Source organism: Rhyacophila brunnea, unplaced genomic scaffold (assembly GCF_057557595.1).
Source record: "Rhyacophila brunnea isolate RB1 unplaced genomic scaffold, BYU_Rbru_1.0 scaffold_14, whole genome shotgun sequence".
In the NCBI taxonomy this organism is placed as follows: domain Eukaryota; kingdom Metazoa; phylum Arthropoda; class Insecta; order Trichoptera; family Rhyacophilidae; genus Rhyacophila; species Rhyacophila brunnea.
Genome location: NW_028232796.1, coordinates 22561140 through 22849497, shown reverse-complemented (window position 1 = coordinate 22849497; position 288358 = coordinate 22561140). Strand labels below are relative to the sequence as shown.

Genomic DNA, 288358 nt, shown 5'->3' with positions numbered 1-288358 from the left:
CAAAACCATACCAGTTAAGCGCTAAATATATTATGGTGCATGTCGCGTACTATCACATAGCGTCAAAGTAAGCTGCCGGTACGGGAAAAAAATATGTAATGTCATTTTTTTTGGTGTTTAAAACGTCATCAGACTGATCCCGTAGCACATTTTTGAACCTTTCAACAAACGAACATTGTCAGTTAGTAAAATCTGCAGAAATCACTGGAACAACAATGAGGTCACTTCACGTTGTACTGCACTGCATTGACACCTGCATGACTCAATGAACGTTTTTTTTATCATTTTCTACATGCCTACACATTTTCGGCTCATGTCAAAATCGCGTGTTTTTTGTTTTTAGCGATTGGCACTATGTATTTTCTATAAGAATGTGTTCTATGATCTTCAGGTTGGGTTCTGTTCAAAATATTATATTAACCATAGTCTTAATTTGTTGCCGTGACAGCAGCACAGTACGCGATATGCATCTCAATATAAACACAGCCTTAGTCCCTTGCCATATGAGTCGTCAAGTTGCAGCATCCAATGTGGTTATATTTTAATTCGTCTTTATTATAAAGTGCCTTACATTTCCTTGCAAATTAGGGTACTTGTAATCATTAAGTACATATGACGAGAAAGTAAACTTATAGATATGTTTTATTATGTATACCTTATAAACAGTTTTTTTCTGATTTGTAGTGTATAGAAAACTTGAACGACTCATGTATAACTTGGATAGCAAGTGCAAATACATGGTTAATTGCTGCGGAAATACTGTGTGGTCTTTGGAGCTATAGCAATAATATTGGGTTACTTTTACAACGTTAATTCAACTATATTCTTATACCATTTAAATTTCGGACACTAGAGATATGTGAAAAATTGAAGGTAACCGGACCGCAATGTTTAAGAACAATGAAGGAAGTGACGAGTGGAATTGTTGCGTGATACTCGATCAGTTTCGTATTTGCTAATGCTTTACAGAATACCCTCGTAGGATTATTATGGTCCAATTTATCTTAAAAATAATATTCAAATATCAACATAATGGTTGGAGACAAATATAGGTACATAAATACACTTAACACTTTATATAATGATATAGACAACAACAAAAATGGCCATCTTAGGTTAAAAGGTTATAACTTATATTAGGAAAGTTGCCACAGTTGTTAAAGAATCGGTGTGTGCGCGTTAGAAGTTATACTTCTTTGGCGTAACAAAACAAAAACAAAACTTGTGATAAACTAGATTCTTTGACTAGCTCTTAATTTATCTTGTTAAATTACATACTCAAGAAACAGGACCGCTTATTGGAACGCCGTTGGTTTATTTATATACACTTAACTTATATTACTAAATTATATGATGGTTTCTCGTTTTTTTTTTATTTATAAAGTATCAACTGTCACTTTTTACGTCACGTATAATTGTTTGTTTACGTAAGGAATTGCAAATGGCCGACAATAGTAAATTCGCTGCCTAGGCAACGGAACAATTCTAAACTATAATATTACACTGTATAATCGTCACGATTGCAGTATCATAATTTGGCGTAAAGGCAGTGTGTTCGGCTGATAACCGAACAATCGTGGTTCGAATCCAATCGAGTGCGATTTTTTTCGTGTAAAAAAATTAATTATACCTATTGTGTTACATGTCACACGCCAAAAATACACTCTGTTCTGATTTTCCAAACGCACCTAAAGAAGTATAACTTCAAAAAGAATTTACAGAAACCAAATGGCAAAAAAGTAGTAACGATGAATGAACAACTTAAGGTTCTACGAGATCAACATTTGAGGTATAAATGATGTAAAATTCTAAACGGTGACAATTTCCTAGTGTATAACAACAGCTAAATACATTGTAACGCTAAGAAAAAGTGCTGAATTGAAGAAAGAAAAAAAAAGATTGTTCTGTATGTATGTATGTCCAATGTGAATATTAAAAAAATATTTTACAATTAGATTGATGTTTGAGGATCACTGTACTCAAGTAAACTGAATACTATATAACAACCAGCGAAATTCATTTGTAATCATTAGTTACTGATTCTTTCATTTAACAGTCTAATAGGACCACAGAGTCATATTGAAAATGAATACCTTCGTATCATCTTGTTTGTTTCTGTGTTGTACCGCATTCATATTGATTGACTGTACATATATCGAAGTAAGTAAAAATCCAATATATTATTTATTTACAAATTATTATAATATTTTATTATTTTGCATTGTTTGAGATTATACTGTTATGTTGGTATATATAGTAAAAGTATTAAAACTTTTTTTGGAGTTACTGGAGGTACCGTGAAATGCGGTAAATAGAGACGCTTTTTACCCTTTATGACCAAATATGTATTTTTATACTCATTCCATATTAACATTAATGGCGTAAAACCTGTTTCTATGATAATGATAAAATATTTTTCAAACATTCTTTAATATTATTAAAAAAACATCCAATTTGGTTCAATCTCTCTATTTAATATCGTTTAAACCTATTCACTGCGTGCAACGCAGCTGGTGCGTTGCCCATCAAGTGGCCGTCAGATATTATTAGCATGCTATTTGAATGTGGTAATTAAATAATAATTAAAATGTCCGCAGTGAATGGGTTTCAACCAAAGAAAACGATCAAAGTATCAATTAATTAATTAATTAATCATTTCTGTTATAAAACATTACAAATAGATAATATTTAAAAAAAATCATTTCACTAATTAGTATTTAAAACCGTATAATGACAGTATTCGTCTATATATATGAGGCTTACATATTTTTGTTGTGTCGATAAAGACGCGTTTACAAGAAAAAATCTTACTAAGTTCACGTTAAGTTTGAAAACAGTCACAGAGGCCATCCATGGACTGAAACCGTATGTGGTTTAGATCCGTGTGCCATACTAAACTTATGATTTTTGTTCATGAAAATATATTTTCACTAAATTTGTAAGTGTTAAGTAACAGAAAATATAAGCTTGGTATGGCACACGGTTCGAAACCGCATGTGATTTCAGTCCATGGATGGCCTATTATTTATAATAACGCTCTTTTGATATTAAACTACTCTCGTTATGGTAAGCAGCAGTAAACCAATATACCAAGTAACCGTCCGTCTATAATTTTATTATTAATATTATGTTATAGGGTCCCATTGAAGCCAATTTGGAGGACGGGGCATGCGTGTGCCCTAAAGAGCCTGCGCTGGACCACAATCCCTGTGTTGTCAAATCCACTAGGAAGTTCGTCACTTGATACTAAAATATTCATATTATATTATTTGTGTACAATTCTTCGTTTTTATAACATTTTTAAAATATTATAGTTATGTATTGCCAGCGATTCCTTCATTTCACCATATGAATGTGATTGTGTTGATACTCGTGTGCGGTCATTTGCCTAATCCGTACGTGGTTTCCATCTTCCGTGTCCTTTTAAGATTATTACACTCGTGTCTTTCTAAATTATTGTTTTTTTCTCTTCTGTCTATGCGGCCAAAGAGCTGCTGAACAGAATTAATATTTTCACGAAAAAAGCTAGCTTTTCTCTTTTATTTTTTCTATAACAAAGATATTCGTTATCTTTGTTGTGTATGTAATCCATAGCATGCACCTCCATCACTAGATCTAAAAGGCATCGACTTCCCGTCGATTTTCATTTTATAGTCAAAGTCGCTGACAGCACCACAAAGAAAAATAAGGGTTATCAAAAGTTTCACCGGGAGAATTTAGTCCTATTTGATATGGCATTTCTTTTCCATATTTTGTTCAAGCCACTCATAGCTCCATTTACGATACATTTCCTACGATCTCGTTTTCGTAACCTACGATGTTTTTTATGAACGCACCAGGCTGTGTCACAGAGAGCTTTCAAGATGTCACTGTATAAACGCATCCTCAAAATTCCTTGGACTGACCAGGTGAATAGTTTTGAGGTTCTTAAATGAATATGAAAAAGCCGATAAGTTCTGATTTGAATCAAAACCAGAAAACTACAGCACCACATTATGACAGCATAAAAATAGAGCATTCCCCATCTTGTTACCTTAGTAAAGATCAATTTTATTCAAATCGTAGCATAGGCCGATGCCGTATTTCATGGCTTACTAATATCCGTGATAAAATGAGTCCAGCTCCACCTAAATCTTCCGAGTATCAGACGATAGAGTCAAAGATTGCCCTGATGGTGGATGACCTTCGATAGGGTATTTCTAATCGTGTATTTACATGAAACACTGAAAAGCATACGCAGTGAAGTCTGCAACTTTTAAAGTCTAAATAGTAACTTACTACTTTTCCATAATACGTATTTATATTCTAGTCTAATGCCATAAAAACAAATGCGTTAAAAAGAAAATTTTATTGAAAAGCAAAAATATAAATAATAAAACAGGGCAAACTGTGTGCGTATTCTGCTCGATTTGGAATGGGTGGAGCTAGATTGTGTGGACAGCGGCAAAGTCCGTTTTAAATACCGTAGCGTTATTTTGAAATATGTAGACAGCTATTGATAACAATGGTAAAAAAATATTAGTTGTTGTCAACCTTTGTGTAATTATTTTTTTAATATCTATTAGACACTAATAAGGTCTAATCTTTCTTACCTACATAATATTAAGTAGATACGCATCGATATTTATTTATTTTCAAAATAATTATTCTACCAAACTAAATTATGAATACATAATTACGTAACCACTGTATTTTTTTTTTTAAATAAGAACCATAGTAAATGATAGCCTACATAAATTCTAAGCAAGCCAAAATCATTTTCTTGACTTCTTTATTAATAGTCAATTATTGAATATATTTTGACCACGGACACTAATATTACATAAAATCAAGTTATAAACTTAAAAGTGAGTTTGACGCACATTACAAACTAGTTTTACAAGATGCACCAAATTGATTTATGTTAATAAAATTCGTATATTTGAAATAACCGATTAATAATGTTTGGGTATATACAACATTCGTTCTCTAGGTTATTGACATGAAAACAAACGACAAACGCTTTTGAGTTACTAGCATATTTTTTTTATTGATCATAATGGTGGAACTGTCGTAATAATTAGAAGAAATTTTTTTATAAACACCTTGTTTATGTTTATTCTCTACAGATTGTATGATAGCAGTGTCAAAATCTGACTAAAGCCTCAATTACATTGAGCTTCTTTACGAGCTGTTTGTTGGCGAATTTATAATCTACCTGTAAATTCTCCAATAAACAGCCCGTAAAGAAGCTCAATGTAATTGAGGCTTTACACATTGTTAATTAGGTACACTATTTCGACTTAAAGAATTGTGTTTAACAATATGTAATAAGATAATATGTTTTAATTGAAATGTTCTCAAAGGCGGCTCTTGTGGTGCAGTGGGTAAGGCACTGGCCTTCCGCCCGAAAGTTCTGGGTTCGATCTCGGTGAGAACACAATATTTATGTGTTTTTTCTCAAAGCCTGGATGTTTGTGAAAATCCATAATTACTAACAACCACCTTGTACGAAAAAACAAGGACATGGTTATTAATAAGTCTAAAAAAAAAAAAAAATGTTCTCGAAAGAAACTTAGATGTTTTTTTCGGTGTACTAAATGAGGTTTGGAAGACAAAATAATGTAAGATGTTTAATAAATAATATATTTGCGCATGCGTTATGTCCTTTTTTATAGTATTGCCGCGTATGATTTGACTGTAATTTTGTAAAAATATTATTGGGAAAATATGAATGAATAACAGTTTTATAATGTCTACTTACTGTTTATATTAATGACTTAATATATTTTGCCGTGATAATATTATTTACAAGATTTTTGAAAACTAATTTGAAATATTGCAAAAAAAATATTTTTCTTCAAAGATTAAGGATTTCAACATTTGAAGCAATAAAAGTATTCTAAAAAAATACTTTATGAACATAAACACAAAATAAGTATTACTTAAAAAATATAAATTATAAAATAGTATATACCTACTGAATTATGTAAATAAATTGGAATACATTTATTTAAATATATACGTACTATTACAATCAGTGGCGACCGGTGAGTTATTTTATTGGGAGTTCACTTTTTTCACCTTTTGACTGCCGTAAAAAGGCATTTGCCTTCATCAAAACTTCACCAAAAAATAAAAAATAAAACTATTGGTTTTTTTAATTTAGTACATTTAAAATAACTCATAAATAACTCACTTTTTATTATTTGTTGTACCTCTTAAAACAGTTTTTCTTGAAAAAAATGGATTTTAAACATTAACACAAACTGGTTGACACGAACTATTTTGTTTTGACCGAATTATTAGTACTACCGAAATATCTCGTATCTAGCAGTGACCGGGATTTATTGTTCATTTGTATGAGAAATCCATTCTTCTGTTTTTCATCGACACAAATTTTTCAATTACGCGTTTGTTGAAGTCAGGAATCTCTTGTATCATTCTTTTTTCGATACTGAGTATACATAATGCGTTCAATCTTGATTGCGCGATGGTGTTTCTACTAAAACACTTGATCCGTTTGAGTGTGAAAAAACATCTTTCGCTTTCCACTGATGTCATCGGAATATTAAAAATTAAATTTAATAGTAAAACCGTTTCCGTAAATGTGTCAGCATTATAAAAATTATCCTAGCTGTAAATAACAGACAATTCATTTTTGAGTTTATTTTTATCTAAAAAGTCAGACGTATTACAGAGCTAGTTTGGAGAGATATCATAATTGATAAACATTGTGAATTTAGTTATCAAACTGAAAAAAAACTTGAAGCTTATTTTTAAATTGTACTTCGCCTAAATTTGAGAAATGTTGTCAACATGTGCGGAAATTTAAATGCGTACTGTGAAAAGAATTTATTTTTATAATAATATTGAATAAAAATTGTCAAACAATAATTGTATGTGTGATACGGGCTGTATTGTTTTAAAACCGATGAATCTGCGTTCGGGCCGAGAGCGACTGAAACTGTCGCTCCCGAGCACGTAGAAAAAATATTTACGTATTGCTATTCCACGCGACAGACAACGCTCTTTCTCATTGCAAAGAAATCGAAATTAGATTACTGGGCGCTCTGGTCGAGCGATGGCGAATATCGCTCTCATCAACATATAATATTATTATTTAAAATAGCCGGTTAAAAACACATATTAGAATTTGTTTTTGTATATGAATTAATGACTACAGTAATAGATCAGAACACTTTTAATTAATCAAATATAAATTAAATACTCATTTAAAAAAAGTCTGTTTGCATAAATTGAGTGGGTGGGTGTGCACCGCTCCAGCGCTCTCAAGGGAGAATCGCCACTGATTACAATACATAATGTTATTTATTGGTAGAAAGACACGATGAAAATAAATATCAACGCAATTCCTAAGTATTATTACTTTTCATAAATGAAAACTAATTCCGATATATTGACATGTGAACAGTTAACTTATGTAAGTAATGTGTAATATTTTTTTATGTACCTCTTACATTTGATCAAATTATGATAATTGCATAGTGAAGGGTAATTCTATATAGTTTACCATTGAAGTTTCTTTTGTCGGTTTATGTAAAGAAATTATATATATTTTTAATGAAAAATATTAGTTTTGCACTTATCATAAATTGACCAAATAACACACACATCATTTCGACGAAATATACTTATAATTGCTGTTGCGAAATAAAATATATATTTTTATGCATATGTTTTCTTTTTTTGTTTTAATGTTTATGCCTCGCCATTTCACTTTCAAAATTATTATCAATTCTATTAATACACTCATCTTTATGCCTAGTCCAGACTAATGTACGTCTGTTCGTAAACAAATAAACATTGTATAAAAACATTTTTTTTGTATTCTACCTCAGATGAAAAAAAACAAGTGGGGAAATTTTCATCGGAAATAGTGACGTCTCATTTTATGGAACGCTGTTTTGATTAAATCGTGCAAGTTTGTACGATGTACTACACTTAAGTCGATTGCAATATGTGCAGATATCGACGACAGTTAAATTTTAAAGAAATAAAAATGCACGTGCAAAATGTTTAATTTGTTTACGGGCATGATGTATGTATGTATGTATGTGGATCAGTCAGTGGCGAAGGGTGGAGGTAGGCTATTAAGATCCAACATAAATAGTGCACATTAAACTTTGTCAGTCATTCGTATTTGTTTTTATTGAACTAAGACTACAATGATTTACAGACATTGCTGGTTTGTTTTTAAAAATCAATTAAAACTTGCCTAAACCAAAGTATAAAAGTTTTGGTATGCTATGGGCGATTCAACAAAATAGTGCACACTTTTTCATTGATACTTATTGGTTTTCGTTGAATTCAGAATACATATTACACATGTTGTTTGTTAGTCTTTTGAAATTCATTAAGCCCTGCCTAACCAAATAATGGTACATACAAAATATTATGGTATCTTATCCAAAATTAGGTATGGTTAATGGCATAATTTTATATAATTTTGGTATATATAGACGATTAAATTTTTACTATTATATATTTTAGCTTGGTTTTTGCAGTGTTTAATTGAAAATTTTAAAACTAACCAACACCACTTGTAAATTATAGACTTAGTTCAATGAAAATAAATACGTATGATTGACAAAATTTATTGTGGACTTTTTATGTCGGATCTTAACAGCCTACCCCCACCCTTCACCACTGCGCACAAGAATTGCAGTCTATTTTTGTCGATTGAAAAAAATTAGCATCTCTCAAATCCTTGTACGCCTCTCAGTCGTAGGTTATAGTTATGAAGTACCTACACTACTACATAATTTATATATAATAATATTATATATATGTTAATGTACATATTGTGTTGTATGCCGTCTTATATGATTGCGAAAATTAAAGCTAAATCGATTGAAAATGTTAAACATTTTAAAATCATAAACCTATGATGATAACGGGTATTTTGAGTATATAAATGCACATATTGTGTTGTATGTCCAGTCTCGTATGTTTTTTATAAAATTGAATTTGAAAGAAAATCGATTTAAAATGAATTTATAAAACATAAGTAGGTATAGTATTTTACAGCGTTTTGTGTACAATAAATAAAATTTGGTAAAAAGTGGACAAATAATATCAGTGCATTAATCCATCTATATATACATTAATTGTATTATGTCCACCAGTCTATATCCTAGATAACGACATATTGATTGGTGAGTTTTATGAATGGAGTTGTTTCGTTTAACAGGAAGTTTGGGGAAAGCTTATGGAAAATGTTGCCATCTGAACAAGCCACGGGTGGTAAAATGAAAGCAATCGTCCAGCAAATGATGAACAGCGACTCTTCTGCCTGGAATCATGCTGCTTTTGTCCACAATGTATGGCTTTACAACCATTTGCCATACGTTGGTCAAACACCCAGCCTTTGCATGTTTGCTGAGGTAATAATTGAGATTTTAAATTGTAATGGTAAATTATCTTTGTATTTGTTTAAAAATTTGTCATGAAAACATACACAGAAAATAATCACATTTTAAAGCATAAATTTAATTGACATATTATCTTGTCTGTACGTGATAGTAAGAGCTGGCGCTCATTACAGCGAGCATTCATAAGCAGTCCGGGTAGAGACAGTAGGTATAGTATAATATACTGTTTGGGTATAAATATAGAAGAAGCGACATAAAGTACCGCTGCGGAATTAATAAGGTGAACTAAGGTACCATGATGACCGCGCGGCTTAAGCGTCGAACTATAGCTTCGTGGGTCCCAGGTTCGAATACTGGCTCTTGTATGTAGGTACATATATTGTTTTTCAATTTGAGTATGAGTCAGAGTATGGACCTAATAGGTTGAGCAAGTGGCTGACATCCATTTCTCGTAAAAACAAAATCTGTTAGTACAAACCTCCACCCTGATCTTATTAGGATCGGACATGGCTTAAAAAAAAGGTACTTACCTACGCATGAGTCACATGGGGTAAGAGGGGATTACTGTGCATTAAAAACGTCTGGTGGGTACCCCACCTACGTGTTGTAGCAGCTGGGTGTTGTAGTGGGCGCAAGATCTAAGACTACCCCAGACTGTTGCGAAATTTTTGCGCTTACCATTTTCTAATCCATAGAGTCAAGCTATCTTCTCTTATTTTAGTAATTTTGACATGAATCCAAGTCAAACACAACATGCTACATTCTGAAAACTTATTCTGTCTTGTATGCAAAATAATAATTATTTATTTCAGTTGATCAACGCAACGGTAGTATGGAACTCAACAAAAGATTTAACATTGATGTCCAATGCTCTCGATCACTACGCGACGGCACTTCTTGACTATATAAAGGCTACTGCGGATAATGCTATAAGAGCTGCAGGTTGCGCATCCGGCGAAATCCAGGACATGAAGGTGCTTCTATGTTCTCTAGATTATTCAACTGCTATATTTCCCACCTTTAATGTTAAACTTATGATAACATTCTTTTTTCAGTTGAGCCGTGAACAATGCAATGCAAAGGGTCTGGTGTACGACATCGATGAACTCTGGAATTTATGCGGTGACCTAATGCCTGGAGGCTATGAAAAGACGACAAAGGCTTTGTATAATTCCAATTCTTATACAGATAGATTGATGGCAATTATGGCTACATCAAGTCGTACTCCGACTCTCCAATACATCGCTGATAACTATGATGCGGACCTAGTTTTCCAGGTAATTTACGTACAACTTCTTAAAGTTTATTGCCATTTTGACTGCTTTCAAAATCCCAGCGAGAAATGCTACCATTTATAATTTTTGTCGATAGAAAAATATGGTATTATTGTTAAGCATCCTACCTTTCATATTGATTGAGCGACATCGGATTTTCATTTTTGTGCTGCGCGTGCGGGAAATGTACTAAAATATATTAAGGGCGGACATATGATAAAGGATTTATAATCTACATATATATACCTGCATCTATGATAAACTAAGTAAATAATAATGATTTTGTTTCTTACAGTATTTACAATTATCCACTGCTTCGCCGATTCCAAAGTGTTGCTGCGGCGCTTACATTTCCAAAATACAAAATAGTTTTCAGTCGTACGAAGCTGAAGCGAAGAGAGTTACTAATGTCGTCAAAGACTTGTACAAATCAGGATGGAATTCTTACACTGTATAAGATGTAAAGGATTCTTTATTCAATTTTATCAATTTAAAGGATTTGTTAATTAAAAGATCGACAATATTGCAACAAGAAAGAATATAATTAAGTATCAGGATTTTGGAAATTTAAACAATATGATATTTCATATATATACTATTGTTATTTTGCAAAGTAATATACTTTTGCCTAGATTATAATAGAAATCTATGCTCTACGTGTATTACGTAATATTATTGTAGATTGAAAAAGCATTCCCAATCTATGTATTTGTATCGAAATAAAAAATGTATTCATTGCAAAAATAAAGCATAAATAATGAAAGAATCAAAATGTGTTTTAATTTAAATCATAATAGGATTAAGAGTATTTAAGTATATAGTTGCAGTTATGTTAATCATATTAAAAGTTAAATATTAACGCTGGTTTCAAAGCGAAGCCATAAAAAAGAATATTTTTTAAAAATGCATGGTTCAATGGCCACTTTAATATATTATCTAGTTGTGTTGAAAAGCAAAATAAAATCGTGTACACATTAGAAATAAGACAAAAACTGCTATTCGACTCGACTCATTCACTAAATCTCTGAATAAAGACGTAAGTAGTATTTTTTATGCCAAATCTAGAATTTTTAAATAGCTGGAATATTACCAGAGGCTGAAATATTACCAGATTTGTTTAAAAAACAACATTTTGGTATTTTGTACCTTATTAACAAAATATTAAATAAATAGTACATGCTAAATAATGGCATTTTTTATCTGCGTTCATTTTTAATTTTACAACGTTTTTATTAGCACGTATTCTTGTTTGTCTGGTGGTAGTTTGTCCAGTACAAATCTTGCAATATACTGAGTACCTGTATATGCAGATCAAGAAGAAGGATTCCAACCAGAGCAAGGAGCGCGCCCATGGAAGTTATATGGTAAACCTTGCCGCTTACGACTGGGCTGTCCAATTAAGACCTCCCATTGTCATTCATCAATATCATATTGTATTAAGCTGAAGACACTGAGGTGGCCTAAGACTGAGTTTTGGTCTTCTTTTGGATACTCATTACACTCATCCTCAAAATACTCTCTTATTCTACAAAGAGTCTACTGCGCGACGGCAAGAGAAAATTACGTTTCAATTAAAAACATAAGGATTCACATTTTTTTTATCTGCGGCAAGACATAAGTAATGCCATGCGAATCAAAAATGATACGGCGAGGTTATGCGGGATTTCTCATAGTTCACTTGAAAACGACTTTCCAGTAAGCTGGCTTAAGAAATAAACATAGGAATGGTTACATAATGCTTCTATTTCAATGAAATCAAAATTACATTTTCAAGACTCTTTTAATATATGGACATAATATGGCGCGATCGACCAACATCCGTCCCGCGTTAGGTATGCCTGGTATATTTGCACATCATTAAAAGGGTCAATAGTGACCGTGAATTTATGTGGACTGTTTTTGGATTGTAAAAAATAAATGACCAGATATCCCACGGTATGACACAAAAAAGAAGACAGAATATAAAGGTTTTTCATATTTATTTTACCCGATATGATCAGAAACAGGCAGGGTAAAATAACAATTTCTTCCCAACACTTAAAATTGCTTATAAAAAACAGTCAAAATTATGGCAATTAAAGTATTTTCCTTTAAATCAAAAGAATAAAGTTGATTGAACTTTGAATAATTAATAAAGGAATCTTATTATGAATATTATGTTTATAAGAAATCTAATCAATACATTACTTTGAAAATGACTACTTATTACATTTCAGGTTCTAGCAAATTACGTTTGTATGTTGCACGAGCTTCAGATATTATATCGTTATGCATCGTTATATGCGCCATACAATTTAAGCTAAAGTATGAATATTATAACTCTACACTTCAGCGTATGTAAATATTATGAATTTCAGCACTATAAAGGTTCAACATCAATGGATTAAAGTGTTTCACTAAAAATTTTGTTTATGTAAAATGTAGCCTTATATTTTAAGAATGAATTATATTTCCTCACACAGAAATGAGATTTTAATATACAGAGGTAAGTGTATTTAAAAATGAAACATGTAATTCCACATGGTCAATTAATAGGTACAATTTTATTATAAACCATATCTGTACCCTAGAACTGAACTATATTAAGTGCCATATTCAAAATTTCTCAGTAGAGCCATTTTAAGTGTATTGAAATGTATTTTTTCTTCTGTATTAAAGTTTTGGCAAAAGTTTTATAGTTATTATTTTTTTTTGAGAAGACATTTGATTATTTTATATACTTATCACAGTCTATGTGAATATTTCAGTGTTTTAACTTAGTTATATAGAAAATAAACACTTAATACTATTTAGCTTTAAGAAAAAAATATTATGTTACTTTTAGTACTGCTTCAAATAGTATTATGTGCCATTAACATTCAGTGAAGGGATATATTATGTTGACTAAAGTACACTCAATATTGATTTAAAAATGTATATTAATTAATAATATTACAAAAATAATGTATGTTTTAATAATAATCTCGAATAGTGGGATTGCAAAACTGGAAATTTATTAATATTATGATCTCGAACATTTTGTTTAATAAATTATGGTATTTTTGTTGATGGCGGTTGCTTTCCTATTTCATCGTGTTCAACATTTTCCTCCAACAGACTTTTTAGATAGTGCAGTAGTAATAAATGTTTGTGAAATATTTAAGGTATTAAAAAAAAATACTTTGCACACTTTAATAGACTGACCATCTAATTCAAAGTAGTATTGACGTGTATGATTTCTTTTATTGACCCTTTTATCATTTGTTATTTTCTTCCTTTTTATCGGTACGGACTTAACATTTAACGCAACAAATTGCCGTTTGTGGTCAATGTTTTTTCACTTTTCCAAAATGCCTTGTGAATTTCATTTCTATGATGAGCTGAAAAATGTATGGAACATTTAAGGCGACATTCTGTCTTGCAGGGTGCAAGAACTTTTTGTGGTGGGATTGTTTGTGTTTTCGTCGTACGTTCCTCTCCTGCTGCTACTTTTTGTTTTCTAGTGTTATTTTTCCAATTTAATGAATTTCTCTTTCTTTTTTTTCCCTTTCTCACATTCAGTTGTGCTTCGTCCACGATATTAGTCAAATTTTGATTATCTGTATCTGAAATTTCCGAAATTGATACATCTGATTCAGAACCATTCTCGCTTTGATGGTAATCATGATCGTCAGCTATACAATCTTCATCGATATGTGTAGATGTTTCATGTACAATATTAATGTTATCGCATTGGAGAAGATCTGAAGTCTCGGAAGCGAGAGTGGGTTGTATTGTTTCAACCGATGTTTCCAACACTTCATAGTAAATGATGTTACCACTCTGACCAAATGCATACAGATTATCATCACACACAATATCACTATGGCTTATTTCTTGATAACCAGCCACAGTTTTGTCGACATAAATCAAGTGATCTAGGGGTGCATTTATTTTCCTTTCAATTGATGAACTCCCTGCATCTAAAACGAAAATGACCCATTATCAATCTTAAAAAATAAAAATATGAATACTGTATTTTTGTTTCACGGATCTTTTGTCAAATCAAATTAATGGATTTAATACTATGACATTCGGCTAATACAAAATTAAACAATACTATTTCCAAACTCGAATAATCGAGCTACACTATTATCTTAAATATCAGCCAGGTTTAACATATAATTTAATAACATTGTTTGATTTCATAAAACTGATTATAAATTCCTACCTACCTTTCGTTTCTGAATAGTTGTTTGACAATGCGGTACCTAGTAGTTCATCACAGTCATCAATAATATTATTGGTTTGTATTTTCACTAAGTCCAGAATACGTTTACTTCTCTCCGACATAATTGTAATTAACTCTTCTTATTTGGAATAAATTTTTCAATGCAAAACTGTTTCAAACATTCGCACAAAGGAGTTAATACAACAAAAATGTGCGGTCGTCTGTCAAGTGTCAAACATTGTTCGTACTAACTCCGCAAGATAACACTTAATACTGTTTAATTATATTGGTTGTTTTGACTGAGTGGACTTAATATCAATAAATAACAAAACACCCACAACTAAAGAGTATTAAAAGACTTTAGTATTATTTGATTCCGAAATCAAGGTGCACTTAATATTCTTTAAAACGCAATATCTCAGGAAATAATTGATACAGGAGTTAATACTGTTTACCATGGGAAAGAAGAGGCAAAATCATGAAGTTTAGTGCAATAAAGTGACTTTTGAAAATTTTGGAGTTAATACAGTTCGGTTCTAGGGTACAGATATAACAACACATTTTATTCAGTTATTCACTATTTAGTATTTAAAATGAGGGAGCTTAGAACACGATCTCATAGTTATCACAAAACAAAAACATGGTTGTATTTCTACATGATTCCACTGTTGTTACTTTAGTTGAGGCATGGTCTAAAAAGATCATGGCTAGGAGATGCGCGGATTGTGCAAATGACGCGTGTCGAAAGAAATATAATCTGTCATAAAAATTCAACATGCGTCCATTTAATGTCATGTTTATTGTTGTATTACTAATAATAATAGTATATTCGTTGACATGTTTTCTTTTTTAAGTACATACGTAAAGTTTTTTAGTCATCTTTACACGATTTAATAATATTTTCATCCGATGCCATGACAAAATAAATCGATGTGTGGACACCTCGCCTGTCGGTCTCCGATTGGCGACTAGTGAGAAATTTCGTCACGCCTACTGTTGAAAATTATTTGCCGTTTCACTGAAGTATGCTCTTAAGGTTAAGAATAGATCCGGCCTGGTTAAAAAATAACTAGGTAAGAGGGTTACTTGGGGCATTTTGATTCTGCCATTTTACTTTTAAACCTTTCCCGAGGGTATTCCGTAAAGGTTATATAGTTTAAAATCAAACGGGATGTGTTTTGGTCAAGTAATCCTATTTATAATATAATATCAGCTCACAAGCTTTATCCATGCATTATTATCACAGTTACCATGATTTATATTATGTTTTATTTAGTTAATGGAAATTAATAAATATTGTGGCAAGCTGTGTGTTTAGTACCAATATCTACAACTTTAAATCAAAGTTTATTAATATGTTATTTTATTTAAGCTTTTCACCTACTATACGACTAATTATTTAAAAGTGGTAATGGAAATTGATAGCGAGAGGATAAATTTGTAGTTTGGAAATGTTGGAATAAGTAGTATAATCTCTACCTAAAAAAATGAATTACTCATTAATTTGAAAACTAAAAGAATTACATTATAACCACTAAAAAAATCTTTTTGAAAAAACAATACAACGTCGAGCGGGATTCAAATCCACACACCCGAGATTGGTGTCCATATGCTTTACCAACTAAGCTACAATATGCGTTCTATCTAATTACGATGTAATTAACTAGTAGTATTAATAGTTTTTACAATTTTCACTCAATCGATTTCTTAGTTTTGTTAATTTTTGGCAGTCGGCTTCTGTTTTTTTTTTAAATCGAAGTAGGTACCTACCTACTAATTATATAAATTACTAACCGTTGTCAGGATCTCTCCAAATTTAAGTTATAGCGTACTTGCACTTGGTAATAATTGAATAAATTATTTTTTATTCAACAAATATAATATTTAAGAATGGAGTACATGATAAACAGAAGTGACGCGACCATGTGCGTAGGTATTCGCGTGACGTAAGCAAGAGCCCATGCGCGTGGCTTCGGATCCCGTTGGCCGTCGTATTTTTTTCAAAAAGATTTTTTCCAGAAGTTATATACTTATTATTTTCTCTGAGATATTTTAAAATTATGTATGTCCAATAAAGAATGTTGTATCCTTAAATCTTGTTAATTATTCTATGAATAAAAAAAAATATTAAAGAAATAACACGTTAATGATCGGACGCCTTTACGATAAAGGGTTGAATCGAAATCTATTTTTAGAAAGAGTACCTGTTATTTCCAAAAAATAAATAAAACAGGTAAACTCAGTGTAAGGTAAGATAGCCGCAATAAAAAATAACCCATGCGACTAAAATTACTGTGCACAGCGATTGTTCAAAGTCAACTAATATGTTAGCAGTCCATTGTTCTGATTTAATCATATATATTATTATATTACTTCAAAGTCTAAAATATAATAACTCAATGGTTATCTGTATCACTAGAGTTTTCATAAAATATATAACTGTGTAATCGCACCACTGTTATGTGTAACTTATCTATTATTTTTCCGACCATGTCCGATCCTAATAGGATCATATTATGGGCCTCCACAGAGTAGAGGTTTGTATTAACAGATTTTGTTTTTTACGAGAAATGGATGTCAGCCACTTGCTCAACCTATTGTATACCTTGACACATACACAAATTGAAAAACAATATGTGTACTTGCCAGACTCAGGATTCAAACCTGAGACCCACGGCGTGATAGTCTAACGCTTAAGCCGCGCGGCCACCGTGGGTGTATTATATATTGATTTATGATGTATTTTTAACATTATTGGAATTGCACTCTTTTATTGGACGTTTCTTTGACAATGTGTATATTCCAAATATGAATAAATATCGCTTTTATAATATAATCTTCTTTTAAATGCTTTTGAAACATATTTAGAAAAAATACTTTATAATGGAGTTCTACCGCGTAGACATAAACTTGTATTAACCTGTGCTCCATGGAAGAGAAACTCACCAGATGGCTCTATGAATTCATCGTTTGGTGCCCTCTAGGTTGATTTGATAAATGGATAGCATTAAGTTATACATATATTTTATTTGATCCACAAAACAATACCAGTTAAGCGCTATATATATTATGGTGCATGTCTCGTACTATCACATGCAGTCAAAGTAAGGTGCAGGTATGGGAAAAAAGTATGTAATGTCATTTTTCTTGGTGTTTAAAACGTTATCAGACTGACGCTTCCATCCCGTAGCACATTTTAAGCCTTTCAACAAACGAACATTGTCAGTTAGTAAAATCTGCAGAAATTACTAGAACAACAATGAGGTCACCTCACGTTGTACTGCACTGCATCGACACCTGCATGACTCAATGAACGTTTTTTTATCATTTTCTACATGCCTACACATTTTCGGCTCATGTCGAAATCGCGTGTTTTTAGTTTTTTGCCGTTTGGCACTATGTATTTTCTATAAGAATGTGTTCTATGATCTTCAGGTTGGGTTATGTTCAAAATATTATCCTGACCATAGTCTAAATTTGTTGCCGTGACAGCAGCACAGTACGCGATATGCATCTCAATATAATCACAGCTTTAGTCCCTTGCCATGTGAGTCGTCGAATTGCAGCATCCAATGTGGTTATTTTTTAATTCCCCTTTATTATAAATTGCCTTACATTTCCTTGCAAATTAGGGTACTTGTAATCATTAAGTTAATATGATGAGAAAGTAAAATTAAAGATATGTAATATTATGTATAACTTATCAACAGTTTTTTTCTGATTTGTAGTGTAAGTATAGAAAACTTGAACGACTCATGTATAACTTGGATAGCAAGTGCAAATATATGGTTAATTGCTGCGGAAATACTGTGTGGTCTTTGGAGCTATAGCAATAATATTGGGTTACTTTTACAACGTTAATTCAACTATATTCATACACAATTTAAATTTCGGACACTAGGGATATGTGAAAAATTGAAGGTAACCGGACCGCAATGTTCAAGAACAATGAAGGAAGTGACGAGTGGAATTGTTGTGTGATACTCGATCAGTTTCGTATTTGCTAATGCTTTACAGAATACCCTCGTAGGATTATTATGGTCCAATTTACCTTAAAAATAATATTCAAATATCAACATAATGGATGGAGACGAATATACATAAATACACTGAACACTTTATATAATGATATAGACACCGTGTACACTGTACAGTGTACAACAATAAATTTGGCCACCTTAGGTTAAAAGGTTACAACTTATATAGGAAAGTTGCCACAGTTGTTAAAGAATCGGTGTGTGTACTTATGTACGCGCGTTAGAAGTTATACTTCTTTGGCGTAACAAAACAAAAACAAAACTTGTGATAAACTAGATTCTTTGAACAGCTCTTAAATTATCTTGTTAAATTACATACTCAAGAAACAGGACCGCTTATTGGAACGCCGTTGGTTTATTTATATTAACTTTACTTATATTACTAAATTATATGATGGTTTCTCGTTGTTTTTATTTATAAAGTATCAATTAATTGTTTTTTACGTAAAGAATGGCAAATGGCCGACAGTAATAAATTCGCTGCCTAGGCAACGGAACAATTCTAAACTATAATATTATACTGTATAATCATCACGATTTCAGTATCATACTGTGGAGTAAAGGCAGTGCGTTCGGCTGATAACTGAACAATCGTGGTTCGAATCCAATCGAGTGCGATTTTTTTCGTGTAAAAAAATAAATTATGTGTTGAATGTCACACGCCAAAAATACACTCTGTTCTGATTTTCCAAACGCACCTAAAGAAGTATAACTTCAAAAATAATTTACAGAAACCAAATGGCAAAAAAATAGTAATGATGAATGACCAATAAAATTTAAGGTTCTACGAGATCAAATATCTAAATTTCTAAGCGGTGAATATTTCCTAGTGTATAACAATAGCTAAATACATTGTAACGCTAAGAAAAAGTGCTGAATTGAAGAAAGAAAAAAAAGATTGGTCTATATGTATGTATGTTCAATGTGAATATTAAAAAAATATTTTACAATTAGATTGATGTTTGAGGATCACTGTACTCGAGTAAACTGAATACTATATAACAACCAGCGAAATTCATTTGTAATCATTAGTTACTGATTTTTTCAACAGTCTAATAGGACCACAGAGTCATATTGAAAATGAATACCTTCGTATCATCTTGTTTGTTTCTGTGTTGTACCGCATTCATATTGATTGACTGTACATATATCGAAGTAAGTAAAAATCCAATATATTATTTATATACAACTAATTATAATATTTTATTATTTTGCATTGTTTGAGATTATACTGTTATGTTGGTATATAGAAAACGTATTAAAACTTATTTTGGAGTTACTGGAGGTACCGTGAAATGCGGTAAATAGAGACGCTTTTTACCCTTTATGACCAAAATATGTATTTTTATACTCATTCCATATTAACATTAATGGCGTAAAACCTGTTTCTATGATAATGATAAAATATTTTTCAAACATTCTTTAATATTATTAAAAAACAGCCAATTTGGTTCAATCTCTCTATTTAATATCGTTTAAACCTATTCACTGCGTGCAACGCAGCTGGTCCGTTGCTCATCAAGTGGCCGTTAGATATTATTAGCATGCTATTTGAATGTGGTAATTAAATAATAATTAAAAGGTCCGCAGTGAATGGGTTTTAACCAATGAAAACGATCAAAGTATCAATTAATTAATTAATTAATCATTTCTGTTATAAAACATTACAAATAAAAATTGATAAAAAATAGATAATATTTAAAAAAAATCATTTCACTAATAAGTATTTAAAACCGTATAATGACAGTATTCGTCTATATATATGAGGCTTACATATATATATATGAGGCTTACATATTTTTGTTGTGTCCATAAAGACGCGTTTACAAGAAAAAATCTTACTAAGTTCACGTTAAGTTTGAAAACAGTCATAGAGGCCATCCATGGACTGAAACCGTATGTAGTTTAGATCCGTGTGCCATACTAAACTTATGATTTTTGTTCATGAAAATATATTTTCACTAAATTTGTAAGTATTAAGTAACAGAAAATATAAGCTTGGTATGGCACACGGTTCGAAACCGCATATGATTTCAGTCCATGGATGGCCTATTATTTATAATTACGCTCTTTTGATATTAAACTACTCTCGTTATCGTAAGCAGCAGTAAACCAATATACCAAGTAACCGTCCGTCTATAATTTTATTATTAATATTATGTTATAGGGTCCCATTGAAGCCAATTTGGAGGACGGGGCGTGCGTGTGCCCTAAAGAGCCTGCGATGGACCACAATCCCTGTGTTGTCAAATCCACTAGGAAGTTCGTCACTTGATACTAAAATATTCATATTATATTATTTGTGTACAATTATTGGTTTTTATAACGTTTTTAAAAAGTTATAGTTATATATTTCCAGCGATTCCTTCATTTCACGATCTGCATAGGTGAATGTGTTGATACTCGTGTGCGGTCATTTGCCCAGTCCGTACGTGGTTTCCATCTTTTGTATCCATCTAAGATTATTACACTCGTGATAAGTTTTTGTAAAATTATTGTTTTTTTCTCTTCTGTCTATGCGGTCAAAGAACTGCTAGACAGAATTAATATTTTCATGAAAAGAGCAAGCTTTCCTCTTTTATTTTTTCTATAACAAAGATATTCGTTATCTTTGTTGTGTATGTAATCTATAGCATGCACCTCCATCACTAGATCTAAAAGGCATCGATTTTCCGTCTATATTTTTATTTTATAGTCAAAGTCGCTGATAGCACCACAAAGAAAAATAAGGATGATCAAAAGCTTCACCGGGAGAATTTAGTCTGATTTGATATGGCATTACTTTTCCATATTTTGTTCAAGCCACTCATAGCTCCATTTACGATACATTTCCTACGATCTCGTTTTCGTAACCTTCGGTGTTTTCTATGAACGCACCAGGCTGTGTCACAGAGAGCTTTCAAGATGTCACTGTATAAACGCATCCTCAAAATTCCTTGGACTGACCAGGTGAATAGTTTTGAGGTTCTTAAATGAATATGAAAAAGCCGATAAGTTCTGATTTGAATCAAAACCAGAAAACTACAGCACCACATTATGACAGCATAAAAATAGAGCATTCCCTATCTTGTTACCTAAGTAAAGATCAATTTTATTCTAATCGTAGCAGAGGCCTATGCCGTATTTCGTGGCTTACTAATATCCGTGATGGTATGAGTCCAGCTCCACCTAAATCTTCCGAGTATCAGATGATAGAGACAAAGATTGCCCTGATGGTGAATGAACTTCGATAGGGTATTTCTAATCGTGTATTTACATGAAACACTAAAAAGCATACGCAACTTTTAAAGTCTAAATAGTAACTTACTACTTGTCCATAATACGTATTTATATTCTAGTCTAATGCCATAAAAACAAATGCGTTAAAAAGAAAATTTTATTCAAAGGCAAAAAGATAAATAATAAAACAGGGCAAACTGTGTGCGTATTCTGCTCGATTTGGAATGGGTAGAGCTAGATTGTGTGGACAGCGGCAAAGTCCGTTTTAAATACCGTAGCGTTATTTTGAAATATGTAGACAGCTATTGATAACAATGATAAAAAAATTTTAGTTATTGTCAACCTTTGCGTAATTGTTTTTTTAATATCTACTAGACACTAATAAGGTCTAATCTTTCTTACCTACATAATATTAGGTAAATACGTATCGATATTTATTTATTTTCAAAATAATTATTCAACCAAACTAAATTATGAATACATAATTATGTAACCACTGTACTTTTTTTAAAAATAAGAACCATAGTAAATGATAGCCTTAATGAATTCTAAGCAAGCCAAAATCATTTTCTTGACTTCTTTATTAATAGTCAATTATTGAATATACTCGTATTTTGACCACGGACAGTAATATTACGTAAAATCAAGTTATAAACTTGAAAGTGAGTTTGACGCACATTAGAAACCAGTTTTACAAGATGCACCAAATTGAATTAATAAAATTCGTGTATTTGAAATAACCGATTAATAATGTTTGGGTATATACAACATTCGTTCTGTAGGTTGTTGACGTGAAAACAAACGACAAATGCTTTTGAGTTACTAGCATATTTTTTTTAATAATTAGAAGAACATTTTTTATAAACACCTTGTTTATGTTTATTCTCTACAGATTGCATGATAGCGTTGTCGGAATCTGAATTACACATTATTATTTATTATATTATTAACAATCTGTAATTAGATAATATTATGTTTTAATTGAAATTTTCTCAAAGGCGGCTCTCGTGGTGCAGTGGGTAAGGGGCCTTCCGCCCGAAAGTTCTGGGTTTGATTCTCGGTGAGAACACAATATTTATGTGTTTTTTTCTCAAAGCCTGGGTGTTTGTGATTAATTACTAACAACCACCTTGTACGAAAAAGCTAGGACATGGTTATTAATAAGTATAAAAAAAATGAAAAGTTCTCGAAAGAAACTGAAAATAGATGTTTTTTTCGGTGTACTAAATGAGGTTTGGAAGACAAAATAGTGTAAGATGTTTAGTAAATAATATATTTGCGCATGCGTTATGTCCTTTTTTATAGTATTGCCGCGTATGCTTTGACAGTAAATTTTTTTAAAATATTATTGGGAAAATATGAATGAATAACAGTTTTATAATATCTACTAACTGTTTATATTAAGACATAATGTCATATTTTGCCGTGATTATAGTATTTACAAGATTTTTGAAAACTAATTTGAAATATTGCAAAAAAAAATATTTTTCTTCAAAGATTAAGGATTTCAACATTTGAAGCAATAAAAGTATTCCAAAAAAATACTTTATAAACATTAGCAGAAAATAAATATTACTTAAAAAATATAAATTATAAAGTAGTATATACCTACTTAATTATGTAAATAAATTGGAATACATTGATTTAAATATATACATACTATTACAATACATAATGTTATTTATTGGTAGAAAGACATGATAAAAATAAATATCAACGCAATTCCTAAGTATTATTATTTGTTATAAATGAAAACTAATTCCGATATATTGACATGTGAAAGGTTAACTTATGTAAGTAATGTGTAATATTTTTTTATGTGCTTCTTACGTTTGATCAAATTATGATAATTGCACAGTAAAGGGTAATTCTATATTAAAGTTTACCATTGAAGTTTCTTTTGTCGGTTTATGTTAAGAAATTATATATTTTTTAAATGAAAAATATTAGTTTTGCACTTATCATAAATTGACCAAATAACACACATATCATTTCGACGAAATATACTAATAATTGCTGTTGCGAAATAAAATATATATTTTTATGAATATGTTTTCATTTTTTGTTTTAATGTTTATGCCTCGCCATTTCACTTTCAAAATTATCATCAATTCCATTAATATCATCCTCATCTTTATACCTAGTCCAGTGGGTCTATTCTATACTTATCGACCGCTAAAGTTATAAAGTGATAGATATTATCAAACTTAGGGTAGGTTTGTATCAAAGTATTAGCACGTATTGTAACAATTACAATACGTTGGTTGTATTGTTGCAATAAGTGCTATATTTTAACAGCAGCAAGAGAGGCGCTGTTAAAATTGTTATGGTTACAATAAGTGCTAATACTTTGATACAAACCTACCCTAAGTTTGATATCATTTATCACTTTATCACTTTAGCGGTCGATAAGTATTGAATAGACCCACAGACCAATGTACATCTGTTCGTAAACAAATAAACATAGTATAAAAACATTTTTTTTTGTATTCTACCTCAGATGAAAAAAAAACAAGTGGGGAAATTTTCATCGGAAATAGTGACGTCTCATTTTATGGAACGCTGTTTTGATTAAATCGTGCAAGTTTGTACGATGTACTACACTTAAGTCGATTGCAATATGTGCAGATATCGACAACAGTTAAATTTTAATAAAAATGGACGTGCATTTTGTAAAAAAAAATTAAAAAATGTTTAATTTGTTTACGGGCATAATGTATGTATGTATGTGGGTCAGTCAGTGGCGAAGAGTGGAGGTAGGCTGTTAAGATCCAACATAAATAGTGCACATTAAACTTTGCCAGCCATTCGTATTTGTTTTTATTGAACTAAGACTACAATGATTTACAGACATTGCTAGTTAGTTTTTAAAAATCAATTAAAACTTGCCTAAACCAAAGTATAAAAGTTTTGGTATGCTATGGGCGATTCGACGAAATAGTGCACACTTTTTCATTGATACTTATTGGTTTTCGTTGAATTCAGAATACATATTACACATGTTGTTTGTTAGTCTTTTGAAATTCATTAAGCCCTACCTAACCAAATAATGGTACATAAAAAAATATTATGGTATCTTATCCAAAATTATGTATGGTTAATGGCATAATTTTATATGATTTTGGTATATATAGACGATTAAATTTTTACTTTTATCTATTTTGGCTTGGTTTTCGCAGTGATTAATTGAAATTTTAAAAACTAACCAACACCACTTGTAAATTATAGACATAGTTCAATGAAAATAAATACGTATGATTGACAAAATTTATTGTGGACGTTTTATGTCGGATCTTAACAGCCTACCCCCACCCTTCACCACTGCGCATGAGAATTGCAGTCTATTTTTGTCGATTGAAAACAATTAGCATCTCCTAAATCCTTGTACGCCTCTCAGTCGTAGGTTATAGTTATGAAGTACCTACACTACTACATAATTTATATATAATAATATTATATATGTGGGTTATTGTATATACTGTGTTGTATGCCGTCTTATATGATTGCGAAAATTAAAGGTAAATCGATTGAAAATGTTAAACATTTTAAAATCATAAACCTATGATGATAACGGGTATTTTGAGTATATAAATGCACATATTGTGTTGTATGTCCAGTCTCGTATGTTTTTTATAAAATTGAATTTGAAAGAAAATCGATTTAAAATGAATTTATAAAACATAAGTAGGTATAGTATTTTACAGCGTTTTTTGTACAATTAATAAAATTTGGTAAAAAGTGGACAAATAATATGAGTGCATTAATCCATCTATATATACATTAATTGTATAATGTCCACCAGTCTGTATCCTAGATAACGACATATTGATTGGTGAGTTTTATGAATGGAGTTGTTTCGTTTAACAGGAAGTTTGGGGAAAGCTTATGGAAAATGTTGCCATCTGAACAAGCCACGGGTGGTAAAATGAAAGCAATCGTCCAGCAAATGATGAACAGCGACTCTTCTGCCTGGAATCATGCTGCTTTTGTCCACAATGTATGGCTTTACAACCATTTGCCATACGTTGTTCAAACACCCAGCCTTTGCATGTTTGCTGAGGTAATAATTGAGATTTTAAATTGTAATAGTAAATTATCTTTGTATTAGTTTAAAAATTTTGTCATGAAAACATACACAGAAAATAATCACATTTTAAAGCATAAATTTAACTGACATATTATCTTGTCTGTACGTGATAGAAAGAGCTGGCGCTCATTACAGCGAATGACCACAAACAGTCCGGGTAGAGTCAGTAGGTATAGTATAATATACTGTTTGGGTATAAATATAGAAGAAGCGAGATAAAGTACCGCTGCGGAATTAATAAGGTGAACTAAGGTACCATGATGACCGCGCGGCTTAAGCGTCGTGGGTCACAGGTACGAATCCTGGGTCTTGTATGCAGGTACACATATTGTTTTTCAATTTGCGTATGAGTCAGAGTATGGACCTTATAGGTTGAGCAAGTGGCTGACATCCATTTCTCGTAAAAACAAAATCTGTTAATACAAACCTCCACCTTGTGGGGGCCCATTATGATCTTATTAGGATCGGACATGGCTTAAAAAAAAGGTACTAACCTACGCATGAATCAAATGAATACCCCAGACTGTTGCGAAATTTTTGCGCTTACTATTTTCTAATCCATAGACTCAAGCTATCTTCTCTCATTTTAGTCATTTTGACATGAATCCAAGTCAAACACAACATGCTACATTCTGAAAACTTATTCTGTCTTGTATCAAAAATAATAATTATTTATTTCAGTTGATCAACGCAACGGTAGTATGGAACTCAACAAAAGATTTAACATTGATGTCCAATGCTCTCGATCACTACGCGACGGCACTTCTTGACTATATAAAGGCTACTGCTGATAATGCTATACGAGCTGCAGGTTGCGCATCCGGCGAAATCCAGGACATGAAGGTGCTTCTATGTTCTCAAGATTATTCAACTGCTATATTTCCAACCTTTAATGTTAAACTTATGATAACATTCTTTTTTCAGTTGAGCCGTGAACAATGCAATGCAAAGGGTCTGGTGTACGACATCGATGAACTCTGGAATTTATGCGGTGACCTAATGCCTGGAGGCTATGAAAAGACGACAAAGGCTTTGTATCATTCCGATTCTTATACAGATAGGTTGATGGCAATTATGGCTACATCAAGTCTTACTCCGACTTTCCAATACATCGCTGATAACTATGATGCGGACCTAGTTTTCCAGGTAATTTACGTACAACTTCTTAGAGTTTATTGCCATTTTGACTGCTTTCAAAATCCCAGCGAGAAATGCTACCATTTATAATTATTGTCGATAGAAAAATATGGTATTATTGTTAAGCATCCTACCTTTCATATTGATTGAGTGACATCGGATTTTTATTTTTGTGCTGCGCGTGCGGGAAATATACTATAATATATTAAGGGCGGACATATGATAAAGGATGTATAATCTACATATATATATATACCTGCATATTCTAAGTAAATAATAATGATTTTGTTTCTTTACAGTATTTACAATTATCCACTGCTTCGCCGATTTCAAAGTGTTGCTGCGGCGCTTACATTTCCAAAATACAAAATAGTTTTCAGTCGTACGAAGCTGAAGCGAAGAGAGTTACTAATGTCGTCAAAGACTTGTACAAATCAGGATGGAATTCTTACACTGTATAAGACGTAAAGGATTCTTTATTAAATGTTATCAATGTAAAGGATTTAATAATTAAAAGATCGACAATATTGCAACAAGAAAGAATATAATTAAGTATCAGGATTTTGAAATTTAAACAAAATGATATTTCATATTTATAATATTGTTATTTTGCAAAGTAATATACTTTTGCCTAGATTATAATACAAATATAATATGCTCTACGTGTATTACATAATATTATTGTAGATTGAAGAAAGCGTTCCCAATCTATGTATTCGTATCGAAATAAAAAATGTATTCATTGCAAAAATAAATCATAAATAATGAAAGAATCAAAATGTGTTTTAATTTAAATCATAAAATAAAGTATGATAAATTATTCATTTAAGCACCGGTATTATGTAATAATAAAATTGATGATTTATGGATTAAGTGTATTTAAGTATATAGTTGCAGTTATGTTAATCATAAGCGATGCCATAAAAAAGATTATTTTTTAAAAATGCATAGTGCAATAGCCACTTTAATATATTCTTATCTAGTTATGTTGACATGCCACCTAAAATGGTGTATATATTAGAAATAAGACGAAAACTGCTATTCGACTCGACTCATTCACTAAATCTCAGAATAAAGACGTAGTATTGTTATGCCAAACCTAGAAATTTTAAATAGGCATCTAGCTTAAATAATTTGCATCTGGCAAATAGTGTTAAATTCAGTATTTATGAATACCGTAAATATCTCAAAACTTTTCATAATGAGGCTAGAATATTACCAGATTTGTTTGAAAAACAACATTTTGGGATTTTGTACCTTATTAACTTATAAATATTGAATAAATATTACATGCCAAATAATGACATTTTTTTACCTGCGTTCATTTTTTAATGTTCTGAATTATTTTATTAGTAATCGTAATTCAAAATGCTTCATTGTTCGTGTGAAAACAATGTAGTTTAGATATATTTTTTTGAAAGCTAGTTTCTATTTCGAGACTTTAGAGGTTTTAATTTTGAAAATATCTACCATTTTTTCTGCCATCTACCTTATTTTTTTAACCCTATATGGAAGATTTTTGTGAATGACAGTTTGCAACACTGGTTGCAAGCGCAAGAACACATTCAAATATGGTGAAATTAATTATGATAATGATAATAAATATTTTATAAGGAAACTTATCTTTGTGTGAACTCGTTTTATTGTTCTAATCAATTCAATTCCTTCTTATATAATAATCTCATTATAACATGTTAATTTTTGTATATTATAAATGTATACCTTAGGTAGTTATATAGTGACATCAATTGGCGAAAATAATAAGCGAAAGCTCGAGCGGTAATGCAGTTAACTGCATTTTAATTTGTTAAAAAAAAAAAAAAGAAAACAAATGAGTCATGCTTTCACTCATAACAAGTGAATTCTTTTTTCAGTTGTTCCATGGTTGTTCCTTTTGATTACATCGTTAAAGATCAATAATAAATATAAAAAGTTCTGTTTTTTCCTACAATTTTCAATAGGTACGGTTCACGGAAAATTATAATGAAGAATAGTACAAAACTATCATCTCCTATATATTATTATCCTAAGAGATTTTGGAAAATACGTCAACTTTTTTATTTAAATACCACTTTGTTGATTATTAAAGGAATTCACTTCAATTTTTGGAGTCCCGAATCTACTTCCATTTGAATCGGGCACAATCTGATAAAACTCGACACAATCACAGATACTATCGTTTTTAAATCGCGTTTTACATCCGTCACCATACATTTTCATATCTTGCTGTCCGTGTACCTCAAATTGATTATAATGTCGTTTAATACTTTCTATATAATCAATATTGCAAAATATCTAAATTAATATTCCACAAAATTATTCAAATCTGTAAGTAGCACATTGGCGTGCTACAAGAAATAAATACATCTTTCCTCACTAATTACTACGAAAATATAATCTAAAACTATGTCACTGCTTTTTAACTGTCAAACTAATATACTTAGATTGTCATTTGTTTTCTTTCGCAAAACAAGTTCACTTGACGTGTCAGAATTCAAATTTAGAATTTGCAGAATTAATCGAAAAATGTGACATTTCTATTAGCATGTTAAATAATCAATTTCAATCAAGACATTTTTATTGTATTATATTCTATTAATTAAAAAAAAAATTAAATACTTCTTTGTGGCTGTTTACGCACTATTTTTTTTATTGAATAATTTCCTAGGCTACTAATTTCCATAGATATAGTCATATTAAGTTGCCATTGCAAACAATGAAATAAATTAATACGAATTGTTATAATTAACAAAATATGTGATATTGTATAATATCTACCTATTTTTACCATCTTTATCATCATCAATCTGGACCTATCCACTGCTGGATGAAGGCCTCCTCAGCTTTATTCTACTCCTTACTTACACATGGAAATCAGTGATATTATACTATCTATATTTATAATGCCATTTTTATCACGAGCATTAATAAATCTACTGCTGGATGACGGCCTCTCTACGTTGATTGTATTCTTGATAGTCTTGAATTTCATCATCATCATCAATCCACTGCTGGATGAAGGGTTCCGTAACGTGATTCGGCGACTATCAGTTTAACGAATTTGTGATATTATACCTATTTCTATCATCCTTATCATCATCGACCTGAACCTATCCACTGCTGGATAAAGGCCTCCCATAGCCTGATTATACTCCTTTCTGTCATATGAATTGCTGTATTTATCAAAATCGGTGATGTTATATTTATCTACATACTCATATCGTTATCATCATCAACCACGATCAATCCACTGCTGGATGAAGGGTTCCGCAATCTGACTCTACTACTATATAGGTTTACCGAATTTGTGATATTATACCTATTTCTATCGTCCTTATCATCATCGACCTGAACTAATCCACTGCTGGATAAAGGCCTCCCATACCTGATTCTACTCCTTTATATCATTTGAATTGCTGTATTTATCAAAATTGGTGATATTATATCTATTTATATTGCCATTACCATCATGAGCCTGAATCAATCCACTGGTGGATGAAGGCCTTTCTAAGTTGTTTGTATTTCTGTCGATCATATAAATTGCTATATTTATCAAAATTGCTGATACTATATTTACCCATTCATAATATCGTCATTATCATCATCAACCATGATCAATCCACCGCTGGATGATGGTTATGCCAACCTAATTCTACTCTTCTTAGTCATATAAACTGCTATATTTTTTTTAAATTTATGATTTTATATACCAACCTATTTATATCGTCATTATCGTGATCAATCCACTGCTGGATGAAGGCCTCTTTAAGCTGATTCCACATTTTTAGGTTTTATAAATTCCTATTATTATCAAAATTGGTCTATTCCTCTCAGATATAATATGTATTGCTTTCTTATTTATCAACATTTGTCTCGATATACATTTCCCGCACAGGGAAACTATATTGGTTAAGGTTAATTTTGAATTCAAAATTTGATTTTTAAATATTATTCTATGGCTGCAAGCATTTATTTTTTATAGTCAATGAAACAAAACAATGTTTAAATTTGTTTTTAATGCCACTAATCTTTTTCTATTATGTAAATGGGACCCGAAAGATATGAATATTGGGATATATTGGATCGCTTTTAATGATAATCACATAATATTGCTGTATATTCGAATGAATGAGATGTATAATTATTTATCATATTTAAATGCACATACCTACACATATAATGTATTAAAATTAAAATGTCAATGGTAGCAATCGTTGATTGCCAGCTGTTCTGCTAGGCCTAGGAGCCTGAAGTGGTGTCAGGTAATATTGTGAAGGCCTGACTCCAGAATAGACTACGCATATGACTCCAAATTTGTATTGGCAGTGACGACATGCAAATCGCAAAACTAACAAATCAGCGAAATGTCAAAATGTCTGACGTAAAACTATAAGGGAAAACTATGGCGCCGTCTATACATACTTTACAATTATATTAAAATCCAACACCATGTCATTATGACGAAAAGCTGTCTGCAAGACCTAGCGAGACAGACTGGCGAGAGCCAGCTGGCTCAGCTAGTCAATTATAAATTGTGTACAATTTACATATCAATTATTATTAACTACTAAGTAAGTAGACTATGTAATTTTATAAATGAAAAATATCTACCTGTCATAAATTATCTGTGTCCTATTAATAATGCAAATTTAATAAGAAGTAGGTTATCAATGTTGCCAATGTCTAAGATCTAAGTAATACTAATTCGGTGGTACCTCATTTTTATTGATAATTTGTGACCGCGTAATTAAATCAATCGTGCTTATAATTTGACTTGGTTTGATTTATATTAAAAAAAAAACCTTTTTCATTGAAGATGTATATTAGTCAGGAAAAAAACCTGATAATAACCGGTTAGGTACTGTTCATACTGGAATTATAATTTACATGCCACCAATATTAATGAGATCACAATTATGTCAAATTGACTGACGCCTGAATTACCTTTGGTACTTACAGATATGTAACCTTACTCATGAAGTTAATTGCACGGTGAGTAGTGTAGCCTTATGCTTTTAACTATTAGTCAGAGAGCCGCAGTCGAGATTTTAATTCACCTTTGGTTTCGCGTAAATTTAAACACTACCTATATATTAAGTTATGACATAACTAAAATTTATTTAAACATGACGTTACATTGAAATTTTACAATCAAAATGATTAATAAATACGATTTTACAAAATTGAATATAATAGTTTGGATGTAGGTATGTGGGTTTCAATGAGTAGATGAGTGAACTGAAGTCTGCGGATGATGTAGATTGCGTGTTTATTTGCGGTTTGACAGGTACAGTTTACATAGGTACATACAGACAATATTATTAGATTTAAGATGTATAAAACCGTATTTGCGGCATGGCAGGCGAGGTGGGCCGCCTCCTCCAAGGGGGGGCACACTTACCGTTTTTTCAGACGTATTCTGCAGGCACCAAACTAGAAGACTCCAACCTTCGCACTGGATTAGCCAGTTCTTCACCGGCCATGGCAACTTCGGCGCCAGACTACACGAGTTTGGCTTGATAGTAGATGGGCCGGGTTGTACCTGCGGGCATGACCACCAAGATGTTAAACAAATCCTTTGGGATTTCCCGCTTATGGAACTCGAACGAGCGGAGCTGTTTGCCAGGGTCCATCCTCACACGGGCCGAATTGGACATGGAGATCTGGTAGCAACCGAGGCCAACTTTGCGGCATTCGAGAAATTTGCAGCTTCGTATGAGGAGCGGGATAGTCCCGACTCCTCTGTAGACTTATCCATTTCAATTCGTGACACTCAGTATGTGGGTACACAGGGCGCTTAACGTCAGGGGACAGCAGAGCCAGTCCAAAAACAAAAAAAAAATCTTTCTTAACTTTCTTTTTTAAGCTCTACGGTGCATAGTTGCAGCATCAGTCCCGTGCGGCTCCGTCTCGGGTAAGAATGAGCTCTTAAAATCACTTCTTTCAGATACGTTTAAAGCGCCATGGAAAGCGGCCGTGCATATCCACGGCTGTGCATATATGATGGGTGGTGGTGGTGGGAACTTTAACGCAGCCGAACTTAGAGTGACAGTTATACGATTGAAATACAATGAGGAGTGAAATAGTTTAACCTTCTAATTATGTTTTTTCTACTCATTTATTTGTCTTATAAATATTAAAAATAAATTTTAAGTCTAATAATATTATGTAGATACCTATCCGGAAAAAAACGAGCGAACGGCTTTGGTTTCAAGATGTTAACTTCTCGATGAAAACGTTCACCATGTCACTGTTTGAATTAATTAATCAATCAAAAAAAAAATGACACAAAAACAATTTATTTGTAGGTTATTGATATGTCCGCAACGGTAAATTTATATATCACACTATATATTAAACAAAATTGTCGCAACGCTTCTTACTCCATAAAGATTCTGATTCACATGTAGACAATGATAAAAAATAGAATTACTTAATTGGTAATTAGTAATTATTAATAATGTACGTATTATATTTAATTTTACTTTGTGCAGTGGCGGATGGCACTACAAATATTTCGGTAAGCATTGTTTTGTATTTACAAATATTTATAATATCAATTTGTAAATGAAAGTTCTCTAACAAATTTGTTAACGGTAACTATCCTCTATTAGAAATAGGAGGCATCTGTTGTTTGGTCTTCCAATATGTAGAGCTAACCTTCCATTGGTTATATCAATTATTAGGAAATAGTACAATAACTGTGTACAATTAACGAATAACTTAGGATACTAACGTAGTCCACGTGCGTGAGGTGAGTTTAGATTGACGTCGGTGTATAAATTTTTAGAATAGGGTCTAATTAGTTAACTCGGTGTGCTTCCATGTACTTTTTACCCATATTACCCACCATTATTTTATTTAAATATTTTTAACACTTATTTTTTTTTGTTTTTACATCATGTTGTAAACGCTTTGAATTTATAATTTGTCATGTTTATTATATGTATTTTTTATAAAATACTGTATTTTATGCAGTATAAAAATCTATGTATTGTGGAATAAATAATATTTATAATTTGACATTCTTCAGTATCTGTCTAGTGTAAGCGGTGGGTTGCAGGTTCGAATACAGCGTATGAAACAACTCACATAAATAATATACTGGATATGTTGAAGAAACTACCTTCTGTCGTTCTCTATCAAAATCGTTGAAGCTAGTGTCGGTTTGTTATAAGTGAGAATTTTCTATACAATAAACAATGAATACTTTACTGATACTCTGAGTTTGTATGAAAATTAGTGTCAGGAATCCTTTTTTATACATATGAGAATTGAAAAGTGTTTTCTTTAACATGTTATTCATTGTAATTTACTATTTTCGTTCAGGAAGGATATGAAGAACGTCGCAGCGTCAGCACAGTCCATATTGTCAAATCTGAAGGAAGTCTCCCTGAAAAGCATCGCCAAGCTCCTGTCATTGTGAAATGCATATGCCCAGCTAATGAACCGGTGGAAAATGATTCGGCAGTTATAAATGCATTACAGAGGTACGGAATATTTCATAATATTTATTAATGCTACGTCAAGCTAGATTTTAAAAAGTCAATAAATATTTTAGTATTATTTGTGATATTATTAGAAATTATTCAACAATGTCCATGTACAAGGACGTTACATACCCAAGGCTCATCGCACATTATGGTGGCTAAACGTTTTGTTGACGTTTAATGTAGAAAAGGCGTGGACATGATGATATCAGTTAAGCTGTTAAGGTAATGCTCGAATATTGCAAGTCCTTTAGTGGAGGGATTTTGTGGTAACGTCTAGCCGTTGAAATGTGCGAATAGCTTAAATTGTATAAAGAGGTACCTACCAATACCATATTGTCTAGCTAGTGTATACTATATCCACAAAAACGAAATAATCACTTACTTGGTTTTATATTTATTTCGTTCCAAAATACGCTTAATTTCAACAAAAAATGATTCAAATAGGTATATAAAGTTTATTCCTAACACAAAAAATAAAATCACCACATTTTTAAAATTTGTAGTAGATGAATTAAAGCGGATATTGGAACTGAAATAAAATTATTATTGATACTTGAACCTAGCCAAAATATCTATAATGTAGATTTAATGAAACTGTCAGAGCCTAATAAAATTGGTGAATCCATTTACATTGCGACCCCTATTTAAAAAAAAATGTGCATTTCTGTAAAAGCACTAATAAAATTACCCCCAGATAATATGTTTTTTTGTACACATATAAATAAACACACATACAGATAAGTACATATAAACATCTTTCTAGTCGCAGCATAAAGTTCTTGTAATATCCAAGAAAAGTGAGAAATCTTAGAAAAGATTTAGCTACTTAATCAAACCTTAAAGGTTCTCAACTCTTGAATGTATGTTAAAACCTTTCTGACATTAAGACGAATCCATATTGATATTATTGTGATAATTGAACATGATAATATCAGAAAGTATCCGTTTAAAATACATATTATTTTGTTTTAGCGCTGTCTTAATTGTTTTTTAGGAAAACTGTAAACCACCTGTGGTCGAGAACTACTCCAGCATTTGTTGGCAACCAAATCAAAATGAAAGAAGTCATTTTGAAGATGTTGAACAGTGATGTGCCAATTTGGAAGTCGACAGCGTTTTTCAGTACTACGTGGTTGTGGAGTTACCTGTCTTCTGCTAGTGCGATGCCAGAACTATGCGCCTTTGCTCAGGTATATTCTTACAATAGAAAAGTATCATTTACAGTAACTAAATTCTGAAAATATCAAAAAATAGAATAAAAAATACGAACTAGTAAATACCGTTTGCTATCATGATTCTCTTCTTCTTCTTCCTGGAGCTGCAACTCAAAGACTGTCTTGGTCTCCTCCTGTTTCCGTCCAGGTGTGCCCAAAGCTGCTTTCATCTAGTTTAGGATTGTCGCTTCAATACCTTGGAACGTTGCACCTTGAGTAGACCGAAATTACATGTGTTGCAAAGGACAATCGCTATGGCGATGTGTATGTCTTTAAACTGAGGATATAACCAACAAAAAATTGAAAAATACATGATAAAGACTTATTTTTGTAATTGACCAAAACCAGGCTCTCAAACTATAGAATAATAATACAAAAAACAACTTATATATTTCACTTTGCAATATTAATTAATATTAATAAACAGGGCTGGTTGACAGCTTCAATTATTATCACATCTGAAAAAATGATTTGGTGGATGATACAATGGAATTAATGAATAACCACACAAAAGCTTAATTAAAAATAAACAAAACGGTTTTCAAACCAATATACTTTTATATACTAGGTCCTAGAAATAGGTATTTAGGTACTAAAAAAACAATGTTTTTAAAATACAAAAAAATATGATTTAAATCTATGAATTATTCAGCCGGTGTATCTAAAAGATAAGTCCCGCATACTATCACGCCGAACTATAAGCACTTTTTACAAGACACTTGTAAAGCCAGTGCTCACCTATGCATCGGAATCCTGGACATTAACTCTGCGAAATGAACGAGCCCTGAACATTTTTGAAAGAAAATTTCTCCGCCGTATATATGGACCGATCAGGGACGGCACCAATTGGAGGAGAATATTTATAATGCTGAGCTCTACGGGCTGTACGAAGATTGCAGCGCAGTTCAATCACTTAAGATTGCGAGACTGCGATGGCTAGGTCATGTGCACCGTATGAATGACAATGAACCGGCAAAGAGAGTGATGTCCAGCAAACCAATAAGGGCGTAGAAGAAGAGGCAGGCCAAAGATTCGCTAGTTGGATGGAGCTGCCACTGACTGCCGTATTCTTGGGGTACCGAATTGGAAAGCGGCCACATTGGATAGGGACAGGTGGAGGAAGCTGTTGGAAGAGGCCAAGACCCACACCGGGTTGTCGCGCCCCTGATGATGATGATGATGATGTGTCTAAAAGATTTTTTTTTAATTACAATGTAATGTGATTATAATATTTATTGTAACAGGGTAGACTATTTAAAAAAATATATACTTATTGTAAATTTACCTTTAATTTTTTCGGTATAAAACTATTTATTATACACCGACGTACTTACTATCAACTGATTACTTAAAACATAAAATGTATGAATCCCTTCATATTATCGTTAGACTCCCCTAATACTCGTAGCATTATACTTGCCTTTGAATATGTTTTGTAATAAATTATATAAAGCCAATTTACATTTTTCTTGAATTTACTTTAAAATTCCTTTGGGTTGCTATTTTCTGTATATATATTATAATGAATCATATAAGATCAGTATGAAAACATTTTTCAGATGATTAATGCAACGGTCGCCTGGGAGATGACGAAAAATGCTCTAAACCTGGCCGATGCTATTGATCAGGTCGCCTTGACTTTGGCGAACAGTGCGGTTTCCACTGGAAATAATATCATCAAGGCAGCCGGGTGCGTTCCTCCAGAAGTTACAGTGAGTAATACTATTGTTTCAGTAAAAGTAGGTAATACATATTTCGGGAGGTTGTGAAATCTGTTAAGCCGTCGGCTTTGCAAATGATTTTGATAATCATTGACGTGATCCCGTTTTCTGTCAGCAATTTTGATACTGTTTTCATAGTAAAAGAAGTATCTTTACAAAGCTATTTTTTTTCAACGAACGCTTTACATGATTTGAACGAACATGAACAAGTGGTCAATCAATTATAAAAAGCTCTTATCAAAAATAATTTTATTCTCTTTGAGATTGAGCGCCTCTTGGGGGCGGTAGTCACCCGAAGGGTGGCATATCGAGGAAAATCATTAGGTATATATAGAAATAGCTACCTAAGCTTAGTTATAACGGAAATATCTTTCCTTAAAAAAAATCAGCTCACTGGTTGGAAACAAAGTGTATTCATAATTACTAAAAAGGTTTAATAGGACTGTAATTTTTTTTCGGGTTCGCGATGTCTAGTTTACTTCCGTTGTCCTTGGACATCACGTCTTTGCGCACATGCGCAGATTTGCGAATTACATTTGAATTAATGGTAGGTACCTACATACTTACATACCCTAATTTAAAAAAAAATACAAATATTTTTACAAGTCACTCGCGAGCTTAGAAAGTTGTTACGTGTATTTTAAAATGTATCTGAAACCGTGGACTCACAATATTTTTTGTCTATTGAAGTAGAGATGGTATTTAAATTAGATTTAGTGGTATAAGTCTTGTTAGTAATGTATCCATACAACACATTTCTAGATATTTGTGTCATGAAAGGATGATAAAAAATACAGTAGGTATAAAAAAGATAGGGCGGCATTTTGGCACTGCTTAAGGGCGGCATTTTGTCTTGGGACGTCACTGCTAGATAGCCTAATAAAAAATTAGAAAAAAATACAACATCCACTTGATTCACACCAATGTGCTTTATAAATTAAAGCCAAGTGCGTCATATTATTTAATTACCTCAAAATTAATTAGTAGTATTTACTCGTCGTAGGTCAAAATTGAGTTTTTATTGTATTTTCAAACCATGATCCTGGACACCCTTTAAACGTTGTAGATAATCTATTTATATAATTTTGAAGCCTTATTATCCTTTATAGTTATTTTAAACATTTTATGACTGCATAAAGTATTTTTGTTACATAAATAGTATTCTTTTAAACCTCTCGCTCTAATGTTTTAGAATATAGTCATATTTCGGTACATAACTGTGCAGTGGTGATAAGATTTTTTACGTTTATTAATTTTTAAACGCATTTATGAAACCATTAGTATAATTTATTATGAGATAATTTTTGTAAAATATTCACGATAAAAAATTATATTGATAATCTCTGTGATCCCAAATTTGACAAGAATTAGGCATTTTATTATTAAAAAAATCGGCAAGATTAACACATTTGAAGATGATTCTAAGGATACTTATTATAAGCTATGTCTTTGACCATTCAAGTGTGATAAACATCTTATGAATACTGATTGCTTTATAATAATTATTGACCTAAGAATAAGGTAGTGTTTTTTTGAAATACGCCATTTCTTTTGTCATTCCCCAGTGGTTAAGCTACAACATATGGCCGTAGCCATAAATTGACAAACTATAATTGAAGCAGGGAGTAAAATAATATTGACGCGCGTGTTTGAACATGTACCGTTAAAAAAAAAAATAAAAAAAAATTCGGTTAGGTCATGTTAACCACTAGGGAATGACAAAAGAAATGGTGTATTTCAAAAAAACACTACCTTATTCTTAGGTCAATAATTATTATAAAGCAATCATTATTCATAAGATGTTTATCACACTTGAATGGTCAAAGACATAGCTTAAAATAAGTATCCTTAGAATCATCTTCAAATGTGTTAATCTTGCCGATTTTTTGAATAATAAAATGCCTAATTCTTGTCAAATTTGGGATCACAGAGATTATCAATATAATTTTTTATCGTGAATATTTTACTAAAATTATTTCGTCATAAATTATACTAATGGTTCTATAAATGCGTTTAAAAATTATTAAATGTAAAAAAATCTTAACACCACTGCAAATTCGTGTACCGAAATATGACTATATTCTAAAACATTAGAGCGAGAGGTTTAAAAGAATACTATTCTATGTACCAAAAATACTTTATGCAGTCATCAAATGTTTAAAATAAATATGAGGGATAATAAGGCTTCAAAATTATATAAATAGATTATCTATAACGTTTAAGGAGTGTCCAGGATCATGGTTTGAAAATACAATAAAAACTCAATTTTGACCTTCGACGAGCATGTCCCCCCTTAACAAAGAGCTTTAGTTTTGGCAATCGGCCTTTGTGGTTTAAATCAAGGTATCAATTACCTAATCACTAGTTGACTTCATGAACTCTCTAAATTTTAGTTATAAGTTATAACATATTATTATCTAGGTAGGTACTTGCACTTACTGGTATTAATTATGTAATTTTTTATTCAACAAATAAATAATTCATAAGATTTGAGAATATAACATTCTTTATTGAACATACATAATTTGAAAACACATCAGATACACACCGACTAGAAAAAATACGACACTCGACGGGACTCGAACCCACATCCAGTGAAATCATGCCAGTTTGGTTTACCGATTGAGTCACGTGCGTCTTATCTAGTTATGACGAAATTAACTAGTAGTATAATGTACATCTTGAGGCGCTTAGCAAATTACGTTAGTTTTGGCAATCAGGATTAAATTTGTGGTTTAAATCAAGGTATCTATGTAAGTTATAAAGTAGCTACTTGCATCCTGGACTCGAATCCGTGTTCACTGAGTGTGCTTTACCAAACAGTCCCACCGGGCGTCGTATTTTTTAAAAATATTTTTTCTACTAGGTATAATATATCTGAGATGATTTCAAATTATGTATTCTAAATATCTTTGCATTATTTTTAGGTTCATTAGTGCTAAAAATAATTATTGTTGTTGCAAAAGGAAGCAAGCAGTATCATTGTCGCTTCCATAATTGCAATTCTAAAAGCTTTGCAATTATTTTCTATTTTTACACCTTCATAACAGTTACCTACTTCATTAAAGGGCATTGTTATTTATATCTGTTCTCCGACCTCTATTATAAAGTATGTAATAAAACTTCACCCTATTTCAGTTTCGAGATTCACAGTGCTTCGAAAAGGGACTCACCCATCAGATAAACGAGATGTGGTCTATCAGCGGTTCCATGATGCCATGTTCTTATGAAAGAATCACCAAGCAGTTGTATCAATCAAAAGCCTACGTTGACCGTCTGATGGCGCTGATTGCAACTATAAGTATTTCGCAGCCATTTTCCGAGGTTGCTGATAGTATTGACGAAAATCTCATATATGAGGTAAGGATTCATATGAACTTATTTTATTACACATCACTTAAGGGCGGACGTGCTCAGCGTGAGTCAAAATGGAGCTTTTTTCTATTTTGAAAGCATGATCCTGGACATACCATAAACGTTGTAGATAATCTATTTATATAATTTTGAAGCCTTATTATCCTTCATATTTATTTTAAATATTTGATGACTGCATAAAGTATTTTTATTACATAAAATAGTATTCTTTTAAACCTCTCGCTCTAATGTTTTAGAATATAGTCATATTTTAGTACATAAATGTGCAGTGGTGTTAAGATTTTTTACGCATTTACAAAACCATTAGTATAATTTATATCGTCATTATTATAGTGAAATATTTACGATAAAAAAATATATTGATAATCTCCGTGATCCCAAATTTGACAAGAATTAGGCATTTTAATATTCAAAAAATGGGCAAGATTAACACATTTGAAGATAATTCTAAAGATACTCATTATAAGCAATGTCTTTGACCATTCAAGTGTGATAAACATCCTACGAATAATGATTGCTTTATAATAATTGTTGACCTAAGAATAAGGTAGTGTTTTTTGAAATACGCCATTTCTTTTGGCATTCCCCAGTGGTTAAGCTACAACATACGGCCGTAGCCATAAATTGACAAACTATAATTGAAGTAGGGAGTAAAATGATGTTAACGCGCGTGTTTGAACCAGTACCGTTTAAAAAAAATAGGTTAGGTACATGTTCAAACACTAAAAAAGATCATGAGGCCCAATGGCAGTAGTATAATTAATTAGTAATAGTAGTGAAACAATCACAAACACTCAGACAGTACCTAAATAATGACAAAATTTTTTTTCATCTGCTTCACAATTTACGCCTCATGAAGACGTTTTTAAACATATTATTTAACATGAAATGGATGTTACTCACTTAATTAAACTATGCTCTGGTACAAACACACATTAAACATTATCATTTGAATTTCACATTTTTAGTTTTTGTGATGTTGCGATTTGTCCATTAAATATATTATATGTAATTGTTATACATACGTATATATTCTTTATTACACTACAACAGACCAAGCTGCCCAAATGACAGTAGTATTATAATGAAACAGTAGTGTATTTAGTAATAGAAGTGAATTAATCACAAGCATCCAGACTAGAAAATCATATAAATATATAGTAACCTCATCGGAATCGAACCTAAGTCCCCGGCTGAAAAGCCAACACTGTACACACTGTACCACGAGGACATGTTGGCGCATTGAAAGACGTCGGTTAGTTTTGACGTTTTGTTATAAAAGCAAAACTTGTGTATTATATAGAGGTACGAAAAAACGGAAAAAAATATTTGTAATACTGGGTCAAAGAGAATAAAATGTTTTTATTACATTTTCCTGAATTTTGATGGTAAAATTTTCTTGGTTATTCTCATTCATCCAGTTTTTTTCCATCCAAGTATGACTGACACAAAACAATCAAAAAAACATCTTAACAATTTAATTTATATCAAGTATTATCATGTCATGGTTTTACTAACTTTTTAAAAATTAATGTTTTTTATGGTAATTTCTAGACGATGCAGTTCCAGAATATTATGCCGATACCGATGTGTTGTTGCAAGGGGCTAATTGCTAAAATAAAAGAAGTCAATGCTGTCTTCAGTTTAGAAACAACGAAAGCTGCTGCTATTGTCAAATCTAAATACAGTAAGAACTGGGACAGAAGAAAGAATTTACGCTTATTATAACAGCTGACATTATTACGTTATTATAATATTTATATTACACTTTTGAGTAAAGTGGTTTAATTATTAAATACCAATACTTATATTAAATTAAATAAAACACAATGGTTATGTAATATTCATCCGTTTCAATGGGTCATCGTCAACTGATATAGTAATATATACAATATTACAGCAAATATTTATACTTCTATAAATGCAAAATTATTTATCGAAGTTCTCTGTACGAAATTAATCCAGCTTTTCTGAAAAACTTCAGCTGCATACACAAAACATGACACCCTGGCTTCATGTTAATATTTCAATAATGTATATCAGTTGATGAAGTCCTATTGAATCAAATAAAACCGGTCCTAATTAGGATTGGATTATCTGAAATAAGTACCTACTACATACAATGTTTTATTTGTCTTACCACCAAAATTTATTGATAGTTAAGGCTATACCTCAGTTGAGGCATGGTCTAAAAAGATCGTGGCTAGGCGATGCGCAGATTGCGGGTCGCGGATGCAAATGACGCATGCTGATCAAAATATAATTTGTGATATAAATCCAACATGTGTCCATTTAATGTTCTGTTTATTGCTCTATTAGTAACAATAATAATATATTCATTGACATGTTTTCTTTTTCAAGTAAATGAGTACCGTTTTTAGTCATCTTTACACGATTTAAGAATTAATACCCCCGTCGCCATCACGAAACAAATTGACGTGTTCCCAGCTCGACGTTCTCTCTCCAAATGCCAGCGAATTCAAAATTTCGTCGCGCCTATAGTTGAAAATTATTTGCCGTTTCACTGATGTATCGTCTTAACACATTAAAGACAAAATGATTATTATAATATTATTATCGTAAAACAATGTACGAGTATGTTCTATTTTTTGTATTAATCCTTTTTTAGTACATGGGTAATCTAGCGGATTTAAAAAAATGCTTTTTTGGATTTTGTTTCGTTGTCTAGAACACTGCTACGGTTTTCTAAAATGAAAATTATAAAAACATTTTCTTTTTGTTCCAGAGATGGCGTAATTTAAATAGTGCAAAAATTATAATAGTATTATCATGCTGTCCAATAATTATTATTTACCGATACACAAAATTGTATTTTTAATTAGTTAAAAAGAGATTTTAAAAAAAATAATCATTAAGTGTATCCACACGCTCTAGCGGTTTTTTAAGAAGCAGATTTACCATCCATAAAAATGCATATTTATTTCTTATATACCTAACAGCATTTATTTTTCTCGTGTACCTACTTCAAACCTGACAACGTTTTGGGCCTTCATCTAAGTATATGAAACATGCTCAATAAGGAATAATTAATTGATGAGTGTCAATTTTGTTGTATTGTGTTGTGTCATAAAATGTCCCAAAAGAACACTTATCGGGACAATGCAAATTAAGATTTTTTTTAACAGAACTGTCGATGAACTTTTATCTATTTGAAATTAGGAGCATCTGGGCACTGTTATGAATGTTATGATTGTTATGAATTGATTTAACATATGAATTTGTTCTAAATTATATAATATTTTAAGTACAAAATCTGGCTCTGAGGTAAGGGTTCTTCTTTAAATAAAACAATACTCAAGTTCAACAATGTGTCTATTTTATTTATTGTGATTAAAATGTTTATTAAATAAACAAATAAATTTTATTTACATTATTCTGTTTCACTGATAACATTCCGATTTACCTATGTATAAATTAGAAATTATTTTAATTTCCTTATATTGTATGAATAAAACGTAATTTTTTGTGCTTTGATCACTAACAATACTTATTTAATATTTAACCATAATATTTTATTACGATATTCAATATCAAAAAAAAAATCTAAATGTCAATCACAGTGTTAAAAGATTCAGAAAAATAATAAGTAGATTATTTAATTTGACTTGAGCAGACAATAGCAATAAATTATAGTTGAGCTCAAGTTGAAGTATCAGTTATTTAAAATTAAGACATAGTTTTACATTATTATTTTTGTTTATAATATAAAATAACAAGTGATATCTTTATGCGATATTTTAGTGTTAATTGTAATTTTTAATTTAGCGATTGAAAATGCTTATAACCCATAACATTAAACTTAATTGTTTTATTAAGAAATTGTTAATTTTATTATATTATTGCATTAGAAATATTTTTAATACAAGCAAATCTGATAATGATACAAATAAATTTTAACATATTAATTGATTTCATTAAGGTATTATGATTTTATTAATATCATATTTAAATGCCATTGACCATAATATTATGTAATACTATAAACTCAACAAGATTCAATGATATAAATTATAGATTAATACATCGATATAAATAAATATACATTTAATATCACTCAAATCGAGTCACTTGAGCGGTAGGTAGTTTATTTTTGATGAAGAACTTCACAATGCGAAATATTCGCACATCGCCGCCGACGAAAACGACACAGCCAATTTCGCATGTACACAGTACAGCGCGATCTGTGCGTCAGTTTTGTTGACGAATTTATTGGTTATAAAACGACAATTCTTACATTAACTACTCAAAAGACGATTTACAGATAAACTAAAACAATAATACATTGTTAACTTTGGATATTTTAAATCGTAATTAAACTGAAATAACGATTTTCGACGGCTACGAAAATAGTTGTAGACAGTGAGGAAAGTCCGCTTCGAATGGTATATTGCCAAGAACTGCACCTATGTAATATTTAATATGCAGTCTTCATATACCTAAATATGATAATTCAACCCATTTTCTTTATCCTTTCCGCCTTTGTCATTGTTTTTCGCTGGGCCTGAACATCACAGGGGTGGTGCGAAACATTCGCATGGGTCTATAACTGTTAAAGCTCTCGCACAGCATGTGATAGGCTCGAAGCCCACTCGGTCCAGGATTTTTCAAAGATTGGTATGTTTACAAAGCTGGGTCAATGCGTATTTTTAATGAAGAATATAACTTTCTCAAATGTTGTGTATTATTCAGTCTTGAATAAAAAATAATTTAATTACATTTATTACTTTTCAGTTATAATGATATTAAAATATTGTATTTGTAGTTTTTATGCAATCATTAGGTAATGGAATAGATAGGTACATTATAATAACGTTTTTATGGCAATAAGGGCCGTCTATTTATTATGACGTCACATTCTAAGGGGGGGGGGGGGGGCAGAGAAAATGTGATGGTCACAAACTCACAAAGTAAACAGAAAATATAAAAGGATCTGAAAATACAATATTGGTGATCGGGGATTTAAAGATAAATATTTAAAAAAAAAACATTATAACATTCAGGGAGAAGGGGGTGTGTCAAAAATGTGACGAAATATAGATAGGGGCTAAAAGGTTATGTGACGAAATGTGACAATGGGGGTTAAAATTAGATAAAATCGTGTAACGTAATCTGTGAACGCCCCCTAACTATATACTAACTGAAAAATAGCCTGTTAGGAATTGTATTAAGTATAAATAATATAAGGGCTGTATATAGAAAGAGCTTTACACGTTACGTCTGGTATGACATTTGAAATTATTTACCAAACGCATGGAATATTATTAAATTGGTAGGAATATCCACACATACCTATTAACATCGCTCAGTTGCCATTCCGATTTCTCTAATCACCCAACGGCTGCCATATTTTATATTCATTGTGATTACTTACTCGAGAGCAGTTAGAAACGGTTTTACACTAATTTTACAGTATTTTCAACCAAATAATAATGCCTAAATAATATGGTATATTGGTTGCTAATCGACTCATCGTGACGGAGTATCTTTTAATATGCCCTGCAAATTGGAAAATAAATGTCATAGCTGTAATGTAAAATTACTTGTAGCTAACTTAATCCAATTAATAAGAAGGCATTTTTGAGAAAATTCAAAATGGCCATGACCACAACATTAACCACAAGAATTACGTATATTTATTGAAGAAGCGTCTTTTTAGCTACGCGTAGTAGTCTAATTTTAATATATGAGACAATAAATGGCACACTTTCCATCACAATAATGTACCTATTTTAATTTTTTCATCATGCGTCATCATCACGACTCAGCAAACCATTCCTTATCAGTACCTACCTATCTTCATTTTAAATATTTTCAGCATTATTTTTTGATAAAATCCTATACATTCCAATTGGTAGTTTAGTGTAGGCAAGATGAGGGTGACAATTAACAATTATTAATAAAAGAGTTTTTTTACTTCTTTGAATGTCTCAGGAGCAGTTATCCAAGACTTCACCAAAATATGCCTTCAGTGAGTTTAAATTGAGTTCTTTAATACAATGTGACTATGTGAGAGGGGAGCTCGGAGAACTAAGATAAAAGTATGGACTATAATAAATTATAATATCTACAAAACGCTAACTCAAAACTGACGAACATTGTATGCGGAGTAAGTCCGTAGTAAAACGTATTTTTTTAAATGCAACAAAATTTATCTTTTTAAACTTGTCCGCAAACAAACGTTCGTATAACATATTTAAATATTTTTCGTATGACACCGCGGATGGAACACAAATGTGCAAATGATAAACAATGTGGATAATAAATGTTTGCGGATTTTTCATCAGATGTAGCCACGTGTAGTCCTTGCGGTGTTATTTTAATTAAACGCGTATTTTTATGATGTCGACTTTTCAAACTACATTTGATTTGATAGCAATTTAAGGGTAGGTATATTTCATTACTTGGATCAATTAAATGACTGATTTTAGGAATAGCTAATTAGACAAAAGAATATATAGCTAAGATCGAGTGCAGAAAAGTTGCTAGAAGTATGACATACATTTTCATCATACTGGGAAAAATAAAAAGAGAGCAACAGAGGTTCAAGCAGAAGGCGATTCTCTTTTTATTGTTATGTTATCGATACGACTAAAATTAAGAAAGTGTGTGGTGAACAGATTGGTAAGAGGGAGGGGTTGTTCTCAGGATCAGAAGATGTAACAATTTGGTAGTCAAACTTCGATGGAAAACGTCACCAAAAGAGGAAGAAAAGTATATGAACAGTTAAATATTTTGCTTAGGGAAGATATAAGTATGTAACTCTGTAGATACGACGACAGAAATGAAAAATACTTTAGTTATGTCATTAAATAAATATGTTATGAAATCAATAATAAACTTGGGATTTTGGTATTGGTGAGTGATCAGAGAAGTACTTTTGATATAAGATTTATTTGATTTGATTAAATAAAGATGTTAATTTAGAGGTGTGTGCGTGAACGTGTGATGTGCGTGTGTTGCGCTCCGAGGCCTGCGATGAACTGAGTCATGACTGAGTTGAGCGGGACGCTACAATATTTTTTCTATTTAAATAAAAAGAATAATATTTCACTTTTTAAGAAATCATAACACGTCACATGAAAAAAGAATGAGTTAAATTACATTTATATTTATCACAATGGCCTACTAAGTATATATTAATTATTTCAGAACACATCGCTTCCCATGGGGCGTATTTTGATATTATCTTCATCTAAATGTCAGTCATTTTCCACTACTGCAGGTTGTTGTAAGGGATGATCTTGAATTATAAAAAAATCATTTAATTTCGCGCCAAAATGCAAATTAATTTATGTATATTATGACGTATAATATATACTTCAAATAGAATCTATGGATTATTAATAAGTCTATGTATGTAATATGTATAAAATTAGGCAACGGCGTCTATGGTTATCTTGCAAACAAGATAACCATAATCACAGAAAATATTAATAAGAAGTTTTGGTTTATGATTTAATGATGGTCAGGCCATAAAACAAAAGCCATATAAAATCCACTGAGTATTCTCAAATAGTGTCAATATTGAATACGCGTTCCGTGATAATGTATATTGTAATACACACTCAAGAATTGTAGCTTCTTACAGCCATACCCAGAAAGTAACCCACTGTTTGTGTTTCCTGGCAATAATCGAGTACGTCGTTATAGAGATAAATAGCAGTGATGCAATATTATGTAATATGCTAAATATTTGATTTCTTCAAAATCTAACACATTCAATGTTATATTATTGTTAGTGAGCTTTTAAAATGTTTTTGATTTTTCATGTCATAATATGGCGTGTTTTTTGTATCAAGTTAAATACTCGTATCTTAAAATTCATTATATTAATATTTTTAATAATTACTGAAGTTTCATCCAAAGTATCTACGGTAAGTAATTAACCTGTAACCTTAGTATTTATGTATATAGATAGTACCTACGTGTGTTTTCTTATTTTTTTATATGTGAGAAAAAGTTTATCTCCCTTAAAAAAGCAGCCTTCGTCACTGATAATAAATAACAACTTTCAAGATCATATTGTGATGCAACCGTAGTAACAGAAGATAACTAACTCCTAGGCGTAGAATTCAAAACTCGACCCAAGAATTCTAGATTAATTTTAACCCTAGCACATAAATATTTATCTGGTAAACGTGATATCAGTTTCACTAGAACTCTGTGAGCTCTCCCTAATGACTTCTAGCTCCCTTATTGTCAGCGATGGAGTTTTAAAAAATGTCTTGTGCCCCGAGCTTTCGCATTCGGAATCATCTTCAGTGCTGGAGTCCAAGCATTTAGCACCATCGGACTTAGATTCGTACATTGGTCCACAATACCCAGAGCATTCACCCAAATGCCCATTGTCCAAACTATTACAAGCCGTGTCGTGAACATTACAAATGTCCATTGCCATTTTCTGGTCGTGGTTCAAGCTTAGTATTCTATCGAAATTCTGCTCCAGTATTCCTATTTCGCTGTCGTAAGCATCATTTCGAAGTGCTTCTCCACGGTCCATCATATCTTCGAATCGCCACTGGAATTGCTTGTCATAAGTCTTCGCGCTTGGGTGTCTCTCTAATGAATTCGTTTTGTAATACGCAACTTTTTTTTCCCAGTCTCATGAGTCACTGAAATGCCCGTTGCATTTGCTAAAACTGATCTCGTCCAAACTTAAATTAGATCGTGCCTCGCCGAATCTTAGATCAGAATGATTTTCGAACAATCGTAAATCGGAAGCTTTTAATCTGCAATCGACCGGATTTCCGTAGACATCGATTCGGAAATCGGATCCTGTGTTAAAGTGTCGGTAGTCTGGGTGATGGTGATAATTATCAAACTGTCTCGGATGGTGATTGTATTCGTGGATAGATTTTATCGAATCTGAGTTGTAATTCTTGATTGATCCATTGCATTTGAGTGACAAATCTCGTTTAGGTCCATGGTAAACTTTTTGAAGGGCGTGTAAGCTGGTCGAAGAGACGGTTCTCTCGAGGATCTCACCCCAATATTTTTCGGAAAGACCTTCCAAGTCTGGCTTGTGAGGCGGAGCTGGTGGTTCTGAAGATAATGAGCTGCAACAGCCTGATGATTTTTCGATAGGAGGAGCTGGTTCTCGCCTGCAGCAGAACTGAAATAAACGAATAACAATCATTAAATACGTAATTAACAGAGTGCAGAACTATCTAAGGTTGTGAACGTAAAAGCTCAAAGTTCATAATGATATCTAATTATAAAAAAAGTTCACTAAGCAAATAGTTGTGGCTAGTTTAACCAAACTAAATAACTATGTGATATACTTATGTAAAAAGGTCAGAATAAGGTAGGTTTATAAACATTCGATTTTAAGTAGTTTAGATTAGGTATGTAGTACCTATTCACTCAGTAGTCTACTGTGACCGTGGTCTTGATCAAGTACATATAAACAATAAATGGCGTGTACTTTTGTCGGACGTGGGATCAAACCCACGTCTCATAGCTAAGTAGGTACTCAGGGTTTGCTGGGGATTACAGGGCAAACTACAATGAACTATTGTAAATATCTTATAATATTTTGACATTTATTATGTTTGCTTTAGTAGTAACTATAACTTAAATTATATTGTATTACACTCATTATATACGTGTGTATATTTTAAATCTGTAAAAAATACTGATTATCTCATCCTAATTAATTGAAAATTGAAAAATGTCAAAGGTGTTGAATTTTCTTCCAATAAATTAGAGTTGTATATAGCCTGCAAAAATCGCTGAAACAAGTTTTAGTGTTAATTATATTATAAGTACTAGTGCTTGTATACAATTAAAAGGTTTCAGATGTAATTTATTGCATCACTTTTATATGTTTATGCCCCTTGTGAATAAACCACAAATATCAAGAATAAGAGAAGTTATATGTAGCATATTTTATCTGTGTTTTTATGTCAAGCCCACATTATATAAAGAACTATATCTCTTAGTAAATGAATTTTTCAATTATTACCCCTGAATAAAATAACTCCGAGCTGATTCTTCTAAAGTTGTTATTGAGGAGCCAGTAAAGAAATGGGTTCCAGAAGCTGTTACTCAGGGCCAGCCAGGTCACCAGAAAGTCCAGCATTGGAGGAACCTGGAACATTAAAAGTTAAATGGATTATTTGCCAGTGTGCCGGAACAGTTTACAAGACATTATCAATCGCTTTGATGAACAGCTATGTTGTGTTCAATGGTAAATGATTTATTACATGCCAATGTTATGGATATTCCTAAGCTAAATCTACATACTATCGATGTTTTTTTAGATTCATTTCAAGAATTATTTCTTAGGTAAAAATGAAACAAATATTTACACATCGTCTACTTTTTAAATAATTGTTGACCTCCGTGTTGTATTTCTTAATTGAAATGACACATAATAAAAATATATCATTTTCAAAATCGCATAAAATATATTTATAAAAAAAATTGTTCTTTAGTATTTGGCCGCAATAAAGCTCAATTCGATATTTAAATAAAAATATTTAATAGAAAAATATGTTAAGACTATGAATTATTTTTTTATTCAACGAATAATTCACGAGATTTGAGAATGTAACGTTTTTTATTGAACATGCGTAACATATATTTAAAATTCAATTAACGTCAATTACTACACAAAATTTTGGAGATAGCGCGTTTAAATGATACAAGTGAATTATTATTGAAAGGGTCAATGGTGGAGAAATACATAATATTGTGAATGAGTTTTGTACAACATTAGAACCACTTCAACTAACATGATACAAAGCATAGGTATGCTATGGACAATCCGACAAAAATAATGCACTTTTTTTAGTCATACTTATTTGTTTTCGTTGAATTAATAGCACATATTACAGATGGTGTTAGTCAGTTTTTTAAAATTCATTAAGCCCTGCCTAGCCAAAAAAACCATAATCGATACAACTATGTTATACACAAACGAATATTTTTTTACTATTATCTACTTTGACTTGGATTATGCATGGTTTAATTGAGTTTTAAAAACTTGTTTGAACCCAATCTACGGTACAGTTCGGTTATGAGGAATACAGCGGAAAACACATTTTGGAAATACCCGACAGACTGGATTATTTGTTAGTTTGGGTTAGTTTAGGTTAGGTTGGGTTAGGTTAGGTTAGGTTTGGTTAAACTAACAGATAATCCAGTATATCGGCTATTTTCAAAATGTGTTTGCCGCTGTATTCCTTATAACCAAACTGTACCCAATCTACATATTGTGTGTAGCCTTAAGTCAATGAAAACAAATACGTTTGACTGATAAAGTTTAATGTGCACTATTTATGTCGGATCTTAACAGCCTAACTCCACCCTTCACCACTGCTTAAATGTGATCACACTAAGAATTTAATTTATTTTTTTTACGTTGTTTTATATACAAAAATATTTTAATACGTAAGTTTAATACGTACGTTTATACGTCCAGATTAAAAGAAACCTCGTTGAGTACTCTTATTTTAATGTACAGATATTTAAATATTCGTTTTTTACGTCTGGCAATGATATTCTATCAACCATAAAGTAAACTGCCATACATAAAATAATCCAACGCTATCGTCACGCAACATTAGCCAAGTTATCAGTGACGTTAAAGTCGTATTTACCTTACATCCAGTGCATGCGGCGACCACCTCTTGGATAGTGGCCGGAGTCACCACTACAATAAAGCCCAGAGACATGGCCGCCATCGTCCGGGATGCATTAGTGCTCAGGATCCGCTCCTGACTCTCCAGCTGTAAAGAAAAGCATAAATAGAGCGACAGGAAACCAATTTGTAAATGCATCACTTTATTATGACGCCGAGCAATGGAGTGTAAACTATAGATCAGGGGACGGCAACTGGCAGCTCCGGAGCCATACAAAATGGTAACTTAACTTTCTGACATGGTATTATATAAGTATGGTAAAAATAAGAGTAAACAAGTTTTTAGTGCGTTAGTTCCAAATAGATATCAATGCGCTTGGAAATCTCACATGTTATTTTTCTAGCTGTGTGTTTGGTTCTTATAATATGTTCTAACCATCCATCTCTCATAAAATAAAAGTCATAAAAAAAGTAATTTTTATCGAAAAGCATTTTTTTTTGTTTTTTCTCGACGCGTAAGTGAACCATGTAAATCGAGGGATGAGTGTACATTATTTTTATTATTAAAGGAAAACAATGAAATTTATTTACGGGTTTACCCTTTAAAATGTATACATACATTATAATATAAGTACATAATATATTTACATTTACATATTTAGAATTAATGAAAACTATTTATTAATTTGACAGCATTTAATGACTGGGTTGTGTCTGGCTGTTTTCATGGAAAGCATTGTAATATTTGAATGCAACGTAGAGGTCCACAGTTTTAGTTGCTCCTCTAAATGGGTATCTGTCAATTGTGACCTTAATCGTGTCTTCATTAGAATTAGAGAGGATTCACGAGATTTTATTATATTATAAATGTATATGTAAAAACGCACTAAAATGATATTAAAATAATCTAATATTTTTTTATACCTAATAAATAAGGAAGTTATATACAAATTAAAATGATTCATTTAGTAAACTTTGGAATCAGTGAATAGGCCGCAGATTCGTCACCCCTAGTTTAGACAATTAACTTATTGTAACAATTAACCGCCTCAATATACAAATATGATAAACTTCCGTTGATAACCGCCGATAGCTGCATTGTGTATGGAATATACCCATTGGTAAGTATTTATTAAATATTGCTTCAAAAACCTCAGCTTGTCGACTACTAACTGCGATAGACGGTCCCTTAGTAAATCGTACCAGCTCTTATATAAAGTAAATCGTACAGTCTACGATTTTTTAAGCTCTGTGAAAATGTACATTACGTTAGTATCGACGCTGGCAATTTCTTATACCGCAAAAGAAATTCTCAATACAAGTAGATACCCACAACTTTATTTATGTGAAATTATTTTGAAGTAGAATGGGAAACTGAGGTTAACGTACTAACTCAATGTTCATATTATTATTACTTACCCAACCATTTTGGGTAGATAAATCGTTAATACCTTTTTAGTGGGTATGTTCTAACTGTTTTATACTGTTTGAGACTTTCACAGTTCTGTTGTTATTATATTTGGATATTATTATGTTATCACTACACTCTTCGCCTTATTTCTTCGACGTTTTGGGCTTGTTTATATTTGTCAGTGGTAAAGACGCTACACTACGCGATTATTTTATAGATATTTAAGAACATTATTTTTTTAATTTGCCTATTAAAGCATTTAAACAATAAATTGATTGAACATACATAATTTTGAAAACACTTCCGAGACCAATAATAGAAAAAATCTTTTTTGACAAAAGTAAGACACCCATAAGGAATCGAACCTGTATTTTTCGGGTTTCGTGCCCATGTACATATACCATTAAACTATAGGCGTCATACTTAATTGCAACAAATTTAACCTAATGGCACTTAATACTCTCTGAAGCGCTTTCCAAATTGAGTTACTATTGGCAATCGGCTTTTGTATGTTCAATAATTAGAATGTTACATTCTTAAATCCTGTGAATTATTCGTTGAATAAAAAAAAATAGTAACGAATACATATAAATAAATTGATTATTTTATATTCTACAAAAATAATATAATTTGCCAACGCAATAGTCCATCTATTTTTCTTGAATTACTGTATTTATTTTTATTTCTTTCGCTATAAAATTATTTTTTGCTTTGTTTTTTCTCTACTAAGTTGATTTATCTGTACCTGCTTTATTCTAAATGTCATGTAATGAACGCTCTGAATTAACAATTTGTTGTGTGCTCAATGTGTCTTTTTTTAAATAAATAAATGAATATATTAATCTCTGTCCTAACTGTTTTGGACTATTACTAAAATTTTCTGCCGAATCGGTTGCGTTATTTGCGTAAAATAAAATCGCCGCTGCTGGTGGATGCCAACACGTTCTTTAGAAAAGGCATACAAGACGAAGGTCTCGACAACAGCTATGGTACATTTAAATATGTTAGTATGCTACCAATTGTATTTTGTATTGAAGTTTCGAGCTAAGTAGAAATACAACATAACGGCAATACTTATGGGCAATAAAGCTTGAAATTAGAATAATTTAATTTCTACATGGAATTATCGCATGGAAACATTGAAAAAATCCCAAACGGCCTACGTTATGAATACGTTCGAGTAAAGACTCCTTTTCACACTATCGCTACATATGTGGACACCATCTTTACTAAGTTATTGTGCTATTATATTATTTACTCCACACGACGTTACATGTTACTCCAACAAGGTGTTGTGGAAATTTATTTATTCTTCATTATTTCAAACAATTGTTAAATAAACCCATTGGAGATAATCGGCCCCAATTTGGTGCAGCTGTTACAGGATGCAGGAGATGGTGAAACTTAGACATATTTTAATAATAATTGATATTTTTAAAAGTTGAAATTACTGAATAATGTATGGATATAGCTATCATTTTTTATATTAATTATAATATAGAGTCCGATATATTTTTTTTTTAATTATTGGATTTATGAAACCTATTATTATTTAATTTTGTAAAGTTCAGTAAGTATGAGGTATTTGAGAGAGTAAACAACATGATGGCCATCCATCTTCTAAATATCTTGAAGAGTAATTATATTTAGCTCCAGTTTTAGTATATATGAGTCGCCTAGAGTCATAACTCACATTTTGCACTTTTGTCACCTTTGAGTTAAATATACCAAGTGATTTTAAAGGAAATAATCTAAATAATGAAAAATAGTTGGCTACCAAAAGTCACTTTAAGCCATGTGAAAATTGTTGACAAAGCTGACTGTCGATGTCATAACATTTTTCAATTAACCCATAGCTTACGGGCCGTACAAAATTGTGTTTTTGCTAATTACTTTTCAAATGCAAATTAACACGTTAATTACAAAATTAATTAAAAGGGCCCGTAAGTTCTGTCATCAAGGCCTTCCTATCCAATCAGGGAGCTCTATTTCCCATAGTATGCTGTATCTGCAGCTGTAGGAGTATTATATATATTTAAAAAAAATTAATGTAAATCACTCACTCTTTAATATTCAAGGGAGTTCAATACTTTTCTTCTAATTACAAAAAAACAGTGCTCTGGTAGTTCTGCGATTATCTCAAAACTCGATTTTTGGAATATGTGAGTTATGACTCTAGGCAACTCATATTTTTGTTTATCATTTACTTCTATCATAGATTTTTTTTTAACTATTTGTCATTTTGTATATATATATTGAAGAATTCAATACCTGTAAACATTTAAAAAATATATTTGAATTAAAGGAATAATAAATGATATCAATAATTTTAGTAATTAGTGTGCCTTTTTAAGTGATCATGTAAAATCTACCATGTCTCCAATGGGTTTTAAGTGAGTTATTTTTACACATTGCCATGATAGAATTACTTGTGAATAAATATAACGTGATTCCTAAATACATTTTGAAAATTATCACGAATTAACACAGAGTAAACGTTGGACCTTTTGAAAAGATAAAATTATATGATTATACTTTACGTAGGTAAATATTTATTAAAACACTTTTCACCCCACATCAAATTTAAAATTTCTGCAAGTGAACAAGGGTAGCAGGAAACTATATTAATAATAATTATCAAAAAGATCAAGTTTTATTCAAAAACATGAAACATTTATAAGCAAGGTAAGCAAAGGGTGAGTGGAAAAACATATAAAACAATTTTATGAAGGCATGAGGTTGTATTTTACAACATCTTGAGACACTCATGAGCGTGTTTCTTAGAGATAAATGTTCCAGAATGTATAATAAAATGTAATTGTATTAGCCAAGGTACAATAAATATTTAAGGGTCATTCTAACGAAATACGGACCTTTGTTTTTAGGGTTATTGATAATGGCAACATTACAACATAGTATTATGGAGGTACGTGAACATGTTTCATTGAGGAAATTAACACTATCGACTCGAGGTATAATTATGTTATGGTTAGAAATCCTGAGATTCCGTTCGAATTTTTTCAGATCGGTACGTATTGGTCATTTAAAACATAAATTATCAGTTGTCATCATCAGCCGGGGTCTCCACTAGCTCCTTTCACTCTATTCGGTCCCTAGTTCTTTGCTACCAATAGTTTTTTGAAGCCACAGGTTTTAGGGCGTCTCTGTCATCGTTTAGGCCCGTTTCAGACGGGACACCGGTATAGCGCTCGATATAATATAGGAGGCCTTTGTATTATGTTTATGAACGCCCCAGAGCTAATGAGTAATCGCATAATTTTGCGTTATAAATAAGAACATAAAACTGACTGCGGTAATAAAAACCGGTATCGGCGGCTTGAGAATGTAGCGACCGATGGAAGAGTGTACCTGACACGCGTTGACTCATTACTACTAGTACTATTTTATCAGATTATGTAGTCTTATTTGCCTTTTATTCATTGGTTTTTATAGTCTTTCCACGGTATGCTCAACATGCACCTCCCCATGCCATGTTGTGCTGTGGTTTTTGGATCTAACTTACATTTAATTGTTAAAGTCCACGTTTCACGTGAACGTTTTACGTCCACAGATACGTGAATACTGGTAGCACAGGCTAAAAACTATGCTTTAGGCACAATGGGAGGTCATTTTTGAAAAAAATATTCAGGCACTCAAATGTTTTTCATGTCGGTTTGGGTCTGTGAGTACTATTAATTGTTATAAATATCTACGTCAATTCAGATTTGTTGTTTAGTCAATTAGTTCTAGATCAGTAAATTGAAAGTATCCGAAAGATGTATTAAATTTTATCTTTCATAATATTTCGTAACTGTATAGATGGTATTTAATAGCATTAATCATTCCATAAGTATTTTTTTAGTACAAAATGAGATAAATTTCGTATTAATTTGTATATTTATGTTAATTTTCAAGAAAAAAATGTATTGGACTGGTACCGACTATAAAATGAGAATAATTGAGGTTAAAGAAACGATATATTATTATGGCGATCCATTTAAGAGTGAATACCAATACATTATAAAAAAACAGTTTTACAAAATAATAATCACATGAAGCGTCCAAAACTTCATCTTATTGTGCCATCCCCTAGCGGAGGTCGGCCACCATCAAGGCGATCTTATTTTTATCGTCTGCTATCCGGAACAGTTCGGTGGAGCTGCACTCGTACCAATCACGGAGGTTCTTTAGCCACAAAATGCGGCGCCGTCCACTGCTACGCTTCCCATTGATCTTTCCTTGAATGACAAGTTGGGGAATGCTGTATTTTTGTCCTCTCATAATGTGGCCGAGGTACTGTAGTTTCCTGGTTTTGATACTACGTAGAACTTCTCGGTCCTTCCCCATTCGATTGAGAACTTCAACATTTGTCACCCGGACAGTCCAAGGAATTTTGAGGATGCGCCTATACAGCCACATCTCGAAAGCTTCAAGTCTCCGTGACATCTCTTGGTTTAGCGTCCATACTTCCATACCATACCATACCAAAACTTCAGAAAATAAAAAGACGTTGAACCATGAGTAACTATTGCTCATTGAATCGATAATTACAATAAAGATCATATCTTTAACGTAAACTTATCGCAAATACGTCATCACTATAGATGAGGCTTTTCTTTGCACATTGCGTCAGTGTAGACATAAAAAACATTTGAGTTTTGTGTAATTCCTATTTAAATTATGTATAAGAAAATACCGATATAAATAAACATAGTAGTCCAATGCGTACGGCACTGGGTTCGCATCTTAGGGCTCCGGTGAAGTCATGATGATATATTTATGTGATTTCCTCAAACCCTTGGTATTTATTTTTCTGTTTTTTTAATACCATGTCCGATCCTAATAAGATCATGTAGGCCTCGACAGGGTGGAAGTTTGTATTAACATATTTTTGTTTTTACGAGAAATAGATGTTAGCCACTTGCCTAACCTATTAGGTGCGTACTCTGACTCTACACAAATTAAATAATATTTGCCAGACCCAATATTAAGCTGCTCGGCCATCGTGGGCGTCATTTCTGTGAATAATCCACATATACTTACTGTTGTTTAATTTCATAAAATGCAATTTATTTTTGTAGTACTTATTCCACTTTTAATCAATAAATTAGGACCAGTTTTGTCCGCTTCAAAGGGATATCTTCAACTGAAAATTTCATTCAGTTGAAAATGTCCCTCTGAGGCGGACGAAACTGCTCTTAATTTATTGATTAAAAGTGGAATAAGTACTACAAAAATAATTGTGTTTTATTAAATTAAACAACTATACAATGCAGTTCCACATTGAATTGACAGTTAACAAAATAAAAGATATATACTATTGTTTTCATGAGAAAATTATATACAATAATTTGTGTTACATAATATTATAAGACCCAAATGAAATTATTAAAAGGTTTCCAATAAAAAAATAATTATTAAAAGGAAAGCTGATATTAAAATGGAAGGATTATAAAATTGAAGGGAAATTCAACCATGCTGAATTTTCCTCCTATTATGATAAAAGTTGTATGCGCCGATGTTGCAAGAACGAAAAGGATATAAAACGATGAAAATCCATTTGCAGTATGAAAAGGTTCCTTCGCGTGTGACTAATCGCACTGTAAGAAATCAGTCGATTTGAATCGTACTTTTACAGCTTCTGCAAAAATCGTTATTTTAATCGGCTTTCTTCAGCCAGTTCTCCTATTCAGAATAGATTTCTTCATATTGAAATTTGTTTCAGGAATAAAGCAATTAATACGTTCGTTAAAATCGTCATTACTTTGATTCATGACATTAGTGATTCTCAAAGTGGGCACTACTACACTCTTTGGAGCGCTGGATACTTTAAAGTCAGTTTTGTGAGGGATGGGGTTCTAGGATACGTAAGCTGGCTCACCTGTAACATGTTGAATACGTTGATGTGGCGTAATCGCTATTTAAAAAATAAACATTCTCTTAAATGGACTTTCGAACACTGTTCGAATGAAACGTTTAATTTGAAAAAAAAATAGCTGGTGTCGCTAGCAACAAATTGCATGCGACTTAGTCTGCATTCGCTCACTGTCAGTGTTGCAGTTACGCCTGCGTAAGCCGCTGCGAGTCTGCCATTTTCAAACATCACTGGTCACCGTATCTCCTACAAAATGACAGACGAGCGCACCAACATTTCCTTTAATTATACGTGCATATTATATGATTATACAAAGAGAGACCACGTCAGAAGATTTCTGCGCTGTTTTGCCGTCTTATGGCATTTTTGTTTAGCGTTTCTAAATTAATTATTTTCTTAAATCAGTAAAGAATAAAACAAAGCAAAAAATAATTTCATAGCAAAGGAAATAAAAGAAAAAAAAACAACAATAATTCAAGAAAAATACAAATTAAACAATAAAATTTCACACCTTTCACACCACACAGCCTTCGCTTTTTATTTTTTTTAGAATTATTAATTACCATGGCCTTGCTTTTTCGTACAAGGTGGTTGTTAGTAATTTTGAACAATCAAAAACACCCAGGCTTTGAGAAAAACACATAAATATTGTGTGTCCTGACCGGTAATCGAAACCAGGAACCCTCAGGTGGAAGGCAATCGCCTTACGGACTACACCACGAGAGCCACCATTGGTGCCTGGTAGGCCTGACATGAAGAAACAGCCTTCAGCCAAAATAGGTCATGGCTGCGACCACGTATATAATAATTGACGGGAGCATAAAAATCAAAATTTTCCAGCATATCGGGATTGGAAACTATAACACCTGAGACACGCTCTAAATTTTTATGTGTTTTTATGTTATTATTACATATTAGTATTATTTAAATAGTTTTATTTCTTTTAATTTCATTTCAAATGTATCATATTTTGGTACTGCTTGTTGGAGGTCGCTGATGAAATATGTTATCTAAAGATTAAGAAAATCTGCAGTAGCTCCGTTATATGTATTCATTTCACTACGTTACTCATTTATTATTGGACGGCCGATTATAGCCATGTTTATATACGTATAAACAAACGGCATTTGGTCATTCACCGAAAATAGCGCTGAACTCCACACGACCTGAAATTTTCAACTTTTGAGCTTTGAAAATCGATGTCTCTGCCGATTTTTAAGGGTGCATTGGTACGACCTACATGTCATCTCTCGTTGATAATGCCGCTATCACCACCAGCAAAGCCTCACGAATTCCAACGCTGTATACAATACACAATTTTGCCTGGTATTTTTAACAGTTTCTGTTCAATATTTATTTCGGCATTGCGATTTCAATTGAAAATTATTATTTTTTGTTTATCAATATTATTTGGTACGCTGTTGCAAATCCCTAGTTTAGAGAATGCAATAAAGTTGAACAAAATGGATTATATTATGCCAGTATATTCGAAATATGTATGTTCATTAAAACATATTTTCATGTACCTAATGTAATAGAAATATATTGGATAGTTTCATTCGAAAAAAAATTCAGAGTTTGCATACTAGTTTAATGTAATAACGAACGAATTATTAACCGAAACATTTTTTAATTAAACTAATTTTATTCAACAAATAATACACCGCATTCGAAAATATAATATTTATTATTGAATGTATAATATAATATAGAAAAGAACAAAAAAAATAATACAAAGTGCAAGTGTGTCAAAATTTAATTTTGGAGAGATCTTAATGAGTGAACCGTCTAGTAATATGGTTAATATCTTGATTACAAAATTAGTTGCCAATATTAACGGAATTTAAGATATCGTCATGGACGTATAGTTGCTAGGAAATTTTGTTGAGATTAGTATTGAAACGATTGCTTAGTTGGTAAACACACATTTGCTGGATGCAAAGTTGAATGCTACTCGGTACAAATATTTATTGTGGGGCATTCATTCATTGGTGCACATTTTCTTTTTTTATCACCATTGTTGCACATGTTTTCAATACACGATGGAATACAAAAAAAAAACAATATATTATATACCTACAATTACTTTTTGCTCACGTTCATAATAATATTTTATACTTTAGGGTCTCTCAAGATTTTATATAGTGCTTTGTTTATAAGATTTTTAAATCTTGTATTACAACTGACATAAATAACATACATACACTGATCGTGAATACAAAAAATATATACCACGAGAATTCTATTATTAACAGAAATAATTAAAAAAAATATCTTTAAATAAATTGTTAATATTAGTGTAAAATCTGCTGCTGTATATCTAGAATAAGTTGATAAACGTGGCTTGAGTGTTGTTTCGTAGAGGCGAAACCATGCATTGGCATTCATCTCGTTTCTCTATTTAGTTTTTATTCTTCTTCTTTCGACCATGTTCGATCCTAATAGGATCATATGGGCCTCCACAGAGTAGAGGTTTGTATTGACAGATGTTGTTTTTTTACGAGAAATGGATGTCAGCCACTTGCTCAACCTATTAGGTCCATACCCTGACACACACAAATTGAAAAACAATATCTGTACTTTCCAGACCCAGGATTCGAACCTGGTACCCACGGCGTTATAGTCCATCGCTTAAGCCGCGCGGCCACCGTGGACTAAATTATTATTATTACGGCCGAAAAAATCTTTTTACATAATATTATGTAGTCAAAAATTCGGACAATTAATTAAGTTATTTTATCCAAAACTGAGGCAATGTTTGTATTTTGTGTCTGAACACTAAAGTGGCATTAGATTAGACGACTAATAGTATTTGTATATTTAATTTATTGAATCACGATTTGTTCACAATTTTTAGCATGTCATGCATTTTAAAATGGACGTCAATACTATTTTTGGACCGGCAGAAGTTTTCTGCTAACTGGCTGTTGGAAAAAACGGTAAAGCTCGGTTATGAGGAATACAGCGGCAAATACATTATGAAAATAGCCGATATATTGGATTATTTGTTAGTTTAACCTAACCAAACCTAACCTAACCTAATCTAACCCAACCTAACCTAAACTAACCCAAACTAACAAATAATCCAGTATATCGGGTATTTTAAAAATGTGTTTGCCGCTGTATTCCTCATAACCGAACTGTACCGAAAATTTTTTTGTTTTTTATTATATAGTATGTAAATTGCCACTGGTGCAAATGATAATCGAATCATTTTGCAAAATTAAACTGTAATATCAATTATACTGTGTATAATATATACCTACATTGAAATGGTGGTGTATTTTTGTGCTAATGTACAGTACAGATGTAATTTAATGGGTTCACGGTTGATTTAGTTTCGACTACGACCGCGGGAAGTCGTGGCGCTTCGTCGAAACAGGAAGTGGAAATCGAGTTACGGCGCCGTAGACCGGCTACGTCTGCATATAAGTTACTTATTTTGTGCCGAGCTCGATTGGTTTGATGATTTGAATATATTTTACCATTACAAATTTTGCCTTTTTAAAATCAAAATACCAACATAATCTTAAATAATAAATAATAGTGATATTGACAATATAATGTGAAATATTATTGTGGATTTATGCGCTGATTTAATTAATTAGTAATGTTTATTTTTTTATAAAAGATTAACAAATATATTGAAAAAATAACGATATAAATCCTGTTGTTATACCAAAGACTAATAATTATAATAAAATATATCTTTATTGATTGGCCGGTAGATTGATGTCAAGATTTATCAAATCCAAAAAATGAATTATTACAATTTTGTAGATTTGAAAGAAAACAAATATTCTATGAGAAAAGTATATCCAAATATTATTGACGTCGCTCTTTATCAAATTTATGTAAATATTTTTTTTTTATTTGAGATTTAAGAATAATATAAGAAATACGACAGAAGAAACAAATACTATTTTTTAAGACCGAGTGAGATTCGAATTTACAATTTTCGGATGATTGCTCATACCGATCTATTTGTCATTATTTTTCTTTCTAATACGTAGTTACATTTCTTCTTCTTCTTCTTGGTCGTGCACTCATGGCTGAGGGTCGTGACCACATTTAAATTTCGCCATCCTTTGAGCGACCAAGACTTTCCATCCTTCTCCATCTTCCGCTTCTCTCAGGGTAGAATGGATGGTGCCCCCAGTCAGCTCTTTTACTTGGTCGCTCTATCGCGCAGACGCTCTTCCTCTGCTTCGCCTTCTCTGGAGGCTACCCAAAACTACCAGTCTCTTCAGGTTGTCCGGTCCTTGCCTGACAATATGTTCGAAAAACTCTATCGCGCAGACGCTCTTCCTCTGCTTCGCCTTCTCTGGAGGCTACCCAAAACTACCAGTCTCTCCAGGTTGTCCGGTCCTTGCCTGACAATATGTTCGAAAAACTACAGAATTCTTCTCAGACATATCTTTAGTCTCTGGATGATTGACTGGTTCGTCCTGTGCTCCGTCCAGGGTCCATGACTCGACTCCGCATAGAAATATCGAGAACACTAATGTTTGCACAAGCATCATTTTTGTGGCAATCAAGATTCCCCGATCCTTCCATATAGTGGTAAGGCGTGTCATCGCATTTTTTGCAATCTGTGTGCGCCTTCTTATTTCCGCTTCGCATCCGCCCTTTCCACTGATGATCGATCTCAGATATACAAACTCGTCGACTGTTTCGAATTTTTGAGTTACATTTATGATGTTATAAAAATATGAATTTTCTATGTAAATATTATTTTATTATTATTATAAAAGCTCGAGAATTAATCACAAAAAGTACTTAACTGCATAATAATTTTCTCATATCTTGTATTTACAATAATAATTATTCAATGTCAATAACTTTACAAGTTAGCACAGCCCTCATAATATGATTGTAAAACGAAATTGACTTACAAATGAATGTCACAGAATAATTCAATTAACATTCCGGGTCAATCATCCCCCAATATCAAAGGAGGCTAAGTGATTTCCATTTCACCCAATTAAATACGAGTATTCTAAGAAACTAATTTTTATCTTCAAGTTTTGGTTCGCTTTTAAACAAACGTATTTTCTGAACAGATGTCAATGTTATATTTTTTTATGTGAAGACGATATTTTAGTAGAATATTACATAATATATATTAGCACTAACGATGGTCAAACAGTATCGTATTATAAAGTTGTGGGTTTTAGGATTGAAATTGAAATCGCAGGTTTGAAAATTCACATGTTATCATTTCGATGTATTTTTGGACCCAGGCCATGGACTCAATAGGTTGACCAAATGCATTTGCCATTTACTATATATTCTTTTAATAAACTATTTTTTAATCCACTAAAATTTTATTAAGATTTTTATTATATTTCGGAATAATGTGTTTAAAAAAGTGACTTATCATTTAGAGTAGGTTATCAAGAAGAATTGGAGACATGCACAATCACAGAGACAATGTTCAGAAAACTTTTGCATGCTCCATATCTAAAAATCCAAAGAAATTCAAATAAGTAAATACTTGAAAATTGCCATATTTTGTCCACATATTGCACCATGTTGAGAGATATCGACTTCTGCATTATTATTCAAGAGAAGATTTTCGGTAAACGAGAATATAACTGAAGGAAAACGTCTTGGCTCAAGAATTTGGTTATTCAGATGGGTAAGGTTGACTAGGTAACTCCAGGCACTAACCTTGAGTTGATGGTGGGAAGGAAGTTTCACACTATTGGCTCTCGAGTCACTCACGCATACACTGTTACGATTTACATGCGTGTGGATCACTCTATAGTATTGGTGCTTATCGCTTTGTAATTGAATTGAATTGTTTCTTTGTGGCGGTCGAATTTGTACTGATTTAGAAGGAGCCCATGAGAAATATAGATAGGCATGATTTGGGAATTTTTGATGGGAATTTTGACATATTTGGCGCAAATAATTTCTATTAAAAGCAGTGACAGACAAGGAACAGAGAGTCAAAATCATTTCCGACGTTTGATAATTGAAATGGAATAGAAAGAATAACAGTTCAGATATGTATTTAGACAACAAATTGTCATCAACAACAAAATAAAAGGAAGTGATTACATGATAAAAAGAACTTTTTATATACAACGTTTTTAAATTTTCTGTTGAATCACTTGACTAGCTTAAACGATGAAAAAAAATTGTACTTGATAGAAATAATACTGAAATGTCATTTTGACATTTCATATTGATTTCCATAGTAACGCACGTATATATTAATAATTTAGTTGCTAGGACCCCAGACCTTTAGCAACCAACAATGGTGACATAAAACGAAAACAAAATGAACTGAAAATTAATTCAATTCTACTTAAAGATGGCTAAAAGTATTTAAAAAAATGCATTGGCATCGTGTTCTGATATATTCTAAAAGTTTCAAATCTAGTCAGGAAGTTAGTTAAAAATCGATTGCAAGATTTGCACTGGATAAGCAACCACCGGACAAAGAAGAATACGACCTAATAAAAACGTTGTAAAATAGCAGTTATGTACCTTTTGTTATTGAAGTTATTAATTATGTACATTACAAATTTTGTTGTCGGTACTATTTTTAAATTAGTATTATAATACTCTTCACTCAAAAAAGTATGAAATAAAACATGTCTGTTGGAGAAATTGACAAATGGAAGCGATTTATATTTTTAACAACATCCACTTTTAGATAAATCTTATAGTGTATAACACATTCAGTACGACATGTTTTTACAACATAGATACTATAAATTATTCTACGTCTTGAGTTTTTTTCTATTTTCACACCAAAATAAGCCAAAATCATTTATTTTCCGCTAAGCGGCTAGTTTAACGTGAAAAATGGTAATATTTACAGAGGAGTAGATATATATTTTTAGGAAGGAAGGTTTTAAAACGAATATTTTATTAAAATTACACAAGAAAACCCTAATCTCATAAAAGGTTTTTCGTGAAAATAATATTCAAATGGCAAAAAAATGATAGAATTTTTTTTAGGGATACATTACTATAATAATATTACTTATGTATAAACTAAACTGACCTATTTACACAGTACCATGTTGCATAATTCTCACTGGTTTATACATTCTAAGAAGCCTCAAAACATTCAAAAAAAAAAAACACTATTTATTCACCACACATTAGATTATTTTAACTACATTATTTATTTTATCAAGAATCGTTACAGTATAATCATGATAAAATTTACATTTACTAAAACTAATGTAAGAGAAAGATTACAAAATAAACCAATAAATAATGATAGGGATGGATAAGGAAAGGATACGGTGTGATAGAGGTCGCTAATCAAATAAAATCGCACTGTCGCTCGGCGAGTGGACAACCGTTGGGCAAATGCTGTCATACTACTACTAAATGACTACAAGAACGCCCAAAAACCCATTGGTTAAATGGACTCATAAAATTTGCTGTATAAGAAGAAGTTAGGGAAGGCTTTCATCAAGCAGTGGATCGATCCCGGCTGATGATTATGCGATTATTTAAAGGTTATGTCAACTATTTATTTATAATAATATTATTCAATTTATATTGCGCAGTTTCATAATGTTTATCATTCAATTACAAAAAATTTTAACCATTTACGGATAACGGAAATTTAAAAACTACAAGATAAAAAGAACTTTTTATATACAACGTTTTTAAATTTTTTGTTGAATCATATAAACTTGACTCGACTAGCTTAAACGATCAAAAAAATTTGTACTTGATAGAAATACTGAATAATGAATTAATGTCATTTCATATTGATTTCCATAGTAACGCACGTATAAATATTAATAATTTAGTTGCTAGGACCCCCTAGCAACCAATAATGGTATCGAAATAACTTTTCATACAAAACGAATTAACTAAAAATGAATTAAATTTTACTTAAAGATGGCAAAAAGTATTTAAAAAAAATGCATTGGCATCGTGTTCTGATATATTCTAAAAGTTCCAAATGTCAAACTAGTCGGGAAGTTAGTTAAAAATCGATTGCAAGATTTGCACTGGACAAACAACCATTGGACAAATAAGAATACGAGCTAAGAAAAACGTTGTAAAAATAGCAAGTTCTTCTATAGTGGTTTGTGTTTTGCTATCTGTCATTCCAGAATCATCTATTCGTTTTCATAGCGTTTGTAATCATTAGTTAGTTTTAAAAGTTAATGTCGACATTATATGCCTAAAGCTTAATTTGCATCAAACCTTGTTTATTTGTATACCTACATTTCTGGATCTTAGTATTAGTTTGAGAAAGAAGTAGGTTATATATCTGCGGCTATTTATTTGGTGACCTTGGCCGATTGTTATGTGTTCGAAATCCTTTCCAATGATATTCGATCGTTTACATGGTCCAATTGAAGGGATTTTCAGTAATAAGACTCGGTGGATGTTAATTTTCAGTGTGGAGAAGAGTTAAAAGAGCTAAGGAGAAATCAGTGATATCCCTAGATAAAATGCCGCCCCTAGGTAGCGCCAAAATGCCGCCTCATTTGTTTATACGTTATTTTTATCATCCTTTCATAAGTCCAATATCTAAGAAATGTGTTGTATGGATACATTACCGACAAAATATCAGATTAATTATTCGCAAATCTACACATGTCGTTCCGGTCACCAAGCACGTCGAAGGGCAACGGGAGTAAACTAGACATCGCAAACCCGACAAAACCAGTGAGCTTAATTTTTTAATGGGAAGATATTTTCGTTATTACTAAGTTTAGGTAGCTATTTCTATTTATATTCCAAATGATTTTCCTCAATTTACCGCCCTTCGAGTAACAGCCGCACCCAAGCGACGCTCAATCTACCTACCCCCACGGAACGTCACTGGGAGGAATTAATCGAGCAGTAAAATGACCCTGGCTAATGATGTTAGATAGTACATAGGTACTGATGAGTATAATTAATATTTATTAAAGATTGTCATATTTTTAGTAAAATGTAATTATGACATCACGCGATAATGAATGTCGCTTAGAAATTGTAAGCCGGCCGCATTAAAAGTATGTCTTGTTAAGATTTTGATTCATTTTTTCTCATTTACACTAAACCTTAGACCTTGGCTTTGGTTCAGATTACACCGCTAATAAAACGAGGTCGCACGAAAATAAAACCTTTCCAGCGTTACGCCGAATAAATCATACTGATAATTCTGTTCGGTTTGCAAGGGAAGCGCTTGGTCCATCATGGCTGTATCACATCGGACGATCGCGTCGCCATGTTACACTGACATACTGAGTACCCTGAAAATTGTCCACGACGATAACTGACATACTAGAGGTTGGAATGATTCAAGTGCTTAGTAAAGCGTAAATGACATTGAGCTTCTTTACGAGCTGTTTATTGGCGAATTTACGATCTGCCTGTAAAGACGCCCAGTGTAATCATCGAACAAATTAATAAACATGTTGTAAACACTCTACCGAGAAAAGTTGAAAGCCCGTCAACTTTACACGCTACACGCCGGCGTGTGGGCCTACTGCGTCTGCGCAGTAGAGCGCAGTAGCAACCTCCCGGTAAAAAAACGAACTACGTTCTGTCAAAATAGTCGCTGGCTTGTGGCTTTTCGGCGAATGGAAAGTTTTGTGTGTAATCATCAAGTCGCAGTAGCTGAATCGCCCGCTTTTAAATTCGCCAACAAACAGCTTGTAAAGAAGCTCAATGTAATTTACGCTTAAAGGTACCTAAATCGACTTCAAGATTATAATTCATGCTAATATAAATTTAGGTAATTGTGCCGCAGAGGTGGACACGAGCTTTTATATATTTTTTTTTACGAAAACAGTTTATTCCATGTAGAAAATTATAATAAATACCCCTTTCTGTTGGCGCATTGGCTTTTCAATCCAATAATCGTTAATTGAAAATTTGAAATTTTCATACATGTTGATACACTATTATCACAAACCAAGATTATATGAGGTAATATTACGTTGGGGTAGGTTATATTAGGTTAGGTTAGGTTTGGTTTGGTCTAAATAGAAAGTTGTAAAATCTCATGTCCATATCTGCGGTACATTTACCTAAATTAAAAAAAAACTGCTACAACATAAATAAATTAAATCGGTTTATATATTATTATAAAAATACAAAGTACGAGTACCTAGATAATTAATTATGTTTGTGTATTTGTTCCTTTCAATTTTAAATTTTTACCAAGTAATGTAAAGTGTATATATTTTGTATTAAATTTTATTTTAGTATTTTTTTTTTTTGACTGTTAATACGATACTGCCACAAGAATTATTTTCATTTTTACATATTGCATGTTTAAATTAATATTTTGATTATTATAAAAAAATATAAAAAAAATGTGATTTTGTCAGATCCGGGATTAGACTCGAGGTAATCTCGACTTACAAAATGGATATGTTGTCACTCGGTCATCGCAAGCGGTATACTTGGTGGTTTAAAGATACATATAATTAATTGAATTAATATTGGCGGTAGTATTTTTATGAGATTACACAATTTATTTTGTGAATGTACTGGTAAATGGCAAAGACTTCCACCGACATATTACTGGAATCTAACACTGTAAATCCTAGATTGTATTGAGGGTAGTCTAGAAATTGGCGAATGTACAATAATGTTAATCTCAACTGTCTGTTCAAGGATTTTAGCACAGTTCAATCAATTAAAATTGGGAGACTACGCAAGTTTCAATTCAATTCAATTCAATTCATTTATTTTTTTAACATATTGTGGACATTACAAATTATAAATTTAAGACGTTCACAACATGACATTTAGAAACAAAGATATATAAATATAACAGTATTACATAAAAAAAGAGATATATCAGTAGATGAATTAGATAGGTACAAGGAAGTACACCGGATGAGTTAAGCAGACCCTATTTTAAGAATTTATAAAACAACATCCACCTAAACTCATTCTCACGTAGGTGGAATATATCAACACCCGAAGCAATTTCGTTGAACATAGTTATCACTCTCCCAATTGGCATTACCAGTGGCAGGTTGGTTCTGCACCTTGGGAGAATAAACAACTGATGGTCTCTATTTCTAAGATAGTTATCAGGGACACACAGGTCAACACTGCCCAGAATGGCAGAGTTCTCATTTATACCTTGTATAAGTCGAAAAAAATACGTAGCTAAATAAATATTTCTTCTAAATTGCAGACTGCAGTATATAAGCATGCCTAAGAGAAAGTCAGTTGGATAAAGCCACGGATAGTATCCATACAACCTCAAGTAAAGGAGTCTCAAGAATTTCTTCTGTACCCTCTCCACCATAAGGCCATACTTCAACTGGTGAGGTGCCCAAACAATAGACCCACTCTCTAGTCTGCTTCGAACTAAAGAATTAAATAAAAGTTTTAATACCATAACATCTGAAAAGACCCGGGAAGTACGCATGACGAAGCCCAACATTTTAAGCGCTTTGTTACAAATGGTAACTATATGGCTAATAAATGTCAGTTTACTCTCAAACGTAATTCCAAGATCCCTTACAGATGATATTCGTGACAGAACTCTGCCATGCATCGAGTATTGGATAAACAACACTTTTGAGGCTCTGGTAAACGATAAAAGATTGCATTTATCAATATTGAATTCTAGTTTGTTACGCCTGCCCCAATTTAATACATTATCTTTATCAAGTTGGAGCTGACGACAATCGTCCAAGGTGACAACTTCCAAAAAGAGTTTCAAGTCATCAGCGAACAACAAAAACATAGCATTTTTTATTACCAATGCTATGTCATTTATAAAAATCGTGAACAGCAACGGCCCTAAGTTTGAGCCCTGGGGGTCACCAGAAAATGTGTAAAAGGTCTGTGACTGATAAAGGCCGTACGATACATATTGTTGACGGTTCCTAAAATAACTCCCGAATAGCTTCAAAAATCGATCCGACAATCCAATAAGTTGGAGTTTTTCCATCAGGATGTCATGATCGACCTTGTCAAATGCTTTCGAGAAGTCATTGTAAGAACAGTCAACCTGGTGGCCTCTATCCAGTGCCGATGACACATAATCGGTAAATACCATCAGGTTAGTTTCCGTTGATCGGCCTGCTCTAAATCCATGCTGTTCATTTATTATAAATGACTCAATTTTTGGAGAAATCATGTTGTGCATGATCATCTCAAGAACTTTTGTATGTATATAATAAGATCAACAATCAATCAAAAAAGAGAGTAATGTCAAGTATGAATAATTGGTGCAGAAGATGTGATAGGCCTAAAAATATTATCTAGATTCTAATGGATTCAAGCTCTGTACTATTCCATTTAAGTCGTTTTTTGCGACCCGAGCTTCGCCTTTCGGCATCTTCAGGCGTCGTGTATACTCACCAAAGGTCAAAACAAAAATCAATACAATAAAGTAGGTAAAAAAACTCCATTACCTACCTATTAAGTCAAAGGTCACAAAAATACAATAAACAAATTATGAATAGTTGAAGTGTCAGTAAAAAACCTAATTAGTAAAAACCATATCTTATTAAAAAACCTAATAATATATCATTATTCTTTATAAACAATAAAAATACTACACCCAAGAGGTGTAAATCATCAATTCTAAGAAAAATAATTAATGGAGTTAACTAATGAGATATTAGTCTTTAATAATACTCTTACATGGTAACTACTTTTTTATAACATTTAAAAAATATATTATACATATAAACTCGCCTAATATAATATATATAAACTCACCTAATATAATGTATAATATGTACACACCCATACATACCCAAATCCTCATCCATACATTCTCATACATACATATATAAATTTTGTGTCAATAACATTGACCATAATATAGTCTCATATGTAAAACATCATATAGGATATAACAAAGGGCTACTAGGAAAGCTAAGTTGATCATTCAAGATAGGTAAGCTCTGTAACTGTGCTATATTTATTACCCATATGACTGTGAAGTAGTTTTGCACCCCATCGAAAGATTACCCCATTAGAATTTAAATTCAAATTTCATCAAGTACCTTCACTCGATAGTATTAATATTATCTAGATGTAGTTACCAATGCTAGCCGTATACTTAGAGTATCAAACTGGAAAGCAGGGATATGTGTAGAGTTGTTAGAAGAATGGCCTTGGTGGTCATAGCCCATTCCCAGACTTAACGCTCCTTCTGATGATGATATGTCTAGAAACCTGAGTCCCATCTATTGGTGTAATACGTCTGTTCGGTTCATAAAGGGAAACGCGTGCGGTCAACGATCATGATATGGAACGTCCGCTTCGGGCCCTTCCGGTGATTTTTGCATTAAAAATCCTCTTTTATTTGGCTAAAGATGATTCGTAGAGAGAAAATGGATGGATGCCTTCAATAACAATGAAAGAAAAACGCAGCAATTTCTTGCAGTTTGCGTAAGCTGACGATATTCGAATCGAGATTACATTTCGTAGTTTCAAAGCTCAAATGGTCGTAGTGCAGTTTTGAATTTAGGAAAAATTCAAAATTTAGAGGTTTTTCAAATTAAACATATTTTTATATTTAGTAAGTACCTACAACCTACTTTATAGTTATATTAGTAAGTTGAAATGCTGAGAATTAAAGGCGTACATAAAACAGAATTCATAAATATAAAATTCTAAATGCCTATATAAATAAATTAATAATTTCATTAAAATAATATATAAATATATATAATAAATATTAAATATATATTAAATAATTGTGTCTGTTTCGTCTACCTTAGAGGGACCTTTTCAATTAAAAAAAATGGATTCAGTACAAAAAATCTATTATATTAAAAATATTAATACAATGCATTTCCACCATGAATTTACAGTTAACACAACTAAAGAAATATAAATATATATTTAAGCATTTTATTACTAACATAATAATTCCTATATCCCAGGGATGTATCCATTTTGATGGAGGTAGGCTGTGGATAACATTAGTTATTTTTTAAATTAAATTAAACCTTGCCTATAAAAAATAATAAACCATAATAAATTTAATAAAATATTTTTAACCATAAATTATATTATATGATTTAATGATAGTTGAAATAATCAGAAACTGATCAGTAAATAGATTGTATTTTTGAAGATTTGAGAAGATTAGTTATCATTTCAGGGAGACGAAGCGATGGATTGACATCCATTCGGTTTCTGTTTCGATTTTTTTACTGACAGCCGCAAAAATCTTCTCACATGAATAGGTACCTAATATACCTAGTCGAAAATATGGACGACAATTGAATTGTTACTAAAAATGTTTGTATTTTAGTATTTGTCTGGATGCCAACGTGTTATGAAAAGGCAGCTCTATTAGTTTTCCTTATTCTCGACCATCAATTTACTGCACACCGATTGACGACTTCTATGAAGGGATTATCTTTTTTGAATTTAAATCGAATGAATTTAAAATTGGAGTGCACCTATTTGTGGACCGGCGGTTGGGAAACACTGAATTTTTATATATACAATTTGATATGAATAAGTACAGAGTCGATTAAAATAGCCTATGGATACGTCATATTCTGTTTTCTACATATTATGGTGTAAATAGGGAGTAAATTGGGATAACTATTAAATAAGTATATTGTACAATAATCTCACAAGGAAGAAGCTAAATAATTGCCTAATATGGAGCTTTGCCACTGGTATTTATATGTACTTATATTGTATATAAGTACTTAAATGAGGGGAATGGGACAACTGGACGCCAGGATAATTGGACGCCGCATTGTCGTAGTCACATAAACAGGACGTAGACGAGGAATTTTAATCAGTTTCTATCAACTTCTTAGTAATTTTAATTCATGCTACTCTTATACTAAGAGAATTACCATGCCTAAGGCTTTATATAAAAATAAAAAAAATCTTTTTCCGTTGGAACTTAAATATATGCACGATTAAATCATTATTTACGTGTGCATATTTAATTTTTCACCAACTATTAAATCATAATATAATAATTTAAATATAAATAATAACATAAATAAGTACCTAACGTCTATTTATTTTCGAATTGCATAGCGTCCAGTTGTCCCGGCGCCAAATCGTCCTCGACCCTAAATGAGTGAGGAATTTTTAGTTCTACAGACTCAAGACGTCCATAGCAATGACATAATCAGTATCAATATAATATGCATTGAAATATATTTTAATATACATAATTTGTTATAATTTATGCAGTTTATAATAAAACCCTTTTAAAGACTAGACAGTTTTCACTAAGATTCTTTGTGTGATTACAATCTCTCTCCAAATAGATAGAGAGAGAAAGAGAGAGAAAGATTCTAATCATACTAAATCATCCAAAGAGAGCTAAGGCGGTGGAGGAAGTTTACTGTAGATATGGGGGTGTGGAGACGCTTCCTGTCGGCGCCCGAACCTCACAATATAGAGTGTTATAGGACCAATAATTATGATGAGGGAAATTTCATAATAGTATTATATGGAAATGAATTTCGCTTGTAATCCAATTTTAAAGCCATATCAAGGTTTTCAACAATGCCATAGGGACGTTTGGGTGAAAACGAGCTTAGAATGTCATCTTCAGTGTTAGAAAATAGCGTCAGCAAGAATTATTTTGCGACGGGCCTATTTAAACTATTTTGGTAGTATAGTTAGTGAATAATATACTATGTAATTTTAAACTAGCGATAATCCGCGACTTTGTTCGAAAACGGTACTGAAATAAGAAAATCGGTGTTTTTACTTATGTACGCGCGTTAGAAGTTATACTTCTTTGACGTAACAAAACAAAAATAAAACTTTTGATAACCTAGATTCTTCGAATAGTCCTTAATAATCTTGTCAAATTACATACTCAAGAAACAGGACCGCTTATTGGAACGCCGTTGGTTTATTTATATACACTTAAACTTATATTATTAAATTATATGATGGTTTCTCGTTGTTTTTGTTTATAAAGTATCAACTGTCACTCTGACGTTTAATTGTTTGTTTACGTAAGGAATTGCAAATGGCCGACAATAATAAATTCGCTGCCTAGGCAACGGAACAATTCTAAACTATAATATTATACTGTATAATCATCACGATTGCAATATCATACCGTGGCGTAAATGTAGTGCGTTCGGCTGATAACCGAACAATCGGTGGTTCGAATCCAATCGAGTGCGTTTCTTTTCGTGTGAAAAAATAAATTGTGTTACATATCACACGCCAAAAATACACTCTGATTTGATTTACTAAACGCGCCAAAAGAAATATAACTTCAAAAAGACAAAAAGACAGATAGGTAGACAGGATGACTAATTTGATTTAAATGTAATTTATTCAAACAGTATTAATTTTTAAATACATGAATTGGATGGAATAGGCGCGCACACCTTTAACTAGCGAACTAGCCATTACATGTCTGTGAATATTCGGTCAATGAATTTAGACACGGGCATCAGATCGACAATGGTTGAATGATGGTAAGCACTTAATCAGTAATCCACTTACGTCCTACATCTTACCTCACTATCCCCTATTAATATCTAGTACCTAACTATTTTTATGCAATATCTTAAGGGCGGACGTGCTCAGCGTGGGTCAAAATGGAGCTTTTTTTCTATTTTCAAAGCATGATCCTGGGACATACCTTAAACGTTGTAGATAATCTATTAATATAATTTTGAAGCCTTATTATCCTTTATATTTATTTTAAATATTTGATAACTGCACAAAGTATGTTTATTACATAAAATAGTATTCTTTTAAACCTCTCGCTCTAATGTTTTAGGATATAGTCAAATTTCAGTACGTCCATGTGCAGTGGTGTTAAGATTTTTTACATTAATAAATTTTTAAATGCATTTATAAAACCATCAGTATAATTTATATCGACATTATTATAGTGAAATATTTACGATAAAAAAATATATTGATAATCTCTGTGATCCCAAATTTGACAAGAATTAGGCATTTTATTATTCAAAAAATGGGCAAAATTAACACATTCGAAGATAATTTTAAAGATACTTATTATAAGCTATGTCTTTGACCATTTAGGTTTGATAAACATCATACGAATAATGATTGCTTTATAATAATTATTGACCTAAGAATAAGATAGTGTTTTTTTGAAATACACCATTTCTTTTGGCATTCCCCAGTGGTTAAGCTAGAACATACGGCCGTATCCATAAATTGACAAACTATAATTGAAGTAGGGAGTAAAATGATGTTAACGCGCGTGTTTGAACATGTACCACGTTTAAGGTATGACCAGGATCATGCTTTGAAAATAGAACAAAAGCTCCATTTTGACCTACGCTGAGCATGTCCTCCCTTAAAAACAATGTGGCATATACCTAAGCAGTGCACGTTTTAATAATATTGGTTCAGTAGTTTTTGATTTTTGATTGATTTAAAAAACATACAAATCAATATTTAAAAAAAGGCTGCATTTTATGCTAAGGCAAATATTTATAAATAACATACAAATACATATTGGTATAAGGTTTGCCCATAAATAACGTCACATGATTTCCGGTAGTTTTGACCACCCTTCACATCATCGTTATACTTTGGTACAAAATGAGAAACCCTATCATTCGTAAGACACCAAATTCTTTGAAAGTTAAGGGGGGACATGCTCGTCGAAGGTCAAAATTGAGTTTTTATTGTATTTTCAAACCATGATCCTGGACACTCCTTAAACGTTGTAGATAATCTATTTACATAATTTTGAAGCCCTATTATCCTTTATAGTTATTTTACACATTTGATGACTGCATGAAGTATTTTTGTTACATAAAATAGTATTCTTTTAAACCTCTCGCTCTAATGTTTTAGAATATAGTCATATTTCGGTACAGAACTGTGCAGTGGTGTTAAGATTTTTTACATTTATTAATTTTTAAACGCATTTATAAAACCATTAGTATAATTTATTACGAGATAATTTTTATAAAATATTCACGATAAAAAATTATTTTGATAATCTCTGTGATCCCAAATTTGACAAGAATTAGGCATTTTATTATTCAAAAAATCGGCAAGATTAACACATTTGAAGATGATTCTAAAGATACTTATTATAAGCTATGTCTTTGACCATTCAAGTGTGATAAAAATCTTATGAATAATGATTGCTTTATAATAATTATTGACCCAAGAATAAGGTAGTGTTTTTTTGAAATACGCCATTTCTTTTGTCATTCCCTAGTGGTTAAGCTACAACATACGGCCGTAGCCATAAAATGACAAACTATAATTAAAGTAGGGAGTAAAATTATGTTAACGCGCGTGTTTGAACATGTACCTAACCGAATTTTTTTTTATTTTTTTTTAAACGGTACATGTTCAAACACGCGCGTCAATATCATTTTACTCCCTACTTCAATTATAGTTTGTCAATTTATGGCTACGGCCGTATGTTGTAGCTTAACCACTGGGGAATGACAAAAGAAATGGCGTATTTCAAAAAAACACTACCTTATTCTTAGGTCAATAATTATTATAAAGCAATCATTATTCATAAGATGTTTATCACACTTGAATGGTCAAAGACATAGCTTATAATAAATATCTTTAGAATCATCTTGAAATGTGTTAATCTTGCCGATTTTTTGAATAATAAAATGCCTAATTCTTGTCAAATTTGGGATCACAGAGATTATCAATATAATTTTTTATCGTGAATATTTTACAAAAATTATCTCGTAATAAATTATGCTAATGGTTTTATAAATGCGTTTAAAAATTAATAAATGTAAAAAATCTTAACACCACTGCACAGTTATGTACCGAAATATGACTATATTCTAAAACATTAGAGCGAGAGGTTTAAAAGAATACTATTTTATGTAACAAAAACACTTTATGCAGTCATCAAATGTTTAAAATAACTATAAAGGATAATAAGGCTTCAAAATTATATAAATAGATTATCTACAACGTTTAAGGAGTGTCCAGGATCATGGTTTGAAAATACAATAAAAAGTCAATTTTGACCTTCGACGAGCATGTCCCCCCTTAAAGCTCTTACGAAATATTTAATTCTCAAAAAATGAATAAGTATATATTTTTTGTTTGTTTTTGTGACGTTACATTTCCTACAATCCTGTATCCCATTCATTACAAATCATCATATTGTATCAGATACCCTTCCCCTTAGGATGTGACATCATATTTAGTGAATAACCCAAAGTTTATCTAGCATAAAATCATTGAAGTAATATTAAGTTTGACGCACATACAATATTAAGTGCTAATTTTTATGGAAGTAAAAATATTGGGATATTGGAAGAAAAATATTAGAGGTTCTAAAGGTCTATTTTGCCTCTTTGTCCCACTTTCAGAGGTACAAATTTGTAGATTAGTATTCTGTTAAGTTGTAAATTATCACTTACGATCTTTTTGCTTAGTAATTTCGATAGTATCAAACTGTATTATTTTGACGTTTTTTGAAATACGTTTCCAAATAGGTAACGAGTTTTAACGTGCGCTTTGTGTTCCGGATATTAATTACTGTTAACACACGATCCAGCTAAAGGTACGTAGCTATTACATTGTTCCAATGTGATTTATAGTTAGATTATTTGCGAAGGACTGTTTAGAAATTCAACTTTGTAAATTTATCCAAAATGTAAGGAATTTCAGTAAATGAAATATGCCCCGCCAATTTTCGCTTACAGAGGGTGCGACATTTATGTGAAGGTCTAAACTTTTGCCCCGGTGAAAATTCTCCGCCAATTTTTTGTTGATTAAATTATTTATAAGAGGATTCCGACAACATTTGCATATATGTTAAAATAAGTTTAGGAAATGTAAAAAATATTATTTACATAAACTTTTTCCTTGGGGGATGAAACAAACATGCACGCCGAAAATTAAATAATTTCAAGATTTAAGTTTTTCGTTTAGCGCCATGTTGAATAATTCGCACACTGAGATCTATAGGGTCATAATTGCAAATAACATGATCTTGAGTGATTTGAGTTTGAATGTTGAATAATTAACTACAATTTAATTAATTTCAGTAGACTGCTGAAAAATACGGTGGTCTAGCACAATAAATATTGTACCAAAGATGAAATATTTTTTAGGCAAAAGGGGCCCATGTAAGATAATGTCTCTATATAGCTCTAATAAAATAACCATGGACACAATTGTGTAGGAGGCCACTGCTCTCTAGTAGCAGTTAATGGCCATATAGCATTAAAAAATAGATTTTTTTTCTATCGAACTACATTCATAAGTAATTTTTGGGTTTTTTGCAGTTATGACCCTATAGATCTCAGTGTGAGAATTATTTTAAAGCCATTGGTCAGGTATATTTATGATAAATCTAGAGAATCCACTGTAGCAGTAGTTTTAAACTGATATTAGGGATCCTCGATTATCACACACAAGATTTTCAATATTTTCACACATCATTCGAATCGGTTTACTTATTAATTTTGTAAATCTGTCTAGTTTTTATATTCGCATTTCATGCATGCTATTCATAGTTATGTAGGATTAAAAAAAGTGTGCGGATAGAGGAAGAATGAATAAATTATGGATATTAAAAATGTATATTTCTACGGATTTAAAGTATTAGGTACAACAGTTTTAAGGGAGAAATGTTCAACAGGTATACAGGTATAGGTACATTAATATAATCATATTTAGAATTTATTTTGATATAACTATTTATAAGCTTATATTATGTAGATAGTAGATACTAGTGGCGAAGGGTAAAGGTTGGCTGTTAAGATCCGACTTAAATAGTATATATTAAACTTTATCAGTCATATGTATTTTGTTTTTATTGAACAAGATTACAATTTACAGATGAAGTTGGTTATTTAAAAAAAAAATGATATACTTTGGGTGATTCGACAAAATTGTGCACACTTTTTTTAATAAAACTTATTTGTTTTCGTTGAGTTAGGAATACATATTACACAAACTATAATAAATAAAAAATATTATTTTATCGATAAAATATCCAAAATGATGTTTCATTTAACGTCATAAAAATTATTAATTATGGCTTGGTTATCTAACTAACCAAAACCATCTGTAAATAATTGTAGTATTACTTCAATAAAAACAAATACGTATAAATGACAAAGTTTAGTATGCACAATCTATATCGGATCTTAACAGTCTACTTCCACCTTTTGCCACTAGTAGATATACAGATATAGAACTATTGGGTTGGATCTCTAATATGGCTATTTCAGTGACGTACACTCTTAAATATGTGATTATTTAGAGCCTACCTAAAATATAATATAAGAAAAATAAAAATTAACTAAAACATTGACTTGTAAATAAATCATTTAGTTATGAAAATGTATTAACCATTATAATGTAATTAGTGATGAGTGATGGCATTACGATTATTGAAAGCCTTTTCCATGCATACAAAATGAAAAAAAAATACACAGATGACGTAAAAATTATATGTTTTTTTTTCAGTGAAGGCATGCGATTTGTTGTTAAGCCTAGTACAGCATACCAGAAAAATAAAACAGTAAGTCTGAAAGGGAAAATGTATGAAATGTCATAATATGATAACAATCGACCGACGTCAGTCTACTATTTTACGAAAATGCATTTTCACGTCATTTTGTTTATAATATAATAAAATATATAATAATAGTATATATGTTAATATATATTATTATGTATCTAAGTATTTATTTTACGCGTGTACCCATGCATTGGCGGGTAGTACGGTCGTAAATAAAGCCGCCGCATGCATTGAAAATTTGGTCCAGTGGCTGGGCAATTGGTGCATGTTCGAATATGACGTATTTCCTATAATGTATATCGTCTGACGAATTATTGGAAATTAGTCTCAAATGTTTCCTCTGATTGTACTACAATTTTGATGCAGTGAATGTATTATTAACCGAAGAGTTAACTAGTATTTTTTATATAACTTCACACCGCAGAGGTATAAAATAGTAATGTCTCTCTTCTGTATTTTTTCGTACTAAGAATACAGTTGTTTGAACTTTTGATAAAAGTATAAGCTATGTCCATATTTGAATATTTAATCTAAACGAGAAGTGTTCTGAAATTAGCTATCATATTGTAATTCTAAGTTATATCTACTAATTGATGTATTGATAACTGAACATAATTGCCAGTAACTCTATTAAAAGTTGTGAAATTAACAAGTGGTTGCCTAACTCATATTTATGAGAATAAAGAAGGATAGAAAGAAAAATTGCTTAATACAGGCGCACACTAAGATAAAACAAACAAGTATATTGTTGTTTACTTAAAACTTGTTAAGTCATTATAATTATAAAATAATGTGGTAGAAAACATACATACAAAATGACTAGTACTTGGATGTAATTACGTTTATAGTTTACACTAGAGATCATTTGCTACGAAACATAATATTAAATGGAGGCCCATATAACCCTTTCATAGGAAAGCAAATTTTATATTCAAACTGTGCAAAATTTAATAAAATATAATATTTCGTCCAACAAATATTTTCATTCCACATTGTAATAATATTTCTATATATTTTATTATACACACGTGTCCTTCGCAAAATATTGAAAATAAGAAAATATTAATATACTTATCAAATTCCATCAAACTATAAGATAATATATTATATTGAACTAAATAGATGCGTTTTGAAAATATTTAATTTCTCAATTAGTACCTAGTTGTCTTAGTAATATAACATTATGTAAAATGTGATTTTCCAAGATTATAAAATATTTGACAAGATGACACTAAGAATGATTAACGACAAATTTTACCCTGTCTTGTTATTAGTGTTTGTAGAGGTCATTTTCCAGATTGATTCCAGTGGCGGTATTGAAACTTTTACCCAATTAGACACGTAGATGTATGGCCATGTGAGGTATTACTAATGTGACCAGACGTCCCGTTTTCACCGGGACATTCCCGTTTTCAGGCGGCGTATCCCGGTGTCCCCGAACACAGCTTCGGGACGCGCCAAAATGTCCCGTTTTCGAAAAGAAAGAAACTTGTGACCAAGATACAGAAATATTTGATGAGTATTCACTTTTTTATAATTACATTATACCGTAAAAAGTGTCTGAATGGAACACTGGGAATGTTTCAACCGAAAGTCGTTAGGTGGAGTTGTTCAAACATTTTCGCGCCAATAATTTGGATCACAAAAATTTTCGTATAATTATTGAATATATTTTATGTCTGCCCGACACTAATGCACCAGTATAAATGGTCTTCTCTCTTATGCATTAGTTGTAGACGAGTGAAAAAATACAGTTGAAATTCATTCGTTTTTGAAATCAATACCAGATGTACTAAATTTGTTCTTCGGAAAAATATAACATCAGATAAATTTTCATGTATTCCTGTATGTACTTTTCAATAATAAATAAAATAATGTGTACTATTAAAAAATATGTAGGAACTCAAGCGTTGTATGCGCCTACCCAAACATACCTACCGATAATCTTCATATAAATAAATAAAATATGTAACCTAATATGACATGAAAAAACATTACTATCTTGTCAATTGTATTGTATGAAAGTGTGAGGCGCCTAAAATGGATAAGTACCTACCTTTTTTAAGTGTCCCGGTTTAGGGGGAAAAATAAATGAGGTATTACTGATGTAAGCAGGGTATAAAATTAAGATTTTTATGGCAATACTACCAGTTGATATTCAAACGTTAACTTGAAAGCCGACCATTATTCACTGCACTTTTCTCCAATTAATCTATATGTGAAGACCTTAAACTAAACGTAATACCCTATTTACACGTGCGTAGATTTACTGCTGACAGTACCTACGTATTATCGTAGCTATAACAAAAAAAATGCAAGATTGCATGCATGGATTAAAAAAGTACAGAAGCTTCTCAATTTTCACGCGACAATTGGACTGTGTGCAGTAGAACGATAGTGGCAAACCTGCCAGTAAAAAACGAACTACACTGCGCAGAGACTCATTGTGAGGTTAACCGATTTTCATGACCTGTCAAATAGTACCATAAAATGACAACATCGCGTCTCACTTACTCATAAAGATATAGGGGGTGTAGTTGTTATGTGTTTGGTCAACTACCGTTACCCCCGTTATTATGATATTCAGACGGTTGCGTTTGGATGTGTGATGTGATATTATTACATGGGTCTCAATAAAGGAAACATATGGGTATTTTATATCATTTCGTATTTTGTATGAATCACAATTATATTGGTGATATTACACGGGCGGATCACACGAAAATATATTAATCTATGTATTTACACGTAGGTACAGGTTTATAATGATACTTTTACATTTGATATTTTAATGTAAGGCCGAGCATCTCGTGACGTCTACATTTTTGAAAACTGTATTCTAACAATTTTGTCTCGTTATTGTCTATGCTCTACAAATGAACATAAACAATAATAATATTATGTCAGTTGTAGAGTTGGGTTAAACCTCTATAAAGAATGAGATTGGCGAGACAGTCAGTACGTCTTTTACGTGTGAACAGTTATTATCGCGATAGTTAAAAATACATAGTATTGGTGCAAGTAAATCCATGCACGTGTACAGGCGCTGTTATGTTTATTATTTGATGAGATATTATGTGATCACAAATATGTTTATTTTTTATTTTGAAATAATAAGTATATTATATACAATCTATTATAAGTATCTAATCTCACTCAGTGGCGTGAATCCTTAAGTGAAATGGAATTCACTTCAAAGCAAAACAGCAGTTAGTACTCCGTCGATAATTTTTTCAGAATTTTCTTACAAAATGAGGGATAAAAGGTCATTTGTATTGCGTGCATGGGAGAGACGTTTTGATAAATTGAGAGCAGAGATTACGTCAGGATAGAACTAATTGAAACGCTATAAATTATTGCTTCACTCACTTTAACTTTAGTATGTATAATGCAGACAAATATAAAGATTGTACGATAAACAACATAGTATATAAACTTTCTATAAATATTGATTTCAAAATCTCATAATATCAAATGAGAATAATGTGTCAGTGAAGTAACAATAAATTTACATTTTTTAAATAAATAGGTACGGTAGGTACTGTTCGGTTATCAGGAATACAGCGGAAAACACATTTTTAAAATAGCCGATAAACTGGATTATTTGTTAGGTTAACCTAACCTAACCCAACCTAACCTAACCTAAACTAACCCAAACTAACAAATAATCCAGTATATCAGGTATTTTCAAAATGTGTTTTCCGCTGTATTCCTGATAACCGAACAGTACCATATGTACTTAATGATCATAAATTATTCCAAAAAGAAGCATATTCTGCGATTTAAAACCGTTTTCCAATACTTAATATACCCACACAAGACTTTAAGAACGTCAGATTCTTTATTATTGAAAATATAATATTATTTTGAAAAACCTAAGAAACATAGTTAGGTAATATTACCAAAAATAAAGACTAATAGAGAACATACCATCGTTTACAAACGAAGCAGCATGAATTGTCAAAAAGCAGTTGGTATTACTCGAATCTACCAACCTGCTAATACCGTGTTGTCAAAATGGCTGACAATGTATATATTTTTTTACTGTTACCATTGTTATAATAAATCGATAACACAATATGTGAACCAATGTATTATAATAATCGAAATTGATTGATCAAAGTAAAGCCGGTTTGATTTTTGTTTGAAATTGGTACCGTTTTAGCAAGATGCACTCTCCCGGCAAAAGTGGTAACATAAGCGCTTCAATTTCAGATACCTGAAAAAAAACAGCAGTTGGCCTTACACCGTATCACTGTTAGCAAGTAGCTGATTCAAAAATATGACTTCCCCAGGCTTATTTTTTTAAGCCGAGAGAGCGTACTATCTTGAACCCCGCCAATAAATTAAAAATTAATTCCATAACCATGTATAATTACGATTTAAATGTGATTTAATGTCAATTATTATCAAAATAAATGTGTGTGGTGGGATTCGATTGCAAATGAAGAGCCAATTTTCAATTCACGTCTCCTGAAATCGTGACTATGTCCAGTTTCTTGTTCCTTTCCTGTAAAGTACAATAAGTCCTAGTATTAAAGTTTAAAAAATCTAGTACGATACGGACCAAGTGGGTTTCAAAGTAAAATCTTTGACTATATGGGCGAGAGCTCTTATTCATTGACCTATCGATACGTCTATGTTTCATGCTAATTTTTACTAATAACTACTTGAGGGACTTCAAATGAAAGGCAATCAGCTTCGTAATTAATAAAGGTTAAAAATATTAAAAAACATTACACTTGAGCTGCTAGTAGTCATCAGAGAAGCCCGATTTTACCTTATGTAGGTATGCTGTGGTGGAGGTGATAGAAGGTTGTTGAGATGAGAGGTTTTTGGTTGATACAAGAATACACTGAATACAATAGTAAGGATGATAACGTGGAGATTATAATTACGAGATAATGATGTACTTGGAGATCGATATGATTAGCAGATTGCTATATCGTGTGAAGGACTCGTGACAATAGTAGTACGTCTCGTAACGGACTCGATGATTCAGTGAGGATTCATAGATTGTTCTTCTTATTTATTTTAATGCAGTACATATTACAATATATATTGTCGTAATTACCAATCAAAACAAACACTATTGATTGAGACAATAAAACCTACATATAAAAGTGTGTTATTAATTTAATGCTGAGTAGCATAATTGCTACAACCATACTGTTTCGAGTGCGCTCGACCGTTAGTTCTCGGTATATTTAGAGCTTTCCATATTAGATAAAAGGTATGTGGGTACTCCATGAAAGCCGACATATTTTTCTTAAGAATATAATGATAATTTTCTTTGTTTTTTTAGTTTTAATGAAGTATTACTCCATTCTTTAAAGGGTGTTCTTATGATAAGATAAAAAGGAAATACATTTCGAACGATTTGAAATTAATAAATCGCAATCCCTTGGCGCCAAAACAAATATCCGCTGCAGGATATTCCAAATTCGATTCCGATTTGGAAAGGAAGCAATATAAGGGGCGGATGAAAAATCTCGTCGGCGACCTACTTACACAGCCAAAAGAAAATAAACAAACGAACGCCGTAAAGGTGAAATAAGATTTTGAATACAGACGCAATGTAAATAATTATTTTAACGTTTTTAAGAGATAACACAATATTGATAAACTCGGTGAGAACGCCTTAAAATCTAAGCCGATAAATAAACGGCTAAGTTATATTATGATGTTATATGATGCGTTTGCCACTGACATTTTGTTGATAAGAGTTTTGATCTTTCGTGACTTACTGGTCTAGGAAAGAGGTCGGGAAGCTTTGATGAGTATTACCCTAAATCTAAATGTAGTAAAAAAAAATTACCTTAATTCCTAGAGTAAACAAATTTTACCTATTTTTTTAAATGAATGATAATATAATATTATCAAGGTCAAGATTTAAAAAAAAACATTATTGAGATTGAACATTTTAAACCTCACATTTAAAACATTGCCACAAGTACATGTTCAAACACGCGCGTTACCATGATCTTACTCCAACTTACTTCATTTATCGTTTGTCAATTTATGGCTACGGACGTATGTTGTATCTTAGCCACTGGGAAATGCCAATAGAAATGGCGTATTTAAAAAAAATACTACCTTATTCTTAGGTCAATAATTATTATAAAGCAATCATTATTCGTAGGATGTTTATCACATTTAAATGGTCAAAGACATAGCTTATAATCAGTATCTTTAGAATTATCTTTAAATGTGTAAATCTTGCCCATTTTTTGAATAATAAAATGCTTAATTCTTGTCAAATTTGGGAACACAGAGATTATCAATATAATTATTTATTGTAAATATTTAACTATAATAATGTCGACATAAATTTTACTAATGGTTTTATAAATCGTTTTAAAAATTAATAAATATGAAAAATCTTAACACCACTTCACATGGACGTACTGAAATATGACTATATTCTACAACATTAGAGCAAGAAGTTTAAAAGAATACTATTTTATGTAATAAAAATACTTTATGCAGTCATCAAATGTTTAAAATAAATATAAAGGATAATAAGGCTTCAAAATTATATAAATAGATTATCTACAACGTTTAAGGAATGTTCAGGATCATGCTTTGAAAATAGCATAAAAGCTCCATTTTGACGTACGCTAAGCATGTCCCCTCTTAAGAATTTTTTAAACTTTGTTAGCGTTAAAAAGATGATAATATTATCTTCGGGCTCCAAGTGATTTCTGTAATTGATTGTAAAGTACATATGTAAGGGCAGAGAATTCTTGTTCACAAATATTATATTCTAACAAATGGAATTTCCTCATAAGTATTTTTAATATATTTTGCACACTTTACATCCAAAAACATAGATACAGTACGCCTGCTAATCCTTCAGAAATTTGTTGATAGTAGGGCGAATATTTTATATGTTTACTATAGAGTTTTATATTTAATACGAGTGGCGTATTGAAAACTCAACTTACAACTACTATAATATTGTATGATCACTGTATTTATATTTTTTAATCATCATTATTCTCATTTTTTTATTTTTAATAAATGTCCCAATTCCTGGTCCACAGAAAGTCTTGCCAGCTCTGATAGTAATCAATTATTGTAGAAAGCGATTGAACGACCGAGTAGAATTGATGAGTCTGATTGAAATATCTAAGAACTAAGAAGAATGACTACTTATACTCTAGACTAGTCTAGAGCTTGGAGAGAAGATACTGATTTATCAAAAAAAATCTTGGTTTGAATTACAAAAGCTTAGTTATTTACGTAAGTATTTAAAATTATCTACAATAAGGATATTATGAACGGTGGCTTAAGGCTATATATACTTCAGTGAGGTATGGTCTAAAAAGATCGTGGCTAGACGATACGCAGATTGTGCAAATGACGCGTGCCGAACGAAATATAATTTGTCATAAAAATTCAACATGCGTCCATTTAATGTTATGTTTATCGTTATATTACTAATAATTATAGTATATTCATTGACATGTTTTCTTTTTTTAAGTACATACGTAAAGTTTTTTAGTCATCTTTACATGATTTAAGAATATTTTCATCCGACGCCATGATAAAACAAATCGACGTGCGCACACCTCCACTGTCAGTCTCCGATTGGCGAGGAGTGAGAAATTTCGTCGCACCTAGTGTTGAAAATTATTTGCCGTTTCACCGAAGTACGCTCTTAATAATACTACTTAAAGCGATCAATTTATGTTAAAATGGCACTAAGTCAATATTTTGTATATTTTTTCTATATTTCTGAAGTCAATGGTATTTGTGTTATAATTGAAACCATGTCCTTCTTGCCAGCTGTTCTGCTTCAGATGTAAAAATATGCAAATGCTATTTTAACTATATTTTGGTTATATTTTATTTTGCACCATAATTACTGTGTCTCCAAGTTTAATGTCCGATAAAATAAAAACTTTGTTAATTCGAAAATGAAAAGACTAATGTATCAAGTTTAAGAAACCTAGACATAACTAGGTAGGTATAATATCAAAGTTTCTCAATTGGAAGAATCGTTTCGCTCGTTGAATATTATGATTAGGATATATTTGAATAAACGAAGGTCACGTCTTTATGATATATTCCACAAAGAATGACATTTTTATAGAATTTTAAAAGTATTATAAATGCCACACTAAAAAATCTAGTGCGTGATTTGGAAAAAAAAAACTTTATAAAAAAGTGTCTCAACTAAAAGCTCTTTGAGTATTAAAAGGCTATGCCTCAGATGTAAAAAGCTCTATGCTAAAACACGTTCAATCGAGTGAATGGAGTAGTTGAGATTATTTAAACGACCGTTTTGTGCTCATATACGTGTATTCGCGTAGGTAATTTTATATTATTGTAAGACAACCTCTTTTTTCAATTGATTGATGACATGCTTTTATATATTTATTATTCTAAATTAACTTCACTTCAATTACTTATTTATTATTGAATACTAATCTGAATTGACATGAGGAATTTTTAAATTACACGTTTTAGTGGGCTATCGTCAGTAAAAATAAGTTTAACATAATGGTCAGAGGTGTCAGTAGCACATTTTGATTTTAAAATCAAAATGACAGCAGTCCAAGAACGTGGCAGTGCCCTCTTAGGGTAACCAGACAAAACAGAATATGACATAGCAGAACAGTGACAAAACAGAACAGCCAGGGGAAAAAAATGAAACATTTATTTTTTTGGAATCTAGTGGAATAAGTATTTAATTAATAAATAGATTCCACAAAAATGAATGTTTTATTTTTCCCCTGGCTGTTCTGTTTTGTCACTGTTCTATTTTATCGTGGAATCCCCTCTTAGATATCCAATATCCGTCCAAGCGGGATCTATTCTTTAACCAGCGTAACAATCTTTCTGATATCTTCTCGGTGTGAGTAAGTAAAAAAGACGATGAAATAATAAATATAACGATACAAATTAACTAGTAAAATTTATAAATTATTGATTAATGCCAGCAATGAGGGTATGGAATTCAATCCCATACCAAAATTCTGATCCCGGGATTTCGGGGTTACAATTTGACGATCCCGGAATTGGCATTTTTTTCCATTGTTAATATAAAAATTTTGCATTTACAAATAACATTGATAAAATCGATCAAAAATAAATCTAGTATAATTTATACTATTTAAGACATTTATTGTTAATATTGTATACGTTCAATCTTGGAAATACATAAGTTCAATGGAGTAAATAATATTTGAATATAAATATTAATGTGAATTTAATATGAGATTGCTGTTTCTGATATTAAAGACTTAATCGATGGGTTAGCGAGATTTAAAATAGTAAAGCAAATCATGATGTACTTATGGCGTTTCCGCTTCATAAATCTAATTAGTCTACCAAATATGAAATTGCCGTAAAACGTATGAGATCATGGTGGAATTACTTTGTTAATAGTGCGAAGCATTGTTTTTTCCCAATCTTTCTCATTTTTATTAATTTATTAAAAATTAAATTAAAATGAATCGGCAACTTACACATGGGTATAAATCAAACTTCTTTCAAACTCAATTTATTTCTAATGCAGTTATTTGTTTTTAAAAGTAGGGTAAGAGGTACAATCGTGGGCCACCCTCCAGTGATGGGCCACTCAGCAGTAAAACACAAAAAATAGGTACCTATTAAAAAACCTAAGTTATGGGTATTTGTTCCTATATGTGACTCACAACATCATATACTTCGGTTCTAGCACATTATTTCCTGTAAGGTGCATTGGGGTAATTCCGAATATGGGTATATTCCGAAAGTTCAAAAATTCTACCAATCGAAGCGATATTTTCCTATAGGCAACATTTAGTCTAGACACCATGTTCATTGTGCTCGCCTCGTCAGTCGTCGCTAGTCGCTAGTGTCAAAAATGCGTGCATACCATCAAGTTTTTTCGGAGAAGTGTTTTTCGCGCCTTTTTTGCTGATTCGTAATTACCCCAACTTACATATCTCGGAATTATGGTAAGTTATTTGAATAAGTGATTGCTTTTACGATAGATTATCGTTTTTTACGAATTTGTGAGAGGAACACAATGTCCTAGCTGTGTTTTTAATTTTTTTTCGGAAATACCCCTTTGGGGTTATTCCGATATATATTCATTCCGCAATAGCCCACTTAACTTTTTCATAGTAATTGGCAGTGATTTTCAATCTGTAATGAAACTAAAAGTATATTTAATTTAGATGTACATAACAAATACTTAATTAAATTAATATTAAAGTAAGTAAATTTAGCGTCGTCCTAATAAGAAGCTATCGCACATCCTATTATAATCTTGGGTAAGTGCGGTAACGCCAGCCTCCACTTAACAGCATAACTAGTGTATCCGACATCATGAGCGAATATAGCGATTCTGATAGTATAGATTATCTTGATTTTGAAGTATTGATGGATGAATACTCTGAAGATGATTTTAAAATATACAAGGAAGAACCGAGGTCACAAAAAAAAACAAAAGATGTGAAATATGGTGAAAGTTTAACTGACGAAAAGATACTCACCAACAACGGTTCAAATTCTCTCTGTACTAAGAGTAAAGGTGTTGGCAAAAAAAGGAAAGGTAAAGAAAATCAAGCGGATAAAACAGACAAAAAAAACGAAGAGAAAAGACACATTGAAAGAAATGACAAAGATAACGTTGATATTTTTATAAAAGGAAAAAATATGACAACTAGAGAAGACTCAAAAGAAAAAGACAAATATGAACAACTGCTACTAAAACTGAAAAATAAAGATATAGTATACAAAACTCAAGAAAAAGACCCTCAAGAAGAAGAAGAAGAAGGAAAATTAAAAAATTAAATGATTCAGTGCTTGTCAGATATTCAATCAGAAAAAAATGGAGGTACTATATTGGGTTCATAGAAAACATGAGAAAACATACTTATCTATCAACTTCTTAGAAACTATGAGACCACAGCAGCAGCTAACCTTTATTACGACCAAAAGAAAAGATAGTGACAACGTTCCAGAGTCATTAATAGTGAAGAAGATAGATATACAAAAAAAAGTGCTGATGAATGTGTGAGACTTTCGGACCGTGTCTTAAGCAATTCTGTTATATTTTTTTAACAGTGTAGCCCGCATTTTAGTTTTAGGTTTGCTAGCAGGAATACATTATAAGTTTATGCCATAAAAGTAGATGAAAATGATTAAAAAGACAAGCCCCGACCTTGATTTAACATTTTTAATGTTGGCTAATTTAATTGTATGGGTATGAAGAAAGTTTATTTTGCTATGCAAAAAGCAGTAAGTAAACAAAAGATATCTTTATAAAAAATATTGTTCTATCAAGGTAGGCAAATAAGAATGTAGATTTTTAAAATTATCACTTTCTTTGATTTTCTCCGTCTTTATTTTATTGATTTAAGGTGGTAGGTACTTGTGTCATATTAGGATATTTTTTCTCATTATTTGTCACCGGTGGGAACAAAACTGGTAGTGAGAACCGGGAACAAACCGGCTCTGCTCCATCCCGTTCCACAATCCCTATAATCCTATGTACTCAACTGAAATGTTGAGAACCACTATCTTTTTTTGGGGTAATTCCGAACTAATAGTATCAAAATTTAGGGATTATGGAAACTATTAACAAAATTGATGATATTTTGTGTTAGGAGTAAGTACCGTCGAAAAAGAAAGGTAAACATTCGGTCAAAGTGCAATAAAATCAATTTTTGAATAATTTCGGAATTACCCCAAGATAGTTCGTAATTTCCCCAATGCCAAAAAAAAATGACTCAATATTTCAAATTCTCAATTTAAAGAACCCAACTATATATTCAAAAATCTAATATATATTTATCATACATCTTTTCTTTAAGTACACAGAGGTAAAACAATAATGTCAGTAAATATAAAACACTTTGAATAATTAACCGAAATATATAACCTCTAGTCATCTCATAGAAATTCCTATCGGAATTACCCCAATGCACCTTATAGGTAGCAGGACTGACCATATAAGTGACCATTTTGTATACCAAGTCACACGTTTTGCATTTTGTCTGACAATTGCTTAACTTTTTGTTAAAGAAATAACATACTTTGGAAGGTAAGATCTCTTTAACTATATTACTAATTATACTTTTTATTTAATAATCGTTATGCTGGATATTCAAACATATAAAAATGTTAAGTCTACGACTATTTTAAATTAAAATGACACATCTAGCTGGGTGGCCATTTACTGCACTAAATATATGTAGCAGTTGTATGATGGGCCGGGCTGGCCCATGACTGAAAAAATGGTTTTTTACTTTTAATTAACTTTTTTATGCTAAATACAATATTTATAATGCACTATGGTACCTACCGTTTTTATTTTTATGTTTTTTTAATTTTAAACAGTCGTTGGCTACGTGGCCGATCACTAAATTTGTACTAGCCCATCACTGTATTTAGAAACATTTAACTTCCCATTTCTTTCAGAATATCAAAATATTGAATAATTTAAGTTTAAAATATGATGTTAAAACTATAGATGATGCTGTTGCATACTTTTATAAAAATGGGGAATCACAATTTGAAGTTGCAAAAAAAAAATCGGAGTGCCACGATCGATATCAATACATTGGAAATATTTTCTATCCGAATCTGGTTAATGTGGGTATAGAGTTCCATATATTATTTATCGAACGGCATTAGCCACATCTTATCTACCAAGTTAGTGAGCTTTGTCTAAAATTTTATTTGAAATACATCTTATAGCACTATAATCCTAATGCACCTAGGATTCTTCAGCCTATAGATATAATTGTTTTCCCTCCAGTTAAAGCTGCAAAATATCTCAAAATGCTGTTTTCATCTTTAAAGATTTTACGATGTAGTGGGCAATTAAACAGAAGAAAACCTTAAAAATATTCAAAATACTAGCGGAGGTAAATAGATAAAACATTTTTTATACCATAATTATCGATTGCGGAAAAATTTAATCAAATTAAGTCATTATCTGACAACAGCTAGAGCATAGAAAATATAACCCAATTAAATGTATATAATGTGTCAGTGCCGAGAGAGAATGCAACATGGCAATAGATACTGAACGCATGGAAGAAATAAATGAAAATATGGTAAATATAATATTGTCTACAGTTTTAATTCAAACATTATCATGGCGTCAGATCTCAGATACCAAAAATAAACGATAAACATTTTTTACAAAGAGTTCCATTCGCCATCACTTTGCAAAAATATAGAGATATTTAAGACCAAAAAAAGTGCAGAGGAAGATAAAAAAATAAAGGCAAAAACAGGACATTTTAATGAGGAAATTGAAAGTAGAGGCAATCAAAAATAATAAAGTTTAAAAAATGGCGGCCAAAATCATTGTGCGATTTGTGAAATATTAATAAAACATCTTAATAAATTAGAATGTTCAGTGTATAAAGATAGCTTCCATTCAAATTGCGAAAATCTCAGCAGGTCCATGTCCCAATTGAGATTGATGTTTTATTTAGTGACTCAGGTGATGAAGTATTCAACAGACAAGTCAATAATTTTCTAAGACCTTAGAATCCAATATCTGTCACTCTATCCTCTTTTATTACATCAACGGTGAGATAAAAAAGTATGTTTGTTGATTATATCATAAGACCAGACACTTTGATTTAATATTTTATTGAAAAGTAAGCCTTAGTTGTTTAATTTATTCAGAAAAAGGCGGGTGGACCATCACTGTCTGGAAAGTGGCCGATCACTATCTGAGTGTGGCCCATCACTGTACTTTTTGCGATTTTTTTTTCTTTTATATTTTTTGTAATAACCATGTTTGGTGTTATAAAATATGTACACATATATATCAATATACATGCTTTGTAAACACGAAAAAAAATTGCATTTTAATAAAACCGCATTAATAAGCTTGTTCTGACCGATCAAAGCAAGCCATTCGCTTAACTGGCCCATCATTGTACCTCTTACCGTATTTTTTCTGTTATATTTTCGTTTTTATTTTATTTTCCATAAAACTTGATAAAAAAATCAATACCGAAAGTTTTGGGATTATGTTTATCAATCCCGGGATTCATAGGTATCGAAAATAGCCCGGGATTGGAATCCCTAAATGAGGGTATAGGATGGCGTGGGAGCATAATTTAATCATATTTTTTATCGCCCATATGTAACTATTTGGATTCATTGATAACTGTAATAATAAAACAAATTTGAATAATCACAAAGGTTTTTGGTTAATTAATTCACCTGTATTTGGGGTAATTAAAAACTAAAATGGGTCAAATGCGGTCAAAATTTTAGAACAATAATTAAAAGTTGCATGTTTAAAGTAGACTGTTTCCGATATAAACAAAATTAATTACTTGCTAAATAATTTATAATTGTTTAATTTAAAAAAAATACAAATTATGAATGCTTCCGAAACATAAGGCTTTATGTGATGAGTTGGATGTGAAAGCTTTCACAAGATTATTTAATTTTGTACTTAACTTAATGGATTAAAATAATTATAATAGAACAAACTAGTGGCTGTATTTACCGCCTGAAATTAAATTTTGAAAAAATTATGGCTTGTTCTTTATTCAACACAATTTTAATGTTTTTTTTTCATTCTTCTTCTTATTGTGCCATCCCTAGTGGAGTTTGGCCAATTACGGAGGTTACTAAGCTACGAAATGCAGCATCGCTCTCTGATACGCTTACCGTTGATCTTTTCTTGAATGACAAGTTAGGGAATGCTGTACCTTTGTACTCTCATAATTTGGCCTAGGTACTATAGGTTTTCTGGTTTTGATACTACGCAGAATATCTCAGTCCTTTCTTATTCGATTGATAACTTCAACATTTTGTCACCCGGCCAGTCCAAGGAATTTTGAGGGTGCATCTATACAGCCACATATTGAAAGCTTCAACTCTCCGTGAGATATATTGGTTTAGTGTCCATACTTCCATGCCATAGAAAAAAATTGAGATAACATAAAATATTATGGTATGTTTCAGTCGCAGATTTAATTCAAGGTCTCGGTTGGTAAGGAGGTGTCTCATTTTGAGAAAGGTACTCCTTACAATCTCAATTCTAGTTTTATTGAAAATTACTTTTTATATTCGTAGTTAGTTATAATTCTACTCAATGGAAAATTAAAATTCATACACTTTTTGTGGGGATAATATCTAAAGAGCAAGGTTTATGCCAATAAACAAGAAACACTTCAGCAACTTAAACAAAACGTTCGTAACTAAATTAATGAAATACCGGTTGAAACGTGTAAAAATGTGATGAAAATGTTGTAAAAAGAGCTCATGAGTATGTATACACTCTGTGCTTTCCACGCATTATAATATTAGACCCAGTCAATTGTTTTAAATAATTTAATATATTGTACACACCAGTGGCGGCTAATACTAAACAAGTGCAACGCACTACTTGCATTTTTTAAGCATCACTCAAACTGTCATTGTTATTCATGTGTATCACTCACTTTCCGGAGTAGAACATTGTAGTATAATTATGAATTATACTAATTGGTGTCTCCACATACATCATACGTGCGCAGAGTAATTCCGACCAAAGAACGATTTTTAGCTTGCATATGATTTATTGTTACCTTATTAAAAAAACACTTAAAGAGTGGTGTATGTTCGTTTATTGGTGTTTTGTGTAGCAGCGACTGAACTAGCTATTAAGAAATACATCTCTATTAATAAATTGAGGGCTCTAGAAACAAAAACGCCAGTTCCTATTTTTGTCAATAAAAATGTCTTAATTCTCTTTTATAGGTATTATTTCTAAAAAAAATATTATATCTGGTTTCTTCGATTATTAAATTGTTTTTAATCATAGTGTTATTATACCTGAGTCACATTCGTTAACCACTAAGACTCAAGGGGCACTAAACGCCCACAGGGACATCCTAAAATCCGCTGGATAGACGAACTCATAAAGTTCTGTGGATTTACGTGGCAGCAAAAAATTAGGAATCTAGAAGAATGGAGGGAGCTAAGGGAGGGCTTCATCCAACAATGGATCGACCTCGGCTACGATTGATGATATTATATATATTATGTGAATGAATAATTATCTACATATTTTTATGACAAGAATATAATATACATTTGTCAGTAGAAAAGGTTTTTAAAAATATAACGTAAATAATTACGAGCTAATTTTATTGGATAATAAAAACTTTACCTTATAATCTCTCGCAATGGCGCTCTTGACGCAGACGATGTTGCCAGTATCTGGATCTATAGTGCCATGTTCGTGTGTTTTTAAGCGTAGTTTGTTGACGTGGAAGCCAGACCCGTAACAGTACATCAGCGCCATCGTTGTTGGAAAGTAGTACGCGCAGCATGCTAGAATCCTAGTAAATTCAAAATTAAATAGCGTGATATCAGATACTCTTCAACTTGTATAGACTCACACATTATAAAATAGATAGGGTAGTTTATAATGAAAATGTAGTAAAGAACGGAAAAGCGTTTGGTGCGTTAGTTTTGAAACTTACTGTTGCGAAAATTGTGTACAGTGAACTAAAAAAACAAAATTTCTATTGTCTCAACTTTGATTAATTTATCATCCTATATTATTGAGAGATCCCCGTATGTTCTTTCCTCGAAGTTTCTTGCTTGTTATAGAGGCCATTCTCTTGACTTGACTTTTGATATTCCTCGGTTTCAAGGCACTTGGGCTAATCTTCTTCATCTGTATTTATCTGTAATAGAGGTTGGTAAGAATTTTCTTTAATTTAGATAAAGAGGCATATGAATGCGAACGCCGCTCTTAGAGTGTCAAAAGGGGATCTGTTTGGCTGATGAATTTATAGAATTATATCGGGATATAGCAGAGAAATTCCTGTCAATTAAATAAATAAACTTAAATATGTCAAATTAATGCATATTTATTTATAATAAGTAGAGCAGAAAATTGATGTCGATAATTCACCGAATTCGACACAGAAAAGTCTCATATTATAGAACATCAAGCTGCAATTTTCTTTTTGGCTTTCCTGATCTATCTTTTTCCTTCGCAGACAGAATAATATTTGTGACTATTTATGAAAAATACGGTAAGCAATCAATCTTTTACATATTCTAATATGCATCAATAATAAATGAATGTCATACATATTAATATATTTATTATACAAAGTATAATATTATCATGATATGTTATATTTAATAAGTAAAGGTATTTATAAATTTCCATAACAACATCATCTGTTTTAAATCAATATTATTTACCAAAATATTTATAATAGAAATTAGATTAACATGGTTTCAAAGTAAGATAGTCCCAGGTTGCGGAAAAAAGATCATTCCGTCAAATTCTATGTGTTTTATACTTAAGTATAGATAAGTAATTTATTTTTGTAGTCTTATAGAATTTAATATAATTTATATTATCATTTTCTTAAAAGAAATTCTAAAGTAAATGGTGACTCAATTAATATTATTTATATTATTTGATAGATTTTTTTTAGGTAGAGCTGCAGATTTTACCAGTAACTACCGGGGTATCACAATATATTACGATGGATACTATCAGATTGGAATGGTACAATAAATTAGCAGGAAAATGAGTTATCTGGCGGTAAATTAAATGATGAAAAATCATCCTAATATAATAAAAATATAAACCTAACTAAATGGGACTTGAACCCATATCCATCGCAATACAGGCGAGCAGGTTTGTAAATCATGCCGAGATTTCATGCATGCCAACAACTATGCATCTCTATTATGTGATTTAAATTTATGAATGTCCAATGAATAATGTCACATTATTTATAAAATGTTTTGTAATTGATTAAACACATAATTTTTTTGTTAAACCATGTTTTATTCTATACAATAGGTACACAATATTTCAGAGTATAGTATTTATAGAACATACATAATTTAATATTATAATAATTTGAAATAACGTCTCAGTTGCAAACAATCGGAGTAATTAGTAATAATTATCGAATCGAGAGGTTATTAAATAAAAAAAACACTGCTCTTATAGTAATGTTTATAATATTTTTAAGGCCCATTTGATACAAACATGTTTTAAAAATGGTGGTATAGTATCAAATATAAAAGTGCCTGGTTGCTTTTTTAACCCTAATCACACCGCCCCCAGTTTTCCCCCACATGAGATACAAATGATCGACTCTCACTATATTTAGTTAACATAACGAAATATTTTTTCCTTTAGTACCTATACACTTAGGAATTGGAGTGACTAATCGCTTCTCAGATTTTTCACAGTTGAATGAATAAAGTATCTGTTTAATAAACTTTTTTTATTCAACGCGTCAGCTTATAATGCCGTGGGTCCCAAGTTAGAATCCTGAGTCTGGAAACTGGGCCATTACCTTATAGCTCGAGGAAGTGGCCAATATCAATTCCTCGTAAAAACAAAAAAACTGTTAAAACAAACTTTCACTCTGTGGAAATCCATATTATGATCTTATTAGGATCGAACATTGTCAAAAGAATCACAGCATTTAAGATTGTAACTGAAAAGTTATTCAAAAACATTGAATAATAAGTGGAAGTTCGTTATAACTAAAATTTATGAAGATCCTGACAACAATTAGTGATTAAGGTTTTAATTATTATACTTTGATTTAAAATACAGAAAAACGCAATTTAGAGAACGATTTAGAAAGAATTGGAAAGTTTATTTCGTCGCAATTAGGTAAGACGCACTAAATTTAGTTGGTTGAGCACATGTACGCGAATCTCGCTAGGCGTCGTATATTATAAAAAAATGTAGTTGTTATTATATATTTTCTGAGGTGTTTTAAAATAACAACGGTATATTTTTGATATTCACGTGATTAAAAATTAAACTATTGTGTGTCGCAATATTGTTAAAGAATATATTATAATGTTTGATGTAAAATATCTTGAAAAAAAGTCCCGGCTCGTCGACCGAATGACCTCCAGTACCACTACTTCACTATTGAGTTAAAATATTTAAAAAAATAAATAATTTAAAAGTCTAAAAACGCTGATATTTTCTATTTATTCTAAGATTCTGATGGCATTTTTTATGCATAGCGACCAAAAACAAAAGAAATTCTGGCGAGAAAATTTCGCGTCATCATTTTTGACATTTTGGTTTACCCACAACGTAGAAAACACATTCCCTAAATATTTTTTGTACATTCTCTACCGGCTCACCTTACGTTTGCAAGGTAACGTCCGTAAAATATTTTTGTTTCTACCGATAAAAATAAAATATGACTGTAATATGCTTTCGAGGGAAAAAATGTTCGTACTTTCGTCTTATCGTGTTTGTTTTATTTGATTTTTTTTGCATCAAAAAGAAAAAAAATCTCGTCTGGACAAGATTAAAAATATTCTCTTTCGATACAATACTATTGTTGTATGTAGTAGTATCATTGCAATTGTAATTAGGCCAAGCAATAATGTTAATATAAAAACAACATTTATGAATATGTCAAATACGTAATGAGATTAATTTGAAACTTTATGTTATATATACTTATATTTTTAAATCATGTTCGATCACAAGAAGACCATATTTATATGGTTTCACAGAGAGAAGGTTATTTTAACAGCTGTTTTTTGTGTCGATGCGATAATTGAATGTTAACCATTTGCTCAACCTATACTCTGGGTTCAAACACACAGTGGAAAAAACAACACGAGGCTCGAACTCGGATACTATATTGTAATATCGTAGTATCATATAAAATCGCTCGCCATCGCGGGGTGAAAAATACCTGCTAAAAACAATGCTGTGCGTTGTATTTTTAGATCGGGCATCCTCTTTAAAAGCATATTTTATGTTTAGATTTTTGTGGGAATCCCAATAAAAACTATTACTGACTATATTTTACGAATTAATATTTTAAATGAACATAATTGAATGCATAAAGCGTGTTTTGACAATACAATAATATAAAAAAATACAATAACCACAGATATTTTAAGAATCGAGAACACAATGATTATAATATCTACGCCTAACTTATTCCAAAATCTTAAATTTTCAACCTATTTAAGGCGCTAACAAACAGTTGATTCAATGCTCACCAGCTACCAGATACTGTTTTGAATAACTGCTTCATTTGGTAAATTGTATAAGACGGAGTAGATGCAAATTTTACTAATCATGAAAAAGAAGATTCGTTTTTACCTGTAGGCAATTCTAGTGTGGAAAGGATCACAGGCGTGAAGTCCGGAAGAGTTGAAGTAGTGTCCACCCCTTGGAAGAACCAGCACAGCAAAAAGAGCCACCGATAGCACCCACGTTAGACTGATCACCAATACACAACCCTGAAATAAAGCATAATGCATTTTTTTTAAAACTTTTATTCTCCTTCATATATTTTATATTTATTAATATATGTAGACCCTATATAGGAATGGACGTTGCATATTTATAACATTTTAATAATGTATGGCAATATATAATGTAGGGAGAGATATTTCATAGGAATGGAAAATGTGTGTGGATAAAGATTGGAGGGCGGAGTTTTTCTTATATTATCGATTTATCAAAATCAAAATATATTTTGCAGCGTTATTGTTGAATAACATTTTTTTTGAATTATTAATAACCATGTCCTTGGTTTTTTTTCGTACAAGGTGGTTTTGATTGAATTTTGAACAATCACAAACACCCAAGCTTTGAGATAAACACATAAATCTTGTGTCTTCACCGGGATCGAACCCAGAACTCTCGTGTGGAAGGCCATTGTATTACGCACTGCACCACGAGAACCGCCTTGTTGAAAATATTAGACACTGTTGGATTAATCCCAGAAACAAATTTCGTCGTCTCCACTTTATATTACAAATTTAAAAAAAAACCTCGACAATTTTAGAGTGTATGTTGATAGCAGCGATGGAATTGTTCAGTGAGGTAGGTAGTCATATTTATCTATTGCGTAAGATCATTTGAGTGTAGTAGTGTCTAAATTGACTGGATATTCACATAAATGCATCGATTATGTTGAGGCACGTCATTTTGATTTGAAAAAATGGAATCAAATCCAATCATATTCTTTTTAATATTACAACAAGCCTTGGAACCTAACCCTTTACTGCATGATTTTTTTTTTTGAAAAATTTTATTTTTTCTTGGTGTCAAAATGCCTTGTGAATGAAGGAAAAATAATAAAAAAAATATTTTTCGAAAATTTCATTAAATTTTGTATGTTACTGCGTAGTGTCGCAGATTTACGACATTTGGAAATCTTACATTTTAGTATGACAAAATACAAAACCAAATGAAAACAATTATAAAAAACTAATGTACACACCTTATTTGATGTGTAGATATTTTTATTCAACCAATTTCGATCTTCTGTATATTTTTTTTTATTTATTTACAAATGCGGATTTTCGCGTACATACGAATTCGTCAACTGTCAAAGCAGAAATGCAAAGACTATAATGCAGAAATGCTTTATTTCTTGAAATGTCCAAACAAAATCGGTAAAGTAGGATGTTTATGGTAAAACAGTTTTCTAGGCATCGAAAAAGGATATTATTTGATAATTTACACAGATGGCATTGGCTATATCAAAATAGTTTGAAATGTCGCAAATTTGCGACATTATGCAGTAAAGGGCTAATGATAGTAGTGTAATAAAACAGTACTGTAGTAGTAGACGCAGTGAAACGATCACATAAATACCAAGAATTTGAGAAAATCACATACAAATTGTGTTGTGACCTCACCGAGAATCGAATCCAGAGCTATTGTATGAGTCTTTCTTCTCTTCTTGGTCGTGCACTCATGGCTGAGGATCGTGACCACATTTAAATTTCGCCATCCTTTGAGCGACCAAGACTTTCCATCCTTCTCGATCTTCTGCTTCGATTGTATGAGTAACCAGTGCCCTATTCACTGAATTTCGGGGGCGTAGTGATATACCTTCAGATAGCTAATTTTTATTTCTGTATTTCGCAATGATAAAGCCATGGGCTATTTACTAGTCGATAACAATATTCGCAATGAATTGGTAGCGTTGGAAGAAAAATACCCTTTTAAATTTTACAGTAGAAACGTAAAAGAATTTTGATTAAACATATAATATTATGTTTTATTGTTTGGGGGTAAAATTATAACGGTCTGAAGTGTGGCTTTGTTGACGCTTAACGCTAAAATGCCCCGTAAAGCGGAGCATTTAAATAACTCGAAATTTTACCTCATGCGCGCTCATAAATTTAAATTATTCATCCCATAAAACATCTCGGGTAAACAGTTTTCCATGCTTTACCTCGCAAATTCGTATCTTAATAAAATAATACATTCTCTCGCCACATCGCAGTGGCGTCAAATGTAGAGATTTGAGACTATTGTTAGTGTTGCCATCCGAATTTAGATCATAGTAAAATCGTAATAACATTGATGAAAGTGTTGTAACACGATTAAACTTATTTAATTCAGTATTTCTCAACAGGGGGCGATATACTAAAAAGCTACTTTTTAGGAGAAAACAATAAACTTTAGTGGGGCAGTCATAATAAACTATTAAAATTATATAAACACAAATAAAAACGATTAAAATTCAATAAATAAATTATCACAGAAATTGTCGTCGTCGTGTCATCGAGGCGGTATGGTAATTGATAATAGGTATTTTATTATATACGATTGGATCAGACCAAGTACATTTTTATGATATTAGACGATTGGCTTTTTCAGTACTCACAATGCGCCTGGCGTGTGACCATTAGATACATATAATTTCACTGCTGATCAGTTAATTAACACATATAATTATCATACTAATTGCTACACGCCATGCGTGTCTTTAGCACTGACCGAGTTGTGGTAATTAACTGATCAGCAGTGAATGTGTTAGTTTTGTTTTTTTTTTAATTATTGAAAGGGGTTCGAGATGACAACACGTTCCCTTATCCCATTAGAAAACCTGGAGAAGTTACATTTTAAATTGGATACTTGCCAATAATGTCAAAGGACAACTATTACTGATACTTGACCACTTTCGTTTCGTCGATTTAAAACAAAAATCAAACTGCCTCTGCTTTGGTGCATCGGTTTACACGTCTTAACATTGTTGTATTACGATGATTAAGAAAAAATAATGACAAAAAATGAAGATAATTTCTGAACATATATTATTTAGTATAATAAAATTGCGAGTACATTTTCACAGCTGCTCTAGGACAAGGCCAATAATAATAATAGTCATTCGATTCAAATCAATTCAATTTCAATTCAATTCAATTTCAATTTATTTTCAATTCAATTTATTTATTTTTACATATTGTGGACATTACAAATTATAAGTTTAAGTCGTTCACAACATGACATAAAAAAAGAGATAGATAGTATGCTATTAAACAGTAGAAATATGTACATACAAAAATATTAATTATATAGGTACATGGAAATACGATGTCACATCTTGTTAAATTTTGATTTACTTGGGTTTTTCTTATTAATATTGATAGCATTTTCTCAGAGACTAAGCTGCTAGTAGGTAAAGTAATCAAATAGCAGCGACAGAATGATGAGACAGCGCGTGTCTACATAAAACCACTGTCTATCTCATTGATTGAAAAAATATAATTAGTCCATAATTTTATTCTGAATGTATCTGACTTTATTTCCGTGTTTCACGCGGACGAAGTCGCTTGATGTCGCTAAAACTGAATACAATTATAATGTTATCATGATTCTAACGTTAGGCTTCTAACTCTGGTCAAAGTGCGATGTCATGGTTATTCTCACTATCACAGTGGAAATGATTGTGACATAGTTGCTATAGAAAAACTATGGACGCGTTTTTCTCTTTGAATTTCTCCAAGCATATACCTACCCATTAATAATCTGAAGATTTTTATCTTACCAGATTACATTTTTAATATCAACTGATTGCTATACATTAATTTATCAGCAATTTGGAGTAAGTAATCAAAGAACTATAATATACATTTTTAAACGTTGGTAATACCATTTATGCAAAAAATTAGGTCTAAGTAATCGTGAAAGCTTTCGGTTTCATCACCAAATATCACAATTAATACATATCTACCTATTGCAATATCTTATTATAACATAACGCCCTATAAAATATCTGAATTATTTTTTTCAAACGTATACCTTTAATTATTTTATAAAGCAAGTCAAAGTCACACATTTTGTTGTACATTTATATCTAGAAATCGAGCACCTAGAGCAACATTATTACAATAATTGTCATAGTTTTAGTATTTTTGTACCGAATTTTAGGTATCTAGATGATATACGAAAAATAGACAAAAAACCTTTGAATGTTTAAATATAGTTAAATTTATACTATATATCATGACGATTATAAGTAATATTGTGATTATTTCTATAATTGTATTATTGTATGAATGTTCGTGATATAAAATTATTTAACCATAATAGAGATGGTCTACCTTTAGTTTTGCTAAGTTATGGAGAACGAATCAGATAGTAATACTAATTAAATAGGTACATTAAAAAGCTAATCATTTATTATATTATTTCAAACATAATAAGTAATATATTATTATATATATTATAGCTCAAGTGAAATTTATGTTTGGGGATCAAAGTGGGAGAACGTAATGAGTGATAAAGGCAACGGTAGTGTACAGAGAGTTACAATGTTCGGAGTAAAATTAACGGTGTGGAGTGACGGACTTGTTATGAGTGAGTGAGCCGAGTGACGGACTCGTGATGAATGACGAGTTATGGGTCGTCCTTTCTATTTATACAAATGCAGTCCATACAATACAAGAGACATTGTTGCAATTAAACAAAAATAAATACTATTGATCAAGGTTATGATTGAGGAAATCCTGTCTATCGATTTCGTCACTTTGTTTTGTTTTGACAACAAAACATAAATATTGAAGTGTATGACACTTATAATGCTGAGTGGTATGATCGCTATTATAGATGTTTATAGAATAAGTAAAAAAAAAAAAAAAAAGAATAAGTAAAAATGGCAAACTTTAAACAGCTCTACACTTTTTATTTTTTTTGTCACATATAAATATGTATATGAAAATGCTCAATATATCACGAATGAATAATCAATCCTGCTGAACAGACCTATCATCGAACCAAGTCGGGCACGTATCGCGTTTGACAATACCCGGATGTGGCATACGATCCGAAAGCCGAAAGAGCCGCCCGTAGACCCCCGGATAACCACACATGAGCCCGCAAACTTAACCGTATGAAACCCGGTAATCTCCATTCGCAACTTGCTCGAGCCCTTTAGTACTATCCGCGGTATCCTATAGTCTGGAGGTTATTTAGACGGATTTAATATATTGTATTAAGAAGCATATTGATTATCTTCTTTTATAGTGTTAACTATCAATTCATGGTGGAACTGCATTGTATTATTTGATTAATTATTTGTTTAATTAAATAAAACAAATATTTAATCAAATAATATTGATTAATTCTGATAAATAGCAGTCAAAAGAATACTTACCTACTTATAACCATGTATGTAGTAATTAATAAATTTAGTGTTTCTATACAGAAATACTACGAAATAGTTTAACATGTAATTTAAGCTAACTTCAAGTATCGACACGTGGTGTAACCTACTATTTTTTTTCCTCCAAAATTACGAGTTCTAATGAAAAAATTACCATATTTAATGTTAAATTAGATAAAATTAAAAATATAATTCAGGCGTTAACAAAATAATAATATGGATACGTGCTATTGATGTAGAGGAAGGACAGATTTTTCTGGCATTGCGGCCATGACGAAATCACTTTGGAACATTGTTAATATCATTTTAAACTGACGATACTAATACATATTGCACATAAATCTGACACCATTCTACTTTAATATGGTTTTATTATCTATTTTAACATAGAAACGTTTACACTAATACTCTTTTATAATAGGTACCTAATGATATTGGCATCTTACTAAGCTTCAAGAGTCTCGGTTTTTAAGCTTTGAGAATCGATATCTCCGCCGAATCTTAGTAGTACATTGGGACGACCGCGTTACAAACACCTGAGTTCATGAGCAGACACAACAGCCTTCGGTGATCGAAATTATCATGAAGAGACGCTTTACGTGGCTGGGACACGTGTTCCGGATGCCGCCAAAGAGTGCGACATTTCGTACCCTTGTGGCACAGCCTCAAGAGTTCCGTCGCCGTGGCCGGCCCTCCCTCACCCTTCAGACGTGCTACAAAAGCGATCTACGTACTGAAGGTCTGACATGGCGGGAGGCACAAGAGTTGGCGATGGACCGAGGGAAGTGGTCCGAATTTGTGCTTGTCCTATGCCCCAATGCTAGGTCGTGACAGGGTGGAAGATGAAGAAGAGAATCATAATGACATAATACATTTTTCTATAAAGCTATTTAATCTAAGTTCTCAAAGATACCCCAAGTTCTTCATTTCCGACTTTCATACAGCACTTGGCCCTCAACGAAATCGATCCTTGATAAAATCCTCCACTGTATATACGAGACGTATCAGATTTTAGATTTTGCAGAGAATATAGTTCAGAGGCTATCGAATACCCTTCCTTGTAATTATTGCCATTAGATCGAATGCATTTGCTCGCCACATTGGGTAAATTGGATCAGGAAGGTCAGTGTTGGTAGAAACAAATGACCATTCATTAGATACACCTTTTTATCTCGTAGTGTATCCCGCTGAAAGTCCTCCGGTTGGACTGTGGAATACGTTAATGGATCTAGCGGAATATACAAATAAGATTAATGGAGACAGAGAAAATAAACTCGCTATAAAGAAATAAGCTGGAAAAGAGTAATGATCAAAATTCCCACAATTTAAAATATCGATAGGTACTATCGGTTTGGTTGCGTTTATAAATGTATTTATTATCCATCATGGAAACTCTACTTAAAATCTCATTATTATATTATGGTTTTTATATTGTTAGGTATATTCAATAAATAATTAAAAAAATACTATGTCGAATAATTTTTATTTTATTTTTATTTTATTTGTTAAGGAAACAAACAGTTACATATTGGTTAAAAAATTAAAATATAATAATGAGAAGTTATTGCAACCAGCAAAGTTTCCATGTATAAATTATAATATAGTTAAGCCTAACAAGATAGAGAGTAATAATAACATAAATATAAAGAAATTACATAAGAAAATTACATGAGAAAAATGAGGAAAAATAATGAATAATTAAATTATACACAAAAAAAGTAACATTTTTAAAAAAATATATAAATATATATATATATTTATACAAAATTTCGGAGATAGCGCGTTTAAATGAAACAGGTGAATTATTAAAAGGATCAATGGTAGATAAATACATATTATAATTTAAACAAGAGCGCCGAATAAAAGAGTTTTGTGCGTTATTAGAATCGCTACGACTGACATGGTACAAAGTTTGATTTCGCGTAAATCTTGACGGATAATGGAAACCCACCCTTTCGAGTAGGTTTGGCGAGTCAATAAAACTATTGATAATTGTAAACAGAAAATATTGATCAGATATAGAACGTCGACTTTCCAAAGATGGTACCATAAAAGTTTCAGTGGTCGGAATAGAATTAGATAAATCATAACAGTAAGCTTTAAAATTGACGTGCTTACGAAATCGGTTTTGTATCGTTTTATGTATATTACGGTTTATGTATATAACGTACTGTAGATTCCACACGATAGAAGCAAACTCAACTATGGATCGAACATATGAGAAATAAAGTACCTTCAGAACATCAGGTGATCTGAAAGGTTTAGAGATCCGAAGAATAAACCAGACAGTACCTAATCTAAAGGTGCAATAACGATTGCAAATTGCCGGAAACATTTCTGAAAACTATAGCCAGGTAATATTGGTCAACAATGCAACAATGGCTAAAAGTGAAGGCAAGAGTGTCGCCAGATGAAATTGTCAAAATTCTGTAGTTTCGGTAAACATGGCAATACTGGCGACTGTTCTTGTTTTTGCTGCGTAAAATTGTTATCTTAATAAAAATGTGAATCAATGAATAATTCGAACCAAGAATTAGTTCTACATAATGAGGTACTTGTTTAAAAACTTTTAAAGAAAATCGGAAACTGGCTTTGACATTTATTAAATAGGTATAACTCACGTCCTGTGATTCAGGACGACGTAGGTACATGAATTTCATTATTAATTAAATCGTTTGTCCATTTAGTCATTATTAATTTTTCAAAGTTATTTGTATTCTAATTTTAGTTTATTTAATTGAGTAATAACGAAAACACGTGAACGAGAGAGAAGATAGTTTACTACTATGTATTCCTGCTTATATAAATACTGTATATAGTATGTCAGAAATATTGCCGGGTTTTCGATGGCAGATCGACATTTCGGCCATCGTCGGCCATTAGTCGGCCATTAGTCGGCCATTCGTCGGCCAGTATATACAACACTCGACAATATTGGGATATATTACGGGGCCATACGGATTTGTTGCAAGATTTCGGTATATTTACTAACATTAACAAGACAACTACTGCCTGGAAAAAACATGTGGATTAAAATTAATTAAAATATCATAACAAAGAATTAATACGTAAATTAAATGAGAAAATCTTGGATTAGAAGTAATGAAATTCTGCTTCACATTTCTGTGTAATCTTGCTTCATATATATTTATTTTTGAACGAATATAATTTTAACTATGTAATAATTTTAGACTAATTACATTTTGTGTTGAAGATTTTAATGTTTTAGCAATTAATGTTTTTCCCTGACTGTATTTATAAAATGTGTTTATTATTAGATGTTAGTATAATTTTTAATTTATGGAGTTGGTGTGTAAAACTCCCACCTCCGCAACCGTTATGTATATGCAGCCACGTCATACGCGGCCGCCTAACATTAACCCTTACGTGTGCCAGATCAAAGAATTTAAGCCCTTATTTTGTCCCGAGCAGAGCCGCACGGGACTGGTGATGCAACCTTGCACCGAAGTGCAAATGCATGATGTTAATTTATATGGCAACTATCAGAGTGACTTTAATTTGAAGAGTCGCAAGGGGAGTCGAGAGTGTCCCGCTCCCCGTACGCTCTGGCGAATTTAGTAAAGGCCGCAAAATTGGCCTCGGTTGCCATCATGTCCGCGTGTCCTATTGGGCCCGAATAATTTATGGGGTTATCAACCTCGTGGTATGAATTTTACAGTCCTTTGATTTGTTACCTGTAAAATATTTCGCGCATATTTTTTGACATATCGCCATTTGCCAGTTGAAAGTCTAGTATTTAGCGCTATGGATTGTTTCTCTACCAAGCAATATATAAAATTGTACACTCACGTTACGAAAATGGCAAATTTTCGACGGTCGTATTGCAAAAAATAAAGTCAGAATTCGGTAAAATAATCATAAGTACTCACCATGAGTATTAGTCAATCCCAGAACCTTCAAAGCTTAATCTTAATTTACTTACAATAATATTTTATTTATTAGGTATGTTTCTGAGGTATTTTCAAATTATGTAATGTTCAATAAAGAATAGTACTGTCCGACAACAAGATCTCGTCGATAACCGGAAGTTGCTGTAGTCGCATATGGAAGACTTCTCAGTGACGTACCTGTCATGGCGGCAACGCGTGTTTAAATAATGTATCAGCTCTCTTTTTATATGCGACTTCTTTTCTTCTTCTCAATAAACTAAAAAAATACTAATAATAATTTTAATAATATCACTTCTGATTGTTTTATATTTATTATAAAAAGAATCAAATTACATAAATTGAGAGATCCGTACACAACGGAAGCGTAAAATGAAATGATAAATTTAGGGGCGTTCCTCATTTGAAACGGAAGTATGATTAACTGCATAGGAGGGGCTTGTTAGTTCACAGTTTTAACACGTAGACAAAAAGTTCTTGTTTGACAATAATATTATATTCTCAAATTTTGTTATTTATTCGTTGAATAGAAATAATATTAATTGTCACCGCATTAGGGGTCATCCATACTCTACCATGTACATTCTCTCATCTACAATTCATAACCTAAAATACTCAAAATATGTGAAAAAGAGCTGAAAATTTGAATATCTGACATATTTTTGTAGACAACTACAATCCAAGTGAAGTAAGTAAGAAAAGCGGGTTACTAACAATAATGATTTTCCAACCTCATATAAAATTATAATTATATATTTTTATTTTTGTGTACGAATGCTCCATCTATCAAATGATAGAAGGAAATTGGTGTATGAATGACATTTTTAACAAGGGTTGCCTAGCTCATTAAAAATAAGGGTTTATAAGAATCTCTGACATACTGAATGACATGTCATCTCTAGATATTTTTTTACTATATATTATATATATTCTTGTAGGTTGAATGCTTGAGTGTTGACTCAAGTTTTCTTCATAATTTGACCCTAAGTCACGGTTGTATAAAAAACATCGTAATAATTGGGGAATACTCGTTAAGATATATGGAAATTGAACCGGAACTAAACCCTGCGACCTTGAAATCCCATTAAATTTTCAAAATTTAGAAAGAAAGCTTTAAAAATTTCGTTGTGTTTTGTTTTACTACTTATTTCATTGTTTTTGTTCGTCGATTACACAAATGCTGGAATCAGTAAAGTTATTGAAAAAACACATGACTATAGTATGAATTGTTCCGACGTAATGTTTTTTAATAATATTTACCTACAAATTTTGGTGTGCATACCCACCTAGCAGTGGTGAAGAGTAGAGGTAGGCTGTTAATATCCAACATAAATTGTGTACACTAAATTTTGTCAGTCAAACGTATTTTTTTTATTGAACTTAGATTACAGTATGTAGATTGTGTTTGATAGTTTTTAAATTTCAGTTAAACTGTTAACTTAAAAGTCTATTTCAAGCGATAATAGATAATAGTCAAAAAATATTCGTTTACAAAACTATAAATTAACGGGCACCACCTGCAAATTATATTCTTAGTTCAATGAAAACATATAAGCATGACTGACAAAGTTTAGTTTGCACTATTTATGGCAAAACTTAACGGCCTACCAGTGCCATCCACCCCTTGACACTGCCACCTAGTAAGAATATCTTACAACTAGAATATTATATCCATACTATTTGAATTAAAATAAAATTGAATTGAAATAACAATAAAATAAAATATTATTTTTCTACGTTGGAGCCACATGAGTGAGGATTGTAATCCAGATGATTTGGCCATCTTATAGCCTTCTCTATAGCTTCGCTCTAATCCATCTCGGTATTGAACGATACGCAGGGTCTTCACCAATGTGAAACCGATGGCAACTTGATTTGATCTCTCCATCTGGAGGGAGCCCTTCCTCGCCCTTTCCTAACTTGGACCTGATCCAATATCGTGAGTTTTTTTCCAAGTTGTCATATTCACTACGAACTATATACCCAAAATAAAACCAAGGATAGTCTGTCTCAAAAAATATCCATAATATTCAAGTATTTTGGTTTATAAAGAACCTTAACCACTGAACCGAACCTTATCAAAATATTTATATTAGAACAGAATCCGGAAAAGAAACTTTTAAAAGATTAGGGATTCTAATAGGTCTACATAGAATAAACCTCTCCTAGTTACTACAATTCATAAAATCATTGGAATTGATAGGACTCGATTATTAAATTAATCATCGTAAGACTAAAAAATCACAAAAAGAGATAGGTATTATTATAATACTCGTAAACAGTTGAATTTAGAACACTCTCTGACATATATTATTATTTCATGATTGCTTTACAATAGCCAAAATCACCCTTGCAATAAAAGCTACTGCTATTCAGTTGATAGGGTGCCTACTGTTTGGTTGTTTATAAACCCTCAGGATTATTACAGATAGGGGAGCAAAGTTTGAACCTTCATCGAACTATTATTCCCATTCTCCATTGTGATCATTATGGAGACAACTTAATGATTATTTGCATAATATTTGAATTTATTCTAAGAAAATACATAACATTGATCTTAATTTCTAGTTGAGTTTAAACTAATATTAACTTTATTTGCCCTTAAACAATAATTACATTATTAAGTATTGATTTCAGAAATATAGAAGAGACAATAATGTTTTACTAAGTAATCGAATCTGGACGGAAAAAATATTTAATCAAAGCTTCAAATATAAAAGTAGCTATTAAGTTTTAGATAAACACATAATCACATTTCTTTTGTTTTAATTACATTAAATAACGCCTATGGATTACAGCGGTTTACGCATTGACTTATAATGTCGTGGGTCCCAGGTTTGAATTGTCGGTGTATATATATAAAATAGGTGTATACACATATTTTTTTTCATATTTTATTTTCTTATTTCGGTATTGATAAATACTGGAATACCGGTTTTAAAAATCCAAAATACCGGAATCTTCGGTATTAAGAAAGAACACTCGTCTACGTTTTTGAAAATGAATTATAAGTTATGTGCTGCTAAAATGCAAATATATTGAGTGAATCTAACAGAGACGAAAAAATAATAAAAAAAATTTCATCAAATATATTTATATAAGTAATTGTCGCGATGAATTATTATAATATTATTTCGAAATGTAGAACACCCGTGACAAAAATGTATTGTTGATGACTGTACAAGCATTCAAGAAGCTTTTCCTGCAGCCGGACTTATTTGCACTTGAACTTTTGAGGGCTTTAGTTAAAATTATCAATATATTCAAATTATTTCTAAAAAATCACTAGTTCTACAATAATCATGATCAATACATTTTTTTAAATGTCAACATAATAAATGTAGGTATGTAGGTTTTTGCTATAAAATAATATTTTAAAAAGATTTTAATAGCTATATTTATTGATAAGCACCTACTTCTGTCTTTTGTAATGTTTAAGAAATATATTGCAATCCCTTCATACAGCAATAGACTCGAGCTGATGTAATATTAATTTTTTTGAGACTAATATATTTCGAATACGTTTATTATTAAATACCTACGTAATTCAAGAGTTTACAATGTCATATTGAATTACAAATTAATTTTAGTGCGATACCTGTGATGGTAGCGGAGGTATGTCGATGCAACTTCGCATACGTGGAGATCGATTTTCTCCCATTCTACTTTGTCAAGTGTGTGTTTTTCATTATAACAGAAAATACAATGGAATCAGAGTCGACATTGAGATAATAAAATAATGTAATCAATGTTTGATCAAAAGATTGCGGCTGGAAAGGCTCGGCATTATTACAACAAATCTCATAACGTAGCTTTCTCCAGGGATCGGATTGGAGTACCGGTTCAGGACAGTAGTATTGCGGTCATTCCGGTTCGTGACTGTAATATAAACAATTTTTTTTCAAGTACTATGCAGTTAATTCTTTATTATTGTATTTCCAATGTACATTATTATACTTAAAAATATATTTTAAATAACGCAAAACGGTTTGCGGTCCGGGTACGTGGTATGTGAGAATATAATGTCCTGCCATTGGTGATGCCAATTGGGAGGGCGATAATTTACTTTTTATTCTGTTTGTCTGATACTGCATATATTTTTTTCTTCTTTACACTGTTTTAAAACTATTTCTTTGTTTTAGAATGTCATATTGTAAACGTCTAAAAAATAATAATTTGTAATGTTCGCCGTACGTAAAAATAAATAAATTTGAATTTAAATTGTCGTAAACTATTAAGGTTGATAATTTGTAATAAATAATACATAAAATGTAAAAATAAATAGGAGCTGCACAGTTAACTTCCGGGTTTTGCATTTCACGTTAATCTTGTTTGTCCCAAACAAAAAACATCTTTCAACATTAATATTAATTGCTTGGCCTCATGGGCTCCTGGCAAAGAGATATCTACCGTTACTCGGTATTATCCCATCGTCTCCGAGCAGTCATATCACTAATTACTATAATATTACACAACAATAATTAGGTATCAACCACTAATGCTCGTGATCCATTGGCATGCAAGTCAGACGATTTACAGTCTTACAGTTTTTTTCACATGGAGCTCCGCAAATCTGTAGACTTTTAAGCCCGCAAACCAGGTTCATTGGATTTCAAACATGTTAGATATTTTACTCTCCGAGATGCCAGAATTCGTCCGTCAATCACGACATAAATTCAATTTGACATTAATACGCAATAATTTGGACCGAAAAAACTGTAATGTTCTACACATTTTTATTGATTAATTTGTTAATTTTCGTTTTAGTAAATGAGATATTTATTGAATATACATAATACAATAATTAGAATGGTACATTCTTAAATCCTGTGAAATATTTATTGAATAAAAGAAATAGTTAATTAGAGATATTTATCAATTATTTTTATTTGAATTTCTGAAATTTTTAAAGAAAACGTCAAATTTATGTTGTTTTCACTCCTATTGAATTTCGTTGAAATCTGCATGTAAATAACATAACATTTCGGGGTGATCGGATAACATCGTGATATTTTTAGTTATAGCAACTGTCAGAGTTCGACTTATATACTCGTTCGTTGATCGGATCGTTGATAGGAGAGCATGGGAAAATCAGACAGTTTATTGTCCTTGGACTTTTGGCTCGTCAGTAAAGCGCCTGCATTATTTTCAACACAAATAACGGGAGTTGGCATTATAATTTTAATAATAATTTGAGGTTACATTAATTATATCTGAAAAATTGTATTTCATACATTCCTGAATAATATAGCAACTTACTATAAAGTAAACACAGAAATGGTTAAGAAAACCCCAGCATAAAAAAAAACAAGATAATGATGATTTTTCGAATGCATTCAATTTTGTGTAAATACAGAAATATTGTTATGTAACGTTTCATATATAAAAATGAAAGTATTTGAAAAGTCCAATTTGACCACTGTTTATATTCTTTGGATGTGTCAATTCTCTTTCCATATCCTGTTTAAGGATCATTGGGTTCATTGACCCGGAAGTGTGCGTCATATTTTTTGACGAAAAATATGTGGAGTTATTTTTTGTGTCAATTTTTTATGTCACTGGCTTTGATATTGATACGTTTATTTTTATTCTACAAGTTTGTTTGGTGCTTTATGCAGCTTTTGCTTTATTTTATGTTATTTTATTATTTTATATGTTTTTGGATTGTACCTATTTAATTGAGTTGATAATTAAATATTTTTCATGTATTGTCATTCATGTTAACATCTTTAATATTGTGGGCGGGAATGACACATATTGCACCTAACAAAATTACAGATCAATTTGAAAATTATTATTGTTAACTGAGGGTACTTGATGTAATTTAAATTGTAATTGATTTAGGTGTTACACGATGTCATTTGAATATTTTTTGCGACCCGAGTTTCATCTTTCGGAATCGTTAAGCTATCTGCACACTCACCGATGGTGAATGAATATAGTTAATTTTCATTTATGTAAAAAATAATACAATAAAATGATTCGCAAGATTTGAGAATTAAACATTCGGTACAGTTCGGTTATGAGGAATACAGCGGAAAACACATTTAGAAAATAGCCGATATACTGGATTATTTGTTAGTTTGGGTTAGTTTAGGTTAGGTTAGGTTTGGTTAGGCTAACCTAACAAATAATCCAGTATATCGGCTATTTTCAAAATGTGTTTGCCGCTGTATTCCTCATAACCAAACTGTACCAAACATTCTTTATTGAACCCGTAGGGTGTCAGATTTTTTTTCCAAAAGATTTTTGCTAGTCGGTATACATATATCTGTGGTGTTTATAACTTATATATTATAATATGTTAAATAAATTTGAATTTGAATAAAGATTCCACATGACTGTGCTGAGCCTGTTTTCGAGGGTGGATAATAATAAAGTAAATTAAATATTTCATCATTTTACCAAAGTTCGTTTCATATAATATTTAGAAGTATAAATGGAAAATGTGTTGTATTTGTAGACAAAATTCTACAGTATTATGAGCTTAACGCTAACCTAACCTGCCTACATTCATAAAATGTTAACTGTGTATGAATATTTTGTTTCTGTATAAATCCGAAGAGATAAAAGACATTAGGGCAGGTTTACTCCTGTTAATGTGTATCGCGCATTTTCTTGTTATGTACTAAAAAGACTTAAATCTCGACAAAATGTTGTAACAAATTAAGATGTCTGTCTGAAAGTTGGATTCTACAAAAGCCTCGTATATATTTGCAGTCTCGACTATTTCCGGCAAAAGTTTGTTTTGGAATCGTCGGAGGCCTATAGGCTGTTACACACCGAATTGCCCCGTTAGAATAACATATCGGCAAGTTTTTTTTTTTTTTAATACATATTTTTTTAGTAGATGTAGTGTGCAGTGTAGACCATTTGGCCACAGTCACATCTTCAAGACTTCAAGTGTCCGTGATATTTCCTGGCTTAGCGTCCATACCGCGATGCTACATTTAGAGGACATTAATAATAGTCATACGTAGGTTGACAATTTATTCTCTAATGTCATCAAGTGTCATTTTCAAAACGTTGTTTTCCTTTATTAATCGCTATGAATTTAAAAACTCATCAGAACTTGGGTGGCCTGAGAATTTTTTTCTTGAGTTATTTTTCGAGCTTAATTAGATCTACTAATTATTATTGCTTATCTAAGAAAATTGTATTAACAGATTTTTTTTACGAGAAATGGATGTCAGCCACTTGCTCAACCTATTAGGTCCATACCCTGACTCACACACATATTGAAAAACAATATGTGTACTTGCCAGACCCAGGATTCGAACCTGGGACCCACGGCATGATAGTCCAACGCTTATAATACAAACAACGTTAATACAAACCTCTACTCTGTGGAGGCCCATATGATCCTATTAGGATCGGACATGGTCGAAAAAAAAAAAAAAAAAAAATTGAATGTAGAGTGGGCAAGCTAAACCAGCTACTTTAAAGAAATTCAAATGCACTATAGTAGCATAATATGCAATTATATCGATATGATTGGACCTACCTGCAGGAACGTGATGATATTAGTGGTTCAGCGGAATAACTTTGGAGTCCTCAGAAATTTTTATTATTAAAAACGTATTTTCTCTGTTAAGATTAGTTATACTTCTTTAGGCGCGTTTGGAAAATCAGATAAGAGTGTATTTTTGGCGTGTGACATACATGTCACACATAATTTATTTTTTCACACAAAAAAACATACTCGATTGGATTTGAACCAACGATTGTTCGGTTATCAGCCGAACGCACAACCCGATACACAGAATGGATGCCACTTTAAAAATAAAAACAACGATAAATAATTATATAATTTAGTAATATAAGTTAAAGTGTATAAAAATAAATCAACGGCGCTCCAATAAGCGGTCCCTTTTTTGAGTATGTAATTTAACAAGATAATTAAGAGCTAGTCAAAGAATCTAGTTTATCACAAGTTTTAATTTTGTTTTATTAAGCCAAAGGAGTATAACTTCTAACGCGCGTACATAAGTACACTCACCGATTTTTGTTTACCAGTATAGATCTACGAATTTCCATCTAACAATAATGCTTATGAAGTGGAAGATCTTAATTATATTTACTTATTTATAAAACATTTTTTTAACATGTACATTATTTCACTGTTATGTAATAAACGAAAATTTTAAATTTCCACGAGTATAGTATCATTTTATTTTTTTTATTAAACAATAGCAAATCGCACACCACACATGATTTGCTCCTATAGGGAGTTGTTCTGTGCATTATACAATTATATTTATTATCTGAGTTCAGTGTTTGTCTGTGATTTAGAAATATTGCCCATTTGATTAGCGTTTTGACTATTAAGAATTTAGGTTTAGACTATACCATCGCTCAAAATACCATTTTTTTTTTAAATTATTGTTTGTCAGTCTGTATGTTTATTTTATAATAACTCAATAATGGCTATCTTAAAAGGTGGGTAATTATTAAGATAGCAGCAGTGGAAGAGCTGAGCGTAAAGTGGCGCCCATATATAAGTAACTGCTACTTATTATGTATTCATCTAATTGATTTGACAATTTCTATTTTTTACAACGTTTTTATTAGCTCATATTCTTATTTGTTCTATGGTTGTTTGTCCAGTACAAATCTTGCAATCGATTTTTAACTAACTTTCCGACTAGCTAGACATTTGAAACTTTTAGAATATATCAAAACACGATGCTAATGCATTCTTTTAATACTTTTAGACATATTTAAGCAGAATTGAATTCATGTTCAGTTAATTCTACTTTGTATGGAAAGTTGTTTCAGAAAAATCAGTAAAAAGTAAAAGACTATTATTGGTTGCTAAGGGGGTGGTCCTAGCAACTAAATTATTAATATATACGTACGTTACTATGGAAGTCAAAATTACATTTCAGTATTCTATATTTGTTTGTTTGTTTTTTTTTATTGACTTCATATCAAGTACAAGTTTGAGCATATTGAGCATAATAATTCAACAGAAAATTTAAAAACATTTTATGTAAAAAATTCTTTTTATCTTGTATACCTATATTCATTCCGTATTTGTAAACACATTTTATTTATAATGTATGACACTCATATTTTGTATCATACTCATATTCATATTTTGGTTAGGGTTTAATTGTTTTTGGTCTTGTGGTGTTAAACGGTTTTTGGAAGTAAGTTGCCTCTTTCTCCGTAAAATAAACTCAAAATACAAAGGAAAATCGTTTAAGCGGGCCTGTGCTTTATCTCAAGATCACTTGTTTCATGTCTCCTTTAGGTATATTACAGAGCTATTAATACGAGTCTTATTACTGCCCGGGGATAATATTTGTTTGATTGAAACAATCTGAACAAGGGCTCGGGTACCCTTAACCTTTTTTGAATTATGTAGGTAGGGAATATGTTCGAGAATAATGACAGTTTATAAAGGAAAATAATCATCACAATTGGTTGGAGCTATGGTAAAACTAAAATAAATCGAATTTTGTCTGTCTTTGTATTGTATGCAATCACACTTAATTTAAGACTGATAAAATTGAATAATATTTTCTCTTATTTTCAACGGCGGAATCATGATACATTAAATTAATTAAATGCTATAGTTCAAAAACCTTACATGTCACATTTTAAAATAGTGACATGGGTTGTAAAAATCTTCATATTAACTAAATACACAAGTTAACACTTACTATAAAATAACATATTTTAAATAAAAACTTTTCACTATTTATTTTTATATAGGACTGTATGTTAGGAAGGTCAGATAAATCTTTGGAAAAAATATCAGTCCATATGTCGTTAACGTAGTTAATGTCATTCCAAAACAAATAAGTTATTTATCCAAAACTCATTCTTATTTTGACTCTATTGAAAGGTTAATTTTAGATATATTGCCGTTTTCTCTTGCTTAAAATATTAATTAACTTCACATTTTCAAATTGTTATATTATAATTTTACCATTATCATTCTCATCAGTTTTAAAGCCAATATGGGTCTTAACTGTCTTCAGAAAATATCTACAGTCTCTTTTGTCTGCTCCATTGACTGCATTAGATTCAAAATTACTGTTTTTTACTCTACAAAGTCCAACTAACTTAGTCCAGGAGTTCCGATATTTGTTTTCTCTTTAGGTATTTTAAAAAGGAGCCTCTTATGTGATTGGGTGTCTTCCATCTTTTAAACATGCTTGCTAAGTGTAATACCTTTTTACATGTGAGGTAACAGGGTGACAGTTTGAGATTGTACCTTTCTCGCCATATTATATAACGCAAGTATCTATAAAATATGTTATAAACCAAAATATGCTAGAACGATGTATCTATAGTCTATGGCTAGAACAAATTGTCGTACATTACTTGGCGTTACTAATAGTTATAATATACTCATCACTGTCGATATGGGCAGTTATTTTTTCCTCTTACTACAGTCGTTTGTATTTATAAGAATTGAAACACTCACATAACTTTACGTTGACGGTTGATCATAAATCACTTTCCGTTCACCAGTCAATCAGTAAAGACGTAAAATTGAAATAAATTTGAAATAATATAATAGAATATAAATAATTACTTACTTTTAATTTCATTCTAACGGGAATTATAATAAAAATAAATATGTATAATGTAATTTAAACCATCGTATAAATACAATTAACTTAATGCGACGTTGCGATATCAATCTCACTGCTATTATGTAACATTATGGTTGAGCCAATAATTATGGTCGCTTTTATTCCTATATTTCCCACCTACCTCAAATCCCCAGTTATTGTCGCAAGACCAGGCGATCAGCAGTCACGGGTTATCAGTCAACCGTGATTAAGTTACATTCAGTTACCTCAAGACATCGGACGCGCCTATGCTTATTAAAGCTAAGCCGTCGTTTAACGAGTAATTCGATTATACAGACTGATTCAAAAAGTTAAGTGCAGACCACGAGCGTGTACAGTGCAACCGTCGTTTCAACCATTCAATTTATTTATAATTAACTATTTCTTTTATTCAAACGAATAATTTACAAGATTTAAGAATATATCATTCTGATTATTGAACATTATATAATTTAGAAAAACACTTTCTGAGAGAGTATATTATAACCAATAGAAAAAATCTTTTTTGAAAAAAGTAAGCCACCCGGCCGGGAATCGAACCCTGCATCTCCACGGGTAAACGCCCCAATCGTCGCATTTTATCCAATATGCTACGGTGTGACATACTAATAGCGACAATTTAAAACTATTGGTCAATTTAATACCTACTCATTAGCGTTCTTCGAAATCAAGCTACTTTGGCAATCGGTTTTTGTTTCTTAAATCAAAGTAGGTAACTATTTACTATTACTTTAGATTACTAACCGACGTCGTGGAATTTCTCCAATATTTTTTAGATGTAACTACTTGCACTTGCTAATAATTTATAATTAACTATTTCTTTTATTCAAACGAATAATTCACAAGATTTAAGAATATATATTCTGATTATTGAACATTATATAATTTATTTAAATTTATTTATTTTTAGCATATTGTGGACATTACAGATTATAAGTTTAAGACGTTCACAACATGACATGAAACATCATTACAAAGAAGAAGAAAAAAGTTAAAAAAACGATAAAAATGGTGAAAATGAAAATATAAAAAGAGAACACAATATAAACATACAAAAGCAGTGACAATACAATTATACATAAATATAAAAGTTCAAAGAAGTACACCGAGTTTGCTACGGAGGCCATATTTTAAGAATTTATAAAATAGCGTTCAGCTAAACTCACTCTCACGCAAGTGGAATATATCTCTCCATAACTATATTTGAGTCTCCGTGCAAACTCCGTTAATCAAACCACCTGTACCCGTGTTACCGGCATAAGGTATCTCCTCATTTATCATATCATTCATCAAAAGTGTACCGTGAAAGTTTCTTTTAGGGCGTGAGGGCATGCCCCAGGTAACGGCTTCTGTCAGACCGCAAAATATCATAAAAGGTCAGTGCAATCCCCCCAGCATCCACATCCACCATTGCAATCATTCCACCAAACAATTACAGTCCACTATTAAAAGCGCAACCGCCTTCTTGATAATTTGTACTTGTACATAATATAACATAATACAATAATATAATATGCTGCTTTGGAGTATACCCACCTTACTATACTTTTTATAGTTTCGCTCAACAGGTAGTTTTTGCCAGTAGTTAATAATTTTGCTAATCACAGTTTTAATTTTGACACACTAATATAATATATAAAATGCATCCAACGTGGTTTTATTTTATTAATCAGGTAAACGCAGTGTTAATTAAATCCACCGACCGCAATTCCAATTAATTATTCAGGAATCTATTCCTAGTTTAAGCAGCCTCAGTGATAGGTCTCAAGCGACGCCAGGGCGCGTAAGCCACCTTGATTTATCGGAAGACGTACTCGCTTGGTTCTTAGAAGAGTCTTCGGATGTCTTACGATCTCAACTACCGCTAAGTTAGTAAGTTCGGTAATACCGCACGCAAAGCCAGTGGTCGTTATTGCCTCATTATTTAAACCTTTGTTGGCGTATAAACCGTTCGCAGTGTATCCACTGAACTAGTCATCCTTAACTGGAAAATTATTATTGGTTGTGTCATCAGATAATTTATGGCAATCGCATATTCTATCACATTTATGAGTACCTAATACACTCGATTATTTAAACAGTTTTCATTTGAACGTAATGCGGTAACTTTATGTAGTAAATGAAGTTTTTCGATTGTATAATATTTAGTTCATATTGATGACGTCTTGCAATATGACACATTTATTAACAGTTTACCATATTACATTTAAAGTAATGGCTAGCACTACTATCAAAATTCACAGTTTTATAACGTGGACTGAATATAGAGGGGATTGTTTTCACTCATGCTACTGAATCTTATTTTATAATAATACCTTTATGCATGAGACTGTAAAAGTTTCAACAATTTAAAATATTTTTGTGTTTTTACTTCTTCTGCGTTGTTTAAGGCTGAGAATTGTGGCCGCTCTGAAATGCATTTTCTGAACGACTAAATGATCCACAGTTTTTTTCAGGACAGAGTGAAGGCTGCTCCCAGTAAACTTTTTACTTTGTCGCTCCAGCGCATCGACTGGACACTCTGTAATTCGCCTTCCCTGGAGGCTACCGATAACTACCAGTCTCTCCAGATTATCTGATTACGAACAACTGTCCAAAATTACAATTGTGTAAGACTCATAGTTACAGGAAAATAGCTGATTTAAAGAAACGACAAACTTGAAGAAGTCTGGTGCTGTGAATGACAGGCATCTGAGATGAAAAACTTCGATCTGGTGAATGACCCAGTTGCGCAACTCACAAGAACCCAACTCCCCTTCAAATAGGTACATCTTAGGCTTCAACAGCATGGCGAGGCAAAATACTTCATGTGCGGATACCAAAACCACTGAACATGTCTACCTTATATAGGGAATTAGACATCACTCGTTTCATGAAAATAAATTGTCTTGGATTGAGACTTGTCTTGATTATTTCGATGCATATCTCAATGTAATATTTTACACTATGCCGCCATACGACTGATAAGTGATAGTATTCCCATCATGATAATGGGTTAGTAAGGTTTAAAAACCGATGCATTATGATAACCTGACTTAAGCAGGATCATTGAATTTTTATAATTTTGAAATTTGCGCCTTGTAGTTTCACTCTAGAACAATTTCAAACACAAGGCCAAAACCTTTTTCCTACTTAACTCAATTGCCCGACAGGTGTCTTAGAGAATTGTGTTTATAACTGACGCCATGTTTTTAGTTGTTAAATAGAAAGAATATAACCGTGTACAACTACCATACAATTGCCAATGCACTAATCAAATTGTACTTATATAAATAAATTAAATATATTTTATTACCAGGCCACTCCCTCGAAATTAAATCACGAGGAATATTTTTTTTTCCATCTATAGAAAAGTAATTTAACACTAAGCCAGGTCTCACGTTGAAATTTGTTTCGACTGGGATATAGTCATAAATAAAAAATGGACACAATGGTCCAACTTTCTTCCGTGCGTACCTATAGGTGAGACAATTCCGGGAAAACGGCGTCATGTGGCTGGCCGAATCGAATGAAAAAGCAGGTCCTTCACATGTGCTGATGCATTTGCATTTAAGCCTGTATGATGTATCTATAGTCTATGAGTTAAGCTGTATATGGAGGTACATTTAATAACATGTGTTTTGTGTTGTGTTGCAGTTGAGATGAGTTCTGATATGCCACTCAATTAAGGGTTACAATATATTATACTTATTAATATCGGTGCAATTTATGTATTTACCGCATGATATTTTAAAATATACAAATTTTACAAACGACTTCTTTTATTCAACGAATAAGATTTGAGAATATAAAATTATATACGTTGTACATTATAATAATATTAACAAGTGCAAGTACGTTATAAAAACTAAATACTTGGAGTGATCCGTGACGTCGGTTAATAGTTAAAACAGTTAATTTAATATACAAACACCGATAGCCAATATTATTAACGCAATAATAGGCATGTTATGTAAGAAATACTAGTTAAAATCGTCGTAATTATGTAGGATGCCTGTAACTTAATTTAAAATCCAGCGGTTATAAGTTCAAGTCTCGTCGGGTGTAGTATTTATTCTAGTGGGTATATGCATGATATGTTCAATATAAAATGCTATCAATGTTATCTTTCAAGCTTATTTTGTCGTCTGCAGTTAAAAATACTGCAGATAAATACATGGTATATGAGTTTAAAAACTTTTGGCATGCCCTAACCATTTTCTACTGAATAATAAATAGGTTGTGCTGCAAAGCAAAGGCTTTCTAGGAACCTTTTATGTACGGAAAACTGGTGGATGGAAAAGTCCCGTAGTAGAAGATACTTATGTTTTCTGCCCTAGTTCAAAATAATAAAGCTACCATTACCTCATTCATGCAATTAAAGTTAAGTAGGTAAGTCCCTACTGTAGTTTTGTTTTTATTGTACCATTTTTCTATGTAATTAGGTACCTACATAGTTTAATTTTAATTTATATAAACTATCTAAATCATAATAATTGTCATAACTTGAGTGTTATTATTCAACTGGGGGTATAAGCACACCCTTGATTTATCTGCTTTTGGTTATACGCTATCGTTGTAACCGTAGAGCACATATTCTTCGATAATCGCGTAAACACTCAGTATTATAATGACCATACTAAAATCGATTCGATATAAATATAATAAAATAAATATTTAAATAAAAGAATTATTTAAGTTATACAATTTTTTATTTTTTTAGAATAATCAATGTTTTTTTTAATTAAATTACAGTATAACATTGAATTATTAAAAAATCTCTTTGTAGCTTTTAAAAGAACTTACTAAACTAAATTTGAATTAATTAAATTAAACAATTTCAAAATGTAAATTATAAGTCAATATAGTTAAGTTATAATCAAGTTATATGGTTTGTATTCTATCGTATTTTGGCATTTTAACGTCTTGCTTATATAACATATTTTAGTATGCAGACGCGTACACAGAAAAATGATATCGGGGGTTTCCATTTTGAAAAAAATATCTACAATATTTTTTTATTATTTTTTAAGGCAGTGGGAGGGGTGGAGCTAACAAAATTTAACAGGTGCTACTGACTTCTCTATTTACCTTACCCAGTACATGGTTCAATTGCGGAATACTACACTTTTGTAGGTACATTTACAATATCCACACTTTGAGTCTAGCGATAAAAATATGGCCTACAGGTATAACTAATTAAAGGTGTTCGTCTATTATGTGTTATTACGACATATCGCATCCACGAATGGCTTAATGATCATAACTATTAGGCCGTTGGTGTCCATTTGTATCGTCCGCCTGTCTTATTTTTTTGACATACCACATCGGAATATTAAAGCAAACATTGGATGCCCCAGTAAGTTATTGGAATGCTCGCGGGTATTCTAGTGGCTACAGGTTTTGTTTTGCATGTCGAAGAATGCCGAGAGGAGCGGTGTCAACATGCTGAAAATGAATCCTCAGTCATGAGGTCCTGACGAACAAGAATTAGTAATATTCTATTATTATTTATTAATTAAACTGTCGTTTACGTAGTAGAATTCTACTTTTGTTAATTCTACTTTTATTAAGTTATTTATGTACTTATACAGATGTTTCGGGTTGTAAATTCATTTTCAGAACAGAACATTCGTTCAGTTATAGTCGACCTAAATTTATTTTTTTCCTTGAGGGGGGACTCAGGACCATCAAACCCCCTTGAAAGTTTGATTAATGAAATAAGTATAATGTTCAGAAATTATATAAAACATACCTGTATAAAAACACCACGAAAAAAAAAATTCATATGAATACTTTCAGAGTGGCTTTGTATCGCAAGCAGAGGTTATCAATCATGTTGGTTGTAGCTACAGATTGCCAACAAAAAGAGACTTGCGGCAAAATTTTGCGGTCCCGACAACATAATAACATCGAACGTACTCTACCGCAAGGAAGTGATTATTAATAGACAATGAATAAGGCTTTGCACCAAAATCATAAGTAACCCGTAACCTTCAATTTAATATATTATTCTACACGGTGATTATAAATCTAATAGGTATATCTCCTTCAATAATTAATTATTAATGCATGCACTTGTATTTGAAAAAAATATTGCATACATATGTATAATTGTAAAATATAATATTTAGTCAACACACAAGAGTCAGTCGACCGAATATAAAATCATTAATAATATATTTTTTTATTCGAGAGTGTTGTACCATTTGTACATTGAGTAGGTTAAAAGCAAATTGACATCTCACCGTCACTTACAAATTTAGATAATATGCGAATAAAAATAATGACACAATTTGAGGCGGTTTTAGTTTTTACTTTAAAAAAGTCTACTGAGCTCCGTTGGCCAATGTTTAAATTAAAAATAATATAGATCTTTGATCTAATTTGAATATTTCAAAGTACGATTGTTGTTGTATTTTAAAAAACAGAGAGAATAAGCTTATTTGCTTTTAACCTACTCAATAAAATATGAATTTAAGACTATTTTGTGAGTGATTTCAATTAAATTTGCTACTGGTTCGATTATTTTTTGCATCCTATTTATGGTATAATATGAAGTATTTTAAATTTTATTACGAAATGGCTAATATCCAAGTAATTTTAATATCATGTTAATTATATCTAATGGTCAGGTAATGCAAATGCACCAGTCGCGATGTCAGTACTAAATAAGTTAAGATCGGCCTAATGCTTGCCGACCTCCACTAGAAGATGGCACAGTAAGAAGAAGATTATTATAGCAAGACTCAAGAAAATGTGACCAGACCGGGAATTAATATAGAGCCCCCGAACGAGAAGCCGTTGGGTTGCGCATTGAACTACTAGTGTCACCAAGGTAGTGATTGTTAAATTATTAGAATACCGGCGTACTATTTCTGACCGTTTGTACTACATTGCACACCTTTTGCCCGTGGCGCGAGTTTACCATGAATTCACGTGCGCTCACATGCCGTGATGATAATGTGTTTCTAGCATTACACTCATCAATATTGTATACTTAATTTAAAACATCATCGAGTTTGCATTCATTATTCAGCTACTAACTGTCATTAGATTTTTTGTTACAACTTTGTTTTATTATCGCTAGTAATTATGATAAATTTATCTTGTTATATTGACAAGATAAGTGTATAAAAAATAGTGATATATAAAATACGTTCATTATTTTCAGCACACTCTGTACTAACGCGATCGTTAGTTTACTGCATGGCAAGCAAAAACTAAGAATGTTGATTGACATCCACTTTAGAAAATTGTTAACTTACTAACACTAGAACTTTGAAGATTTTGCCAAATATTTATTGGCTCTAGTTTAATCTAAAAAGCGAAACGTAGACGCGCAAAAAACCAGAAGGTACATAACTCTTTGAAAGCAGGCAAAGTTTGTGTGATTAAAGAAAAACCTTCTCTAGTAAATTACTAAAAGAAAAAATAAAAATAAGTAGATTTTCTGACAGACACGTTTATTTTTTATTTTCGTTTTTATTGAAAGTAAGACGCCACTGAGTTGTTGTTTTTTAAACAGTCAATATAAAAACTGTAGGATTTTTATCAATATGGATTATTTATTTAAAACTAAATATAGCTACAAAATATTAAAAAATGAATTGAAAGAGATAATACAAATCATAGTTCGTGTGGCATTCGAATACACGTCTTCTATTCCTTATCAAGCACCCTTTCTTTTCCTTAAATTTAATTACACCAACATTATTAATAATGTTTACAATATTATTTGAAAAAACGACAATAAGCCATAGTAAATATATACTAATATATAGGTACGAGTATGTAATTGATTCTTGTGACCCAGACCTCCATTAATAAATTATTTACTAAACATTCATTTTCACGAAGAATCAGTCAGTATCCAATTTTCGTTAACGTTTTTTTTTTTTAAATATTAAATTATATTTTTTATTTATTTTAAAACGGATGCACATTTTGAAGAAAATAAATAAATAATTACAAGATAAAAAGAACTTTTTATATACCACGTTTTTAAATTATCTGTTGAATCATATTATTATAAACTTGACAATTCTATGTATTAATAATTTGGGACAAATAAGGCAATTGTCAACAAATTATTTTTTTGCTATTTTGCAACAAACAAACAAAATATAGAATACTGAAATGTCATTTTGATTTCTATAGTAACGCACGTATATAATAATAATTTAGTTGCTAGGAACACCCCCTTAGCAACCAATAATTGTGTTTTACTTTTTACGGATAACTTTTCATACAAAACAGAATTAACTGAAAATGAATTCAATTCTACTTAAAGATGGCTAAACGTATTAAAAGAATGCATTGGCATCGTGTTCTGATATATTCTGAAAGTTTCAAATGTCTAGCTAGTCGGAAAGTTAGCTAAAAATCGATTGCAAGATTTGTACTGGATAAACAACCACCGGACAAACAAGAATACGAGCTAAGAAAAACGTGGTAAAATATTACGATAAAACAGACCTCATAGAATAATAATAATAATAATACTACAGTCAGGTGAAATTTAATACACCTAATATTATAACAAAATACGATTTATAATTGAATTAGAAATAAAAAAAGAAAACACAATGAAATAAAATCAACATGTCATATTATAAAAAAGTTGAATAGGTAAACAACAAATATCATTTAATGCAGTGCTTAAATGCTTGAATGGAGGTATTGAACATGCCAATATAAAAACTATTCGAAAGAGAATGAATCATTGATAGTGAAGAATGGGCAGATAAGCTGGCTTAAAAAATACTAAAAAAGAGGAGATGCTTCAATATTTTGTAAATTTATGTTTTAATTTGAAAAATCTTTTTTTTTTATATACTTACGTATTTTGAGTTGCCATTTTTATTGGTTTTACATATTATATTATCTATTTATTTATTTATTATTACGAGTGAATATCATTTCATCTAATTTTATGCGTGGTAATCAGGCAAACAGGCGTATTGGTGTAGTAAAAATTGCAAGTTATACATTCTCAAAATAATTTTAAAATGTCAAATTATAGTAGCATTGTAGGTACGTCTTCTTAAGTTATCGTTTACTACTTTTATGGATACTCTTAATCTTAATTACTATTTTACATGTTAATTCATAAGATATTTTATTAAATACAAACTGAGCACAATGAGAAAACATTTAACTGTTGTTTTTCCCAATATTAAAAATGGCGTGATAAAACATCCCTTAACATACAAAACGCTGATACTGATATGTGACTGTATCGACAAATCAATGAGTTTTCCGGAACAGGTGCGGTTGTTAATTGGATGGATGGTCACTGGGGGAAATGAGTATAATGTTACTAGGTGTTTATGTAACTGATACTCACGTGTGACCTAATTAGTTTTTTGTTAAAAATATAAAGACCACTTTAAAATAACAACGTAATATGTACATTATGTCTAATGAGTTCACTAAAACGATAGTGAATTTTATAAGCGAAACGCTTCCATGGCTAATTATTAACGTAACGTAAACAAGAGGTCAAAAATGTCCTCCAGTATATTAACAGTAACCGGATAGCCCACGTGGACTTCTTTGTATGTTTTCTTCTTGTGTGCTTCCGATAAAAAGGATAATAAGATAATTAAAAAAAATAGTGACATATAGAGTTTTTCATCAATTAAATGTATCGTTTTTCTATAAGTCTGGTTTTGATAGATGTAAGGCCATGAAAAATTGACAGCCAGGGATAATAATAAAATTGACCGCAGATAAAAAATAAATCTTTGTAATTAATTGTTACTTATAATAAATGTTACACACCCACGATGGCCGCGTGGCTTGAGCATATTGTTTTTCAATTTGTGTATGAGTCAGAGTATAGACCTAATAGGTTGTGCAAGTGGCTGACATCCATTTCTCGTAAAAATAAAATCTGTTAATACAAAACCTTCACTCTGTGGAGGCCCATATGATCCTATCACGATCCGATACGGTCAAATGAAAGAATATGTTAAATACATACTGGAGTAATAGTCTTATTTCAAAATAATCTCCCATTATTTGGGAATATAATATTAGTATGTGAATGAGAACTCATTGAGGGTAAATTCAAATTACTCAAAATTCCATAGTAAAGCTTCTTATCATGTAATCGAACGCTATTTTTATGAAACAAAAAAATGATGAAGGGGTTGAGTGGGATAAATGGCCTTAGGGATGAATGGATCAATGCAAAATATATAAATATATATTTTTAATTTTCATGTACCTAATTTCTTTAATGTCTTTAAGAATAGGTATCTAGAAGAAGTTCTTGAATCTGTTGTCGCGTGTGGATTTATACAAATAAGGAAGATAAACGACTCTGTGGTTTTTTGTCGTTTGAATCGCATAAAAACAGTGATGCATAACGTATTTTTATCAGTAGATTTGATAATTTTTCTATTTTTTTTTTAATTATCCTTGGCATGCGCCAGGTTCAGGTGTCACGATTTTGATATACTTACTATTTTCAAAATGATGCATGATAGTATTTTCTTTTATAATACATCAATTAAAATCGGCAATCTAATACACATACTGGAGTATACGCTTCACAACTTTGCACTGCGGCTCTAGGGTGACAATGATGTAATATATTCTAAAAATATTTTTTTACATTATACCTACTTATTATCTATTTATTTATTTATTACTACATAATATATTAATAGATTAGGGGTACATTGGTACGACCGCATTACAAACACCCGAGTTCGTGAGCAGACACAACAGCCTTCGTTGATTGAAGTTATCACGAAGAGACGCTTTACGTGGCTGGGACACGTATTCCGGATGCCGCCAAAGAGTGCGGCATTTCGTACGGGTTCCGTCACCATGGCCGGCCCTCCCTTACCCTGCAGCGGTGCTACAAGAGCGACCTACGTGCTGCAGGTCTGACATGGCGGGAGGCGCAAGAGTTGGCGATGGACCGAGGGAAGTGGCGCCAACTTGTGCTTACCCTATGCCCCAATGTTGGGACGTGACAGGGTGGAAGAAGAAGAAAAAGAATATATTAACACAGGTTAATATCATTTAATTTAATTTTATGCGAGGTAATCAGGCAAAGAGGCGTATCAGTGTAGTAAAAATTGTAAAGTTATGAAGCCTATATTATGCCAATGCAAATGAATAATAACATTGTTAAAAATTGCACTGCACTAATAATGATTCTCCTTCCAAGTACACTATCTCTAATCTATGTAATTAGTAGGCCATGCTGGTAAATATTGTCACATATACCATTAAATCGGTGGGCCAAAAATAATGGTAACAAAAACCTCGGGTTGTGTGCCACTAGCAGCAAGAGAGGTGCTGTTAAAATATAGCACTTATTGCAACAATACAACCAACTTATTGTAATTGTTACAATAAGTGCTAATACTTTGGATACTGACCTACCCTAAGTTTGATAATATTTATCACTTTATTACTTTAGCGGTCAATAAGTATAGAATAGACCCAATGGTATTGCTATGTGGTACGAAGAAATGCGGAGTTAAGTGTGCGCGAAATTCAATACAAACGCCGCCACCAAACGAGGACAATCGCGCGAGTCCTCTTTATTACGCATTATTTATGTGTGTATACATATCATATAATATTATGCACCTAACTATCGCGAACATATCACCTCTAATTGTAGAACACTAGGCTTTTTTCCGATGTTGAATAACATCTACCGATCCATCTTTTCGGTCTATACGAAGAACGACGGCCCATCATTTCTAGACTTACCAACATATGTTTGGTTTTGATTGTTTATGTTTATACTTTGGCTTGATATTAATAATTGAGGCTTTAAGTTTTAAAAACGGTAACCTCAATTATTACTTTTTAATATTATTCTTGATTATATTTCTGAAAGTACATAAAATATTAAACGCAGCTTCGTTAAACAGGAGTTTGGTTGTAAAGTCATTTATATTGATGATCCACTATTTTTATATTCGAAGACTAACTTTAAAAATGTTTTTTTTTTTAAATTTTATAGCTATTAAGAACATCTTATTTTGCTATTCGCTTTTTCTAATTTATTTTTTATTAATATTACGTGGGAACATTCTAACCAATTCCTTTTTGTTAAGAGTTGAACAATAAAAATTGACACATTATGAAAACGTGGTATTATCTACTTTGCCTTTCAATAGAAAATACTATATGAACAATATGTTATTTATGCATTTAGGTAAAAACGGTATAAAATTCTTTAAAAGTTATCTTATTTTTCGACTATGGTCAATAATGTTATACTCATATTCAATAGCATAACATATTGAAGATAAAAATGTAAAACGCTAACGTGTAAGGGGTTTTAATTCACTACCTTTGAATAGTCCTCTCTACTCAGTCCTCGTTCGGTAAGTGAATAAAAAAAGTTATAATAAATCACATAAAAAATAAACATAGAACTGTTTATTCAAGAGACTATCAAGGTAATCTTTATGAAAGCCTATAATATCCTTTCAAAGTGCACCTATCTCACGTCAGCTCAGCCTTGTAAGCCATTTCACATGTTGTATCGCGAAATAATTATTCATCCACCCCACATGTAGATGAGTACATCATTTATGTTAACTTTCAAAGGGTCATTTTTTGCATTCAAGGATCATAAAATATTCCCAACCACATTGAAGATGATAAATCACCCTGGCCGGCAAGAGAAATAAATTCTTTATCTCTGCCGTGGGGAAAGTTTTTCTATTGAAACACTTAGGTGTAGCAGTATGATAAATTACTCTGGGCCGACCACATCAAATTTTATCTTCCGCGACGCGAAGAACAGGCTTTCTGTATTGAAAACCAAATAGTGGAAAATCATGGTTAAAAAGGTTAAATTTTAGACACACCGTCTGAAAGAGCGTTAATGAAAATAAATCGGGTAATTAAGTTACATAATATTTTGTGTATGTTTTTGCGAGACGATTTTTGTATGGAACCACGTCGTGTCTCTTCTTTGGAGTTAAGCGTAGGTATCCTACAATTTATGGACGTGTTTTCGTGTCGTTAATTTTGCTTAGGAATGTGACCGCCCAAAACTTTAGAATTTGCCTTTTTAACCGTGAAATATATTTCGTGTTTGACCAGTGAGGGTTGTAATGTTTCTCATAGAACATTTCCTCTAATTAGTATACAGAGGCAAAAATTTTATAGTAAAAAGAAAATATTCCTGAAAACAAACACAGAATATTCGATAGCCTGCCATTCGCAATTAATTGTGTGGAATAAACAGTAAATTATTGTTCAAAAATTGAATGCCACGTATATATACAATTGACTAGGTATATTTTTGTTTCAAATTCGTTTATTTTAATTAGTTATGATTAAAACGGATTACCATCACATTACGTGAGCTCATTATAACAACCAGAATGTTTAGTACTAAAAACTGACAATCTACAAAACTGTTTATAAGAAATGATGATTGTTGCGTTGCATGTCCTTGCTGCCACTTCGTCTTGCTTGAGGCTGGTACGCTTGAAGAGTTATTGTACGCGATCTGGCGTATGATGCCGTGCTGCGTGCATGGCAGGGGCAATGGACTTCTTCTCCAAGGGCAGACAAATGTATTTGTATTTTTTCAAATATAAAGTGGCGCATGAAGGTAATCAGATTACCTCCAGACTATTTGACTTTTCAGTCATTAACCGGATACGGTGGTTTTGCCTCCAAGCTCTGTCAGCTTGGCTTAATAGAATCTCTGACTTGCTTCTGTGGCAAATTGCAGGATGCCGATCACGTCTTCTGGGAGTGTCCCCATGTGTCGGTTGAAAGTTGAAAGAGCTTCTCAATTCGGTCTGACCCTCAGTTGGACCAGTCAGCCATGGAAAATTTCTCAGCCTTTAAAAAGTTTGCGGCATTTTATAGCGAGCAAGAAGGTCTTTTCTCATCAAGAATTGGCCATAATACAATTATATCGAAGTAGGAATCACGCACACTAGTGCAAGATCTTGGAAAGTTGCTTCTGGGACACTTTTGGCACAACTCTGAAGTGCACCTAACGTTTGTTACCCCACGGTATATACCTGCATAGTGGGTGTGAAAACGTGGCGGGTGGTGAAGGGAAAAGCAAGTCAGAGTTTATAAGGATTCCCTAGATACATCAAATGTAAGATCCATAGTTTTCTCTGTGTGCCTTTACTCTGGTGCTGTCTGCTTCTGTCTGGTGAGATGGACACTGATGACAGAAAATACACGGCTAACTTAGGATACAAATGCTATTATGAAAAGGCAGAACACCTGTATAGACTCACGACGTTAGACATTTGAGTGTAACTTGAGTAAGTCTGATGAAGATAGTAATCACCGGATAACTTGAAAGGGACGTGGAAGGATCCAGTCTCGCTGAACTGACCAGGTGAAGGATGCAACGAAATTCTTTCTTCTAATTGCTCTTAGAGTGCAAAAAATAACGTATAGGGTAGAGATCGCAACTCTTTGTAGTGAAGATAGCAACTATGAAGAATAGTATGTGAAAATGTAGATGCCTACCTGGGAGCCTAAATTAATTAATTTGGATTATTTGAGTTAGTGTTGATGGTATGTTGTTATTTATTATTATTTAGAAACTATTGACGTATAACCTATAACCCATTGCCTATCTTTCTTTAATGGCATATTTTTAGTTTATTTTTGAATTAAAAAAAATGGAATCAACAGAATACTTGTTGTTTTCGTAATAGTACTCGCGTAAATTAAAAGCGTTTATTGAAATCGAGGATGATGGAGTTTTGAAGAAAACTTTTTTTATTTAAAATTTCTACTTTTTTGAAGAACCGAACTTATAATCCTTCAATTTAAATCGTCTAGAATGATTTAAAAATAAAAATCTCTGTTCTTGGAATATTTTCTTCAAGAAGTCATATTTTAAACAGGATATCTCCAATTCAGTTCCCCGATATTACCTACTTATGTTAAATTTTATTATAATCATATTAGAATGTTTTAAAAAATATGTTTTATTATCAAACATTATTTTTTTTCTTCTCTCATTTTTACTTAATTATATAATTATCTATGCATAGAAATTAGCGCAAAACACCAGGGCAAAATTAAATAAAAACTCATTTTCAAATCATTTTATTAAACATATATTTTATTCAATCATATAAATCAAATCTTATGATAAAATATAAAATGATGTAAAAACTTAATACAATTCACAAGTAATTATTTGTGTTAAGGTGTTTAAAAGCTCTGATATAACTAATTCATCACAATAATTGTATACAGAAACACCGAAAAATATTCTTTCAAAGTCGGATGGGTCGGTGCTATAGCATAATAAATTAAATGTTTCTTTTAGCATATAAATATTTTTTTATAAGACAGGGCGCCAGAAAATAAACTGAGTCATAAAGGTACAACATTGTTTGAAGAAAAAGCGATTTGTCTCATAAGTTTATTTTACGGATAGTAAAAAAGCCTGTGGCGTAATTATTTTTTATCTATTTTTTTATATAAATTTTGCTCGATTCGGTTATTTCAAACCATTATACTAAATAATTCGGAATGTTATATATTATTTAATAGGTAAAATATGCCATAATTTTTGTTATATTAAAAAAAATATGAATATGATTTTTTTATAAATTTATCTTCTATTTCCTCTTGACAAAAAACTATTTTATTTGAAAGGGTGAGGTATCCAGATGGCAGCCAACACGTTGTCGCTTTTCTAAAAAATATATAGATGATGTGATGTGATCAGGTAAAGATGTAAGAATGGTTATCTTTTTGTGGCAATCATAAATAATGAGTGACACACTTTGATATGTATGCTTTGTTGTAAAAAAAAAACAATAGAGCGACAATGATCGTAAGCATTTCCTTAATCATAACTGGATCAGTAAGGTCTGTTATGATTTGTTATTTGCAACAATATATCTTGCTATATGTACCTACTGCAACCACAATTGGAAGGACAATGCATGAATCCTCACTCACTCATCGAGTCTATCATGAGACGCACTACTATTGTCACGAGTCTCTCACTCGACATAGTCAACCGTCATTTCACTCGAATCGAGTCTCTTGATTACATTGATCTCATTAGTACATCTACCTCTCATCTTTATTAAGGTATTATTGTATTCTTGTATTGACCAATAAACTCTCTACCAAATACCCACGCAACAACGACATTCTATCTTTTCCACATCATCTACCGCCAAATTTTTATTGATTAAGGTATGTACTGTTACACTCCAAAATGGTCCCCATTTGGGGATGTCTCTGTGAATCTGGAGAAGCTCTAATCGAAACCAAGTCGACAAATAGTAAGGGTTGATCACGAAAATAAATAATAATAAAGCCGGCAATGCTTTAAATCATGGCCGTTTAAAAATATCTGCAACGTCGCCATTGTGGACCGCTTTCAGCGGAAGGCGCTGTCGAAAACGGCGCTTCTCGTTGGGAGCGAAACATAAAATGGCGGACAGAACGCGGCAGTAAACATTGTTAACTCACGCTACGCATAAAAGAAATTATAAAAATGTAACCATAAGTAGATATTAACGTAAATAAAACTCGTTGTTTCTGACCACAATTTCGGTGTGTTATTTATCCACCTCCAAGTCCCGAACCCAGACGAAAAACCATAAAAGAATAAAAGTGAACGCATCTTTTCACTTTCGTAAATGGAGGGAGATGACAGTACTATATATAAATTATGTGCATTAATCGCTATATATATAAATAAGAAGACTCTTCCAGTTTGGTTTTGAAAACCGCTTTCTCACTATCTAACTATGTACATCCAACCATATTCAAAATGTCATTGCATTATTAGTATTGGTCGCAAAGTCTACTAACTTAGAAAAAATATTCTACAGTTAAGATAAAACATACTCCAAATACATAATATATATTTTATTGTGCTATAGCCTTATACGTATATATATATATATATAATATACTGAAAGCTACTTTACTTTATCATAAAAGCGTGACATTTTATGCGCAGTATGTAAAGTGATATACGATGAGCTAGGAACAACTGACCGGGGTGGCTTTTTTACATCGTGCTTTGTTCCGAATGAATGATGCGACTTGAGCCTTGTGTTTATTTATTATTTATTTATTCTAATGGGCGAGCATTTTGGGAACCGCACGACACGGATGACGTCACGTCTGGCAATTGTTTTAAAATAATTTTTGATAAACGCTGAAATTCGCGCGGAAAATAAATTCTTGGATTTTCAATGTCATTCCTTAAATGCGAGATAGAATGAGATTAAAAAGCTCTCAGATTCTAAGCTTTTTATTGTATTTACGTTTTACGTAAATCTTGACTATTTTATAATAAATAATCCATGTATTAGCACAATATAAATAACAGAGTAGGTACTTTTAAAATTATAGAATTTAGTTGTTTTAAAATTTGTACCTACATCTTACAAAAGCATTATTTTTATTAACGCACATTTCAATAACAAACGTTTTTATATATATGATAATATTATGACGTGTTCAACTATAAATCCAACTTTGAATAAATACAACAATCACAGTAGAAAACAAAATCTACTCCGATACACCAGTGATCCTCAGCTGGTGTGTCGCGAACCATTGGGAAGTATGGCTCAGGATTTGTCCTACATTCTGATAAAGAGTAATATCTACTGTATTATTGTCTACACTTTTTTTACTTGTGAATAAATTAAGTTCAAAGATCGCCTGCGGCGCATTTTTTGCAGTTTTTTATTACTTACATAATATTTTAAGATAATCGTTTATAGATAGTTTAACACTTCTTTTGGTCTGGTTGATTATCTTTTATGTAGAACATTTATTGTTCTATAAACCGTATTTTGTTACACTGGCTATATTGTGTCTTATTTTTCAATGTGCCAACATGCAGAACAATAATTTTTCTATTGCTATCCTCTTGAATTCCTCCACTCTAAAATTGCCAATATTAAAATTGTATATTATGATAATCTCTAGTTATAAAATTAAAACTTTTTGACGTAGTTTTTAAGTGAAATGCAGAAAATTTGATAATCTCTAGAGTCTGAAATGTATTCTTCAGTGTACCGTGAAAATGTTAGAATTTATAAAGCGAGCTGTGATGTGAAAAAAGGTTGGTATTTACTGGTTTACTGCAAAGACGTACTATATCTCGTATCAAATACAACCCTCGTCAGACCTTTTCTAGGCCAATTTTGGACTTTCTTAAAAAAGGATAAGAGAATGTTGCACATTTTTAAAAGTAAGATAACGGGATCCTTTGAAGCTGATCTAGTTATTTTATTATATAGTCCTATATGGTTCTTGATATCCGTTTTTTATAGCTACTTACATCCAGTCGATGGCCAAACTCTTTCAATCCAACTCGACATTCTTAATTTGCCTTTCGGCTTGTCAAATATTGGTTTCTTTATCACAATAAAGTGTATATCCTACGTATATACCCCACTCATCAGAGGAGGCTCGATTTGACATTATTTGCGATATATTATGTGCTCTTATACGAAGAATACAGCTTAATATCGTATCTCCATCTTTACTGTAACTGTGTCTCATTGACGGGTCCGAAGATAACACGCAGCACGCTATACTCAAATGAGCATAGCAATTATTTCATGTTTTAGTCATGCAATAGCTATCCAAGTCATACGTGATTACTTTGAAGGAAGTTACACCATATGCCTTCTAACATTATCACTACCGGATGCAGAAAATTGTCAAAGGAGTAGCCAGCTGAAAGCATACATCAGAAAATACATAGGTACCTACCTAGATTATAAATGTAAATTATCTGGTAATTTTTGATAGATGCTGGCAAAAACGGTGCGTGAAATTTGCTACAGGTTAATTAATAATGAAAACTGATTTGCAAGTAAGTAATTACAATACCAGTTTAAATCACTTTTAGATTATAAGTATAGGTATATATTATTATTTAGTAATTCTAAAATATTGACTCCTACATAATTAATATTGTATGTACCTATTCCAAATTTAGACAGTTGAATGGAGTTGAATTTAGTTGAATAGAGTTGAATATAAATGAATCGAGTTGAATAGATTTGAATGATATTACAATCGTTTATAGAGTAGATACATTAGGAATGATCGATGCTATGATATTAAATAAGTATCTACAGTCAAGTAACTTTTGCAATAGTCGAAATCATACCTATCTAATATTCTTAATTAATACGTAATTTTTAATTATTATCTTGGGGTGATGTTAAAGGGCATCATTTTTAAATAAACGAGATTGAGAAAAAGACATTTTACTGTCGGCTAAAAGACAATTTAACAGGATAGTTGGATACACAATAAAATACGAAGTGTCAATTTAATATTTTATTTACCATTATGATTCATGTACACCCTGTTTCAATACTGGCAAAAAATACCAACTCAACCGCAAAAAGCTTTTTCTATACTGTTGGTGCTACTGTATAACGATTTACCTCTTTTTCGTTACAACTAGTTAAGTAACCATGTACATATATTCGTTATTGCTGAGTAAAGTAGTTAAATACGCTGTTGCAACGCTGTTTGGCTATTCCCGATCGCTTCCGATGCAAACATATAAACCGAGCCAAAGAAACAAACAGATAAATTATTCTTCACTGCAAAACATCGGTTAATACATCAAGTTGACAAAGTGGATAGCTATCAAGCCAAGTGTTTGCTACTCCAAAGGGATACGACAACATTGTTATATTATCCAAAAACTCCTGATGATAAATTGCTTTTCTATCGTGACTTGTACAAGATATTACTCACATGTTATACATATTTTAAAATATCAAGAATGCGGTACGTATCGAGAGGAATATTAAGCAACACGAAGAAAAAAGGAACCCATCTCTTTAAAAAAAATAAGTCTTGTACCCGAACGTAATTTATTATCTAATGTTCTACCAAATACATACAAATATTTTATTTTCAAATATTTTCAGGTGATTTAATGGATCGGATAGATAATTTTGGTTCTAGTCGGTTATGTGGAATACAGCGGCAAACACATTTTGAAAATACCTTATATACTGAATTATTTGTTAATTTGGGTTAGTTTAGGTTAGGTTAGTATCACTTCCCTCCATTTTGAGTGTGAATTTCTCAACTGTCACTTTGTGTTTTGTTATCTGGTTATTTTCGTCTGGATTCGGGATGGAAGGTGGATAATTAAGGCACCGGAATTATGATGGAAGACGACGAGTTTATTTACGTTAATATTATACTATATGGTTACATTTTGAATAATTTATTTTATCCGTACGAAATCGGCGTGCTCGCGATTTTTCTGTTTGTCGCGATCTGCGCGCCATCTTGTGATTTTTTTCAACGAGGGCCATTGGCGAAAGAAGGCGACGTTGCAACATCTCCAACGGTTATATTATAATCTACTCTACGGCATTGCCGGCTCGACTCTGTTATTATTATTTATTTTCGTAATCAGCGCTTTATTATTTGTTGGCTTCGATACCGATTCGGGCCTCTCAAGATACACAAAGACATCCCCAAATGGGGACCATACGGGGTTGTCACATTAGGTTAGGTTAGGTTTGGTTAGGTTAACCTAACAAATAATCCAGTATATCGGCTATTTTCAAAATGTGTTTGCCGCTGTATTCCACATAACCGACATGTGCCATAATTTTATATAAATATATAATTATAATAATCATTGTGTAATAAAAAATACGCATATTTCAGAGTTTGAGAGGGGTCGCCATCGCAGCATCAGAATCATAATACTGACTATATTTGGTCGTGGAACAAAATTGAGAAATACGATGGTAGTGCTAGTTATCGATTGTTTTCGAATGCAATGCGGTAACCTGTTCACAAAAAATGAAGATTTTGATGGCATATTTCATTCAAATTAATATTTACTTATATCAATATACAACAATCATTATTTTCGACAAACAGTCTAATATATTGCATTCGTAGTGTGAGTAATAATTAGCACTACCATTGAAGTTAACAGTTTCGCAACACGGCTTAAATATAGTGGGAATATATTTACCATTGCTGCCAATAATTATTCTCGCCGACAAAAATGTGCTAAATAAGGTAAAAAGAACACATTTGATAAAAAAAAACGAGTTTGCGTTTAAATCTTCTGAATTCTTCTAATGAAAGCTATATTTTCATATACTTTTCGAATATATTAATTCATTGTTGACTAAAAATAATGCGCAATTATGTTTAGTGGCTACATATATTACCACAGAGTGTGTATGCGGTATACTATAATTATATTATTACGTTTTCAGCTTTTAATTGGTCAATAAAACATATAAATATATTTCTTTGTTGGTGATTTCAAAATTGCATATTTCTCTCTCCACGCGGAAATGGCTAGCGATTTATAGAATATTGGATTTAACTTTTGCGACACTATCAGAACATGGATTATACATCGAAGTTAGCTTATATGCAATATATAGCCAATTAATAGCCTACTGAAAATCAGCGGAAATACGTGGCAATGGCTACTAAGGGAAAAGATTGGTGACAATAAGAGACCTTCATCTTAGAGTAAATTGAGAGTCTCAAGTGTGATATACATTTTTATAGAGTATTAGGGACTAATTTCGTTTCATTTGTGTGTAGAAAAACTCATGTTGTTGAGCCCTGCATCCTATAATAATTATTATGTTTTTCCTGTTAGAACTTTTGACATTCACCAAGCTGATAAAAATGCGCTCTCATATAATTAAGGTTAGACAAATGTGAAGACAGCAAGTAAAAGTCTTTATCTTGTAGTGCAGTGCTTCTCAAACTTTTTCATACCATGGCCCCCGAAATCATAAAATAAAAACCCAATGCTCCCCTCCCCAAAAATGTTAGTCTTTAGTGACCGACAGTACTTTATTTAACATCAATTATTATTATAGGTACATTTTTTATTAAAAATAAAGAAACATTTCGTTTACTTGGTAGTAAAGCAAAAATTAAAAATAAAACCAACAAAAATTAACTTTGTTTATTACAGCTACAACCTAAAAAATAGTTTAATGAGAAAGATGTGATTTTTACATAATAAATTAATATTCTGTACAACATTTGAAATGATAATTAGCAGGGTTTGCTCCAAAGTCTCCGTTGAAAGACACGACTTGTGTTTATTTTTTATTACCAGTAATGATAAAAATACTATTTCGCATATTATGTATGTTGTCGCAAAAGAAATTATGATTAACAATGCCGTTTTTGCGATTGACAGCTGTTATTCTTGCGATCGCTTTATCCAAAATTCTGCAAGACTTCTTTCATTAAATTCGACTTCAAAAGAATTATCTGATCTAATATCAACCAATTCTTCTTAAGCTGCCTACGTAATATGATCATATTTTAAGAATTTAGCAAACGGTGTTCTTATCCAATTGTACTTTGGGGTTCATTTAAGTTTGGGAAATATTATCGTCCAGTGATCACGTTTTTATGATTTTTTTTAAATACTGAAATATGTCGTGGTTCCAGGGCCCCCTAGATGGCTGCGCTCTCCAGTTTAAGAAGCACTGTTATAGTGGATCAAGTGTGGCTGAGATGAAAATAATAACAAATAGGTATTTTACAAGAATTTGAGAATAAGCCGTTAACTTGAAGTCTAAATATAGATAACTCAAAATATCTTTATTTTATTTCGAAATAATTATTCTGAGAAACACTTTTATTCAGCAAAATTGGGATGCCTTTACAATTGCTTTTTGATGGGATTCTTTGCGTTTCTAACGCGTCCATTTTACAAAATAGAATTAAATTCATTTGTAACATTATTTTTGTGTTGACAAATTCATCGCCATTATTATACATTCTTATTATTTATCTCAAGATGTCGCATCGATATGTCATCCATTCAAAGTAATATATAAAGCAACTCGGAATATCTTGTTTCGCGCCAATTTTCCCGCACTCTTTTTATTATTGCACCCCCCTTTAAAAAGGCTTTCACAGCTTTCCCCCTCACGACGGAGATTGTCTTTATAAGAAAATAATTTATTTACCAAGCCGCTGTGGAAATTCTAGAGGGTGACTTAGAACACAATACGTACTTATGCAGATATACAATATATTAAAAGCATCCTTACAAAAAACTGTGCGATCATAGACGATCGTTTGGGCTCAAAAATATTGAATAATATTTTGTTATCAATATAAAAGTACGTATGGCAGTATTGAGTTGAACATGAGTTTTACTTTTATAACAGTTTAGTTTATCTGTTGTCTTATACTATTTAATTTCTAAGTTAATTAATATTTCAGAAGTTATATATTGAAGACGTTAAGAAATAATATACGATAAGTCGAAGTGAAGCTAAGTAATCTGCAGTGTATACGAGTAATACTGCTATACGCACCGAGTGGTTATCCATTGGCGCGTTGTGTAAGTAAGTAATTATTCTCATTCGAACTGACTTGCCACACTAATAATACAATGAAACCCCGATTTTACGATTTGAAATTTGTTTTTTTTTTATTAAAAATCATAAAAATAGTGTATATAATGCCATATTATAATGTCAACGCGTGTTTTTATTTTATTTTTGTAAAATATCTCTATTTTCTTGAACCGACAATGTTTTTATTTACTGAGACATTATTGAAACGAGCGTAAACAACACAAAACAAACTTATACAATCTCATTGTATAACCATGGTCTTGTGCATCGTAGACATGTACACATGTGTCGGGAATTCATTTCACTAATCGTAAAAAGTAAATTTAATACAGAAGAAAGGAAAGACGCTGCGTTGGTTAAACGCTTTGGTAATTAGTACGGATTCGGCTCCTCTGAATTGTTCCGGGCACCAAATGATAAAACTAATATAACCCTGATGCTGGCAAAACTCTAGAAGAAGATACATAACATCTAGTCTGTAGAAGCTCATGTATTCTGCGTAGGAGGGAAAATAGTAATTTATCTTTTTTTTTACAGTTATCCATGAAATACGAGTATAATATTATTATGAATGGGAGTTTTATAGCTTGAGGTAGGTACAGATTTTTTAAATTAACTGTGGGAGAATTTTCTTCACCTAAAAAATATTTAAGTCTCGGGAATATAAAAAAAATCGTCTAATGTCGACAGTATCTTTTAACATTCGATGGACTTGTGAGATAAGTGAATTTACGCGGGAGGTTTTTCGGCAAAGGCATCACGTTTTTGGTCACTATCGGAAAAATGTCTCGAAAACACGAAGCCGTGTCGGTAAAGGATGAGGGTGAGTAAGATGTGAATAATGACAAGATACGCAGTGGCGACGCTTTAAGTTTATAGCGAGGGGGAAACTTAATATTAAAACTAACAACTGTTAATGTTTTGTGGCAATTAATAGACAATTCATAAGTATGTAGACAGTGGTGTGTTTAGTGACGTAGAGGTCCAACGCATTTTTTTTATTTAGGTCAACCACAGAGAATAAGTATAATGAGAATATAGAATTAAAGAAAGATGGTCCTTATAACAGGCGGACACAAAAAATTAAAAAAGAAAACCCACAAGTAAAAATCATAAGAAAAATAGAAAAAATACAGAAAAACATAAAAAAGGATATAATATAAAGAAGATAGGCAATATAAGAAAGGAAAAATACAATAAAAAAGCAGTCGTCCAAATACGTAGAAGTAAATTTTGGCGCAATTTAATTTGAAAGACGCAAGACAAAATAGACTACTCGTTCACTGATCATTATGAAGATTCAGGTTGCTTGAGGTTGTATGTATACTATCCGTGGCTTTATCCAACACTGTATATAAACGATTTTATATTTGGCCACGTATTTTTTCCGATTATTTATACGAGGTGAATATAAGAATTCTGCCATTCTGGGTAGTATTGACCTGTGTGTCCCTGATAACTATCTTAAAAATCGGGAGCATCAGTTGTTTCTTCTCTCAAGGTGCAGAACTGACCTGCCATTGGTAATGTCAATTGAAATGGCAATAACTCTGTTCAACAAATTTGCTTCATATATTGACATATTCCACCTATGTGAGGATGAGTATTGTTCAATAAATTTATAGTAATCATACCACTTATATTTTGTTTTCGAAATAAATTGGAGTGGAGGAAGAGATTGTCAGCAGTTTCCTCAATCAACCTAGATCAATAGTGTCTTTTATGATTTATTTAATTACGACAATGACATTTGCAATGTAATCGATTGCATGTGTATAAATAGCGATGACGATCCATAGCTCTTCACTCCACTCCACTCAAGTCCAGTCGCTCGACTCACTCACTTTCCCACAGTCTCTTGCTTTCGGCACTCGTCATTCGACATTCGTCTCACGAGCTCGTCACCCAATAATCATCACAACCCGATCGCGGCTAGGTCTGAGCACCAAAGCTCACCGCGATACATTGTACCATTATCTTCTTCTTTCTTCTTTCGACCATTTTCGATCCTAATATGATCATATGGGCCTCCACAGAGTGGATATTTGTATTAATAGATTTTGTTTTTACGAGAAATGAATGTCAGCCACTTGCTCAATCTATTTGGTCCATACTCTGACTCATACACAAATTGAAAAATAATATGTGCACTTACCAGACCCAGGATTCAAACCTGGGACCTACAACGCTATAGACGACGCTTAAGCTGCGTAGCCACCGTGGGTTATCTTGCACGGGTCATTTTAACTCTCTGTACTCAACATCTATCTCCACTACTACTAGGTACTGCCTTTATCACCTCATCACCTTCTTCTTATCAATCCCCAAGAAATCTTAAAATATGCTCTACTTAGCTCATTCAGTGTATTTTCTTCTATCTAATTAATATTTTTGGTATTTATACTTTTTACTATTTAATAACTTAATACTGATTTATTTCTTTTCCATATAAGTATTTTACTGTTTTACCAATATTTCTTTGTTTTTAAATGTAATATTTTTAAAGATAATTCAATCTCTAAATGTGAAAGCAGCTGAAATGGTGGATTGCTTTGAGAGAAAAATCCTGAGGCGGATATACGGACCCATGAATGATGGTGGGGAGTGGATAATTTGGTACAACACGGAACTATACCGCTTATACCAAGATTCTCTTCAACAACTTCTACAACTCTCTACCTTCATAAAACTCCAGAGGCTAAACTGGGCAGGCCATGTCTAGCGCATGCCTGAGTCACGGATACCGAAGAAGATTCTCGAAGGAAACCCAGGGGGGAAAGGCCAGTGGGAAAGCCACGCACACAATGGGGTGATAACATTACAAAAGATGCCAACCAGCTGCTAAAAATCATGAACTGGAAAAGACGTGCGAAGGACCGGGGTGGAGGAGGCCATGGCTCATCTTGAGCTATAGCGCCATCGAAGAAGAAGAAAACGTTGCAAAATCACCATTAAGAGTTGTAATACGAGAAGTTTATAATACTTTCTGTAGTTACAGTTAAAATTATTTGTACGCAACTGAGATGCGCGGCAAGCGTTAAGGTAAAAAAAACCTAGAAACCACTCCACCCGCAAGCCAATAAGAAACGTTAAAAACACCAATGTTTCATAGTGACAGGATTTTCTTAAGATGTTTTGTGATATACCAACAGACTAAAGTAGTTTACATTTCAGTCGGTTGTATTTCCGGTGGCGCTACGTTTCAGGATTTATTTACGATTTATTTTCACTCACGCGTGATTCAGTCGAAAATAATGTCACGTCCCTACAAAGATGACGAATCCGAGTTAAAAATATCGGATATTCTTTTTCCCAATTGGGTGGTTTCGCTTGTTGGAAATATATTTCCGTAATATTCAAAGGAAGAAATATTTAATAAAAAAACTCAATGCGATAAAATCATTCAAAGAAAAACAATAATTGTTTATCGGCCTATGAGAAATATATGAGAAAGCCTAAATCTATTTCAATAATAAAAAAATAAGTATACTTACATATTATTATTATGTCAAAATTTTAAATTAATGTACTTACCTACTTACTACTTATTTACTCGAATCATACTTTGGTGTGTTTATCAAAGGCAATAGCAAAGTTCAGATCAGATGATCATCCATGTCCGATCCTAATAAGATCACATGGGCCTCCACGGGGTAGAAGTTTGTAGTGGTAGATTTGTTTTTTCGAGAAATTTATGTTAGCCACTTGCCCAACCTATTATGTCCATACTCTGACTAAGACACAAATTGAAAAACAATATGTGTAATTGCTAGACCCACTTGGGACCCACGACGTTCTAGGCCGATGCTTAAGTCGCTCGGCCATCGCAAACGTGAGAAAAGCTCACTCATACATAATTTGAAAACATCTCATGCATTCTCACCTACTAGAAAAAATCTTTTTTTGGAAAAATACTACACCCGACGGGACTTGAACTTGTAACCGCTAGATTCGTGCCAGTATGATTTTCCAATAAAACTACGGACATCCTACTTAATTATGATAATTATTTTAACTAGTATTTAGTACTTAGATGAAATGCTTAACAAATTGCATTACAATGTTGGCTTTCGGTTTTTGTATATTAAATTAAGATAGTAATCAAATAATTCCTTAAAAACTAACCGACGTCACGGATCACTCCATTATTTACTTTTTACAACGTACCTACGTAGACTAACTAATAATTATTTAATAAACTATTACATTCTCAAATCTTGTATCTTATTCGTTGAATAAAAGAAATAGTTTTTAAATGTTTCAATAACAACACTAGTTTAAAATAAAATATTAAAATTAAACAAAATAAAAAAAGGTTTTAGCAGTTTTAGTGACCGCTTGTCAAAATTAATATATTTTTATATTTGTGGCAGCAATGCAATAACATTGTCATTGCAGCAGTGATATAGCAACACCGGCGAGAGGTGGAAAATAATAAGTATAAGAGTAGAAAACCATAGCAACCAAAATCAACAACAATATACAATACCTATCGCAATGAAAATGAAATGGATTATTACTGTTATTAAAATTAAATACAATCAAATAATATAAACGAGAAATAATTTTGTGATCTTCTAAAGAACTATTTATTCATCAAATATGATGTACTTGTCGGAATCGGACTTACTACTACCGTATCGACCGTATCTACCGTATCTATATACCTTAATACTATCGTATCGTATATCATTTTTCTTGTAAAAGTGAAATTAAAAATAAAAGTATTCAATAATTTGTGTAGTTCTTCTAACTAACTATCCTGTGTTTGTTTTCACAACAAAGAAAATTAATAAAGTTGTTATTATTTATTTAATACTTACCTACACATTTCTAGCAAAGTTGATAAAATAGTATAAACTAGTATTTAAAAAAATGTTTATTTTTTATTCAAGGAATAGTAATGAAGACGGTGATATGCATGCAAGAATAATACTGTTTTTTTTTATTATAAACCAAGTGGAAAGCTCATTTAAGGATGTAAATACGAAATATATCTAACCTATTGTGATTTATTAGGAACTTTATGCTGACATCTATAATTTGCGAATGTCTTTCATATAACAGAAAAAATGCCTAAAGTCTCCCTATAAAATTGGTACCTAATCCCATCATCATTTTTTTTATCACTGCCAAGGAAAACGTACGTATATGAAAGTATCATTATTCCATAATTAATAACAAATGTTTTTTCTAAGTCCTTTGAATAAATCTTTAATAGTATACCACTGCAATACACACGTATTATACTTAATAGCGCCTGTACACATGCATGGAACTACTGTCAGCAATTGTGCTTGTTTTAAACTGTCATGACAATAACTGTTTACACGTAAAAGTGATGACTGTCTCTCCAATCTCATTCTTCAAGAGTAAGCGAGACGCGAGGTTGTCATTTTATACTACTATCTGACAGGTCGTATTGAAAATCGGAGCTCATAATGAGTAGTTCGTTTTTTTACCGGCATGTTTGCCCCTATCGCTCTACTGCGCAGGCGCAGATCAAAAATAATCTTACTTGCACGCAATAAATCGCAATTTGGAATCTTCCAATCTTGTTTGATTTATGCATGCAATCTTGCCAACTGCAGGATAATACATACTTCCCTATACATTTTCTTACTGTGCACAGTACATCCGTGCACGTGTAAACGGGGTATTACTTATTTTTCAGTACGTAATGCGAATGACAGCAAAGATATTTGAATTTGTTTTTTCTGTCTGTCACCGAATTCAAAATAATGTTTTTAAAATTGGAACTCTGAAAAAATCCATGCGTATTTCTGGCTTCATTTTAGGGAAAATCAAAAATTACTTAATACAAGATTTGGGTAGTTTACCTAGGTATCTAATTGCTCGATTTAAAATTAAATCGAAAATGATTTACTTTCTCACACCACGACTTGTTTTTCTCCTACGCAAATATCTTTGCTTCTGAAATTGGTCCCTAACAATGTTTGGTCCATGTAAATAGGTCTCTACCTCCACTTTGATTTTTTCCCTTATTGGAAGGTTTCCGCTTTAATATGCATCAAACGGCCGATGGGGTGTCGAAGTCGAGAAAGTAGCGTCACGTCCTGGAAAATTTATCGGTCTCACTTGAGAGGACACTTGGTATGCGAAGATTGTTACCCCCAAACCAGTGCTGTCTTTATAACAAACGCCATCCGGAATGACAAGTTATTTTCTACCAGAAAATGTTATAATCATATAATTGATATTTTCTTATTGTATTTTGATATTACAATATGAGAAATGAAATAAAAGACTAAGTAATGATCCCAATAACAGGTGGATACATAAAATATAATTAAATCAAACAAAACACACAGTTATAAAACATCATAGTTAAGAGCTATTAAAAATAATTAAAAAAAGAAAAACACATTATGTACCTAGTCCTTAAAATAGAATGAAAAATAAAATATACTAAAAAACACATGAAGAAAAAATACAATGAAAAATACAGTTGTGGATGAGTTTTGGTACAACTTAATTTAAGAGAGACAAGAGAAGAAAATAGTTTCACTCGATCACTATTATTATAGTTCTGCAGAGTCTATCCACCAGATAATAGTAAACTGAATTGGTTTTACATGTTTGAATGTCTATAAGTGAAAAGACTCTTGTGCATCTATTCCAATGACATTAATATGGACGAAGCATCTGGAAAAAAATGACACTCACTTTTTTTGTCGGATCTGCCGAATGACATAATCTGTTCTAACGTCATTACAATAAAGGTGATATTGCTATAAATTCCCGATGCTTTTTGTCGGATCTGCCGAATGGTTTGGTTTGAACGGGTTCGCTCAAATTAACATTGACACTAGGAACACTGTTCTAACGCCATTACAATAAAAGTGATATTTATATAAATTCCCGATGCGTGATATCGCATAATGGAAATTGCGTGACATCTACCTATACATGTGCAAATGTCGCTATGCGCGAATTTACTTGCTAGCTACTGTATTGAGTGCGTTGTTCATTAGTAATGTCATTGATCTATTCTATACACAAGACTGCTTTCGATCCGCTACGGCAGCTTAATAGGGTAGGAAAGTATCGAATTATAAACACGTATTGTAACAATTACAGTAAGTTAGTTGTAATTGTTACAATAAGTGCTATGTTTTAACAGCACCTCTCTTGGCTATGATAAATTTTAGACTGAGACAGTTTTGACAGTTGAGACGGCTAACTTATTGTAATTGTTACAATAATATTTCGATAATTTCCTACCCTATTTAGCTGCCGTAAAGGCCGAAAGTAGTCTTGTGTATGGAATAGATTTGTTGCGTACGTTAATTGTAATGTGTGATAGTAATATTGTGGGCAATCAGAACAATTATTTATTACTTTAAAAATATAAATGATGTCAAAAATGGTACCCCGTATTTCTAAAGATTTTTGTATTAGGTATATCCGTTATTGGACGTCGGCAATGAGTTGGAGCGCTAAGTGCAGTCTCTGAGGTCATCGGTTGAAAATGTCTATCTGAGGCGGACAAAATCGGTACAATTGTTTAATAAAAAAATGGATTCAGTACAAAAATGCGTTTTTAATAAAATTATAACCTAAATAATAATTATCAAAAATTTATCTATTCAAGAGGCTTTTAACTTTTTATCATAATATTATTACATTTTCTAGATAAAATATATCAATGGTGTGATTGTAATACCGCAAATAAAACATTTTTGAAAATGCTCAGGAGGGACAAAGAAGCTTGTTAGGTACCTCCTACGCGGACTTGCTTTTGTTTTCTCTACTCAGGTCTGGGCAAACTGCAACCCGCGGGCTTTTTTTTACTTGTTTACATTTTTCTACATTTTTAACTCCTTTTCAAAAATAAATTTTGAATATACACGGATTGCACCGTCGAGAAGAAATCTGAAAATTCAGACAAATTCGAATCGAAAATGTTGGTTATATTTAGATCAACCTACATAATATTTTAAGAAAAATTTTCAATTATGAATTTCAATAATCTTTACGATAAGTATCACCGATGAACATTTACAAGCAGTTTCAGGATCTCAACTACAAAATTAACACCTGAAATTGAAAAAGGGTAAAACATTTTCATTCTTCTCATTAAATTGATGGCTATTAGAGAATAATTTATTTTTTTCTGTTAAAATTCCATTTTCACGTTAATAAATAATGTATGTCTAAAACAGTATTTAACTTGCACACCGACGTTTATTTTATATTCCTATTGTGGAAAGTTTTCCCAGGCCTATTATTCATCAGTAGTACAAACCTACAAATTTATCTGTAGCATGGCCAAAAATGGAACTACGAACTACCATAGGAAAATTTCATTCGAATGTCAGATTTTGTCCAGTTACGAGTCTTGATTAGGTAGTTTTTGACCGTGGCTCCCCTATCATATTCTTCAGTTAAGTTTGTAGGTCTGTACGATTGTATTCATGATTCTTAAGAAAACTATTGGTTTATACTGAAATTTGAACACACCAATCAACGTGTCTTGTCATTATTATTTTTATTTTGCAAAGAAGATTTTTTTGACCAATTCACACACACACAATATTGCAGTTACACAAACGTTCTGAACTTAATTAAATGGAAGGTTATTAATAACCTTACTAATAACCACACTTGAGTTTATGTATGCGACTATGTTTAATTGCTCCCTAGCTGACCATTCAGCGAGAAGGGTCATATTCACGTACGCTCTGGATCAAATAATAATGTCAATTGAAATTGAGAAGAAAAATAACATGGAAAAAATGTTGAGTTGAGTCGACCCAACATAATACAATAAATTTGGTTTATGGTATAGATAGGTAACATAATATAACATTTATTTAATATGATACTGGAAACTAGTCCTGTATATTGCTTATAATATGCAAAACGACCTCTTTAAGTGGATTTTTTTTGACCATGTCCGATCCTAATAGGATCATATGGGCCTCCACAGAGTGGCGGTTTGTTATTAACAGATTTTATTTTTACGACAAATGGATGTCAGCCACTTGCTCAACCTATTAGGTCCATACTCTGACTCATACACAAATTGAAAAACAATATGTGTACTTGCCAGATCCAGGATTCGAACCTGGGATCCTCACACTATAGAGCGGCGCTTAAGCCACGCGGCCATCGTGGGTGACGTGGGTGAAGTGGATTACTTACGGGTAAAATTTATTGTAAAAAACGACATTTCATGACACAATAATTTTAATAAAATCAAAATATAAATACCGAGAAATACTGGGAAAAAGGAGTATACGTAATGTGACCAGACGTCCTGTTTTCAGGCGGCGTGTCCCGGTGTCCCCAAACACAGTTTCGGGATGCCAAAATGTCCCGTTTCGAAAAGAAAGAAACTTGAGACCAAGATACAGAAATATTTGATGAGTATTCATTTTTTTCTAATTACATTACACCGCAAAAGTCTCTGAATGGAACACTGGGAATTTTTCAACCGAAAGTCGTTGGATGGAGTTGTTCAAACACTTTCGCGCCAATAATTTGGAACACAAAAATATTTTCGTATAATTGTTGAATATATTTTATGACTGCTCGGCACTAATTCCCCCATTAGAAAGGGTCTTCTCTTTTATGAACAAGTTGTACACGAGTGAAAAAACACAGTTGAAAGTAGATGTCCTTAAAGCAATGTTAATTATAAAAGTATATTCGAAAAAATCCTGCCAAGAATTTCATTCGTTTTTGAAGTCAACACCAGATAAATACTAAATTTGTTCTTCGGAAAAATATAACATCAGATAAATTTTCATGTATTCATACCTGTGTGTACCTTCTTTTCATAAATAAATAAAATATTATGTAATATTAAAAATATGTAGGAACTCAAGCGTTGTATCCGCCTACTAAAACATACCTACCGATAATCTTCAAATAAATAAATAAAATAGGTAACCTAATATGACATGAAAAAACATTACTATCTTGTCAATTGTGCTGTATGAAAGTGTGTGGCGCCTAAAATGGATAAGTACCTACCTTTTTTAGGTGTCCCGGTTTGGGGAAAAAAATAAATGGTTACGTTAAGTATACAAAATATGCAAAGTATATTTATATGTATCGATAATACTATTATTTTCTAGTATTAGTAATTGACTTATACGATTGGAGTGTTATGAAAATGTAATACGTAGGCAGAAGTACCTACTTCAAAATTCATATTATTTTGTATTATTACGTTTTGCTATTTGCAGTGAATGCTATTTAATATGACATATTTTTTAGAAAGCATTTATAGAATCGTATTCCGGTTTGTTCCGGTTGAAATATAGCACTGTTACAACAACTGCGTGCTCAAAGGCAGGTCAATGTATACATGAAAAAGATGGACGCGGTTTGAGAAAGAAGCCGAAAGTAGAAGAATATATTTAATGTATGTTGAAAGAAATGCAACAGTTTGGTAGATTTCAAAATGATAGCTTTTATTTGAGCTGAATATCTTATTCAGACTGACTCAAGCTTGATATTCTTTTAAATTGTGATTTTTTTATTATTCTTAAAATTTGTGAATTTTTGAGTTGAATATTTTCTGCATTGCAGTAGTATACTAAAAGTTTGATCAGTTTTACGCATTTAATATCAGATTGCGTATTATGTGAGCACTTAACGGCCCACATGCTCAGCGTACTGTTATGTCCTAGTGATGAGTACTTTAAGAAAGCAAGTGATCTGGCTGGCAGGTAACCTATATGGTTTGACGGTATTAACATTCCTTAAGTTCTTACCAGAATCGGGACACTCTGTGAAACTCTTTGGTGTAATTCTTCACAGTTTTCTTGTACATTTATAGACTGTACGTCTTGAAGGTAATTTGTCAGGAGATTTACCTTCTAGGATGCTTGAGCGGTGGACGTGTATAATATATTGATTGTGAACACGGGGAAATAATAGGGTTTTACGTAAAGTAAAACATTACTATTTATTTCAGTAATAATTTTAGTACAAAGTGTTTGACAGACAGAGGTTACGTACTGTACAATGGTTGGAAACAAAAGACAAACAGGGATGGATTTCCTGAGGTTATATACGATTCACATTAATGGGTTTTTTGACTTGGACAGACTCCACTTTGCATTCTGCAGGTGTTCATTATGACATCTACTTACATTAACAATAAATAACACTGATAATGGTTAACGAGTTTTCTAGCTCGGGTCAAAAGGTTAAAGAGTGTGTAAAATCTGGATATCTAACCCAAAAAGATGCACACTTGTGCAATCAATGTAGATAACAGATTGCTTTACCCCTAGTGTGAGTATTAAACATAAGCTCGTAAATAATATTGATAATTACCAGTTAAGTGCATTTTATGGTTCATTTCAATGTTTACAAGAGGGTGGAAACAATATAATAATGATGCACGTGTTTAAATCAACATAGTTAAAATCTTACTTTGGTTGAGGTCTGGGTTTAAAAGAGGGTGCGGATGATGCTCATGTCAAATTAATATAGATGAGAAATTGTCTTACTTTGACTTTAAAATGCTACTTGTATAACAAATACATATATCATCTTATTTATTACTGCAGGTGTGCATTGGTTTAAAACGTTATCTCATTAATTTACTGTTTTTAGATGGTGAACTGAATGTTTTGAGACCCTTTGAACATTTCTTAAGTTGACACAGTCAAGTAGGTACATAAATGTTTATATTATATTATATTGTTTATTTTAAAAGCTTAAAGTTTGTATGATGCTATAATCAAATAGTATTGTAAATTAAATAGATGTGATGCCTTATTAGTGTACACAACAGTACGTCAAAATTTAGCTTTTATGGTATTTTCAAAGCATGATCCTGGACATTCCTTAAACGTTGTAGATAATCTATTTAATAATACAATTATAATTAATAATAATAAATATAATATATTTAATAATCAATATATTTTTTTATTGTAAATATTTCACTTTATTAATGTCGATATAAATTTTACTAATGGTTTTTTAAATGCTTTTAAAAATTAATAAATATAAAAAAAATTAACACCACTTTACATAGACGTACTGAAATATGACTATATTCTAAAACATTAGAGCGAGAGGTTTAAAAGAAGACTATTTTATGTAATAAAAATATTTATGCAGTCATCAAATATTTCAAATAAATATAAAGGATAATAAGGCTTCAAAATTATGTAAATAAATTATCTACAACGTTTAAGGAATGTTCAGGATCATGCTTTGAAAATAGCATAAAAGCTCCATTTTGACGTACGCTGAGCATGTCCCCCCTATGCAAAACGTAGTTGAGATAGCATATTATGCTACTTTTACGAAAATTTGAAAGGTTTGAAGCCGCTGAAGAGTATAAAGACTTGGAGAAAGTGGCACAATTCAGAATCGTTACAATTAATTATATTATATTATAATAATAAATAAATTTGGGTTGCAAGTTGTGGAGAAGTGCGATGGTGAAGTAAAGATTTGTACTGTGGATTGAGATTGCGAGTTTATTTTACTGTAAAAATTTACTGTAAATCGAACAAGTAAAGTGATAAAAGTACAGGAGTGACAGTTCTACACAATACAATAATACAAGATAAAAGCGGAGTGAGATATTCAGACTGAAGCGCTGTGATACAGAGCCTTACAATCAAATAATGCTGATACTGAATATCCCATGAATTTCGATAAACCACGGTTTCAGTTCCCACCTCGATGGTTGCGACACACACATATATATATATATATAATATATAGTAAATCGTTATTGTCTTTCCTACAAAATCTACAAATAATACAGGATAAACTCACAAAGAAACCCTAGATTCTTAATTTGCGATCTTCACACAGCATTCGGGACCTTTATGAGTCGGTAAAATCCAAAGATGCTGAAAACCTCCTTTTATAGAGATGGGGTGTAAATGTATAGAATTGTTGAAAAAAGAGACCACTGATCCATATTATAAGAAATTAGCTACATATGACTTTGCATTGCAGGTTCGGGATCCTCGCCGGGATCGACCCCGCACTAATATTTAGTTAAAAAAGCATGTAAAGATTGTAAAGTAATCACAATGCACATAAAAAATGGCCGTCATTGCGAAAATCGGAATGGCAAGTAAGAGATCGTAATATTTGTGGAGCTTACCAACTTAATAATAATATGTCATACGCTTGCAAAATAATTTTAAATAATATCATTACAGAAAATTAAATACAACTTCTTCTTTCTTTGGTAAAATCCGTAAGTCTGTATTAATATGTAAATAGTATTTAAACAATGGAAAACATCGGTTTTCTAATAATAATTATAATGTACAGATATTTTGTAGTATTTATATTATCATATCGCCATTATTTTAAGGTTAATTTTGTAAAACAAGTATGTCCGGCAGAGGTTTTGTAAATATCTTTGTATTTATAAAACTTTTATGTAAAACTCTATTTGGTTAACACGTTTTATCTGACGTTAGATAAGTCACTTGGCCAGTTCAGAATGTTTTTTCTTACCTTTTTGCTGGAGTGGCGATTATATCTTGCAGGGTGCAGAAGACAGACGTATCGATCGATGGCCATGCACACCAGGATCACTGCACTCTGCTGACTTAGAGCACCCCTTAATAGAGCCTGAAACAGTAACAAAAAATGACAGCCGTTATTAATGTCTTATCCATAACTTTCTTCATTAAGATTCGAGTTGTTGGAGAGCTTTGAATCTTATAAACAGATTACTAATGACTTAATGTCGGAAAGATTTTTTGCTCAAAAGATATGATTTTATAAAGGATTAAAGTAATAATTCACTCTTCATGATTATATTATTAACTCTTTGTTAGCTTTTAACTTAAGTTCCCTTGTGAACGCTTCTTAAAAAGATTCGTAGATTTTTTGACAATATCATTTTTTATGAATAAAAAAAACTCACTTCGTATACATAATATTTGCCTGATTGATAAACTGCCATACTTGTATACACGTAGTCGTGAGTCGCGGGTTCGAACTAGCAGCTGGTCAAAAATTAATTTTGTTTTTACATGTGAATTTGATGTAGTGGAAGGACCCAACGGTTGGGCGAATAGTTTAATCTAATCATTATAATATAATCTCTTCATTCAGTGAAAGCACATATATTTTTCTCAGTAGCGAAGATGGTAAAATAGTTTTTTTTTAAACATATCGTAAATAATTACAAGATAAAAAAAAAACTTTTTATATACCACGTTTTTAAATTGTCTGTTAAATTATATAAACTTGACAATTCTATGTATTAATAATTTAGGACAAATAAGGCAATTGTCAACAAATCATTTTTTTGCTATTTTGCAACAAACAGACAAAATATAGAATACTGAAATGTCATTTTGATTTCCAATTAGCAACGATAAGCAACCAATAATAGTGAATTGGATTACGGATTTTTTCCGAAATGACTTTTCATACAAAACAGAATTAACTGAAAATGAATTCAATTCTACTTACAGTATTAAAATAATGCATTGGCATCGTGTTCTGATATATTCTAAAAGTTTAAAATGTCTAGCTATTCGAAAAGTTAGTTAAATATCGATTGCAAGATTTTTACTGGATAAACAACCACCGGACAAACAAGAATGCGAGCTAAGAAAAACATGGTAAAATGTGGTGATCTATGATATTTCATTGGTTTCAAATTCATTTGAATTTACGTTATTTGTACACACTTCAGTTATATATCTAGGTACTGGACAAAATTATGATCTCGTCTATAATTTTGTTGTAATTAGATACGGTGGACGTGGCTCAATTGGTAAAGCATGGTTGCACGAATCTAGTGAATACGGGTTTTAGTCCTGTCGGGCGTCATATTTTTTCAATAAATAAAAATTGTTACATTCTCAAATCATGTGAATAAAAAAATGTTTGAAATTCACGTGTGAAACGGTATTTAATGGCATCTTAGGCAGCCTTTAACCTAGAGATCTTTAATTAATAAACCAATATTATTTTTGGTAATTCACGAAAAACTGATTGCATACGTACGGTTTTGTTAACGTATACTACATCTTGTACAAAGTTTCATCTTTTCCACGCCATATATTTATTTGCAGTAGAAAAATGTACCATAAAAGCAACGGATTTGGGACAGAATCTACTGCATTGCACTGCCAGGCCTCAACCTCAAGAAATCCGTTCCTGAATAGTTAACAGTAATACGATAGACTTTAACCATCGTCTCGAGATAAACTTTTGAGGCAATTTCTTGGAATGAGAAGATGGTGGAGTGATTGATCACGATAGATATGAGTCGATAGGACAAGCAAAACATAATACAAATTGGTGTCGAAAATCCATTCAGGTAAATTTAAGGACCACGATCAAGGACCAAGAATCGATTAACTACTAATAAAAACAATACATTTTTTGATAAGCATTTATTTAATATAATTATAACAATATAACGCGTGATTGTCAAATATAAAAGTATCCGCTTGAAACTATGAATTCTTTTTTAATGTTGTTTTTATTTCCGGATACCGGATAATATATGTATCTAATCGATTTCGCGAGTGGTTAAAAACAAACACCAGTAAAAAAAATGTTAAGAAAAAAGATATAAACGAGTATTTGTATTCATTGACATAATATTATTTATTCCATAATATGGATCATAATATGAGTTTCCACAGAGTAGGGATTGAATTAATACATTAATTGTTTTTACAAGAAATGGATGTTAGCCAATTGCTCATATAATCTATACTTTGGATTCAAATAAACATTAAAAAAATCAAAATGAAAATTTTTACCAGACTCCGGATTCAAACCCGGGACACACGACATCATGAGCCGAAACGTTAGGTACTACTCGGCAATATATTATTATACTGACGTATATTTTTATTTGGTTTATTATTATTTGATTAGGATAATGCCTCTTTCCATTTATTAATATTATGCTTTCAGAGCACACAGCAAAAAATATCATTTTCCATTACCAGATCATATTAATATTTTTATTTTTACACACCTATGGAACAGAATTATTAATTACACTCCTATTGGGGATTGCAATACCGGTATTTCAAAACCAGTAGGTACATTAGTATTTTCGATAGCGAAAGTGCAAACAAAATGAATTAACTAACATAAAAGGCTTTACAGGGCTGAATATTTTTTGTCGGATTATGCGATGTCTAGTTTACTTCCATTGCCATTAGATGTGTAAGTTTAAAAAGGACAATAAGCTAATAAAATATTAGGCGAAATTATCAGTGGGCCACAATCACGTCTAAGATCACTTCATAATATAAATATATTGAAAGATCATTCGAAAAAGAAAGTGCCAATCATTCAATCACTAAGTATTTGTTAACATCTTCATCATATTTTACGAGTACCTTTACTTATTTTTAAAGGTTTATATAATATTATAATAATGTACGTAAGTATTTAGATATTTTTTCTATGAAATATTAATATTTAAATGAGATTTTTAAATCTGTATTTATTGGTAGATACTTCTATTTTACCACGTTTTTCTTAGCTCGTATTCTTGTTTCTCCGGTGGTTGTTTATCCTGTACAAATCTTGCAATCAATTTTTAACTAACTTCCCGACTAGCTTGACATTTGAAACTTTTAGAATATATCAGAACACGATGCCAATGCATTCTTTTAATACTTTTAGCCATCTTTAAGCAGAATTGAATTCATTTTCACTTAATTCTGTTTTGTATGGAAAGTTATTTCGGAAAAAATCGTTAAAAGTAATACACTATTATTGGTTGCTATGGGTGTCCTAGCAACTAAATTATTAATATATACGGGCGTTACTATGTAAATCAAAATTACATTTCAGTATTCTATATTTATTCAGTATTTTTATCAAGTACAAAAAAAGTATTTATTAATACATAGAATTATCAAGTATATATGATTCAACAGAAAATTTAAAAACGTGGTATATAAAAAGTTCTTTTTATCTTGTAATTATTTTTATATATTTCACGAATACCGGTATTCAATAGAAAATATCGAAATACTGGTATTGGTATTTTCATTCGGTATTGCAATCCCTAACTCCTATGATCGATTGTAGCTCGATAAAATAGATTTGCCTGTGTAAATGAGCCTTTGACTACACATGGCTTTATTATCACAAACCTACAATGTATATATAATATATATATACATAGATACAAGTAATGTTAAAGCTGTTTCAAGATAATACAAAAAAACTATATGACAGAAGAGTAATGATAAAATTTCTTTCTTTTTAACAGATAAGCAAAACGTTGCGTACCTAAAGGTTTTTTTTGCTAGCGATTGATTGATTACCTGATTAGTTATATATGAGCAATTATTATAGAGTTGAATCACATCTGCAATATAAAAAGTATGTAATAATTACAAGATAAAAATAACTTTTTATATACCACGTTTTTAAATTTTCTGTTGAATCATATAAACTTGAAAATCCTATGTATTAATAATTTAGGACAAATAAGGCAATTGTCATTCATTCTTATTGCTATTTTGCAACAAACAAACAAAATTCGCTGGTTTGGAGGTAAAACTCATTATGTGCACTTTTGGCCAAAATGAGTTTTTTCATTATATCCACTAATTGTTACGATATCTATTGCTGGAAAAGGTCACTGTGACGATAGCTATCTTATTAACGGAAAAAAACTGGGGAAGAAATCATTATCAGTACCTATTTAAGATTTATGTTCAGGAAAAAGTCATTCCCGCACATAATGATTTTTCCCTGAACTGTAAACTTGTATATAAGTAAGTTAGTGAGTGTATTATCTGTGGTTTGCATTGTTTATAACTATCATCTTGTGCCAACTGTATGTTACTGGTTGATTTTTTGTATAAAATGAGAATAAATGATACTTATACTAAATAATCAGAATGATGGTGTTAATAAGTTTAATGTAAAATACTGCCTGAACGTTAAAAATGTTATGCATTTCAAATGGACCAATTAATACAGCGTTAGCTGGATTAAGCCAAAACTGGATCATTCAGAAACAATGACCGAAGAGGGGCAAAAAGTTCAGCCAATAAAGCTAGTGAGGCAAACATGAAACTGGTTATCGATCACATTAAGAGTTTCCCTTCGTAGACTTAACAGCCGCGTAAGATACAGTTAACCATAGAATTCTGCTGAGTAAACTTTACATTTACAACCTCCTGAATGATTTCAAAATAACAGGAGTGATTGAAAAGCTCCTGGCCAACCGAAGATTCTTTGTAACACTGGACGGAAAACGCAGCTGTTGGAGACAACAACGGAACGGCCTTTCATAAGGTACCGTCTTGGCACCCATACTGTTCAACGTTTATACTAATGATCAGCCAATCGGAGTCAACACAAAACATTTCCTCTATGCAAATGATCTAGCCATGTTATATCAAAGCATTAGCTTCGAAGTGATTGAGAAACAGCTTAAAGATATATTAAGCGAGTTAAAGACATACTACGACCTCAATCAACTGAAGCCAAATCTAGGTAAATCACGGGTAGGAGCGTTCCATCTCCAAAACATGGACGCAGGGAAATTGCTTGATGTCGTTTGGGATGGGGTGCATTTAGAACCCACAAACAGCCAACAAATACCTGGGAATCACCTTAGATCGGACGCTGTCCTATAAACAACACTGCATTAATACTAAAATGAAGACACCAGCAAAGAACAGTATCATGAGAAAGCTAAGCAGTAATACGTAGGGAGCTCAACTACATACACTCAGCCCTTGCACTATGCACCTCGGTGGCCGAGTATGCCTGTCCGGTGTGGCACATGTCTGCGCACACGAGACATGTGGACTGCGCTCAACGAAACCTGCCGGATCGTGACGGGGTGCTTGAAACCCACGCCTGTCATTAAAGTTCACGTGCTTTCAGGAATAGCCTCCCTCTAATCCGACTCCAAACTGCAGCCCTAGTTGAAAAGGCAGCCCAAGAGAGAGTCCGCGACAAGTCATGCATGGGTATCAAATGTGCAAAACAAGGCTAAAATACAGAAAAGGCTTTATGGCGACAACTATACGTCTGACCGTCCCACCCGAATAAAATAGACTATCCGCATGGGCGGCTAACCTAGCCTCTGAGGGTTTCGAAGATTGGGTAAAGCCAGCAGAGCACCTCCCGCATGGAGCCAGTCTTGGGTACTGAACATAGAAAGCCCTAAACAGACTGAAAACCATGGCAGGGCGCATCCGAGATAACATGGTGAAGTGGGGGTTCTCTGAGGACCAAACCTGCGAGTGTGGTGAAATGCAAAGCATGGAGCACCTATTTTCATGCAAGGCTTGTCTAGTAAGCTTCAACTTCGACTTGATCTTACAAGCCGAGGAAAATGGTATTACCTTCGCTAATTTCTGGAGTTGTAGCACATTGTAGGTATTGAAGACCCAATACGACGAAGAAATTAATAAGCAATAGGAACATAGATGAAAATGTAGAGCTAGTAATGTGGCACCAAATTAAATGTCTACGTTATGAGAAAAAGTTACCTGGAATTATCCAATATCGGTATAACCATACAGGACCTTACAGAAAAATTTATGCAACGGGAAAAGGGAGACGGAGTAATGTTATTCCACAATTAGTAGGTGCATATCAATCCATATTACCAATATCTAATTTGAAAAAAAACGATCTTATGAAGTTGTGTAAAAACGGTGACATTCCGGAAGAGCTAAGATATTGGTATGAAAATTTACCATCCATATTGATCGCGACACATTAGATACATTACCAGAGCCAGACGTTTTGGAAGACATTGTTGAGGAATAAAGAATATTTTTTATAGCTGTTTATCTTACCTCAATTTATTATAATTATTGGTTTGTCCTTATTATCATCACCAGTGTATTATTATTGTGAATTAATTATTATTAATCTCAGTGCATGTTTAATTGTTTTCAATTTGAATTGTTACTAATTCCTATTTTGGTTAAAATAAATAATTTTTATTCTTTAGTACTTAGTAGTAGTCTTAAATACCTACTAAAAAAGAATCCAAAACAATAAAAAACATTGCGAAACCCTTGCCAAAGTATTGACATACTATCACTTTACTAACAAACATGTGTGTGGAAAAACTCATTATGTACAAAAACTCATTTTTTTAAATGTTCTAATTTTTTTATAGAATCTGATTACCTTCAATGTATTCTCTGATTTTTTATACATTTTATACAAAAAGAAGAAAAAATGTTAATTTGAAATTGGATTTTTAATTGCAAAAAATATGTTCAAACCTCATTATCTCAGAACATCAAAATGTAACATAATGAGTTTTACCTTTAAACCAGCGAAATATGGAATACTGAATTATCATTTTGATTTCCATAGTAACGCACGTATATATTAATAATTTAGTTGCTAGGACCACCCCCTTAGCAACCGATAATAGTGAATTAGATTACGGATTTCTTCCGAAATAACTTTTCATACAAAAATGAAATAACTGAAAATGAATTTAATTCTACTAAAAGATGGCTAAAAGTAATAAAAGAATGCATTGGCATCGTGTTCTGATATATTCTAAAAGTTTCAAATGTCTAGTTAGTCGGGAAGTTAGCTAAAAATCTATTGCAAGATTTGTACTGGATAAACAACCACCGGACAACCAAGCATACGAGCTAAGAAAAACGTGGTAAATAAAAATAGGTGTATAAAGTACTAGTTAATATCGTCGTAATTGTTGTGAAACAACTTAATTATTTATTTTTTAATTTAATAAGACGAAAATTTTTATCGTACTTATTCCACTTTTATTTAATATCTGGATCGGGTTCGTCTGCCTCAGGAGAACAGAGCTGAAAATGTCCCTCTGAGGCAGACGAAACCGTCCAGATATTAAATAAAAGTAGAATAAGTAAAATAAAAAAATTGCGTTTTATTAAATTAATTAAAAATACCTAATGATACAATGCATTTCCACCACGAATTGACAGTTAATATAATAAATAAAACAACTAAATCTTGAAATTGTGCAGATTGCGATTTCTTCTACTGCGAACGAATTACATACATTAGGTGATTTTAATTATCGTTAATATTTCAGACTGCTTTTTCATGAAGCCCATATTGCATTGTTTTCGTCGCTATAACTACATCATGTTTTCTGTCAAAACTATCGCACTTACGCTTATGTGGTATGTTTATAGATGAGACACATGTAGCTTAGTTGGTAGGATATATTGGCGTGAATCCCGGTGGGCGTCGTATTTTTTCTAGAGGTTATAATATATTTCTCCGATGTGAATTATTTGTTGAATAAAGAAATTGTTAATAAAAAAATATGTTTTCTGGTAATAATAAAAATTTGATTGTTAAGGTAGCCCACATGAGACTAAAGGTTTAATATGTATTAATTTTTTTGCTTTTAACTATTATCTTCTATATTTTTTGTCTTCTTTCTAACGCTACAATCGTTGGAATCTTCAAGAATCTGCCTCTACCCAGGTCTGTTCAAAGTGGTTCCATCCAGTTTAGGATGTCTGTAATATCAGTGATCACAATCCTCATTAATGATTCAAAGGATTCGAAAAGATATTTTTGACAATACATCGATAATTAAAAGGCGCACTTTGACTCGAGAAATATATACTATATTGTATATTTATATATATATGATTTCTTTCTTGTTTGTACTAGCGGATATCAAAGAGAAAATAAGTGTTTTGTGTTTTGAAATATATAATACTTATGGAAAAAGAAAAACTGAAGATCTCTTGAACGGTATCCTATTTCGTCGATTCGTTTCCCATCCTTGTCACTTGACTGTGTATTATATATAAGTACATTTTTGGATAAGCCTCAAAAGTATAATAATGTTATTTTATGTACATAGGCGCAGAGTATATTAAAATATTTTTAATAAACTTTACATTAGATATGTATATTTGTTTTACTCATTATTATTACTATGGCAACTGCATTTGCATATTGCCATTTTAAAATATAGAACTATAACGCTATATGAGTAGATAAGGAGACAGGTGATTACAACATTTTAGTCACAACAATAATATGTACTCATAAAAAGAGGAATGAGTGGATAAGGAAGCAGACAAGGGTTTGCGATGTGATAGAGTTCATTGAAAGCCTCAAATGGAGATGGGCAGGACATATTGATAGAAGAAGAGACAATCGTTGGATGAATTTAGTCATCCAGTGGTATCCAAGAGGTACAAAACATCCGCAAGGTACTAGAGGCCGCTGGATCGATGAAATGATAAAGTTCTGCGGAAGTACGTGGCTACGCAACGCACAGAATCGAGAGAAGTGGAAGCAGCTTGAAGAGGCCTTCATCCAGCATTGGATAGATTCAGGCTGTTGGTGATGATGATAATGATTGTATCATCATCATAATCGGCCAGGGCTGTGTCTCAATTTCAGAAAAAGAGTTTTTTTTATTTAAATGCTTTTGCTATCTGATTATTAATTTTAGTGCCACAGTCTGGACCCTATTCTGCATGTATAATGGAACTGAGATATGTTACATCCAACACTTTAATGACGGGCTTGCTTTTAATGCCATATAATCAAGTTTGCTCAAAACCTCAAATGTATATAATTTGAACATACATAATTTTTGAAACACTTCTGATAAAATAATATATGTATACCCAATAGAGAAAATCTTTTTTGAAAAAAATACGAAACCCAGCAGGAATCGAACCTGCGCCTCTCAGTATTTGCGCCCACACACATCGACCATAATACTAAAGGTACATAATACAGGCTCTTACAATACTATCAGAAGTGCTTTCCAAATTGAGTTACTATTGGTAATCGTCTTTTGTATTTTAAATCAAAGTACCTAGGTATTAATTACTATAATTACTAACCGACGTCACGGATCACTCCAAGATTAAATTAGGATATAATTTTATGAATACGCATTTTTTTGATAAATCTAATTACCCAGTAGTTACCTAGTTTAAGAGTTTAATATTTTTATTTATCTACAGGGTCGCTAAAACTAATGTTTATGGTCTAATGAATTGATATAAATTAGCTAAAGTTTGGGATAATTTTAAGAAAATGATACGAGCGAATATATTATGCATTTTTTTCTCATAAAAATATTAATATATACATACATATTATTGTTATTGTCAAATTTTGTATGACGCCAAACAATGATGATTGTATTGCGGGCACACGAGAATACCCACACCACTATATAGTAGATAGTATGTGCTTACATATTCAAGCAATCTCTAGTAAACATAATTTTGCACACATAGATAAATGCACGCTTGCGGAAATTAACACGCTAAGGTACGTAATGATAAAATTTATAAAACATCTTCTTTTAGTTAGGACTTATAATCAGTGTCTTGAAGCTAGTTGTATTTTATGCTTACTATGGTGTTAATAATTCGGTACGGTAGAGTATCATGGTTCTTCTTTGTTTAGTTGTGTCACACTATGGTCTTAGTTTTTACTTTATAAGGGTGAAAGGAGGTCACGTTTGGACTTCAACTCAGGGGGATAGTGTAGTAATTTAGTGTAGGCATTTTAGTTGTAGTGTGTTTCCGCCAAACACATGTATTTTGATACAAATTTATACATTCGACAAAACACAATTATTCAGCAGTTTTACGTGGGTGATTTTCTTTATGTATCAGAAAACTTAAGGTGATACATCAGTGAAACGGAAAATAATTTTCAACTATAGGCGCGACGAAATTTTGGACTCGCTCGCATTCTGAGAGAGAACGTCGAGCTGGAAACACGTCACTTTGTTTTGTGATGGCGACGGGCGTATTAATTCTTAAAACGTGTAAAGATGACTAAAAACATTACCCATTTACTTTAAAAATAAAACTTGGCAATGAATATATTATTATTGTTACTGATATAACATACGTTAAAGTTCCCACCACCACCCGTCATATATGTACAGCCGTGGATATGCACGGCCGCTTTCTATGACGCTTTAAACGTGTCTGAAAGAAGTGATTTTAAGTGCTCATTTCTTCCCGAGACGGAGCCGCACGGGACTGATGCTGCAACCATGCACCGTAGTGCTTAAAGAATAAAGTTAAGAAAGAAAAATAGAATATACGTTAAAGTGCCCACCACCACCCGTCATATAATATGCACAGCCGTGGATATGTACAGCCGCTTTCTATGACGCTTATAAACAGAACATAAAATGGACGTATATGACAAATTAAATTTCGTTTGACATCCGTCATTTGCACCCGCGACCCGCAATCCGCGCATCGCCTAGCCACGATCTTTTTAGACCGTGCCTAAACTGAGGTACAGGCTTAAATTAGAATCCATCAGTGATGCTTGCAGGGCGACTGCAGTGTCCGGTAGAAAGTTTTTCCACCCTACCCGATCATGCGAGAAGCTACATGAAATAGCGCCAATTTCAAATTTGTAAAAATTCTAAGGAGTCTGTTTACGTCAAAAATTATCTCATAATAATATTACAGGTATCTCCGATGTATTAAAATGATGGTAACATTAGATACTGACTTATAAATAATAAAGTTTCGATACCAGCGGTCCATATATGCTGAATATGCGGGGCATCCGTTAAAATATTAGATTATTTACTATGTAATAATACCGATAACGCATTGATTGCACAATTACATGGTTCATTTTACTAAACTATACCTCTTCCAAAGATTCATGGGTAGTTGTCATCTTTCAATGTTATATAATGTACCTATATTATAAATACATATATCGCAGAGTTAAAACTCCAAAATACCACCCACCGTACTGCCGGCTAAGATCTAGTTAATAGCAGTTACTTAGCAGCAATTGTAGTTAAGTATTTGTGTATTTTTTGAACAGCATACCTATAATCAAAAGTCACCGCATGTCACTATTTGATGCCATTATATACAATATATCCATATAATCCGGCTCTCGTGGCGTAACGGGTAAGGCACTGGACTTACATCAAGGAGTTCTGGGATCGATTCCCGGTGAGGACACAATATATTTATGTGATTTTCTCAAAGCCTGGGTATTTTTGATTGTTTCAATATATATATTACTAAAATATACTACTGTCAAACTTGTCATTGGGAATCTAGGTCTGTTGTAGTGTTAAAAAGAATATTATTAATTTATTATTTTAATATTCCAATGCATCGCGATTCTGAACAGTGACTGTGATTTTGTCGAATCATTGACACGTCATAACCTTCAACCAAGAAATTTGTCATCTTTCTGATATCTTTAATTTGAATAAGTGAAGCTTTACATATTTTTCATGTCGCAAATATAACATCGTCAAACAATAAATTCAAGATTAAGTTTTTATCTCTATTCTTTGTTTCACTGATATCCTAATGACTTCGCCATACAGAAAATAGTAAAGCAGACAACACATTATAAATACCTCTACAAAAAATAGAATTCTTATTACATACACAAAGTTTTGAAAAAAATTGTGAGCTATACATATAGCTAATCATGTACAAATGCATAATTATAGCTAATAATTGCACTGTGAGGATTTTTATTCCGCTTAGAATTTATGAATGAGAGCACTCAGTAAGACGGTGAAACATGTGAGTTTAAATTACACTGGGTAAAATTTTGAAGTTTATCAATTCAATTATTTCATTGAAAGACTTTGTTAGAAATATTGTAATTTGCATCACTATTACGCCCACGATGGTCGAGTGGCTTAAGCATCGGATTATAAAGTCACATATTGTTTTTCAATTCGTGTTTGGAGTCAGAGAATCCAACTAACAGGTTGAGCAAGTTACTAACATCCATTTCTTATAAAAAACAAAAATCTGTTCATACAAAACTCTTCTCTGTGGAGGCCCATATTACGATCAAAATAAAATGAACTTTATTATATTTCAATATTAATTTTAAAGTATCGCCTTCCATTAAGTTTGTTTTGTAAGTGACAATATTTATTTTTAATTAATAATAGATGATGGATTCATAATAATTTTGCCAGATGGAGTGATTTAACCCGATTCCCAAATGTGTTAGAACAATAGTTTCCAAAATTTTCAGCCTTGAACCAAAATGGCAGCTTGCCAGTTTGGCTGTCATACAACTCGAGAATATTATAATCCTAAGCAGAGCGTATTTGTGGACATTAAACACAATACCACGCAAAAATTCAACCCTATGATAACTCGGAATATATTATATTAGTTAGTTTCTCACTCTAATAACTACCCTATATGGCTTAAGACAGTGATTCCTAGCCAGAGTTCTGCGAGAATTTGTAAAAGTTTACAAAGAGCACTATTTTTCTAATATAGCAGAACAACTATTAATTGTAGGTATAGATCGATAGAACTCCAGGTATATTTTAGTACATCAGTCAATGCAAACGGCAGAGTAGTATGACAAACTATGAACAAAAATAGCACCGTGACCATGGTGGTGTCAGCTAGGGGGATTGCAATACCAGATGAAAATGTCAATACCGGTTTTTCGGTATTTCTTAAACATAAAAAAAACAAAAATAGGTGCCAATCAATAAGTATAGCTATTAAGATCTTTTTAAAATATTATTTTATAGCAAAAACATTCCTACCTACATTTATTATATTGAGATTTAAAACGATGTAATGATCATAATTGTAGAAGTAGTGATTTTTTTACAAATAATTTGAATATATTGATAATTTTAACTAAAGCCTTCAAAAGTTCACCAAGTGCAAATAAGTCCGGCTGCAGTTAAAGCTTCTTAATTTCAACGCTTGTACAGTCATCAATAATTATAGAATAATTGAACATTTTTATCACAGATGTTTTCTATTTCGAAATAATATTATGATAATAATTCATCGCGACAATTACTTATATAAATATATTCGATGAAATTTGTTTTATTATTTTTTCACCTCTGTTGGATTCACTTAATATATTTGCATTTTAGCAGCACATAACTTATAATTCATTTTCAAATACCGTAAATTCCGGTATTTTGGATATTTAAAACCGGTATTTTGGTATTTATGAATACTGGAATACCGGTTTTGAAATACCGGTATTACAATCCCTAGTGTCAGCGTTGCCAACTTAGCGCGTTTTTTGTCAGATCTGACATTTTTTGATACGCAAGCGTACAAAAAATTCATCTAGCTAATGGCGTTTTTATTAGAGTTTTTTGATGCCTTCAACAGCTTAAAATTTGCTAAAAATAAGCTAGATATTTAGTTTATTTATTCAGATATTTTAATGAAGGTAGGTCGGTACTTGAAAAATAAAACAACACAATGAATCAATAGGAGTATTCTTGGCGTTATAATGATAATATAATGGTATCAGATATTATAATTTAATGTGTGCTTAGGCATGTGGCATCGGATTGACGATTATCGGGGATTCGACTATCTAGTATTATCCAATTATTACTTATCGTAGGTTGTTAAATTAATTAATCATTTTTCATTAATTTTGAAATGGCTTTCTGGGAAAATGTGGTGTAATGTTTTTGGATTCTTTTTTCCAATAAGAAAAAAGGTCTTGAAATTTTATTTTCACAAAATCTATCGTTTTTTTCTGCCAAATAGCTTGTTTTCGTATCCCGTCTTGCATGTTTATGTCAACGACAGTTAACAGCACTAGATGGTGTAGATATTTAGCGTTTACAACTCTTGGAAATGACTTCAATTTTATATTAAACTATTTTGTAGTATTTTTGTCTAAAAACATTACGTCTGTATTTAATTAACTTTTAAACATATTTTTAACCAATGTTCTTGATTAAAAATTGCATAATATTATTGAAAAACCTAGACTAGCTAGTGTAGTGTCTATATGCAGTAACTACGTGGCAAATATGGTTGAAGAAGAAGAAATCTTTGTGGATGTCTATATTATCATCATTTATTTGGCATTACTTCAGTTAAGATAGACAGATAGATAGATGACGCTAAAATTCTCAAATATAGTATGTATGTAATAAATATACATACAAATTGAGATGCACATAAAAAGGTCGTTCCATTTGAAATTTACTTTCTAGGTCTTTATACGTCTTAGTTGTATATTTATAGGTCATTAGAGATTATATAAAATGTCACCGAAAAAAAAGATTGGGAATCGCTGAATTCTTAAGAATGAATTTTAAATCAAGATGTTTACGGAAGAGAACAAACACGAGGAAAAAAAAGATTTGGAAGTGATTCTAAGAATTGTCATAAGATAAAATAAACATCCGTAAATGTTTTCTATACAAGACCGATAGATATATTTGGCAGTAAGTATTTTATAAAATATAAAACATTTATAGGTCTGGTTTTAAACAAGACGACAATCATTTTATAATACATAACTACAGAGTACAGAGAGATGTCATTGGGAAATTCTATTGTTTTTGAAGAATATCAAACAATGGCCGATCCGTTACTGCGTTAGCTTTTATTGTCTTGGATCCCGGCATCAAATCCTAAATCTGAAAAAATTCAAAATATGTTGTTTTTCCATTTGTTTTTAGACCAGAGTGTGGATCTAATAGACTAAATAAGTGGCTAGCATTCGTTTCTTGTAAAAACAAAAATCTGTTAATACAACCTCTACTCCAGCGATTTCGCGAAAAGTTTCACACGATTGATGTAGCCACAGGTTTGCAGTTTGCAAATGCTTATTTTATAAAACGGCCGCTGTTTGTATGTTTGTTTGCAAAACTGTCTGAAAATATGGAGACTAATTTTATAATACCTCACTTCTATAGTATATTGTGCAGCGCGCTGGCTATCTCGTGAAAAAATTAAATAAAAGGGTCAAATCATAATGTTTAAATTTGTTTAAGAACGATAATTTTGTTGTTAAACTTGTCTATTTAGTTGAAATTTTAAAAAAAATGAGTGAATAAATCAATGCAATGACCACTAATGCATTCACTGATTTAAAAAAGACGATGTGAAGGCATTCATAAAATATTAGAGCTTTGGAAATCAAAATTACAAAAAAAATAAGTTCGCCATGTTTCCACTTTTAAATGATTTGTGCGCCAGATACATTGAAGCAAACAAAAATCTATTTGCTGAGTTCTTGGTTAGTTTGCTAATGCACTTTTCATGCTATTTTATTAATAGTAAAAAAAAGTCGCCTGTGGAACTGCTTTGTTTCAAAGTTAACTATGTGGTTATGCGTTGCAATTTGATGTGATAGGTACCTATATGATGATTGATATACTTATCTAAATGATAATATATGATGATATTTAAAAGGGTGTCTGTATTATTTAATGAAATAAAGGAGGGGGAGGCGTCAAGATTAGATTTTTTTAAAAGGGAGTCGTTGTAACACAAAGTTTAGAAACCACTGCTCTACTCTGTGTTGGCCCATTTGATAATATTAGGATCGCTAAAAATAAATAAATAATCAAGTTATTATTCAAATACGTTAATATGCATTGTTTTTCTTAATTAGGTAGGCTTTAAATAATCGACACTGGTATAATATAATATTTAAATATGTATGATGAGTGTCATCAATATATCAAATCTAAAACTACATACCGTCTCTGTTCTGGCAGAACACACTAACTGGAGAATACTAGTTTTGAGTAATTTGACTTTGAAGTTATGAAAATGTTTGAAATGGTCTATCATGTGAGTTTATTAAGTAATCGTTAGAAGTATGACTTTGAAATAAAGACTGTATATTTATTAAGAAGGTTTCCAGATGGTAAAGTTTGAAATAAGGAACATTTTGGTATAACTAACTCAATATGTAATTTTTTTGAATTAGTGTCTTCTGCCAGAACAATGACGAATTACAATATAGATAATATTATTATTTAAATCTCATCATTAAGTTGATTATAAATAAAATTAATATGTTCGTAAAATTCATTGTGAGAGAGATTATACATATTAACAGATTAAAGTTACTATGGCTTTACAAAAAATAGGAGAGCAATGATAAAACAAATAATATGTAGTTAAGCTCCTATACATGGATGAGTTATGAGGAAAATGACCCAATAGGTCCACGGGGAGGAGTAATAAATTATTTCAAAGGAATCTGATTTATGGTATTCTCAAATTAATATAGCCAAAAGGTGTTTCACTTACGCAAAATAGTGGCTTCCCTAAAATGTATCCACCATGAAATATATATTTTTGTATATTATATGAACAATAAAGTAAGTACACATCGCTTTTCCTGTTTGGCTTTACAATAAAAGATATTTTGAAGAAAATATAATATTCTTAAAAAAACATTGGAACGAGTGAGATTTTCGATTTTTTTTCTCGACCATGTCCGATCCTACTAGGATCATTATGGGCATCCACAGAATAGAGGTTTGTGTTGACAGATTTTGTTTTTTACGAGAAATGGATGTCAGCCACTTGCTCAACCTATTAGATCCATACCCTGACACTCACAAATTGAAAAACAATATGTGTACTTGCCAGACCCAGAATTCAAGCCTGGGACCCACGGCAGTATAGTCCAACGCTTAAACCGCGCGGCCACTGTGGGCGTCAAATCGATTAATCAGTCAAAATCCGAAGCGATTTCCACACCAATCTTACGTTGATACGCTGACCACATGGCTAACTTCTGACTGAATTTGTTATAAAAATCATAAAACAAAAAATTTTAAGAGAGGAAATAGCAGCGGCGAAGGGTGACTTTTGGAAAATGTGGAGATCTGAGAAAAAGATCACATTTGTCAGTTATACTTATGGGACATAAGAAGATAATACGATATTACACACTAATGACAAGGACATACTAAATCAATGAAATTAAAATAGCTCACTGATGACGTAAAATTGAGCGATGAGTTTTAATTACGTATTTTACTAAACATTTATAGGTACACATCAAAAATAATTAAGTAGATAAAATAAATTATTTTTAATTTTTAAAAACAATCTATATTTATTAAGGTACATGTGATTAAATGCCATTGAAAATATTTTTTAATTATTTTGGACAAAGCTGCAGTCACAGGCAATACTATTATGCGTAGTTTTATGCATGGCGATCGGAGTCTACCATATTGCATACAATGCGATAGATAGACTGAGATCACATGACGTAAGTCCAAGAAAAAAACATCAGCATTCCTCCGAATAATCCGATAAATACGTTAAAGACAGATGGCGCGTTGTGGCATAATTCTTTAAACCTTTGCAGATTGTTCTGTAATCAATAAGTATATATATTTATAATACATTTCTACATATATGACATAATATGTGTTGGGCAAATTAAATTATGTTTACAGCATATATGTAAAACAATCAAGTGATTATATAAATACGTCAATATACAATTAAATGTATTTTTTTCAGAAGGTAAGCTTTAAGGCTATACCTCAGCTGAGGCATGGTCTAAAAAGATCGTGGCTAGGCGATGCGCGGATTGTGCAAATGACGCGTGCCGAACGAAATATAATTTGTCATAAAAATCCAACATGCGTCCATTTAGTAATACGTTTATTGTTATATTATTAATAATAATAGTATTTTCATTGACATGTTTTCTTTTTTAAGTACATACGTAAAGTTTTTTAGTCATCTTTACACGATTTAAAAATATTTTCATCCGACGCCATGACAAAACAAATCGACGTGCAGACACCTCGACAGTCGGTCTCCGAATGGCAACGCGGCCGAAATTTCGTTTCACATACAGTTGAAAATTATTTGCCGTTTCACTTATGTACGTTCTTAAATAATCGCCTAATATGGAGTGTAATATATATATATGTAAATATTGTTACTAAGCAACGCTCCAGCACTTTTTTGATTAACAAATACTACACCGCTGAGTCTATCTATAAATAAGTGTAATTGAATTAAAACCCTTTTACAATAATATAACCCATCTTTATAAAATTATTACAGTCGTATCTACAAAAAATTCTTGACACTTTTCACACTCAAAATCTCTCAGATCTAGTTATAAAAATTCCATCGTTCCGTTTCGAAAGTCTCACCTAATCAAACAAGCTTCACCCCAACTGATTGCTTTAGAAAGTGAGATGAATGGAAAAATCCGATAACTCAATAAGGCACAAAGAAGCCAGGTGAAAAGTTATTTACCGACGTAGCGAGATTCATGAAGTTAGAAATGTTTTTGCTTCGGTAACTTTTTAATAGATGATGTTACCTGTAGTGCAGTTTTGAAAATAAACAGGCAAGAAAGGTTAATCAGCATTTGAAATCAGTTTGAGATATTATTGCTGCAAATATAAAATTTTATTTTTGCAACATAATCTAATTTCTGATGGATTTAAGTTTTGTACGTTGTCGTTTTTTGCGACCCGGGTTTAGCCTTTCGGCATCTTCAGGCACTGTGCGCACTCATTCATCAATGGTAAATACACAATGACAACGAATACAATTAACTCTAACTTATATAATACATAATTACAAGATGAAAAAAACTTTTTATATACAACGTTTTTAAATTTTCTGCTCAATATGCTCAAACTTGTACTTGATATGAAGTAAATAAAAAACAAACAAATATAGAATACTGAAATGTCATTTTGACATTTCATTTTGATTTCCATAGTAACGCACGTCTTTATTAATAATTTAGTTGCTAGGACCACCCCTTCGCAACAAATAATAGTATTTTACTTTTTGCGGATTTTTCTGAAATAACTTTCCATACAGAATATAATTAACTGAAAATGAATTCAATTCTGCTTAAAGATGGCTAAAAGTATTAAAAAAAATGCATGTGCATCGTGTTATGATATATTCTAAAAGTTACAAATGTCTAGCTAATCGGGAAGTTAATTAAAAATCGATTGCAAGATTTGTACCGGACAAACAACCACCGAACAAACAAGAATACGAGCTAATAATAAAAACGTTGTAATAAAATACAATAAAGTAGGTATAAACTTTATTATCTACCTATTAAATAATATCCGAAGCAAAAAAAAACTATTCAAATAGAATAGTACAAAACTTAAATCCATTAGAATTTAAATACAAATTCCCCCTCGGTGGATGGTATTAATATTTATGATATAATTTAATAATTTTAAAAAGAAAATGGCGAAAAAAAGATGTTTAAAGTAAAAAATGGTGGTTGATAAAATAGGCAATTTTGAAATCAACCTCTAGTTTGGGTAATTGTATTTTACTAACAAATAGAACGGGATTTAATAGTTTGTAAATATATACAATTTATCGTGTAAAGCGTCAATTACATTGAGCTACTTTACGAGCTGTTTGTTGGCGAATTTAAAAGCGGGCGATTCAGCTACTGCGATTGTCATGATGACACACAAATCTTTCCATTCGCTAAGAAGCCACAAGCCGGCGACTATTTTGACAGAACGTAGCTCGTTTTTTTACCGGGAGGTTGCTACTACGCTCTACTGCGCAGACGCAGTAGGCCCACACGCCGGCGTTTAGCGTGTAAAGTTGACCGGCTTTCAACTTGTCTCGGTAGATTGTTTACAATCAGCTTGTTAGCTTCTTCGATGATGACACTGGGTGACTTTAGAGGCAGATTGTAAATTCGCCAACAAGAAGCTCGTAAAGTAGCTCAATGTAATTGGACGCATAAGTAAAGTGATCAAGAAGAATATATACTAATAAAATAATAAATCCACTAACCGACTTCCGAACCGAACCGAAACCAACAGCATTATATCTGATATAATTCAAACATTTTACCTTCTTGTTCATTCTTTCATGGCTAAGAATTATTGTGATCTCTCATAAATCAGCCATTTTCTGTGAAACCAAGACTATCCACCATCATCTGCTTTTTTCAGAGTGAAAACTACCCCACAGTTTATCTTCACTTACTCGTTTCGGCCGATATTTTCCGGTCGGCTTTTCTTTCTCTAGAGACCCGTTAATACCATCAACCTCTCCAATTATGTATATAAACTTTCTAATTATCTAAGCATTTATATATGTTTTTAACCATAATCTAAACCCAAAAATACACATAGTAAAATATAATATTGTTATCTTAGTTCTTAGTGGGTATCCGAATTCGACTCACTGACTCGTATCGACCATTTGACCCAATCGAGAAATAATGTCACTTTGAATCGTTTCATCGAGCTTTAAGTGAAATACAGCCGTTTCCATTATTAGACGATCTAGTTCGACTACCAGCGATTCCTTGAACGCGTTAAGCACACTACTATCGGTCATAAGTGGCATGCTTTATTATTGATGTCATGCTGATATTTGTCTTTATAATATTAGCCGTCAGAGTTATACATTATTTTCATAGATATTTTGAAATACAATCGCCATCTTGTTAATTATTTAAATATAATCTATAATAGTTTGCCGTGATGTTTGAAGTGAATATAACAGAAACCCGTTTATTGTAAGCCACTAAGTTATCAAAAAGTCATTTTTTTCGTTTATATATAGTTATATTACTTAAAAATATGACATATCAGTACCTATATCAGGGTTGGCGAACCTTTATACATACGCGTGCCAAAATTTCCCTAATGCTATTTTTCGACTGTCTTAAGTGCCGAGCAGTTTTTCATGGGTAAAAATAGTTTTTAAGAATTGTATTAAAAATGATAATGTTCTAGATACCACTCAAAGAGCATAGCGCACGTAGAGCTTTATCACTTTTTTCAATTACGCCATACATTTCGGTCCCAATTTTGAAACTGTCTGCCAGAATTACAGCGTATAGCGAAGTTTTTGTTTTTTATTTGGTACAGTCATTTTTGGGTATAAGTGAAATTATTTATTACTATATTACTTAGTTTGGTTCTTTAGTCACAATGCTCCTATCATAATTGAGGCATTATTTTGCTGGAGTGGTGGCAAGCATTGTAAATCGATCACAATCAGAGGTTCGCGGCGCAGTTTTCCCCCGCCGCCTGATGATGCTAGTGCAATAATATTATATGTGACGCATAAAGCCTTCAGACCAACCGATGCAAATATATATTTACATCAAATAATGTAGTGCTTATCCTTTAAGAGTATTTGCCTGCTATTTTGAATACAATGCGATCTATCATTTATTATTATAGGTATTATTTTCTCTCTTCAAAATAAAACATTCGCGTGTTATGCAAAATCATCTCGCGTGCCACTAGCGTGCCACCACTGATGAGTCTGATGTTATGATTAGAACATACCTATATTATAATCTACATCTCAGAACCACAAGTGCCTATATGCAAGTTTTTTTAAGTTGTACTTTTAGGCTTACAATCCGGTGTTGATATTAACCCTCCTGGGGAAGTATTTTAACAGGTTTTTTTTACGCTGAATGATTATCATTTATTCGTCCAACCAAATAGATCTACGCTTTTAACTTAAAGACGGACATTATATCATTATTCCATCACAGGCACAAACTGAAAAATAATATTTTCTGTAAGAAATTAATAATTTAATGGCCTTCATTCAGATTAGCTTGTAAATTAAACTAACGAACCTCTTCAGTTTGTGTTAACTTTGATGACCTACTTAGGCAAACTACACTTTATATTACAACTTTTTCTATTCAAGTGATAACATATTATTTAATAACTATACACATAATGTTCTTCGTATTTATACATCTTCAAGCAGTTTACAAATGGTAAATGCACATATTATATAAATGCCGCTGCGATTTTATTTTATTTAACCCTCGTGAAAAGAAGGTTTCTTAACACTGACGACAGTCTACTACGTTCGTCAGTTTGAAACCGGTATGTTGTGTAATAGGTAATAGAAATAAATTTTAAAATTAATCCGATTTATTATTTATCTATCTAGCAACATCGAAATGTAATAAACATTCAACATCCCTAACGCGAGTTTGGAGCGGAAGCCGCGTAGGCAAAAGCTCAGAAAGGAAATGTGTCGAATCGTTTCCGGTCGGATGTTTTTTTTTCTCTTCAATTTATTTCACGACAACAATATTGTTTTACGACTTCATCCGAAAATCGATAAGCTGCTCACTAACTTAGGTCGCCCGCTTTTAACTGTTCTCTGTATTTTAATTTGGGATTTTTAGCGTATATTTCAGAAAGTAATTATTTCCACAAGACTATGAATACCATTGGGAATTTTAGTTATAGGCAGCAGTGTCACGTAAAGGTTAAAAATGAGGAATTTTAACTATATAATAATAATATATGAACGATAATCCTGAACAATCAGAAACAAATATTTCGGTATGGACCAAGATTTGAACGCATTTAAGATAATAACATAATAAATATAACTATCATCAAATAATATAATGACAAAATGTGTCAATTGAAAACATAAAAAAATAAATCAACGAATATAATAATATGGTTAAAATAATACAATATTTTATGTTATCTACCATCTCCGATCCTAATAAGATTATATGGGTCTCCACAGAGTGGAGGTTTGTATTAAGAGATTTTCGTATTTTTTTACGAAACATGGATGTAGATGATACTCTGACTTAAACACAAATTAAAAAATAATAAGTATGTGTATTTGCCAGTCAGTGTCAATTTAAAACTTAAAAAAAAAGTTTTAAAGAATATAATATGGTTAAAATAATACAATATGTTATGTTATCTACCATCTGCGATCCAAATAAGATCATATTATGGACCTGCACAGAGTGGAGGTTTGTATTAATAGATTTATATATTTTTTTTTACAAGAAATGGATGTTAGCACCACCTATTAGGTTCATAATCTAACTCAAATACTAATTGAAAAATAATAAGTATGTGTATTTGCCAGACCCAGGATTTGAACCTGGGACCCACGACATTATAGGGCGATGCTTAAGCCACTCAGCCAGTGTGGTAGTACTAATTCTACATATTGAATATACATATTTTAAAAACATCTTTTCTACTAGAAAAAATACGACATGCGACGGGGCTTGAATCTGTAACCGCTGGATTCACGTAAGTGTGTTTTTCCAATTAAGTTACGGGCATCCTACTTAATGACTATAATTTTATCCAGTAGTTTTTACATGAAATGCTTACCAAATTGCGTTTGACTTGAAATTAGATGTTTTCAAATAATGTATGTGCAATATAATATAGAATGTCACATTCTCAAAGCAAGTGAATTATTCAACGAATAAAAGAAGTGGTTTATTATTAACGATCAGGACCGACTATGTCCTCTTCAACAGGAAATTCTCTACTAAATTCTTTGTTTAGTTAATTATGTGGAATTAGTAGGTACTATTGTATTTTATTTTAATTGAATAGGTACTTATATCATATACTTTGAAGTTGCCATTACATGAAATTAATACATAATGAAAAGAATTATTTCCAATAGTAGTATAACCACGAATATCATAATACAACAGACTAAAGCTTTATTTTATCATACGCGATCATTATTGGGAGAAAAGATAGAATATTATAATGAAACAAGTATCTTTCCTATAAAGTTTACCTATTATACTTATACTTATAAATAAACGCTGGCATACGTGTGGGCCTGGAATAGTAGCGCCAATTTTTACCTGAACGTCAAGTATGTACACGTCTCATCTAATCGTATGTAGACAGCCTAACTCCAGTCGTGCGACGTTTAGCTGTGCCGCTGCGTGACGCTTCTAAAAAAGGCCAGTTTGTGATCGCATATACAGAAATTTCCACTTAAGGCGAAGTCTTCACTGAGCCTTTTTTAAAGAGGCACCTAGCGGAAAAATACGAAGCTTGCAATTTGAGACATTTTTTTGATAATTTACAATTTCAACTGTATTAATGAATACATATGTATCTGAAAACATTAAAAATAAAAATATTTTTTATTTTAAGTCAAAGACAAACTTACAATTGTAAAAAATGTAATAAAATGTGAATTTGTTCTATCGGTCCGCACCCTATTATTACATATATTTTATGGTCATATTTATTATTAAAATTTAGTTTATTAAGTTTTCTAGGCATCACCTAAGCGATTTTTGACATTTTCATAGTTTTAATATTTTTTATATCTATTTTAAAAAACATCGATTTTTATAAAAAATATAAATGTGTACAACTTGAAATCCTTTATATTTATATTAATATAAATATTTTATTTATATTTATAAAAATAATTGATTTGATATAAATAAAAAGGATTTCAAGTTATACACATTTATATTTTTTATAAAAATCGATGTTTTTTAAAATAGATATAAAAAATATTAAAACTATGAAAATGTCAAAAATCGCTTAGGTGATGCTTAGAAAACTTAATAAACTAAATTTTAATAATAAATATGATCATAAAATATATGTAATAATAGGGTGCGGACCGATAGAACAAATTCACATTTTATTACATTTTTTACAATTGTAAGTTTGTCTTTGACTTAAAATAAAAAATATTTTTATTTTTAATGTTTTCAGATACATATTTATTCATTAATATAGTTGAAATTGTAAATTATCAAAAAAATGTCTCAAATTGCAAGCTTCGTATTTTTCCGCTAGGTGCCTCTTTAAAAAGGGCTCAGTGAAGACTTCGCCTTAAACACGGAAAGAAGAAGACACGCTGAAAATTTTTCATCTATCAGCGGAGTAAACTTTATCTGACGTGACAGTGTAATTTCCCGAATGAACTCGTAAAATATTTACAACGGCTGATAACTCTTTTGGAATATCTGAATAATGTTGACAGCGTTTTAGGTAAAATTTTACGCCCCAGCCGTTAGTGTACCCCTTTTATCGTTGACATTTTTACAGAGTCGACGTGTTGTTTCTTATCTATGTCGCATTAAAGCATTATTTCTGGCTGCGGTGATGATAGGGCTACCAGAAATCGTAAACTGGATTGTCCTGTGTTTGATTCACTTATAAAAACATAAAGAAAACCCTTCTTTTACCGGATCCAGTCTTCAGTAGTTTCTCTATTAACATCGCTGAAGTAAGTTTCAGTTCGAGGTAGGACTGAAAGATTAAGTATACATCTGTCATAATTAGTCTTAGTCACATCAGTCATGGTGCAATATTTCATGGCCCATACTGTTGACCTCGTAGTCCAGTGTGTAAGGCGCTAATCTTTTATCCAAGGACTCCTCCAAAATCTTTATCGCATCCAGAATTTCGATTACTTGAATATCCTCCACTACGCCATCCAGCAGTCCAAATTTGGGTTAACATACATTACCCAAAAAGAAAAGAAAACATATCTACACCCAGGTAGCTTTGCACCAAAAACATTTTGGGCTGGTAAAACAAGGTCCATTAGTCAAGAAATTTTCATGATTTAAATTATTTTTCCGAGTTCCCCAAATTTATCATAGACTTCGTGATTCTGACGTATACTATACGTCATACTCCATCATTATTTGCACCAAATATTATTCTCATGACTTTTCAATTTCAAAAAAAAGATCGCTTCCAGACATATTACTGATGACCGAACATTTTTATCCTGAAACATATGGACTGGACCCAACAGTGTGGCATGTGTAAATCTGGATTTTTGTATTCCAAGATACCACTTTTGATTTCAGATGTTTACGGATTCCACCCGTATTTGTTGTCTATATTAGGCTTCTAATTTCTGATTTAATAAGGTTATTAGAAGTGACAGTAAACCCTTGATAACAAACAGAATTGGTCAGTTTTATCGTTTGAGCTATTATTGGTTATTAGCAATCATAATGAAAATTTTAATTCTTAAATATCAATGAGTACAATTTGTCACTCACTGTTAGGGGCCATGACTCCTTCGAAATGCCTTATTTGTCAGCCATATACATAGCATGAGGTATTGATAAATTGGTCGGACCATCATGAATGCGATCTACCTCTTTCGAGAAGACCCTCAATATTTTAGATGACAAGATCCTTTACAAATTATGTATCTACTTATTTAAAAAAATAAAACATTGTGAATATAACAAATCTAAATTCAGGATATTACATGAGATCTAAATTGAAAAAAGCTGGTTTTAATCAAACAAAGTTAAATAAAAATACTTTTATGTACCCTCACAAAAGAGAAGAAAAACAAATACAATGTTAAACAAATAAAATAAAATGTCAAAAACAAAATACAGATCACAACACTCACATCATGCTTTGGGAGCGCATTGACTAGTCTTGTACCCCTCGCTAATAGTGCCTGATAAGCTTGACACAAGGAAACGGTTCTGACCCAGAATGCTGGGACCACGTAGCTAATGAATTATTGATAAGTGCATATAAATTCAAATTCTATAGGACGTCAGGATTGAAAACCATCCCTCATGATAGCAGGAAAAAATGTCTCAAGAGCAGAAGTGACCTACTAGAGTTAAGAGGGTGAAAAGCGGGCACGCCTTGATTCTCTCTGGCTATATGGCCAAAGACCTGCAGAACTAATTGGACAAATATTTAAAGGGTCGATACCTTACGTTTATATCTATCAGAACGAAGACTTTTGCCTTCTTTTCCGTCTAAGAAATACTTAGCACGCGTCTACAACACCATAATATGCCATATGCATTAACCGTATGCTTTTATTATATTATTATTGTCGAAGTCACAACACTATTAAGAAATAATTACAAGATAAAAAGAACATTTTATATACACCGTTTTTAAAATTTCTGTTGAATCAGATAAACTTGACTTGACTAGCTTAAACGTTAAAAAAAATTGTACTTGATAGAAATAATACTGAAATGTCATCTTGACATATCATATTGATTTTCATAGTAACGCATGTATATATTAATAATTTAGTTGCTAAGACCCCAGACCCCTAGCAACCAATAATGGTGTCGAAATAACTTTTCATACAAAACAGAATTTTTAGTTAGTTAAAAATCGATTGCAAAATTTGTACCGGACAAAGAACCACCGGACAAATAAGAATACGAGTTAAGAAAAATGTTGTAAAATATAGATGATCTGAGTCTTGTCTAAGGCAAACTTTGGTACATTTTAATGTCACACTGCGTTCCTATATAGTTTAATCCTGTCATTTTTCCTTTGATGTGTTAATCTAGTTTTTGTAACATCCGGTACTGTACGACAACATTATTTAGGCAACAACAGGAAGTCGCTCTTATCGCGTATAGAATATTTCACAGTGTTGTCATTTTTTGAGAAAACATATCCCGCGAAATTAGGTTTTAAGTTTATATCAATTCTATTCTCAGTAAGTTTATAAGTACATTAATTTATAAGTCTAATTATTGTTCAATAAATATCAATAGATTTTTTTTTTCAAATAATTTCACCTCTTAATTATTACTATTATATTAGGTTAATTAATACAGCGTAATTATTGAATTTGGAAGGAAACGTATCATTGAACCCACATTAACTGATAATATTGCTGCAGGTATTTATTAATTAAATAATTAGAACACAAATTATGACTAAAAAACTAGAAGTAGAAAGATATAACATATTCAATATTATATTGATGACCCAATCACATGTTTTATAATTTACAAATGATGTCTTTATATCGTATTTTTAGTAAAATTGTTGTAGAAACACATACTGTGAAAATAATTTTCTATAAATTAAATTATATCCACCTTACATAAATTTTAAAACAATATGTACCTACTTATCGGTTTAAAAATTAGAAAATAATTAGGAAAAAATAGGACAATTCATTATCTAACTAATGATAATTTATACTTAATTATTATACGTCTAAAAATATTAATAAAATAGATTACGATACACATAACTTTATAATATACAAACATAATTTCCAGTATTTGGGGAAATATTTCTAGTATTACAACACTGAATTTTGACATACCTGACATGACAGAAACCCGTCAAATGGGCTTGTTGAAAGTATTGTATAGGCTCGCCTTTTAAATACGACTCTGTTTCTTCTTCGCAATAAATCAAAAGTTTACTGATAATAATTCGAACATCATTTCGTATTGTTTTAGACATCTTTTGAATATAAAAAGCTTCAAATTACGTAAATTGATAGATGCGTCCAATACGAAGTGTCAAAAATGTAATGAAAAATTTGGGGGCGTTCCTAATTTGAAACCGGAAGTCCGATTAGCTGTACGTAGTTCACAGATTTGCCACGTAGCCAAGATGAAGTTGCCGGACAATAGTTTACGTAATACGAAACTTGTAACAAGCAAAATCATCAATCATCTCTGGTTCTTGAAGTGCGACATTATTGACGTAATGTCATACTGATTATTAATTGTATTTAATATTAGTTAAGCAGTGAATCTGTCTACGATGTCAATTACTTGGGCATGGTGACAACCCTATTAGAAAAGGGGAGATGCTACATTTTCGACACTGCTTTCAGATGCTTTTTTGAATTACGATGAACGTGTTCAACTGCTGTAAAATTTTAATTCCTTGTGCCACTTTCTACTGGCCGCAATATAAATGCACGCAGATTGTTATCATTTAAACCGTGTCAAAACCATTTCATATTTATATTTCTACGCATAATAACAACAGTAAAAAATATTTTTTTTTCATGAAGGGTGACATTTTTTTATGATGTCTAATCCTAAAAAGATCATACTGGTCTCCACAGAGTAGGGGTTGTAGTGACAGATAACAGATTTTAAAAAAGACAGTGAAGTAAGCCACTTGCTCAACCTATTAGGTCAATACTCTGATCCCAATACAATTGAAGAACAACACGATTCGAACTCGGGACCCACGACATTATAAACTAACACAGTAATAGTTTTGCCATCATTCATGATCGTATAACAATATAATATTTAAATTTAATTTTAGTATATTATGGTGGTGCAGTGGCGAAATCATGAAAATATAAACCTATTTTCAACGTTTTTATTAGGTCATATTCTTATTTGTCCGGTGGTTGTTTATCGGGTACAAATCTTGCAATCGATTTTTAACTAACTTCCCGACTAGCTAAACATTTGAAACTTTTAGAATATATTAGAACACGATGCCAGCGCATTCTTTTAATACGTTTCGCCATCTTTAAGCAGAATTGAATTCATTTTCAGTTAATTCTGTTTTGTATGGAAAATTATTTCAGAAGAAATACGTAATCAAATCCACTATTATTGGTTGCTAGGGGTCTGGGGTCCTAGTAACTAAATTATTAATATATATATATGCGTCACTATGGAAATCAATATGAATGTCAAAATGACATTTCAGTATTATTTCTATCAAGTAAAATTTTTTTGATCGTTTAAGCTAGTCAAGTCAAGTTTAAATGATTCAACAGAAAATTTAAAAACGTTTTATATAAAAAGTTCTTTTTATCTTGTAATTACGAGGGTGGGTCAATAAGTCCTTAGAAAAGCCGACAGGTGGCGCGACTAGTACTGCAAGCGGTTTGTTTTCATGCAGCGGCACTACCGATTCAGTATGCTGCGAAGTTTCAATCAGATTGGTCGGGTTGTTGTGTGTTTCTCGTACATTTAAAAAAAAATTTGCTTGTGGAAAATGAAAAAATGGAAAATGGAGAAAATTGAGTTTAGAGTTGTTATTAAACATTTTAATATAAAAGGATTAACATCAAAGGAAATAAAAAATGAGTTGGATTTAGTTCACGGCATATCTGCTCCTTCACTTGCAACTATTTATAACTGGTTAAATGAATTTAAACATGGTCGTACATCAACAAAGGATGAACCACGCTCAGGACGTCCTGTAGAGGTGACTACACCAGAAATGATCAATAAAATCCACGATATGGTGTTAAGTGACCGAAGATTAAAGTTGAGTGAGATAATTGAGGTTACAGGGATCTCAAAAGGTAGCGTCATTTCTATTTTACATGACAAATTGGGCATGAAAAATATTTCTGCAAGATGGGTGCCGCGTTTGCTCACAGTCGACAATAAACGCAATAGGGTGGTGGCCTCTAAAGCCCTGTTGTCGCTCATGCAACGCAATCCGGATGAATTTTTTCGTCGCTTTGTGACTGTAGATGAAACATGGATGGGAATGGGACGATTTGGCACCGCGAACTGGCCTCCGCCGATTGGCCTCCGGTAATTGGCCGCCGGTACAATCGGACGCCGGCCCAATTGGACGCCGACCCAATTCGACGCCGACCCAACTGGCCTCCGGGAGATTGGACGCCGCACAGTTGAATTAAATGCGCAAAGGAATAGACGTACGTTACGATTTGTTGGAGTAAATAAGCAAGTCAGTTTAATATGCTTCTATCTTCTCAGTAGGTGTACCTTATACATTTCGCGCTTGACACATTTTTAATATAAATTGAGAAAAATTATTATGCCTGATGATGTTTATTAAAAGAAAATAATTCTTCCCTCGCTAAAACTTAAAGATGTGCATAATCAATTAATTTATTGTCTATACATGGGTACTTATTTATATTTACAACAAATATTTAAAACAATGTTAGATGTTAGAATGAAAATTACATTATATTTCAGCGTTTTATCGACTTAATATTATAATAAAGCTTAAATATGTATATTATTATGCATAAATGCGTATTTTAAGATAGTATGAAATTACAAACAAAATATTAAGTAAGTTATCTGCTAAGTATAAATGTTTCAGTAGTTTGATTGATAAACTACTTAGGTACTGGGTGCCGGACGAAATCCCGAAGGCCGAAATCCCGAATGCTGAAATCCCGAATGGCCGAAATCCCGAAAAATGAAAAAATACAAACATCAATAATTGCGCAATTTTTGCAAGAGAGACAAAAACCCATTTTTTGTGGAAATATAAAAAATGTAAAATACAAACATCAATAATTGCGCAATCGTGAGCGCAATTTTTGTAAGAGAGGCAAATCCCATTTTTTCGGAAAATGGGTTTTTCTGATTGCGCAATTTTTTTCAGGAGAGACCATTTTGTAGAACGAATGGATTTTGTGCATCTTACAAAAATTGCGCAATTCACTATTGCGCAATTATTGATGTTTGTATTTTACATTTTTTTTATATTTCCACAAAAAATGGGTTTTTGTGTCTCTTGCAAAAATTGCGCAATTATTGATGTTTGTATTTTTTTTATTTTTCGGGATTTCGACCATTCGGGATTCCGGCCATTCGGGATTTCAGCGTTCGGGATTTCGATATTCGGGATTTCGGCTTTCGGGATTTAGGCTTTCGGAATTTCGGCCTTCGAGATTTCGTCCGGCACCCAGTACCTAAGTAGTTTATCAATCAAACTACTAAAACATTTATACTTAGCAGATAACTTACCTAATATTTTGTTTGTAATTTCATACTATCTTAAAATACGCATTTATGCATAATAATATACATGTTTAAGCTTTATTATAATATTAAGTCGATAAAACGCTGAAATATAATGTAATTTTCATCTAACATCTAACATTATTTTTAATATTTGTTGTAAATATAAATAAGTACCCATGTATAGACAATAAATTAATTGATTATGCACATCTTTAAGTTTTAGCGAGGGAAGAATTATTTTCTTTTAATAAACATCATAAGGCATAATAATTTTTCTCAATCTATATTAAAAATGTGTCAAGCGCGAAATGTATAAGGTACGACTACTGAGAAGATAGAAGCATATTAAACTGATTTGCTTATTTACTCGTATTTAAAGATTTTAGTTTAATTATAATTGTATTATATAATATTATTTGTATTATTGTATTATTTGCAATAACAGAGCCATCTGTTTTAAGTAAGTATTATAATTTGATTGTAGTCCTACGTGCATAATGACGTTATCCTGTCGTATATTATACTATATTCCACCAAACAGCTCGAGCGAGGCAGGCTGTTGTAATAGAGTTTTTTTCACGCATACAACATGTAAATAAATATGGACATCAGAATAAGACGTGTCATATTGTCGAGTGAAGGCGTGCTGTTTATTATGAAGCATATGAACTTACCGGAAATATCAAACACCGTATATGAAAATAAATGTATGAAGTCATTAAATTATAGTTTTAATTATATTTGTGATCGAATAAACTGTGTCTCTGACGCACGTAAATTTTCATGCAAAAGAGTTTGCATCTTTGTTGCACGATCGCATAAATAGAATACCTACGTTACGTGTACGCTGCACTCAATCTTTACTCAAGTAGGTATATACATTTCGTTCACTGAAAATATATACTTAGTGTTCTATATTGATATTCAAATCGACGTATTCTTTAGATATTAACACTTGTTTATGATATTATTGTTAGCTAAATAGTATTATTGAGCGTATCGGAAGTTGACAGGTGGTACATTCACCTAGTAATTTTTCTAGTATAAAAATAACAGTTTAGCGATGATAGTTTTACGTTTCATGGTCCTTCTACTGCGATGAAATCTTGTATGTACATAGTAGATTAAACTCACGGTGTTTTACTCTAATAAATATAACATAATTATTAAAAAGTAAAATACTATATTTTTCAGTTGAGTAAAAAACTGAAGATGAAACAATTCAAGTCCCTTAAGCATGGTTTTCGGCTATGTTTTTCGATTGCACACAGCCTATATTCTTTCAACAGGCTCTATTCGCCAATGATGCGACGAATAAAATAATTATATTATAATGTATAAGATGATATCAGTATCATATTTTTAAGCGGACCGCAGAAACAAAAGACCATAAAAATAAAACAAAGAAATATCATAAATCCTTTCAAATAAACCCTTTTCACAGAGAGCAAAGTAATAAATTATGTTAACATAAACATATTCGGTATATTATTATCATAGCGAACTTTGTATTATGCGTGTTATTATTTTCTGCAAAGGAAAACATTTTTCAAATGCGTAAACTTTGTCGTCTGTTGGTTAATTTTAAATTTAAGTGAGGTCGGAAAGGGTATGTCGGTCGGAACCTAAAGGATTTGAGATTACATAAGAGACGTGAAAACTGAAATTTATTAAAATTAAAATTAGTATTTTTCCAAAGGCTTAATGTTATATTGTAACGAATTCTACAAGAATTTTGTCCACCTGAAAGTAAGATTAGATGAAACAATGTGTATTAATATTGTCATTATTATTATTAACTATCGATTTAATAATAAAGGTTACGCCAAACCATAGGTAATATCTCTATATCGTGACGTTACTGCCAATAGTTTGTAATTCATGTTAAGGAGTTATGGCTATTTTAATGTTATAAATTTTCTATAAAATCAGTCTTTATTCAATTTTATTCATTTTTTTTTTTTTTTTTTTTACATATTGTGGACATTACAAATTATAAGTTTAAAACGTTCACAACATGACATTTAGAAACAAAGATATATAAAACAGTATTACATAAAAAAGAGATAGATAAATTAGATAGGTACAAGGAAGTACGCCTGATGAGTTAAGCAGACCCTATTTTAAGAATTTATAAAACAACGTCCACCTAAACTCATACTCACGTAGGTGAAACATATCAACACCCGAAGCAATTTCGTTCAACATAGTTATCGCCCTCCCAATTGGCATTACCAGTGGCAAGTTGGTTCTGCACCTTGGGAGAATAAACAACTGATGGTCTCTATTTCTAAGATAGTTATCAGGAACACACAGGTCAACACTGCCCAAAATGACAGAGTTCTCATTTATACCTCGTATAGTCTTAGCCTTGTGGGGGTCATGGTGTTGGTGGATGAAGAAGCCGAGATTTGGTGGTAGCTCCGATGGATGGAGCAGCGAGTTTTATTTGCAGCGTAAACAGTCGGTACAAGAGTATGTTACCGTAGTTATGTTACAAGACTTATGATACTGTCCCGAGGTCCGAATCTCGGTAGAATGAGATGATGTGCGGAGCGATACAGAGACAGAGATACTAACAGACCGGGATCTTATATTCGAGTGACGTCATGTCCAATGAATTATGATCCGCTATTTATTGACGTACTTACAATCAAAATAATACCGTGAAAAGAATATTTAGGAAATAATTATTATAATTGAGTCAGCTACTCTATATGGAGTTTACGTGGCTATGTGAAAAATGGATAATGCGGAAATTATAATAAAATTGCAGTAAGCTAATTACTGAGTTTGCAATAATTGGACACTACGGGAAATGGATATTAAGGAATTCGTAATAATTGGGGTAAGTTATTTAATATCGCCGATTAATATGCTGACACGGATTGAGTTGATTATCCCCATAGCCTAAACTAAACCTAATTGAATTGATTTTAATACATTTGATTATATTATATTACTTCAGTGTACTAAATAGTCTATATTATATAAGAATTATGGACAAAATGTTATATATTAAGAAACATCCATACTTACCAATCTTCAGCAGACAAGATTTCACATATTTAGATCATTAATTGCTATGCATTCCTATTGGAATTAAGGATATCATATTTCTCTGGTCCTGTTATAAGTGTGTTTATTTTAGAAAAAGATAGATCATCCATGTTAAGCTCAATTTATTCACTATAATGGAATTAATAATAATTTACGTCTACCAAACATGGCAAAATATATTGAAAAAAATAGCATTTATTATATATTAAAAAAACCCTTTGTAAGAAACTATTGCGTGGATTGATGTCTTATCGGTTCCACTGTGACTATGACTAGTTCTATCATTTTGTTACCTAATATTTTTTTCTTTTTGAAAAAAATGTTTTACTTATTATGACATTATATTGCCGCATGAATATATTAATACAATACAATAAATTTTGCTTATGAAGCCCTTTTCGGAATATTTTATATCTATAATCTTGAATGTTATTATATCAAAAATTACGTTTATAAAGCAGTTATAGATGATAAAATTATACAATAAAAGATTGAATTAGTATTCATGTCAGTGTAGCTTCTGTAGCCATTATGATTATTCTACACAATGCTTTCTTTTATTCTACGCAATAAGAATGAGTCTATGCTGTGTTAAAAAAACAGCGAAAATAATCGTAGAGTTTCCACTTTAAGAATGGCTCTATTATCTTTGGAAAATCACATTAAAACCACAGCCAAGAATTTTCTGATAAAAGAAGTGTAATCTAGTATTTCTCACAAAAACGCTGAAGAGATTTAAACGATTTTGCCTGATAAAATGATCGTTATGCTTTCCACATATTGCAAGCTCTAATATTTGCCCATAAACGGAGAGATTTTTTAATGGAATTAACACCACATTAATATAAATTTGTATAATATCTTGTTATGTATCCACAACTCCACTTTCTACGACAATAATATCTTCCCAACTTATCCATATTAAATACCAGCAGTGTTATACACATTAAAAAACCGTTGTAAATTAACTAAACATTATCTACTAAGTATTTCGTATTGATTACATTGTATGGAGAGGTATAGAGAGGTGCAAGCTGGGCATAACGTGAAAGGGCAAAAAAAAGAATGAGTGGATAAGGAAGCAGACAAGGGTTTCCGATGTGATAGAGTTCATTAAAAGCCTAAAATGGAAATGGACTGGGCACATTACTAGAAGAAGAGACAATCTTTGGACGAATTTAGTCATCCAGTGGTATCCAAGCGGTACAAAACGTCCGCAAGGTAGACCTAGAGGCCCGCTGGATCGATGAAATGATAAAGTTCTGCAGAAGTACGTGGCAACGCAACGCACAGGGCCGAGAGAAGTGGAAGCAGTTTGCAGAGGTCTTCATCCAGTATTGGATAAATTCAGGCTGCTGCTGATGATGACATTGTAAATGATTTTAATGTCATTCAACTTAATTAAACTTAACTCACTTTTACTCTGCGAGTTATTCCATTTTTGATGGAACTCACCTCAATTCCTTCCCTTTCATATGGCCATGTATATATACTTTGAAATTGGACTAATGAAAAAACACTAAAAATTAACACACAACTAGTCTTATTACTAATGAACACCATCTATTCGACCACGGAAAGGATCGAAGACCATTGGTAAAGATTGCCGTCGCCGAACACATAACAATCAAATTTTTATAACACCAATACTAAGATTCAGAAACGTGTACAAAAATCTAAGGTCTTAATTCACAGATTAAATTAAATAAAACTTGATGCACATAATGTCGGCAATAAGTAAAACTAACTAATTACAAACGGTACGAATAGATGGACCCGGGTATATTCTATACAAAAGGCGACTATCGACCGCTAACGTGATAATGTGTTAGTATTTATTACATATAGTTTATATTGAAATATTATAATTGTATTTGTATTGTGATCAGTTAATCAGTCGAAACTGTCTCTCTCTCGCTCTCTCTTTATCGCTCATGCTCTAAATTTCAGCACAGACAGGGGGCATGCCGTTAAAATATAGCATTTATTGCAACAATTAATACCAGCTAATTGTAATTGTTACAATACGTGTTAATAATTTGATACAAACATACCCTAGTTAGCGGATGAAAGCAGCCTTTTGTATAGAATAGACCCGCAGGAATGACAGATAGCAAAACACATATCACTATATAAGAAACCTAATATTTTTTAAATTTCTTTAAAATATTTTGTAATTGAATGATAAATACCAGACCCTTAGATTATTTTTTTCTTCTCGGTCTCCAGTTCTTTGCTGTCACATAAATACACCGAGTTTTATAATTTTTTTTTGGTGCAACGGGTTTTAGGGCTTCCTTGTAGTCATTTAGTGCCCCTTGAGTACCACTGTATGAAGGTTTTTCCAACGATTGTTCACTCTCTAAGCGACATGATCTCTATCACATCGCGTACTCTATTTTACTACCTTATCCATTGTATTTTGTGATATTCTAACATTATGTCCAACGTGCATGCTCCCATGCCACGTTGCGCGACTCGTAATTTTTTGATTTCTTTAATATTGAAGGTCCATATTTCAAATGCACATGTGGACATACCTTGCTTAACATATTTTAAGATACTATTCAGACGACTAAATGTACACCATGCCATTTTGGTTCTATGAGCAATCTCGGCATACATACTTACCACCGACACTACATAATATAATGTAATGTTTGCTTCATAAGTGGTTATTTGAATAAATACATGGAAGTTTCCGACCAAGTGAATAATGACTGCTGCTGACATACATTAATACCTACATTGAGCTATAAAATGTCTGCCAAACTGTGTGCCATAAGAAGTCTCGGGTGTGCCGCGAAGGAATAAGCCCCAAAACTTAATTTTAAATAATTCCTATTCATTTAAATTTTCTTAAATTTTAAATAAATGCAACATCTACATAAATTCATATAAATATTTGTCACGTTCGTATATAGTGGTTGACGCGATGCAAGGATACATTTTGGATTTCGCTTTGGATTCAATATCCTAGATTTGCTACAACAGCAATTAAATCTCTGCTGCCGTTTGGATCGTCGTATCTTTGCGAATTTGGTTTTTCAGCACTCATAGAAATGAAATTAAAAAAACGAGAGCGACTACAGATGGTACATGAAGAGTTACGTGTTTGTTTACCTAATTTAGAACCACGTTTTGACAGAATTCTTTATAGCAATTGAATCAATTTTCAATTAATCAATTTTGCACCCTTCTCACTAAAAATATATTACCACTTATGAAAAAAAAAATGTTACCTACCCTATGATTTCCTTTATTTATATTAATAAGGTACATATCCTTTTTAAGGCATTTTTATTCGGTGTGCCGCGGCACAAATCCCATTCATCAGTGTGCTGTGAAGTAGAAAAGTTTGGCAGACACTGAGCTATATGGACGATGGAATACAGGGATTGCTAGATAGCTCAGGCATTTGAAAAGAGTGTAATTTTTCCTTCAATGAAAGATTCATAGTAAATACAAATTACGGAATTATTATTTTCGTGGTGTATACTGAATCTATATGGATCACATTGTTCTTGATTCCTTGGATAATGTTGTTGTATGGCAGAATAACGGATCATTAGAGCTGGTAACCGAAGTTGAAAAACCGGAAAACACAAGCAAGCTGTTAGAAAGCGGGTGATGGAAGCCAGAAGATGATAAATATCATAAAAGAACTCCGACAGAAAATGAGAGAAATTTTATCCTTTTGACGTCTCTTCTACATTAAGCAAGATTTACATAAATCAAAGTGAAGAAATAAAAAACAATATTATCTAATCACAAATTTTAAAATTATTTTATCAGTCGATGATTTCAAAACGTGACTTATAAATAAACTAATACACCAGTATTACATACATACTTTAGTGAATCCTGGAAAACATAGATAGATATTATACAAAATCTTGAAAAAAATATGGCGCCAAATCTAAACTTGAACCTGCATCCACCGCATTACGGAAAAATAAATAATAAACTTAAGTATTAATATATTATCGATGTAAAATACAGTGGCGAAAGGTGGATCTAGGCTGTTAAGATCTGACATAAATAGTGCATACTAAATTTTGTCAGTCATACGTTATTATTTTTATTGAATTAAGACTACAATTATTTATAGATGGTGTTGGTTAGTTTTTAAAATTCAATTATGCCTTGCAAAAACCAAGCCATAATAGATAGTAGTCAAAAAATACTCGTCTATCCATAAAATATCTAATTATGACATCAAATCATACATAATTTTGGATATTTTACAGATAGAATAATATTTTTATAATATAGTATGGCTTGGTTTAAGCAGGGCTAAATGTATTTTAAAAAACTGACCAACAATATGACGTGTAATATGTATTCTAAAGTAAACAAAAACAAATAAGTATGAATAAAAAAGTTTGCACAAATTTGTCGGATCGCCCAAAGCATACCAAAACTATTATTGTTTGGTTCAGGCAGGGTTTGATTATTGATTCTTTTAAAATTAATGAACTCCATCTGTAAATTGTAGTCTTAGTTCAATAAAATTAAATACGTATGACTGACAAAGTTTAATGTGCACTATTTATGTCGGATCCTAACAGCCTACCTCCACCCTTCGCCACTGGTAAAAAAACAGTGATATTACAGTATACATTAAGGGGGGACATGCTCAGCGTAGGTCAAAATAGAGCTTTTATTGCATTTTCAAACCATGATCCTGGACATTCCTTAACAGTTTTAGATAATCTACTTATATAATTACGAAGCCTTGTTATCCTTTATATTTATTTTAAACATTTGATGACTGCAAAAAGTATTTTTATTACATAAAATAGTGTTCTTATAAACCTCTCGTTCTAATGTTTTAGAATATAGTCATATTTCAGTACATGAATGTGCAGCGGTGTTAAATTTTTTTTACATTTATTAATTTTTAAACGCATTTATAAAACTATTAGTATAATTTATGACGAGATTATTTTTGAAAAATATTTACGATAAAAAATTATATTGATAATCTTTGTGATCCCAAATTTGACAAGAATTAGGCATTTTATTATTCAAAAAATAGGCAAGATTAACACATTTGAAGATAATTCTAAAGATACTTATTATAAGCTATGTTTTTTACCATTCAAGTGTGATAAACATTCTACGAATAATGATTGCTTTATAATAATTATTGACCTAAAAATAAGGTAGTGTTTTAATCATGTTTTGTGAAATCAATACCTACGTTAGTTGAAATATATACTGTTCAATATGCGCAGTTAGCATTTATAATCTCATTGACCTTTTCAGCGAAATATATATGACTACTTATGGTCCAACTGCAGAAAATAAGATTTAGCCGCGTGGGATTGAAAAAAAAACGTATTAAATATTACGACCATTTGAATCGTTTTAAAAATTCGATTTGCCAGAAAAGAATCGCTTATTGCCGAAAGCGTCTGCTATCTGACAATTTATAAGACAGTATTTTATGAAAACAGATACTTTTAACTCCATGACAATCTTTTTACGACCCTTTTTATCTACCTTTTCGAGCAAAAGATGTTTCGAACCTTCGGAAAATGAAAAATTGGCTGGAGGGAAAATTTGTACGCCGCGACGGACAACACCGGGTACATAAACGAATTTTGACAATAGAATGCGATATTATATTATGTGGTTTATAACCTCAAAAAATATTTTAAATCACTCCTTATTCCACTTTTAATTCGCAAGCAAGCTTTGAAAAGTGAATAAAAATCGAAGATGTTGAAAATATGTCTTATGAGGTGTATATCTGTGATAAAGGATTTTTTTTGTTTCAAGTCATGGTTTTCACATTAGTTTGTTTAATCTAACGTCCCCATTTTTATTATCCCATTTAATTATTATGTATTAAAATACATAATAATATATGCAAAATGAAATTAGACATATCGCTATTTGTATAATTTAAAATTAATTGCTTTCTGTTTAAAGTTTAAATATTAGATCGATTTTAAGACGAGATTGGAACGATTGGACCCAATCGGAAGATAAACAAAAAAATAATAAAAATACGAAATGAAATATGATTGACTTTTCTGTAAAAGAGCTGTAGACATTATAATATCTATTATTATATTGTTATGGTAAGTTGTTTATTAAAAAAAAAAACTACACTAAATATCCAAATATAGAGACTAGAGATTTGATCAAACTTTATATTTGTCTGTCGAAGTAAGTTATTAAGTGTTTAATTTTTTTAAGTACTTATGGAATATATTCAGTAATCTGAGCGTATAGATAGAGCTCAGTATTAAAGCATTCATCTGTAGATCAAAAAATATGTGTTTGTTGCCATCTGCGCCTTTATTTAATTTTACCCACCACGAGTGGAATATATCGCTACGCATTCAGGTATCTAGGATTTTTGTTTAGAGTAACCAAGGTAATAACAACTCAATAATCCCGTACCGTAATCAATATATTACACTCGCGGTGGGTACAATGGAATTAAGGCGGTGTGACTCTTTGTGGGTCGGGTGTCACGATTTTTCGTTACACAGTAGCTGGACTCTACCGGTAAAATGTTGGTGTACTCAATAGAAGTAATAATATATGTCTAAAAATATGGACTACAGTTAATATCTTTGTCAATAATAATAATTAAAATATTTGTTACTTAATATATTGTAATTAATTTATACTTCAATTAAATTACTTATATAATTAATTAATTAAATAATTATTAAAATACACTTACAAATAATTTTATGCTGATTTAATAAGGTTGAAAGCATACTTATACTAAGGTAGGTATAGTAATGGAGAGAATCATTATTGAGACTGGCCGAAAAAGGAACATTTTCTCGTATCTTTATGTATGCCATAAGAAATAAAGAATATTTTAAAGGAAATACTTTTCATTGAAAAATGTCATAATTCGATTAGCCCGTAATACAATTATTTTCAATCTTGGTTCGAAAAAGGAAAGGTGGCCAATAATGAAAGCGATAATTTCATTACTCGATACTTTTTTCATTAAAATATTGCCTTAAAGCAGGTACATAGGTATGACAAACTCGCGGCACTGGAGAGGTAGTCATTCGGCTCACAAAATATTAATCAACATTTAAGTATACCAATAATTGTACTACATATAAATACACATTACAGACCTACAAACTTATCTGGAGAATGAGATGGGGGAGCCACTGTCGAAAACTACCCAATCACGACTCGTAACTGGCAAAACCTGACATTCGAATAACGTTTTTCAATATGGCGTCCTATGGTAGTTCGTAGTTCTATTTTTGGCCATTCTCCAGATAAGTTTGTAGATATATTACCTGCGAACTTTTAAAAATGGAATTTAAAGTGTCGCAATGAGATATTCAAATAATTGATAATGTCGTTTTGATCTCTCATCCCGGGGAATAAAAATATCAGTAAAATCTGTTTACTGGAAGCCAAGTGGGAACAGCGGCAATTTTCATAGCCGATTTCGGCAAAATTCATGAATTCTATCTGTCCTAACCTAACAAATAATCAAGTATATCGGGTATTTTCAAAATTCGTTTACCGCTGGCGCCCACTAAATAGAAAAGACCCAAAATATCTCCAAAATCACGCTTGATTCATTTAATTGCTTTATGATACCACGTACATAAATTAATTTCAGCAAATATTTTTAAAAAAGGAGCATGTATGTAAAAAAGTGAAATTAGAATAAATATCTCTGACGAGCCAAGCGCACACACTGAGGAGTTCGGGTTTGGACTACTATTGCCCTTCCAAGGAAGAAGGCAGTAACTCGCAAAAATTGTGAAATTGAGTTATGATTACCATCCGTTAGGTAATTTTGAAAGCTATATATTCTGTTCACTTTAAAATCAGTATAATCACTAAAATACCGTTAAAATCATTAGTGAAAAAAGAGACATCTTCTAGAATAATACATTTTTTTTAGCAAAAAAGCAGTAATTGCACCTAATTATTGCAGTTACTGCTTGTTTATTGTAACTTTGTTTGTATTTTAACATTCTGTTAATAAAAATTATCACCGTTTTTTTATTAATTCACAGTACTAAAGTTTGAAGAAAAACACATTATGTCATTTATCTCGAAAGTGTATAAGAGTCAGTTACTGCTTTCTTCCTTAGAAGGACAGAACAGGGCGAAGGTGAAATCCAGTTTGATTATCCCGAATGTGTTTTTTTTTAGAATTATTAATACCTAACCATGTCCTTGCTATTCGTTCAAGGTGGTTGTTAGTAATTTTGAATAATCACAAACACCCAGGCTTTGAGAAAAACACATAAATGTTGTATTCTCACAGGAATCGAACCCAGAACTCTCGGGTGGAAGGCGAGTGCCTTACGCACTGCACCACGAGAGCTGTTCTCCCGTATTGTTTCTCCACACTAGATTTAAACGTGTTAAAGAATATGTTATCTTTTCTCAATTATAATATGCATTAAAGTTTGTTACGTAAATTAAAACACTTGAGTGTTTCTTACATTTTATGGCCAGATCGTTATAAAGTAATAAACTATATCTGTTTTCAAATCCTTGTTTTGCGTCGACTGGATTTCAAATCTTTATCTTAATCTGTTGTGTCTTTATGTTTCAATGTTTGCTATACCATTATTTTTGTAAGAGGAAGATAATACATAAAAGAATAGTTCGAAGATCTTAAAAGTTTGCGTGTTTAGCAAAATAAATAAAACAAAAGAATCTTGTATAAGGAAGAGAAGAAGAAAAAGTGTAAGACTTGTTAACACGAAAGAGGAATAAAGTGGAGCGAGAGAAATAAAATCACGAACTTGGCAAGTTTTAAGCAGCAAAGCAAATTTATTGGGTTTGATTCTGGAAGATACATGGGCGATAGTAGACTAAAGTTTTAAATATCTCATACAAACTATTTATTCAATCCGAGTAAAGAAACTGCGAAAATTATTCTAAGATAATATCGTTATTCAAAGGTAAAAGTTTCTTTGGTTTACATTTCAAATTGATTCTGATCCATCTAGAACAGACTTTCACAAACGGTGTGCCGCGTACGATTACGAAGTGTTCTCAAAATATGTGTTATTTAAATCACATAGGTAACGATTGACGATATTAATTATAACAACCGCATCAAGATACATTATGCGTATACGGTGTTTATTATTTTTTTTTATGTGTTGTATTTTCACCCGGCTGCCATACGATAAAAGAAGAAAATTTATATATTGTTCACTAACAATGTAACTACCACATCAACAATAATTACAAGATAAATACAACTTTTTATATACCACGTTTTTAAATTTTCTGTTGAAACCCCCTTAGCAACCAACAATAATAACTTTCCATACAAAACTGAATTAACTGAAAATGAATTCAATTCTGCTTAAAAATGGCTAAAAGTATTAAAAGAATGCATTGTCGTCGTATTCTGATATATTTTTAAAGTTTTTAATGTCTAGAAGTTAGTTAAAAATCTTCAATCGTCCAATACAAATCTTGGACAAACAAGAAAAAATTTATACTGGACACACCAGAAAAAATCTGTACCGGATAAACAAGAATACGAGCTAATAAAAACGTGGTAATAGTTTCATTTTAGTCACGGAGTAACTCTTGCTGACGTATTTTTAGAAGGCTGCAGACGATATTATAAACAATCTTTCTACCTAATATTATTATACTATACTATATTTATATTATACGAAAAATCTTAACTAGCAAAGAATCTCACTTTTTTTCAGAAGTTGAAATAGGTACGTAAAATATATTGAAACGTCACATGTCATAATATAAAGACGTTGAGATATCTTTGAAATTTAAGGCTGTACACTTTGTAGAAGTTGTAGGAAAGATGTATAAGTCACCATGATGCGCTATCTTTTATCATTCTTGGAATTCATTATCATAGGTGCTCACTTCTTAAACTCTTATAGCTACATCCCTAGTTCTTCCCTACCCCAAACATATGCTGGACTCGATAAGTTTGTTGATCCAGCAGGTTTTAAGGTTGTCCTGTGGCTATTCTGTGCCCCACTATATTATGTCTGAATTTGTTCAGCGGTTGATCACTCAGCGAGCGATATGTTCGACCTATTACCATTTAATCAGCCTAGATACCTCCATTTTCCCTCCTCGTCACTTCTCTCAGTTTAATTAATTATCCATTGGTTTATTTTGTACCTACTGTTTTTTCGTTATGCCTAACGTTCACCTCATGTTTCACAAGGATACGTTATATTGAAATATCATCATAATCATCATCAGCCGGGGTCAATTTACTGCTGGATGAATACCTTACCTAGCTCTCTATACTCTGCCCGAATCCTAGTGCTTTGCTGTCACGTACATCCACCGAACTTTACGAGCTCGTCTATCCAGCGGGTTTTATGGTGTCCCTGTGAGCGTTTAGTGTTCCTTGGATACCACTACATGATTCTCTTCATGCTCTTAAAGCATTTTTCCCTGCTCTCACGTGGTATTGTTTTCAATCCCGATATTCTAGAAAATTTGAATTTTTACGCACCCGTCAATTACATGCGTGGTCGCAGCCATGACCTATTTTGGGTGAAAGCTATTTCCTCACGTCAGGCTCACCAGGCACCAATAGAGAGGGCTGTGCGGCTGGTCAATGCACTCCCTAGAGATGTAGATATTTTTGGCGATCGATTATATATTCTGTTTTTTAAATTCTATTTTATTGTTTAATTTGAATTTTTTGAAACATTGTTGTTTTTTTATTTTATTTCTTTTGTATAAAACTGTTTTTGCTTTCTTTTTTTCTCCACCTTGTTTTTTTCTTTTACTGATTACTTGTAATATTTATTCTAAAAGTCATGTTGTGAACCTCTTGAATTAATAATTTGTTATGTACTCAATGTCTTAATAAATAAAATAAAAAATGATGGTATCTGTTCAACGGTTATCTACTCGCTGAGCAACATGTATAGTCTATTGTCATTTCACCTACTTATTGACTTCTATCACATCGTACTCTTGGCTGTTTCCTTATCAATTGGTTTATTTTGTGATATTTAGGCGTTATGCCCAACATTCACCTACCTTTCCATGCTACGTTGCGCTACTAATAAAAATATAAAGTAAGTACATAAAAAAACGACTGATACTCTTCTTTACGGCCATTCTATATGAGTAAGTGTAACGTCGCGGTTTACCATAGATCAACAACGCCAATCAAACAGAACCAATGGGTTGTAATAAAATTATTCTGCCTATAAGAACATTTTATCACACGCGTGAAGAAGTATTCGGAAAGCGGTCGGCGGTCTTAACGCGTTGGGAGGCGTAAGCGAGCGGTTTCCATGCTGCACCGGTTAGCGGTCATGTCATACCATAGTGGCATGCTTGACGAGTGTCACACTGCGCTCAATTTATACACGTTTTGATGTTTACGTAGTTTACTAAATTTAGAGGTGGTTAGTAGAAGGTAACCTACGCCGTTTTAACTAATATACTATTCAGACGCCCAAAAAGCTTTAGTTATGCGAGCTTTCTCTTCATATTTACATACATCCGCCAATAGACATTTTGTTAACCCAGATTAACCGACTCGATTTGAGTGAGGATGATGAGGTTCGCTTTTGGGTCAACACAGCCGTTTATAATAATTACTTGTTTGTCTTTGAGACATTATTTTTAAACCTACTTTCAACACTAATCAATTGTTATTGCTCGTTGTTAATAGAACAACAATTAATAAAACGTTTTACCTACTTTGAAAGAGAAAACAATTTGCTGTAATTATTTATAAGACACTTTTGGTTTATGCTAATGACCATGTTATTCTTTTCATGTTCTCGCTTCAATTGTTTCTCGGGGACAATGGTGAAATTAAAAACAAATAAAGCCCACACGGAGAAAATTCCTTTTGTTGTAAAAAATGTATTTTGTGGTTTTTAAATGACACGGTTTACACGCGAAAAACTGTGTATTTTTGTGAAAAACGTAAACAAATTCTGGATTCCCTCTGTATTTTTTTTTTATAAAATTTATGTTGATTTCCGATCTTCCTTTGATTTTCATTGCCATTTGTCATTTTTTTCCGTAATGAAGACCTACATTTTTTTACTCGACAGAAGAGATGTCGAAACATCGCATGTATTTTTGTGGCTTTATTTCTCTTTGACTGCGTGATATTAACCTAAATTCACTTTGTTTATACCGAGAATCTCGTATTAATAATTATGTATTTTTTTGGAGGCTGAGAGAATTTATTATATAAATGGATCAACCCTTATATATTATATTCTTATTTAAAACCACCATAATTATTTTTATTCAGATTTGTATGAAATTGAGTCACAGATATCTCTATATCTTTTGAGAGGACTGACAGATGGAAGATAGTAAGTAGGTTTTTTTGTGCGTCATAGTGTGTAGCACATGTACATATTATTATGTTTTAATGCATTCCAGAAAAACACAGGTGAAGATGTTCACACGGGCTACCTGGATATAATAAATTGATGTGTGGGCTCCACCGCGGAAGGAACGAGGCGTAGTAAGCTAACAGGCGGGGACAATCGGCACATATAACTTTAGCTGTTGGAGTATGGCCTGCACTACTTACCGCCTCCACCAATTATCCTACTCATGGCCCCCACATCCTAACCTCCCTACCTATCAACATCCCTACCTATTGCTAAGGTCAGTGATGTCCCTAGATAAAATGCCGCCCATTTTTGTATAAAGTATTTTTTATCATCCGTACATGTGTCGTTTCTGGTCACCAAGGACGTGGAAGAGCAACGAAAGTAAACTAGACATCGCGAACTCGACAAAAAAATTACAGTCCTCTTAAACCTTTTATGTCAATTAATACATTTTGTTTCCAACCAGTGAGCTGAATTTTTTTAATGAAAAGATATTTTCTTTATTACTAAGTTTAGGTAGCTATTTCTATATTTAGTATATACCAAATTTAATGATTCTCCTCGATTTGCCGACCTTCAAGTAACTGCCGCCCCCAAGCGACACTCAATCTGCCTACACGGGACGTCACTGGCTAAGGTTAAAGGCAGTCTAATGTTCTACAGTGGCGTTGTCCAAATGGTTTTCGATGTCAAATAAAATTCAGTGCAGATTTTTTAACACACAACCAAAAATTGCGTCGCACAACCATATATTTTTAAATTTGAATAAACATGAAGTAAAATAGCCCGCAGGCGACTTTTTTACTACTTATTAGAGCAAATTTAAGATGTGTGTTTATCTCATTTATCTAGTCGACCGCCACGCCGGGCCCCCTTCTGCCCGGGCCCTTAAGCTAGAGCTCTATTAGCCCATCGCCCCGTGGGGACCATGATCCTACTCCACTGTTGAGTATATAGAGGGACGCTAAGATTTCATCGCATTCATGCATATTACGCACATTCCGCACAATGCATAACTGGGCTACCTACGACCCGATACACCCTAAGGTCAAGACACATGTCAACGCAGAGCTTACTGTATACCAATAAGATACATTTGGAATCAAGTATAACCTGCGTTGATGCAACGTCATCTGCGTCGCCATATGTCTTGGCCCTTAAAGATTAACTGTTCATGCAGGTCTATATTATGTATGGTACTACAACCCTTAGAAAATCTTGATCTACTACAAAAACTTTAGCCGGGCATTCTTAAATTACCAGTGGCGCAGTACAACCATCTTAGTTACGGCCGACCAGGTATTTCCTTGATCACAGACAATGCGTACATAGCCTGTCCTACTGGTTATCCTTCAAGAGTTATATACAGTCCTCTAACGCATAAAGTTTAACGTATTTTTTATTGTTTTAAAAATTATCTACCTCACAATATCCGATCACAATGACAGTAGATGTGTATAAATTAGTTGAATGGTCCCTAATTACGCATTTCCACCGAGATGATAAAGCAATTAACTTTTATTGATACTGAGAATTGGCCTGTACATATTCAAATAATCAGATGACGCCATATGGCGGTGTAATAAAACCTTAATGCTTTTCAGAAACAGGTGCGTCCTCAATTTCGAACTAATAATTAAAATGTTACCAGCTGCTAGGGTTTGTCATTCCGGTATCCCTAATCTATCACAATTTCCTAATTGTTATGTATCTGTGATAAAAAATTTCAAACCCAGTGAATAGTTTAAGATGTTATTTTATTTTAGTTTATTTGTTGTCTATGTTCACGAAACAAGAATATATTATCAGGAGAGGTGTGACTAATAAGATGTGTGGTAATTGATTTTTGCGCATGCCTTCCAAAAATTACTAACAACAGCAAAACAACAAGAACGCCACGTAATAATCAAACTCGTCACATCCTTATTTACCCTTATACTTTACATCCGGTTTGATTTATCGTAAACTTGTTACATATTTTCCGTGTTCATAAATGTATATAAGTATTTAAAAATAGTAATGGTTTAAGAATATATGAGAAAAAACGTTGTAAAACTAAAGTGACTTAATATCCACTTCATTATAATTATATGCCTCTTCATTTATCTGTCTATCTATCTGTAACGCAGCGCATATAGGAAACAAATATAAAAATATATCATAAACAAAACTGTGTGAACGAGAGCAAGATACAGAAAACCTAAACGTATTGAAAGAGCTTAGTTAAACAGACAAAACATAAATGTAAATGTATAGGAAAGAGCTAGACAGGGAAAAAATAATGGGTAAGGGAATGATAAAGAATATATTATTAAGAATATAGTTTTAAGGAAATATATAATATACACAAAAATATATAAGATAGAAGAAGACAGCAAGAAGACGAATTAAAAGAGGTAAGGTGAGAGAAAACATAATATGTAAATAAATGTGTGTGATTTTATAATCTTAATGTGATTGATATAAAAATATTTTTTGAACATACATAATTTGGAAAAAGACTTTTGAAAGAATATATTATTATAATCAATAGAAAAAACCTCTTTGAAAAAAGTAAGCCATCCGGCTGGAATCGAACCAGCATCTCTTGGGTTTACGCCCCGTCCGCGCATTATCCTCTATGCTACGAGGCGACATACTAATTGCGACAGATTTTAACTATTGGCCTTTTAATACCTGCTCATCAGCGCTCTTCTAAATCAAGCTACTTTGGCAATCGGTTTGGCTATCATACCTAAACTATTATGGTTTGGTTTAGGCAGGGTTTAATTGAACTTTAAAAACTAACCAGACCCATATCCTTAGTTCAATGAAAAAAAAATAGGTATCACTTGCAAAGTTTAATGTCACTATGTATGTCGAATCTTCGAAAACAGCCTAAATGTACGGACAAAATTTAATTTTATCAAAAATTTCAGAATAATTGAACAAACACTGCTTCCAAAATACCGGCATTGACCGGTATTGCACTCCCTACTGCAAAGCGTTTCCTTTAATTGAATCCCTTTGAGAGTTATTACGATTATAATAACATTATTGTATTAATTAGCTATTCAGGGAAAATTGATTACTACTATGTGAATTAAAATCGCTTTTCCAACTAATTGCCGACATGAATGAAAATTGTTCATGTCCAAAAGTACTTTTATTTATGAGTTGATAAATTTAATCCTATTATTAGACAGGGACGTGTAAAGTTAATTAATGGGATGTAGAGTGCATTATATGAAAATTTTATGACGCAGTTTTTCAAAATAATTTACAACGAAATTTAATTAAGTGAAATTGCACATTTTACCTCGCGAGACGTGTTGTACTACAATATACGCATAATCATTATTCTTCTCTGACAATTTTTTTGGACTCATAATATAAATAAAAGTAAGTTTACGTCAACATTTTTCTTCTAATATGATGAAAATATTGATATGTAGGTATGGATACTCTACTTGCGATAATTTATTACCACGTTTTTCTTATTAGCTCGTATTCTTGTTTATCCGGTGGTTGTTTATCCAGTACAAATTTTGCAATCGATTTTTAACTAACTTCCCGACTAGCTAGACATTTGAAACTTTTAAAATATATCAGAACACGATGCCAATGCATTCTTTTAATTTAGCCATCTTTAAGTAGAGTTGAATTCATTTTCAGTTAATTCTGTTTTGTATGAAAAGTTATTTCGGAAGAAATCCGTAATCCAATCCACTAGTATTGTTTGCGAAGGGGGTGGTCCTAGTAGCTAAATTATTAATATATACGCGTGTTAAAATGGAAATCAAAATGACATTTCAGTATTCTATATTCGTTTGTTACAAAATAGCAAAAAAATGATTTGTTGACAATTGCCTTATTTGTTCTAAATTATTAATATATAGAATTGTCAAGTTTATATGTATCAAGAGAAAATTTAAAAACATGGTATATAAAAAGTTCTTTTTATCTTGTAATTATATTATCTAATAACGTTGTCAATACTTTTTGAGTATCGAATATTAACGTAATAACGTGGGCTTACAGGCAGAAGTCACTAACTCCAAATACACAGTTCTGAGATAATCAATGTTTTGTGTTTTTGTTTTTCTTAAAATGGTTGTAATATCTTTATTTTTTGAGTTTTTCATTACTCTTATTTTTTATACGTTCTTAAATCGTGACTTATGCCAGTCAAGCAGCATTACTTTTTCTATATAATGACATTAAAATTTCAATTTCGTCAAGACTGGAGTTAGTGACTTCTGCCTGTACGCCCACGATAATATGGTACTGTGCGATGTCGTTTCGATATCATTTGAAGAATAAAGGCCAAACAATAATTATATATTTTATTCATCATTAGGAATCGCACTTATATTTACGGAAATGTCATATCACTTACTCGTAGGTTTACATTTTAAAAAGACAACCAAGAAAGGGTTATTATATACGTTTATTCTTATAGTTTGAATCTTCTATAGTTTTCCTATTATAATTATTGACGTGAGATTTAGTTTGACGTAAGTGCCATTTTTAATGAAATTTCAACGATTCTTTTATGGTTTAAATATAAATTAAATTAATTAATGGAAGTGACGGACAGAACATCGAAAGCGTTGACAGCTTCAAATACCTGAGATGAAATTTTGCAGAGAGAGCTGGTAATCCAAATAGAATGGGTGTTGCAACATTCAACTCGATATAGAGTGTCTGGGACTCACGATTGTACTCGGTCAAAATTAAATGCCACATATTCTGCCCCCATAAGCAAAAACACAGCTAATGGGAAAAAGTCAATTTTGAGAAAAGAGTGGTTATCATGTTTTTCATTGCTGCTTCATTAAAAGTTAATCAATTTTAATGAATGTTTCGGTTTATAATAGATTATTTAAAAATTGATATTTTGATTACATAAAAATTTCAAAATTACAAAAATATTGATTATAAAACTTCACTATTGTCTTTTTATTTATGATTTTGAATGGAATAATGTCAGTTTCATAAGGAAAAAAAACAGTACATATGTTTTTTTGCTTATAATTTAAATTGTAATGGAAATTTTTGAAAAATGAAATACTTATTTTTTAATGTAATGGTATTTTATTTATTAAATAATATTGGAATGACAATACTTGTCCTTCACGTAGGGTCTACACCAATGGTTTTTTGGTATTTATAAAATTGGTTGAATACACATGACTTGTCTTAAATTTCTTTCCACCCTCAAAAATGATCCATAATGTGTTTTTCTGATGAGATCATAATATGTGAAATAGTCCGTTTCTGAGAATAAAGTCAATTTAAAGAGTTGGCAACAATTGCTTTATTAACACAATCACTGCTGACCTGTTAATAAATATTTAATTACCATATTTAAATATCGTGTTAATTATATCTAATGGCCAGTCGCAGGGTCAGCACTAATTACTAATTAAAGTAAATTTTTCCTACTACTGTATACTGTGAAAGATTATTCAGTGTAATGCACTTCATCAAAAACGAATAGCGAAGCCAGTTGACAGATGTAAACTTAGAAGCAGCTATGCGGCTCGCATTGGAAAATAGGAATATTGAGGAATTTCCGTTTGCATTATTTTTAAATATCAAATGTTCAGAGACATAAGTACAAATATCATTAATTTAATATGACCAGACAGTTCAACATAATTCAACCGTTGCTTTATGGCGATCGTAGTAAGCACGGTAGTGCTCTGAGAGCAATACTATACTGATCTTCGAGAACAAATGTTTGCAATAGGTGTACATTGGGTGTACGGTGGGCAGCCTCTCATCACTCTGAGGGTGAAGAGGCGACGATGTACCTGGCTCGGCTACGTATTATGGATGCCAGAGGAGAACCTCAAACTGGCTTGCATATTCTTCAAGCCAACCGGATTTCGGTGCTTGGAAGGCCGCTAAATACTATCTATAGAGTATAGACGGCAGAGCTACGGGATGCAGATGTGACATGAAACGATGCAAGAAAACTGGCTAGCAAGAGAGAATTTTTGAGGTGTCGTGTGGTATCCAAATGCCCCAACGAATGGGAAAATATAGCAAGAAGGAAAATAAAAGAAGGAGATGGAAATTAATAGACATTTGGTCATTTATTTGCTTTACTTTCTTATAATTTTTAGGCTTTATCTACTTTATCCTAGAGAAAGATTTACTTGCATCATCATCATCATCATCATCATCATCAGCCTAAATCTATCCACTGCTGGATGGAGGCCTCTTCAAGCTGCTTCCACTTCTCTCGGTCCTGTGCATTGCGTTGCCACGTACTTCCGCAAAACTTTATCATTTCATCGATCCAGCGGCCTCTAGGTCTACCTTGCGGACGTTTTGTACTTCTTGGATACCACTGGATGACTAGATTTGTCCAACGATTGTCTCTTCTTCGAGCTATGTGTCCAGCCCATCTCCATTTAAGGCTTTTAATAAACTCTATTACATCGCAAACCCTTGTCTGCTTTCTTATCCACTCATTCCTCTGTTTGTCCTTTCGCGTTATGCCCAGCATGCACCTCTCCATACCACGTTGTGCTACTCTAAGTTTCTGGATCTCTCTTTTACTTAGGGTCCATGTTTCACACGCATATGTGCGTTACTTGCATATCTTTGGTTATATATTAAATAATCCATACTGTTTGTGTATCCCTACTCAAAATGTGATGAGCTTTGCACCACCGTGTAAAGCCACCTTAAGAGTTTTATTAAATTTTATAAATTATAAACTCCAAGGTTTTTAATCCAAATGCCTTTTGCTGTTGGTAAAAAAACGTAGTTTGTATTTTATAGTTACATTACGTAATCAATGTAATATAACTTGATTGATTTTCTAGTATTAACATTTCACGACGGCATTTGACTAAATACTACATATCATAATAATATATCGGTTTTGTATGCAATCAAACAGTATCGACACACAAAGGATTTCAAACTCGTCAATTGTTCGCAAATCGTAGTCAAAGTGAATGGAGCAGTTTGCCTCTATCGACATTTAGTAAGCAATATAGGATTATATAGTGAAATGTGCAGTGCTTGGTTGTTGTCAATTTCTACGTATCGATATCATTTGAGTGTATCCACTTTAGCAACTAATGGCAAGACACTTCAATCCAGTTTGTGCTATTTGGCTTATTAAATTTAATCGGAAATACGCTATATATACATATTATGTCCTATATAGTATCTGACCAATTATATTGAAGGAGTGCAACTATATTGTGCATTTATAAAACAATTAGCCTAAAAATCGTTAAAAATTCATTATAAAAATCGTTCGGGGAAAAGTCAAATATACCAACTGTTAAGGGGGGACGTAAACGGTACATGTTCAAACACGCATGTTGACATGATCTTACTTTCTACTTCAGTTATAGTTTATCAATTTATGGCTACGGCCGTATGTTGTAGCTTAACCACTGGGAAATGCCAATAGAAATGGCGTATTTCAAAAAAATACTACCATATTCATAGTTTAATAATTATTATAAAAAAATCATTATTCGTCAGCTGATGTTTATCACACTTGAATGGTAAAAAATATAGCTTATAATCAGTGTCTTTAGAATTATCTTCAAATGTGTTTAATCTTGCTCATTTTTTGAATAATAAAATGCCTAATTCTTGTCAAATTTGGGATCACAGATTATCAATATAATTTATTATCGTAAATATTTCACTATGACAATGTCAACATAAGTTTTACTAATCGTTTTATAAATGCGTTTAAAAATTAATAAACGTAAAAAATCTTAACACCACTGCACATGGATGTACTGAAATATGACTATATTCTTAAACATTAGATCTAAGGGTTAAAAGAATACTATTTTATGTAATAAAAATACTTTATGCAGTCTTCAAATGTTTAAAATAAATATAAAGGATAATAAGGTTTTAAAATTATGTAAATAGATTATCTACAACGTTTAAGGAATGTCCAGAATCGTGCTTTGAAAATATCATAAATGCTCTATTTTGACCTATGCGGAGCACGTGTGCCGTCAAGAGATTATTGCTATTGTAAATTTGAAATGGACTTACAAAGATGTGCACACAAACAATATAAATTACTTAGGTACATAGCATATCACTTATTTTTCGTCAGGACAACATGACTGAGGAATCGTGCCCCGGATAATTTGCTGTCGAAAAGTCTTCTAGACAGACTGACATCCTCTCGGTATTCTATGACGATATATAATATATCGTTACCTCTAGGGAATCCAATCCCGAACCAAAATTCTGATCCCGGGATTTCGGGATTACAATTTGACAATCCCGGAACCGGTCCCGGGATTGACATTTTTTTTCCATTGTTAATATAAAAATTTTATATTTGCAAATAACATTGATAAAATCGGTCAAAAATAAATCTAGTATAATTTATACTATTTAAGACATTTATTGTTATTATTGTATACGTTCAATCTTGGAAATACATAAGTTTAATGGAGTAAACAATATTGTAATATAAATAATAATGTCAATTTAATATGATATTGCTGTTTCTGATTGTAAAGACTTAATGAATGGGTTAGCGAGATTTAAAATAGTAAAGCAAATCATGGTGTACTTATGGCCTTTTCGCTTCATAAATCTGATTAGTCATCCAAATATGAAACTGCCGTAAAACGTATGAGATCATGGTGGAATTACTTTGTTAATAGTGCGAAGCATCGTTTTTTCCAATCTTTTTCATTTTTATTAATTTATGTGAAAAAATAAAATGAATCGGCAACTTACACATAGGTATAAATCAAACTTCTTTCAAACTAAGTTTATTTCTAATGTAGTTATTTGTTATTAAAAGTATATTTTCGTTTTTATTTTATTTTCCATAAGAATTGATAAGAAAATCAATCCCGAAAGTTTCGGAATTATGTTTATCAATCCAGGGATTCATAGGTATCGAAAATAGCTCTGGATCCCGGGATTGGAAGCCCTAGTCACCTCAATACTACAACTAAATAACTTCACTGTTTTTGAGATAGCTATTGAATGATATGTTTCTACATTTCCTTCTCAACAAAATGATAAAATAAGGTAAGTCAGAAGTTAATGGGAACTGTATTAATTTTGTGTTTGAAAATATTTGATAACTTTAAAACCAGAGATGAATTATATAAATAAAATAATATAATATCTACAATATTTTTTCATACGATTGAACATTATTTAATTGTTCCCAATTAGACAAGCACAATTTTCCATTTTTTATTTTAAATAATAATTATAGCCTTGATTGATGTTAATCAATTAAAGTTTAAATTTAATTTTCCCAACAATGACCAAATCAGAGTTATCTAATTGTAGTGTTGAGGTGACGATATTTAATATTCAGATTCGGCATGTCTTAGAGACAACATATTTGCAGGTTTTTAAAATTAGTACTCAGATAGATACACAAAATACAAGATAAACCTACTACACTATGTATATCATATATTGTAAATATTTATGTTCAATTCAGTCTCTTTTCCTTAGAGTTTACCTATTTTTTTACTGGGCGTGGATTTATTTTTTAAAAAACACACAAAGCAAAAGAATATAATACAATAATGTGTTTACATAGCAAAAGACTAACAAGATTCATGCAGCATGGGGAAATGATATGAATTGACTCAAAATTTACATCTTTATATTATATATTTCATCTTTTAAGTATTGCAATTTATTATCTTTATGTTTTGACGTAGATTTTTAAACAAGAATTTACTTTTTCGTGGTTTTCTTTTGGCATAATATTTCTATAATAAGAATTTGATTGACGAAATAAGTGAATATTTTTCATCTCGCATGATGAAGATCAAAGAATTTGAGGTTTCATTTTCTCATATTATTGACAATTTATAACAGGCATTACTTTTTACTTTTTGGCGAATAAAATATGAAGATTTCATCTTTTTACATGTTTCTCTACATTAATTTTGGATATAATTCTTGTTATCTTTGTCCATATTGGTTAGAGAAACGCATTTTTTATAGCAATTTAATTCATTTTAGATACCTACATAGTATTGATTTTGAAATAATAAATAAATATTTATTTGACCTTCCCTTTACGATGTTAATATATTTCTTTCATTCCGGTAATGTCACCTTGGGTTACCATACGAGATTAACAATATGACAGTAAGTAAAAGGAAACTTCATATTTTGGCAACACAAATGTAGCTAATAAGGATTCATCATCATTATTTGCTATTTATTATGTATCTATAAAATAATCAACAAGGTATCAAAACTTAATTATAATCATAAGTGTATTTCTAAACATTTTTACAGCCAACAAGTCATAAAACTATCTTGATCTCACGTGTTATTGTCATATCCCTTTCTCACAATTGAGTATGTTGCTCTCTGTCGCACATACTTTTAGATCAATCTCTTTTGTTCGTAATCGAATGCGATGCTCTGTAAGTATGCAATGTGCATTTATAATATTTAGGACACAGGTAAATTAAATCTGACGCATATTTATCATTAATTTATATGTATTTAACCTAAAGTAAGCTAAGGTGACAATACTGACAATACAGTAACGAGAATGTTAAAAGTTGTTTTTAATTTAAAAATAAATTTATGCTTAATTAAAAACGATATAAAATATCATTATAATTAAAAAAAAATGTTTAAATAATGAATTATTCAGAAATTTTTATGGTATCTTCAAAAAAACTTATCATTCTACTTTTTAATGATACAAAAATTCCCATAGTTAAATAAATATGGTTTACTAATAAAAGTCGAATTTGTAATGGACGATCATTTAATATCGATTTTTTAAATTGTGATTTAAATAAAATCCTTTCAATATTATTTGATATTATGTAATGATTATTTAAAATGAAAATTTTTTATAAAATAATATTAAGTTTCAATTTTCAAAATCACTCGTAGGTATAGGTATTACGGTCGGCCAAAAAAAATTTTTTTTGCTAATTCTATAATCAACTCACCTGACGTCTACCGATCGTCAATGTCTTATCTTTATTATCTATCATATTTTATTCAATTGGTGGCAAGTACCTATGTTAAAACTATAATTCGCAGAGATTCATGAATTAGGGTTAGTATCCATTGTTAATACCTTGATTCAAAATCACAAAAGTTGGTCAGCAATGTTTACGTAGTGATAAATACTTCGGATGCATTGTTCTTTCATACCATTTTGCCGTTATTAATATCGTGCATAATAATATAATCTGATAGATAAAAATTCGTGTCCCACTCGATACCTACAAATATTATTCTATTATGTTTATTCTTCTATTTTTCCTATACCAACGTTCACATGTTGTCCTTGATTGATTTTGGCGCCAAATCGATAATATGTCCAACTTCCTTTATTACTTTTCCGGATATTACACTAATAATACTTGCGCAAATGATACTGAAAAGTGAAATGAAGTGTCTTACAAGACGTCAGCGCGAATACTGGTATCGATTTTTTATTAGACAATTTCACATCCACCATCCACGTGTTCCAATATGACGTGTGCACAATTATTGTGAGCCAAAGGAGTATGGAAAACTAACATTAGTATCGATAGATGAAATTCAATATCAAGCTCGGAGCTCGAGATTCCACCGTCCCACCATTTTTATTCATCTATACAGTTGATTCATTATAAAATTTCGAATCTTTTAAAGATTTTTGTGATATCTGAAGGAGCAAACGCTTATTTTGCATGATGAAAATTCGCTGCTGGTAGAACCCCAATTTGAGGTTTAATTAATATCACCGAACAGCTACTGTTAATCAATGTTATTTAAGGAACAATTTAATTTCGATTGTCAAGAACATGAAACCATAGCCCTAAAAATTTAGCCAAACTTTTCGCTAAAAAGTTTATAATTTAGTTACGCATTTTTTATGAAACATAATTAAAACAGGGAGAATTTCCTTGGAACTTTGGAAAGTGGATCAAATCCAATAAATTTTACATAGAGTAGATAGAGGACACTCCATTGCGTCGCTTAGTTAGTCTGCGGACCCATGAGATTAAATTACTGGATATAATGAATTCACTAATGACTTTACAAAGCATGGCCGGCTGAAGTAGCTAATATCAACAGAACGATATAGCACGCTCACGAAAACTGTATATGGGGGCGGTCCGACGAATAAAAATGATTAAATACGAATGGAGACAATCGTGATGTATGTAATATGACACAACACTTGTAACGCGTTGGCAGGACGACAGATTTTGTTATTTTATAATATTTTTAAATTTAGAATCGACGCATGACACATGGCATACATTAAAATACGAAAGAGAAAACAAAAGACAGTCAATCAAACGTCAACATTTTTAATTTGAAATAAAATTATTGCCCGTAATTTTCATACATTATTATTATGTTTGTTAATCGAGTACACACTGGTGGAATATCATTGATTAAATTTGAATCAGTGGTTATCAAACCTTTTCGTTTCAGGTGCACTTCATATTTAAAGATTTGGTACTGTTCGGTTAGTTTAGGTTAGGTTTGGTTAGGTTAACCTAACAAATAATCCAGTATATCGGCTATTTTAAAAATGTGTTTTCCGCATAACCGAACAATACCAAAGATTTTTTCATGGAATCATATCACATACCAATTAGCCGGAGGGGTGAGCACGCTACATACCACGCATTTTCTTAAATCTTAGAATAAAAATAAATGTATGCAGCTACTCAATAACATAACTAAACAAAGAGCGACCCCACACTTTTTAAGGTTCTAATTTTTATATAAATTCATTACTTACTTTTACTATATTATTTTGTTATATTTAACAAAAAGTGTTTTTATATTCACACCCATGAACATACACATCCCGTTAGAAAATGCCATCAACATCACTAAATATACTTTCAAAAATTACCCTCCCTCCCCCAGAAAATACACATCCTACTTTTCTACACGAGACATTTCTGTAGCTACGAAGATAAAGTAGGCGCTGTTCAAAGGCAACTTTATATAGTGCAGTGGAGGTCACAAATTGGTGCAGCAGGATCTATCATTGTGATCACGCATCAGTGTATTATATTTTTAAGATTAGTTAGATTTATTATTTTTTCTAACAGTGTGGGGCACCCTGGCGCAAACTTTGAATTGCACTGAAATACTACGTCTTTAGAGTGGCTATTTATTTTCTAATCATCTAGTATGGAGTGAATATTATTTATGTTAGTCCATAAATACTCGTAACATTCGATAATGCGGACTCTTTAAATTTTAATTGATACCATTTAATCTTAAAAGGAACGCGTATATGCGATTATTTCTAGTGGGCAACAATTTGAATTATTCTAGTATACAGCCATTTAAATGAGTGACACTATTCGAATTAATTTTCCTTCTATCCGTTTCCATATGGAATATTTCCAATATGGAATATTTTTAAATAAACAAAGGAAAGTTGAAAAAATTCAGGAAAAGTAAATTATGTATTTTATTCAGCTAATAATTTAGAACATTTTAGTATGTAACTATTGAAAATAATTACAAAATTATTCATAAATCACCATAGGTTCAAGTCCTATTTGGTGCCATTTTTTCTAATATGTATATTTCTGAGATATATTAATATATATTTTTCTGAGAAATTATGTATGTTCAATAATGAATGTTGCACTCTCAAATCTTATGAATTATTTGTTGAATATAAAAATAATTAAGTAAGTTATTAGCAAGTGCAAGTACATTACGACTAAAAGTCACTGACGCTGGGTAGTAATCGAGGTAAGTATCTTGATTAAAACATAAAATCAAGTCGTCAATATGTAAAGTGCTTAAATAATTGCATGACTATTAGTTAATTTCGTCGTAATTAGTTAGGGCGCAGGTTGCTAAATGGGTAAAGTACATTAGCCGGAAACCGATGCATGCAAGTTTGAGTCCTGTCCGGCACCATATTTTTTAAAAACATTTTCTGATATGTATGTTTTTGATGATTATCCATGTTTAATGATGGAATCAAAAGGAACAAAATGAAAAAGTGACTCATTTGTTTCAAAACAACGAAAAGCGAAAACATGATTCATTTGAAAATGCAGTAAACTGCATTACCGCTCAAGCTTTCATTTATTATTTTCGCCAATTATTGATGTCACTACACCATATTGCTCCTACCTGACCACTTTATATACCCTTGGTGAATTAATTGCTTCAAATGCGTTCAATGGTTGGATGTATGTGCGTGTCCTTATACGCTTACATCACCCTACCATTTTTAGACTATAGTGCATTATTTTTAAGAAGTTTTTTACCACGTTTTATTTATTCTTGTTTGTCCGGTGGTTGTTTATCCGGTACAAATCTTGCAATCGATTTTTAACTAACTTCCCGGCTAGCTAGACATGTGAAACTTTTAGAATATATCAGAACACGATGCCAATGCATTCTATTAATACTTTTAGCCATCTTTAAGTAGAATTGAATTCATTTTCAGTTAATTCTATTTTGTATGAAAAGTTATTTCGGAAAAAATCCGTAGTCCAATCCACTATTATTGGTTGCTAAGGGGGTGGTCCTAGCAATTAAATTATTAATATATACGTGCGTTACTATGGAAATCAAAATGACATCTTAGTATTCTATATTGGTTTTTTGTTGCAAAATAGCAAAAAAATGATTTGTTGACAATTGACTTATGTTTCCTAAATTATTAATACATAGAATTGTCAAGTTTATATGATTCAATAGAAAATTTAAAAACGTGGTATATAAAAAGTTCTTTTTATCTCGTAATTATTTAATCTTATAAGGATAACAAGAAATTTTGAGAACTCTACCAAATTGGTACCAACAATGCAGTTTATAAGTTTTGCAAAAATTTACCTTGTTTTCTATTAAAATATACTATGCATATATATACTTTTTATTTTACACGTCGTTTGGTAAACATTGTAGTGGCAACACTGATATATACATAGTAATATAAACCATTAACATTTAAATTTAGGTTAAGCAACCCACACAAGTTGTCGCTTGTTTCGGTTCGATCCCTAAATTGTCAACCGATCGTCGAATTAAGATAAAATCGAGCAATGAAATAAAACATTCACACGAACCCTCGTGCCTCGTGCTAAAGCGTTATTCACCAACGTAATTTGGTAAGATAAACGCCGAGACGTCGGGGTGGTAGTGGGCACTGAATACTTATGCGGCGTGTCTGGATTAGATATTGTTGGGACGAATGGCTAACTTACAGTGGCGTCGAAAAATAACTTAAATATTTACTAAAAAGACAACAAGATTTATGTGTATTTAAAAGTATGAACGTCTTTTAACAATGAAACTATACATGCAAAACAAATTCATTACTTCAAAAGCTTAGTTATGCCTTTTTTACCCAATCTCCACCTGCCATGTATATGCTGCCGCAGTTTATGCACGAACGTCTTCCATGACGCTATAAACGTGTCAAAATGAAAAGATTTTAGTGCCACACTTCTTTGTCCCAAAGCGATGCTGCACTGGAATTATGTAGCAACCATACACCTTGTCAAACTTGCTTTTCCTTCTACCATACGCCACATTTAGCCACCGGTAAGAAAGACGTATACCGTTGCGTAACGAACACTATATGCCCTCAAAGTTATACTGATAGTGTCTCGGTAGCAACTTCCCAAGACCTCGGTTGGCGTATACTAGAGTGTGCGTGATTCCTACTCTGATATAGTAAATAACGGTAAATTCTCGATGTGAATAGACTTGTCAAACTATTATGAGAGTATTCTATATTTTTTTCACTTTCCTTTTATTTTTGTTATACATAGTTTATATTTCAAATTTAGAATTTGCATTGACTAAACTTGTATTTTTTCTTTCATCTTACTCCATTTAATACGTCTTCTTCCTGTCTTAATCTCCCGTACACGTTTCTATATAATTATATAAGATAACTTTCAAGCGCGCACACAAAGGGGATAGGGGGGGGGGGGTGAAATTTATTGTGTCCAAGATTTAATAAAACGTTTTTTAAATATTTTTAATACATGTATTACAGCCAATAATTCTATTGACGTTTTTCACTCATTGTACCAGAAAATAATTATTATATTATTTTAAAGATACTGACAAAAGTGATTCTTTATTTTTTATATTTTATTACCTAATTCTAATTAGAATACCTAATACAAGATAGACCAAAGGTCAAGAAGTGGTTGAAATATTTAATAACTTATTTGTCAGATTGTAAAAAAAAACCTTGGAGTTTAATTAAGGAGAAGTTCCCTGTTTACTGTTTATTGTGAAATTTTACTATCAATACGAAAATGTATTATTAATTCTATGTCAAAGACCATATTATTGCTGTCATTATTGCATGAGGGATTTTCAAAGTGAATCGATGATTAGACGTTTGATTGATTGTTTTTATGAACAAGGTTCAGTAAGCGAACTTCCAAGAACTGGCAGACCTCGCTTTGTTAGTGTTTGAAAAGACCCGAGTGCATTGACGCGAAGGTGTCTGGGCAGGTTGGAGTCTCCAGAACATCGCTTTTAACAGCTGGAACTACCAGAGTATGCTGACAGATTGCATAATCATTGCAACCCCGTCGTGACTTTTGGCCCATCTTGTAGTTATTGGAAAATTGTCAGAGTGCATAAGGTCCGCAATGGATGAGTGGTAACGTTTGCGCTTATGAAGAGTTTCAGGTACAAATCCAGGGATATAATTGTATGGACCTAATACACTGAGCAAGTAGTCAACATATATTTCCTGGAAAAAAATGTTAACAAACCATTGTAAGACCGCTAAGATTCACGTCGGATTGTAGATTCAATAAAAAACGTAGCTGAATAAAATAATTTAATTAAAAACTTATAAATTAAGTATTATAATAAATATTTATAAATTAAAATATATTGGTAAAATTTAATTAAGTATGCAAATGATTAATTACGTCCTTAAAATATTTTTTTCCTGGGTACGCAACTGAATAAAACCGAATCTAAGACATCGACACCGCATCTTGGTGTTTTGCATCCTGATTTAGTGGCCGAGATAAACCTAAGAAGAGCAAAGGGAAACCCCCCGCTCAAAACGATTTCCCATTTTACTGTCTTTGCCATTGGCACCACTGCTTGTTGTCTATGGCAGTGGGCGGGAAAACCTGACTTCCGTTTCAGAAAACTCTGCACGAATTTGCAGTATATATTTTTATGGTACGAAAGTTCGACTTTCCGGTGCAGTATGAATTTTATTATCTCGTTTTATTTATAGGTGACGCTCGTATCCGAAGATGTTGTTTGCACTATGGCTTGACATTAAATCTTTAGTAATAACATTGATAGAAATAAACGCCGTACTCTGGAAAGACATGCAGGTCTTAGATGACACTGTAATTTATTTTTATGTAATAAAAATACCTGTACAATACCTACCCGCAATCTGGCGGTATTGCTGCACAGTGACGAGTCCATGATACGTTCGGAAGACTCATCCTGCGTTACAACTCAAGTCTTGTGAACAATGTATTCAACATATATAATTTAGAAAAACACTTTCTGGGAGAGTATATTATAACCAATAGAAAAAATCTTTTTTAAAAAAAGTAAGCCACCCCAGCCGGGAATCGAACCCTGCACCTCCACGGGTTTAGGCCCCATTCCGTCGCATTTAACCAATATTATACGGCGTGATATAGTAATTTCGACAAATTTTAACTATTGGTCACTTTTAATACCTACTCATCAGCGCTCTTCCAAATCAAGCTACTTTGGCAATCGATTTTTGTTTCTTAAATCAAAGTAGGTAACTATTTACTATTACTTTGATTACTAACCGACGTCGTGGAATTTCTCCAATATTTTTTAGATGTAACTACTTGCACTTGCTAATAATTTATAATTAACTATTTCTTTTATTCAATGAATAATTCACAAGATTTAAGAATATATCATTCTGATTATTGAACATATATAATTTAGAAAAACACTTTCTGAGAGAGTATATTATAACCAATAGAAAAAAAGGTTCAATTTTTTTTCTATTGGTTATAATATACTCTCTCAAAAAGTGTTTTTCTAAATTATATATGTTAACTTAGAACTAAGAATTCTTTTCTTCTTCTTTTGCCATATCCGCCCCTTAACTGGAGTATATGGACACCACGTGGCGCCTTCAAGAATCCCTGTCGCTCGCCAGTCTTCTTGCTTCATTCCAGGTCAAACCAGCATCTCGTAACTCAACAGTATACACTCTGTAGATTATATTTAGCGGCCTTCCAGGACGCCGGAATCCGGTCGGCTTGAAAAACAGGCAAGCCAGGTTAAAGTTCTTTTCCGGCATCCGCAGCACGTGGCCGAGCCAAGTCCAACGTCACTTCTTCACTTTCAGCGTGATGAGAGGCTGCTTGGTGCGTTCACTTATCTCCTCGTTGCTCCTAAAGTCATACCACCCCACCGCACCCCCAGTATTCGTCGCAAACATCTGTTTTCGAAGCTCAGTATACGGTTGCTCTGAGCCTTCGTAAGGTGTCATGATTCGCTACCGTAAAGCAGCACCGTCAGAATGCAAGCGTCGAATAACTAAGAACTGAGAATAGCACATTAAATATTCATACATAATTTTAACTAATACATTAAAATGAAAATATTTTTTAAAGATAGATTCATTTCATTAAAAACACCAGGAAATTTAATTTTAAATTTGTGTTAGAAATAAGAGAAAATTTCATAAAAATATTTTTTTATAAATTCTTGAAAAAAATATAACGAAATACGCAGTACCCATATAACGTCATAATATTACATTATACAAAATCTGCCAATGATTGACAATTTTAATCTTTTTCCGATTAGGATAAGTACCTACCTACCCTTTTTTATGCCAATTGTCAGTTTTCATTGACAGTTAAACCTTATTAATTTTAAACAGGAGAAACGGGAATGAAATTTAAAATACCTAATAGCACGACGTTCGTCTATATTATATGAAATGTCGGGACGATTATAACCACGGTGGCCTAGTTGTTAGAACACTCGCCGTTAGAGCCGTGGGACTGATCACACAGCTCAAAAAATAGATGATTTTTAGTTAGTGTGAGCTTTATCTAAAAATGTAAAAAGTTTTTTATATAATTACCAAAGCAAAAAATGATAATGTATCTATATTTACTTATTTGGTGAGTTGATGAGGTGGGGTTGATGAGATGATAAAGGCAGCAGTAGTGTGGATGGATTTTGATGTTTATTATCTTGACGCAAAGTACAGAGAGTCACAATGTTTGGAGTTAGATAACGGTACAAAGTATCGCGGTGAGCTAGGTGCTCAGACCGAGCCGCGATCTGGTGGTGATAATGATTGGGACGAGCTTGAGAGTATGCACTCGAGCGACGAGTTTTGAATGATGGGTATCAAGTATCAAGTGACTGTGAGTAGGTGACTGTGTCGAGTGACGAGTCATGAGTGACTGTGTCTTATGACCGGACTCGACTGACAAACTCGAGATTAGGACAAGTATTCAAAAATAAAGTTCTATGAAGAATTATTACTAGTTAATGGAAACCAAATGCGGCGGAATACTGAGTTATATGAAAAAATTAAGCCCAATATTATTATAGTTAATAATATATTATCATGTAGATTGCAGCGAGAATGACGATTTGGAAAAAAAAACAACTCACGATATTTAGTTACATCGATGCTCGGAGAGAAAGAGCTTTGTTTTAGATGGACGTACCAAATGAAGAACGCCATGAGTATTGTTACCCAACGAAACCCCTAGCATGAGAGCGTTTCAAATTACAAATCAGTAATCTAACCACAAATTTAAAAACATCATTAGAATATCCCTGACGAAAGTTTATCAGGCCTGCAGTGCGAACGAAATGTTTCAAACATTTTGTTGTTACGAAGAAGTAATGCCCGATGGAGAATTTACCAGCCGACATGTGAGTCTTCTTCTTCTTAGGTATTAGTATTTATAGGGCTTGTGTAGCACTGAATGCCAAGAAGGATTAAACCGAGCCATGGAGAAGGTTGATAGAAGGCCAAATTATCCAGGTCATTTTCCTAAGCCATAAGATCTTGATGAAAAATAATAATTAAATATCTCAAGGGGCGCAAAGACTCAAATAGGCCAAATATAAGGCTCTCCATACAATTTATAAAGGAACCTCTAGAATTCTGCCTCTAGCTAGACCATCTCTAAGAAAAGATGGACGAACTGATACGATCAGTATAAGATACCGATGGCTCGGTGGCATTACATTAAGGCTATTCTTCAGTTGAGGCATGGTCTAAAAAGACCGTGGCTAGGCGATGTGCGGATTGTGCAAATGACGCGTGCTGAACGAAATATAATTTATCATAAAAATCCAACATGCGTCCATTTAATGTTATATTACTAATAATAGTAGTATATTCATTGACATGTTTTCTTTTTTAAGTACATACGTAAAGTTTTTTAGTCATCTTTACACGATTTAAGAATATTTTCATCCGACGCCATGACAAAACAAATCGACGTACGCACTTTTCAACTGTCGGTCTCCGATTGGCGAGACTAGGCGACAAGTGAGAAATTTCTTCGCACCTACTGTTGAAAATTATTTGCCGTTTCATTGACTTAACTGTTGTCAATCGCAGAAATCACAGAGAATAAGGTCTCATTGTTTTAATGTTAGTAAAAAAAATATTATAAAATAAAAAATGATTATCGTCAGGATTATCGGAATGATCAAAATATATACCTATATTAATTAGCCAGGGATTGATTTTGTTACAAACTATATAAGTAGACTTGATTTAGATTTATGGTGGCGAAATATTTTGCGAGTCGATTGACTAGACAAGCGCACTAGAAAATATTATTTTATCCTTCGCAATAATCAGTTTACAGTACATTACGCTACTTACCTGTGAGTTATTATGCGTAATAGGAATATATGCACAAATCTTAAAAGAAATAGAGGGAATCAGATATAAAGCTCGGAGAGTACAGTTATTTTGTCGGGCATAAACTTGATTAAGTAAATTTAACAATATTTCGAATAAAACAAGTAGTAAATCATGATAGAAAATATATTATATGGGTTACGTCTTCATTGAAGAGTACACGCGGTTGACTATGGACCTGTAACAAAATAAGTGTTATTTTTCTTGAATGTGTTTCGCGCAGTAAAACGCGACATCTCCAGAGTGCATCGTGAAACATAATACCAGCATCTCGAACGAATGTAAAATAAAATTTTCTTTTAAAGATTGTATCGACGTATCAACACAAAAGGAGAAACAGGCCGAAATTGAAATACTGACTTATTCAGACATTTTTATCACATATGAACCCGAGTACGCTAGTATATTTTTACTTTAAAAGTTTTAAAGTTTTAGCCAATATAAAACTGGTATGCTGATTTGGCATTTCGTTTCTACGCAGATAAAGTGAATAAATTATGTTGATACGACAGTTGACTTTCGATTTACTGGGTTATATAGAAAATTTTATTGGCCTGATAATAGGTTTCCCAGTTAATCCTGAACAACAATAGAAATATTCAAAACTATCCAACTATCATAATAATATTCTTACCCCATTCGTGTTTTTATTGATTACATATCATCACTGTTCTGGCAGAAGACACTAATTCGAAAAAATGACATATTGAGTTAGTTATACCAAAATGTTCCTTATTTCAAACTTTACCGTATGGAAACCTTCTTAATAAATAAACAGTCTTTATTTTAAAGTCATCCTTCTTACGATTACTTAATAAACTCACATGATAGACCGTTTCAAACATTTTAAAAACTTCAAAGTCAAATTACTCAAAACTAGTATTCTCCAGTTAGTGTGTTCTGCCAGAACAGAGACGATATTATTTTAGGTCATTTAAAAGTTACCATATGAATTTATTATTATATTTAAAAACAAGCATATTTGCTTATGCAAATTAAAATATTATGTAGTATTCTATGTACAGAGGTAGAGAATAAACGGAAAGGTTTTTGATAATACTGACAGAACGGTTAGTATTTTTAACAGCCTTGAAATGTATGTTTTGTATAATATTTGACAAAATCTTTCTAATCTTTTGAAACCACTACTTACTGATTGGTAATATATTATCATATAGATTAAATAATTATTATAGCAAATTTTAATTTTGAACATCTGATTGTAGGGTAAAGAATGATCGCTGTTGTGTTGATTACTTAGGATTTATAATATATTAAGAAATAATGGTTATTGATCGGACTAACCGTCTGTCAGCAGCAAATATACTCCAAAACCTAGAAGCAATACAAGTGTTCGTATATCTGACGACTATTAGAATAAAATGTGGATGTGAATCAGAGTTAAGTCTTACCACTATATAGAAGGATCAGAGAATTTAAATTGCCACGAAAAATATATTTGTGCAAACATTAGTGTTCTCTATATTTTTGTACAGTGTTAAGTCATTGACCCTGAGAGCAAGGCAGTTGAAGGCAATTAATGCCTTCGAAATCTGATATTAGCGCTGAATGCTTCGTATTTAGTTAGTAGTTACTAGTTAGTATGTAGTTTCGGGTAGCCTCCAGGGAAGACATAGTAGAGGATGAGCGTCGGCACGCTGGAGCGACAGCTTACTGGGGATAGCCTTCATTCTACCTTGAGAAAACCAGAGGATCATAGAGAGAGGTGGAGAGTCTTTGTCGCTCAAAAGATGACAGAAATTTAAGATGGTGACTATGTGAGAACGACTAGCAAAATTGGCATTAGGTATATTAAATGTATATCTTCAGAATAATATTTTTGTCTCTATATTTACAATGAGATACGTCAAAACCAGTCTTTTCTCGGTTCTTATGAGTAATTTTAAAAATTCATAATTTGAAAATACCTCATTATATACACACTAGAAAAAAATTGAGAAAAATACGACACCCAACGGGACTCAACTGGTTTCGCACCAATGAACTTTACCAATTGAGTCACACGCGTCCTATTCAATTACGATGAAATTAGCTAGTACCTCATACAAGACGTGAATATAATGTTTGAGGCTTTCACGGTTGTTTTTTATCGTAGTAGATTTTTGGGTTTCAATAAATATGTTAAGACCAGTAAAGGACTCGCAACCTTTGGCCTCGGCAGGTGTATACCAGTTAAGCTGTCGCGGATACCCAAAAATGTATATAGGCCAAACTTCTAGAACAGTAAAGAAGCGTGTGAGTGAACACGAGAGGGCATACCGACTTAAACATTACACGATGTCTGCAATTGCCGAGCACTCGATGGATACAGGACACAAATTTAACTTTGAAACCAAGATATTGGGTCAGAATAAAGGATATTTCGCACGATTGGTAAAGGAGGCCATTTAAATCCATAGAAACCCTGAAAATATTAATAGGGATGATGGATTACGGTTAAAAACGTCATGGCGCGAGCCTAATACTACAAGGTTCTAAGTGTTCGTCCTTGAAAAAACAAACCCAACAATGAAGTAGTATTATAAGCTGCCCCATTGTTAATTTTGTTTCTTCAAAGACAAACATTTAGAGCCTTGTAGTTCTCCACTCGCGATGGCTTCCGGCACTATCAGCACAATCCAATATTCGAGCCGGTATCCCTGATCGTAACGATTGACATATTACTCTGAGCAACGTTTGCTCTTAGCTAATCGGATTCCTTTTGACATTCTTAGAGCAACGTTTACATTTACATACCTACACTACATTTTCATCATAAAACATATTATCTCTTGATAATGGCCTCTGCGACGAGCTTGAAACGTCGAGTAAAGAAGGACACACGGTGGAAACCCAAAAATCTATTACGATAAGACGTGAATAACTTAATAGATTACTTTAATTTTAAGCAATCTGCTTTGGTGGTTTGAATCAGGATATCACTTTAGGTACTTTACCTTGATTGCTTAGTCGACGTCTGGATCTCTCCAAATTTTAGTTTTAATGGATTTTGCGTGTCCTGTCTAATTGCGACGAAGTTAACTAGTGGTTATAATTCTCACTAAACCGTCTTCTGCCGGATAAATTTTGAGTGTACATCTGTTTGAAACATAATAGCACACAGCAAAGTTGAACTCTAAAAGTTTTACGCAATATAAGTCCAGTATGGAAATTCGACAGTTTATTCATACAGAAATAAAACTGGTAAAATATACTAATAAAATAATGTATTCATGTTCAAAAGATAGGGGTCGGAAAGAATTTTTTGGCTTTGGTGTATTTTGTCGCAGCGTGCTTTCTCATAAAGGAAATTAATATTATGTGAATGACGATTTGCTCAAGAAGCTGAAAACATTCGCATGCGTTGAGAAATAAGAATAACTACTAAAGTATTGTATTTTTTATTATAAACATAAGTATATTTTGTTGTTTTGTGTATATTTAATGTATAATCCCATTTCTTAGACAACAATAGATGTAGAAAATAAGTTTAACGAGACTGCTCTTTTTTTTCTTTTATAATATTATATTGATACTGAAATATACCATGAGCATGGCACCCACAAAGGTGGGGCTGACAGGGCTCTAGTCTGGGGTCCGGGCTCATGGGGGGTCCGGCGTGGCGAGTGGACCAAATAAGTGAGGAAGTGCTATTTTCCTTCAGTAAGGGTTATTATATATAAAAGCTACTGTAGAGCGTCACACTGCCTTTAACTTTGGCGATAGGTAGGGGGGCCGTCAAAGATCCTAGCCTTGGGGCCTGCTTCAGGATGTGGGGGCCATGACCATGATTTCCAAATACAGTAATCTAGGCACCTACTGAAACAGTAGATTAATAATATAGTCGTGAAATAATCACAGTACTGCAACATTTATTATGTACAAACATAATTTCAAAACATCTTATGCATATAACCACTAGAAGAAATACGACACCTGACGGGACTTCAACCTGTAACCGCTGAATTCACGCCAGTGTGATTTTCCAATTAAACTACTGGTCCTACTTAAACGGTTGCCGTCATCGACTGGCCGCACATACAAATTTCGCGGGTTATCTTGCCCAAATTTAAACTCAAATTACTAGCCACTGTCGATTGATTTGCATAAACTAAAAAATTAAACACACAGTAGCATCTATTTGATTAATTATGAAATACTAAGCTACAAATTATTGCAATTACAGCGATTGTAGTAAGAGCTTTACTCTACATTCAACGAGTATCGTTAAAAATCTTCGGCTTGTCATATATTGCCATAGTAATATCGAAAATGTTAATAATTAAGTCGACTTTAACACGTAGTTCTTTCATGAAATGCTTAACAATTTGCTTTAATTACTAACCGATATTAAGGATTATTTCAAATATTTAGTTGCACCACCATTTATACCACTTTTTTATTCAACGAATATTTCACAAGATTTGAGAATGTAACATTATGTTGACATATTATAAATGTATGTATTTTATATGGTTATATGCATGATACTCGTACCTTGTTTTCAAATTATGTATGTTCAATACGTCATAGACAGTGATATTTTCAAATCTTGTGAATTACTCGTTGAATAAAAGAAGTAGTCTTTTAATGTATTATGTAAGTTAAGAACTGATAATACTTCCACCGAAATCTGTATTAACTGTCAATATTTTAATAAAGACTGCCCTTAGGTACCTTAACCATATTATAATAATAAATTGTTGAAATTTTCAAAAATGAAACATCAACACCGATTAGGCGCGGTTCCTACGTTATTGTCAGTATAGTCTCACTGCTCAAATTAAATTGTATCCACAGAACAGATTAATAATATGATAGATATAATATAAAATCCATCGCCATGGGCCAAGGTTTTGAAGTAGGGTCTGTTATACCATAACCAGTATGGTTAGTAAGCTCCCATTAATATTTTGTTTACTGGTTGAGTGTATCTAATTCAGTGGCGAAGGATAGATAGACTATTTAGATTCGACATAAAGAGTACACACTAAATTTTGTCAGTCAAACTTATTTATTTTGTTTTCATTCCAAGTAAGAATTTGCAGATTTTAAAACTTAATTAAACCCTGCCTAAACCAAACCATAATAGTTTAGGTATGCTATGGGCGATCTGACAAAAATATTGGATACTTTTTCAATCATACTTATTTAATTTAGTTTTTTTTTTGAAATATTAATAACCATGTCCTTGCTTTTTCGTACAAGGTGGTTTTTAGTAATTTTGGACAATCACAAACAAGTCCTCACCGGAATCGAACCCAGAACTCTCGGGCGGAAGGTCAGCGCCTTACACACTGCACCACGAGAGCCGCCTGTTTGTTTTAGTTGAATTAAAAATACATTTATTAAACCCTGCCTATGTATGTTAAACCATAATCAATGTATGGTTTAATGGTAAGTTTTTTTGGATAGGTACAATAATATATTTTTACTTTTATCTACTAACTGTGGCTTGTATTAGGCGGGGTTTGATTGTATTTTACAAACTAATAAACACTATCTACATACTATAGTCTTAGTTTAATGAAAACAAAATATACGTTTGACTGACAAAGTTTAGTGTGCACTATTTAGGTTGGATCTTAACATCCTACCTCCACTCTTCGCCACTGCTATCCATACAATGTAAGTTAGGATTGATTGATAATCACAAAGATTTCATTTGACCTCACTGTGAATTGAACCTGTAACATTCGGTATAAAAGGTCGGAGAATTAACTAGAAATAAGTTAATTCGAAAACCAGCTTATTATTTTTAAAAGTGACTCATTGTGCCTCTAAAGTGTGCCTTAAAGTATTATGTGTGAGCTTTCAATGTTCAAGCATGCATACACAAAGTGATGTCGGAAAGCTTTTATTGTAAATGTGTGTCAAATTATTACTTTAAATACAGCGACAATGGCTTACTACAGAATATTATGCTTTTTCATAACGTGGTACAAATATTTACTTATAAATGGACAATTATTTATAAAGTAAATGTCAATATTTTAAAGAACGCGTTGGCAGATCAGATAAAGATATCAACGTAAGCGGGTAAGCAATGTAAGCAGAAATAATTTTTTGAACCACGTAATCACGTACTACGTATGAAGTACAAAAAAAAGTATTTATTAATACATAGAATTGTCAAGTTCATATGATTCAACAGAAAGTTTAAAAACGTGTTATATAAAAAGTTCTTTTTATCTTGTAATTATTTTTAAATAAGCTAGTAAATCTTTTGAACGCATTCAGTCTTCAGTACGGCAATTGTCAGAGTATAGTCTCTGTGGCACGTGTACATTGTATGTGGAAATATTTAAGTGGACACGTATCAGACTAGGACAGGGTTAGGAAACCTTTTCATATTGAAAGGCTACATTAAATTAGCTGTAACCTCATAGGGTCACATTAAAGAAAGTTCAATAAGGCTCACCCAAAAATGTACGTTATATAAAAAATCTAATTATTATACAACGAACGTGTCATTGCTACGATTTCATAGTGTTGTATGAGTATAACCACTGCCTTCTTTAGATTAATAAAGCCTGAACATAACTTTTTGCACAAGCAACGAGTGGACCACTGCCATACTATTTTTTATTGATAACGTACTTGCAAGTAGAGTTTGGTATTCTATAATGACTGAAGAGTATAAATAAGTTATTAGTTATTGTCGTTTAGAATCGACTGTCACATTGACAAACTTCCTAGTGTATTATAATATTATTATACATAGAGGAAGTTTATTTACTTTGATCGTCACTTACAATTATTAATAACACATAACCACTAAATCAGATGAACTCCAAGGTCTCCAAGATACGTTAAAATATACTGAAAGAAATCTGAAACTAAGAATACTCCGACAAGTGAATACGACAGACGCGTCAGTATGAGTACTATATAGACAATGACAGGCAATGAATTACAGATCATTCATAGACAATGGTAGGGGCGAAAAGTAGGATCAGTCGTGTAATGTATCGGCTTCCTTCTTCAGTGGGCAATGGTATAACGTATACGTTAAAAATGCGAGGATTGGGTACATATTATAATGACGGATACTTGAAAGTGCGAGGTGATTTGTAGTTTAGTTGGAAATCTCAAGGCACTATGTACTAAGTACAAAAACTTAAAAAAAGCGTAGGGATCAAATTTAATCTACGATTGTATCGCATACTGTCAAACGTCACATCGACAAGTTGAATGTTTGCAATATTTTTATTTGCAAATGCTATACATACCTAATTGAAGGGTGATTGAACGAAAGTACTAAAGAGAAAAATTTGACTAGTAGAGAACATTAAATAAAATTTCTCTGGCTTAAAAAAGCTCTTTTGGAGATATGGTAGTGTTATTTTCATTTAAATATTTCTAGAAAGCCATATTATTTGGATCGCCAGCCGCAACTTGCCGACACCTGAATTATATATACCTGAATAAACAAAAAATTATCAAAATTAATGAAAATATATACAATAAAGCTTTGCTAGAATTATTCAATGCTGATGTGTAGAGATGCTTATTTTATATTAATTTTGTTTGGTGAATTTTCTTGCCGAAGAATTTTCCAACGATCGAAATATTTAAGTTACTTCAAAATTTCTGAATAAATTTGGTATGAACTATTTCATCAACTTATGAAAATTGTTTTTCTTTACCCATGTTTTCTCTTAAGGCGGGATATGTGATACCACGTGATACCTTCAAGAACCTCTGATACTTCCCAATCTTTGTGCATCTTCCAAGATTAAGCATGTGAATTTTCTTGTACGTGCACCGTCCGGGTATGGTTTTATAGCGATCAATAACCTTATACCAAGTCTTTTACGTCTTTCTAGATTGTCAGGATCCCATCGATCTATTGCATACAGCATGTGGATGATATTTTACAGACTTTCCTGATTGACGAAATGTAATTAATTTGAAGAAAAGACATGCTAGATTGAGGAATCTGTCTCAACGTATCTCATATTCATATTAGATGTGTCGTGTCAAGCCTATCAGGCACTATTAGCGAGATATGCAAGACTAGTCAATGCGCTTCCCAAAGACGTAGATATTTTTGGTGACGTGCTATGTATTTTGTATTCGAAATTTTATTTTTCTGTATCCCCAACATGGGTTAAAGTTTCAATATGTCGAGGGATATCCCCGAAAAATTTAAGATAAACCATTTTTTTTTTTAAATTTATTACATTTATTAAATTCCAGTACAAAATATTTTAGCGACGCAATTCGAAAACGACGCAACTTGAGACTCTAGTCTAGTGAATATATCCTTTAGCATAGGATATGTATTATACTACGTGTCAAAAAGTCTAGTGCATTCGTCCCGTGACGATTTAATTGATAGGTACTTATTTTGAAAATTTTGTACATTCCTACCACGCACAACATTTTAAACCGATATGATATATTACGAGAAATGGATCTTAGCTAGTTATTCAATCTATCGAGTTCATACTCTACAAATTGAAAAAACAACATGTTTTTTTTCTAAAACCGGTAATCGAACCCAGGACCCTGTACATTATAAACCTACGCGGTAACTACTCGGCTATCGTGGGCGTAGTTTTAGTTATCGATATTAATTGAGTAAAACGATATTTTTGTATTTTAACAATAAAGTCAAATTAATCCTTTTGTGATAAAGAAATAAAATTAATTTTCTCCTGAGGAATTTTGTTAATTCATTCTGACGGGTAAGACAATAATTAATATTTACAATTATTTATTAAATTACTGTCCATTGATTTGAATAACGAAAGTAAAGCACGGAGAAATGCTCGGCTGTGAAATGTAATTATAGAAGTTTACAAAATTTTAGGCACGAAAAATTTGAATTTCGTATATTCGTGGAGAATTCATTTAATTTAAACTTTTGGCGGGAATATATTATTGTTATGATTGATTTTATACTTTCTTGATTGATTGAATATTTAATTTCTATCTATTTAAATCTATATTTAAATTCCTTTTAAATCTTGGTATCGGGAAGTCATATCACAATAATAAATAATGTATATCTCTTCAAAAACGTAGTTTGTACATGATATTAGGGGGTAAACCTGTAGTAAGATGGCAATACCCAATGTATGGCAATATCCAATATATATAATGAGGTATGTATACCACCAGACTTGTCTAGGTGAGATCTACAAGCTGTCAAAATATGGTATGTCTAGGTCTTATATGTTCGGAGAAATAAGCTGTCAATATGTCAATATTGTCCATTATTTGAATTTCTTAAGATGGAAAACTATGATATGTCATGATGTGACTTATTTTGGCTTCCTACATTTTTACACTTTTATCCCAGATAAAAAGGCAATTTATGACATGTATGATAATAAATCATATTTGGTCACCATTTTTGTATTTCTCAATTTGGCAGAATACGATATTTCTCTAAGCCTGTACTCACTACCCTGTAAAGCTACCCACAACGGAAGAGGCTCCAGAGTTTAACGAGTTAGAAGATTTAGATCCAACCAGTGGTGATGTTTAATACTTTGGACGCGGAAGACGCACACGGCGCGTAATGACCAGGCGGCCGATCGATGTAATTAACGTGCATTTTAAAGGGGGCAATTAAAATCTCATTATCTAAAACAATTGTAAACTTTGTGTCTTTCGCGTTATACAGTGTGATTTTTTTATTACAATAAAATTATATGATTTTCAGAACATGCAGTCTTCTTTCTTTAAAAAAAAAAAAAAACAACTTAAAAATACAATAAACAACTATGTAATTTGATCAATTGCCATGACATATCATATTTTGCCACCTTGCTTAGATGGTAATGTCATGAAAGCCTGGAGATATTTGGGAAATTTCAGCATTTTTTCTATAGGTACCTTAATTTAAAAAGTATCCCTCTGTAAACAACTATTTTATACACATTTAACAATAAAGTAAGGCTTTCAAAATTAAAATTCTGATTTTTTCCGAGCCCGTCAAAGTTTAAAATTGCTCTTCTGAACAATTTGGAAAAAGGGACATATTGGAGATTGCCATCTTACTACAGAAATATCAACATATATTATCATACTAAATCGTGTTTAGTTTTAATAAAATTATTGATACAAATAATAACATAAAAAAATAAACATACAACTACGATGAAATATATAGGTATATTTTTTTAAAATATTGAGTGCATTTCTCTTAAGTAACTAATTTGTATGCAACGAAGTGCTTCAGCACAATATTTATGTATACATTTCCTGCAACATCTCACATAAAAAACAAAGCATTGAATTTTAAATGGAAGAAAAATTATAACAAGAAAAGCTTTGTAATAAAAAAACAAACGAATTACAGTTATTATTATGATATCAAAAAACGTTGTTTATAAATGGTTTTAATGTAACAAGATATTGTTTATTGCATACAAATAAATTATTATAGCTAAATCTAAGACAGTTAAACTATTAAGGTGAAATTTAAATAATTTCTAATAATAGCATACTTAATATAATTTTCAGTCACGGGTAGATAGTCGTACTGCAATTTATATGCAACATCATTTTTACTTACCTACTCACTAATAAAGTTAAGTTGTGATATCATTGATCTGCAGGATCTATTCTATATATTTAACACGGTTTATTGCTCCAAAGTAACACGGATATCACTTAGAGCAATTCCATAAACAAGGCAGTTATTACAACAATAATTATTGTCAGCACAGTTAACACATCTTACTGGATTCCAAATGTACCTTATTAGAATCTCTAAGTGAATAGGTTTATTAATTTATATAAAAAAAAAATCCACGCGACAGCTCCTCGTTATAATACTCTAACTTCCAAATGCCATTTGTATAGTAATCATTGTTCATCAATTATTTAATTCATATTTGTAACTATAGACAATTTCATTTTGTTTTCCTTATAGTTTATAATAATTTGTCAATTTTCCTTGGATTGGTGTTCTGATATCTAAGGTTACCGCTGTTATATTTTCATTTTCTACATCGTACTTATATAATATTTAAAACTTATTAACAGTACTTTTAATAAAAAAATATTTGAGAATTCATTGTTAAAGGCATTTGCAAATAAAATTGTTACGAAGGGTTTCAATGAGTTTTAAAAATAGAATTGTCCATGATAAAAAATCCAGTATGAAATTGATTTGTAATCGATTTCTCGTTATTTGAATATTGTAGTATCGTATTTGGAACCCTCCTAAGATGGAATTTTAAACGAAAATTTAGTTATTGTACTTATATAAAATTTACGTGTGTGTATATTCATGACATTTAGTATAAAGTAACATTGATTTTTATATATAAAAATCCAGACAGCATCAATTCAAAACATAGATTTGAAGTTTCACCACTTCTTCGGAAACCGATATTATATTTGAAAAATCAACACTTGATTTACCTCGTCGACTAAAAATCATAGTATTCAGCTGAGAGTGGGAACAAATGTATAAAATTAAGTAATAAAAGTGCAACGAAAAATATATCCGTAAATCTGTTTTCTTCACGCTATTGAAAAAAAATTGTCCATACATGTGATTCAGGTTAAAAAGGGGTAGCAACCGGTAATATGTTGGAAATCCATTAATTATAAAAGATATCGAATTTATTATATTATTTATCATTTTTATGAAAAAAAAACTCGATAGTAAAACTCTATCAACGGAAAATTAAAAGTTCATTAAAGTAATCTAATAATTTGAAAAATGCTATAATTAATGTTTTTCTGAAAATCTTCCCCCACCAAAGTATTTGTTCCGTCGAATAGCTAAAACATATCGACCCCATACCCTCGATAACTAACAATGGCTGATGAAAAGATAATAAAATAATAAAGTCGAGAAACTCGCAAGAATAGTAGGTAGTGCCTTGATATTTGATTACTGAGGCATTCAGATATGCGTAGGTAATATTATTATTTTTCATAATTTAATTATGCTCTCGGCTCTAAATTGATTTCCAATATTTTCCAGATATATATTTCAAATTTAATCAAATCTAATCAAAAGTACAATATAAATAGATAATAAACTCTCAGAGCATTGTCAATATATATTAATATATTATTTATAATTTGGAACATCCCTGAAACATATCGGTTACTCAACCCCTATAATATGTCATGGTCCAGAATCACATAGTATCCAATCGGATACAAAATAATAATTAATGGTATGATTCTCAGGTGTTCCAAATGATGTGTAGGTATTGTGATTATCTGAAAGAAGTCATTTGTAAATATTTTTAGGAGCCTTTGATCGCCAGGCAGAATTAAGACCGTTAATTTACAAAGAATATGTCGAAATATGAAGAAAACTATGATTTTTTTAAAGATAAAGTACAATAAGGCTGTGTAAATTCGTGGACAAGAGAGAGTGGCCTTATCCAATAATTATCATAAACATAAATACAAACAATCGAAAATTTAGATAAAATTACCCCCCCTCCCCCCTCAAAACAAAGAACGAGCTCCATCTGTCTTTGTTTTTTGGTTCTGGCGTGAAGTAACATGGTCCAGCTACTGATTCGATATTGGATCTCGCGGAAGTTCTGACCAGCTGATTAATACTTGATATAAGATAGCCATAAGCTGATTCCGGATATTATTACTAAAGGTGAAATACCTTAAGGAGGTAACAATATTCTTGTGCTTCTTAATATATATATATTAAATGGAATTATGTTTTAATGTTAAAACATAACCCGGGAACTCAAATCAAATTTATTTTTCTTACATATAATGAACATAACAAATTATAAATTCAAAGCGTTCACGACATGACATAAAATAAATGTTAACATTTAAATAAAAATACAGATAAATGTGAGTTAATAATACAATAAGTAATAAAATAAGAAAAGAAATAAAATAAAATAACAAAAATAAAAGTAAAAGTTGATGAAAGCACACAAAGTGAACTATTGATAGATCCTATCTTAAAAACTTATAAAACAACGTCCACCTAAATTCAACCTCACGTAAGTGGAATATATCAATATTCGAAACGATTTCATTAAACATGGTTATTGCTCTCCCAATTAGCATCACTAATGGCAGGTTAGTTCTGCACCTTGGGAGGACAAACAACGGATGCCTTCGATTTCTTTATCTACTATTAGGTACAAATATTTTTCTAGAAACTAGAAACTCTTCTGAAGTGTTCTAAATTACGTATTAAACTTTATAAATGGTGACGAGATTGCATAATTAATACGTATGTCGTATAGGTATTTGTCTTCGTTTAGTTTTATAAAATAATGGCTAGAATATCACCCCACCATATCCAAAGAAAGAACTGAAGTAATGGATAGGCAACAAAATCATATTGTAATCACAATATATATTGTATGTAGTAGTCTTTTAATCTAAAAAAATTAAGTGAATTAAGTAGATCCAATTTTAAGAATTTATGAGTATAGGTGGACTCTATACTCATCTCACTTAGGTGGAATATATCAATATCCGAAGACTAGCTACTACTTAGCTGACGAACGCTGAGAGAACAAACAACGAATGTTCCCGATTTCTTAGATAGTTATCAGGGACACATATTATGTAAATACTACCAATAATAGTAGCTATAGTATAAACCTTGGAAAAAGTATTACATAGGCAATAATATATAGATATCTTCTAATTTTTAGACTATTTGTAGCATACATTAGATAAAGTCAGTAGAATAAAGTCGTATCCGGAAATTTGTACGTAAACAGTTCACCGCAGGACACTTATTCGTGCGCCACCACAGTACGTGAAACATGAGTTCGTGTAACATTTAATCAAATGACGAGTTCTTCGTTGAAAATTTCACCGTTGAGTATATTTATACGTATGCTACATGTGACGAATTTTATGAGACGTCTTTACTAGGTTCGGTGAGGTTAGGGTAGGTTAGGTTAGGTTAGGTTAGGGTTAATCTAATTGGAACAGTACTATTTGCAAACTATCGCCGCATTTTGTAAGATACGTACAAATGTATTCCACGGTGAAACGTTCAACAAAGAACTCGTCATTTGATAAAATGTTATACGAACTCTTGTTTCACGTACTGCGGCGCACGAATAAGTGTCCCACGATGAACTGCATACTGCATAGGTACGTACAAATTACATGTAACAATGTAATAAAGTCACAGATAGTATCCGTGCAGCTTCAAGTAAAAGAGTTTTAATATATTCTTCTGAACCCTCTCTACCATAAGATTGTATGACAGACATTAAAATTATCGATATAGAGACCAACTTCCGAAGCGAATGTGCTCACCAAAATAACACATCGAATAATGCGATTTTTGCACGGAAAATAAAGCTGTAGAATTTTCGTACCATTTAATATGCAATGATAATAATTCTCGTTTTATCGCTCGCGATTATTTCAACTCGCACGAGGTTCCCCGCTACTAAGCACCGGGTTTTTTTCGCCTCTCAAAACTCTCTTTTATGACCGGCTAGGTCGTAATTAATAATATCACCCCCCTTAAAAGCATTCGAATAAATTGTGTGTTTGCGATGAATGACCATTATTTTGAGCGAATAAAAATGTTATCATCACCAATATTATGCCGCACTCTCGTGGTGCAGTTGGTAAGGCGCTCGCCTTCCACCCGAGAGTTCCTGGGTTCGATTCCCGGTCATGACAAAAACATTTATGTGTTTTTCTCAAAGCCTGGGTGTTTGTGATTGTTCAAAATTACTAACAACCACCTTGTACGAAAAAGCAAGGACATGGTTATTAATAATTCTAAAAAAAAAAAAAAAATATTATGCCGCAGTGGCGAAAAGTAGAGGTAGGCTGTTAGTCTGACTCTAGTTAGACTGACAGTCAGATGTATTTGTTTTCCTTGAACTCACACTACAATGTGTAGATAGTGCTTGTTAGTTTTTAAAATTCAATTAAACCCTGCTTAATCTAAGCAGTGATGTCTCTAGACAAAATGCCGCCCCTAGGCAATGCCAAAATGACACCACATTTTTTTATACAGTACTTTTTTTCATCCTTTCATGGCTCCAATATCTAAGAAATGTGTTGTATGGATACATTACTACAAAGATACCTATATACCTACCACTATATCTAATTTAAATATCTGTTTCAATAGACAATATTAAGAGTCTCCGGTTTCAGATAGGTATTTTTAAATATTGCAACATCTTAAGATTCTGAGAAAATTTCCTCAAATAAAACGGTACATTTAAAAATACACCTGGCAACTTCCAAAACTCGCGAGTGACTGGCAAACATATTTGGATAAATTTTACCAAGAACATAACAAAGACAACGGAAGTAAACTAGACATCGCGAAACCGACAAAAAAATAAGTCCTGTTAAAACTTTTATAGTAATTAATACATTTTGTTTCCAAGCAATGAGCTGTATTTTTTAATGGAAAGATATTTCCGTTATTACTAAGTTTAGGTAGCTAATTAGTTTAATGTATAATAAGTAGCTTAATGATTCTCTTCGATTTGCCACCCTTTGGGTAACTGCCGCCCCCAGGTGACGCTTAATCTGCCTACCCCCGTGGGACGTCACTGAATCTAAGCCATAGCTGATAAGTTAGTAGTAGTAGTAAAAAAATATTCGTTTATCTATAAAATATCTAAAATTATGTCATTAAGCATAATTTTAGACGGGTAGGCAGGGCTAAATAAATTTAAAAAAAATAACCAACACCATTTTTGTAATAGGTATTATTAATTCAACAAAAAAAAAATAAGTACGTCTGAATAAGAAATACAGTATGCACCATTTTTATCGAATTGCTCGTAGTATTCCTAAAGCATTATGGTTTGGTTTAGGTAGAGTTTAATTGAATTTTCAAAACTAACCAACAAAATATGCAATTTGTATTCTTTGCTCAACGAAAACAAACCAGTATGCCTGATAAAGTTTGGTGTGCACTATTTATGTTGAATCCATCCTACATCTACCTCTCGCCACTGGTATACCGCCGCTGGAACCATGTTTTTTTAATTTCACCATTTTACAAAATTATTTTAAAACGGACGACAGAAAACTATTCGTCGTGATTACATTTCAAATGTGGTGAGTTTGAAAGAAAGCAATATATTCCACTCAGTTGCTAGGTTTTTTAAAATGAATGCACAGCTTTTACATACCTACATGCACATTAAAACATAGTACCTATTACAGATTACACAATTATCATTGCAACCTTACCTACTCTCGTCCTTATTCACATCCCCATACATACTTTGAATTACATATTATTGATTCAGTAAAATATTAATTATATATATTATATTATAATATACTGGTATCATGATTTACCGATAAACATTAACGATAGGACTCTCCATTTTATAATGGTATTATTACCTAATCTTCAATAAAAAGCAGTCTCAGTATATTATTATCGGGAATTTTGCGGTGTATTTTTTTATCTGCGCGCGCGAAAGCTGACCTCATCCGTTAAGACATAAAAACTTTTCTATGGCTTTCCGACTAAATATTTATAGCTTTCAATGGCCACTTAACTTCGTTCTTACTGCTTTTGGTCTTCATATTCACAATAACTAGCTTTTTATTATTGTATATCCAACTAAATTGATTTAATTATTTATCTTTTAAATATCAACTAAACTCGGAACGGACTCCAATTGCAATTCAAGAAAATTTTAAAACTGCCTACAAACAGCCGAACGTACTACAAGAAGGGCTCGTCTCATTAAATAATTATTATTCCTTTGGCAGCACATTAATTTAATTTTGTGTGTAGATTACGTTAACCTTATTGATAAATTTTTAATAAACAATAATAATATTTCATGTTGAAATGAAATTAGTAAGCAACAATGACCAATAAAATTATCAACAATTTTAACCAACCAAATCAATAATTCAATTTTGTAAGAAAATAAAATTATATGCGTCAAACACACCCGATATAAATGTAAAACTTTTGTTTTGTCATCCCTCCTCGGACTTGCATATATTTTTTAAAGTATTTTAATGTAATTAGTATTTTTATTCGAAATAAATTAATACTGAATGAAAAATTGTTTAATTATCCTGACCTGACCTGAATCCAATATAATTTTCATGGTTCATACAAAATATTTACCAGACAAAATAACAATTGTATAATTATAATATCATCTCCAGGGGTATTCAACCTGGTCCCTACCGCCCACTAATGGGCGTTCCAGCTTTCATGGTGGGGCGGTATGGGTTTAAAAAACATTTTCATTATGGCCATCCTCCCACGGCGCAACTTATGTCCGTCGAAACTGAAACTAAAATTCCAGCCAGTATCTAGCTAATGTATTTCAATGGCGGCTCGCTGACGGCGAGACTGGAATCTCTCAGCTTCAAAACGGTCGCGAAGAGATGCGACATGCTAGTCGCGCGGTCTCTGAAGTTTCCAGTCACCGTAAAACAGTAGTACCAACATCATTAGATTTCGGTGAAAAATCATATTTTCTTACCAAAATTGGTAGCACTTCGTAAAGCCGCTAGCGTCATATCGTAAAAACCAAAACAACCAGAGACGTCAAAAGTAAATATTAATCGGAAAATTAAAATAACATAATTGTAAACGCTGCAGCGCGCGTATTGTCAATTTTTGTACAACACAGCTGACAGTCCAGTTTGATAGTTTGAGGTTATGTGATTATTATTTCAACTGGGTTTCAGTAGCGCCGTGTGCGAAGCATCACATTGGTCAGTTTATGAGTTCCTTCACAAACCAGTTCCATCAGATTTCAGTTGCGCCGTGGGAGGATGGCCTATGTTTTCATAAAATTCCCCGTGACAACTTCATGCTTTTATATATGCAAAGTATAAATAGAAAAGATAGATTCAACTACAGTAAGTTGTTTTATAAAAATTTATCTGCCAAACTTAGCGAAAATCTGACATAAAGTGTTTGGTAAGTAATAATTATTATTATATGATTTAACTTGTTGTAACTCTGCTTTATAAATTTTATAAAGTACAGTTACTTACCTATTTTATAAATCACCATTACTGTGGAACCGGTGGGCGGTTAGAAATTTTTACTACTAACAGAGATACAAAAGTGGGCGGTAGTTAAAAAAAGGTTGACTACCCCTGATATATACTGACACTTTTTATTAAAGACGATAATTTATTGAGAAAAAATTGGAGCAAGTGCAACTTGAACTCACGTCTTTCACGTTTCAGTGAATGCTTTCGCCTATTAATCTATCGATTCGTCTTCTAAGAGTCATGCATATTATTTCTAATAACTATATTAATTAATCATTGATGTAAGTACTTCAAGTTACATCAATCAGAAGGCAACCTGCTTGTTGTCACGTTGAAAATAATAGTCAGCTTGCGCCAGACGTCTGTTAACCCAGATGCACATCGAAAATCGTCTCGACTGGGATATAGTCATAAATTAAAAATTAGCGTAACATGCAACTTTCTTTTGTGCGTATATGTGTGTGAGAACAGTAACATCACATGTTAAGAGATAACATGAATGACGAAGTGCAACATTTCGGGATTATACCTGCCTGCGCTGTATGTCGGGTGAAAATAGCTTCATATGACAACAGCTGTTTTTTTAAACTAAAAGATTGCAATCATATGGTATACGGCGGTAGATTTAGTTACATGTGTTTTGTGAATGCCAACAAAATCACATCGACATACCTATTCGACGTGTTGCAGTCGAGATGAGCTTAAATCTGCAAGGTGGCTAACACTAATGTCATTTGCCTCAATTCAGGCATGTCCAAACGTATCGATCACAATCACCCGGTCAATCACACCCCATAAAAATTGAGTCATGAAAATACAAAACTCGTGTATATTTAGTTGTAATATAAGTTAAGTAGGTATATGATTTCAATTAGCTTTTGAAAAGGAAGCACGATTTGTTAATAGATTATTAGCTTGCGTCTTCAATAATAGTTTTCTACTTTATGAATGTCACAATTGAGTCGTATAGTATCAAAAATAGAACTGTCGCAAATATATCAAAATTTAACTAAGTATGCCAAATTATTCTTCTGACCATAATGTACGACTAGCAATATAATATTCGAATCAAAATCATATCTGTGTGGTAAAAAATTGTGATGGAAAATAGGACTTGGTATCAGAATTAGAACTGTTCAATACTTTGGAAACAAACGTAGAACTGTTGGATCTGTTTCTAATTTCTAAATGTAGAAACATATTTCATGCTATTATGATACTAAAAAAGCCAACAAAACGTTTTTCGTCATTTTCTCGAAATAATGAATAACGCACAGATCTACTTTTGATACTATACTACTCAATTGTGAATAAAAATCATTTAGTTTTCTTATAAAACGTTTAGCGTGATATCAAATTTAATATCATGGAGGAAATATAGATATTTACCATAAAAATTTGTATGAATTTAAATATTTTTTATTACTAAAAAGAGAAGATGGTTAATTTCAGCAATTTTTGGCTAAGGTTCTCGTCTGGAATACAAATATTATTATTATTTTACTGCATAATATGCACATTACAATATCTTTTCCAAGGAAACGTTTACTTATTCATGACGCTGCCATATTTTTTGTCATGAACAAAGGCTGCAAAATTTTTCTCGGTTTTTAGGTCATCCAAATCAAAATAAATCAAGTCTCTTTGAACCAGCGTGCCACTTTAAAATTTTAGACCTAATTTCATTACATCGCGTAGTCTAGTCGGCTTCCTTTGCCATTTATTTACTTTAAGGTCCATAATGTACCTATTCATCCTACACAGCCTCACTCGTATTTTTTTTTTAAATTCAGCATTGAGATTGAAACTTCGTAGAATATGTTAATCATTAGGCAAGGACAATGATAATTGACTTAAAATTATTCAGTTATCCGAATGACTTGCTTCCAATTTTCAATTAGCAAATAAAATGTCGTAAGTACATATTATTTTATTGTACAGAACTCAGTTATGAAGTGATATAATTTATAACTGAAAAAATTGACGATTTGACACTAAATTTAAACTTTTGGAACAAAGCCAATGATGACAAATGGTTACTCTAAGTTTATTTCTTCACACTTTCCGAGGTTTTTGGTTTTTTTATGGTTACTGGTTTGAGTGATGATTTTATTTTTATAAATACCCGTTCTTATAAATCTGCACACGGTGTAAATTTGCAGTATAGGGTAAGATACATCGTCTTATAAATTCTTAAGATAGGATCACTAGTAGGAATTTCATTACCGGTATTTTAAAACCGATATTTCAGTATTTATCAATACCGAAATACCGGTTTTAAAAATGCAAAATACCGGAATTTTCTTTATTAAAAAAGCACGTTGTCAACATAAAAAATATATGTAGATAGATTTTTGTTACAAAATAATGTTTTAAAGATATTTTAATAGCTATATGTAGTGATAAATACTTCTGCTTTTTTATATGTTTTAACAAATAACGGTATTAATACCGATATATATTCAATAATAAATACCGAACAACCGGTATTAATATTTTCATTCGGTATTGCAATCCCTAATCACTATATATTCTTACTTGTACTTTTTACGATTTTACATATTATATACCTAAGTAATTCAAAAACACGCCTCTTGGAAAAAAATATGTTAGAGATTCCAGCCAATTTGTCCAATCGGCTGCAGCATTCCTCAGTACAATTTGTATTCGAAGTGTTGAAATTTCGTTAATATTGGCGACTATCTATTACAATAATATTGAACTTAGATATTAACAACATATTGTTATTTCTACTTTACATATTTTTATTATTACACTATTTTACTTTCCATCTATTCATAAATATACAATATTGGTTTAACATAATATATAATAAGCTTTAAGCTATATTTGCATAGGTTTGCAGCATACATAATTTCTGAGAGTTTTTAACGTCAATCGATGCCATTCATTGGTACTAGGCGGCAGTAGCGAAGGGTAGAGGTAAGCTGTTAGGATCCGCCATAAATAGTACATATTAAACTTTGTTAGTCATACGTATTTGTTTTTATGGAACTAAGACTACAATTTACAGATGGTGTTGGTTAGTTTTTAAAAATCAATTAAGCCCTGCTGCCTTAACCGATCCATAATAGTTTTCGTATACTTTGGGCGATACGACACAATTGTGTACACTTTTTCATTCATACTTATTTGTTTTTGTTGGATTAAGAATACACATAACACATATTGTTGGTTATTTTTTTTAAATTCATTAAGCCCTATTTAAACAAAACTATAATAGATAAAAATATTATTCTATCTTTAAAATATTCAAAGTTATGTATGATTTAATTGCATAATTTTAAATATTTTATTGATAGACGAGTATTTTTTGACTATTATGTATTATGGCACGGTTTTCGCGGGGTTTAATTGAATTTTAAAAACTAACCAACAATATCTGTAAATTATAGTCTTATTTTAATGAAAACACATACGTATGAATGACGAAGTTTAGTGTGCACTATTTATGGCTGACCTTAACAGCCTACCTCCACCCTTCGCCACTGCTAGGCGGTAAGCAACCAATAACGTATCAGCTGATTAGTATGGAACGGCTTTCAACTAATGAAAGAGTATATCGATATGATGCAAATGAGCTCAAACTCAACAAGGGCTCTGTACGTACGACTTTCTTTTGAAAGGACAAAAAAATCGAACTTAATTGAACTTATACGTGTCTATTATCATAATTTATTTACAGTTTTCAGATCGTGTTGTAAAAATATTGTAAATTTATAATAAGTTTGAATTTAAATTTAAACTCAAGTGTTGCTACTAAGGGTATAATATTAAATTAACTCTAAGACACCTATCAATAAATTAACCCGCTGCTATTATTATTCCATAAATTCAATTTTAATAAACCTCCAATGAAGTGCCTACTAACCAATTAATTTCAAATCAAAGTTTACTCATGTTTGAAAATAATGACTTTTGTGTTACGCCGTGAAGCACGAATTGAAAATTAAATTCGCTGAAAGGTAAATCCTTATACCTACACTCATACTGTGATACGGGAAGCTAAAAGCTATATCAAAATTAATAATGTAGCATGTATTTAAAGTGATTTCTTTATTCTTCAAGGTATTCAATAATTCAAATAGTAACTTAGGTTACATATAAATTGTACGTATTACATTTTACCGTAGCACAGTAGCCCGTAAGCTTACTTATAGTATAGGGCATGGCCCCCACATCCTGAATTAGGCCCTCAGGCTAGGTTCTTTAGCGGCCTCCTTACCCATCGCTATGGTTAAAGGCAGTGTGATTCTACAGTGATGTTTTCTAAATGCTGTCGGAAGTTAAAATTAAGGGTATTCAGTGTATTATTAGCGACTTTTATATTTTTAATGCATCTTGAAAAATTGTGGAGTTGTTGCATGTAAACAATAATCTAAAATTATATCGCACCGTCATGTAATTATTTAAAAAAAATAATGGTCAAGAATTAAAGTAGCGCCCCAGGCGACTTTTTTTACTATTAGAGCAAATTTGTTATGTATGTTTATCTCAGTTATCTGGTCTACCCGCCACGTCAGGGCCCCTAGGCTAGAGCCCTGTCTGTTCCCCCCTTGTGGGGGCCATGGTATAAGGTCATCTCTGTAGCACCAAGATGAAAAATATACGCATTGTTCGCGGAGCATTGCAAACAATTATGATCCTTACAAAATGAAAACCTAAGCAAACTTAACCTAACCTAACCTTACCTAAACTATCCTAATCAAACATAACCTAACCTAACAAATAATCCAGTATATCGACTATTTGCAAAATTTGTTTGTCGCTGGATTTCTGTAAACCGACATGTACCGTGTTTTATTTAGACATGAATTTTATTTCACGGTAAAGTGTGATTCGGCGAACTGCATACGTACGAATTTCCGGATACGAGTAATTTAATGTATGGAGAAAAACATATGGCTATAGAATAAAGTAATAGTAATAAAGTATACTCCTCGATACAACAGATTTTTATGATCCGATGATCCAGAACAATACCATTTGAGATTTTTAACGAATTTTATTACATCGCATATAGACCAACTTATATATTACGTCCTCTACGTCACAGCGCTGCATGACACAATTACGTCGCATGGCTTTTGCGCTCTGATACTATTAAGTCACGTGATCTTTGAGTTGTACTTGTCATTGCAGATACTCACCGGCACTATTAAAGTAATTTAAAGCTATATTTTCTGTTTTTCTTCCTCACAGTAATTTTACATTCTAATAAATGTTCTTCGTCTGTTTCCATAAAGTTTTAGGCATGTTCAAGCAATATCATACACACACTGAATTACGGAAGCGGGGAATGCATTAGAACTGAAAGTAAATGCGGGTAGGGTTTTAGTTACGGAAACTGCCGTGGTGACGTAGAAGACTCGGTATGAAAGTCGCACTTTACCTTGGTTTGTTGCATGTCCAACACGTCGATCGCAGGGACAATTTTGGTCAATTGCACGATAAGAATTGAGTTGTAAATACTTACAAGATAAAAAAAACTTTTTATATACAACGTTTTTAAATTTTCTGTTGAATCATATAAACTTGACTTTCCTAGCTTAAACGATCAAAAAAAATGTATTTGATAGAAATAATACTGACATGTCATTTTGACACTCATATTGATTTCCATAGTAACGCACGTATATATTAATAATTTAGTTGTTAGGACCCTAGCAACCAATAATAGTGGATTGGATTACGGATTTCTTCCGAAATAACTTTTCATACAAAACAGAATTAACTGAAAATGAATTTAATTCTACTTAAAGATGGCTAAAAGTATTAAAAATGCTGATATATTCTAAAAGTTTCAAATGTCTAGCTAGTCGGGAAGTTAATTAAAAATCGGTTGCAAGATTTGTACCGGACAATCAACCACCGGACAAATAAGAATACGACCTAATAAAAACGTTGTAAAATATAAATAAACAATGTAGGTACCTACGTCAAATTATAATATAATATAAATTCATTGACATTTTAAAAAGGAATAATTAACCATTCCTATTTTTATTTTCTTAACCAGCTCATGTGAACGTCAAAATAATCACGAGGAAGTCTATGTTACCTCGTCTTATAATTTGATTTATATTGCATCACTCACAGCCTTCCACAGGAGTGATAGAAAGAGAATATATAAATTACCGCGCTTTAAGCTGTGGGGTAGTCTCATTTTAGCGGTGCGCAGTAGACTTTTTGCATAGTAGGAGAATAGTTTGACGATGATTGCGATGAATGTTTGAATGTGCAAAAGGAAGTTTTTTTCCTAAAAAGGGCAGTAGGTACATCAGGATAAATTTTGGAAAAATATTAACTTTCACTAATATATCAGATAATATAATCTTGACCCCAGATTAAATTAATGTCTAATCCTTATAACTTTCAAGGTTTTCTTTTCTGTTCATAGAGCACTGATTTTTCTCAAATACTGTACATATACAGTGGTTTTATTGTTTAATACCGTCATAATATATTATATGTTCCAAATAGCTCATTTTGAATGTGTTTCAGAGGTATTCATCCTGAAAATTTTTATTAGATATTTTGTAGGCACGTTGAAGGGGTGAATAATGAATACAGGTGAATTTTCTGAATAATTCAATAATTATATTAACATATGTTTCGAACTATCAAAAAACCGATGCCCCATACAGCGAATACTGAGTCTGACTAAATCACATATTAAACCAATGATTAACGAAAAATTGTTTAATTTTACAAGAATATAACCAAATTACACAATATAAAGCCATTTTCAAATTAATTTCTGAATTGAAACCATCACCCTTTGTGCACAATGATGTATACGATCAGCAATTCTCATAACTGTGACATTTTAATCTTCATTAAAGTTGAATGCTGCGCTATTATTTGTAAAGTTGGCTAGCTTTCTATCTGAAAGGCTCTATCTAATCCGGGAGGCTTTCGGGGTTTGATCGTAGATGCCGGCCTCTGGTCGTTGAGGCTTTCCCGAAAGCTCGATGAAAAAAATACTATGTGAGCTCGGAAGGGAGGAATTAATTCAATAGATTTATATCTGGAGTCAGACATTTTGTTATGACATTAGACTTTTAATGCTAACGATGCTACTTTATGTACCATTATAACTTACATTGCGGTGAGCATAAAATTTATGTTGCTAACTAACTTTTTATATAGAATTTTAGATAATAGAATTTAAAAAAAAAACTCATATTCAACTAATATAAAATATCAAGATTTATCATTCTTGAAGTACCTACTAATATCTAATGACGGTGAAAGAAAATTATAGATTCTCATTAAATAATCTACGGTTTCAGACATAGCAATTATCCAATGATAATTATTAAAAAACAAATTATTCGGTACTGTTCGGTTACGAGGAATAGGTACAGCGGAAAACACATTTTGAAAATACCCGATATACTATATATTTGTTAGTTTGGGTTAGTTTAGGTTAGGTTAGGTTAGGTGAGGTTAGGTTAGGTTAGGTTAGGTTAGGTTAGGTTAGGTTAGGTTAGGTTAGGTTAGGTTAGGTTAGGTTTGGTTAGGTTAACCTAACAAATAATCCAGTATATCGACTATTTTAAAAATGTGTTTTCCGCTGTATTCCTCATAACCGAACAGTACCGGATCGGTGTCATCCGCTTTAGAGAGATATTTCCAACTAAAATAGAGAATATAGAATAAAATAAATATTTCAATACCATATTATAATTGATATAATGACGTTTGAATTAAATTTTAAGGCATTTATTTTGAGGAGAATGTATGTTTTTTATTTTTAGTTCAGTGGAAATCAGCAATGCACAATGTAGTTTTACAATTAAAGAAAGAATTAACCCAGAAATTTCAGTATATGTAGGTATAACTGAATTAATGATTAATCTCAGAAAGGGTTTTTCAATTTTATGACACATTGAAGAAATTATTAACTTTTTTTTCTGATGAATTGTAAAGAGAAGACCTTTATATATCAACTGGCATTATTAACTCAAAACCTTGAAATTTTGAGTTCTTTCCTTATTGAAATGAGGTACCTACCTATTTGTACTAAGCAATAAAAATATATTTAAATATATTATTAATTAATTACACTTCTAAGAAATCAATTGTTCAATATAAATTAAATACATTTATTTACCTTGCTTATTATAATCGCATTTATGGGTAATTTAACTAAATAAAATGAATATTAATATTACCATCATGAATATTAGGAATTCAATAACGATACCCGTAATTTCTTATAAGATAATTACAATGACAAACAAAATAATAAACAAGTGGAATTAGTACTATGTATTATTTTAATTATTACAAAATAACACCATTAATGAATTTGGTTAACTCAAGATGATAATAAATACTATCAATATAGTAATGTAATTACTTTGATTTTTATATTTGAATAAAAAAATAGTTTATCAAATTATTACCAAGTGCAAGAACGTTATAACAAAAATTTGGAGTGATCATGACACCGGTTAGTAACAAGTAATTCAATAGTTAGATTTATAATACAAAAGCCGTTTGCCAATTAATAACATAATTTAGAAAACGCGTCAGAAAGTATTGTGAAAACATCAGTTAACTTTCTCTTAATTAGATAACACACGTATTGCATAGTGGTCAGTGCACATGGTGCGAATGGGCCTGACATATTTAAAAAAAATGGTGGTTATATAATATTTCTCAGCAGTATTTTTAAATTATGTAAACTAAAATTAGATTTTGATCAAGTTTTTTTATAATCAAACGCCCGAAATTTATTATAAATATCATTATATTTTATAATTCATACTTTTACTTTTTTTATTTACACTTCAGTATTAATTTTCACAATCATTGGTTTATGTTTAAACTGTATCGTTATCGTATTGACTCAATGAGTAAAAAAATCAATCTAAAACTTATTTATTTTCGATTAATAAAGTATTTTTTTTATTTTGAAAATTGTTTCCATTACATTTGTATTTCAATATTCGCTACACAGGCAAATCGTTCAAAGATTTATCTCTACTCCATTGACTTATATTTACTCATTTTCCTTTTAAGCTCCAGCTTTCCACAAAGAGAGCATGCGACCACACAAAAGATGTTTCAATTTTTTTTTCGAAAATATTTACTCTCGGATAACGGCGAATGAACACAATACAAGCTTTACCTTGTTGTGAAAAGTTGGCGTAGTTAGTTGATACACAACATTGTTGGTTTCATGTAAAGAATCCAGCAATTCTCACAACCACCCGAATGTGTCTTATAAATATACCTTTTATATCGCTGAAAAAATATTGTATTACAATTTAAAATATTAGCTGCTATATTAATTTTTACTTTAAAACAAATAATTACATCTCATATACACGATTTAGATGGATTTTTTGAATCATTGTCTGAAACACTACGTAAAAATATAAAATTTTTAGCATACTTTGAAAAATAACAACCCTTAGTCATGCCAAGAAACTTTCTTCTAAACTTATAAGTTATAACCATATCAGTATTAAAAACATTGAATTATGTATTTTATGTTTTTTTCCAGTGATGGACTACTGTTTTGATAAAAAGCAATAAATCAGTGGCATTACTTCCAGTTTTTTTATGTTTATATACGTAATGTTTACTCAAACGATTTAACTTAGGTGTTTTTGTAATAAATTTAACAATATTAAAGAAAGAAATACAGATAATACAGTTTGACAATTAATTGTAACTCTGCATGTTTTAAGACACCTCATCGCAAAACAGACGCAGTGTTTAATGATGCTGTAAATCGTGCGGTTAACTGGATATCTGTTATTGTGACCGCACCAAAGCTCGATTCGATATAATTAAAAAAGATTTCAAGTTATACACGTTTTCATATCCTAACAAAATCGATATTGAAAACTATGAGTAAAATTGTTAGGGGGTCGGCCGGCGACGTATTTTTTTAGTAATATAGTTTATTAAAAATATCAAAAACGAAAATGTTCAGTAAATTGTATTAAATTGAAATTTTGGCATGAGGCACATTACTCTCGCCTTTAAACAGGGTCATATTGGCCAAGAAGGACACAGGGGAAAGAATTTATGTAGACCAACGAGCCCATTTTTTTTATCAATCATTTGTATTATAAATAATAAACTAAGTTATGTAAAGATTCCACATATTATATCACAAACAAATAATAATTATAACAAGAAAGCGAATACTATAACAATTTTATCTCTCTCCGAGCCGTTCAATATTCGACAATAGGATTCATTTATTCTCGTCTCAAAACATTAATTTTATACTGTATGACTGGAGATTTTTCCACCAATCTACCGTCATCCCAATCGGAGGTCATCCATATACGATTCGCCTTAGAGTAATAATTCATATTTTGCTATTTTGTCATTTTTGAGTTAAATAGAGATTTTAAAGGCATTGATCTATATAAAGGAAAATAGTTGAGTATCAAAAGTCACTTTAAACCATGTGAAAATCGTTGGCAAAGTTGACTGTTGGTGTCATAACTCACATTTTCAATGAATAGTGTGAGTTTTGTCACCACCTAACCTAACCTAACCTATCAGGGAGCTATATTTCTGTGTGTCTGCAGCCTTAGGAGTATTATATAATATATATTTAAAAATAATGTAAATATGTGAGTTATGACTCTAGGCAACTCATGTATTGATATGACATGGAAATATTATGCTAAAAATCTAAAAGTTAGTTTTTTACCGCAACCAATGGTGGGGAAGAATTAATAAAATGTTAATTAGACAGATAAGTATATTGGTGATTGTATGATGAAGTGTGCCACTGGGAAATAGGCGGTCAACAATACCTAAAATCAGTGATGTCCCGAGACAAAATGCCGCCCCATTTTTTGTACACTATTTTTTATCATCCGTGCACACGTATAGTTTTTAGTCACCGAGGACGTCGAAGGACAACGGAAGTAAACTAGACATCGCGAACCCGACAAAAAAATACAGTACTGTTAAACCTTTTATGTTAATTAATACATTTTGTTTCTATCCAGTGAGCTGAATTTTTAATGGGAAGATATTTTCGTTATTAAGTACTAAGTTCAGGAAGCTATTTCTATATACACCAAATAATTCTCCTCGATTTGCCGCCCTTCGAGTAACTGCCGCCCCCAAGCGACGTTCAATCTGCCTACCCCCACGGGACGTCACTGCCTAAAATAATTATTTGACGTCATTTATAGACGACTTATTATAAACCGTTACATGTTCAATGTATTCAGTAAAGTAAGGATATGTAAAAGAGTAATTTGGCCTTCAACAACAATTGAAGAGGAACCTAAAGAAAAATAGGACAGATGTAATAATTTATCAAACGTTATAAAAGCTGTTAGACGATTTTATTTCATGTAGGAAACCGCTGAATCATCAATGAATTCCAATTAAATGAGCGTGAAAAATGTTTGCCGTATATATAAGAACATAATATAGTAAAATCTGTCATTATCGCCCGACCTCATCTTCCCCGTTATTTCTTTTTGTTTCCATACACGCGTATATTTTTATGAGGTTTAGCGCTGCAGTAAAACCCAAATTGTCTCTGCTGATCATCCATTAGAAATTTCCACCAAGTCTGTGGTGTTTTAGAAAAATATAGTTTTTTTAATAGTTTCTTGAACCTTCATTAGACACTAGACACTGAGATATTTGATTTTCAAGACTTTTATAATATGTTATTGTTTTTTGATTATTGTCTAGATATTGAGAAGTCTCGAAAAATATTCCCTTACGGTCCACTTCCTTCAGAATTTTTTTTAACTCGTCCGGCCTAAATATTTCGTTTAGAAAAAGATTCGAGAGCTTTCTTGTCGCAAAATTTATTCTTGGTAACGATTTTTTGAATCCTCGAGATTCTCAGTGATGATTTTTGAGAAAAGAGAATTTCGAAATTTTTAAGTAATTTTTTTATCATTATTTCTCGAGATGAGAAATCTGGTGCACAACCTTACGTATGACTAATAATAAATGTTACCGCAACAATTTATTTGTCAGAAATATAATATGACGATTGCGTCATAAAATATTATGACTTTGTTATATTATGACTGTTGATTTTTGATAGGACATCAAAATCTGTCCAATAATGGAATTTGGCCAGTGTTTTCACTGTTGTTGGTTAAAATGGTTAGTACGGTTCCGAAGATCCATATAAAGATATCAAATAATATATTTAGCTATTTTTCCGTTATTGTTTTTGATGTGGTAGATAATCTATTCAATGTACTTAATACTATAATATGTACTACCAAACGTCAATATTACAGATTGCATTACTGCAATGATTATTAATAATAACTTGGTCTAAAACTTACGAATTAATAGTGTACATTACTTCAATAACAATTTGCATTCTTGGTAAAACACTATGACGAATATAATAACGTGGAAAGATCACAAAAAAAAACAATGGATAAGGAAGCAAGAGTCCGCGATGTGATAGAAGTTGCTAAGCAGATGAAATGGAAATGGACTGGAAATGTTGTCATACAGTGGTACCCAAGGGACATTAAATATCCACAGGGAAATCCTAAAGCCCACTGGATATAATCCGGTGAATGTACGTCACAGCCAAGGACTAAGAGCTGAGAAGATTGAAGGGTACTAGAGGTGGCATTAATCCAACAATGGATCGGCCCCGTTCGCTGCTGCTGATTATGATATAAAAATAATTAGCATTAATCAAATGACACTTCTACTTTCAGATTTTAAAGTGAGGTATTCGGCTAACGTCGACGTCTTATTATTTTCTACACGTGGTAAAATACATTTGCACGTTACCGCGGTATTCTCCGAACCAATCCTTGCTATGACACAGAATTTCTCAAATAAATGAGCATTGTTAATTACTTGATTAATAAATGGGTGATCAATTTTAATATATAAGTGTCCAATTAATAAAATCGTTCGATTTCCCGGTAATGAGCTACCGCAACGTATATCTGTGAATAGTTCAGGTGAGTAAATCTACATAAATTGAGCCAAGCTTCACTATACGTCATTATATTATGAATAGGATCAGTAAGCCATACATAATTTTATAAACTATCAGATCCATTATCATGGACAGAACTCAATTATTGAGATATCTTTTTGACCAAACTAAATTCCTGTAGAGACCTGTATATATACTGTCGCCTCAACCATTCTGGCACTTCTGAAGAGGACGTGAGAAATATGCGTGCAGGTACCTTACCGCCAAGGTGATTAAAAACATTTTGAATATAGTGAAAGCAAAAAAGTTGACCGCATTGGTTTTGTTTACTTTTACATATTATGTTTTGAAAAATACTGCAAATTATCGTTCCAAACAGTCTACGATGGAATATTCAGTTCTATTACCGTGTGCAAAAAAATACATTACACTTCACGTTTACCAGAGGCAAGGATGCCTCGATCAGGTAGCGGGAGAAAACATGATGCCACATAGCATCCTTTTTTAGGAAACGTATTACCTCTACACTTTCAAGTAAATTACAAAAATTGACTTGGTATTTAAATTGATTGGATCTAAAATTGTTTTATAGGCGGCACCTGATGTATTCGTTTGGTAATAATACACATTCATTCATCGAGTACGCAATTTGATAAGTATTTCATGTAAGAGTTAATAATTAAAATCATCGTAATTAAGTAGAAAATTGGAAAAGCACACTTGCGCGAATCCAGCGGTTACAGGTTCAAATCCGTCAGACAGTGGCGAAGGGTGAAGGTAGGCTGTTAAGATCAGCCATAAATAGTGTACACTAAACTTTGTCACTCATACGTATTTGTTTTCAGTAAAATAAGACAACAATTAACAGATGGTGTTGGTTAGTTTTTTAAATTCAATGAAACCCTGAGAAACCAAGCCACAATAAATAATAGTCAAAAATTACTCGTATATCTATAAAATATCTAAAAGTATGCCATTAAATCATACATAACTGTAGATATTTTATAAATAGAATAATATTTGTTATATAGCATAGTTTGGTTTAGGCAGAGCTTAATGAATTTAAAAAAGCACCAACAATATGTGTAATATTATGTATTCTTAATCCAACTAAAACAAATAAGTATGAAAGAAAAAGTTGCAAAATTTTTTCGTATCGCCCGAAGTATACCAAAACTATTATGGTTAGGCTTAGGCAGGGTTTAATTGATTTTTAAAAAAACTATCCAACACCATCTGTAAATTGTAGTCATCTTCAATAAAAACAAATATGTATGACTAACAAAGTTTAATGTGCACTATTTATAGCGTAACAGCCTACCTCCACCATTCGCTACTGCCGTCAGGTGTCGTATTTTTTTTCTTAAATGGATTTTTTTCTAGTGAAATGTTTTCAAATCATGTATGTTCAACATATTTTTATATACCTACGCGAAAATTATTTAAGATTGGTAAATACAAAAAAGGGTTATAAATCATTCGGTAATAATAATGGACAATAGAATTAAATATAATGCAAGTAATTAGCGAAAGACTCCAAGCCCTTCTGAAGTTCTGGAAAAGTGTGACCAGATATTGGAGGGTGGTCGATCGTTAAGCGCTAGATTTAGCAAGAATAAAAGAAAGATTAGTCGGTCTTTGCTCAATAGGTCGTTATCGCTTACATACGGATTTTGTTGAGTTTTCATTCATTTTTCGTTCCACTGAATGAGGACCATTTTCCGAAATCGCGATTTAAAAATATGGCATATTATATCTCACTATACAAAACTATTAAATTATCTTTATTGTCATCAGCCAGAGTCAACACCAAAGCTTGAACAAAAATGAACCATAAGTGCCTAACCAGTATATATGTATTTATTGTATTTGACTGATTACATTAATTTAAAAACTGCAAGCACGTGCTGCTGAAATTTAATGTTTTTTTTGTTAAATATAAAGTAAGTGGTAATTATGTTTAGTTATTTTAGCAGAACATAATATGGTTAAAACTATGTTGTGTTTAAATTTGGTAGCCGTACTGAGTAACAGCAGTTAAGTTGATAATAATAATAATTACAAGATAAAAAGAACTTTTTAGATACAACGTTTTTAAATTTTCTGTTGAATTATTATGCTTAATATGCTCAAACTTGTGGGTACTTGATATGAAGTAAATAAAAAACAAACAAACAAACAAATATAGAATATTGAAATTTCATTTTGATTTCCATAGTAACGCACGTATATATCAATAATTTAGTTGCTAGGACCACCCCCTTAGCAACCAATAATAGTCTTTTACTTTTTACGGAATTTTCTGAAATAACTTTTCATACAAAACAGAATTAACTGAAAATGAATTCAATTCACCTTAAAGATGGCTGAAAGTATTAAAAGAATGCATTGGCATCGTGTTCTGATATATTCTAAAAGTTTCTAAAAGTTATAAGTAAAATGTCTAGCTAGTCGTGAAGTTAGTTAAAATCGATTGCAATATTTGTACTGGACAAATAACCACCGGACAAACAAGAATACGAGCTAATAAAAACGTTGTAAAATCGTGGTTTTACTGTGCGGTACGCTAGAAACACGGCTTCATTTTGCCGAAAAATAGGCGCTCTCTATACATCATTACTCTGAGGTCAATACACTTTTTATGAAGGCCTCCCCGAGATCCCACTATTCTCGGATCCAATTTTTTTGTTGCCACGTAATTCTGCTGAATTTAATGGGTTAATCGGTCTTAGAGCGCCCTTGTGGTCGTTTAGTGCCCTTGAAGACTACCGTATTATTTGAGATTTGCGTGAAAAGAACATAGTGAGATTCTTATCGTCCACAGATAATACCAATATTAGTATCCGTGCTCCCACACTTTCATCATTGTGATATAAACCTATCCATATACCATACAGTCCACTAAAATTTACAACCAGGTACGTTAACAATTCATCCGTACATAAATCAATACTTTCTTACTAGTTTTAAGACTCTTACTAGACTTACTAGTCTTTATTTAAAGACATTTAACTATTTTCCTTTCAATAATTCGTCAAATGATTATTTTCCGACTGCCTTTCTACAAGGCATGCTTACGTTTCACTCTCTTGGATCTTGTCGGTCTCTTCTTCTCTTGAAACACTTTTGCTTGTTAGCGCGCGGGGTGGTTTCCAATTCTGGTGTCCTAATAAATTTGAATTTACATGCGCCTGCCAATTGCCTACGTGATCGCAGCCATGATTTATTCTGGATTGGAACCGTTTTCTCGTGTCAAGCCTATCAGGCACCATTAGCGAGGGGTGCAAGATTAGTAAATGCGCTCCCTAAAGACATAGACATTTTCAGTGATGTACTTTGTATTTTGTTTTTGAAACTTTATTTTTCTATGTTAAATTGTACTTAAGTATGTTTTGATTTAATTTGTTTTTCTGTTATTATTATTGTTCTGTTATATCATATTGTGTACGTTTTGAATTTAGATTTGTTATGTCCACAATGTTTTGTATTTTTAAATAAATAAATACGACAATGCATCATTTAACTATATAATATATGAATGATTTAGTTTGATTCGAGACACGAAAATTTATTGTGGTAATAATATAATAATAATAATTGACAATCACTTAAAAGGTTAAATGCTAATAAAATAAGTAGACATAGCTATTGATGTTCAGTAGTTTGGTTTTTCATTATAAAATTCGCCAAGTAATACACTAATATTATTACGTTTGTTCATATTTTTCGGTAATACCCGCACGTCATGAATCAAAAGAAAAGTTTGAGAATTATTCAATCAGATATGGGGAATGATTTGACAGGCTCAAAGATTTATGTGAATCGAAGACAGTGTAATTGTAATATCTCGACATATGTCACAAACAGAAAAAGCATTATATCTCAAAATATTATAGGTAAACCTACGTATTCTCATACTATATTGACTACCGTATCAAAAGTAAGTAATTTCGTAATGGAAAATGGAGAAAAACTTATTGTAGGTAAATAATCAAGAGAGAGAATTTTACAACTAAAAATAGACGTTATGCATAAATAAATCATGTGACATTTTCGCTAACCTGAGATAATTTACATTATTTTTTTATTGTCTATTTTCGTGAATATGCTACCTATAAATACCAGAGGCCGGAAACTTTTTTACCGGTGGAGGGAGCAATAAAAAAATTAAAAATCGTCAACGGCATAGCCTATATATATATATTAGAAAATACAAAATTTATTTGTTTGTTTTTCCATCCAATTTTCATTTTTTTTACTACATATTAATATAACGTTTGTATATTTTAGATTCGATTTTAATCCTACTGTTCTTTTGTTTGACCTTTACTCATATTAGAATTATTTTCATGTTTACACATTGTATTTTTTTTCAATATCTAAGATAAATCCTCGAAGTATCTACGAAGTGACCTTGTACGAAGCCGGGTACTTCAACTAGGACCTATATTTATAATCATGACCAATTAAAAGCTTATATACGTAATAATATGTAGTTTCGCGCACTACTGAATTGTAAATGTAGGTACCTATCTATACTGCTATTAGAGAAAATTGCGCAGCATGCGATTTTTTGCTATACACGTAGAAAATATGACTTTTCATAAGAATTTTTGATAATACATTTAAAATATAGTATTTTTCATTTCGAATGCCGTATTTTCTTATATCATCTGACAATTTTTTATCAACGACAATTGTTAAAACTAGCGAGGGTACATCATAATATATTATCTTCCGCGAGCCTTGCATTGCCTATAACTGTATTATTCGATGTTATTACTAACCAATTTAAAATCTTTTATAAACGGCAATATGGATCACAATTAATTTGAGACTGATTTACGAGTAAATATGTATAAACGTCCATAGATGGTCACAGCCTTAAATATAAAATATCAATATTACATTAGCATGATTAACAGAATAGACATTGAATTGAATTTCCAAAAAAAAATTAAAATTCCAAAATCAATAAAAAATACTCAAAATACGATTTTTTGACCATGTCCGATCCTAATAAGATTGTATGGAGCCTAAGGTTTGTATTCTTCTTCTTATTGTGCCATCCCCTAGCGGAGGTCGGCCACCATCAAGGCGATCTTATCTTTGTCGTCTGCTACCCGGAACAGTTCAGTGGAGCTGCACTTTTACCAATCACGAAGGTTCTTAAGCCACGAAATGCGGCGCCGTCCTTTGCTACGCTTCCCATTGATCTTTCTTTGAATGACAAGTTGGGGAATGCTGTGTTTTTGTCCTCTCATAATGTGGCCGAGGTACTGTAGTTTCCTGGTTTTGATACTACGTAGAACTTCTTAGTCCTTCCCAATCGATTGAGAAATTCAACATTTTTCACCCGGTCAGTCCAAGGAACTTTGAGGATGCGTCTATACAGCCACATATTGAAAGCTTCAAGTCTCCGTGACATCTCTTGGTTTAGCGTCCATACTTCCATACCATAGAAAAGAATTGAGAGAACATAACAACGTACCATACGCAGTCTCAGACCTAGGTTAAGATCTCGATTGCTAAGGAGGCGTCTCATTTTGAGAAAGGCGCTCCTTGCGATCTCAATTCTAGTTTTTATTTTACAGAGTTATTTTTACGAGAGATGGATGTTAGCTATTTGCTCAACCTATTAGGTCCATCCACACAGATTGAAAAATACATGTTCTAGACCCAGTATTCTAACCTGCAATACACGACGTTATAGGCCGACATTTAAGCCACTCGGCCATCGTGATTAGAGACAATAAAAAATATATATACAATACTTAATTAAAAACACTCAAAGGAGAAAATGAAGGTGTAACTTTACATGAGTACGTTTTTTACTTGACAAGTGTGTTATTACGTTGTTTACTGTTCAAAGAATATGCTTCGATTTAATTGGATGGCCGATGTAAAAGAAAGGGTTTCCCTGGATGCTGAGCCGTGGGCATTTTTATCTTCAATCAAAACGGGCCTACTGCTACTACTGAATTATGTCAAAATTTCTACTGACGATAATTCGCGGAAAATTGTCAAAAAAAAAGGTTTATCCAGCCTTGATAATATTTTTTAACTGTTGCATTATTATATTGGTCATAATATAAAATACTGAGACCAAATTAAATAAATATAAGGTTAGTTATAATAAAAAATATGATTGTTTTATGTAAATGCTTTGCTCTAAAGTATGCGTAATGCATTCTCTTGCACGTTTTTCTTCCGTTATTTTATATATAGGGGTGAAATATTAAAGGCAATAAAACCAGGCCACATAACCCAAAAACTACCAGGAAAATATTATTCTCTGGCGGATACTACAAGAAGTTATCGCATAGTCGAAAATAACAATAAATTTATTCTTTTATAGCAGTATTATAGCTACAATAAATATATTAGGTATATTATTATAATAAAAAATGATATCAAACATTATGATTTTTCTATTTTAGCAGAAATTTGAAAAGAACTGTTAGCTAGAAAAAGAAACGTTAAAATTGGATATTTGTTAGGCAATTATGTCATATCATTTGAAACAGAAAAAATTTTGGCACTGCTTATTTAGTAAATTACCAAATTCTTCTTCTTTTGGCGCTACAATCCTACAACTTGGAGTCGCATGGAGGTCATGGTTGTATTATGTGAGTGCCAAGTGTCGTTTGTTTAACGCGTGCGTGCCACCTGATCTCCCGTATAGTTGTAAGACATGGCAAGTTGATCAATGTCACCATTGGTTCTATTGGTACAACTGCGTTACAAACACTTCGAATGGACATGACACCCTCGGAGATTGAAGCAATCACGAAGATACGCTACATGTGGTTAGGGCTATGGATTTCAATACCGGTAATAAATTATTTATCAATCCCGAAATACCGGTTTCAAAAATTTCATATACTTACCGCTATTTTCAGTATTAAGAAAGCATATACATTTATGTTTTTCTAAATTGAAATTAATGTTATTTTGACATTACTTACTACGATATTGTATATTAAATGTAATGTATAAGTTTTATGCTGTCAAAATGTAAATATATTGACTGAAACAAACAAAGGTTAAATTTAATAATATTAAAACAAAATCCCTCAATTAATCCTCCGAATAATAATTGTCGCGATAAATTAACATATTTCGGAAAAGATAACATTCGTGGCTAATATTTCCAATTATTTTATAACTATTGATCTAACGTTGATAGTATATCCAACAAACATTGAATTTCAAAGAGATTTTTTTGTACCCGGAGCTGTTGTAAAATATTATGATCTATGCATATTTACAAAAGTACTTTAGGTTGGTTTAAAATAGTGTTTTAAATAGATTTCAATAGTTATATGTATTGATAGGTATTTTTTTATTTTTATAATAATATGTTTTGACGAATACCGGTATTCAATAAGACATACCGAAATACCGGTATTAATATATTCATTCGGTATTGCAGTCCCTAGTTAGGGCATGTTTTCCTGTGATAGGTACTCCTTACCCTTGTGACACAACCTCAACATTATTCTCTATATGCTAAAGGCAATCTATACGCTGCATGTCTCATAATATGACGTGGCAATGAATCGAGGAAAGTGGCGCAACCTTGTGCTTGCTCTATGCCCCAATACTGGGGTGTGACAGGATGAATAAGTAACATAAGTAAAATAAGAACTTTTTGCAACTGTGTTTTATACCGTGAAAGAAAATTGAATAATTATTTTTTCATTATAAAAAATGACTTAATCTCTTATATAAATCTATTTGTGTAGATAGAAGATACATAATATACCATAATAATTCTGAGATTAAAATATAATACTAACCACAGTGAAAGCTTGTGATAATTAGTTTAGTAAATCCTTAGATTTATTGATGAGGACATTTACTTTGATGGCTAAAGTTCTGCCATGTTTGTTATACCATAATGGTAATATTATGGTGGGGGAGTATTATCTCAGCTGATAACGCTCTTCTATAGAAAGATTTTAATGAGTATTTAATAGCATACCGTAAGTCTTGGTATTTCAAACCGTGCCAAATTTTACGATTTAATAATATATAGGATATTAAAAATATGTCATCAAATACCTATTAATCTTTTAAAATCCAATTATTTTATTTCATACTAATCCTTGATATTATAAGGCAATTTGATAAGAATTTATTAGCAGACAATTAATTATTCTTAACTAACATAAACAATATAATAAGCTACGAGTAATAAAAAACTTTATAGTGTGAACATGCGATCTAGAAATTTTTGCTCATTTTCATGATACGTAGGTACAGAGGTAGCTCTACTTTAAGGGTTCGTAGGGGCTAACCCCACATCGTTATAATGTCAAAAATACTCGTCCGATATTTTTATCAATTTCATTATATACCTACCTAATTACATGATTAAATGAACTATGTAATATATTTAATCCATCTAAACCCATCGCAAATTTGTAGATATAGTTATTAATATTATACAAACAAATAAAACAATAATTGTAAAATATGTAATAACAATGCCATAATGATGATTATGTGGTATTGAAATAATTAATTAAATTAAATATAACCTATTTTACGGTGACACCTATGTACAAATTAAGAATGCTATGGATCTATTTTTCGCTGACCGGGGTCACTCAGTCCCATCTCATCGCCGTGGTACAAATCTCGTTCTACAAAGGATGTGAATGAATTAACGCTATTATACGCATACTGGAGTGCGAATCAAATAACCCCTAGGTGAGTAAAAACGCTCGCTGTATGTCGCTGTTCAAAACTGACAATGGTAAATCTATAAATAATTGTTATTTAGGTTAATATTTTTAAGCACGCTTTTTAGATTTGTGATTAAGTATGTAACGACTCAGGTAATCATATTATTTATTCTGAAATATTACTCATTTCTTCATTAATAACATCATATTAGTATCATAAGTAGCTTGGTACATAATGTATAATATGAGAAGTTAGGTATGTAGAGTTAATATTGGCTAAGCTTCACCACCTAGCACGTCGTCGAGCCGCCACTGCATAGGTACATAGAACAAAATATAGATTTTTGTCTGTCTATCATCAAAAGTATGTAAAGTAGTCAGATAGCAGAGGTGGAGTGGTGAGGTGAGATTCAGGTATTAATCAAATCAAATTTCAAATCAAATTTATTTTACATAAAATGAACATAACAAATTATAAATTCAAAGCGTTCACGACATGACATAAAATAAGTGTTAATATTTTTTAAAAATAAAAATACAGAGAATAAGTAATAAAATAAGAAAATAAATAAAATAAGTAACAAAATAAAAGTAGATGGAAGCACACAGAGTGAACTTTGATAGACCCTATCTTAAAAACTTATAAAACAACGTCCACCTATATTCGGTATACCTCTAAAAATGTTGAGACGCCACTGTCCAAGAAAGTCAGCAAATCCTATCTCTAGCCTCCGCGTGGCGTCCCCCGGGCAATGCAGATAATGTGCTGTATAACGCAACATAATATCTGTAGCTAATAGAGAAGGGTGCAAGGCGAAACTCTGGCGCCTTAAAACGAGAGACCTTTGGCTACGGGAAGGATCACCCAGACAGAAAAACCACACACCAACCCGTCTGGACAGCGTGGTGTGTTATGTCCAAAACCTTCATATGAAAACAAAAACTTCTAGAACCCGGCCCTCATTCTCCGGAGGCCAACCTGATACTGATCACGGCAGCGATCAGCGAAGGAAGGCAGAGGGTGCTAAAAATCCCCGGAGACCCGGAAAAGGCTGCCAACAGATGACCATTGCTACATATAACGCAAGAACATTGTCCAGCGATGCCAAACTTGTAGAGTTTCAAGAAGAGCTCCGGAATATCCACTGGGATGTTGTCGGACTCAGCGAAGTAAGGCGTAAAGGTGAGAGTATTATTACTTTACAAAGCGGACATGTGCTGTACTCCAAAGGAACCGATGAAGGACGCACGAGCGGTGTTGGATTTGTTGTCAACAAAGCCTGGAGGGACCGCATAGTCGAGTTCAACTGCATTTCTGACAGGGTCGCAAGCGTGATACTTAAAATCAATGCTAGGTACCGCATTCAGATTTTGCAAGTATATGCTCCGACACAGAGCTATCCTGATGAAAAAGTGGAAGAGTTTTACGAGGAAATAACATCCTTGAAAAATAAAAGTAAATGCCACTTCAACATCATAATGGGAGATTTCAATGCACGTATTGGATCATACCAAAGAGATGACGTAGCGGTCGGACATTTCGGACATGGCTCAAGGGATGGTAGAGGGGACATGCTTGTGGAGTTTGCTGAAACCAACAATCTTCACATCATGAATTCCTTTTTTCAACATAAACCTACACGTAAATGGACGTGGAGAAGCCCGACAGGAAGGACCAGCGAAATCGATTACATCCTCACTGACAGAAAATATACATTTTTAAACTGTAAGGTGATCAATCAGTTTAACACCGGCAGTGATCACCGGATGGTGAGATGTAAGATAAGATTGAACGTCAAATCAGAAAGATCCAAACTGCAGAAGAAGTCAAATGCTCGCGTATACCTGCAGAACAATACTGAATTCCAAAATGAACTCAAAAATGCACTATCGGCTTTCTTAGATGAGAACGAAACCGTTTCCCTATCCAACGCGGAGGATATAACGAATATTATTCTACAATGTGCAGAAAAAACAGGCGTAAAAAGCTCAGAAGTTACACCTTCCACCAAGCTTTCGAAGGCAACATTGAATCTTATGGAGCAGAGAAGGAAAACCAAGAGCGATAGACAGGCGCAAAACGATATGGAGTTTTCATCACTTTGCAAAACCCTCCGAAGGAAGATTAGAGAAGACCTTCGTAAATTCAATGTAAACCTCATACAAGCAATTGTGAAAGCAGGCAGAAGTTTAAACAAAAACAAGCAATGCTTGTCGATAGGAAAACGTCAAATCACAGCACTAAAAGCAAAAGATGGTTCTATCGTCAGAAATTGGGAACACTTGTTAAGCCGAGTTGAAGAGTTCTACAGCGATCTCTACAGTGATGACACTGACAATACGACTATAGACTTAGATCTTCAGAGAAATGGAAATTCGGAAGACCATACTCCCGAAATTACATCCTGGGAAGTAACCCATGCTTTAAATTACATGAAAAGTGGGAAAGCCCCCGGGGAAGACGGTTTAACGATAGATATCCTCAAAAAAGCAGGAAAGGATGCAAATGAAGTACTTGCACAATTGTTCACAGCCTGCATATGCAAAGAGGATGTCCCAGAGGTATGGAAAAATGCCAGCATTTTCATTCTTCACAAAAAAGGTGACAGAGAAGACCTAGCAAATTATCGTCCAATAAGTCTACTCCCTATTCTCTACAAGACGTTCACAAAAATTCTCTCAAACCGTCTGCAAAATGTACTAGACGAGAACCAACCGAGAGAACAAGCCGGATTTAGAGCAGGATACAGCACTATGGACCATATCCAAGTCGTCAGAGAAATCATAGAGCGGTACCAGGAATACAAACTGCCACTATGCATGGGTTTTATAGACTATGAGAAGGCGTTTGATTCGATAAAGAAATGTTCAATACTCGACGCACTCAGAAAACAAGGAATCCCTGGACGCTATATAAATATTTTCAATAATATATACAGTAGCGCAACAGCATCTGTAAATCTCCATAAACCATCGCGCAGATTTCCTATCAGCAAAGGAGTCCGACAAGGTGATACAATCTCACCTAAACTATTTACAGCTACCCTTGAAGACTTATTCAGGCAACTTGACTGGAATGACAAAGGGATCCCCATAAATGGAGAATACCTGAGTCATCTGCGCTTTGCCGATGACATAGTAATTTTCTCGCAAGACTCAGAAGACCTCCAAAGCAGAATGCAGGAACTCGCTGAAGTAAGCAACAAAGTAGGTTTGAAAATAAATGTAACAAAGACGAAAGTCATGTTCAACTGCTTTGCAGGCCAAAAAGAGATCCTCATCAATGGCACTCAGCTCGAACAGGTGAAAAGCTACATCTATCTGGGACAACAAGTATCTATAGATGGATGTATATTTGATGAAATTGTTCGCAGAGTAAAGCTAGGCTGGAGTGCTTTTGGCCGCCTGAATAATGTCTTCAAAAGTGACCTTCCACTGTGCCTAAAGCGCAAAGTGTTCAACCAGTGTGTGCTTCCCGTGATGACATATGCGTGTGAAACATGGACCCTAAGTAAAAGAGAGATCCAGAAACTTAGAGTAGCACAACGTGGTATGGAGAGGTGCATGCTGGGCATAACGCGAAAGGACAAAAAGAGGAATGAGTGGATAAGGAAGCAGACAAGGGTTTGCGATGTAATAGAGTTTATTAAAAGCCTTAAATGGAGATGGGCTGGACACATAGCTCGAAGAAGAGACAATCGTTGGACAAATCTAGTCATCCAGTGGTATCCAAGAAGTACAAAACGTCCACAAGGTAGACCTAGAGGCCGCTGGATCGATGAAATGATAAAGTTCTGCGGAAGTACGTGGCAACGCAATGCACAGGACCGAGAGAAGTGGAAGCAACTTGAAGAGGCCTTCATCCAGCAGTGGATAGATTCAGGCTGATGATGATGATGATGATGATATATATATATCCGAAGCGATTTCATTAGGCGAATGCAAAAATGAAATGAAAAACTGAAAAAAAAACTAATGAAAAAATTAATGAGGACGCCTACATCTTATCACTGTCTATAACAGGGGCTTAGTCAAAGCTAAAAATACAATTAAATCGTGCGAAAGCAACGTGATCAGTTAGCGGAGGAGGAGTAGTGAAGAGACGTACTGTCATAATACGACATTCCAAGTTACAGAGTATGTATCAAAATTTACAAGTTGATAAGGGCTAATAAATAATATCTATATCATCATCATCAGCCGGGATCAATCGACTGCTGGATGAAGGCCTCCCCAAGCTTCTTCCAACTCTCTCGGTCCTGTGTCTTTCGTTGCCAAGTATTTCCGCTGAACTTTAGCAGTTCGTTAATCCAGCGGCTTTTAGGGCGACCCTGTGGCCGTTTCGTGCCCCTCGGGTGCTACTGGATGACGGTATTTGTCCAGCGGCCGTCTTATCGGCAAACAATGTGCCCCGCCCATCTCCATTTCAGCTGATTGGCAATGTCTATTACATCGCGTATTCCTGTCTGCTTCTTAACCCATTCGTTACTCTTACGGTCCTTTCGCGTGATGCCCAACATACACCTCTCCATGCCTCGCTGTGCGACTCTTAGCTTTTGGACATCTCTCGTGTTGAGTGTCCACGTCTCGCACATACGTGAGCACAGGTAGCACACATTGGTTGAACACCTTACGCTTAAGACATAATGGTAGGTCACTCTTGAAGATATTATTCAGACGTCCGAAAGCACTCCATCCCAGCTTTGTTCTTCGAACAATTTCATCGTGCATGCTTCTGTCTATGGGCACCTGCTGTCCAAGATAGACGTAGCTGCTGACTTGCTCGAGTTGGGTGCCATATCTATATAAGATGATAAAATACCTACAGAAGTATACTAATTTAGTTGTTGGACTATGAACCCTCACCAGAATATCATACAGAAGAAGTCAGTTAACTAATTATTATGATATACAAAAATATATAAAAAAAGTGACAGGCGCTCGCGTCCTTTATATATTACACATATTTCTTTATATCGCGTATATGACTGCTGTGTATGTATTTGCATTCTGTTGAATAAACTTTAATACTTTAACTTTCGTGAAAGCCTTATAGTTTCTCGATCATCTTCTCGTCAGCTAATCTAAACACATCCCTGAAGGTTAATCATATTATCTTAAAGACGACGGTCTTTAAATGAAATAGCTGTGTATACTACTCAGGAACCGCTCAAAAATCTAGTCTTTGGTAAGGGGAGAAAGGAAGGAGAACACCACCATACCACATCTGGTTCCTTTCAACACAAGTCACCTGATTTCTTTGCTCTCTTCCCAAGGTACGAAGTTTCTGACTATCTCCAGTCAAGACATACATATTTTATGATGGTTTATTATATTACTAGCTACACTGTACTGCTCCCTATGTAAGGTGTGGAACTTACTATTTAGTATTATATTTTTGATGCCTTACAAAAAAGTCTCCATTATTTTCAATATCAACTTACAGCCGTATCCATACAGTTTTGAACCGCACTCAACGCAGTTAGTGGTTTATCGGCTGAATAAGAAAACTATAAAAAATAGATGCGTACAGGAATGCGCACGAAAATGAAACATGGCGGCCGTCCACCTCCTGTCAGTCTGACACATGACAGGAGTATACTTATATACATACGTAAAGAGTCGGCAGAAATTAATTCATTACAAATTTTTTGTTGGTTAGAATCATCACGGCTTTAGTGTGTGTATGCAACACTACATCAATTTATTTAAATAATCATCTAACATCGAGTATTCAGTAGAAATAACGAGTGTTTTTTTTTTAGTTTAGATAGAACTTACAAAATGGTTAACTGTCAAACCGAGCTATAATACTGCGCAAACTTTTTGATATTTTTGATCAGTATAATCTGGAAAATCATGATGATTAGAGTCATATTTGAACAACGCTTCCAAATTATCCAAATTTACTTTTTAAATCTATCGTCGATTCGCGCAACTTATAAGCGTATATGAAAAATTGACACATATAGAGTGAAAATTCAGAATATACCCCATACAGACTCCAATACATCCACAAAAAAACACCGTTTGGTGTGGATTATCGCCTGGAATTGGATTTTATTTTTTTGAAAACGAAAATTGCAATGCAGTTTCTGTCAATAGTAGATAACGCTACAGAAACATGATAACTGATTTTTTTGGCATGAATTAGATGATTTTGATCTGGGCGATATGTAGTTCCAACAAGATAATGCAACATGTTATACAGCTCATCACACAATCAACTTATTGAGAGCTAAATTAAAAATATACCTATATCTCTTATTCGATAACCCTTTAAATGTCTCATAATAATCTCGTACCTCTCACCAGGCACCAATAGCGAGGACTGTGCGGCTTGTCAATACACTCTTTAGTGGATATCGACCTTTTTAGCGATGCATTATGTATTTTTTTACGATTATATTTTATTGTTTAATTTGTATGTTTCTTGAATTATTATTGTTGTTTATTTTATTTCTTTTGCTATGACATAATTTATTGCTTTGTTTTTTTCTTTACTAAGTTGATATTTTACATGTACTTTTTATTCTAAATGTTGTGAAAGTCTGGAATAAATAATTTGTTATGTGCTCAATTTATCTTTTTTAAACAAAAAATAAAAAGAAATTGTATAATCTCAAGGTTTATTTTGTCTCATTCCAAAATATTTGTGCACGACTTTGGTGTGTGATTAACGTTATTTACGCCATAGTGTAGCCTACTTAAGAGCGTACATAAGTGAAACAGCAAATAATTTTGAACTGTATGTAGAACGAAATTACGGCCGCGTTGTCAATCGGAAAGCGATAGTCGAGGCGTCTGCACGTCGATCCGTTTTGTCATGGCGTCAGATGAAAATCTTCTTAAATCGTGTAAAGATGACTAAAAAACTTTACGTATGTACTTAAAAAAGAAAACATGTCAATGAATATACTATTGTTATTACGAATATAATAATAAACATAACATTAAAAGGACGCATGTTGAACTTTTATGACAAATTATATTTCGTTTGGCTTCCGTCATTTGCACCCGCGACCCGCATTCCGCGCATTGCCTAGTCACGATCTTTTTAGGCCATGCCTCAGCTGAGGTATAGCCTTAACAGGTGTACATACATTATAGGTGGAGGAAGAAAAACTAAGTGCTTTTAGAAGTATGTTGACAAATTTCTAGGGCTTCTATTTTTATACCGAAACGATAATAAAAACCACCATTCATGATCACATATATATCATTCATACCACGTAAATTATGTTGTCGTACGAATGAATTATTTGCTCTCGAAATTTATAGTTCGCAAATAAAACGTCGCTGTTTTTTCTCTCTTTTTTTCTGCAAAAAAATAATTCTGCGGTTGAAAGCTTCAAATAAAAATTTTATGGCTAAGGTTACAAAAAAAAACCAACAATAAGAAAAATTGTTGACAAAACATTTTGTAGTTGTAGGTGAAGCAATAGAAATGATCAGATTTGATAAAATTTCCCCATGTTTACAATATTTCGTAAAATATTTTATTTTTATTTTACTCCACCCATTCCCGCCCAAACTTGAAAGGGAAGGGCAAATTCAAGCAATTTCATTTTAAGCCGATCCATATCCTGCGCATACTTACAAACCTGTAGGTTATTCTTGTAATATTACTACTACGTGACATGGTAACGTAACATTATTACTAATGGAGCAACTGCCTTAGATGGAACCAGGCCTCCGCATATCAGCGTACCAGTCCAATCTATCCTCTGTAATCTTCCTCCAATTCGGAATTCCGATCGCTGCATCAAATCACCGCATTTTGCGTCTCCCTCAATACGGGTCGTTTCGTTGTACAGGGTAGCTTATTTTTGTCAGTAATTATTAATATACCTAGTGACATTAACTGTGTTGATTAAGCAGGAATCGACTTCGGGTGATCTTATAACTGGGGATAGCTTAAATTTTATATGTAAATAATAAGTTTCATTTGTATTTTATTAATTATAATGTATTAAAACTAGCTCTAACTAAGCTAAAACAAAAAATATGCAGAATTTTATACCAGCGAAGGAAAGACTTGCTGTGACCATCAGGTAGGTAAATTAAATCAATGAATCTCCATTCGTTCCCACAGTTTATAGTTCATGTTGCGCGGTGTGTACACATTCAAAATATTTGTGCAACAGCATAGATCGTGCAAATAATAATTTGAACATGTATTTGTGGACGCTCTGTTTCAACACGCTTCCGTAGGTATCGCCTAAAATTATTCATCAGCTGTTATGCATATTATAAGCCATCAATGTCAAGCCGAATTATGAAAGACGTCAACTGGAAGCCTCCCTTTACGTCTATCAGTAAGTTAAAAACAGTCAAAGCTTTTTAATTTTAGCTAAATCATGATAATTATTACATTTTAATCTTAAACTCATAGTAAAAGAATATTAATAAGATTTAGCTGTAATACTTAGATAGTTTATTTATGTTATTTATGTACTAGCGAGATCGAAATAAAAAAATAGCAAACATACGAGATGAAGGAATTGACGGTTTCGTTTTTCGAGTTCTTCAACAACTGTTGGATTCGAATAAAAACATAGCACTTCACCAAAAAAGTTTACGTCCAGAAGGGGAACATGTATTAGCCTCGCAGTTCTTACTATGGATACATGGAAAACCTGGAATAAGGCCATATTTTAGACCCATTAAAAGTCGTGACTTTGACCGCGCAGATAATTGGCGGGAAGTTAAAACAGGCAACATGTTTTAATATCAGAAGTAGCCTACCTCCAATAAAATGGAAAGTGAGAATACCTTAGGGAAATAGTTGTAAAATACTCATTGGAAGAATTGCTATTGAAAGGAAATCAGTTGTATATTAACATAAACACATGGAAGAAACTTATTTTTGACGTGCTCTAAAATATGCTCACAAGAAACTTCGTAAGTACTTGAGATGAAAGATTATAGTTGGATGGAATTATGTTATTTCCAATAAATATTGTAATACAAATAGTTCATGTATCTCTGAGTATAGTCAAAACTTGTTGGTTAAAATCCACTGATAGTATATAGTAGTTGACAGTCTTTTCATTAACTAATACACTCTGATATGTCAAATGGCTCATTAGAGCTTCAATCCGAGGTGAAAGATCTTGGCATAATTTTTGACTCCATATTATTGTTAGTAAGCTTTTAGACGACAAACCAAACCATTCAACAATTGCTCTTGCTATTGCCAACTGCTCTTCTTTCTTCAAGACATGCTCGCTTTTCAATATATAACTTTTGCCCATGATGCATTTTTACTTGCTCTCAAGAGGGGTGGTTTCCACTTTTAACTTAACTGAAGAATTTGGCTTTATATGCACCCATTAATTACCGAAGTGGCCAAAGCCATGATCGTCTGTTTCGTCGTGTCAAGTCTTATCACGAACTTTTAGCGAGGGCTGCAAGACTAATCAATGCGCTACCCTGAAACAGACATTTTCAGTGGTGTGCCGTGTATTTTGTTTTTGAAATTGTATATGTAATCAATTCTTTTTAAATTTAATTGTCATGTTGTGGACATCCTGAATTCTCATTTGTTGTGTATACGATGTTTTATTTTTATATAAATAAATAAATATGAATTATTCTCGGTGTCGACAGTTATGGATACTGATCTAACCTCTGCAAGGATTAGTTTAAACTGCATTGCAATAATGCAATAGAATGTGCATCATAGTATCCTCTATGTTCAAACAAACATCGCCCGGGCGCGTGTTTATCTGAAGCAATTTCCCGGATCCCGAATTATAGCTTTGTTGACACTGAATACATTCAATTGCCGTAAAAAAATAAATAGTATTTTTTTTGAAAAACCAGGCATTGTTGGTGCGGAAGTAAATGTATTGTTTGCAGTTTATATCTGCGAAAAATGCAGGAATTATTTTGTTAATATAAATTGGAATTGTTCTATTTGAACACAGTGATAAATTGTAAATTTATAATATACAAATTGTATTATTATGTATTTACAGAATTTTCGACATAAATCAAAACCTATTGTTTGCGATTTACTACAATTAGATTATAATAAAAACGATTTTGAAACTTGACAAAATAATGCGTTTATATAAAAACTATATTATTTAAATATGTTACCGAATGACGACTTAACGACCTAAATATATACATATCAATGGTGAAGGTTGCCTGTTGAAGGTAGGTAGGCTGTGGTAGGTAACTGAAAAAAAGTCCTAAGACAGCCATATTTACAGAACTTGAATTTGAATTTTATTCATATTCAGTGTTTTACTGAATTAGCTTTTTATAATAGATATTTCACGAAAAAAATGTAACATGCTATAAATATGGACATGAAAACTAATGCCCAGTAAGGATTAAAAATCGGGTGAGAAAATTTTACTGTCTCGGTAGTTTAGCGGTTTGTCAAAGGGACCGTTTCGCATCAAGTACAGCACCAAAAAAAATAATGAATATTTATAATGTAAACGTGTTAGGCTGCTATACCTATAGCCTCAGGTTTTGACATTGTGTAATTGTGTTATTTACAATATGTGTGTAATCGTTTGCATGTGTTGTATGTATCAAATTAGTTCAATCATTTGTTGGATTGTGTTATATTATATAGCTCGTTGGATATTGGTGAAATTTTTACGTGCCGTCTGATTGACCAAGTCGACAAAAAATATATATTTTGGTAAAATGTAAAATAGTATTTAAATACGTAAATAAATAGGTAATTAAAATAATTTTAATTAAGAAAGTAGGCTATAACTAATCGACTAGTAAGGAATCTTCATGCATCTTTGAGAAAGTTTTTATTAAATGAAAAATAATTAATCCTATTTACTTAGTGTTAGAAAATCGTCATATATTCTAAAAACGTAATGAATATTACTGCGATGGACATTTTACTAGTGTCACTGAGTTTTAGTCGGATCGGAATACAATATTAACTATACAATACGCTAAATATTTTACTTATAATTATTAAGAATAAAATATTTTTTTATCGACAACTGAATATAACACAAGGTTTTAAATTATCAGTTTTATTTGAAATTAAGTACATACTTTTGAAAAAAACCTTTGATATATATTTTAAGAAAAACATCTAAATGAAATATAAAATATATAATAATTCAAAATATGAATTATTCTGAACTAGGCGAACTTATGTGTAGTATGTTCTTAGTTAACTTTAGATCTAATTGATACGAATTAGTATGGCCGAAAAGTCAATTGATAGTAACCGTCCATAATAATTATTTTTCATATACCCCAAGCAGCGCACGACTGATCTAACCCCATGGGGGGTTACTAGAGGTCACATTTACACGATGTGGACATAAGTCTTTATTCAAAATGTATATTGACTAGTGTATTTATATTTACAGATTTCCTTCTGATTAGCGATGGACGAAACGTCGAGAGCGTCGACAGCTTCAAGTACCTGGAAGTACACATCACGGGAGATGGCATTTTGCAGAAATAGCTCGCTATCCGAATGGGAATGGCTGGAGCAACATTCAACTCGATGCGAATTGTCTGGGACTCACGATTGTACTCGGTCAAAACCAAATGCCGCCTATTCGACGCTTGCATTCTGACGGTGCTGCTTTACGGTAGCGAATCATGGCACCTTACGAAGGCTCAGAGTAACCGTATACTGAGCTTCGAAAACAGATGTTTGCGACGAATACTGGGTGTGCAACTGTGCTTTAGGAGCAACGAGGAGATAAAAGAACGCACCAAGCAGCCTCTCATCACGCTGAAAGTGAAGAGGCGACGTTGGACCTGGCTACCGGCTTCCGGCGACCTGAAAGGCCGCTAAATACAATTTACAGAGTGTATACGGCAGAGCTACGGGATGCTGGTTTGACCTGGAACGAAGCAAGAAGGCTGGCGAGCGACAGGGATTTTTGGAGGCGCCGCGTGGTGTCCATATGCTCCAGTTAAGGGGCGGATATGGACAAAGAAGAAGAAGAAGAAGTATATATATATAGCTAATATTAAGTGTATAACAGGAGACTTTGTAACTCTTTCAGTCTAGTGAATGAAACAGGTGTGACAAAAATATAAACGGCTGAAATCCATTTTGTGTTTCATATACGAGTTACTATTACTATATTTTCATGTGTAGATTTGTAGCAGTTTTTACCTGTATCTGGCAGAATATCTCTCCGTACGGCCAGCATTTGTAGAGTGCAGGTAGAAAGGCGACAGGTGCGACTAGGACTCCGATGAACAAGTCGTTAAGGGCGAGGGAAGTCAAGAGGTAGCGAGGCTGCAACGGGACAAATATAAATCAAATTTATTATTCAAATTTTAAAATGTTGCTGCATTTGAATGCACGGGAGCGAAGCTTTATTTAAATATTGCATGCGTAATTTTATTCCATAACAATAGTATCATAACAAGTTTATAAAATGGATTTATTTTTTGACAACTATAATTACATTGAAACAATTTATGTGTAATTGTTTTAAAACAAAATTGTTTTTGTTAATCCAACTTTAACTGAATCCTATCCGTTGATTTTGGATTAAGTATAAATCTATCTTCGGTAGACTCAACCATTATAACTTACTGGCGTTGAAGATTCGAACAACCTGTTTCCAATGACGGACGATGATGACAGTGCGAGAGGGTATAGGTATTATTATTGGTGAAGAGTGCCTGTTGAATGTAGGTATGCTGTTGTAGATAATTGAAAAAAGTCCTAGGACAGCCATATTTACAACACTTGAATTTGAATTATGTTTATATTCAGTATATTACCGAACCAAAATAATATTATATTTTACATTTTTATAATAGATGTTACACGAAAAAAGACAAAAGGCAAAAAAATAGATATAAAAAGTAATGCCCAACCGTGATTCAAACTCGGGCTAGAAAATTCTACTTTACAGTATTTATTATTTGACAACGAGACCATTTGGCATCGAGTCCAGCGTAGCTAAATGAATGTACTTATATATTTATAAAAATTACATCGCTGTTAGCACCGGAGAGCTTTTTAGGCCTGAATACCTATAGCCTCAGGTCATGCGATAGTATTACACCAATTTTGACATTAGAACTCTTGCTAGAAAATTCTACTTCTCGACAGTTGGGCATTTTGACCGCAAGACCATTTGGCATCGAGTCCAGCGTGGCTAAATGAATGTATATATTTATAAAAATTACCTCGCACCTGAGAGCTTCTTAGGCTTAAATACCTACAGCCTCAGGTCACGTGATAGTATTATACTGATTTTTAAATGTTATGTGTTTTTTGAAAGTATGTATTGTATGTTTAAAATTACTTAGAAACTTTTTTTGTGTTAGTGCCATAGCTACAAACAGATGTCGTTGGCAAATTAACTAAATTATATTATCTTTGTACAGTATAAACAAATGAAGCTATTATTTCAATACGTTAATATATTGGTACTTAATTATAAATTATTTTTAAATAAGATAGGTTTTAAATAACAGCGTAGTTGGAGTCTTCACCGCTGGTATATAAATGATCTGCTTCTCTTCTCGTTGAAATATTTTGAATTATTATTAAAAACTAATTAAAATATTTTATTAAAAAGTATGTATTTTTACCTGACTGCTGATATATCTGGAGTACCGCCGGCTGTTCAGCACACAGATGACCAGTAAATTTGCACCAACTATCCCAATCGACATCATCATGATGACGAAAGCCCTCACGACGTCTCCCACGGTCAAATTTGAGATGAACTCCGCCTGGGCCAGCCGGGGGTGAGAACAGGAGCTGTTCCACAGCGGTGGAGCGGTCAGCCACGTGGCTTTCGCGTCAAACATATTAACTGACACTTTAGGCATGAAGATGTCTTTAAAATCATCTGACTATATTAATTTACTCATATTTTTATGTATGTTAACAAAATTTTCAACTAATCAACTCATTATATTTGATTCAATATCGAGTCACATTTTTTTACTGTACGTATTTTGATAAAAACAATATTATTGTACTTACTTAGTTTTTTTGTTAGACCAAATTCCACAGAGTATTTTGAGGGTAAAAGTTATTATTTTCAGACGTGCATACTCATTATTTAAGATTATAATTATTTACGTGTTTATAAAAACTCTATTATGTGTTAAAAACATAAATATTATCATATTCGAGAAAGCCCGTGGGTTATTTTGAAACCGAAAAGTAAATAACTTAAGTAAAATAATATCTACCATTCAGTATTTTTATTATAAAATTTCAGTCATTAAATATTATTTTTTAATTACTGAGGACACTTTTTATTTACTATTACGCTTTATTTTACCGATCACTTTAACATTTACGTTTGATTCATTATTTCTTTGCTCACTCAGCTTGTCACTTTTAATTATGTATTCACTTGATATTGTAATTTAAACGTCGACACAATCAATATGACATCTTTATTTTTTTTACATCATTACAAAATCGCAAAATTGTTAACATAAAATTTAATATCGTAAGTATTAGTTATTTCGCTTAAAGTATCTACCATATTATTATTTACACAAATTAAGTTTTATAAATATTAATATATGACATTTATTATGTAGTTAACTCATTTTTCCTGTTTTTGGTGTTTTTTTTCTTTTATTTAAACTGTAGTTTTTAAACAATGATCTGTCTTATTGGATTGAATTATTTAGATCAAATAACTATTAATTAACCGAATCTTCGTCATGTATTTTTTGTTGCTGCACCTGGAAAAAAAATATTATTATATTATAATATGTAGGTACTTATATCAAAAAAATATGGTTCACTATTTTTTGTACTTTAGACGGAGCACATCGATACCGAGAATGTGGTATAATATTAACCGACTTTATATAAAAAAGGTTAGTTTTATTTTGACCGTGTTTAGGAAAAAGGGCGTAACCCACACAGAACAAATTTTACAGGAAAGGCAAAAAGACTTACTTCCTTTTTACAGAACGTGTATTTAGTTGTATACATTGTTAATATCTAATAAAAGCACTTTTCGAAAAATCGACGGTTACACCCTTTTTCCTAAACAGCGTCGATTTCATTGGTGAAGTCTGTTAAAAATAATTTAATTTTAGAATAATCTTCGTATGTATTTGCCGGGCTATACTGGATCCAGAAAATGATGAAGAGTATGGCATTCAAATTTAAAACATAGTTTAAAAAAAATACATAAGTACTATAAAAATAGAATTATCTATCAATGGTAAGATGATATAGAGCAGTGATAATCAAGGATTGTTTTGTTAGGTGTATTAACTATAATTATACCATGATATTGCAACACATTAAATAGAATGTAGGTATACAGTTACGTGTTTTGTAAATATAATATTATATTTATGAATTTTCTATTATACACATGTTTATAATCTCACAGGATCTGTGTTTCAGATAGAATTATAATCAAATTGAAGGTAAAAAAAGCATAAAATCGCACCCTCGCAACTAAACCGCCACAAGTCAAAATTTACGTGTTTTGAGTTAATTACTACGTTTCATTGTCTATCATAGTTCATAGTATATGTACCGTGTCATATCTCTAAGTCATCAAATTCAAGTCATAACTTCATTCAATATCTAAAAATATTTCAAAAACACAGTACAAAAATGCGAAAGGTAAAAACTTCAAAGCTGATTTTCTCTGTTTGACGTTTTTTGGATTGTGGCAGTTTAGTTGCGATGGTGCGAAATAACTTTCATTAACTATAATGGGTGACCCCGACGTGATTAATAACATTAGAGCTTGCATCAACTTGCATAACATCTTTGATTGTGAGTATATTAAATATAACAGATTATATTATTCATATAGATATTAAAATCAAATCTTTTATCTACAGATAATGTAAGCTTTGTCATGAAGTACTTATAGCGATACACCCATGTCTCAGCTCAGGTTTGAACTTTTCCCTTTGTAGAACGTTAACCTCGTCAACAAGATAACATGTACGTGTTCTCCCAATCATGTTGATATTTTGAGTTATCACATACATCTCTTAGTCTGCGTTTAACCAATTAGGTACATCAATGTTACACAAATATTGCAATGATTGCGATATGGTGTCTATGCAAATATATGAAACTTAACCTGTAGTTTAAACACCCCCATATTTGCTCATCCAAACGAATGTATTGCCAAGATTCTAAACAGTATTATTAAATCAACTATCTCTGTCCCAGAGTAGCGTGGCGGTAAGGTGTCAGGATTAAAAAAGCAACATTAAAAAATGTGCCAGAATTGACAAAATTATTTTAATAATTCATTTTTATAAAAGATTTGAGAATGTAACATTTTTATATTGAACATAAATAATTTGAAAACATCTACGATATGTACAGTGTTGTCAACCGTACTATAATTATAGTACAATACTATAATTTTGATTCTGCAAAAAATGTAAAATACTATAATTTTACGCCAAATATGCCAAAACACTATAAATTTAAAGGATTTAAGCCGAAAAATGTTCTTGTACTATATTTTTTACAGAAATACTATATTTTTTACGTCTTTGTACTATAATCAGCATAGAAAAAGATGGCAACACTGACCTTTTTTACATAAAATCTATTTAAAAAAAATACGACGCGTGGCGGGACTCGAACCCGCATCCACCGGATTCGTGTCAATGTGCTTTATGAATTGAGACATGTGCATCCTATATAATTACGATGAAATAAATTTCATATTCACATTAAAATTCAAATCTATTTTACATACAATGAACACGACACATTACAAATTAAAAGCGTTCACGATTTAATTTAAATTAATATAAAATAATTAAGTTGATCTTATCTTACAAACTTATAAAATAACGTCCACCTAAACTCACTCTCATGTAAGTGGAATATTTCAATATCCAAAGCGATCTAATTGAACACAGTTATTGCTCTTCCAATTGGCATTACTATGAGAAAACATGTGTACGGAAATTTATACGTATACAGTTGGCCGTATATTATTGAAATCAATTCCTTGCCTAAATAAACCATTTACGGATAAAATACGTAACAAAAACCACCGTAATACAAGAGAAAGACAGAAGAAAATAGGTAGGTAAGTGAATTCGAAGTCCAATCATATCATATAATTTATAAAAAAGTCTGGTAGGTTCTCGTATTAAGTCGTACTTATATTATACCTATCAACAATCTAATTATAATTACAATGTTATTATCACACATACTGTGATACCCAAGGCCTGAACAAAAACGATGCATGAGTGCGAGTGAGAAAGTATTCGGCACCCTTTAATCTCCGCGACACACGCTAGAGTAAGATAAAAGGTCTACATATTTTTGAGTTAGTTTCCAAAAGTATCGCCGGCAAATCGTGGTGAATCGCTTCACGTATCGTCGATAATCTGCGAGTTCGTGTTGCTAAAATTGCTATTTTTTGTGTTAAACATAAAGTCAGTGGTAAATATTTTTAGTTAATTAAGTAGGAAAGGTGGTTCTGTGTGTTGTATTAAAATATGTTAGCCATACTGATAAGCAAGAAGATGGTATTACGTTTCATAGGTAAGTTGATACATGTTTGTGACAATTTATTTGTATATTATTATTTATTTTAATATCAGTGACCTAGTGTTTCTTTAAAATAACTTAAATTATGGATATCTTTACCTAATGGTTAAATTTTGACCGCTTGACCGCTTAAAAATACTATATAACGTAAAAAAATAGAAAATTGTATTTTAATTCTGAGCGTCTAGTGCGAGCACTTTGGGCGAGCACTAGCGAAATGGTCTATGGTCTCGTACATTTGTAGGCGAATGCATTCGCTCGCCCACAAACCAAACGCACGGCACGTAGCTTCATTTAGCAATGCAACGGGTGGCGTCTAGGTGTATCTATAGTCTATGGTGATACCAATAAATATCAAATTAATGATCTTATTGAATTTAATAAACAGTATTGTCAGCAATTATTTTCCACGAACAACAAGTATTTTTTTCTCAATGCCTTTCTATACGGCAATCTCTTTCAGGTTAGACAGCTCACGGTAAACGGTGCTAAGGCGAAATGTAATACGTACAATTTACATGTAACCGGGAGAACAAACAACGGATGCTCTCGATTTCTATTTCAGGGACACACGTGTCAATACTATCAAAAAATGTTTCCATTTACACCACGTAAAAGTCGGAAACAATGTATGACTAAATATAATAGATCTCTTCCTCAGGTATTGTTCGGCAAAATGAAGCTGTGTTTCTTGCGTATATAACGCACAGTAGAACCTCAATTATTATCAACTTAACCATGAAACGTTATGGTTATACCATCATGTTGCTTCTCATTACGGCTACCAAATTTAAGCACAACATAGTTAACCATATGTTCTACTAAATTAACTAAAAATAATTACTACTAACATTATATTTAACACAAAAACAATAAATTTTAGCAACACGTTCTCGCAGTTTTTAAATGACTATAGTCATTCAAATCAATATTTACCGGCGACGTGTACATAAAATATTTAATTTAGCCGTAGAAATTGTATCTTACTCTAACGCATATTGCGAAGATATAAGCGTGCGGAATGCTTTCTCACTCGCACTTATGGTGCGTTCTTGTTCAGGTCTTGATCTTTTCTTGTTTATTTTTATTATATTTAGTCAAATTGGTATAAGTGTCGAACATAAAATATTGTATGTAAAAATTGAAGTGTATCAAGCAGGGCCTAGTTAATTCATTTGTTTATTTATTTATTTCAGTACCTTCCTATTGTTATTATTGGTATAATATTTACCTTCTACATATTTACAAAACAAAAGACAATATTTCGGTTGGTAAAATTTTCTTTTGTTTTATTAATGGCGGAGTAGTAGGAATAATGGATAAAACAATATCTCGAGTTACATTCTTTTGACACGGGCTTATGATATCGGTGTGTTCTTTTTTCTTTCGCAAGGGACGTCAAAGTGGCGAAGCGTGCTCGCAATATCTCCATTTATTGAATTTCACTTGTATTAATGGCGCCTTGTTTTCAGATTTCTCTCATATAAAGCGATAAAAATAAAGAAATCGTTTTACCTACTGCAATTATTTTAGTTTTTTTGCCGGATTGCTACAAGCCGTGTGAATACTAAAATTTCAATATTCCATTCTATTTTTTAATATCTTTAACGTCTTTGTTAAATATTGATATTTTTACTTACTCATGTGTTAAAACGATGATGATATTCATGCTGATATCGATCTGAAACCTTCGCTAATATTATACTCCTGATATATCATCTAGAATATATAAATATTCTAATGATATCTTGCTATCGATTGGACTCGATAGTTGTACGATTCATGAACTATACTGGTCCAAAGTATGTTTCAATATATTAAACCTCAATGCTGTAAACATACTATACCTACTGATTGACGGTTTGCAGTGAATGACGGTGTAAGAAAATTGGTAATTCATTAAGCTTTCTTGTTGCATTATCGGCGTTAGGTCCGATCTCCTTTATTGATATAATTAATAACTATATACTATTTTCATATATTTAAACACGCATAATTGTCATAAAATATAGTTTAAAGAAGAGACAATCGATTGACAAATCGAGTTAGTTATTCAATGGTACCCAAGGGGTATAAAAAATCCATAAGATTTACCTAAAGTTTGCCAGGATTAACGAAATAATAGATTTTTGATAAAACCATTGACTTGCCATGATATAGAAAAGCCCTTTGGCTATCTTCACATAGGTTTAATGCATATACATTTTCTGATAGTTCGTAAAGCATTTGGAGCCATACATTAGTCGGCGTATTGGTATTAAATTGTATGCAGCTAATAAGGAATTAACTAAATAGTTTTGAATAGTTTTCAGCCAATGAGGCTATATATCGGGTTTTCCCAAACTGAAGGCGGCCAATATACGATTTTTGTCAGTAAAAACATCTCTACAAAATACATGGAATTATAACGCATATTATGACCGAAAGAAATGGAGTCACATTGGAAGGGTTTAGCTAGATGATGATGAAATGATTTAATGTCTTGATAATATATTTTTACATAATCAATCTATGCATGATTAATAAGAATTCAACAAACGATTTTAACTAATAAAAATGCATAACAAAAAAAGGGATATAAATAAACTGAATACAAACACGTCTGCTTGATATGCTACAATATTCATGTGCAGCATATGACATCCATTATTATCAAAGGCCGTTCTTTATTCAGATTTCTACAATGATTTTTCTTTCTGTATGATTTTCTATTCCTAGTACAGGAACGCATATATGAAAATATTCATGAATTTGGATGATCAACTTCGAATAATTTTGATGTCATATCACCACAAAGTAACGTCATATTTTTTTTTTAATTTGCGTATTGTTAACATCCCATTGGTGTCGTGAAATAAAGAAAGAGGTTTCATAAAGGTTTTTTACGACATTGACGATTGTTAACCACTTGCTTAACCTATTAGGTCTACGCTCTGGATCCAAACACACATTGAAAAGAACATGTATTATTAATATTATTAATAATAATATTACGAAAATTATAGCAATACAGTTGACATTGAAAAAAGTGCAAAATTACTAATGCATACACCAGTGATCATAAATTATTTTATCAAAAAATGTAGATAAATAAATAACAGTTGAAGAGCCTACCAACCTTTAACGATCAGTTGACCTTCCCTAATAGCCCTTTGCTATATCCAATCTGAGAATTTACATTCAAAACTGTAATTTTAAGGATATGATGTTGATTAAATATATATATATATATATAATATATATACCGGTGACGAGAAGTGGAGGTAGGCCATTAAGATTCGTCATAAATAGTAGACACCAAACTTTGTCAGTCATACTTATTTGTTTTCGTTTAACCAAGAACACAATTTGCAGATGGTGCTGGGTAGTTTTTAAAAATCAATTAAATGCTGCCTAAACCAAACCAGAATAGTGTATGGCGTATGCTATGGGTCATCTGACAAATAATATTAGTGAATACATTTTCAGTCATAATTGTTTGTATTCCTTGAATTAGAAATGCATATTTAAAATATTCAAAAAATATTTATAATAAAACTCAGGGGATGATGATAAGTGCAGAGAGAAAGTCTGTTCGGAGTTGCTCGGATGAATCGATGAGAGACTTTATTTACTGACGCAATAATAAAATAATATAGACAGTGACGAAATTATGATGGCAGGTACTGGTATACTGGTATTACTGAATTATTATTACTGAAAGGACTGCAATGTACCGAGATCTTATGATCGAGTTCCGAATGAGGAGTGACTATTTCCACCATTTTCTATATATACAACTAAATATTTAATAAATCACAATAGTCATTGTTGACCTAGCTTATGATGGAGAAATCTGCTGACAATTGCCTATCTCAACTTCGAATTGTTTTGATAACAAAATATGAAGTAGTAGCCGTAGTGTGTCACACCTGTAATGGTGACATGTAATGATTACTACAAAACTAATCCTTTGTTAATTATTTAAAAAGGTTTTTACCTTATTTTATTGTATATTATATAAGCGAGAGTTGGCTATATTTTTCTTCAGTGTGCATTTACCACTGATAAGTGCGCATTGTGTCTGAATATGACGAAAGGCAAAACCCGAGTCGCAAAAAAATAACTAAAATGGAATAGAATAAAAAATGAAATGCCATTAAGTACCCTCGATTGATAGTATTAATTTTCTAAATAATATTTTGTCTATAAAAAATAATGATCACTTCATTTTATATAAGAAAAACAACGTTTATAATGTGTAGATACAGAAAATAAATATTTTCACCATTTTCATTTATTCCAGAATTAGCAATCAGTTGGTAATGGCAGACCTTTAACAAGCCGTCGCATGTTACAGGCGACACCTATTTATAGAGGTCTTAATTTATTGCAGGCCGCAGGGACCCCGCCAGCGAGAAACTAATGCACGCCCTCGCCCCTTTTGGGAATCGGAAAACTAATGTGAAACTCACATTATCACGTTGCATGCTGTATACTAATGAATTCGATTGCACGAGTCGGTATGTCATCTTGTCGCAATACAAATGGAAATAAATGAATTTTTTGTACTTCCTACATAGGTACGTAAGAAGTGTTAATATGTATATGTTGGTGTTGTTTCTAATACCAAATTCGATATCATTTACCACTCCATCTCTTGAAATAATATAGTAGGTCCTTGCGAGGCTATTCTAACATATCACTTAACATCCAAAAAGAGCTACATGTGATAAATATATCACATTTATCACTTTATGTATTCACGCAGTTAATTATTACAATAAGTTAACCGTCTGAACTGTCAAAAGGTATTATCCGTGTTATTATATAAAAGGTGTTATGTTTTTATATATATAAACAGATTCTCTCTTGGCTGTGTTCACTTTTAGAGCGAAATAGAGTACGTCAATTTTACTTATTGAGAATAGAGATGCAAGGTACGACTGTTTTGAAAAAAAATTACGTAACGGCCGCCGCCTTAAGGCGATGTCTTTATAGTTTATTAAGCCTTTCTGCAAGAGGCACCTAGCGGAAAAATACGAAGCTTGCAATTTGACACATTCTTTTGATAATTTACAATGTCAACTGTATTAATTAATAAATATGTATCCGAAAACAATAAAAATAAAAATATTTTTTATTTTAAGTCAAGGATAGACGTTCAATTTAAGAAAAGTGTTTTAAAATGTGAATTTGGTGAAGGGTCCCATGTTACTATTACATATTATTTTATAGTCATGTTATTATTAAAATCTAGTTT

General features: G+C 32.0%; 1 protein-coding gene across 1 annotated transcript; it reads right to left on the bottom strand.

Annotated features, from left to right (window-relative positions):
- Positions 1 to 49743: 49743 nt before the first annotated feature.
- LOC147075721 (trace amine-associated receptor 9) lies at positions 49744 to 279422 on the bottom strand. Its single transcript, XM_085942045.1, has 8 exons — positions 279180 to 279422; positions 277741 to 277866; positions 158175 to 158291; positions 101534 to 101673; positions 97568 to 97739; positions 52745 to 52873; positions 51106 to 51231; positions 49744 to 50253 (listed from the first exon to the last, which is right to left on the bottom strand). The coding sequence occupies exons 1-8, from the start codon at positions 279420 to 279422 to the stop codon at positions 49744 to 49746; spliced, it is 1563 nt and encodes a 520-aa protein (XP_085798171.1).
- Positions 279423 to 288358: the final 8936 nt, after the last annotated feature.

Bases quoted from the DNA above. Each gene is read 5' to 3' on its own strand.
- LOC147075721 (XM_085942045.1), bottom strand. From the start codon at position 279,422: ATGCCTAAAGTGTCAGTTAATATGTTTGACGCGAAAGCCACGTGGCTG. The intron at 97,740-101,533 runs GTAAAAACGAAT...TGAATTTACTAG, and splicing joins CACACTAGAATTGCCTACAG to GATTCTAGCATGCTGCGCGT. The intron at 51,232-52,744 runs GTAAATACGACT...TTAATGTTCCAG, and splicing joins CCGCATGCACTGGATGTAAG to GTTCCTCCAATGCTGGACTT.